At 37.6% G+C, this 288,358-nt stretch overlaps 3 protein-coding genes across 17 annotated transcripts; 2 read left to right on the forward strand and 1 right to left on the reverse strand.

Moving 5' to 3' along the window:
- The first annotated feature begins 15,893 nt into the window (after nt 1-15,893).
- On the forward strand, nt 15,894-202,558 carry PDE3B (phosphodiesterase 3B). The gene is made up of 16 exons (XM_044752259.2): nt 15,894-17,007; nt 119,113-119,163; nt 134,565-134,813; nt 137,268-137,410; nt 149,922-150,028; nt 160,423-160,633; nt 161,212-161,288; nt 166,405-166,556; nt 167,343-167,480; nt 168,456-168,567; nt 170,415-170,528; nt 185,415-185,614; nt 193,848-194,051; nt 195,976-196,137; nt 199,118-199,373; nt 200,591-202,558. Exons 1-16 carry the CDS (start codon nt 16,027-16,029, stop codon nt 200,803-200,805), a joined length of 3,372 nt encoding a protein of 1,123 aa, XP_044608194.2. The 5' UTR covers nt 15,894-16,026; the 3' UTR covers nt 200,806-202,558.
- A 15,504-nt stretch (nt 202,559-218,062) lies between these two features.
- CYP2R1 (cytochrome P450 family 2 subfamily R member 1) lies at nt 218,063-232,986 on the reverse strand. Of its 7 annotated transcripts, none has more exons than XM_070491167.1 (6): nt 232,508-232,816; nt 226,012-226,153; nt 222,883-223,035; nt 222,403-222,558; nt 221,473-221,802; nt 218,063-220,626 (listed from the first exon to the last, which is right to left on the reverse strand). In XM_070491167.1, the coding sequence occupies exons 1-6, from the start codon at nt 232,799-232,801 to the stop codon at nt 220,451-220,453; spliced, it is 1,251 nt and encodes a 416-aa protein (XP_070347268.1). In that variant the 5' UTR covers nt 232,802-232,816; the 3' UTR covers nt 218,063-220,450. The 7 variants fall into 7 exon arrangements, with proteins under 7 accessions (XP_070347268.1, XP_070347272.1, XP_070347273.1 ...); XM_070491171.1 differs by lacking the exon at nt 232,508-232,816 and adding an exon at nt 232,265-232,307; XM_070491172.1 differs by lacking the exon at nt 232,508-232,816 and adding an exon at nt 231,908-232,245.
- A 46,100-nt stretch (nt 232,987-279,086) lies between these two features.
- LOC106830431 (calcitonin) lies at nt 279,087-285,812 on the forward strand. 9 transcript variants are annotated; one of them, XM_070491179.1, is made up of 6 exons: nt 279,087-279,726; nt 280,179-280,780; nt 280,911-281,023; nt 281,862-281,956; nt 282,696-282,827; nt 283,729-285,000. In XM_070491179.1, exons 4-6 carry the CDS (start codon nt 281,871-281,873, stop codon nt 283,925-283,927), a joined length of 417 nt encoding a protein of 138 aa, XP_070347280.1. In that variant the 5' UTR covers nt 279,087-279,726; nt 280,179-280,780; nt 280,911-281,023; nt 281,862-281,870; the 3' UTR covers nt 283,928-285,000. The 9 variants fall into 9 exon arrangements, with proteins under 9 accessions (XP_070347280.1, XP_044608882.1, XP_070347279.1 ...); XM_044752947.2 differs by having other exon boundaries at nt 280,955-281,023; XM_070491178.1 differs by having other exon boundaries at nt 280,968-281,023.
- Nucleotides 285,813-288,358: the final 2,546 nt, after the last annotated feature.

Raw genomic sequence — 288,358 nt, forward strand, 5'->3', positions numbered from 1 at the left:
ACGATGCAATACCATCCTTTTCAGAGAAAAGCTCAGGCTTTTTCCTCCTCCTTCAGTTCGTAATATGGGAACTCTCTCCCCCTTCACCCCATATAAACATAGGTATGAGCTGGGGGAGGGCTGCTTTTGCAACCGTGGTGGATGACATGGGGATCTGGGCTAAATTAGAGACCTCTCTATGGTGCCATGTACCTAACAGGAAGAATATGATGGACAGCAAGGGGTGGAATCAGGAATGGCTCCACTTACCATCACTTCCAATAACCCACTAGGGGATTTTGTGCTTCTTGTACCTGCAGTTATGGGCTCTGTAGGGCTGGAGGTTCTGGCCCCCAGCAGGGTTCACTCTTGTCAGAAGACACAGCAAGTGTCTCATTGAACTGTAAGCTATGGATACTGCCAGGGCACTTTGGACTCCTTGTGTCTATAGACCAGCAGGTGAGAAGAGGAGTCACAATCTTAGCAGGGATAATCAACCCTGACCATTAGGAGGAGATAGTGCTGCTTTTACACAACAGGGATAGGAATATATATGGAACTCAGGTGATTTACTTGGAAGCCTCCTGGTACTTCGTTGGTCCACCATAACTGAATGGACACGGGCAGCAACCCTGACTTGAAAAGGATATGATTGCACAGGACTAAGACCCTTCAGGAATGAAGACTTGGGTCACACCATGAGATAAACTACCAAGACTTGCCAAGCTGATAGCTGAGGGTAATGGGAATTTAGACGGACGATAGAGGAGGGAGAGGATGAGAACCACACGCAGTCCCAAGACCAGCTGCAGCAATGGGGACCCTGCTTAGCCTCACTAACCTCCTTCTTCTGAGCTTTCTCTCAGGAGAAAAGGCCCACAGGAAGCGTGGAGGATCTGTTCCCTAAATCTGCATAGAAAAGCAGATTTGTCCAGAGCATGGGGTAGACTGTGGCAATCACGAAAATATGCCACTCAGATCTGCCGTGGGGAGCATAATTTGGCTGTTTGACCAAACCCTTACCCTCTGGATCCACCCCTGTTTTTGCATTGAGCCAACACTTCCCTTGGGCTTCTCTTAGCCAATGACAGCAGGGCAGGGGTACTAATGTAAGCTCATTTCTGTGAGACAGAGACTCCTGTAACAGATGATTTTGGCTTGAGGACTCCCCATTGGCCTGGTTGAAATTTTCTTAGAACCGTGCTATAGTGTAAGGCTCTTTCTACCTAATCCTCTTGCCTTCTCCCTGTCTTTCCCTGGTGTCAGAATTGCATCACAGTCTTAAGCCTCTCCCTGCTTTTTCTGTATTTCTTCTCTTTATCCCTCACAGGCATTTCCCTCAGATAAATCTTTTGCATGTCTGATTCCATCTTGGCACCTGCTTCTCAGAGGACACAAACTAACATAATGCCACTGGGGAAATGAGACCTTAGCTAACAAGAAAATGGTAGAGTATAAAGAAGACAGACTTCTTCCTGTACTAGATCTCTGAAAATTGCTCCTACAGTGTTTACATTCTTTTCTGCAAATACCAATCCACAATTTATTATTTTTGCTACCCTATAAAAGGAGGAAGTACTAGCAAAAGAAAAGAAAATGAAAGTAAAGGAATCACTTCCTCTATCTTCAACTGCTTTCACTTTTTTTTCCCCCTATTTACAACTTCTACTGTTACTTAAACTGTAGTCCATTGTACAGGCTGGCATTCTGCACATTTATATCACTTGGCATCTGAGAAAACCCATTCCTATTACTAGAAAACCACTCAAAAGTGTGTGCCCTAAAGGACCAAAAGCATTATCTCCATCCATATAAATTGGAGAATTTTGTTCCTGCCTGGTCAATTGTTTGAGAGGAGAATTGGACATTAGGAATCTTGTACAGTATTTTGATCTCATCTATGCTATTAACGTTTGGATACGTCTCTTGAATTCCTGAAATCGCTTAACTAGAAAATAGGGGTAAATGTATTTACTCCCTAGAGCTAAAGAAAGACATTTGCCTAGATGGGTGTTTTACATAATAACCATACTTCATGGGGTGTGTGTGTGTGTGTGTGATGTATGAAAAATGAACTTGGAATTTGGGGCCTAGAGACCTGAACTCAGCCCCACAACTCGTAAGAAACCTGGCCAGGTCCTATTGCCTTATTGAGTTTTGCTTACGTCAGAGATTGTTGCAAAGTTCAAGTGTAACAGACCATGTAAAAAGGCTTTGTAAATTATAAAATGCCATGTAGATGTGAGCTTTTATGATAGTGAATATAACTAGGGATCTTTTTTTGGCACAGCTTTTGATATATGACAGATGTACGCAGCTTAAGAGAAGCAGAAAGTTAATTTAGCTCGTTGTACTAGTGTGCTAGGACTCCCATAACAAACTGCCACAGACTGGGTGGCTTGAACAACAGAGATCTATTCTCTCACAGCTCTGGAGGCTGGAAGTCCAGATCAAGGGGCTGGCGGGGTTGGTTTCTCCTGAGGCCTCCCTCCTTGGCTTGCAGACAGCCATCTTCTCGCTGCATCTTCACGCGGCCTTTTCTCTGTGCAGGCACACCCCAGGTGTCTCTTCCTCTTCTTATAAGGACAACAGTCATATTGGATTAGGGCCCCACCCTTATGACCTTATTTAACCTAATCACCTCTTTAAAGACCCTGTCTCCAAATACAATCACATTGAGAGTTAGGGCTTCTTCATGTGAATTTTGTGGGGACACAATTCAGTCCATAACACTAATGATTAAGTATGTTCAAGGTCATCTTACATCCTCTTCAATACTGCCCTGGTCTATCTCAGGATAATGTGGTTCCTGGACCTCTTGCATCAGGATCATTCGAGGTGCTTGGTAGAAATGCAGATTCCTCAGTGCCATCTTGGGTTTACTAAATCAGAATCTTTGGGGTTTGGGTTTATAAAGCAATCTGCATTTTTACCATTTGGGTAAAAGTTATCTGGATGACTTTTGTGTACCAAAGTTTAATAATTACCAATGCAATGGAAAGCACATAGAAGCTTTGGAGTCATACTGTCTGGGTTTGGGCTCCACCAATCACTGGATGAGTAATTTTTGCCAAATTAATTTCTCTGTGCCTCAATTTCTCCCTATGTAAAGCGAGTATTATTATTATTACTACCTTCAGATTGCTGTGAGGATTAGAGATAGAAAATTAGAGGACATGACATGCTGTGGGTGTTTCATAATTTTTAAATTTTTATGATTCTTCAACTTTATGTTCTGATAAAATAGTGGTTCCATGAAGACTTTCATACTCTTTTTTCTTCCTTGCAATGCCCTCCTCTCTCATCTCTAAAGCCTACCCATCCTTTAAGACAGACTTTAAATCCCACCTACTTCATATATTCTTTCCTGATCCCCATTGCAATTTGATTATCTCTTAGTGTCTTCCACTTTGCATTGTATATGTCTTGGTCCCCACTGGCCATTGACAACCGATCCATCTCAAAACATGTACACACGTGCAACACACATACATGCAACATACACACACACAAAACATACTCACATGCGTGCAACACACATTCCTTCAGGGTACCTAGAACAGGGTTCAAATTGATAAATATTTGCTGAGTGGAATCAAAGGAATCTATTTTTTCAAGCTGAAGATCTGGCTTAACTCTTTGTAAAATTCACTCTCTCTATGCCCATGATATACCACAAGAAGTAGCTCACAATTTAGGTGCTGGTAGTGCTGGTAGTGGAAAATTTGAAACAGAATTTTGACAAATGTGAATGTATGCAGGGAATGAAGCTACCGTTTTTCCTGATTCTTATATCTAAATAGACGAATAGAAGTGCACTCTTCAGTTCTTATGAACATGTGGCAGGGAAACTGCTTGTGATGGAGCTCTGGAAGAGTAAAGAGCTTGAGAATGAGGTTGATGAAGGATGAAGGAATTTTGATTGTTAGAGAAACTTGGAGCCTACAGTTTATTTTCAAACTATTTTTAGTAAAGATTTAGCCAGGTTCATTCCTATGAAGGTTTGGAAAGTCTGGTCTATTTTATAGCACAGTAAAACCTCATGGTTTCCTGGTTGGCTGGTATTTGTTTAAAGAGAGTGGGTTGCTGGTCCGGACAACATTTGAGAGGTTATAATGAGAGGAAATCTGATGTAAAACTTTTCACCTGTGAAAGGAGGGGTCGCTAAGGAATAAAATCAGCCATACCCCCAAGGTTTACTGGTTTAAAAAACCATAGTTTTGATTTGTTTTAAGTCTTGTCCATAGTAGAGTGGATGTTAGTCATCCTTTCAAACATGATTACACATCCGCAAAAGACAGTATTAAAACCTTGAATTTATAGAAGGGTTCTTGTTATTTTTCACAGTTTGCACTTACATTTAATATACTTACCAAAGCACCAAGCCATACTAGATAGCTGTCACTGGGAACAGTCCAAGCATAATTCTAGTGAAGACCGATGTTGGTTAACTGCAGTGAACCTGGTTTATTTAGCAGGGAAAGGATGTTAAATACACTTGCTTTTGTCTGAATTATCTGACTAGATATTTTAAAAAATTCTTGGGGCCGGTCTGGTGGCGCAGCAGTTAAGTGCGCACGTTCCACTTTGGTGGCCTGGGTTTGCAGTTTGGACCCCGGTGACATAGCACCGCTTGGCAAGCCATGCTGTGGTAGGCGTCTCACATATAAAAAGTAGAGGAAGGGGGCCAGCCTAGTGGCGCAGCGGTTACGTGTGCAAGGGCCACTTCGGCGGCCTGGGGTTCACAGGTTCAGATCCCTGGTGCAGACATGGCACCACTTGTCAAGCCAAGCTGTGGTAGGCGTCCCACATACAAGGTAGAGGAAGATGGGCACAGATGTTAGCTTAGGGCCAGTCTTCCTCAGCAAAAAGAGGAGGATTGGTGGCAGATGTTAGCTCAGGGTTAATCTTCCTTGAAAAAAAAACTCCAAATTTACAAATCTACATCTTGCTTTTCATTAGATCTAGTGGCTTGTTTACTATTTCCAGAGCTGGTGAGAATATTGTGATTTTAAACAAAGTATGTTGGGGTCTGGCCTGGTGACTCACTGGTTAAGTTTGCGCTCTCCATTTTGGTGGTCCAGGGTTCACAGATTTGGATCTTGGGTACAGACCTAACACCACTAGTCAAGCCACACTGTGGTGGCATCCTACATAAAATAGAGGAAGACAGGTACAGATGTTAGCTCTGCAACAGTCTTCCTCAAGGAAAAAGAGGAAGATTGGCAACAGATGTTAGTGCAGGGTCAACCTTCCTCATAAAAAAAGACCCCCAAAACTCAAAGTAGGCTGAATAAGCTTTAAATGAGACTTTTTGAAAAACAATTTCTTGGGTTGGCCCCGTGGCCAAGTGGTTAAGTTGGCGTGCTCTGCTTTGAAGGCCCCAGGTGTCCCCGGTTCAGATCCCGGGTGCGGACATGGCACTGCTCATCAGGCCATGCTGAGGCAGTGTGCACATAGCACATAGCACAATCAGAAGGACCTCCAACTAGAATATACAGCTATGTACTCGGGGACTTTGGGGAGAAGAAGGAAAAAATCCCGAATTCTCAGTGACTTCAAAGGGATACAAGAAAAAAGAATCAGACTAAGATGGCACTACTCAGCGAAGCTAGACAATACTCGCTTAGTTTCTTTTTTTTAAACTCATAGCTATGTTAGACGTTCATTTGTTTCTGTATTACACAGAACCTGTAACCTGACTGTCTTATTTTTTATTCTTCTATGTGTAGGACACCGCTACGAATACAAAATAAGTGCTAGTTTTACAATACCCATTTTATAAAAATATAGGGAAGACTGTTGATACACCATTAAGGGGAATCTGTTATTATTATTATTATTATTGTTATTTTGGTGAGGAACATTGGTCCTGAGCCAACATCTGTGCCAATCTTCCTCTGTTTTTTTATATGTGAGACACTGCCACAGCATGGCTGGACGGGTGGTATGTAGGTCCCCACTGGGATCCGGACCCACAAACCCCAGGCTGCCGAAGTGGAGTGCATGAACTTTAACCTCTACGCCACCAAGCCGGCCCCAGTGATTTTTTTATGCAGGAGGAAAATGTGCGTGTGTGGGGTCTTAATATTCTATCAGTAAGCTATTTAAATCGTCATTTAGCTAAAACTAACAAAGACAATGATTAAACTAAAGGTAAGCTTTTTCCTGGCTAAACTTTCTAGAATGACACTTTTCTTAATGTCAACATAAATATTAATTCATTCCTCAATCCGCTACAATCTGGCTTCTGCCCCCACCATGGCAACTGTTCCACATAAGGTCAACAATGAATTTCTGTGGATACTTTCCTATCCTGATCTTTTCAGAATGCGGCAGTCTATGTTTTTTCTCTCCCTTCTTGAACTTCCTTGTTTTGGTATGTGACACTACTCTTGCCTGATTCTCTAACTTTGCCACTTCCTTTTCAGTCATCCTTTTGAGCAATTCTTTTCTTTTATTTTTTTAAATTTTTTTGAGGAAGATTAGCCCTGAGCTAACATCTGCCACCAATCCTCCTCTTTTTGCTCAGGAAGACTGGCCCTGAGCTAACATCCGTGCCCATCTTCCTCTACTTTATATGTGGGATGCCTGCCACAGCATGGCTTGACAAATAGTGTATAGGTCTGCTCCCGGGATCCGAATCAGTGAACCCCAGGCCGCCAAAGGGGGAGGTGTGAACTTTACCCACTGCACCACTGGCTGGCCCCTCGAGCAATTCTTTTGCTCCTTGTCCCTTCTATGTTGGTAATCCTTAGAGTTCAGACAGTGATCCTCTTCTGCTTTCATGCTATCTGCTCTCCTGTGGGATGTCTCATTTTCCTCCCAGGGTTCCTCTTCTGCCCTTACACTGCAGGCTTCCAAGCATATCTCTAGTCCAGATTGCTCTCTTGAGCTTCAGACTCATATATCCATCTGCCAAGGAACATCTCCACTTGGATTCAATCTGCTCAAAATGAAATCCATAATCTTTACTCTCTGATTCCTCTAGTACTTCTTATGCTGGTTAATGGCTTCAAGATATTCTACTTACCTAGGCTAGACCTAGGGAGCCCTCTTTGCATTCCCCTTTTCCCTCTAAGGAACTGAGCAGAAAGTTTTGTAGCTGCTATTAATGCAACCCTTCCTTTCCAAATTTATTCCCATTGTCTTACAGACTTTATCTTTCATTTGGCCTATTATAGTGGTTTCTTAGGGGATTTCCCTGGCTTTGGTCTCAGATTCTTCCAAACTAGTGTTCATGCAGTACCAGCACTGAGATCTGAAATGCACAATTAAAATTGGGCATGCCAAAAAAAAAAAAAAAAAAATTGATGATGCCTGTTTCCTGCTTCAAAATCTTTAACAGTTCTTTATCACTCACAGAATAAATCCCTGGCTTCTCAGGATAGCCTATAGGGCTTCCCATGATTTGATTTTCACCCATCTACCCAGCCTCATTTCTCCCATGCCCATCTTCCCTCCATCCCAAATCATACCAACCTGGTTACAGTTCCAGAAATGCCCATGCTGTTTCACACCTCCACGTCTTTGCACATACTGCTCTCTGTCAGGAATGCTCTCCCTTCTCCTTGTCTACCTGGGAAAGCCCTATTTATTCATTAATACCGAGGCTAGCATCTCTTTGTGAACTTCTATTCGTCCCACTACTGTACTTGGTAAGAGGTATATTAGAGCATTTCATCCTGTGCTGCACTTGCTTACATATTTTCTCCTCTACCAAACTGAGGGCAGGGACAATATCTTATTCATAGTTGTACTTTTAGTATATAGGGCAATGCTTGGCACATGCTGAATGAATGAATAAACTTTTGCAAACAAATGTTTTCTTGTCTTCACGATGTTTAATGCTATTATGGATGACATTGGTTGTTAAGGTTTGATTTTTTTTCTGTTTCTCCATGTTACCACATACAGGCTTTAAATCCACATCTTTTCAGCAGAATGAGATCTAAGATATGTAGGCCCACAAAATTATAATATGTAGTCATTCCTTTAAAAATTAATGTATTAAATTGTTTTTGCATTTATAGTACACAACTAGAATAAAGTATTAAAATCCCTGTTGCATTTGCCTTGTGATGAAAGAGAGCTGCTAACTTATTTATTTGATTGCATAGTTAGGAAGACAGATTTAGTTGAACAAAATAACATTGAAAGCAAGCCTTGAAAACAAATTGAACAGATGATACAATCTGGTGATCTCCTTGGAAAAATTCAGAATTGATAGAATCCTGGAAAGTCCGGAAGGGATGAGGAAGGGTAAGGAAGAGGGTAGGATGTAAGAAAACTTACAAGCCATGTCAAGCCATGCTGTGGCAGGCGTCCCACATATAAAGCAGAGGAAGATGGGCATGGATGTTAGCTCAGGGCCAGTCTTCCTCAGCAAAAAGATGAGGATTGGCAGCAAATGTTATCTTCCGAACCTGAGAACCCTGGGCCACCAAAGTTGAGCATGGCAACTTAACTACTATGCTGGCCCCTAGTCATTGCTAATCATTTTAAATATTAATTTAATTTAATCCATAACATGACCCTATGCAGTGGACATTGTTATCCCCATTTCATAGATGAGGTAGGTAACACGAGACATTAAGTGACCTCCAAGGTCATGCAGCTACAAAGTGGTAACTAGACCTGACTGATGCTAGTTTCCTTCCTTCACAGCATGCTGCCCTGCCTTTCAAATAAAGTTCCCAGAGCTGCTGTGCTGCTATGTGCAGCTTAGTATCACACACAAAGACACATTATTTGCAATGATCACATGTAGGTGGTTCACTTAGTAATGAACAGTAATATAACTGTAATTTTATTTCCAATCCCAATGATCATTTAAAAAAATTTACTATTGAAAAGAATAGTCTCATATTTATTGCTGATGCTAGATGGAATTGGATGAATCTTTTTGCAAAATAACGTGAATACATGTTAAGTGGGTTTAAGGGAGAAGACATACTTTTCAGTTTTTCTCTGGTGTGCCCTGCTGCTGGCTCCCTTTGGAATTCAGAAACGACTGCTGTCTGGGATAAAAGGCAGTTTGCTCTTGCTGCCTCCTGTATATTGCTTGGCCTGGCAGTTTGTCACTCTCCTGGGCAAGAATCCAGCTTGTGGTAGTGAGGTGGTTTTGTGGCAGAACTCCACAATTAACCACAAGTTCAGTGTCAACGGTAGGCTGCCACCGTCGTGGCTGTGATCCTTCAGATCTGCTGGAATAGCCAGAGCTGAAGAAACTACTGCTTGTCTAAGGAGGGAACAGGAAAACTTGGAAAGAGTTTGCATTGCTGTTTATTGTTCAAGGTTCAGGTTTTAGGTTTAATACAAAAAAAATCCAGGAAATTTCAGATTAATAGTTATAGATTTAATACTTTTACCAGTTATTTTGTGTTTAAAGTACAGTGGATTTGTGTCACAGATACAGTTGTAGCTCTGAAAACTAGAAATAGAAAAGAGAAAAATTTTAAAGTAGTAGAATATACTCTTTCATAGCAAAAGAAATTCAGGTACCATCACTTGAATTAAAAAAAAAATTCAACCACACATCTCTTAAACATTGATTTTATGTTGGCAATTAAATCAAACATAACTATATGTATAATGTTTTTTGTAAATCCAGAGAAAGGGTTCTTTTACTGGTTTTGTGCAAATGTGTGTTAAGAAAAATATTTTTCAATAACAGTATGGAATCATTTTTGTATTGAATCATTTATTAAGAGTTTCAATTAAAATTCATTGACCAGTAGAGGGAAAAAAATTGAAGGACATACAACTAAAAAATCTGACATTAAACTTTTTTTGAGAAATACAAACACACTAAAAAAACTTTTGAGCATTAATGAGTACTGTGCTAGGCATGGCACGAAGATTGAGTTAAGCCTGCATAAGACAGAATTGTTGTGTTTGAAGAGTATACTGAAGAGGTAGCCAGGAAAATAAACAAATATGATAACATAAAATGAACCTTTATATAACAGATAGCAACAATAAACTCCAGTTTCATATTAGGGCCACATACTCTCTCTGGCCTCCTCATACCTTACACTCCAGCCATTGGATACTTGAAATTATCCAAATGCACCATGGTTGCATTCTCCCAGATTTTTGCACTTGCTTGATTCCTTTGCTTAGATTATCTTTTCTCCCTACTTAATTTAGGTGCTTTTTATTCATCTTTCAATACCGAGCCCAGAAATCTCTTTCTCTGATTCCCCAAGAGCATTACTCCTCACCCAATACTCCTGCCCTGGTCTGGGTTAGGTGTCTCTTCTCTGAGCTCCCAGAGTACACTGAGCTTACTTACCTCTACGTCACAGCTCCTGTTACATTGGGCTCTAGTAGTCTTTTCACTTCTCTAGTTTCCACTATGAGCCTTTAAGAACAGGAACCACATCTTTCATCATTGTATCCTTGTCAGCTAGCACAGTGCCCAGCACAATGCCAGGCTCTTAATAAATGTTGAATGAATGCATGCATTCATTAAAGGAGAGAGATTAAATGTTGGTGGAGGGGAGTGGTACACAGGAGAGCAGAGGAAGTAACAGAAGTGAGAGAATTAAATATAGAGATGAAGGAGGGAAGACAGCCATCCAGACACCAGGGAGAGAACTGTAACTGGTAGAGAAGGAGAAACAAATCGTGAAAACAAGCTGAGACAACCACACAGTGGAGAGACTCTGGAAAACAATGATTCTCTTCTTCCTTAACAGTTCTGAAGCACTGTTCGCAACAGTTTTCATCATATATTCTCTCGTTCTCTTTAACAGTCTATGTGCACAGGTCCTATCTCCCACATAAAACTGTATCTTGAGGAAGCTTCTAAAGAACTTTATAGTTTTTTTTTTTTAAAGGAAGATAACATTTGCTGCCAACCTCCTCTTTTTGCTGAGCTAACATCCATGCCCATCTTCCTCTACTTTATATGTGGGACGCCTGCCACAGCATAGCTTGACAAGCGGTGTGTAGGTCCACACTGGGGATCCGAACCAGGGAACCCCAGGCCACCAAAGCAGAACGTGTGAACTTAACTGTTCAGGCTGGCCTAGAACTTCATAGTTTTTTAATGTTCTAAATGGCACCTAGCACAGTGCTCTGCATATTGTGGGCACTCAATAAACACAGATGGTCCCTGACTTATGATGGGTCGACTTATGATTTTTCCACTTTACGATGGGGTGAAAGTGATATGCATTCAGTATAAACTGTACTTTGAATTTTGATCTTTTCCCAGGTTGGTGATACACAGTACAATCCTCTCTCGTGATGCTGGGCAGTGCTAACGGGCCCTCCCGGTCAGCCACGCCATCAAGGGGGTAAGCAACTGATACACTTAGAACCATTCTGTTTTTCACTTTCAGTACAGTATTCAATAAATTACATGAAATATTCAACACTTTATTATAAAGTAGGCTTTGTGTTAGATGATTTTGCCCAACCATAGGCTAATGTAAGTGTTCTGAGCATGTTTAAGGTAGGCTAGGCTAAGCTACGATGTTCAGTAGGTTAGGTGTATTAAAGGCATTTTTGACTTAAAGGATATTTTCAACTCAAGATGCATTTATCCGGATGTAACCCCACTGTAAGTGGAGGAAGATTTGTACTTGTTGAGATGAACTAAGTAGTGAGTCAAAGTGAGGTTCAGATTCTGAGATGAGTATTTGCTGGAAGGAAAATAGGTATTGTTAACATACTTAAGCAACACAGTTGCCACCACATATTGAAAACAGAATGATCCTTTCTATACCAGAGAAAAGTCAGTCTGTTTTTATTTTCCAACGTAAGTTTGTAAATGTTAATTCTTTCAAAACTTTTTAAGGTTTTCATGTATCTTAAGGAACGGCTCTAGTTTTAGGAATTGGATTCTCAATGATACTAGTTAATTTACTGGCTATTCCTGAAAGGTTCTTTGATATTTAAAATTTGTCAGACTGTTTTATATCATTGTCCCTGAGAAATCAGGGCTGCTTTATTACTGAATTTTGAAAAATTACATTTTAGAAAAAGCACTGAGTTCTAAGCATTTTCCCACATCTGATTCAAATCCATTTTTTTTAATGGTCTATTTCAGAGGTTTAAATTTTTCTTTTCTTTTTTTGTTTTTTTGAACCCAAGGGTTCCAAAGAGGGGCTTCAGGTCTGAGTAGGAGGGGCAGAGACCTGCTGAGTTGTCAGCTCCTGAGCCCTGACACCTCAACTTCAATAAGAGCAGTTTGTTTTTATTTGCATAACATTTATTTTGAAAAATATTTCAAAATCATTGTTGAGAGGTGACAATGCAGAAGGGAAACAGTAATAAGAAGCTCTTAAAGAACTGGTGACCATTATTTCCTGGTTTTCAACTGCTCTTAGCAAATCTTTAGAGGCTGCTCCATAAATCATGCTGAGAAGTCGCCTGATCATGGGTCAGTGATAATGACTGGACAGATCACGTATTCCATGTATCATGTATTCCATGATAATAACTCTAATAGAGTCACCAATAGGTTTGGATGCTAAGATCCATTTAAAAATATTTAATTTTGGAAGGGAATTTCCGGGAATACTGCACTAGAAATGGATTTTCTTTACATTTGGATTTTAGAGTTAGGAAATAATCCTATCTTCTTAAAAATAGGTTGAAAGTACAAGGTATAAGGATGGGGAGTTACACTCACTAGAAGACAGGGTAAGTGGGGAGGGGCAGCTGAGACCTAACATGAGGCCCATTTGTTATTTCGACTTCTCTGAGGATGAAGGTTCAAGGAGAGAACAAGGGAATGCAGAGAGGGCAATTTCCCATCCAGCAACGGTGAGCACCAGAGGCCCCAGATGAAGCGAGTGTTCTAACACTGGGCTGAGTCCAGTAATGGAACATCTCAACTGCTTCTTGTAAAACTAGACAGGTGGGCAGGCATTTAAATCTGTAAATGGGGTCCTTAGCCACCAGACTATTGTTTAGGGGCAGAGCTTTTGACCCTGAGACTGGAAAGACCTAAGCAGCGTTTTAGTTCTTCCATAGTTAATTGGGGGCATTGGCAGCTTATTGGTGTGGGTACCTAAAATGGAGAATAAAACAAAATTCTCATCCCACAAACTGGGGCACATTAAAAAAATGGGTCTTTGGAGTTTGAGGGCAAGAACTCCATTATTAGAACAGAGGAATACACAGAAGGTTGCACTGCACCAGAATGATTAGTTGGCAGGCACAAGGATCCCATGTTATGGATCATCAAACTGGGAGCATACTTCTAGTGGTGAGGGCATAGGTCAAGATGTGAGAGAAGGCAAGGTCAGGTAAAATGAGGCTGGGACAGAAAGTGCTGAGAAAAGTCAACGGTACGCTGTGACTTTAGGTCTTTTTTTCACAACAAATAATGGTCATACATTCTCAAACCTAAAGACAAGATCTTAGTAATTCTGTTGGTTGTTTAAATCTGGCAAAAGAATAATTAAATAATTTGAAAGCTAAGAAATGTGGCCTACTAATAATCTTTGACAAAGTTGTAAACAGAGAAGGGAGTTGCTATAAACATAGCTAGCTCATTCTTTTTGTGCATATTTTTAGTTAAGTAAACTGATGGTCTTTGGTCACGTCCTTACATTTTATTTTAGAATCCTCTCAGGTGCCGGGGTTGGTGTTCAGAAGGATGCACTCCAACTATAGGTTATTGAAACAGTTGGGCTTTTAGCCTCATAAAGACCTGGGAAGACAGATAAAAGGCTAACGGATAACTGCAAAGTATGAAGGGGGTTTTGAATTTTATTTTCTAGATAACAGTCCTTGGATACAAATTCTTTTATTTTTATTTGTAAACACTGCAAGTTTTCTTTAGTTTGTTGGTACAAATAATTCAATGGTTGCACTTGGCAATCTGAAACATGGATCCTAAAGATGCCTGTATATTTTTGGCATTCAAAATCATAGCTTTTTAAGACTGGAAGGGACTTTAAAGGTCATCAAAATTAAATAGCTTCATTTTCCAATTGAGAAGAACGAGGCCTGTAAAAGTTATGCGACTTGGTTAATGCCAGGGCATGAATGTCTGAGCCAGGACTAGAACCTATGACGTGGATTTTCAGTCCACTACTATTTCCATTACTATGCCCATCCTACCTCAGATGACAACCCAAGGTTTAAAAGCAACAACAACTTTAATCTGAATTTGCTCTAACTTTCAAATCACTTTATTTCCCATGAGAATTTGTAATGGACATTTCAGTAATGTTGGTGCTAGCTTTGTCTTGCTCTTCTGTACAAGCTCAAAATGTATCCATTCCTACTTTAATCTTTGACCAGTAGTGATGAATTCTATGCATATCATTTAAAAAATGTATTTGCTGAGTTCTATTGAAATGGGCCTTTTTAAAAAATTTCAGTTGTCATGGTGGAAATAAGACCCCATGGATTTTTACCTTTTAGGGCATTTGAGTAATCAATTTGAAAACTCTATTAAATATTTTTTTCCTTTATCTAAGAGACAGAAAAGGAATGGGAATTCTGTTTTTTTTTTTTTTCATCTTGGTCAAATTCTTGTGCTAACTTGTCAGTGATTTCTGCTATGTATGTGAACTATGACCATCTACGAAAATGGTCTGTTTTAGGTCATGGCTGTGGGCAGAGATTAATTGGTGAAAAATGGGCCTGTTTGTGGGATTTACCACACAGTAAGGTTTCTCATCTCCCTGGAAAAATGTGGAATTAGCTCTTTGAGAAATGCAGGCCTGTCATGAGGTTGAAGGGAGAGTTTCGGTGGAGGGAAACACAGTTCACTCTCTAAGGCAGTTATGATTGGTGAGATTCCAGAGCAGTTCCTTTGGTTCAGCAAAGTTCTTCCCGCTTTCAAGTCAGTCTTTCCTACAAGTTGCTAGTTTCACCAGTAATTCACAGATAGTATCTTATTTGGCTTCTTTCAGGGCGAACTGATCCAAACTGGGCAATGGTCTTGGAGGGGACTCCTAATCCTCCCATACGCCCTCTCCAGAACACGCTGTTACGGCGGAAAAGCCTTCAATGTGGGAAGAACTTTGCACTGCAGATTTTCTATGCTTGTTGAGGGGGATACGGGCGTGAACCAGTGTGTGCGTATGGCAAGGGTGTGAAGCAGAGGATGGCCTGTTAGTTCCCCGCCTGTGAAGATGGTTCTCGAGGAGGACAAACTCGTTGGATGCTCCCAGAGAGCACTCCACGTGCACGCTCCTTCCTAAGAGCCACTGCAAAGATCCTGGGCCTGCTGTGTGGCCCAAGGATCCACGTCGCTTTGAGGACAGACACACAGCGATTAGGGTTTCTTCGCCATGCCCATGGTGGTTGCTGCCCTTACCAGATCACAGCTCGGCTCGGATAGTCCAAGGGCCCACCTTGAACCGGGAGGAGGTTAGAGGCAGGACCTGCCGCTCATCTTCCCTACTACGCACTCCCCTTGGGGACCACAAACACCCTCTTTCCCCAAGACCCCAGCGATGCCCTGTCAAAGCCTGGCTGGGTGTCTGTGACTTACTCCCAAAGGGAACCTGAGCGCCCGGGGTCCCAGACGGCGGGCTTGGCCCCTCCCATCCGGAGAGGACCCCGGCCGCCCTCGCGCCGCGCTCTCCCCGCCCGGGCGCGCTCGGTCGCCGGGGTCCCGGCTGGGGCGGGCGGGCTGCGGCGCCGGCTGCAGCGGGACGGGGCGCGGGCGCGCGGGCGGCGGGCGGGGCGCGCGCCCGGCCGGGGCAGCCGCGAGGGAGGAGCGCCGCCCGCCCGCCGCTCGCGCGCCCAACGGACCAGGCTGGGGCCGTGAGGTAACTGTTGCAGCCCGCGGGAGCAGGCAGGCGACGCCGCGTCTCCCGTCCCGAGAGGTGTCCGAGGGAAAAGGAGGGGGCGGCCGAAGCGGTCCCGGAGAGAAGCCCCTGCCGCCCCTGTCCTCAGCCGGCATGTCGCGGAGCCCGCCGCTCCTCCGCCCGCGCGGCGGGGACCCCGGGCCGCGGCGGCGGGCACAGCCCTGACGTGCTGGGACACGGGGGCGCCCCGAAAGCGGCGGCGAGGGGCGAGGGAGCGCGAGCGGGCCGAGCCGAGCCCGCGGCCACCCCGGTCCGGGCCATGAGGAGGGACGAGCGAGACGCGAAAGCCATGCGGTGCCCGCCGCCGCCGGACAGGGCCGGCTCGCCCCCCGAGAGCCTGAGGAACGGCTACGTGAAGAGCTGCGTGAGCCCCCTGCGGCAGGACCCCCCGCGCGGCTTCTTCTTCCACCTCTGCCGCCTCTGCAACGTGGAGCTGCTGCTGCCGCCGCCGGCCTCCCCCCTGCAGCCGCGGCGCCGCTCCCCCTTCTCCCGGGCGCGCCTCTCGCTGGGCGCCCTGGCCGCCTTTGTCCTCGCCCTGCTGCTCGGCTCGGGGCTTGAGGGCTGGGCTGCCGGCGCCGCCCGGCTGCGGACCCTGCTGAGCGTCTGCTCGCTCAGCCTCAGCCCCCTCTTCAGCATCGCCTGTGCCTTCTTCTTCCTCACCTGCTTCCTGACGCGGACCAAGCGCGGCCCCGGCCCGGGCCCGGGCCCGGGCGGCGGCGCCTGGTGGCTGCTGGCGCTGCCCGCCTGCTGTTACCTGGGGGACTTCTTGGTGTGGCAGTGCTGGTCGTGGTCCTGGGGGCCTGGAGAGGCGGGGGCCCCGGCCCCGCACACGCCCCCGGCGGTGGCGGGCAGGTTGCTCTGGGTGCTGGGCTGCGTGGGCTTGCTGACGCTCGCGCGCCCGCTGCGGCTCCGGCACAGCATCCTGGTGCTGCTCTTCTCCAGCTGCGTCTGGTGGGTCTCCTTCACCAGCCTCGGGGCGCTGCCCTCAGCCCTCAGGCCGCTGCTCTCCTGCCTGGCGGGCGGCACCGGCTGCCTGCTGGCCCTGGGGTTGGATCACTTCTTTCAAATCAGGGAAGCGCCTCATCATCCTCGGCTGTCCAGCACCGCGGAGGAAAAAGTGCCTGTGATCAGACCCCGGAGGAGGTCCAGCTGCGTGTCGTTCGGAGAAACTTCGGCCAGTTACTATGGCAGCTCCAAAATGTTCAGGAGACCTTCGTTGCCTTGCATTTCCAGAGAACAGGTATGTTACCAGAAAGCGAGGTTTGCTAAGGAAGCGCTGCGGTTTTCTCCCTTCAGTTCTGCCAGTTGAATTAGCGTATTTGAAAGCATGTTAACTTCCAGGGTGGAAAAAAAAGTTTTACTCTGGAAGGAACTCCTAAAATACAGGAAGATTTTTTTAAAATGCAGAAGCACCTTTTATTTTTGGATAGAAATGAAGTAGCAGTCTAATAATATTGTACTTCTTAAAAGACTTTGTTTATGCAGTAGATGAGTTCTTAGAAGATTGAAGTGAATTATTTGCGGTTTAATAGCTTGATTACTCCCACTGTGGCATACTCTGATGTATATCTTTTTGGTGCCATTTATCTGTTGCTCTTGTAGTGGTGATGTTTCTCCAAAGATAACATACAGCCGTTAGAATGAGTGAATATATGTATACACACACACTATGTGAATTTTAATCAGTGTGGTTTTATTATTGTTGATAAGAGAAGGAATTTGAGATCTTATAGTGAACAGTGATGAGCTTTGGAACTTAGACTTGTTAGTTTAGATGAAAAGAAATAATTGGAATAGTTGGAATATTATATATATGTTATATATATATGTTAGTATTATAATAGTTGGAAATAATTTTTAAGAGATTTCCCCCCAAATTTCAGCAGGATAGGCTAATATAATCATTTACAAACTAACTCATGGTCGTGTATATTTGTTGCATAGTTAGGAAAATGTTGTAAGAATTTGACCCTTAAGTTTAGTACTGTCTGGAAAGAAGCGAAAAGCATTTCCAATTTTTTTTTCCCTGTAGGTGTACATGTTTTTGTTTTTAAGAAATTGAAATCTTCATCAGGGAACAAGCTTCTATCTTTATGTAGCCTAGGGAAATCTCACCTGTTCTACATCACCAAGAAGCTCAGCAAGTATAGCTACTATTCACTGAGCATTTGCTAAGTGTAAAACACTTACATATATTGTCTCACATCCTCACAAGAGCCTGTTATATAGTAGGTGACATTAACCTCAATTTAGAGATGAGCAAATTGAGGCTTATAGAGGTTACCCAACTTCACACATCTTGTAAGTGGCAGTGCTGGGATTTGAAGCTAGATTTTTCAGTTTTCAGTGCTGTGTTCTGAGTAACTAAAAGATGAGTGTAGAAGTTTTGTTTAAGTAGAAGAGTAGGGGTCTATATCATTGGTTTTCAGACTTTTTGATTAATGACGTATTTTACACTGGGACTCAGTATATTTGAAACAAAAGTTTCTTGTTCTTGTTACATCTGATGCTCTCTTCAAAATAATCTACAAGCTGCTACCTTGATTTTATGACATGTTTAACACTGATCTGTGGTGTTCTGATGAGACTACACTTTGCTTCTTGAAAAGTTTTCAGAGGCTGCTTCTGTGGTCTGTAGTTATTGGCCAAATTCTTGAAAAAATTGTTTAAAAAATGTGCCTTTTGTTTTCTCAGTTTACTGCCAGTGCTAATAGACAATGCTTAGTTAAGTGTGTATCGGGAGAAACACTGTTGTGAGAAGATTCACTGGAGAGCAAAATAATAGCAGCTGTTTTCATAGCATGGCATAGTATTTGACGTTTGACTATATGTGAATAGAATGCATTTTTTAACACTGGAAAAGTGTTGTAGCATAGTCTCATAACATTTGTAGATAATTTTCCTGAATTTAACAGCATTACACTTTAACGTATTCTAATTGTAATCTGTTGGTGTGGTCAATTATGGCTCGTCTCTTGTAAATTGAAAATTCCTGGTCTTCTTAATCCTAGTCTGGTGCTCTTTCCATCACAACAACCTCTTTCAATTTTTAACTAGGTGCAGTGTTATGCTAGGTAGCATATTTGTATTTGTATGAGAGGAAAATACAATTTGTGCTTTTTAAAAAGGGCATATTGTCTTAGTGCAGAAAACTCTTATTCACATTTTGCTGTGAATACGAACTTATTTGGGGGCTTAAAATATATGCTAATAGTTCAAGGGTTTATACATGGTTACTTAATGTTCAGTGTCGTGAAATAATACTACTTTGGCATTACTAGAAATTACTAGATATTTTTAAGTTAGCAGAGATTGTAATAAGAATTTTTACTTATGCTTGTTCCTGAAGTTTAACATTGGCTCTGTGGTTTCGTTTGTGTGTATATTATGTTAAAGAAATTAAGAGGAAACCAGTATTTTTATGGAAGTAAAGGATTAAAAGATTTTCTCATTTTCAAAGTGCTAAATTTTGTATATGACAATTGTAAAGTCACTTTCTTGTTTCAGAAAGGGAAGGAAGACAAAAAGATTGTGGATAGAACCTGACATAGGGGAAAATGTCCTGGGTTCATAGGCAGAGGATTAAGGGGAGAGTCTTGGCTCTACCATGTAATCTTGGAAAAGTCAGTGAAGCTGAGACTCAGCAGCCCCTCAAAGCAGCGGATCCCAGAAGATGAATTCTGTGATACGTCCCAATTCTAGAATTTCTTTCTTTTAGTTTATACTTTTTGTAAGGTATAAATAAAAGTATATATAAAGATGTCACAAATTAGTAGTTCTTGAAGTTTTATTTAAATGTTGAATGTTGATACTGCTAAACTATGTTTTCCAAAGTGTAATAATTGGGAAAAATGAACAAATATTCTGTATTTTTTGAGTAGAGAACTTTTAAAAAGTATATGTGGATTCATTTTGGATCGATAAGAAAATTATTGTACTTTCATTTCCTTAAGAATTTAAATGTTTTTACTAACATCCTTGAAAAACAATTGAAAACTCACATCAATATAAATGTTTTTAATTGTGTGAGAGTAGATTTAAAGTAATTTTTGACTTTTGGGATGTAATGTTAGGTACTGTGTTGAAAAGTAATGGCATATGTTTGTAAAACACTTGATTTTCATAATTAGCTTTATAGTGTTTGATGTAAATGCTATGTATGTGTCAGTTCTTAACTAAGGGTTTTTTGTTGTTTTTAGCAAAGCATTTAGAGATTTAAAGTTTAAATCTAGTTATTGCTGACTGTATTCTGCCTTGGTGGGTTAATGGAAAGAAGCACTAAATTTGTAGTATATTTGCCAGGAGTCAACTGAAACAAATAGGAAGCTTAAAAAACAAACAAACAGCTGATTAGAAGCTTTGACCAGAATTGAACAAATTACATTTTTATGCCATTTTAGTTGTATATTCTACAATGTAGTTTTCAGCTTTTCAACCAGACCATTTTGTATGTGATAGACTAGGTAAATACGAAGTTTTGAAAAGTGTAAGTTAGTATGTGAGGTATTTTTCTATACCGAAAATGCTAAGTGCTTTCTAAATGGTTAGGTAAATATTTAAAAATTCTGTGGCCTTAAAGCCCATAAATATTATTTAAAGTGTTAATTTTATTTGAGAAAGGTATACACATGTAGTAGGAAGGTTTCTAAAAAAGATTTTAAAGTTAGTGATCATTTACCCCCTTAAGGAATTTGCAAGGCATACCCCACTGTGAATTTCTTTGAGTCCTGTGGTATTTGTGAAATTTATTTTATAGTTTTAGTAAGTTACTGTTTTAGCCTAACTTCATGTTAATATTTTGTAGTAAAATATCAGCTTATGTAATAATTTTATGCTGTATTCTATAAATATTGTATGTACTCTGCCATCAGAGTTATCTTTCAAAAACAGATTTGATCAAGTCATTCGATGTTTAAAAATCTCCCATGGCTTTTCAGTGTCCACAGGATAAAGTTCACGCTCTTGACCCTTGTTGCAAAGTTGACGGACTCTTAGCCTTTTTTGTTTTGTTTTGTTTTTAAAAAAGCCATCTGGGACTTAATGGAGCACCCCCTCCTAACATCCATCCTTGGGTCTGGCTATTTGAGGACTGCTCGTTGTTATTGACTTAAAGGTTTCTTTTTCTTTTGCTTTTACCATTCACACTGGCTGAAATCTCCTTTAAGGAACAAATAAAATTAAGAAATCTTTGGGCAGTACAGTGATACTCAAATTAGTGTATAAGCTGAGAAAAAACTTCATTATAGCAGGGTTGGCCATATTTAAAAATGAAAATTGATGTATTATGTGAAGCAGTGATAATGTGTGATAGAATATTTTCTTTATATTGCATGAAATAGTAACACATCTGTAGTTTGTTTTCCCACACTGAGTGGAAGTTATATAGGGCCAACAATAAGTAAAACTATAAAGTTTGTTTTCATTGTCTTCAGACTTTTTATCCTCTTCAGTAGCAGAGATTCTTTCCTTTTTCCCTTTCAGTTACCGAGTCAGCCTGTTTCCCTAGCACTTTCTCCTGCCTTCCTATACCCCATCCAAGGCAGGAAGAGTCTATACTTGCTGAAAAAGTTTATTTCAACATAAATATATTTGTACAGATATAGAAGAGATAGAAGAGATTTAGACTTTATCTAATTGAAATCTGCTCATTTTATAGAAGGGAAAGAAATTCAACTCCAGAGAGATAAAAGTATTGTCTCTAGGTTGTGCTGAGAGATTGGGATACAGGTCTTGACCCCTAGTCTACCTATACTTTCCATAAAGAGCATAGGTACTTGCAGTCATAGTTTCCCAAAACTGTGCTTAATTTTGCCATCTATCTCCCATTATATAAGTGATGACGCTGGTTAGAGGAGTTTGGAAGTAGTGGTAGGAGAGAGATAGGAGGGGCTCTTGAAATCACGTAGTTCACGACGTTGAAGATAAACTTGGTACCTGATGTGGTTACTGCAGAGTGACTTCTCAGGATGCAGCTGGTCTCAAACTTAAGTGCCTTCAGAGGCCAGCCACATAACACATTTATGTTATATGTTGAGGAAGGAGGGGAGGGTAAGAGGGATGGAAATGAACTGGCTATTGCCTACTTTGCCTAAGGGCATTCAGTTTAAACAGAACAATCTGAGCAACTATGTTAGCCAAACAAAACTTTAGTAGGAGAGCTGGGTTCTGTCTGTGGGTAGTTCCTGACAGTTTGTAACATTGGGTTATTTACAAGCTGACCCATGTTTATTTAAGTGATTGTTAGAAGCCTGTTTTTAGAACTTGGGGCAGAGGAGTGTATTTCCCACTGTATTTCTCTTTTACAACCTAGAACTTTCCCTCCAATATTTATTTACCTAGCAGGTATCTTATCTTTATAGATTTTCTCTTCTTCATCAGCTAGAGTACATTATTTGGCTACTTCTTCGTTACACTGCATACAACTTGCAGACAGCATATTTAAAAAATTTATAGTTAGCATTTAAATTTGTATCTTAGGAATACCATACATAAAAGAATGTATATATGTATGTTTTTATATGGTTTAAGGAAGAAAAGAAAAAAAATCACGTACTCACCGCTTATTTCCTTTGTCTTTTGCATCCCCTTCTCTCTGCTCCAGAGGCAGCACATCTATCCTGATTTTTTTTCTATTCATTCCCTTGCTTATCTTTATAAGTCCCATGAATGTATTCTTAATAGTTGAAATAATATGTTGTTAATGTTGCCTGCTTTTGAACCTTAAGAATATAGAATGATGCTATATGAATTATTCTGTAGTTTTTTTTTTGCTTGACATTTTCTGAGATTCATTCATATTGGTGTGGATAGTTCTGGTTCATTTTTTCAATGCTATATAGTATTTCATTGTATGACCATAGTAAAACTATGTGTCCATTCTACTGTTCATAGACTCTTGGCTATTTTTCACTTTTTTGCTATTGGGTACAATGCTGCTGTGAAAATTCGTGTAATTGTCTCCTGGTGTATGTGTGCATCTAGAACTAGAATTGCTGAGTTGCAAGATAGGCTCATATTCAACTTTATGATGTATGGGAGGCAGAGTAATGGTGCCCCAAAGATATCCACATTCTAATCCCTGGGATTTGTGAATTTGCTACCTTACATGGCAAAAGGGACTTTGTAGATGGGATTAAGTTAAGGACCTTGAGATGGGGAGATTATTCAGGGTTATGTGAGTAGACCCAGTGTAATCACAAGAGTCCTTACAAAGTGGAAGAAGGAGGCAGAAGAGATCAGAGAAGGAGATGGGGCGATTAAAGTAGGGTTGGAATAATACAATGTGAGAAAGACTCACTCAACCCCTCTTTGGCTTTGACAATGGGGAAAGAAGGCCAGGAGCCAAATAAAGCAGGCAGCCTCTAGAAGCCGGAAAAGAGGAGGAAGCGGACTTTTCCCGAAAGTCCTCAGAAAGTGACGACCACCTTGCTTTTAGTTCAGTGAGACCTGTCAGACTTCTGACCCACAGAACTGTAAGAGAATAAATTTGTGTTGTTTTATGCCACTGAGTTTGCAGTAATTTGTTGCAGGAATGTATTGGTTTCCATTAACTGCTGTAACAGTTTGCATGAGTTGCTGTAACAAAGTACCACAAACTGGATGGCTTAAATGACAGAAATTCACTGTCTCAGTGTTCTGGGGCCTAGAAGTCAAAGATCAAGGTGTCCTCAGGGTTGGTTCCTTCTGAGGGCTCTGAGGAAGAGTCTGTTCCATGCCTGTCTCCCAGCCTCTGGTGGTTTGCTGGCGGTCTTTGGCATTCCTCAGCTTGAGGATGCGTCACCCTGTCTTTGCCTTCAGCTTCACATGGCACTCTCTCTCAGTCTCTTCACATTGTCTTCACTGTGCCTGTCTATGTCCCAATTTCCTCATTTTTTTTTTTAAAGATTTTATTTTTCCTTTTTCTCCCAAAGTCCCCTGGTATATAGTTGTGCATTTTTAGTTGTGGGTCCTTCTAGTTGTGGCATGTGGGATGCTGCCTCAGCATAGCCTGATGAGCAGTGCCATGTCCGCGCCCAGGATTCAAACCGGCAAAACCCTGGGCCTCTGCAGCAGAGTGTGCGAACTCAACCACTCGGCCACGGGGCCAGCCCCCAATTTCCTCATTTTATGAGGACCCAGTCATATTTTATGAGGGCCTACCCTAATCCCCCTATTTTAATTTAATCACATCTGTGAAGACCCTATTTCCAAATAAAGTCGCATTCTGAGGTACTGAGGGTTAGGACTTCAACATCTCTTTTTTGAGAGACCCTTCAATCCATACAAGTAGCCATAGAAAACATAGACACTGTTTTTCAAAATCGTACCATTTATACTTTTGCTAGCAGTGAATAAGAATGCCCTCAAACCAATGATTCCTATTTACTGACTTTAATTTTTATTAGTCTGGTGGGGGTGAAATGGTATTTCTCTGTGGTTTTAATTTGCCTTTTCCTAATTGCTAGTAAGGCTGAAGTTTTTTTATGTTATGGTCTATGTTTCTTCTTCAGGGATTACCTGTTCATGTCTTTTGCCCTTTTAAAAATTGGGTGGTTCATTTTTCCTTAATAATTCATGAGTTCTTTATATATCCTAGACATCAATCTTTTCTTGGTTATTTGGGTTGCAGATATCTTCTTTCAGTTTATATGGTGTCTTTTGATAACTGAGGTTCTTATTTTAACGTTGTCAAGTTTACCGACCTTTTCCTCTAATGGTAAGACTCTTTGAGTCTTGTTTACAAAACCCTTCCCTGCTGGCAGTCATGAAATAGACTCCTATATGGTCTTTTTAAGGTTTTGAAGTTTTGCCTTTCAAATGTTTTTTATCCACCTAGAATTGATTTATATGTGTGACATGATGTAGAGATTTAATCTCTTTTTTTTTTTTTGCTGAGGACAGTTCGCCCTGAGCTAACATCTGTTGCCACTCTACCTCTTTTTACTTGGGTCTTCCTCTATTTTGTATGTAGATCACTGCCACAACATGGCTGCTAACAAGTGGTATAGGTCTGTGCCCAGGTACCAAACCTGGGCTGCTAAAGCAGAGTGTGTCAAACTTAACCCCTAGGCCACGGGGCCAGCCTGTCTAATCTCATTTTTTGTCCGTATGGGCATCCAGTTACATCAATACAATTTGTTGAAAAGTTTATTCTCCATTTATCAGTAGTGCTGCCTCTGTTATATGTGTGAGTTTCAGTGTATGTCTGAGTCTGCATCTGGGCTCTCTGTTATGTTTCCTTGGTTAGTTTATGCTCCCTATGTTAATACCACATGCTTTATAGTAAGGGTATATATGGTAAGTCCCCTCATCTTGTTATTCTTCTTCAAGAAAGTGTTGGTTATTTTTGGACCTTTGGTTTTCAATATAAATTTTAGGTTAAGCTTTTCAAGTTCCACAAAAAATCCTGTTTGGATTTTGATTGGCATTACATTAAATCCTTTAAACAGTTTAGAGAGGAATTTGCTTTTGATTGAAAGTTTTAAGTTTTTCTAGGTATTTATTTAATGTAACTTTTCAAATTTATTTTCTTAGTTCGTAATTTTTTTTTGTTTAATCTGTGTAGCATCTGCATTTATGTCCTTTTTTCATTCTAATACATTTGTATCTTTTTTCTTGGTTTCTCAATCAACCTTGCTAGAAGATTATTTGTTTTTTAATCTTTTCAAAAAATTCCAGGTTTCAGATTGGTACAGGTTTTCTATTTTATTTATATCAGCTCTTACCTTTATTATTTCTTTTTTTTTGTTTCTTTGAGTTTATTTTCTTGCTCTTTTTCTAACTTTGTAATTGGGATGCTAAGTGTGTTAATTTTGAGCTTTTCCAGTGTATGCATTTAGGATTATACATTTCTCTCTAAATATTGCTTCAGTTGAATCTCATGAGTTTTGATGTGTAGATTGTTATTGTTCACTCGTAAGCTTTTTCTAATTTTTGTTTCGATTTCCCTTTTGACTAATAAGTTATTTAGAAATAAAAAAAAATTTCTAATATGCAGGTTTTAAAAATTATTTTGTTGTTGATTTCTGATTTAATTGCCATGTGGGCAAAGAATGTGGCCTAACATATGTTCAGTTTTCATAAATGTTCTCTGTGCTTGAAAATAATGTATAGTTTTCAATTGTTAGGTACAGTGTTTGTTAGTTGTCTGGTAGATAAAGTTTGTAAAATGTCCTTGTCACATCTTCTGTGTCCTTACTGACTTTTTTTATCTTCTTGACCCGTCAGTAACTGGAGAGAGTGTTAAGAATCTCATTTTGCTGGTGGACTTGTCAACTTTCCTCCGTAGTTTGCAGCTTGCTTCTTGTGTTTGTGAGTATGTGTGTGGAGAATAGAACTTTTCAGATTGGATGGAATTACTTATCAGTGGAACAACAAAAAAGATGCATGAGAAATAGCACATTTCAAATGTCTGAAGAGTCATTTTAGGAAAGTAATGAAATATTAGTTTGATCAGCATTAACATATATTTATGAATTACCTTTTATATGTACCAAGCCCTGGAGATACTAAGATGACAAGCACAGGGTCTGTTTTGCAAGGAGTTCACACTCTAGTGGAAAGAGAAAATGTAAATAAGTAATTACAGTTCAGTATGGTAAGTGATATATCAGAAGTATAAGCAAGGTACCATGGGAGCATTATGGAAAGAACAACTAACCCTTTCCAAGAGGAGAGTCAGAAAGCCTTCAAAGGGGCCAGCCCCGTGGCCGAGTGGTTAAGTTCGTGTGCTCTGCTTTGGCAGCCCAGGGTTTTGCCAGTTTGAATCCTGGGCGCGGACATGGCACTGCTCATCAAGCCATGCTGAGGTGGCATCCCACATGCCACAACTAGAAGGACCCACAACTAAAAATACACAGCTATGTACCAGGGGGCTTTGGGAGAAAAAAGGAAAAATAAAGTCTTTTAAAAAAAAAAAGCCTTCAAAAAGTATGTAACAATTGAACTTTTATCTTCAAATAAAGTTTCTTACTGAAATAAAACAAATAAAAAGTGAATTAAAAAATTTTACTTCTATCACTTTAAAAGGAATTTTTCAGAGTTATTCTAGCATAATCTCTACCTTACTCTAAATATATATGGAGGTAAATGCTTCTTATCAACTAAGAGACCAAAAATTCACAGAAAACGTACTGAGCCAAATGAGGCAAATTGTTCATCTTCAGTCACCAATCAATACTAATAACCAAAAAAGATGCTTAAATTCTCTACCCGAAATGTCAATATCAGTGGTGAAAATAATACAGGTGATAAAGGAAAGTAACCCAGGATCAGGAAAGAAGGACTATTATGAGATATAATAATTATCAAGTGCTATGTACTAGTCTCAACAACTATGTGAAGTAGGAATTGGAATCCTGTTTGGCAGCTGGAAACTAAGGCAGAAAGATGAATTAACTAGCCCCAAATCACTTAGCTGGTACATAGGAAACACCATAATATGCTAAGTGCCGTTTCCAGCACATAGTAAGCTCCTAAGAACTCTCCCAATTGAAACAACTAAACTACAGGTTTAAACATTTTAGAATATCTTTTGAAAGGAATCACTAAGTAAGAAAAATCTCAGATACCAAAAAAATAAGTGAAAGTAATGTGGGGGGAGAGAATTTTCCCTTCTTCCCTTCTAGGTTCTTTGAGTGGTCTAATAATTAAGTTGATGTCAGACAGATTAACAGGAGAAAATCAAATTCAATTTTGTATATATAGGAGCCCCATATAAAAATATGAGACTCAAAGAAGTGACCAAAGCAGGAAGATTTTATGCCTTTTAGACAAAGAAACAATATATTTGTGAAGAATTGGCAAGATAAAGGGATTTGGGCTTGGAGTAGTAAATTGGTGAAGAAGTAACAAGGTTTGTCTGTACAGCCTTCTCGGCCCTAAGTTCCCCATCTCTGATGATAGGGATGCCTTCTATTCTCCTGGTACAGGAGGGATACCTTTCACAAAGGATATTTGTCTCCTGCTTTCAAGGGGGGCACAAATAGGGGTCAGAGTGTCCTTCTTGCACTGGCTGTTTCTCAAGTATTGTTTTTTTTTTGGTGAGGAAGATTGGCCCTGAGCTAATGTCTGCTGCCACTCTTCTTCCTCCTTTTGCTTGAGGAAGACTGTTGCTGAGTCAACATCCATGCCAGTCTTCCCCCACCTTGTGTGTGGGACTCTGCCACAGCATTGCTTGTTGAGTGATGTGTAGGTCCATGCCCAGTGTCCAAACCTGCAAACCCCAGGCTGCTGAAGCAGGGCACACCAACCCAACTACTCTGCCACTGGGCCAGCCTTCAAGTATCTTGAACTTAAACTCATCAGTATGCCAAAGTGGCATAGTTTTGGGTGGCATATTCTGCTCCTTCGGTAAGAATCCTGAGAGGCAAGCAAACACTAAAACCAGCTTTCATTTGAAGAGTTTCTGACCACCCTTAGAGACCTTGAGCATTTACTTCTGTTAGATGTGGCTAGACTCAAGAGAGAAGACCTAGAGTCTGTCCATCCAAAGTCAGGAATCTGATAGGAAACCTCTATATAAAGCTAAGACCCCAAAGTGCTACTCCCTCAATGTAAGGGTAAATGGGAAATAAATATGGCCATGAAGATGGGATGTCCATCTTGACCTTGGCACAAAGGAGTTGGGAGAGGGATAAAATAAATCTCCCCTGGAAATGAAGACCCACACGAGGGCTCTCATAAAGTTTGTTTTGTTTTTATTGTGGTAAAATATACATAACAAAATTTACCATATTAACCGTTTGTGGGGGTGTGTGTGTGAGAGGAAGACTGGCCCTGAGCTAACATCCGTGCCAGTCTTCCTCTATTTTACGTGGGACACCACCACAGTGTGTCTTGATGAGCATGCTAGGTCTGTGCCTGGGATCTGAATCCGTGAACCCCAGGCCGCCGAAGTGGAACGCGTGAACTTAACCACTACGCCACTGGGCTGGCCCCCATATTAACCATTTTTAAGTATACAGTTTAGTGGTGTTATGTACATTCACATTGCTTTGCAGCCATCACCACCATTCATCTCTAGAACTTTTTTACATTCCCAAACTGAAACTCCACACCAGTTAAACAATAACTCCCCCAACCTGCTGGTAACTGCCATTCTGTTTTGTTTCTATGAATTTGACTACTTTAGATAGCTCCTGCAAGCGGAATCATAGAGTATTTATCTTTTTGTTACTGACTTATTTCACTTATCCTAATCATCATTGGAATTTTGATAGTTATTGCATTGAATCCATAGATTGCTTTGAGTAGTATTGACATCTTAACAACATTAAGTCTTACAATCCATTAATATGAGATGTCTTTTGTTTATTTGTGTTTTAATTTCTTTCAGCAGTGTTTTGTGATTTTCAGTGTACAAGTCTTTCATCTCTGTGGTTAAGTTTATTCCTAAGTATTCTTTTTGATGCTATTATAAATGAAATTGTTTCTTAATTTCATTTTTTGAGTTGTTCATTGTTAATATATAGAAATGCAACTGATTCATATGTGTTGATTTTGTATTCTGCAGCCTTCCTGAATTTGTTTGTTTTAACAGTTTTCTTGTGGAATCTTTAGAGTCCTCATTTAGTTAAACAAATTTCTTGATTAAGACTTTATTTTTTTAGAGCAAAGTTCACAGCAAAATTGAGGGGAAAGTATAGAGATTTCCTATATCCCCTTTGCCCCCACACCTGCATAGCCTCCTCTCTCATTATCAGCATTCCCCACCAGACTGTTACATTTTTTACAATTGATGAGCCTACATTGATAAGTCATAGTCACCCAAAGTTCAAGGTTCACATTATGTTTCACTCTTTTTTTTTTTTTTCCTTGAGGAAGACTCACCCTGAGCTAACGTCTGTTGCCAAGCTTCCTCTCTTTTGTATGTGGGTTGCTGCCAAAGCATGGCTGACAAGTGGGGTAGGTCCCTGCCTGGGATCTGAACCTGGCCTGCCAAAGCAGAGCCGGCAAACTTAACCACTAGGCATGGGGCTGGCCTCCAAGTTTTCATTCTTGGTGGTGTACATTCTATGGGTTTAAGCAAATGTGTAATGACATGTGTCCATCATTATAGTATTGAAAAAGTACTTTCACTGCCCCAAAAATCCTCTGTGCTCTGCGTGTTCATCCCTTCCCCCACCCCAACGTCTGATAACCACTGATCTTTTTACTGTCTCCATAGTCTTGCCTTTTCCAGATGTCATATAGTTGGAGTCATAGAATACTCATTTAGTTTTTTATCTAAATTAACACCATGTATATGGACTGAGAAACCTCAATTGAAAAATGTAAAGTGGTCCCAGGTAACTGTTAGGGATAAATTCAGATTCTCTGAGGGCTCAAACAATTCCCACAGATAAAATCCCAAGGAAATTGAGCAGAGCATAGTAAAAAAATCCAAAAAACATGCAAGGAAACAAGGCACTATGAGTAAAAACCTGCAGAAAAAAGTATACAGTAAAGGGGCTGGCCCCTTGGCCGAGTGGTTAAGTTCGTGTGCTCCGCTGCAGGCGGCCCAGTGTTTTGTTGGTTAGAATCCTGGGCACGGACATGGCACTGCTCATCAAACCACACTGAGGCAGCATCCCACATGCCACAACTAGAAGGACCCACAACGAAGAATATACAACTATGTACCCGGAGACTTTGGGGAGAAGAAGGAAAAAAAAAAATCTTAAAAAAAAAAAAGTATACAGTAAAAAACACATCTACAAAGGCTTCAGAGGTTGGAACTATCATATGTCAAATATAAAAAATATGTTTAATATGCTTAAAGAAATAAAATGGAAGCTTGGGAAAATGATTGGGCAACAGAAGATTAAAAGAACAATCATACAGATTTGAAAAGTAGAACTCCCAAAGATGAAAGAAATAAGCACAAATTAAAAACCCAATGCGCAAATTAAATAGCAGTTGAGAGAGAGAATTTGTGAACCAGAAGATAGATCCAAAGAGATTGCCCATGATGTTCTGCAGAGAGAAAAAGATAGAAATTAAAGAGAGACTGAAAAACTTGGAGAATAAGGAGAAAAGGTTTATCATGGATTTAATTGAAGTTTCAAAAGGAGATTAAAAAAATGGAGAACAGGCGATATTTGAAGAGATGGTGGCTGTAAAGTAGGATTTTATAGAACTGATGAAAAATACCAAATGATATCCAGAAAGCCCACTGGATCCCAAGCAGAATAGATGAAAAGAAATCTACCCCTAGACACGTCATTGCAAAATTCTGAACACACACAAAAAAGGATGAGTACTGAAGTCAGAGAGAAAAGAGAAATTATCTACAAAAAATGAATGGCACTTATACTGACTTATTAATAGCAACAGTGGAAGCCATAAAGCAGTAAATGTCATCTTTCATGTGCTGAGGGAAAACAACTGTCAAACTAGAAATCAATGCCCAGCAAAACTACCATTCTAGAAAGAGCAAACTAAGGCTGTTTCTTTTTTTTTTTTTTAAAGATTTTGTTTTTTTCCTTTTTCTCCCCAAAGCCCCCTGGTACATAGTTGTATATTGTTCGTTGTGGGTCCTTCTAGTTGTGGCATATGGGACGCTGCCTCAGTGTGGTTTGATGAGCAGTGCCATGTCCGCGCCCAGGATTCGAACCAACGAAACACTGGGCCGCCTGCAGCGGAGCACGCGAACTTAACCACTCGGCCATGGGGCCAGCCCCAAACTAAGACTATTTCTGACCAGGAAAAATTGAGAGGTTTTACCATCAAAAGTACATATAGTTCAGGCAGAAAGAATAACTGAAATCAAGAAGGAATGCTAATAATAAGTAGGTAAAATTATGCAGCTGCGATTTTATAAAACATTACTGACAGTGCCTAATTTGTGAGAGGAGAGCAAGACAGAACTAAAACACTAGAAAACAATAGCGTTTACGTTGGAAGAAAAATCAGAATAGTGAGATTATGAGAGTAGTGGAAGTGGAGAGAAAGAGGTATGAAAATATTTCATATTCATATTTTCATATGGAGAAAGAGGAGGTCTGACGATATTTCAATCTGGGTATCTGCAAGGTTTGTGGTATCATTAGCTAACCCAGGGAATATGGGGAAAGGAGCTGGTTTGGGAGAAATGATAAAGAGCTTGGTTTTATTGATTAATACATGTTATTTTCTCGTATGTATGCTTGCTATCTCTAAATGAGATGTAAGCTCCCTGAGAACAAAGATCAAACATTTCTATTTTGTATTTCTCATAGTACATTTTGAAGTTCACAGTGGATATCTGTGTTGTATTTACTCTTGTTATTTCTCATAATAGTTCCATGTTAACCTTGAGTGAAGGAAAGAACTATAGTGGAGGGGCCAGCCTCCTAGCCGAGTGGTTAAGTTTGCGTGCTCCGCTTCAGTGGCCCAGGGTTTCACCAGTTTGGATCCTGGGCATGGACATGGCACTGCTCATCAGGCCATGTTGAGGTGGCGTCCCACATGCCACAACAGAAGGACTCACAACTAAGTAAAATATACAACTATATACTGAAGGGTTTTGGGTAGAAAAAAAAAAAGATTGACAACGTTGTTAGCTCAGGTACCAATTTAAAAACAAAAAAAGAACTATAGTGGAGACGAGTCCCAATTTTCTACTGTCTTTGGTATTCTCATTAACAATAAGCCACGTTGTGCAATGGTGAAGCCAGACTGCTTGAGTTTAAATGGCATCTCTGCCACTTATGGGATATTGTGCAAGTTGTTTAACTTCTCTGTACCTCAGTTTCCCCAGGTGTAAACTGTGGGTAATAACAGCATCTGTCTCACTGATGTGAGATGTTGTTGTGAGGATTAAATGAGTTGATAACCTGTAAAGTTCTTGGAACAGTGTGTGGTACCTGGCAGGCTCTCAGTAGGTTAGTTGTTGGTGGTGTTATTATTAAAATTTTCATCCTCAAGTTACTTGGTAGTTTATGCCAAATTTCTCTAAAATCAGTGGTGAGGGTAATTGAAGTTTAGTTCTTTCAGTCAATCCTTTTTTGCCCTAATACTTCTCTTGTAGTCTGTATCAAATAAAAAAGCTTTGCATAACAGATTATATGGGGGAAATTCTTTCAGCAGTTGTCAGTATTAGGACAACAAAGAAAAGATTTAGTTGTTGTTAGTGCTGACTAGTTGATTCTGACTCCTGGCGACCCTGTGTACAGCAGAGCAGAGCCCTGCCTGCTCTTTCTGCAGAGCTTTGCTGCTATTCATAGGCTTTTCATGGCCAATTGTTTTGGAAGTAGGTGGTCAGGTTTTTCTTCTCAATCTACCTAGTCTTGAAACTGCGGAAACCTGTCTCCCATGGGTGAACCTGCTGATATTTAAAATACCAGTGGCACAGCTTTCAGCTTCACAGCAACACGCAGCCATCATTGTATCGCACTGGGCAGAGGGTGGTGAGGTTCCCCGACGGGAAACGAACCTGGGCCATGGTGGGGAGGGTGCCGAATCTTAAGTACTAGACCACCAAAAGAAAAGATATAAGTGATGATTTTAAAAGCTATTAAGAGGGTAATTGGGATTTCTTGTCTTCTGAAGTTTCAGTGTTGAAGGTTAAGAACCTTCGGTCTACCAGACAAAGAATTTGTCAGCTACTGTAACCATAACTTAATTGTTTCTTAAACTTCTTGTTCCAGTTTGTCGCTTTGGAATTGGAGGTGCACTAGAACTTCAAGCAAAAGCCCTTGCCCGTAATTCTTGCTTTGTAGTTCACTGTCTGCTAAGGTGTTGACAGCTATGCAGCCCCTCCCTAGGGATGGTAAGAGGAAGACAAGAGATGAGGGAACCGGAGGAAGAAAAACAGTATGCAAAAAAGTGACTCCTCCAGCCCTCTTACTCCAGTCAGTATTAGGCACCACACTTTACTGCTTCTTCTCTTGAGTGCTTTGTTCCACTTTTTAGATAAAGGTCCCTGAAGAGCTTCCACTACTTAAATGGTAACAGTTTAGAGCAGACAAAAATAATTATGGATATGAATTTTTGCAAATATATGGGGAAATATTTTTACTAGGGGAAAAATGCCTACACACACATTAGCAAACACCAATATTTATCATTATGTAAGTCATTTTATTGTTTGCTTTTGTTTTAAAAATTAGCACCATATATGATTAACTTTACTATCTGAAAATTTATCCCTTTAGCAAACATTGCTAAGATGTTCTGCTAGGAGCTGTGAGGACTATGAAGAAGAATCATGTAAGGCTATTACACTCAGGAGTTGAAGATAAAAGTGAAGATTTTATTTTAAATTAGAAGAAAAGACAATGTAATATTGTAGTCTCTGAGGGGGCTCAATAAATAACACCCATATTCCCTGGCCAAATTCTGAACAAACTGAGAAAAGAGCGACAAATGAGAGATCCGAATACCGCCTTTATTCCTGATGAAGCTTATGTTGGAGCACATGGCTTACACATGCAGGTGGTTTTGCTTTCTAATACTGAACCCCAGAGTTAAATAGATGTACCCAGTCACAGGCAGGACAGGACCAGGAACGTCCTCCCTATTTGCCGGGAGAGCCTATCCGTAGAGGAGCACTGGGTAACTGCTTCCAGCCAGCAGGGAGGCTCCCGGGAGCAAACAGCAATGGGTAGAATTATGCTTATGTAATTCTTTAGGAGAAAAATAGTGAGGGGATTGAGAGAGGCCAGAAGTGCTTGGGGAAAGTTCCTCTTCATATAAACCATAGGATTGAGGAAAAGGCATTCAATATGAAAATAGAAAAAGCCATTTGTAATCCAGACACCTCTTACACGTATTTTACAAGTATTTTAAGTTTTGCATGTCCTTACTTGTGCAACTGTAGTTTTTGCATAGCTGCGTGGTGTCCACATAATTTAAAAACTGAGGCTCAATTCTACCTTTCTTCATTTCTTTCTTTCCTTTCTTGACAAAATTGAGTCACTTCCTTCTCAGTTTGCATCTGTTATTACACATAACACTCAGTTGTTTTTGTGTTGACAGGTCTCTCTTACCTTTCTGTTCAGCAGTAATCTTTTCCAGCAGGGGAAGCTTGGTTTAGGTGAATGCCTGAGTGTATAGGTGAAGCTTGGAAGAATGTTCCAAGTTGGGAGAATGGAGACTAATGCTGGACATTGTGAGTAGGAGTTGCCTTTTTTTTTTTTTAAAAAAAAGGAGGTGGCATACAGTGATGATTTGAGGTGACACTTGTAGTGATTCAGTAGATAAACAACTTCGACATTATTTTTTCAGATATGGCTTACAAAAAAACGCGTAAGATTTGGTTAAAAATTCCTAGGTGTTTGAATGATTATCAGTTACTAAGTGTTGATAGAACGCTTTCAATGCTTAGATGCACTTTTTTTTTTTTGTGAGGAAGATTGGCCCGAGCTAACATCTCTTGCCAATCTTCCTCTTATTGCTTGAGGAAGATTGTTGCTGAGCTAACATCTGTGCCAATTTTCCTCTAATTTATGTGGGATGCCGCCACATCGTGACTAGAAGCAGCGCTAGGTCTGTGTCTGTGATCTGAATCTGCAAACCCCGGGCCACAAAAGCAGAGCGTATGAACTTAACCACTATGCCACTGGCCTGGTCCAGATGCACTCTTTTTTTTAATTTCATGGGAGAACTTCCCATTCTTAATACAAATGTGCTAGTTTTTATGGTTCACCAAGGAGGAAGATGTAGTAAATTATTAGTCATAATTATCTAGCAAACTCTAGAAATGTGATTATTTTAAATTAAGTGCAATTTTTTTGTCAGGTAACTGAGGTTTATCTTCTTACAAGTAATACCTTTTTAGTTTAAATATGTTTTTGCTGTGTTTCTCGCATGTTTACCTTTTCTTGCTTACTGAATAGATCTTGATGGAAATAATTCCTTATTTCCCTGATGAGTAAGTGTTGTCATTTTTAACAGTTTGTCTTACTGTACCATGATATAGTGATGCCCTGAGTGGCTTATAAAGTCTCCTTACCATTCAGTATGTGATCTCAGACTTCTCTGTGTCTTGAATTTTTACCTGCTCTTTAGTAGTTATTTTCCTGCTTCTTGATGTCAGCTGTTATTTCTTACTGTTACCAATCTTTAACAGACTTTCCCTTTCCCAATTTGTTACTGATTATTAACAGTGGGTCAGGAAACTAGTTAACCAAATTAATTGGAATTGGCCGTAAAAATAAGAATAAAAAGGCCTGAAAATCATTCTCATGGATAAAGTGTATGGACTTTCTAACATCTGCTTTGACTTTGCAGAGGCCTTTGTTGCTTGTTTTGATAAAGAACCTCTGGATAAATGAGGTGTTAGCTATATTGATTCAACATGAGCAGCCAAACCTAGGTTTATTTTTCCCTTTCTTTTTTACTGAGGTATGCTGTACATACCATAAAGTGAACAAATGTTAGGTATACAGTTCAACAAAATTTTACATACGTATACACCCCGTGTAATTACACTCATATCAAAATAAGGAACATTTCCAGCAGTCTTGTTGGCTCCGTCACCCTTCACTCTCAGCTGATAGCTCGCATGTGGAAATGTCCACAATTCTGACCTTTATCCTGATAGATTAGTTTTGCCTATTTTTGAACCTTTATGGAAATTGAAATTTGAGTTTCATATCATTTTCTTATACTGTGAAATATTACTCTTCAATTTTTGTGTTATTTTATTTTTTCCATTTATTCTTGAAACATTCATTTAGTGCCCACTATGGGCAAGAAATTAATGATTTGGGAGATTCAAAGGTGAATAAAACATACCTTGCCATCAAGAAACTTGGAGTCTAGTACAAGAAAAAAATTAAGTGCCGTAAAGGAGGTATAAACAAATACACAGAAGGCTTAGGGAAAGAGTAGTGCTGTGTCAGTGAGGGCCCTGCGGAAAACAGGTGATACACTCAAATGGGTAAACTTGGGAGAGTTTAAGAAGGGGTGATTTATAAAAGTGTGGGAAGGGTTAAGGGAAACCAGCATGGGATGATGAAGTGTGTGGTGAGAAAAGTGGGTAGCTGTTACAACCTTTAGACATCTAAGGGCAGAGATAGGGAGGTATTGTCAAGACGCAGAGGTTAGCTGTAAAGATAAATGTCCATTTCACAGAAGCTTTGGCTTCTGGAGTGGGATATTGCTAACTCAGGTGACTTTACCTGAGAGCTGGGGGCATAAATACTTGAGGTTCAGCTGTCTTTCAGTCTCCTGCCGCTGTCTTCCATTTGCTGAATCCACCCAGAAGACAGAGCAAAGGAGACTGTTGATAGAGTCTATTAAGGACAGCCTCCTAGGGACGTAGAACAGGGTGGTGAAGAGTGGAGAATGGATCTGGAGGGGTGAATGAAATATACCCAGCACGATTGGCTTTTTAAGGACACAGAAGACACCGATCTTTGCAGAATGGGAGGAATGGCCACTTGGGAAGAGAAAATCATGTAAACAGAGGTAGAGGAGTATTAAAATAAAGAATGTGCTCAGAAATAGAAAGTATTTCAGTTTTGAGTATATGCTGAACAAAGAGGAAAAATAGGACATAAAAATGAAAAGATAGGTTAGTATTTGCAGAGCAATGCTAATCTTTATACTGCTTATCCTCTTATTATTAAGTCTTGCTTAAGTGATCTGTGTGATTTGCACATCGTACAAATAGTAGAAGTCATTTAGAGAGTCATTTAGAGAGTGAAGCTTACAGTTACGAATGTAGGCTTTGCAGTTGGACTTTCTGTATTTGAATTCTGGCTCCAGAATTCACTTCGCAGCTTGATGACCTAGGCAAATTACCTAATCCGGGCTTCAGTTTTCTCGTTCATAAAATAGGCACCGTCATCATAACTTTATCACAGAGCTGTTGTGAGCATTAAATGAGTGATTAATATAAAGTACTTAGCCCAGAGCCCAGCAGGCACTGTAAATACTAAGTGTTACCTATTTTTCTTTTTTTAATAACTTGGGGGGATATAGCTGTCTTCAAATATTTGAAAGCCTGCCACGTGAAATAAGGATTAAACTTCCTATTTTCATGAGAACTTTTGAGATCAGAACTAAGATCAATGTGTGTAAGCAACAGACAGGCAGGTTTTGGATTAATACGTGAAAATCTTTCAATCATTTAAAATTGCTGAATCAGACTTGAGTAGTTTGTGAGATAATGATTTGCATGGCAAGGGGCGTGTTCCAGAAAAGACTGCAGGTGTTTAAAGTGTATTCATGCATCTGATCAACAAAAACTGGTTAAACTCTTCAGGATACCTTCCAACTATAACTTCATTCTCCAGGTCTGAAAATTGAAGCACTGGATGAAACACGTTTGATTCCTTTTCCCCTTTTCTGTTTGTTCCTCTTGACAAGGTCAATCCCCCTCCCCCACTGCTGCCTCCCTCATTATCCAGCTTAAATGTCATCTTTCTTTATTTAACAATATTTATTTATCCAAATGTGCCAGGTTTTGTTCTAGGTACTGGGATTAGTACTGTGAACAAGACACATAAGGTTCTTGTTCTGATGGAGCTTTAAAAAAAATTCTAGTACAGGTAAATAGAAAGTAAAAACAGTGAAATGACTTCAGCTAGTTCTAAGTACTGTGATGCATGAAGAAAGAAAAACAGAATAATGAGATGAAGGCCTCCCTTATCCACAGAGCCTGGTGGTGGAGGTGGAGGTGCTCAGGGAAAGCCCCTCTGACGTAGGGACATTTTAACTGACATGAATGTTGAGAAGGAGCTGGTCGGGTAAGATCTGGGGGAAAAACATTTCTAGGCAGAAGGACTGGCAAAGGCACAGTCCCTGTGGTGGGAAAGAGCTTGGTGCCCTTGGGGGTTAGAAAGAAAGCTGGGTGGCCGGAGAGTGGTAGGAGAGGTAAGAAGAGTGGATCACGTGGGGCCTTGTAGGCCATGTTAACACTTGTATTTCATTCTAATTGCATTTTAATGGGAAGCCTTGAGACAATTTTATGATATAATTTATGTTTTAAAAAGATTATTCTGGCTTTTTTATGGGCTATTGGCAGGGAGTAGCTAGCATGGAAGCAGGAAGATCTGTGGCTGTTGCTCTCGTTCAAGTGAGAGATAGTAGTGGCTTCGGCTATCTCAGGGGCCTTTCTTTCCTCCTCTTCTCCCCATCCCTCATTGAGCCCTTGGATAGAAGGTCCTTTTTTTTTTTAGTAGTTATAGTGTTTTATATACACTACTACTACTGTTAAAGTATCTTTACATTGTATTTTAGTTAGGTATGTGATTGCCTTCCTCCTTGGATGCTGAGTTCCTTAAGCATATGGCCCATGTCTTATCTATCTTTTGCATTCTTTACCCTTAGTGCTGTAGGTAGCACTGTAGCACTGTTACTAATGGAGCACTTAATAAATGCCTATTAAGTGAATTCGTGAAAGCTGCCTTTATCTGAACTAAGGGCTTTCTCTAGCTATTATAAATGGCACAGGAAAATTAGGTAACTGTAACAGTATAAGCTAGATTTGAGAGGAAATAAAAAGCATGCTTCCCCCTACACAGAGAATCAATATAGTCTGTGTATAGTTAAGGAAAACCTACTAGCAAGAGAAAGTCTGCAACAAATATTAGGTTAATATTGTTCTTCATTAGGTAGAACTAAGGTTCTCAGAATCAGAGTTGAGGTTGAAAAGCTGCTTTACAACCTTTTAAGCCTTGAGTCTCTATTTCTGTTTCCAGGACTGTCTTCTTAAGAGGGGCCACCTTTTTTTCTGTTGGATGGTAAATTATCATCACTTTATTTTTCATTTTTTTTCCCCCTTTAAGATTGGCGCCTGAGCTAACAACTGTTGCCAGTCTTCTTTTTTTTTTTTTTTTTCAATCCTTCTCCCCAAAGCTCCCCAGTACAAAGTTGTATACTCTGGTTGTGCTATGTGGGACACTGCCCCAGCATGGCCCAATGAGCAGTGCCATGTCTGCGCCCAGGATCTGAACCGGCAAAACCCTGGGCTGCCGAAGCAGAGTGCACGAACTTAACTGCTTGGCCATGGGGCTGGCCTTTATTTCTCATTTCTTACGAGCAATCATAATCTTTGGGGTTGTTCTGTTATAATCTTGATTCAAGATGTTTCCTTTTTTTTTAGATTTTGATTTCTAATTTTTCATTGCTAGTGTTTAGAAATATGATTGTTTTGTGTGTTGAACTTGTATCCTGTGACCTTTCCAAATTCACTTACTAGTTGTAGGAGTATTTTTTATAGATTTCCTTGAGATTTTCCTACATAAACAATACTGTTGTCTGTGAACAGTGACAGTTTTATTTCTTCCTTTCCAATCTGTATGCCTTTTGTTTCTTTTCTTGCCTTATTGCACTGGCTAGGACTTCCACTACTGTGGTGAATAAGAGTAGTGACAGTCAAATGTCTTTTCCTTGTTCCCAGCCTAGGGGGAAAGCATTCAGTCTTTCACCATTAAATATGATGTTGGCTGTAGCTTTCTTATAGATATTCTTTATTAGGTTAAGGAAGTTCCTTTCTATTCTTAGTTTGCTGAGAATTCAATGTTGTCAATTGTGTTTTCTGCATTAAGTGATATGATCATATATTATATATTTTTCTTTAGACTGTTAATATGGTGGATTACGTTGATTGATGTTTGAATATTGAACCAGCTGCATTGCTGGGACAAGTCCCACTTGGTTGTGGTGTATTATTTTTTTATATGTTGCTAGATTTGGCTTGTTAATATTTCGTTGAGGATTTTCGTGTCTGTGTTCATGAGGGATATGATCTGTAGTTTTCTTTTTGTACTGATTTTGTCTGACTTTGGGATCAGGGTAATGTTGGCCCCAAAATGCGTTGGAAGTATTCTCCCTTCTATTTTCAGAAGAGAGTACACTGGCCCCCCTTATCCACAGGGGATACATTCCAAGACCCCCAGTAGATGCCTAAGACTGCAGATAGTACCAAACCCTATATAACTATGTTTTTTCCTATATGTACATACCTATGATAAAGTTTAATTTATAAATTAGGCACAGTAAGAGAGTAACAACAACTACTAATAAAATAGGACAATTACAACAATATAGTGTAATAAAAGTTATGTGAATGTAGTCTCTCTGTCTCTCAAAATATCTTACTGTACTGTAATTGCTCTGCTTGTGATGACATGAGATGGTACAATGCCTACGTGATGAAATGAAGTGAGGTGAATGATGTAGGCATTGTGACGTAGTGCTAGTTTACTCTTGACCCGACCATACATCAGAAGGAGGATCACTGAGTCATGACAATGTTAATGTTTGGATGTGAGGAACAGATGATGTCTGCGATTGACGGTGGGTAACTGAAACTGTGGAAAGTGAAACTGAGGATAAATACGGGACTTGTATGTAGAATTGGCTTTATTTATTCTTTAAATGTTTGGTAGAATTTTTCAAAGATACCATCTGGGACTAGAAATTTCTTTTTTCTCTTTGGAAAGTTTTAGATTGTGTATTCAATTTACTTAATAATTGTAGGATTATTCAGAGTATCTATCTCATCATTGGTGAGCTTTGGTAGCTTGTAGTGTTCAAGGAATTGGTCCATTTCATCTGAGTTTTCTAATTTGTACACAAGGTATTGGTTGTCGTATTCTTTTGTTATGCTTTTAGTATCTGTGGGGTCTGTAGTGTGATATCCCTCTTCATTCCTGTTATTGGTAATTTCCAAGTTCTTTTTTTCTCTGTCAGTCTTGTTAGAGGTTTATCAAGTTTTAAAAAATCTTGGCAAAGAACCAGCTTAGCTTTCATTAATGTTCTCTGTTGTCACTTTCATTGATGACTTATATTATTATTATTACCTTTTTTTCTGCTTGCTTTAGATTTATTTTGTTCTTCTTGTTCTAGTTTGTTAAGGTAGAAGCTTAGATTATTGGTTTTAGATTTTTCTTCTTTTCTAATATAAGGATGTAATGTTTTCACCTTTCCCTCTAAGCAATACCCTGTCTGCATGCCATAAATTTTGATATGTAGAATTTTAATTTTTATTTGGTTCAAACCATTTTCTGATTTCCCTTTAAACTTCCTCTTTGAACCATAGCTTATTTAGAAGTTGTTTAATTTCTAAGTGTTTGGAGTGTTTCTCTTATCTTTTTATTATTGATTTCTGATTTAATTTCAGTATGGTCATAAAGCATACTTTATATGATTTCAATTCTCTACATACATTTGGTACTCATGTATGATATTTTCTCTGCTCTGTTTACCTTGGATGGACTTGCTAGATTGTGGGGTATGTCTGTCTTCAGTTTCGCTGGATAATGCTAAGTTGTTTTTCAAAGCTTGAAAATAGTTGTGCCAATCTATTACCGCCCACTACCTGCCCCAGAACTGGATATGGATGTACTATATCCTCCCTAAACTTACTTGTGTTTGATTTACTCATTATCTCCTTTTTGAACTTTAAACTTTTCTAGCCTTGGAAGATAACTAACTACTAAGGGAACAATTTTCTCGTCTTTTGTGAAGTGAGGTTATACAATTCCCAATAATTTAGGGTTATCACATTAAGCATCCTGAGGTTGAAATCTCAAGTAGGGTTTGGTTACCATCCTAAATGACTTGAATTTTCTCATTGGTCATGGATTTTTGACTGTGAAGTAGAACCTAGCACTGCATGTAGCCAGAGTGACTCTACCTGTGCTACAGGTGGACATGGTAAGCCCTTTTATAGTTGCTGAAATAAGTTCATACCCTAGAGAGGAGATGAGATGAGACTTTCACCCGTATCTACTTGTAGTCTGCATGATTTAAATGATCAGTTTTTTTTAGTTTGATATAGGTTGGAGAAATTCTGCACCCATGCTAAGTTTATACCTAACTTTCTCTGCCAGTCTTTTCATTGCCTGATTGAATTCTGTTTTTTTTTGAAACATTCTTCCTATCTGTTGTAGATATAAGTCTTCCATTGAATTCTATAAATCTCTCACACTTTTGTCTGAATTTGCATTCTCAACAGTTAACGTGTTAATGACAAATATTTAATCACATCCTTAACTTAAAGAAGAACGGATTGTGGGCATCTCCTATATTTTATAACCTCTCTAGTATAGGTTATATAACTTTTAGTGCTGAAACTAGACTTTAAAGAAAACAAGGTCAGTGATTAGTAAAAGTTGCTTAGGCCCCAGAATTAATTTGAGATTATAGAAATATTGCTCAGTTTTTAAGATATAGAAGCAAAGTTTTCTTTCTTGGGAATAATTTATTTTAAATTGAGATATTATTCTCAATTTTTAAATGACAGGAAAACATCTAGCTTTTTTCATCAGTGATTAAAACTTGAAGAGAAAGGTAAAGATGGAATTACCTTTATGCCTATTTTAAATTGTAAAATACCTTAACATCTGTTTAACCTAAAAATAAGCCACAGCTGGCCCCATGGCCTAGTGGTTAAGTTCAATGTGCTCTGCTTTGGTGGCTCAGGTTTGGTTTCCTGGGTGCAGATCTACTCTGCTGGTTCGTGGTCGTGCTGTGGTGGCAACCCACATACAAAGCAGAGGAAAATTGGCACAGGTGTTAGCTCAGGGTGTATCTTCTTCAAGCAAAAAAAAAAAAAAGCGTCAATTTAATTTGTTAACTGAAAGTGTCATTCTTTTGTTAAAATAATTTTTAAAATGAAAATACCCAGAATGCAAGCTAATTATTTTAGGTAAATAATATTACTTGTATTTGTTCCTTTTGATAATGATGATTTTGTTAAATTTGACCCAAACATCCCTGCTTTACTTATAGATTTCAGAATGAATAAACCATACACTTGGAACAAAAATTAAGATAATAGCCATGTAGGGTGCTATTTACTAAAATGAAACTCTGTGGAGAATATTAATGGCCAGGTAGTGAAGATTTAAAACTTAGTATAGGTAGAAAAATTACTAATTTGTGACTTCCTAAATGTTTGTTTAAATAACCAATTTTTAGTAAATTTATAGTAAGCTATGTTGAATTGATTTGAAATATTTGAATCTTGAAATATAGTGTGGAAGTTGTATCCTAAAGCATATAAAAGTTGAAAAACATTTAAATGCTTGAAAGCCAGTGGGAAATATGAAACAACATGATTAAATGCTGTTAGGGAAACAATGGGAGTGTTCATTTAATATTAAATATTGAACTTCTGAAGCTTTTCCTGGGAATTTGATTGGTTTTGTTGCCAACCAAAGGTATTCCAAGCCCATGTAATGCGTCATACCTGCACTGTACCAGGAGCAGATGGAAGTTCCTGGGGGAACTTTCTCACTGACCCGTAATTTGAGATAGGATGATAATTACAGAGCTATGAAAAATAGTCCTGAGGCTGCCACTGTTTCTGTTTTATTTGCCTAACAAACAGATTTCTTGTTGCCTCTGCTCTCACAGATCATATGGATGACATACAATTCAGTTTATTACTATCTAATCAATTAGCATATAATTTTAAAATAGTTCTAAAGATTAAATGGATCCTAATTGGAAAAACATTAGGAATTTACTCAGATCACTGCATAATTTCCTTTTGTGTGTGTATGTGGGAGGAAGACTGGCCCTGAGCTAACATCCATTGCCAGTCTTCCTCTTTTTGCTTGAGGAATATTGTCGCTGGCTAACATCGGTGCCAGTCTTCCTCTATTTTATGTGGGATGCTGCTACAGCGTGGCGTGACGGGTGGTGCTGGGTCCGCATCCAGGATCCGAACCTGCAAACCCTGGGCTGCTGAAGCAGAGCACTATGGCACCATAATTTCCATTTTTTGAACAATGTAAAATATGCACTTTATTACACAGATTCAAAAAGTTTCTGAATAGATAGGAGATACTTTCTTTTAAAGCTGCATTCAGAATTTTATTTCTATGTTTCTTGAAATTATGTAGTTTCCCTTTTAATTTCATTTTATTTAAATTGAATTTTGTTGCTGTTTTTGGTAAAGAAATGAAAATTTTCTCTTACGTTTGTTTTTTTTTTTTACCATAGGGAAAACATGAGTGTTTTCAAGAAATGAGAGATTTGAATTTGAAATATTTTTTATCTATCAAGCAGTCTGCCAATCTTTTGTTTAACCATGGAATCTTCATAACATCAAAGAGTTGCATGCTTTAAAGCTTAGAGAAAAATGGGCACACTGAATCCTAGCAACGGAAGGCAAATAGACAGCTACGTCAGTGCCACACTTATGTCAGCAGTTTGTCCTATTTGCTTGGGAACTCTTTTGTTTTAGTAGTGTGTTTACAATGAAGTCTTTCAGTGGAACAGGACTACATGGCTGAATATATGCTGTCTATTGTCTGAGTACATTCTGTGTACAAACTTTAAGACATATGTATACAGGCATATTCATTGTTATTTATTTTTGATATTTAGTCTTATTGTATTTTCTTTCTCAAAAGTATTTTATTTGTTCATGTTTGATAACTAGAACTAGGCTTTGCATTTCTAATTATGGTGTCTTTGTATAGGGCACTGAGTATGTGTCCAGATAAGTTATTAAAGTTAGATCTGTATGGCTTATGAGCCAAATGACTTGTTTTTAAGAGGGAAGTTTAAGCTATTAGTAGTGGAATAACCTGGATTTTTCTTGATCAAGGTGTATAATTCCATTGTGCCTTAATTTTCTTAAAGGTTATTTTGAAAATTATTTACTAAGAGTTTAAAACGTATCATTTAGTGTTAAAATCAAGTTCAGAGTATTCCAAGTGCTCTGGGATTTTGTCTGTGTTTTCTGAGGGGGACAGAAGTTATGTAGGTGGAAAAGGCTAGTAGGCAGTTGAAGATTGCAGTTTTGGAGCTTGGAAAGAGAGAATGAGGCCAGAAATATACTTTAAAAGTTACTCACAATGTTTCACTGAAGGGCTACTTTATGCCCCTGGGAATTCAGGGCCTGGAGTTCACACAGACTGCAAGACTGGTATCTCCCTTATCCACAGGGTTGATAGTCTAGTCACGAGATTCTAGAAGGAAGATTATTTGCTTGGAAGCTCATAGTTGAAGCTTGGGAATGGATGATATTGGAAAAAAGAAGTGTAGATAGAATTACAAAAAAATTAGGGACAAAGTGACTTTGGGAAGTACCTAAATTTTGCAGGTTTTCAGGAGAAAGGCAAGGATTATGGGAAGTACCTATATTTGGTGGTTGGCATGACAAAGAGGAGTCAGTGTAGAAAATAGAGTCAGAGTTAGTAGGATGTGGGGGATTTACCATGAAGCTAATTAAACTTAAGCTCTAGGGTCTCTCAGTTGTGCAGATTTCTTCCAAGACTTTGGGAGGAAGGTGTTCACATGGCCGTATGTTTCTGTTGGATTTCCGAAAGTAAGGAATTTTAAATTAAGATTGCTCTCTCTTTCCATTCTTGACTTACCCTAATGTCATGTAGCATTGGAGTAGCTGCAGGCGTTTTTGGGATCCAGCTAAGGGAAAATTGAATTGGAGTTACATTTAGTTTGGGTGGCATATATTTATGTGGTTCATTGTCACTTCAGAGTTCAGTTAAGTTTATGCTAGCTGTTCAGGTATAGGAATGACATCTAGGAAGACTCTTGGTCCCCACTGTGCTGACTCAGTGTTATGACACAAAGATGCAGGGCCAGAGATCATAGATAATATGAACATGTCGTATAAGACGTGATACTAGAAGTATGTGAGTAGGGTAAGAGAAACACAATTTGACATATACTCAGCCAGAAGGTAGTCTGGGAAAATTCTTATGAATCTGATACCTTATAAATGAAAGAAACAAATATGTTTCATCAAATTTGACAACAGTACTAAAATTTTATAGGATGTAACCAGTAACAGTTTGTGAACCAAAAGTATATTTTCTAAAATGTAAATAATAATTTAGTCTTTGCAAAGTTTTTTTTAATCTGTCTATAGAAAACTTTACATATCTTGTCATGTGAAGGAGTGGTCATAAAAGAGATGCAATTAAAATGTAGAGAAAGTATTTTAGAAGTATGTCAGGTAGTTTATTGATAGAATTATTATGTAATTTTTATGGATTTTTATGACTTTTTTCCCCTCCTTCTAGATAGCTATTCACCTTTACACCGAATTTTGACTTTGTAATTTTGCTTTTTTTTTTTTCTTTAAAGAGGGCCCCTTAGATTGTTTAAAGTTCACACCCAAAGAAACCTGGGAGACATGGAATCATGGAAGTCAAGAGGAGATAGATTAAAGGTGGAAGATGTGTTCTGTTTCAAATGATACATTAAGGTAGTAAAGGAGGGCGCTTTGATTTGCTGATGAAGGTCATTACTGATGATCATATGAATTTGGGAATGGGAAGTGGAGGTTGTATACTTTTTGAATAAAGTGGCAGTGAAGTCAAAGAGCAGTATTTTGGGGGAAAAGCAAGGTCCAGGAAAGTTTTTTGTGTGTGTGTATGTTTCAAAGATAGGTGCACATGTAAATATGTTAAAGAGAGGGAAGAGGTATATCTAGCACAGACGGAAAAATTGAAGATAATAGCAAGAGACGTTAAAGCAAAGCGTAGATAGTAGCTAGAGCAGAGAGATCAAGGGAAATGGGATCAAGACCTAGTACACTAAACAATAGAATTCGCTGAGGAACAAACATCCATCCCTACACACTCCAGTAGGTTTTTTTAAAATTTAGATATAATTGACAGATAACATTATGTTAGTTTCAGGTGTACAACATAATGATTCAATATTTGTATATATTGTGAAATGATCACCACACTAAGTCTGGTTAACATCCATCACCATATATAACTTTTTTGGTATTACAAAATTTTTTTTTGTATTACAAATTTGTATTACAAAATTACAAAATTTTTTTTCTTGTGATGAGGACTTTCAAGATTTATTCTCAGCAGCTTTCAAATATACAATACGGAATAAACTATGGTCACTGTGCTGTACATTACATCCCCATGACTTATTTATTTAATAACTAAAGTTTGTACCTTTTGACTCCCTTCACCCATTTCACCCCCCTCTCCAACTCCTCCAGCCCCCCTGCCTCTGGCAACCACCAACCTGCCCTCTGTATCCATGAGCTTGGTGTTTTGTTTTTTTTTTTAGATTTCACGTATAAGTGAGATCATACAGTATTTGTCTTTCTCTGTCTGACTTATTTCACTTAGCATAATGCCCTCAGGGGTCCATCCATGTTATCACAAACGGCAAGATTTCCTTCTTCTTTACGGCTGAGTAATATTCCATTATATACACACACGCGTGTGCCACATTTTCTTTATCCATTCATCCATCAGTGGACACTTAGGTTGTTTCCATATTTGGTTCTTGTAAATAATGCTGCATTTCAGCAGTTCTTTAGTTATCACTGTATTAGCCCTGTGTTATTGCTGAGTACAGTAATTGGTTTTCATAATACTGGCCCCAAGCAATTCTTCCTAAAACCATGGCATACTCTGTGCTTAGTTGACTCCAAAATAATAACAATTTTAAAAGATTTACTTTTGGACGGTTATGTCTTTCATGAGAAAAGTGGAATATAATTATCCATATTAATTCAACATGTTAAACTCAGTCTTCCAAATTTTTCTTTGACTATATGAAGTGGTTGCCCAAAATCAATTTAAAGATATATATCAGGTGTTTTGCTGGTAAGCTTATATAAACTGATTATTATAAAAGACATGAAATATGGTTATTTTTTCTTAGTTTTATAGATGTTTTAGAAAAGGATACAGAACTGAATATTAGGTAGGATATTTATTATTACTTTTTCTATTCCATCCACCATTATTTATTAGGTGTCTATTATATGCCAGGCACATGTCTAGGAGCTGGGGATAGAGCAATGAAGAACATGGGAAAAGTCTCTCCCTTCAAGGCACTTACATTCTAGTGGGGGAGATAGAAAATAAGCAAATAAGCACATAAATATATAACATCAGATAGTAGTGTGTGTCATGAAAAATAAAAGAGAGTAAGATGACAGAGTGATAGAGGATGATGTTTAGAGAGTGTGGTAGGAAAGCTGGGTAGGAGATTTACATATCACTTTTTGTCAGAATATTTAGAAAACTGTTTGATACTAACCAAAATGTATTTATTAAGATCAAATCATTTAAAATTCAATAGGAGTAACATCTATTCACCATAGTTTTCTCATCTCAATCATAGGTTTGTTGCAGAGTTTAAATAAGATTATATGTATATGTGTGTACATGTAGGTATAGCCTTGGTAAAATGCTTGAGATATTATCAACTCAATAAATGTCAACTTTTTTTTAGCATGACTTTATCTCCTATTTATTATATATGCATTTATGTGAACCAAATAGGTTATAAGATGACCAACTTTGTTAAGTACCTTCCTTTCCTGCATATAGCACCAAATTCTAGACAGAAGCTTCTTTTTTTAAAGATTAGCCCCTGAGCTAACATCTGTTGCCACTCATCTTCTTTTTTTTCCTTTTCTTCTTTTGCCCAAAGCTCCCCAGTACACGGTTGCATATTCCAGCTGCAGGTCCCTCTGGTTGTGCCATGTGGGATGCCACCTCAGCATGGCTTGACGAGTGGTGTGGTGCCATGTCCATGCCCAGGATCCAAACTAGCGAAACCCCCAGCTGCTGAAACAGTGTGCGCGAACCCAACCATTTAGCCACTGGGCTGCCCCACTTCTTTTTTTAGTTTAGAGATTAAAAAAAAATTTTAATTGAAGTATAACATACATAAAGTACACTAATCTTAAATATACTGTTCGGTGAATATTTTCAGAGGTATATACATGTCTAATCACCATCCAGCTCCAAATGTACAACAGTCCCAGCACACCAGAAGAAATCTTTGCTCACCTTTAGAGACATCACTCCTCCATATGTAAACACTATTCTATCTCTTGCATTTCTTTGATGCTAATGGTGCTTGAGTATTTTTATATAAGTGGATTGGTGATTTGGATGTTCTCTTTTGTGAAATTCCTGTTTACATCTCTTGCTCATTTTAAAGATTGGATTTTCTTGGGGCTGGCCCCGGGTGTAGTGGTTAAAGTTCTGCGGGGTCTGCTTCGTTGGCCTGGCTTTGAGGGTTCAGACATCAGGTGCAGACCTACTCCACTCAGCCATGCTGTAGAGGCATCCCACATACAAAAAAAGATGAGGATTGGCACAGATGTTAGCTCAGGGCGAATCTTCCCTCCCCCCCAAAAAAAAGGATTGTCTTTTTTTATTATTGATTTATAGTTGTTCTTTATATTCTTTATGAATTCTGGATGTGAAACCTTTGCTGGATTTATGTACTGGGAATATCTTCTACTGGGCTGTGGCTTGCCTTTTTACTCTCTTAGTAACATCTCTGGTGAACAGAAGTTCTTAATTTTAATGAAGTACAACTTATTTTTTGTCTTTTGGTAGGTTAGTAGCTTTTAGTAGCTTTAGTTTTTAGTGAGTAGTAGCCTTTTGAATATTAATTTTAAGAATCTTTGCTTACACAAAGATCATGAAGATGTTCTCTTATATTTTCTTCTAGAAGCTCTGTAATTTTACCTTTCGCTTGTAGGTTTGTGATCTGTTTGGAATTAAGTTTTGTTAATGGTGTGAAATTGAGGTCAGGGTTCATTGATTTTTTTCATACTAGTTTCCAATACTTCCCCCTCCCAGATTTGCAGTGGCATCTTTTTCATAAACTGAGTGACTGTATATGTCTGGATCCATTTTTGGACTGTTTCATTGGTATATTTATCCATCCTTTGACCACTGTCACACTATCAGTTTAGAGTAAATCTTGAAATCTGATAGTCTAAGTCCTCCATCTTTGTTCTTCAAGATTGAACTTGGCTATTCTATGGTCTTTGCATTTCCATATGAATTTTAGGATCAGTTTGTCAATTTCCACAAAACATCTTGCTGAGGTTTTTATTAGGATTGCATTGGGTCTATAGATTAATTTGGGAAGAATTGATGTCATAACAATATTGGGTCTTCTAAACCATGAACCGTATTTCTCCATTTATTTATATGTTTAAAATTTTTTCTCATTATTTTCTAGTTTTTAGTGTAGATATCTTACCCATCTTATATAAGATGTATTCATTAGTATTTGATTTTTTTATGTTATATAATGGTATTTCATAAATTTCATTTTCCATTGGTTTATTACTATATAGAAATCCAATAGATAAGTCTTGAACTTGTATCAAACAACCTTCTAAATTCACTTATTCATTGTAGTTACTTATTTGTAGATTTCTTTGTGTTTTCTGTGTATATAATCATATTATCTGAGAGTAAAGACAGTTTTGCTTTTTTCTGATCTCTATACTTTCCCACCCCTTTATCTCCTTATTTTATTGGCTGAAACCTCCAATACAAAGTTAAATAGAAGTCATGATAGTGGACAATCTTGTTTTCTTCCCAACTTCTGGGGAAAGTATTCAATATTTTAACGTTAAGATTGATATTAGCTGTAGGTGGGGGTGTGTGTCACTTTTTTTTTTTTTTTTTTTGGTGATAGATACTTGTTATCAGATTAAGGAGTTTCCCTTCTATTTCCAGATTGCTGAGAGGTCTTTAAAATGATGAATGAATGTTAAATTTTATCAAATACTTTTTTTGCATCTGTTGAGATGATTCTAGGATTTCTCTTTTTTATTTTGTTAATGTGGTGAATTACTTTGGTCCATTTCCAAGTGTTAAACCAACATTGTATTCTTGGACTAAACCCTACTTAGTCATATATGTGATCCTTTTTATATATTGCTGGGTTTGCCTTGCTAAATTAGTATTATTTTTAGAATTTTTATCTATGTTCATGAGAGAGGTTTGTCTGTAATTTTCTTTTCTTGTAATGTCCATGTCAAGTGTTGATATTAGGGTTGATAGCCTCATACAATGACTTGTGTTTCCTTTTTCACCATTGGCTGAAAAAATTGTGTAAGATTGGTTCCTGCTACTTTTAATCTATATTACCATCTCTTTTTCCATTTTATAAAGCTTATGAAGTAGTCATCAAAATAGGGTATGATTGTCTTCTTCTACAGTTGGGGAAACTGAAGCTTAAGGAAGCTAAGTGGGATTAGGCAGCTGGTAGTTACTAATCTGGTATTAAAAACCAGTTCTGTCTTGTGTCAAAGTCGGTGCTGCATAATGCACTAGAGGAAAATGACTGACCGAGTGATCATATTGAAATCTTAGATACTGTAAGTTGTTATTTTGAAAACTTAGAAAACTTCTTTGGAGAACTTAGTTTCTGCTAGTCTAAGACTCCCACTCTTGAGACTGCTTTTTAGCTGTTTGTGAGGGTTGTGGTTTCAAGTAGCTAAGCTTTAGAATTCTCTCTTGGCTCTGTCAAATGAAAATCCATCCATTCCAAAACTGAACAAATCAGTTTTATTTCTCTGTGGGAACAAATGGTTACTTGGAATTTACTGGAATTCCTCTTTTTCCAAATCCGCATAGTCCCAGCAAAAATCCTTTGGCTTGTAGCAGTTAAGATATTTCCAGCCTTGACTTTTTCCAGCATATGATAGGTTGAGAGACTTAGCTCCTCCTATACCGACAGGTCCAAAGATACAGGAAAAAGTTTCACACAAGAGTAATATAAGGTGATTTTTTTTTTTTTTTGAGGAAGATTAGCTCTGAGCTAACATCTGCTGCCAATCCTCCTCTTTTTGCTGAGGAAGACTGGCCCTGAGCTCACATCTGTGCCCACCTTCCTCTACTTTATATGTGGGACGCCTGCCACAGCATGGCTTGCCAAGTGGTGCCATGTCCGCACCCAGGATCTGAACCTGCAAACCCCGGGCCGCTGAAGTGGAACGTGCACACTTAACCACTGTGCCACTGGGCCAGCCCCAATATAAGGTGATCTTTTTTTTTTTTTTTTTTTATTAATGTTATGATGGATTACAAGCTTGTGAGATTTCAGTTGTACATTTTTGTTAGTCATGTTGTGGGTACACCACTTCCCCCTCCGTACCCTCCCCCCACCCCCCCTTTTCCCTGGTAACCACCGATCAGATCTCCTTCTCAATATACTAATTTCCACCTATGAGTGGAGTCATATAGAGTTCGTCTTTCTCTGACTGACTTATTTCGCTTAACATAATGCCCTCGAGGTCCATCCACATTGTTGTGAATGGGCCAATTTCGTCTTTTTTTTATGGCTGAGTAGTATTCCATTGTGTATATATACCACATCTTCTTTATCCAATCATCAGTTTCTGGGCATGTAGGCTGGTTCCACGTCTTGGCTATTGTAAATAATGCTGCGATGAACATAGGGGTGCAACGGACTCTTGAGATATCTGATATCAGGTTCTTAGGATAGATACCCAGTAATGGGATGGCTGGGTCATAGGGTATTTCTATTTTTAACTTTTTGAGAAATCTCCATACTGTTTTCCATAGTGGCTGTACCAGTTTGCATTCCCACCAACAGTGTATGAGGGTTCCTCTTTCTCCACAACCTCTCCAACATTTGTCGTTCTTGGTTTTGGATGTTTTTGCCAATCTAACGGGGGTAAGGTGATATCTTAGTGTAGTTTTGATTTGCATTTCCCTGATGATTAGCGATGATGAACATCTTTTCATGTGTCTATTGGCCATATTCATATCTTCTTTTGAGAAATGTCTGTTCATGTCCTCTGCCCATTTTTTGATCGGGTTGTTTGTTTTTTTGTTGTTATGCAGTGTGAGTTCTTTGTATATTATGGAGATTAACCCTTTGTCGGATAAGTGGCTTGTAAATATTTTTTCCCAATTAGTGAGCTGTTTTTTTGTTTCAATTCTTTTTTCCCTTGCCTTGAAGAAGCTCTTTAGTCTGATGAAGTCCCATTTGTTTATTCTTTCTATTGTTTCCCTCAACTGAGGAGTTACAGTGTCCGAAAAGATTCTTTTGAAACTGATGTCAAAGAGTGTACTGCCTATATTCTCTTCCAAAAGACTTATTGTCTCAGGCCTAATCTTTAGGTCTTTGATCCATTTTGAGTTTATTTTGGTGTGTGGTGAAAAAGAATGGTCAATTTTCAATCTTTTGCATGTTGCTGTCCAGTTTTCCCAGCACCATTTGTTGAAGAGACTTTCTTTTCTCCATTGTAGGCCCTCTGCTCCTTTGTCGAAGATTAGCTGTCCATAGATGTGTGGTTTTATCTCTGGGCTTTCAATTCTGTTCCATTGATCTGTGGACCTGTTTTTGTACCAGTACCATGCTGTTTTGATCACTGTAGCTTTGTAGTATGTTTTGAAATCGGGGATTGTGATTCCGCCGGCTTTGTTTTTCTTGCTCAGGATTGCTTTAGCAATTCGTGGTCTTTTGTTCCCCCATATGAATTTTAGGATTGTTTGTTCAATTTCTGTGAAGAATGTTCTTGGGATTCTGATTGGGATAGCATTGAATCTGTATATTGCTTTAGGCAGTATGGACATTTTAACTATGTTTATTCTTCCAATCCATGTGCAAGGAATGTTTTTCCATCTCTTTATGTCATCGCCTATTTCTTTCAAGAAAGTCTTGTAGTTTTCATTGTATAGATCCTTCACTTCCTTGGTTAAGTTTATCCCAAGGTATTTTATTCTTTTCGTTGCGATTGTGAATGGGATAGAGTTCTTGAGTTCTTTTTCTGTTAGTTTATTGTTAGTGTATAGAAATGCTACTGATTTATGCACGTTAATTTTATACCCTGCTACTTTGCTGTAGTTGTTGATTATTTCTAATAGTTTTTCTGTGGATTCTTTGGGGTTTTCTATGTATAAGATCATGTCGTCTGCAAACAACGCGAGTTTTACTTCTTCGTTACCTATTTGGATTCCTTTTATTTTTTTTTCCTGCCGAATTGCTCTGGCCAGCACCTCCAGTACTATGTTGAATAGGAGTGGTGAAAGTGGGCACCCTTGTCTTGTTCCTGTCCTCAGAGGGATGGCTTTCAGCTTTTGTCCATTGAGTATGATGTTGGCTGTGGGTCTATCATATATGGCCTTTATTATGTTGAGGTACTTTCCTTCTATACCCATTTTACTGAGGGTTTTTATCATAAATGGGTGTTGGATCTTGTCGAATGCTTTCTCTGCGTCTATTGAGATGATCATGTGGTTTTTGTTTTTCATTTTGTTGATGTAGTGTATCACGTTGATTGACTTGCGGATGTTGAACCATCCCTGTGTCCCTGGTATAAATCCCACTTGATCATGGTGTATAATCTTTTTGATGTATTGCTGTAATCGGTTTGCCAAAATTTTGTTGAGGATTTTTGCATCTATGTTCATCAGTGATATCGGCCTGTAGTTCTCCTTCTTTGTGTTGTCCTTGTCAGGTTTGGGGATCAGAGTGATGTTGGCTTCATAGAATGTGTTAGGGAGTTCTCCATCTTTCTCAATTTTCTGGAACAGTTTGAGGAGAATAGGTATTAAGTCTTCTTTGAATGTTTGGTAGAATTCTCCAGAGAAGCCGTCTGGTCCTGGACTCTTGTTTTTGGGGAGGTTTTTGATTACCGTTTCTATTTCATAAGGTGATCTTTTAAGACTTAGATAGTACTTTATTTTCCCCCAAGTTCAATCATTGTCATCAGAGAATCTTTCTTATAAAAACAAAGTTTAACTTTTATTTCATGTGGAGGCATCTTTTCCTTCTGTAAGTGATACAAAATACATGAAAAGGTATACCTTGTTTGTTGATTACCAAAGAGTGCAGGTTTTCAAACAATTATTTACTAATGACTTCTCATCTACAGCTATTTACGTTTTATTTTTAGTATCGTATTGGAAATGTTTGACTCCTTTATGAATTTTCAGCAAGTTATAATGTTGTTTAGTCACTAGAATTTATACTGTGCCAATGACATTATTTTCTTCATATGAAAGCCTCAATAAGTTTGTCTCATTTCCAGGTAACTTAATTAGAAAGTCTGGCTCCCCTTGAAATAGCTGCTCATTTTTAAAGCATAAAGCATTATTTAGTGAAATCTGCAAAACAGTAATATTAGAGAAGGTAGTTCTTTTTAGGAAAAAAATGTTTTGTGTTAAAATCTCAGGATTTTAGAGCTGGAAGCTTTTTCAAGAAATCATTTAATCCTTCTAGTACTTGTAATATTGCTGTCACAGTGGGATTATTTTCTTGACAAATATGGTATTTATTGTTTTTTAAACTACTTTATTAATTATGGGTGCCTCCAACAATGGAGACACAGATTTAAGGTAAAGGAATAGATATTATTCCTTTATTCGCCTTGGCCACCTTAAAAATTGAAGTTAAAGTGTTGGCCTGCTGGTCTTTTTCCTTCTCTTTAGTTCTGCCAGTTATAGTAGATCTTTATTATCTTGCTATTCTATGGGTCCAAGTTAATATGAGGACTCTAATAGATTAACTATTGGGAGGAGAATTAAGGATTTTATTTTGTTTCTTCTATAAAGCTAGGCATGAATGGAATTGAGAGTAAATTATATGTGCTGAATAATAAATGTTTAAGTTGTGGAGGTTCAGTATGTATTAATGGAACTGGAAACACTTGCTTTAGAAGTTGTATTAAAATTGTGAGATAGAAAAAGAGGAAGTTGATTGATTTTATTATGATTATGCTGTGAAGCAGGAAAAATAAAAAAATTATCAAGATCTAAGTTGTCAAAAATAAGTTAGAAGGGAATATTTTAATTTTGAATTACTTATGAACTGTAATTCTTTGCCTAAGATTAATATCATAGGGCAATGCTTTAAAAACTATCATAGAAAAGGTTGCCAATTTTTCCCATTTTTAGGACATTTCTTAAACAATTAGCTGAATAAAAAAGAGATTACTAAAATTCCAGGTGAAGTTTTCCCTCGTTTCCTCTCTGTGTTCTTGCTTCCGATATTCAAGTGATACTCTTGCTGGCAAGATCTCCTAATAAGAGTGAATTTATTTTCCTGTTGTAGATGTTCTGATGTCATTATTTCCTTTTCTGTATCTTATCATGGTTCGGCTATTTTATGCGAACCTGATGCAGTGAAAGGGGAAAAGGTTGGTGGAAGAGGAAAGAGATGAAACTGAAACTAAAAGTTGTTAAATACACACTGGTCGGTTATCAGTTACTACTCACATATTATCCATGGTAAATTTTAAATTTGTACTAGCTTTACCTTGTTTTTTAGGAGCCCTGCTTGGAGTATCTCCTTTGGTCATTTAGTTAACAGATCTAAGTGGCTATTACATGCATAACATTTCTGTGAACATACAGCTCATTGATTGTGCGTAAGTGACAGTAACCAATTTTAATATTAATTTTGTAAAACATAGAACTGCGAACTGAATCTTCCCCACATATAGAGCTTATTTTATTTTGGGTATTTTCATGGCCAAGATAAGCAGATTGATTCATAGTCTAGCTCTCTTCCATCGGCATGAATGAATAGATTTAACTATATTTCCTATTAGCATTTTCTTAAGTTTTATTGAGTGAGATGACTAAAATGAGCAGTAGATATTATCTATGTTGTGATTATCTATGGATTCCAATTACTTACACCATCTCTTTACAAATGATATTCAAAAATAGTTTCGAAAGCTTGAAAAAATTTTAACAAAATTTCTGTTCAATTTTTATAATGTTTCTATTTCTTTCAAAGATGTACTTGTACATAGTTAATAACAAAATAGTGCCAGAAGACTTAAAATGAAAAATAGCAGTCCCGTTTCTAGCTCTTCCCCACTCTCTGGTTCTGCTGCCCACACGTAATCACTTCTGGTTCTTTTCACTGTTTCTCATGGTATTTATGTACATAATTTAAAATAGTATTCCTCTTCTGCCGATTTCTTGGCTTAAGCAGTTCTTTTATGGTAATTGAGAATTTATGTCTCTTATAATCCTTCTCTCCCACTCTTCTTCCATTCTCTTACTATAGCTATGTCACAATTTTAAAATCTGTTTTTGTATTTACGTTCTTTGATTATGGACTGCTGTTTACTATTGAACTAAGAGGTTCACTTTGTTTTTTAAGCATCCAGTGTTACTATTAAAAAGTCCAAAGCCATTGTGATTTCTCTCTAGAGGCTTTTAGGATTTTATTTACTCTGGGGTCCACAAGTTTTGTGACATGTGCCTTAGTATATGTCTTTTTTTCAATCATGTGCTGATATTTGGTGGGTCTTTATTTCGGAGATACATATCTTTTAATTTTGGGAAATTTTCCTGTGGTTTTGTTAATTTCTTCTTTTCCCTTTTTTCATTTCTTTCTTTCTTTCTTTCCTAGTAGTTGGACATTGTGTCTCCTAGATTGACATTGTATCTCCTAAATTAATTGCCTAATTTTTTAAATCATTTTTTTCCTTCCAAAGTCCGTGTCTTAGGATTTTTATTTTATTTTTGTGGTTGTCCTTCACTTCATCTTCTTATTCTTCTATGACTTATAAATTTTTCATTACCATAGGTTTAATTTCTTGGAGGGCTGTCTTTTTCTCTGTTCCCATTTTAATGTTATGTTTTTGTTTCATGGATGCAACTCTTAGGACAGTTCTTTGATTTTTCTTCTGTTTCTTTTGCCTCCCATTTCCTAATTTCTTGTGGCTCATTTTGATCTTTGCCTTTCTATTAGAAGCTTTCATCAAATCCTTGGAAAATTAGTTCTCTTAAAAGCAGACTTGGGGCCGTCCCTGTGGCCGAGTGGTTAAACTTCCGTGGCTCGGGGTTTCGCTGGTTTGGATCCTGGGCACAGACATGGCACTGCTCATCAGGCCATGTTGAGGTGGTGTCCCACATGCCACAACTAGAGGGACCCACAACTAAAATATACAACTATGTACTGGGGGGATTCGGGGAGAAAAAGCAGAAAAAAAAAAGAAGATTGGCAACAGTTGTTAGCTCAGGTGCCAATCTTTAAAAAAAAAAAAAAGCAGACTCAAACATACTCTATCTTTGGTGAATGTGGGAGATGATTCCAGGAATTCTAATGAGAGAATAGGGAAATAAGACAGGAAGAGAGAAAAGCTAATGAATGGTGTGTTGATTGGGTGGGTTACCACTGTGGGCATCTGGGGTTCAATATTACCTGAGACCCTCAGGGAGACTACAGAACCATGCTATCCCATACTAACCACTAGCCACATATGGTTATTTAAATTTAAACTAATTAAATTAACTAAAATAAAAAATTTGGTTTTTAGTTACACTTGCCAAATTTCAAGTGCTCAGTAGCTACTTGTACTCAATGCTCAGTAGCTCACTAGTCACAAGTGGCTACTGTATTGGAAACTGCAAATATGGAACATTTCTCTACTGGTTTAGAACATACCTCTGAGTTATGTCACTGAGGTGCGGGAGAGCTGGGCCCTTTATGTAGCAACATCTGTCCCTTGTTGGTTAAATGTTGCTCCTGGTGTTGTTAACTCCTCTCACTTCTGGTCTGCCTCTTAAAGGAGCTGTGTCAGTCAGCTATCTCACCTTGTTTTCTACTGGGTACCTGATAACACCAAATGTAGAGTTTCTCTAGTTTACTTTCTCCAGAGACGGAAATTCTGGTCTGCCAGTCTGAGGGAAGTAGTCACTTCACTGAGTATGGTGGTGGTAGTGTTTTATCAGTATAAATATGTAGATTTTCAACCAAACTTCCTAGGTTTTAGTGGGTAATCTTACCCTGACATTGTATGGCAATTGGTATCTTCAAGTTCTAAGTCTTTGGAGGGAGTAAATTGACTTCTTATTCTTATCCCCTCCTGGAAAAGTATAAAGAAAAATATACTTGTAATTTTTTTTTTAAAGATTTTATTTTTCCTTCTTTTGCCCAAAGCCCCCCGGTACATAGTTGTGTATTTTAGTTGTTGTTCCTTCTAGTTGTGGCATGTGGGATGCCGCCTCAGTGTGGCTTGATGAGTGGTGCCATGTCCATGCCCAGGATCTGAACCAGTAAAACCCTGGGCCACTGAAGTGGAGTGAGTGAACTTAACCACTTGGCCATGGGGCTGACCCCTCAACTTGTAATTTTTGTAGTGCTAGGATAAAGCCTACTAGGCCATGATGTATTGTTGTTTTTTTTTTGAATGCCAAGAATCTTTTATTTGATTAAATTTCAGGTGACTCGTTGTATCAAGGCTGCTAAGATTGTAGTTTTTTCTCCTCCACTTTGCTGTGTTTAGTTTGCTAATATTTTATTGAGAATTTGGTGTCTATTTGCTTTAGAAGTCTTGCCATTTAATATTCTTTTCCTGTAACATCTATTCTCATCTTGTTTTGATGTCAGGGTAACACTAGACTTATGAAAACGTTGGTGAGTATTACCTCTTTTTCTGTTACCTGCAAGTTTGTCTAAAATTTAGATTAGTTCCTTAAATGGTTGTTTGAACTACCCAGGTTGGGCCTACTTATATTTTGGTGTGTGTATGTCACACTCCTTCCTTCTCTTTTAGTATTTTTCTTCCTAAAATACATAAAAAATAGTTCTTTCAGTTTGGGTCTGCTAGTGGGAAGCTCTTTTTGTGTGTCTGAAAGATTCTTTGTTTAACTCTCACTCTTGAATGATAATTTACTAGGTATAGAATTCTAGATTGACAGTTTTTTCTCCTGAGTTTTTCTTCCTCAAACATCTTTTGAAAATTTTCCAAATTTTTACTTAAATATTAGGTCTGTAAATCTGAGTAAAAACTAATTTTTAAAATGGATATCCCAGTTTCCAATTAGACACCAGCAATATTTATGACAAAAAGTTATTTATAGTCTCAGATATCTTTAATTTTAATGGCAAGATTTTTTTCAAAAGGTTAATCCAGCATTTCTGAATCATGACTCCTTATTAGAAACTATTGATTTAATTGGTTTGGAATGGAGGTCCAGGTCTGGGTTATCTTTTGATGTGCATAGATAATCCTAATGTGTAGACAGGGATTAAGAAACACTGAGTTACGTATTGATCTGTATATTCGGTGAAATTCTAATAGAAATTCCCACAGTCTTTTTCTTTTCTTTTTTCTTTTTTTTAAGAAATTGACCATCTAATTTTAAAATTTATTTGGAAAGACAAATTAATAGTGCAATAAAACAATGAACATAGACTACTGATTTCAAGATTTACTTAAATACAGTGTGTTAGTAGTGGTAGAGTAGACGTTATGGATCAGTGGAATAGAATTGAGTCTCCAGAAATAGACCCACACATATAATGTTAGTTGATTTTTGGCAAAGGTGCCAAGGCAATTCAAAGGAGGAAGTTATAGTCTTTTCAACAAATGTACTGGGAAAAGAAGATAATCTGGATGGAAAAAAAGGGAACGCTGACTCTTACCTCACACTGTATACAACAAAAAGTATATAGACCAAAATTTAAAATAAAAAACTGTAAAACATATAGAAGAAAATATTGAACATAAAAAACACAAACTATCAAAAAATTAATACATTAGACTTCATCAAAATGAAAAACTTTTGTTCTTTGAAAGCTATCAGTAAGGAAATGAAAAGGTAAGCCCTAGCACGGGAAAAATATTCATAAAACATATGTGTGACATGTGACTTCTATCCAGAGCATTTAAAGATCTCTTACAACTCAATAAAAAGAAAACAAATGATCCAATTAAAATTAGGCAAAAGATTTGAACACTGCTGGTAGGAATGTGAAATGGTACATTCTCTTGGAAAATATTTTGGCAGTTTAGCTTATGGTCTTTGAATCCTCTCCTAAGTATCTACTTAAGAGAAATGAAAATACTTATCCACAGAAAAATTTGTTCATGCATATTTATAGCATGTTCATTCATAATAACCCTAAATTAGAAACAACCCAAATGTTCATCACAGGTGAATGGATAAACGAATTGTAGTATATCCCTGCAATGGAATACTGCTCATTAATAAAAGGGAATGAACCATGAATACACACGACAGCACGAGTGAATCTCAAAACATTATCAACAACATTATGCTAAATGGAAGAAACCATATAAAAAGGAGTAAATACTGTAAATTCAATTTATATAAAATTCTAGAAAATAAAAACTAATTTATAGTGTCGCAAAGCAGATCAGTGGTTGTCTTGGGCTAGTGGTAGGGGGAATTGACTGCAGAGGAGTGCAAGGGAATTTTTGTTGGTGATGGAAATGTTTTATATCTTAATTGTGGTGGTAGTTAACACAGTTATATAATGTTTGTCAAAAATCATCAAACTGCACATTTTAAATGGGTGTATGTAAATTTTACTTCAATGAATTTGATTTTAAGAAAAGGAACACTGGATTGGACAATCTCATGTTCTTGTCCAGTTACCTTGGTATATAATTGTGTGTCATTTTTATAAGCTTTTATTTATTACTTTAATATTATGCATATACATTGACAGTTTAGTGTGCATTATAATAAAATACAATTCTAGAATAAAAATTACATTTCAAGAAAAATTGTAACTGCCCTTTTTAACTCTGTGTGAAGTCTTTACTGTAGGGCACCCCCCCCCCCCCACACCTCCCGCCAAAAAAACCCCAAACAAATTGGGAATTGTAGCTTTATTTTACATAATGTGGAATGAAGCAGGCGAAGACAGTTTTGGGGATGAAATTGCAGCTTCTAGTTTTTGTTTTGTGACTTCAAATCCATGCCAGTGGTTAAACTATACTGTTTATGGGTGAATGTGAAGTATTTACTATGGAGAAAGTATGTATATGGTCTTGGCTCATTTACAAATAAAATATTTTAATCTTTAGTTGAATGTTGATATAGCATGAATGTTAAGTGTATGTTATAATTACATTCTGTTGTGTATTACTGGGAATGTGTTTCATTACTTATATAGTAATAAGGTCAAAAAACTGTATACTATTTTTTTTTGTTGAGGTCAGAATAGTTTGTAACATTGTGAAATTTCACTTGTACATTATTATTTGTCAGTCACCATATAAATGTGCCCCTTTACCCCTTATGTCCAACCCCCAACCCCCTTCCCCTCTGGTAACCACTAATCTCTTCTCTTTGTCCATGTGCTTAAAAAACTATATAATATTTTTTAAAAAATACATGGATAATAGCTATTTCAAATCTTTCATGTGTGCCTATTAAAGCAAAAAAAGGTTAAACACTGTTGTTTTTTTTTTTTAAATATTTTATTTTTTCCTTATTCTCCCCAAAGCCCCCTGGTACATAGTTGTGTATTCTTCATTGTGGGTTCTTCTAGTTGTGGCATGTGGGACGCTGCCTCAGCGTGGTCTGATGAGCAGTGCCATGTCCGTGCCCAGGATTCGAACTAACGAAACACTGGACCGCCTGCAGCGGAGCGCACGAACTTAACCACTTGGCCACGGGGCCAGCCCCTAAACACTGTTTTTTATATGTTAAATTAACTGCTGAACAAAATAGGATGCAATGACCATGTTGTTAGACTGTTGGAGTGATTGTAAACAGATGAAGAAGTGCTGACTCAGGCTCTCCAGGACTTTGGTTGTTGCTCTGGAAACCGTTTGCATCATACTTGCTAGCAATAAACTTCCTCCCTTCCTCTCTCCCTCTCTGTCTGTCTCTCTCCTATCCCCCTTCCATTTTACCCTCCCTCCGTTCCCTCCCTTCCCATCCTTCTTTTTTCACTTTTTATTTTTTTAGTGAGGAAGATTGGCCCTGAGCTAACTTCTGTGCCCATCTTCCTCTATTTTGTATGTGAGATGCCTGCCACAGCATGGCTTGATGAGCAGTGCATAGGTCTGTGCCTGAGATCCAAACTGGCAAACCCCAGGCTGCTGAAGCAGAGTGCACAAACTCAACTACTACACAACCGTGCCAGCCTTTTCCCTTTCTTCTTTTTGATGATGGCAGGGCAAGTTGAATTTGTATAGTGATCTAGGCTCACCCTATGTAAATAGATTTTAAAAAATTGAATTGAATGAAGAAGAATGACTATATTATACAGTACCTGAAACTAAAAGTTTAAATAAACTGATTTATCAAGTGTTACATTTTCTTAGCATCTCTAATTTAGTTAAGAAGGGAAACTGAAATTTCCAATTTATGGAGTGACTTTTGGTAAATTACTTAAGTACTTTGTTTCTCAACTTTCTCATTTGTAAAATGGCAATGATAATAGTACCACAGCTCCTAGTGGTGATGTAAAGATTAGGTGAGTTAATGTATTTGAACTACTGGCACATGGTAACTACTTGATAAATGTTTGCATGTCATCACTTGGTTGTATTCAAAGTAAAATTTCTTCCACACCTGACTATGGCTATTTTAACATATGCATTACTAAGCAATATAGTGTATTTTAAAGAAAAACACTGGTGATATGCCACTTTCAAAGAAACAGAAAGATGTGTATTGTAAATTTTAGATCATATATGTGTTGAATCTTTAAATTGTGTTTATTGTCAATATGTTAGGTTCACGTGGACAGAAGCAATATTCATTCATTTTTTAGAGTTTTTGGCCACTTTCATAGATTTCAAAATAGCCATGGAGACATAATTGTAGTTTTCATATATATACATATTTTAGCATATAGAATATATCTCAAACATCTAATAGCATGTAGTGACAAGATTGATTTCGCCCCTATTCTGTCACCTAGCAAATATTGAGTACTACTATATACCAGATGCTGGGCTATCATAGTGAACAAGGCAGTCAGGGTTTCTGCTGTCATGGAACTTAGATTTCATTGTCGGAGGGGATTCTGAGGAAGAGTGATTGGACAAGACAACACGTAAAACAGCAAGATACCTTCAGATAGTGTGGTAAGTCCTGAGAAGAAAATAAAGCAGGATGATAGGATAGTGTGCCTGGAAGGGCTGCTTTAGATCGCATGCCTACAGAAGGCCTTTGTAAGGGAGGTGACGTTTGAGCTGAGACTTGATTGAGGAGGAGACAGTCTTCTGGGGTTGGATTTTCCAGTCAGTGTGAATAGGAGCACTACTGCTTCTTAGGCCTGGTGAGTTGGCATATTTGAATACTTAAAAAGATGAGTATTGCTAAAGGGTAGTGATTGAGTGGAAGAGTAGTAAAGGAGACGGGGTGTAAAGAGAGGCAGGGACCTATCTTTCATATAGAGCCTTGGGAATCATTTCTTACTGACTCTGAACCTTGATGTTACTAGCCAAGAGAAGCATGGAAAAATATGTGGTTGGTATTAATGATGTCGTTTTTAGGAAACAAGCACAATATCCGATAAGGTTTTTATTGGGGATTTGGAAGTATAATAATAGAAATAATCATTAATTTTGTAGGCTCTGTGAATAAACCAGGCCTGACTGATTCCTGACTTCTTTTTAGTGAAATATCAAGTTGTAAAAATGTATTTTGAAAGCAGCAGAGGAGGTCACACGCGCACACTACTCTTTCCCTCTTGTTATATATATATTTATTATATAATTACATAAATATATATACACACGTATATGTAGAGAGGGTTATAGATATATACACGTATATGAATGTTAATAATTTATGGTTCATGTTTTGTGAATACTCTTCCATGAAACTATAATATTTATATAGAATGTACAAACTATGCAGTTTGCTAGTAATTTTCTATTTTGGATTAGTGCATTTTGAGGAATTGCATTAATCTTCTAGTGACTGAAATATGTACTCTTCACTTCACTCAGTTTAATAATTTCCTTGAATATCATGGATTGGATGATGGAATAGACTGATTTGTTTACACTCTTTATTGTGAGCTTAACTTCTGTCATGTCAGGAGGTGATTTTTTTTCTTTCTATTTTAGGGCCACAGGCCACAAGTACCCTTTACCCTCGTCAACCGTCTGGAAATGTTTTGCCACTGGTAATTAATAGAAAGATAATATATGGAAAAACATTAGCTAAGTGCCTAGTATGTACATGTTCACAACAATTGCTCATTTCTCTCTCTGGATTGGAGAATAGAATTAGAATATGAAAAAATATAGTTTTATGCTATTCCTAGCGGATGATGATTCTTTTTATTTCACTTTCAGTTGTGATAGCTAGTTCACCTCTGGTATTTAAAAAGTCACAAATTTTTAAAAATAATAAACACTTCATGCTTGTGGTTAGCAATTCAATTAGTAGAAATAAGATGTAAAATGGAAAATAAAAGTTCTTGACCCCTGTAGTCTTATTTCCCAGAGATAAACATTGTTAATAGTTTGTGTTTCCTTCTAGAAATTGTCTATGTTTATACAAGTGTGTGTAAGGGTGTGTTTGTGTATATAAATTTACACTCATCTTCTTTCTCATTTACATATATAGGTTCTATAATACTGTTCTGTAACATTTTTGTCACTTAATACATTATGTATATACATTTATATCTTTCATGGATCCATCTTGTTTTTTATAACAGTTGCATAGTGGTCCATTGTTTGAATAAAATGGGATTTGTTGACCTGGTTTCTGTTGATAAACATGTGGGTTGTTTCCAGTTTCCTTGTAATTGTATACTTGCATCTTGTATAAGTTTATCCATAGGCATATGCCTTTAAGAGTTTTAAAAGCAGTTGCCAGTTGTCTTTCAAAATAGTAGCAACAGTTTATATGTCCCAAAGCTGTTCGAATACTTTTTCCTTCATATTCTAGCTAACACACAAAACCCAAAACAGTTGGCGATAGGTAAATTTTAGTGACAAACAGAAAATATTTGTTGTTATGATAAAAGTGCCAATTATTTTCATTATTTTCTTTTAGGATCTTGTGACATCTATATCAATACTTACATGGCAAAAGTTGAATTTTACATTTTATCCCAAGGATAGCAGTACAGTGCTCAGCATGGTTGTTAGAAAACTTAACTCGCACAGGAAATGAATGAGCTAAAGTGATTAAAAGTAATGATATTTATTTTATTATTATTTTTTTGCTGATGAAGACTTGCCCTGAGCTAACATCCATTGCCAATCCTCCTCTTTTTGGGCTTGCAGAATACCAACCCTGAGCTAACATCTGTGTCAGTCTTCCTCTATTTTGTATGTGGGACACCATCACAGTATGGCTGGTAAGTGGTATAGGTCTGTGCCCAGGATCCGAACCCGTGAACCCGTGAACCCAGGCTGCTGAAAGGGAGTGCACAGAACTTTAACCACTCAGCCATGGGGCCAGGCCTGATATTTATTTTAATATTTAGTTATTATATGCAAGCTGAAGTTCATATAATTCAAATAACAGTACATTTTTAGACTTCTCAGTATATACTTTATCTGTCATTAAATAATAGTTAATATAAATTTAAAATGAGGGTTTAACATGGACTTAAATTTTGCAGCCATCATAGTATAGGTTAGATCAGGTGAGAATCATCAATGTATGCTAAATCTATGGGGAACTTTTAATGAGGAACAGGATATTTGCATGATTTTAAACTATCTCCTCATAGATTGTTTATTATTTGCAAGGGAAAAAATAGTAACTATACAGAAGAGAAATCAGACAACATTTGATCAGGTGATCAAAATTAATAACAGTAAGGGGCAGATGGACATTGTGTGTCCCTAGATGTGATTCTCTAAGCAGTATTAGTATTTCAACCAGGAATGAATAACTTGAATCTAATTATGAGAAAACATCAGAGAAACTTGAGATGAAGAACATATTATAAAAATAAGGAATTATCTTAAAAAGTTAGTGTCATAAAAACGCAAAGAAAGGCTTTAGAAAGGTTTCAGATTAATGGAGACTAGAGAGACATAGTTAAATGTAATAGCTGGTTATAGATTGGAACCTATAAAAAACTAGAGGACATTATTGGATCAGTTGACAAAATTGGAACAGGCCAGTAGATTTGATACAAGTATTTTGCATGTTGATATTTCTGAAGTTGATAATTGTAGTGTGGTTACATAAGAGAATATCCCTATTCTTAGAAATTTACACTGAAAGATTTAGGGATGAAGGCCACAATATAAGCAACTCTCTCTCAAAAAGTTTAGGGGGGATATATATATATATATTTAGAGATATATATATTTAGAGAGAGGGCATGTGCATAAGAGTGCATAAATGATAAAGCAAATAGGACAAAATATTAATAATAGATTAGTCCAGATAAGGACAAACAGGGCTTCTATGCACTAATCTTATTTTTACAGCTCTTCTGTATGTTTGAAATTATGTTCAAATAAAATGTTAAAAAATGGATTAAATATATTTTTTGTTTATAAAGATAACTTTTAAGAGCCATTTGTAAAAGCAAAGGTTTTTGATTAGTGATATTTTATTATGTATTAAGTAAGGAGGAATAGTTCCAAAATCTGGCTATATCTCATTAAGTCAGAAATGCTACTATTTCTGTGTTGAGGAGTTTTTCATACAGAACAATAATGGCTACTGTAATCAGCAGGTGTTAAATACTGGGTTACAAACTAAATATTTTTAGAGTCTTGAGTTGGGAAAGATTAGTGTAGACTAGATGTTAGGACCGGGAAGAAAGTACAGAAATTAGTGTGGTAGTAGTGGTGGTGAGGTGGGATAGAGAAATTGGAACCATGGGCTAGAGGAGAAGTCAGAATTGGAGAAAGTGAATTTGGAAGTTATCCATGTAAATGCTGCCACTGTAGAGCTGTGGTTTCCAATCTTTTCCTTCCTATTAGACTTCTTGTCTTGGGTATTTTTTTTGTTCTTAGTTGTATATAAAAATAATGGTGATGAAATGCCGTTTTTTTTTCTTTCTTCTGGCTAACTTTCACATCCTTGCTATTTGAGTATGTGTTCTTAAGTATCTTATTTCTATTCATGGTTTCAGAATATCTTTGCCTGACCTGGAAGAATCCTTTTTCTAAAGGTAAAATAATACCCTTCATTTATAATTCAAGTCCCCTTAAGCCATTTGTCTTAATGAGAGGTTGCAGTGTGAAGTCACAGTCAGTTTTTGGTTTGGAGGACATTTGGGGTGACATTATAAAATAGATGAATGAGTTCTGGTTTTGAATCCTCTGCAGTTTACTTTGCAGGTTACTTAACCTTTCTGAACCTTAGTTTCCCCATCTAGAGAAGGAGTATGATAATACCACTCCGACAGTGTGATTGTGGGCCTTCAGTGAGGTGTTATATGTAAAGGTGTAGTGTGGCGTCTGGCACAGATGTGGTGTTGAATAGATGATTGGTTTTTTGGTTGACTATTATTACTATTGGTTTCCCAGGATATTCCCTTCTACCCAATCCCTTTTCTTTTAGAAATAGATCTTCCACCCATTTCCCTCTCCTGCCCCCCAACCACCAAAGGGGTGGCACATTACTCATCCTGGCCAATTTAGGTTAATCCCGTAGGTACAGTAGTAGGTTTAAGTCTGAGTGGGCATGTGATGCAAGTCCGTCAGAGTCTTCCAGCCAGAGATTGATATGTAGGCATCAGAGGAAGAAAACCTCTCTTTACACTGGGATTATGAAGGTGAGATTTAGATTCTGAAGGTTTTGGCAGCTGTCTTCCAATTCCATGTGGAGAAGTTCTGCTTAAATAATGAAGCTGAGGAGAAACTATCAGGCATGGGAGACGGGGGAGAGGGAAAGAGAGACTGACCAACTGACGGAGACCCACTTCTGTTTTTTGAGGCCCTCCTTCCTACAGCTCTTCTTTCAGAACTATGCCAATTACTTGTCCAGTTTTGTGAGCCAATAAATGCCTTTTTTTTTGGCTTAATGTGGTTTGAGTTGGCTTTCTATGACTTGCAATGCAGAGTTCTCACAGATATGGTAATGATATTGTTTGCCCAAAGAATTTTTCTTGCCCAAAGAACTGCCTTTATTGCTTCCATGCTAAATAGTTAAAAACTAGTATACAGTAGGCCAGGAAATGGAGGATAAATGTCTGAAAAAAGAAATAAAAATTATGAATTTTTAGGAAGATTTCTGAGTTTAAGAAATTTTTTGTGTCACATGATTCTAGTATGTACAGAGAATGCTGTATTGAGAGTAAACTTCTATTTTGATGTGCAAAGAAAAATTGCGGTATATTACTTAGAAACTGTTAGCCACATTTAGAAGCTCTGATTAACGATATAATGGGCAAAGGGATAAAATTACATTTGCAGTTATTTGCGGATTGAACCTATACTGTCTCTGCTTCTTCAGAATCTCAGATCTCTTTCTGAGCAGGGCCTAACTGGTCCAAAGCTTAAGGGGTGATCCAGAATGCAAGTGAGAGGACTAGAAAGGTAATGAATCAGTGTCAGCCTTCACAGCTTGTAAACATGCTATTTGTGTTCTCAATTGGGATAGTTAGTCTGGATAGGGACCAAAGGTCACAACTTTGGCCACATTTACATGCAAGTTTGCAGTTTGATTAGGATTTGCGAACATGTTAGGGAAGGAAAGAATTTCCTTTAAAATCACCCTACACACTGAATACTCAGTGTGGTAGAAATGATTTGTTGTAAGCTGAGAAACCAAGAAAAAATTTAATCATTCTTCCATGTCCAAGGATAGCTATACCTAGAGAATAGTACATGAACTCCTACCACTTGTACTTTTTTTTGTTGCTGTGCATTAGCATTTAAATTTTATACAAGACTGGAGAAGTGGTTTATGTGGGTGTCCAAGAGAAGTGTTTTAAAGTAGATGATAATCCTTTGGATTTACTTAACTAATTTTCTTTGCAAGTGGTTGCATAGGAGAATTAAATATAAGTCCTTCTATTAATATCAGCTTTAAATAATGCCCTAATATAATATAATGTCTTAAGTAATGAACTGTTTGGTTCTATTACAGATTGTTCCATGATCACCTTAATATGTTTCATAAAGCTGTACAAAGGAATGAGATTGAGATCCTTTACTGTCAGGCACATAGACTTAATTCATTTAGCATTTATTTAAAAAAATTTGAATACCACTTATATGTAAGACATTATGATAAATACAGAGGACACAAGAGATAGTCTTTCCCTCAGGCCGATTACATTCTCAGGACAGTTAAAATATTTACACAAATATCTGTTACCCAAAGCATTGTATATTAAGAGCCTTGTGCTGAGTATAAGCTAAATGTTTTAAGGTCTGAGAGTATCATTGAAGTCTGTTTGGGATGTGTGATGGTTAATTTTATGTGTCAACTTGACTGGGCCATGTAGTACCCAGATATTTGGTCAAACGTTATTCTGGGTGTTTCTATGAGAGTGTTTTTGGATGAGATTGACATTTTAATAGGTAGACTGAGTAAAGCACGTTGCCCTCCCTAGTGTGGGTGGGCCTCATTCAATCAGTTGAAAGCCTGAATAGAACAAAAGGGATGACCCTCCCCTGAGTAAGAATTCTTTCCTGCCTGACTACCTTTAAACTGAGACATTGGCATTTTTCCTACAGACTCAAACTGAAACATCAGCTCTTCCTGGGCCTTGAGCTTGCTAGTCTTCAGAAAGGAAGTACACTATTTGCTCTCCTAGTTCTCAGGTTTTCTGATTCAGACTGGAGCTAAACCATCGACTTTCTTGGGTCTCCAGCTGGAGGACTCACCCTGCAGATCTTGGGACTTGCCAGCCTCCATAATTGTGTGAGCCAGTTCCTTATAATAAATCTCTTTATATCTGTATATTTCCTATTCTGTTTCTCTGGAGAACCCAGCCTAATACAGGGTGACTCAGAAAGGTATCATGGAGGAGGTGGAATTTAAACCACAGGCTAAAATATTGTATAAGCAGGATTTCACTAGGTAAAGATGGTGAAAAAAAACACTACAGGCAGAGGAAATAGCATATGTGATGGGTGCAATCTCAAGTAGTATAATTTGGCTGGGTGTTTCTATTGCTGTTTTACATTTCAAAAGAGTTGTGGGAGAACACTAGTTTTACCACAACCTGGCTAGTACTGGGTGGTGGGTGGTGGTATGTGTGCATCTTTTTTTTTTTTTTATGACTTTAGCAGGTTAGTTGATCATTGGTTAAAGAGGAAGCTTACTTTCTCAGCATCCTAGTTAATCTGACCTGTGATCATTTTTCATTGTTTTGCCATACTCTAGTCGAGAGGAGGGGATGGTTAAATTCAGAGAGAGAGAGACTATATAAATGTGTGTGAGTGTGGGTGTGCACTGCTATTTGTATTGGTCTTGGCAGGTCACAAAGTAAACTTGAATGACATTCTTCTTATTTTAAGCTTGCTTTTCTGTTTGTGAATCTAATTTACAGAAAGGCAAAGGTTTATATAGCTTTGAAATTCATGTGTGTTATTGACCCCATGAAATATGGCCAATGTGGCTGAGAAATGGGATTTTAAGTTTTATTTAATTTTAATTTAAATTGTCCCACATGGCTAGTGACTACTGTATGGGACAGTACAGTTCTAGAACTTGAGCAATTTTGACTTCTTTCCAGCTCTCTGGTGTTGAGAAGTGCTGATTGATCAGTATTTTCACTCAGATATGGTATAGTAAACACATATTTAAAATAGAATGTTATTTTAAATGTATTTAAATATGTTATTGGTTGTTACACAGTAAATGAATTTTGATATCGTCAATTCTCTAGTAAAATTAAGTATTAATTGACTGATTGATTATTTATACTCTGCCTAATACCAAATATTGTATGTGAGTATTAAGTGATATATTAATGCAGTCATATCTCACTTAATGGTGGAAATATGTTCTGAGAAATGTGTCTTTGGCAATTTTGTCATTGTGGGAACATCATAGAGTGTATTTACACAAACCTAGATGGTATAGCCTACTACACATCTAGGCTATATGGTACTAATCTCATGGGACCACTGTCCTATATGCAGTCTGTTGTGACCGAAATGTCATTATGCAGCACATGACTGTAATAGGATTAGTAAAATAATGGTAAAAGGAAAGAGCCGTATAATAAAAGAAGTGAGAAAAAGGGCAAGAGGGGGAGAAAAATCTAGGAAAGTCTAGATAGAGATTAGTTTGGCAAAAAAATCTATCTGTACCACCTGTCAGAGTAAAAAGAGAAATCTAATAAAAAATAACACCTTTGTGTAATAAAAAGACACAAGCCATTTTGTCAAGAGAGAAACTTTTCCCAAAGATGAAGCAGAAGGAGAAATTTACTTTGTAAGGAATGTTGAATAGCATATGGATAGCATTGTTTCATAGCAATTTTATAAATAATGGAGACATATTTATCATATGTTTACATTAAACTTTGGTAAAAATTTGTTAAGATCTAAAGTCTGCCAAGATTCAGGTGAGTGAGCTAAGAGCAGATCCTTCAGCCCTAGCACAGTCTTGAGATGACTGCAGCCCCAGCTGACAGCTTGACTACGGCCTCATGAGAGAGTTGAGCCAGAAGCACTCAGCTATGCCGCTTTCAGAGTATCTACCCACAACTGTGAGATAAAAAATGTTTATTGTTTTAATATGCTTAGTTGTGGGGTGATTTTTTTTTTACACAGAAGGAGATAACTAATATGTACTCACTGTATTTTGCTTTGATTTTATTTTTAGGTTGGAGTTACTCAATATTAAATGTTGAATAGATGTAGTTTTCAAAACTTAAAAAATTATTTATGAAAATATATTTACCGCTTTATACAGTTGAAGGTATAAATATAGTTTTACAAAGGGTTGAAAACTAAGGTACTTGGACTAGCCAACCTAAGTGGCATCTGGCCGTTTGAATGAATGAAAATAACTAATAATAATAGCTAACATGTTGAACTTTTTCGGTGTGTCAGAAATTGTGCTAAGCATACTGTGTACATTATCTCATTTAATCCTCACAGATTCCTCTGAAGTACTTCAGGCTTTAAGAGGTTAAGTAACTTTCCTAAAGTTACATAGGTAGATGCAGTCAGGACTTAAACCTAAATCTCTTCGGCTCCAATTTAGCCAGTGTACCATACTGCTATCTGATAACTTCTCAGGTGCAGAAATCCATGTAACAAACATCTGAGGAATTCTTAAATTTTGATGGGCGCTGGAGATATAGTGGTGAACAAAATGAGACACAGTCTCTGCTCTTATGGCACTTAGAATCTTGTGAAGGAAATAGACATCAATAAAATAAGTATGTATTTACAAACTGAGGTAACTGCTATGAAGTTAAGTTCTGTGAGATCCTTGAATAAAAGCAGGGTCCTGTTGCAGGTGAGTAATGGCAGGCATATTTAGGAACTGAAAGAAGGCCAGTATGGTTGTAGCACAGAAAACACAAGGAAGAGGGGTGTGAGATTAGGCATGAAGATATGCACAGGTTGGACTGGCCAGGCCTTGGAGGGTGACGTTTTGTTCTCCCTAAGGGGTGTGGGAAGCTGTTGAAAAGTTTTGTGTAATAGATGTTAAGGTTTTCTTTTTGAAAAGGTCCTTGTAGCTGAAATATGGACAATAAGTTGTAGAGGTACCAGAGTGGCTATGGGGATACTATTAGGAAGCTGGTGCAATACTGCAACTAAAAGATTGACTGGGGTGATGGCAGAAGTCTTTTCAGAAATGGAAATAGGTATTTGAAAGATGGTTACCGGATAAAATCAAAAGGACTTGGTGATAGATTGATTACCAGGGGGTGGGGGAAAAGGAGGTATTAAGGAAATATTTCTGGCTTGCCTATCTGAATGGATGGTGATGCTATTTATTAAGATACAGAACATTGGAAGGGGCACAGGTTTGGTTGTAAAGCCCACTAGTCAGGTCTTGCTAAATTTGAGATGCCTTTGACACATCCATATTGAAATCTTGAGAAGGATATATTAGGTTGGATCTCAAAGAACTATGGGCTGGTGATCAAAATGTTCAAAACATGGGCAAATAGATGGAAATTGAAGTGGTGGGTAAGAATGCCTTGTGAAAGCTGGTGAGAAGAAAAAAGGGTCTAGAAATTGGGGAACTCCAATATTAATTGGCCAAGCCAGAGAGAATAACTTACAAAGGAGACAGTAGACAGTAGGAGAATTCTTTCACTCATTTACTCATCCATTCAACAAATATTTATTGAGTGCCTATTATACCAGGCAACATTATAGGATCCAAGGATATAGCAGAGGACAACACAGTCTAGGTCTTTGCTGTCATAGAGCCTATGCTGTAGTGGACAATATGTAAATAAAGAAAGAAAGAAATCAGATAAAGACAAGTGCCAGAAGGAAGTAGAAAAGAATTATGTGATAGCAACTGTGATGGGGAAGACTAGAGAGAAACAAAGTTTTTGAAGAAAATAACTTCCTTTTAGCCATGCTACTTCTGAGGTGTCTGATATCCAAGTGATTAATAGTGCCTGCTGCATGCTAGTAAATAGCACCACTGTTCACCTAGTTTGGCAGGCAAAAAACCCAGCTGTCATTCTTTATTCCTCTCTTTTTGTCTTATATCTCATATTCAATCCATTAGCAACTCCTGATAACTGTATCTTTAAAATATGTGCCCAATCTGAGTACTTTGATTACTAGTACTCAAAGATACATAGATGGTTCTTAAAACCGTAAGATTGGATGCGATTATCAAGGGAAAATGTGTAGCCATAGCAGAAAAGTTGATCCAGATTTAAGCCTTGATTTACTTTTCCATTTATGAATCAGACTAGGAGGACCAGCAAATTAGGAGGAACACTAGAAGAGATATATCATTGAAATGAAAAGAAGTGTTCTAAGGATACAGTGGTGTTGAATGATGCTGAGAGGTTGACCAAGATGAGATTTGTGAATTAACCATTGGATTTGGCAAGATGAAGCTTGTTTTGTGGCCTTCAGGAGTTATTTCTGTGGAGTGATTGGGATGGAAACCAGATTTTATTAGAAAAGTGAATGATAGGTCAAGAAGTAGAAAGAGCAAAGTAGAGAACTCCATTGAGAAATTTCCCTGTGAAGGAGAAGAGAGAATTGGGTGATTATAGAAAGAAGAAAATGGAGTCAATAGAGGGCTTTAATATTCCCCGGAATTTTCTGAATTTGGGATACATCCATCTTGATTCTCTCCTCTTCTACTGAGGTCTAGCTGTCATCAATTAACTGGAGGATTGGTTCAGAATGCTTTTTTGCAAGGTGACGAAGCCTAGCTTCCTCTCCAAAACTTCTCTCTACCAAGGTGCTCTTTCTTCATGCATTTCATTAGAGTCCTTGGTAAATGCTTCCTGTTTCTTTAAATGATAATTTTTTAGTAAATTAAGCTTTTTCAACTGTTTGCTTTTCTTGATGATTTTATTGTGTTGTGTAACCATCGTAGATACTTTCAAGTGTCAATAATAGTGATACTAATTGTAATAAGATGCTAAGGTATATTGACATTTACTGTGTATATGGGACCACTTAAAGAGATTTACATGTATTTATTGAGTTAATATTCAAAACAACCCTGCGAGACAGGCACTTATTATGGTTTTCAACAGAGCATCCAGGGATATGAGGTACAAAAAGTTTTAACTAATTTCCTCAAGATTATACGGTTAGTAAGTGGCTGTCACTGTGGTTATAGGGCTTTTGTTCTTAGCCACTGTGCTATTCTGTCTCTACATTAACAGAGCAAATGTCTCATCTTCCAGTTACATTAAATAAATATGCCTTTGGTGAATTGTTTTGGTTAAGTAAAGAATTCTTTTTCTCTGCTGTTATATCTATTGTATGAATGTATGTTTTGGACTGGGTTGTTGGTAATTCCATTATTTTTACAATAATCAGGTTTTAGAGCTAGATGGGACATTTAATTAAATAATGACTAGAATAAAATTTACTAATCAGATAAACATATTTCCTAAATTGCATTTTTTTCTCTGTATCTTTTTTGGCCTACCTCTGTTAGCTGTGAACTTTAGTTTTAAAATTATTTGTGCTTGTAACAATAAGCACTATTTATTCCATGAGTAGTTTTACCAACCTTACAAGGCTTACCATTTCCAGAATGCCAGAGTAGCCATATCAAGTTTACACTTCTTATATACACTCTTTTGGATTCATGACATTCCATTTGACAGTGATAAAGAGCATGCTCATAAGCATCATTGAAAAGGAATGTTAGAACTATTTATGTGATAGTCCTACAAATTTCTTTCATTTATCTAATATAGAAAGAGCTATGCAGGCCAGACCTGAAACCATGAGACTTCTAGAAGAAAACATAGGCAGTAGGCTCTATGACATTGGTCTGAGCAGCATATTTTCAAGTCCCATGTCTGACCGGGCAAGGGAAACAAAAGAAAAAATGAACAAATGGGACTACATCAAACTAAAAAGTTGCTGCACAGCAAAGGAAACCATCAACAAAACGAAAAGACAACCTAACAATTGGGAGAAGATATTTGCAAACCACATATCAGATAAGGGGTTAATATCCAAAATATACAAAGAACTCATACAGCTCAACAACAAAAAAACCAACAATCCAATTAGAAAATGGGCAAAAGATCTGAACAGAGATTTCTCTAAAGAAGAAATACAGATAGCCAACAGGCATATGAAAAGATGCTCAACATCGTTAGCTATCAGGGACATGCAAATCAAAACTACAATGAGGTATCACCTCCGGTCAGAATGGGTATAAGTAACAAGACAGGAAACAACAAATGTTGGAGAGGGTGTGGAGAGAAGGGAACCCTTGTTCACTGCTGGTGGGAGTGCAAACTGGTGCAGCCACTATGGAAAGCAGTTTGGAGTATCCTCAGAAAATTAAGGATAGATCTACCATATGATCCAGCTACTCCACTGCTGGGTATTTATCCAAAGAACTTGAAAACACAAAGGCATAAAGATACTTGCACCCCTATGTTCATTGTGGCGTTATACACAATAGCCAAGACTTGGAAGCAACCTAGGTGCCCATCAAGGGACGAATGGATAAAGAAGATGTGGTATTTATACACGATGGACTACTACTCAGCCATAAGAAATGACAAAATCCAGCCATTTGTGACAACATGGATGGACCTTGAGGGTATTATGCTGAGTGAAATAAGTCAGAGGGAGAAAGTCAAATACCATATGATCTCACTCATAAGTAGAAGATAAAAACGACAAAAAAAAAAAAAAACACATAGCATTGGAGATTGGACTGGTGGTTACCATTGGGGAAGGAGGGGAGGGCAAAAGGGGTGATTAGGGTCACATGTGAGGGGATGCACTATATAATTAGTGTTCGGGTGGTGCACATGATGTAATGTATCCAGAATTTGAAATATCATGTACATCCGAAAAAAATAAAAATTACAAAAAAAAAAAAAGAGCTATCAACATGCTTACTATAGAATTTATAATATATGAGTATGTTTTTCTAAGGCTATTAGTAATATGCTTAAGTGGCAAATAAAAGAGTTTTTAGGAATTTATTAAAATTAAAAAATTTAAAATTATTAATAAATAAACTCATTTCAGGTAATTGGCCAAAACAACTGTGGCTGATAAAAGTTATGAAGTTGTTTGTTCTAATATTGAAAGGCTAAAAGTTTATTTAAAGAACTTTTTATGCTTTTGTGAAAGTTAGTAACACAACTTAGTGAAAATATTTTTATTGCTACAGTTGTGAAGAAATTGCAGGAAACTAGATTTGGTCAATATTTTTCATGTGACTGTTATGAAGAATGCCAAAGGCAATGGGGAGGAACTGAGAGGATCAGAGAAAAGGAAGAGGAAGTAACCTTTTTTGAGCACCTGTTGTATTCTAGGCAACTCAGTGATAGGGCTTTTACTTAGATTATCACATTTAATTCTCACAGAAGTCTTCCAAGGTAACTATTAATCATTTCCCTTTTAAAGATGAGGAAACTGATGTTGCAAAGGTCATTTTGATAAAGATTACACAGATAGATCCAGAATTCAAACCTAGATCTATTTAATACTCAAGCCCAATCTATACTCTTGCTTCAGTGAGTTGTTCTTGGACCCTTTTATGCAGGAAATTATTCTTTGTTATAACAGAATTTCTATGATAAATTTTTATGCACTTAGCTATCATAAACATCAAGATATTATAGTACTTCTATATAAGGCTGCAGGTCTTTTCAAGTATAAATACTGAGTTGGATAACTGCCTCATCTTTTCATTGTCTATAGAATAATTAAAGTAGATCTTTCATTGATGTTTTTCCAAAGCTCAGACAAACTTGATATCAGTGTGCTTCCAGACCATGTTCACTGCCACAGTGAAGATGAATAACTCATGAACAACCTCATCTTTATCCACACCCAGTTCATTTATCTTCTGTGTGAGTCCCTCGGTTAGAGACCCTTCCCTATTACCTACCTGTGATATAGTTTCAGATAAGGGTAAGATCAGAAGTTTCTTGGAGATATTTTCCCTAGCATTTACTTTAGAATACTGATAGTAAATGCATTATTGATCAATGTGGAGAAATAAGAAAGCATCTCAGTCCTTTTATTGATCAGATTCATAGCTTTGGGAATTTCAAATAAGATAATAGCAATGTGTTAATCTAATGACTTTTTGAAATTATTTTGAATATACTGACTTTTATGTTTATTCATTTTTGTATTTTATAACATTTCAAAGATCACATTATGCTTCTTTTCCCAGTGACCTCTGACCAAAAGCAATAAAGTTCTGTCCTGGGTGGAACTTGGCTAGTTGTAGTTTCTCAAATTCTATAATAAGGGATTTTGCTTAAGTGAAAACAAGTTATATTTCTTACTACCATTTTTGCTTACTTCTCTATTTTATCCTATCTTGGTTGCAGAAATTAACTACTAAATAATAAAATATCAAGATTTCATAGTTTTTCATATTTTATGAGTGAAAAGTTTGCTGAAACATTTGTAAGACCAAACTACTGTGAGTTGAATATTACTGATATTCAGAAGTTGATTGATATAATTTTCAAGACTATACCCATTGTATAAAGTATAATTAATCTCCACATGTAAGTACAGAAACAAATTTTGAGTATAGGGCCATAATTAAAAATTTTTTTTTTCTTCTTCTCCCCAAAGTCCCCCAGTACCTAGTTGTATATTCTAGTTGTAGATCCTTCTGGCTCTGCTTTGTGGGACGCCGCCTCAGCATCGCTTGCTGAACAATGCTAGGTCTGCGCCTACGATCTGAACCGGCGAAAACCTGGGCCACCGAAGCAGAGTGCGCGAACTTAACCATTCAGCCACAGGACTGGCCCCCATAATCTTAACATTTATTTTGCATTTAATGGAGTGTTCAAATGCTTTGTAATAAAAACACAATACATCACTAAAATGATTGAATAAATTATCAAATAGGGGTATACAAATTAGCTCTTAGTTGCAAATAATAGAAATCAACTCTTGCTGCTTTAAGAACTGAAAAGAAAAGATTGAAAAAATATTGAGAACCTCACAGAATTACTGGGAAGCCTTGAAAACTAGGCTCAAAAAAAGAACAAGAATAAGAGAATTTAGGCAGCAGACAAGACCACAGCCAAAATCACAGCACAACATCAGTCTGGTGAATACAAGCATGGCTGCCACCAGCAATGAATACTCACTTGCCCTTCAGTTACTGTAGCCTAAGAGCGCCTCCTGTGTCACCTCTGCCACTGCTACCTCAGTCAGAATCTTGATGTTGCTGTAATCAGTTTCCACCTGTCTCCAGAATGACTTCTCTGATGTTCCCCTCTATTGCATCATTATCCCCCAATTTAAAGCCCTGGATAAATGTTTCTGAGTAGTTGATCGAAAGTCATGTACTAATGCTGTACCTGCAAGAATGATTGGGAAGTGAATATCTGGCACTTTCAGATGTCATAGTGGGAAATGAGCTCTGTGACACTCATCAGGGAATTTCTCAAATGTAGGAAGGAGTTCAGATGTTGAGTGGCCAAAGATGGACAGATATCTACTACATTCTCTTTGTTACTGCATCTGATTTCTTTCCTTTTCACTCTTTTATAAATTCTTTTAACCTTATTTTTGCATAAGAGAAAAAGGCATACATGATTTTAAAATTTTAAATGGAGAGACTTGGTTGGAGATATAATATTACTGTAGATGTTCTTTGATGTTTCGGGTCATTTTTCAACCTTATTTTTAGTTACTGTTTTAGCAGATTCTTTGAAGTCAGGGTAGTATTGATAACAAACATGCTGATACTGCTGTTTGAGCATTATTCCTAAAATGTAGCTTTCTGTTTCCTCTGAAAGATATGATTTTTGTAGGCATGTCCTCACCTTTTTACCTGGTTTGGATGATATGCTCTGAAAGTATAATGGAAGGAACAAAACCTTTGGAGCCAGATTTGGGGTCAAGTGAGACCCTTGCCAACCTTTCATCATCATTTGGCCTCCAACATTTACTGTTATTCCCATTTTAGTCATGAGAAGACTGAACCTATAAAGGTTAGGTAGCTCAAGAATTTATGATTAAACGTGAAAAAGCCAGGAAAACTAAGTAACTGTCTTTTTTTCTCAATGTCAAATAGATATTTTTAGTGTGTCTCAAGTATGCAATGGGTATAGATGCCCAAATTCAAATTGTGAATGTCTAATTTTTAATTTATATACAGTAACAAGTAATCATGTTAGATCAGTTTGTCTCAGTTCCCTGTGTATGTTTTTTCCCTTGTGATTTGAATTTTGTTCATATTATAAATAATAACTCTTGGTTATACCCCACCACTGTCATTTTGCATTTGTTTAATATTTTAAAGTTTGAAAGTATTTTACTTTGATTTTATCCTTTTAGTATCCCTGTCTAGTATCAATTTTATAGATGTGGAAACTGAGGTATATAGAGGAAAGATGACTTCTTTAAGATCGGTCTGCTAAATAGTGATTATGTACTTTAGGGACTTTTGGTATATAACTAAGTTAGAGCATGTTGTTTTAATTATCTTTTTTGATAATGTGCTATGTAAATATTATTACCTTTTTTTCTTTTCTTTTTTTAGTAGGAATGTATTAATGTTTGGTGCTGTTTAGCTGTCAGGTTATAATTTAGTTCCCAGAGAGAAACTACCCTCACTGAGCATCTGTGCTATCAGAAGGAGACAGAAAATAATAGTCAGCTGTTGGTAAGTAAGTGGTATGGAGAAAAATTAAGCAAGAAAGGCTAAAAGGGAGTTCTGGGAGTTGGAGAGGGGAATTGTAATTTTAAACAGGGTTTTTGAGGAAGACCTGACTAGGGAGGTGACATCTAAGCAAAAACAGACCTAAAGGAGGCATAGGAGGGAGACCTGCAGATACTTGGAGAAGACCGTTACAGGCAGAGAGAAGAGCAAGGGCAGAGGCCATGGGACTGGAGTGGATCTGACATGTTCAAGTTGAGGTAGGGGAGACAGTATGTAAAAGAAAGCTGGGGAAGCAGAGGGACAAGTAAAAGACGGGATAAAGCTAATGAAAAGGTTTACAAGAGTAAGTGTGATTTTTTTTTTTTCCTCATGTCCAGATTGCATAATGGTACCTAATTTTACTGAATGTTTCAGTTGTTAATAGGAATTGTTAATGTTCAGTCAGCATGTCAGGGGATGGGGTTTGAGCAACTCATTTTCTTGGGGCAACTAGGTTGAGAACCATGGTTCTAGACTAGTTCAGTATGAAGAACAGAGCAGATTAAATAGACTCTTAGGAAGTATGTTCTTAATGTATAATTTTGGAGGTCTTTTTTAGTGTCATTTTTTCATGGTTAGATAACATTGAGAAGAAAATAAGGATCTTATAAGATACAACTGTTCAAGATAGCTTACTGGGATGGATTATCTGTGTTTGCCAAATCAAACAGAATAATTTAAAAGTATCAGGTTAGCATTCTAGATCTGTTTTGTTTATGCCTTGCATAAAATACTGATCTGTAGACTGATAACATGATTTCAGTTTTGTGCGGTTTCATAAAGACTTAATGAAATTATTCTTTTAATTTTCATTGTTTAGACACATCTATAGCACAAAGAGTTACAAGGAATTTATGAGGATTCTGTAGAGTGTCAGGTGTGTTGAAAGGTTGGGAGTGACTGTTTTATCTTGTGAAAAGGTATCTTTTAGGATTGTTTAAAAGAAGACAATAAAACTCCACTTGGGTATTTAGAAAAAATTTATCTGTGTTTCTCTTATCTTTTCCTCTGTTTTCTCTATTTTACTTCTGATCTCTCCTGTTTACTTCTCTTAATCCATCAAAGTTGGAAATTGACCAATATTTCTGGTATGTTATGGAGTATGAGTTCTGATTTCTTCATGAATTCTCAAATTCACAAAAGCAATTACAGTAATTTTGTTAAGTCATGACTTTTAATTACATACTCTCCAAGCTAGGGTATGGGAGTCTGCTAGCAGGTGAGCCTAGCTGATTGTCCTTTCTTAGCATTTGCTGCTGTTTTTCCTGTTTACAGTAACTTTCATGAAGTGATATAGATTTTTGTACAGGATCATTTTGTGAGAAACAGTCCCGAAAAGGAAGCCATTGGTAGTCATAGAAGTAGAGATAAAATGAAAAAGAAAAAGGCTAAGAAAGATCTGACTTTTAGCTAGAAACTGTAATTTTAAGAGAAATATAAGTTTTAGTGTGAGATGTCACTTTTTGCAGGAACTTGGATTTAGCCATTGACAGGGCCGTCATTACTCTACAGGAGGAAAAAGAGAAGGGCTTCTGAGTGTTCAGAAAGTGTTTTTGCTACCCGTGGCCGAGTGGTTAAGTTCGCGCGCTCCGCTGCAGGCGGCCCAGTGTTTCGTTAGTTCGAATCCTGGGCGCGGACATGGCACTGCTCATCAGACCACGCTGAGGCAGCGTCCCACATGCCACAACTAGAAGAACCCACAACGAAGAATACACAACTATGTACCGGGGGGCTGTGGGGAGAAAAAGGAAAAAATAAAATCTTTAAAAAAAAAAAAAAAAACCGCTTGAGAAAGGGAACACTTTACTGAAAATTGAAAATTATTGGTTAACATTCAGTGTGAGAATATGCCTAGGATCGCCTGACTCAAAATTTTAGGTATGGTTTTGACTCAAACATATTTCCTCTGACATCAAAATCAAATGCAGTTAGTTATATATATTGATAACAACCTTGCTGAATTTACTGTGTCTCATAACTTTTAGTTGGTTTTCTTGGGATTTCCGAGTAAGTAATTATGTCATCTATAATAGTGACAATTTTTCTTTCTTTCCAATCTCAGATTTTGCTTTTTTCTCTAATTGCACAAAGTTAGCACTTCCAAGACTACTTTTTCAGCATCTCACAGTTACATACTTTTCGTCTTTCACTTGTTAATAAGGTGAAGTATATTAATAGGTTGCCCAATACTGAAGTATTCTTGAACTCCTGGAACGTATCATAATGATTCTGTTCTTTTTTTATTATGAAGTATTTCAACTATGCAGAAAAGTTGAAATAGTTCAATGAAAATCTATATATCCTCTATCTGAATTCAATAATTGTTAATATTTTGCTGTGTTTGCTCAATTTTTTTCTATTTGAAACTGTAGAAATTATGGTACTTCACCCTGCATACTTGATCTTGCATTTCTAAGAATAAGGACTCCAACATAACTATAAAACCCTTATAACATCTAAGAAAATTAATAGTGATTTGGTAGTATCTAATATCCATTCTTCAAGTTTTCCCAAATGTCCCAAAATACCTTTCATAGCTTTCATTTTTTCCCAAACCAGGCAAGGTTTATACATTGCATGTGGTTATGTCTCTTTCATCTTATTTAATCTACAACTGTACCCTCCCCACCACCTTTGTTCCCCCAATGAAGTGACTTTTTGAAGAAGCTAGGCCTGTTGTCTTGATAGACACTGTCTCTATTCTCATAGAGATTTTTACTAGTATAAGAGACAAACGTTAGGCATACAATTTCATACCTTATTTTATAAATATGTAGAATTATATAGATGAGAAAACTGAGAAGTAGAGAGATTAGGTTGATTACTCAAGATGTTAAGTGGCCAAGCTGTGTTTTAATTGGGTCAGAGTGCAAAACTCACTCTGTTTCAACTGTTATCAAGATGCTTCTAATTGATGATTTAATATTTATAGATCCTTAGAATTGTACCAGGTATATAGTAACAGAGGGTTTTAGCAAGCTACAACTTGTGGGCCAATTCCAGCATATGGCCTCTTTGTGCACTGCTTGTGAGCTGAGAATGGTTCTTGCATTTTTAAAGGATTGTTAAAAAAAACAACAAAGAATAACATGCATGGCACAAAGCCTGAAATATTACTATCTTGCCCTTTATAGAAAAAGTTTGCCAACCCCTTAACACATCACATGTGTTTGTTAAAAAAAATATAATAATCTAGTTACAGGAGAGTGAGGAAGATAGGAAGAAAGTACTTATAAATAAGTTTAGAAATTCTTTTGACCTTTGCCCCAAAATTGTTCTATTCCACCTAATTTTTATTAACCTTTTGGCTTTTGTAATTATAATATAATGACACATCAATTACAGTGAGCTCTTTCGTTTGAAGAAACCTTTTAAATGTTGTAGAATTATTTTAGGTATTTATTAACTCACCTTTTAGCTTTCTAAGAACTAGGTTTTCTTTGGCATTTCCTTTGTCTTTAATGTAGGGCCTGGATAAGTTGTTTGACTGGTAATCCAATTTCTCTTTTCCTTTTTCTCTTTCCTTTCATTATAATTAAAGTTAAGCTCATGGTAATTATAGCAAGAAAAATTTAAAGGGTAATTAGGAGGAATTGTTATTACAGAGAAGAAATTAAAAACATGTTTAGTTTTATGTGTGCTAGTTAAATAAACCAATTCCCAAGGGTGTCACTCGGACATCTGTGGAATAGGCTGTGGTACTACAAACCAAGGGAATATAATAAGGAAAGCCGAGAAAGAAATATGGAAAGGAAGGAAATAGGAGTAAAAAAAGATTTGGCAATGGTAGTGCATCACCAAGAAGCTGTCTCTCGTGCTGTCTGGTTATATTCTTGGCTAAAAAATTTTAAGGGATGTGGAAACTAAGTCAAATTTTGTTGTAGCCTCCTCTTCTGAAAAACCGAGGGAGAAATATACCTCGAATCTACTGTTTTCTGAAATATGGTGTTCATGCTTGAAATGTGCCATTGTGGAATAAAATTCATTTCTGATGTAATGTATCTGACCTTCCTCAACTTGTGGCATTTCCGTTTTCTCAGAACACGTGTTTGTCATTACTCTGTCCTTTACAAAGTCTGTAGGCATTCATCCAGGAAGAGAAACTAACAGCAACCAAATGAATCTGTATTATTGCCTAGGATAAAAAAAGAGTGACTCTTGTAACTGTACCCTGGGATATCTTTTTTCCCCTTAATCACATTTTTCATTAGACAACTTTAGACTAGAATTCATACACTAGATTTTATCATTATAAGACCCTTGTTATTTTCCCTAAAATTACAGTTTTGTCCATCTATAAGCAATTTGGATATTAGCATTTATACTTCAGGCAATCAGCATCAATGTTTGACTTAGTAATATTCCTAATGTTTCCTGCTGGGATCAGAATTTCAGTTCTTTACTTGTTATAGCGCAGCTTTCCTTTGATTGGATTTTAAAATCAGCTATTATTTCCACCTAACTGGATTCTTACATTTATAATTTACAGACTCTTAAACTTGCAACAATGAATTGATTTTAATCTTAAAATTAAATAATTACTTCAGTCTGTGTCACATTGATCATAGGTTGTAGTTTATTGAAGTTCTGCAAAGAATAATTATGCATTGCAAATTTGTTTCAACACTTCTGTTGAAAAATCTTTAAAGTATATTTCATACAATACCTTAGTTTAATAACCACAGTATACTCTATGATATTTAATTTTTCTTGGTAATAAAGGGCTTTGACAATTAATATACTAAATACTAAACTATTACAAAACGCACAAAGGGTTTACTAGAACAGTATTCTCATTTTAGACCAATGGCATCCTACAGATTTGAAGAAGATAACGTGTACAGAGGTTATGTGACTTGCCCAAGGTTCCATGGTTAGTAAATGGCAGAGCCAAGTCTTTGGATTCCTGCGAGGTGCCTTTATTGATTATATTGTGATTTCTGTGCATACAGAAGACATGAGATGGTACATCAGCTTCTTCTAATCCTGGTAATATGGCTGGACTAGCTGTTTTGAGTAAATTCCTGATACCAACTTACTCTCCTATAGTTGGTCTCACTATCATAAAAGCAGAATGAAGAAAGCACAGGTATACAAACCATAGAATTTAGAGCTAGGAGGGAACCTTAGATTTTTAGTGCAGTGGTCCCCATACCTGGCTACACCTCAGAATCAGCTGAGCAGCATTTTAAAATGCTGTTTCCCTGTGCCCGCACCCAGAGATTTTGATTGAGTAGGCTCAGTGTGGAATCTAGGGGTTTACGCTTAAATTTTTAAAGGCTCCTAAATGATTCTCATGAAGTTTGGGAACCTCTGATAGACCATCCCTTTGTTTTGTGGACAAGAAAACTAAAAGCCAGAAAGGTACGGCTAGTGCTAGTAAGTGGTAAAGCTTGGACTCAGGTATTCTCTTGAATCCTAGCCCAGTGCTTTTTCTCTAAGTTTACTACTTCTTACAACTTGTTAGATAATATCTTTTGCCTGGGACATTTAGAGGTGCTCCATAAGTATTAAAATACTGAAGAAGGGGTAATAATAACAATAATTTTTGTCGATGATTTTTTCCTCCATTATGAAAATCATTTTATATTTCAGTGGTATTGACACACTGTGTTACTTTAGCCTTGTTTTTAGTATCAACCTACTTTTCTACCTCACTTACATTTTTGTTTGGCAGTAATTTGTGAGATTGTATTTGCCATTTTCCACAACATTGACGTAAGAGCTTTAAAATACTTCTTCAGAAGGCAATCCATAAACTGAGTGGACTTGATCACAGATTCTAGAAGTAGAAAAAGTTAAATAATAAACAGTTAAATGATAGACTTCCTTGTAGTTGGGCCATGTACAATCTGGTGACTGTGTCTGGGAGACTATATAAATTGGTAATAATTGTTATTAATTTGTTGATAAGAACCAAACCATATGTCTTGCCAGAAAGAGAGAACACAATAGTTCAAAGGAGGCTGGTAATTAAAATGGCTGTCGTTTACTGAACTCTTAATATGTACCAAGCACTGTGTTAAGTGCTTTGCAGACAGTACTTCATTTAATCTTTTACAGTAATTCTTGGAGATAACTGCCCTGTGAGAGAATTTTTTTTCCAAGGTTCAGTACACAGAGGAAATATGCCAGATCTTTTTGATAAAAAGTATATACTATTATCTCTATTTTATAGATTAGGAAACAAAAACTCAGAATGTTTAAATAAGTTGCCTGTAGTCATGTATTTAATAAGTGGCAGATCTAGAACTTGAACTCAGCTCTGACTCCAAAGTTCATGTTCTTAATCACTATCATTGATGGCAGTTTTTATTTAGCAAACGCTTATGGAATTCCCAGACTTTGCTTGACTTAGTACTAAACCTTAAAAGGTCAGAAGTGACTGGGTACTTTGCCCCTGAGATTAGGATAGAGAGTAATCCAAGACACACTAATTAGTAACAGAGTTCTCATTGAAATTCCAACCGTGTTCAACATGTATGGAAGTCTGTTGGACTGTTGTACTAATTTCTAGTGATTATGTCATATTTTTATTTTTTGCCAAAGGAGAAGCATTCAGATAAATGTGTATTGCATGCTTAAAAAGAAGGTGATTGGCACTGAGACTCATATCTCTGCACTCCAGCTTGAAGGAAGGTAAAAAGTTCTCAGATAGAACAGAGGAAGTAATATATAGAGAAGTTTAGGGGGTACAAAGCCTATGTTAGGGAGATAGGAAGTAGAGAAATGTGACACAAAGCAGGAAGGAAAAACTTGGAACCTTGGAGCTATATGATAAATAAGATTCTTCATTCTGAGGTTGTGAAGCAGGACTGTGAGAAAAGAGGAATAGAATGAAGAAATTGTATTATGGGAGTTTAAAAAATATTACAAGGTTTATCCTAAATAGAGAGCATGTTAGATCTTCTGGTGAAAAGTGTGGATGAACAAGGGGATATTCTCTAGAACTGAAAGGTGAAAGAATGCACTTTCCTTGCACTGTATAGAAGAGATGATTTGTGGTTATCCAGTGTACTGGCTACCCACAAATGGCTCTTTAAACTTTAATTAAACCAATTAAAATTAAATAAAATAAAAAAATCCAGTCCCTCAGTCACACTAGCCACATTTCAAGGGCTCAATGGCCATGCATGGCTAAGGGAAACCATATTAGACAAAACATTTCCATCACGGAAAAAGGTTTTATTGGACAGTGCTGCAATAGACTCATTATAGAGGTGAGCTGGCTTTTAAGGATATATATTCAGGATTTGACAGAGAGCCTTTTAAAAGTTATCCAAATCCTTGATTATTACCCAGTTTGGATGAATCATATAGGGTTAACCGTCAGGAAGAGAATGTGGAAATATCGTTAGAATCCTCAGAAAAAAACAGATATGTTTGGAATAATAGCTGTGTGTGTGTGTGTATGTGTGTGTTAAAAAAGATAATATGTCTAGATTTCAGCAAGTCTTTTTTCTTAAATTGAAGTAAAATTCACATCACCTAAAATTAACCATTTTAAAGTATATAATTCTGTGGCATTTAGTACATTCACAGTGTTGGACAACTATCCCCTCTATCAAGTTCCCCAACATTTTCATCATCCCCAAAGGAAACCCCATACCTGTTAAACTGTTTCTCCCTATTCCTACCTCATCCTAGCCCCTGGCAACCGCTAATTTACTTTTTTTCTCTATGGATTTACCTATTTTAGATATTTCATATAAGTGAAATCATGTATACGTGCCCTTCTGAGTCTGGCTTCTTTCATTTAGCATAATGTTTTCAAGTTCATTCACATTGTGGCATGTATTAATACTTTATTCCTTTTGATGATTGAAAAATATCCCATTGTATGGATTACTACATTTTATTTATCCATTCATCCATCAATGGACACCTGGATTGCTTCTACCTTTTGGCTACCATGAATAATGCTGCTATGGATGTGGCTGTGCCAACATCTTTTTGAGTCCCTGCTTTCAGTTCTTTTGGATATATTCCTAGAAATGTAATTACTGGATCATATGGTAATTATATTTTTAATTATTTGAGGAACTGCCGTACTATTTTCAATAGCAGCTGCACCCATTTTATATTCCCACCAACAGTGCTGCTTAGTGGTTCTAGGGGTTCCAATTTCTCCACTTGTTACTTTCTGGTGTTTTTTTAAATTTATTTTTTATATAATAGCCATCCTTGTGGGTGTAAAGTGGTATCTCATTATGGTTTTGATTAGTATTTCCTCTAATGATTAATGATGTTGAGCATCTTTTCATATGCTTGTTGGCCATTTGAGTATCTTCTTTGGAGAAATGTCTATTAAATCATTTGCTCCTTTTTTAACCGGATTGTTTGTTTTTTGTTGTTGCTGAATTGTAGGAGTTCTTTAGATCTTTTTGATATTAACTCCTTATGAGATATCTTTGCCCATTTTTCAGTTGGGTTGTTTGTCTTTCTGTTGTTGAGTTACAAGAGTTCATTATATGTTCTGGGTACCAGAGCCTTATCAGATAAATAATTTTCAGATATTTTCTCCCATTCTCTAGATTATTTTTTCACTCTTTTGATAGTGTCCTTTGTTGTACAAAAGGTTTTAATTTCGATAAAATCCAGTTTATCTATATTTTCTTTTGTTGCTTATGCTTTGGTGTCATATCTAAGAATCCACTGCCATATCCAAGTTTATGAAGATTTACCCCATGTTTAATTCTGAAGAGTTTTATAGTTTTAGCTTTTACATTTATGTCTTTGATCCATTTTGAGTTAATTTTTGTATATGGTATGAAGTAGAGGTCCGACTTCATTCTTTTACATATGAATATTAAGTTGTCCTAGCACCATTTATTGAAGAGACTGTTCTTTTCTCATTAAATGGTCATGGTGTCCTTGTTGAAAATTAAGTGCCCATAGATATGAGTTTATTTCTCAATTCTCAATTCTGTTGCATTGGTGTATATGTCTACCTGTATGCCAATACCCATATGTTTTGATGCTACTGTAAATGGGTCTTCTTTATTTCATTTTCAGATTGTTCATTAATAACGTATAGAAATATAACTGATTTTTGTGTGTTGATTTTGTATTTGGATGCTTTTTATTTCTTTTTCTTGCCTAATTGTTCTTGCTAGGACTCCCAGTACGATGTTCAATAGAAATGTGAAAGCTGGCACCCTTGTCTTGTTTCGATGTTAGAGAGAAAGATTTCAGTCTTTCACCATTGAGCTAGTTCCCTTTTATTGCTAGTTTGTTGAGTGTTTTTTAATCGTAAAAGGGTGTTGGATTTTGTCAAACGCTATTCTGCATCAAATTGAGATGATCATTTGGTTATTTCCATTTACTCTAGAAATGTGATCTATTACATTATTGGTTTTTATCTATGGAACCACTCCTTCATTCCTGGAATAAGTCCCACTTTGTCATGATGTATAATTCATAAGGGATACTAATTTATAATTTTCTTGTGATATTTTAATTTGGCTTTGGTATCAAGATAATGCTGGCCTCATAGACAGTTAAAAAGTGTTGTACTCCATTTTCTTGGTAAAGTTTGAGAAGGATTGGTGTTAAATTTTTAAGTTAGGTAGAATTCATTAGTGAGGCCATCTGGTCCTGGTCTTTTCTTTGTTGGGAGGTTTTTGATTACTGATTCAGTCTCTTGCCTTGTAATAAATCTGTTAAAATTTTCTATTTCTTCTTGGGTCAGTTTTGGTAGTTTGTATGTTTAGAGAAATTTGGTCATATCATCTAGGTTATTTAATTTGTTGGCATACAATTGTTCATAGAATTTTCTTATAATTCTGTATTTGTGTCATGTCTGCAGTAATGTCCTCACTCTCTTTTCTGATTTTAATAATTTGTATTTCCTCCCATTTTTTCTTGGTCACTCTAGCTAAAGATGTGTCACTTTTGTTGATCTTTTTAAGAAACCAACTTTTGGTTTTGTTGATTCTCTGTATTGCTTTTCTATTCTCTATTTCATTTATCTCCATTCTAATCTTTATAATTTTTTTTGTCTGCTAATTTTGGTTTGAGGTTACTCTTCTTTTCCTAGCTCCTTAAGGTGTAAAATTAGGTTATTGATTTGTGATCTTTTTTTTCTCTCTCTCTTTATAAATAGAGGCATTTATAGCTATAAATTTCCCTCTGAGCACTGTTTTAGGTTTTGGTATGTTGTATTTTCATTTTGATTTGCCTTGACATATTTTCTAACTTCACGTGTAATTTCTTCTTTGACCCATTGATCATTTGAGAATATGTTGCTTAATTTCCACGTATTTGTGAATTTTCCAGTTTTCCTTCTGTTGTTGATTTCTATTTTCGTTCTATTGTATTCAGAGACAATACTTTGTATAATTTCAGTCATTTTAAATTTTCTGAAACTTGTTTTGTTCTAACATATATGGTCTATTCTGAAACATGTGTCATGTGCACTTGAGGAAAATGTATGTTCTCCTGTTGTTGGGTGTGGTGTTCTATATACACTGTTAGGTCTAGTTGATTTACAGTGTTGTTCAAATCTTCTATTTCCTTATTGATCTTCTTTATAGTTTTTCTGTTCATTATTGAAAATGTGGTATTGAGCTCTCCAACTTTCATTGTAAACTGTCTATAACTCCATTTCTCCCAGTTTTTGTTTGATATATTTTGGGGGCTCTATTAAGTACTTATAATTGGGCTTATAATTGCTAGTTTCTTGATGGATTGACCCTTTTATCAATATGTAAGGTCCTTGTTTGTCTCTTATAATAATCTTTTGTTTTAACATCTGTTTTGTCTGATATTAGTATAGCCACCTCAGCTCTCTTTTGCTTACTATTTGTGTGGACAATCTTTTTCTATCCCTTCAATTTCAACCTATTTGTGTCTTTGGATCTACAGTGATCCTCTTCTAGGTAGTATATATTGGGTCATATTTTTAAAATCCATTCTGCTAGTCTCTGCCTTTTAATTGGAGAGTTTAATCTATTTCCATTTAAAGTAATTACCAATAAGGAAGGAGTTTTGATTAGTATTTCTGCCATATTGCTATTTGTTTTCTACGTCTCATACTTTTTTTGTTCCTCAAGTCCTCCATTATGGCCATCTTTGTTAATTGATATTTTATAGTGTCCCGGTTTGATGCCCTTCTTCTTTCTTTTTCTGTATGCCTTTTGTTTTTTCCGTAATGGTTACCCTGGGGGTCATAATTAACGTTTCCTAAAAATCAAGTTTGAATTAATACCAGTATAGTTTTAAAAGTATACAAAAACTCTGCTCCTTTACAGCTCTATTCCGTCTTCCCTTATATTATTTCTGTCACAAGTTATGTCTTCATACATTGTGTCTGTCATTAACATAGATTTATAGTTATTACTTTATGCATTTGCCTTTTAAATCATATAGAAATTAAAGATGAGTTACCAAAAATGCAGTTCTACTGGCTTTTATATCTACTGATGTAGCTGCTTTTACCATTCTTTTTTCTTCATATGACTTTGAAGGTTATGTCATATGAAGACAAGTGTAGTGCCTTTTCATTTTAGCCTGGAGGACTCCCTTTGGTATTTCTTGAATGGTGGGTTAAGTAATAACTAACTTCCTAAGTTTTTGTTTATCTTAGAATGTCTTATTTCTCTCTCAATTTTGAAGGATAGCCACATATAGCCTTCTTGTTTGACAGTTTTTTTTCTTTCAGTACTTTAAATATATCATCCCACTGCCTTCTAGCCTCCATGGTTTCTGATGAGAAATGGGCTGTTAATCTTATTAGGGATCCCTTTTACTTGATGCGTTGCTTTACTTTTGCTGCTTTCAAAAGTTTCTCTTTGTTTTTTGCTGTTGACAGTTTGACTATATTTTATCTCACTGTTGATCTCTGAGTTTATCCTGCTTGGAGTTTGTTGAACTTCTTGAATGTGTAGATTCATGTCTTTCATCAAATTTGGGAAGTTTAGCATATGGCTATAGCATAACAGTTCCTTTGCATTATCATATTGTAAATTAATCTAAACAAGTTATTTAACCTAAATTCTTTAATATATCATAGACATGAAATATTGAGTCTAGATCACATAGTTTAAAATTAAGTTTTAGAATGCTGAGGATAACTTCAGACCGTATTTTTCTGAAGCCATATTATTCATATTGGAGTCTCAAACTTTGACGTTGGTTACATAATGGGCAGCTCTTCTGTGACTTATTAATTGTTCTCCTGGGTATGTAGCTGTTTATGTTTCAAATTGGCCACAGTCCCAGTTTATCATTGGCAGCTGTTTTGATTTGAGGCAGGTGGCCTGAAGAGGCAGCATCCATAAATTAAAACATTAATACTTTTTCTGTGTATTTTTAAATCTTTCTCAGAAACCTGAAGGCTCTTCAGTACAGAGGTAATTTGAAAGCCCTAATATTTTTTCAATTTTCACATAACCAGTATATGTTAACTTGATTTTTGTATAACATCTTTTAAATTTTGTGAAATAGATAACTTATTTTAACATGAAAATGAGCTAAAAAGTTCTTAATTGTATTTTTGTGCAAAACTTCTTATAAAATAATTATTTAAATTCTGACCCAAATAGAAGAATGGCCATCACACTTATTCTTTAATCATTTCAAAATGGGGAAAATTATTAACAGTGGAATTCTTACCATCTAACTTTTTCACTTCTTTTTTTTAATCATTCACTGTGGGTTTGGACAGTCTCCAGGATAGCTACATTTATATAAACTACATTATAGTTAAGTTGAAAAGGAAATGGTCTTTTTCTTCATTGTTTGAAATGTCCATAATGAAATGATAGTATTCAAAGAAAAGCTAACTTCATAAATGTTGCCTATGGCATTAGGAGCTTTCTATTTTTATATAAGACTTGTTTTCTACCTAGGTTAGTACATACATAAATGAGAAGTAATAGAATATTCAAGTTGAAAGGGAAGTGAAAGATCATTGAGTCTGTCTTCTTCGTCCTTGAATTACCTTGAACACATTACCTAAATAGTAGGCTAGCTTCTGCACAGACTAATCCAATGATGAATAACTCAGTACTTCTGAAGATAATACATCCCATCTTTGGACAGCATTGACTAATCAAAAGCAGACACTTATTTTGGAAGCAAAGTTCACCTCTTTGTGTTTCTTTCTGTTTTACATTGACCCTAGATTCCTTAGTGCTATAGAGAATAGCCCAAACCCTCTTTCTAATGACAGTCGTGAAATATTTGAGGATAGCTGTTATGACCCCTCCTTTTCTGTCTTCATTCCTGAAGTTTCTTCACTAGATTAAAAATTTCCAGTTCCTTCAGCCATTCTTCATATGTCACAAAGTCCTTCTCTGTCATTCAGAATGTGTTTCAGATAGTCTCTACCAGGGATACAGACCCTGAATAGAATTCAGAGAATTCGTGGATTTGGATATTATATTAGTAAATGTTCTCCAGAGAAACAGAACCAATAAGATATATGTGTGAGAGAGAGAGAGAGAGCATAAGGAATTGGCTCAGTGGACTAAGTAAGCTGAGAAGTTGGCAAACTGAGACCCAGAAGAGCTGATATGTAGTTCTGCTCCGCATCTGAAGGCCTGAGAACCAGGTGAGCTCATGGTGTAAGTTCCAGTCTGAAAGCTTGGCAGGCTTCAGACTCAAGAAGAACCAGTGTTTCAGTCTGGGTCTGAATGCTGGAAAAGACCAATCAATGTTCCAGCTCAGCAGTCAGGCAGGAAGAGTTCCCTTCTATTCAGGTCTTCACTTGGTTGAATGAAGTCACCCACATTAGGAAGGGTAATTTGCTTTGTTCAGTCTACTGATTCAAATATTAATCTCATCCAAAAACACTGTCACAAACACCCAGTGTATTTGGCCAATTTGATTTAGTACTATAGCAGAAGCTGCGAGTTTGCACCAGTAAAGATCCCAGATAATTTTGTATCCATTGCAGTTGTTGCAGATATTTTGAAATATTATTAACTTTCATTATTACTTAATGTGATATTATATGCAAGTTCTTATTATTGAATTATGTTTATTTTAATAATATTTAAAATAAAATAGGCATTTTACTGAATAATTGGTTCTCTTTTTTTTAATGTATTTTATGTTATGCTTTTAAGAATATTATTCTGAAAAGGGTATGTAGGCTTTACTGCACTGCAAAAGGGTCCATTGTTCAAGAAGTGGTTAAAAACCTTTGGTCTATACTTTTTCTAAAATCTATTTTAGAAATGAATACATTTCACGTGTATGGTTCACTAACAATAAGTAGGGATGGGTTGTTATCTCCCTGCTGTACGTAACATAACCCAAGATCCCTTTCATTATTTTGGGCATCCATATCACACTATTTAGAGTTAGTTCATCTCTTGATTCTAGTCTGTCCTGGTCTTTATAATTTCTGAATCACTGTTAGTGTGTTCTCTGTTCTGTGTTTCTATCACCTACAAATATGATAAGCATACCCTCTACATCACAGATTGCCACACCTGGCTGCCCATCAGAATCGTCTGAGGAGCTGTAAAAAATAGATTCTGAGGTCTAACCTCACACTTAGTCAGAAACACTGTGTACCTAGTGGTTATGCAACCCTCCTGGCACAGGTTTGTGGATTCATATTTGGGAACTTCATTATTTTATATCATGCATGTCATTTATAATAATGTCCATCCATTAGAATGTTATAGGAGTTAGAATTCTGCAGCATCACACTAGCTATGTGTCTCCAAGTTCACCTACAGTACTGTTAGGTTCAAATAATTATTAATTTACATTATTGCTGTGTTATAAGTCATACTTCTCCATTTTTAACAAGCTTGTATTGAAAAATGAAGAGTCTACCTACCTCATTTCCCTGATCTGTCATCTAACACTGTCTTGTTAAAGGAGGAAATTATCACTCATTTTTCTAGTGAGTTGATATAAACTTCTGATCACTGCTCCTTCAGCTAATTTCTCGTCAATCATTCCTTAAATCTTGTTTGTGAGCCATTGATATCAGCCTCATTATTTGGTTTGGGTTCCTTTAGAAGTCAAGCCCGACGTGAAAATATGGTGTAGGTAGTTTATTTGGGAGTTGACCCCAGGAAGTGGGAGTAAAGAAGTGGGGAAGAGTAAGCCAGGGAAGGAGGAAAAGCCAATATAAGAATGCATTATTGAAGTTGTCATTTTAATAGCAGAGGCTAGATTCTACTGGGATGTGCCAAAAGGCGTTCAGAATGCCTCCTAGAATTTCTTTACGAAGGATGAGCAACTCGGACATTTATCTATCAGTCTTGTCCTCCATAGGTTGAGGGTTGTCTTTCTCCCTTATTGGGGGAAGTTAGCTTGCCCATATTGCCAGGCTGTGCTTGCTCACAGGTTGAGTGGTCACTGTAGTGCCATTGAAAGCCCTGATGTGGGAAAGTGGAAAGATGGACAAATGCATGTTTGAGGTGGCATTCTGTGATATGAGGTGAGTTTTCCCTGGACATACACCACAGCTATGACTACAATTGAGCTGAGGAGCTGTGACATGGAGTGCCAATGGTACCTGCTACACTCATCTTTCGTATTTTATGGAATCTAACTTTTTCTTTTCTTTTAAAAATCAATTACATTTGTTTGTTTCTAGGATCTTCCATGGTTACCAATAACCCCATGTTCTAGTTCTCTCAGTTTCCTATGACGGTAATTCATCTTGACAGGGGAACTGGACTTAGTACCTGTCTTGGGCTTTAGTTCCAGCATTACAGTGTTTGTTCAAACCTTCCCAATCCCTGACAGAGAAAACTGAGACAATCTAGGAGTTACGGAGTTTTGCTTTCTCTTTTTTGGGATATACTATCTTCTGTGATAAGCCTACTTTTTTCTTTTTTGGTTTAATCTAGCAAAAAAAAAAAGAATCTTTTGTTATCTCTTACATTTTGCAAGCCACGGATAATTTTGAAGTTTGGCCTTTTTGAATCCACTGGTCAACTTAAATTTCTTTTCCCAGGTCCCTTAAAGTTCCTTTCTTCCTTGAATTTTATGCTTTGAATCTAAGGATATGTTTTCTGTGAAAACGTTGAAATGTGTTTTTAAATTTTAAGGAGACATATAAGGCTATCTCCAGACTTTCTCTTTATGACCATCACAAACTCTGAGCTGACATATTCACTATTTGCATTTTCTCCTTGGTTCTGGTTAGCACTGGACTCTCCATTAACAATTTCTGTCTTTGTGCAATACAAAGGCTTCTGTCTTTCTGTTATTTTTGCTCTCCTATCCTGTTCTCTCCTCTTCTTTTGCCTCATCTCTCTTTCCCTCTTCCTTTAAAAGCTATCTAGTATTCTGGTATGGTCTGTTGACTTTTATGTTCTGAACTGTCCCTTTTGCTCTCGTTTATCCCATTAGCCTTGGGACTCTTGTTCAGTTATTATAGATAATTTGATAAACTATTTGGAGCTCAGATATTAGGAATGATAATGTTTGGGAGTGATAATATAACATATTTGTGTTTTGTCAGGAACTTAGGATCTGCATTTTTCTCTTATCCATGAGACATTGGATCACAGGAAAAAACAACTGATTATTAACATAAGGGAAAAATAATTTAGTTCTTTAGTTCTTTGGAGAAATATAAAAGTGTCAACTCAGGTGATTTTAAAATGAAAAACATGTCCGTATAGTTTTCTTCAGTGTGTATTTTAAAATCATTTTATTTTATGGCTAGTTAAAGGAAAAGTTAAAAGGAAGGAAGGAAAAAGGAAAGCAGTGAGAGTAGCGCACAGAGGAAAATATTTAAGGAAAAGAGAAGATTAGGGAAAATCAGAGAGTGGTATTGTGGGGTCATATTTAGTATGACAAAGTGAGTTTTGCATTTCTTAAGGTAAATGGAATAAAGGAGTAGGGGAGAGAGGCCAGCCCGAGTAACAGCTCTAGTCACTATTATGTGAGGGCCAAAGACTTGATTAATTTTGAGATATCAAGTAAGCCGCTGTGAAAATGTGTATGTGTGTGTGTGTTTTGTTTCCTAGTATAGGAGGTCTCACATAATAGTTTTCAACAAATGCTTGTTAAATTAATTATAGTAAGGTGGTGTAGATGTAATGATTATCATGTAGGTGTGTGATCTTGGTCTATATCCCAAGTGTGAATGGTTACTAACACCAGCACAGCAATGAAACTTGCTTTCGTGGAAAAAAGCTTTCATGGTAATTTGTTTGTTGTTCACTTGCCTTTCCTACATACATGTGGAATGAAATATGTGTCACATGACTTGCTGAGTATTGTATCAGCTTTATTTAAAAAAATCAAGTAGTGAAATAAATGCCAAACCAGACTCTCTCTGAATATTCAGTAATTTATGCTAGGGTATTTGGGGGAGGCTTTTCCAAAGTCTGCAAAAAAATTCATGTCAAGAAGAAGGTGATGTTTCTGTAAACATTCAGCTGGTCATAGTTTTCTTAGGCTCACCTTGACAGCTGACTTTTATTTTCTCATTTATCCATTCAGTATACATTTATTTGGGTGCTTTCTGTGAACCATCTACTTTGTTAGTCACTGAGGATATATAAAGTAGGAACCTTGCCATCGAAGATTCTAGGAGAAGAGATGGAAATGTAAACAAATATTTCAATTTTAATATCAAAGTAAAATTGAATGCTCTCAACGATGGATTTTTTTAAATGAAATCTCTTTTATAATAACATTTGACGTTCTGATAATCCTTGAGTTCATAAATTGAATCATTGGGTGTATACAGTTGACAGATTATTCTCTTACACCAATTCTGACTTCCTTAGACTGAAAATTATGATTGTCTAAGAATCCAGTAACTTTGATTTCCTTAGGTAAATGTTAAGCTAAGCATCCATCCCCATATCTTCAGCTTTTTCTACCAGACAGCAGAATTGTTTTTTTATGCCTCTATGTTTAAGTGATAGAGGCAAGGTAATTTAATTAAAAACAGAATGAAAAACTCAAAATTGTCCTTTTTAGGGGATCAGAGGGGAGCAGGAACTCCCTATCTGGTCACAGCTACCATATTGTTTTTGAACTTTTTTTCTTAGCGTAATAAAAAGATAAGCTTATAAATATGGATATGGTCTATAAAACTAACTTAAAAATTTTATCATATTCATTATTGTTTGTTTTCCTTAGAAAGATAATGAATAACATATTTCTGAACTGTTCAATCCACTCAATCGAGTGTTGAGATATTTTAATAAGTAAAATGTACATAAAGCTTTAAAATCATTACTTTTCTGGGAAAACTCAAGCAGACACTGGAGATTTTTAAAACTCTACTTGATGTTAGATGATTAAATGATGGTTTGCTTTGAAAGTTAGAAAACAAGAATTGTTATAAAAATCGTTTATTCCACACCAACAAAATCTTTTGGCTTATTTATTTTTGTTTTCGAACAAGACAGAATGATTGTGGAACCTTGTGTTTTAGGAGCTTTCTGTTTAGAGTGTGTTAAATAGCATACAGCTTTTTTTTATTTTTTAACAACAGCTTTTATAAACAAAGACATAGACAAAGTAATATGAGTTATAGGATGGGACTTGACTCAGCTGGACAGGCAAAAACTTCAAAAAGCATTTTCGACATAGAGGGATAGTTCACTTTTCATGACTTATTTGTTCCTTTCTGAGTTGCATGAATATTTATGGAAATGCAATTTTTTTCCTTGACAATTTGGTAATTTAATTTGATAATCTAATTTTTTTTTAAGATTTTATTTTTCCTTTTTCCCAAAGACCCCGGTACATAGTTGTGCATTTTTAGTTGTAGGTCCTTCTAGTTGTGCTATGTGGGATGCTGCCTCAGCATGGCTTGATGAGTGATGCCATGTCCGACCCCAGGATTAAAATTGGCAAAACTCAGGGCTGCCGAAGCAGAGCGCGAGAACTTAACCACTGGGCCACGGGGCTGGCCCCTGATAATCTAATTTTACTGGCTTGTATCTTTAACTTTAGTTTTAATGTTCACTGTTCCTTAACTTTTTGTAAACAAACACTTAAGTCAAGAGAACTCAGTATTATTAGCATCAATAATACTAATAAATTGTAATGCTAGTATTTATTGGATCAATCTCTGTAGTAATACTTAAGCCCTTCATGTGTATTATCTCATTTGATCTGAATAACCTATGAATATAAGTATTATTATTATTATCATTATAGATGACATTACTTAAAAGAATTCTGTAGTTAGTCCTTTGGAAAAATGAACAGTGTTTTGGAATGTGAGCAGCCACACCCCCAATTTATCTACATATTCATACATATGGATTTTTGTTTATGACACTATTCCTGTTAAATTTGCTATTTCTAGATCTCCTCACCCTTAATTATTATTTTTATTAATTCATCATTATCTTTTGTGTCTACTTAGACTTGAACTCTCTAGACTCCTTTGTCTAGACACCTTTGTCTTTGCATCCCTGTCCTTCCCTTCGCTCCCTGCCAAACTGGGACATTGCAGTCTTGGAAAGACAATCTCTGGAATATTTCTACCATTCCCTATTGTATATTTTGTGCTCAGGTCTGAGATTGAAATTTTTCTGAATGAGAAGAACCGCTCTCAATCATTATTATTAAACACTGAATGACGTTGGAAATTAGCTTAAGCTGAAGACTTGATAATATTTCGTAATGAATTCAACCTAAAATTACAAAGAATAACAGTGCTTAAATGCAAAATTTGTACTATGGTAAAAGTAATTTTGATGACATCGAATGTTGTTTGAATCACCATCAAAATCCATTTAACTGCACAGTCAAAGAAGTTCCAAGTACCTTCACTTGAAATAGATTTTCTGCAATGTAATGATGTGCTAAATTGCAAATACTGGGAGAAGAATCTAATATAATTCTATAAATATACTTCAAGTGATGAATATGCCTTATTAAAATCAAATGCTTGTGGACTGGTATCAATATTTGGTAGTACTTATCTGTATGAAAAGACATTTTCAAAGGTGAAATATGTAAAATCTCATTACAAATAAGCATTAACAGGTGAACATTGATTTTGGTGGTAGGGAACACCAACTTTGGGTCCCAATTAAATAAAATGCTGTCCTCCTAAAATAATTCCATTCTTTTCATTGGCAGACCTGCATTACAAAAATTTATACTCACTATTGTTATATTTTGGATTTTGTCAGTAAAAATTGTGGAAATATGTTTGTCTCTTGTTAAAAAGTACCTACATGGTGGCCTTGATTTTGCTTCTTGGCTTACAAAGCCTAAAATATTTACTGTCTGGTCCTTCACATAAAAAGTTTGTCTATTCTGAGCTAAACAATTATTCCTCTGTTTTCAAGTGATCCCATGCTTATCAAACACAAAGAAATAAATGTTCATCAATGGGGTTTCAACTATTAGCAGAGAAAAAAATAACTCTGTCATTCCTAGAGCAGACTTTAGATGACCATTGAATCCAACTTAATCCAATTTCCTTATTTTACAATTAAGAATCCAAGGTTTAGTGGAAGCTAGTCACTGGTAGAACTGAAAATAGGACTAAGATATTCTGATTTTTCTGTCTAATGTCCTTCTAGTCTACTTTATTTATATGCAAGTGTTTATGCTGGGTGCCAAGGATGGTAAAAAAAGAAATATAAGAAATAGTGTTTGCATCATCAAGGGACATTATAATCTAGTTAGGTAATGTATCTGTTGGGGTCCCAGCAAGAAACAAATGGCACAGTAAAATGGAGTAACTGAGGATCATTTAACAAAGGACTATTTATAAAAGAGTGAAGAGAGTTAATGTAAATAACCTGAGGCCTGAAGAGATAAGGAGCATCTGTAGGAGCTATAGAGAGGGTCCCCAGCAGGAGCTGTAGCTTTTAGTGGAGGAATCCAGCCACTGCCAACCTGTGCCGTCTAGGAAGGAGCTGATAACTCCACCTATAAATACCTCAACCTCATTCTCCTCCTGCCTTCTCCTCTCCTGCTGGTGCCTCCTGTAGTCTCTCACCAAAAACCAGATGGCAAATAACCTTTGATGCAGTCCAAAAAGGTCAGCCTCCTACGGAAAACTGCCCTTTGGAGAGTGCATCTGAAGGGTCAAAAGGAGAACATCCAGCACAGAGAACAAGATTATTTAGACAATAGTATATGGTAACATGCTCTAAGTGTGAGCAATCTAGACAGCGTATGTTTTAGACAATAGTATATGGTAACGTGCTCTAAGTGTGAGCAATCTAGACAGCGTATATTTTAGACAATAGTATATGGTAACGTGCTCTAAGTGTGAGCAATCTAGACAGCGTATATTTTAGACAGTAGTATATGGTAACATGCTCTAAGTGTGAGCAATCTAGACAGTGTATGTTTTATACAGTAGTATATGGTAACATGCTCTAAGTGTGAGCAATCTAGACAGCGTATGTTTTAGACAATAGTATATGGTAACGTGCTCTAAGTGTGAGCAATCTAGACAGCGTATGTTTTAGACAATAGTATATGGTAACATGCTCTAAGTGTGAGCAATCTAGACAGCGTATATTTTAGACAATAGTATATGGTAACATGCTCTAAGTGTGAGCAATCTAGACAACGTATATTTTAGACAATAGTATATGGTAACGTGCTCTAAGTGTGAGCAATCTAGACAGCGTATATTTTAGACAATAGTATATGGTAACATGCTCTAAGTGTGAGCAATCTAGACAACGTATATTTTAGACAATAGTATATGGTAACGTGCTCTAAGTGTGAGCAATCTAGACAGCGTATATTTTAGACAATAGTATATGGTAACATGTTCTAAGTGTGAGCAATCTAGACAACGTATGTTTTAGACAATAGCATATCAACACATAAAATTTCATTTTATGAGCATTTTTGTAGTGCTTTACATTGTATAAACTACATTCTTATTTTATCTTTATAATAAATTTAAGACAGTGCCTTCTTTTCTGCGCTGACATCTGGAACAAAAGTAGTTCAGTCCTTGGTATTCTAAATTGTCACTTCTTCCACTGCGTAAAGTTGTTTTACTCTCTAACAGAAGCAGATGTTGTTTTACGTGGTTAAGAACTCAGCTTTAGCAGGAGGCCAAGTACTAAAAGCCAGGAAGGCAAATAATGTAATTACTTATCATTAGAAAACTCATCATTTTTGTATCTTTGTAAACTGGTCTTTTCTACAGGATGAAAGAGACTTATGTAGTAGAGATTCTCAGCATAATAATGAATTGTGAATATTCCGGTGTAATATTGTCATTAAAATTCTGGATTTTGTAGTTAGAAAGACCATGGTTTGAATTCTGGCTCTATCATTCACTTGCCACATGAATTTGGGCACGTTAGTTAGTTTCTCTCAGCCACACTTAACTGTAAAAATGAGGAGAACTGCAGGTCTTAAGTGAGATAATGGGATATAGTATGCTTTCAATAAATATTAGCTATTATTAGTAGTATTAATAGACTCCATAACCGAAATTTCAAATTTATATAATGTGACAAGTGGTAGTTACAGCTAAGCAACTGTTTTGTGCTAGATACTCACTTTTCTACATGCTGGGATCACAATTAGGAACAAATCAGACCTTGTCCTCCTGGAGATGGAAGATGCATAATTTGCATCTGATTTATATTAACAGTTGATAAATTAGTAAACAATGCCTATACTGACATACTTGCCAGCTGAATGGTTTATTTAGCTCTCTTCATTCACCACCAGCATACCCAAAAGGCTAGGTTAGTTTATTTTTTGATAGTTTCGTAGTCAAGGATTAGCACAGTTTATCACTGTACTGGACTCTCTAATCTCAGCAAAATGCTGATTTGGTGTGCATTTGTCCACTAATGAATGAACAACCATTAATTTAGGGGAAAAAAAAGATTGAGTTAAAAATAGAAGTATTTTTAAAAATGCTACTAAATATATTGATCATTGATTGACCTTAATATATCTATTGAGCTTCCTTTTCTGTGGAGTTACTAATGGTAACTGTTATTTGTGCAGCACTATCAGAAAGTTTAACGTTTGGGAAAATAAGTTATTCCACATGGAACACAGTAGTTGCTGTCAGTTTAGATAGGTTCTCTAAAAGTTACTTGAAGCTCGATTTTGGTTTGTCAGTTTCTTTAGTTGATCCATATTACATTGTAGTAATGATTAATTGATGTTAAATCATTCCCAGATTTTTACTGTTTTATACGTAGAAAATTAGTATTTAGTGGTTTTCTACATGGTAAAGTTTTTATTTAAATTGTAGTGTTAAGTTTATCTCTGTATTTAAAATATATTGAAAAAAGTTATTTTGCTTATGTAAAGCATAAAACTTTCAGTACATTTTATTTCGTAAATTTAGGATACTGTGATGATCCCTGGAGAATGTGATTTTCTTTTTAAAGACTAGAGGTTCCAGTTTTCCTTTTCAAGTCAAATCGCTACGGGGCTGGTACCTTTGCTCAATTTTTTTTTTTTTTTTTTAAGATTTTATTTTTTCCCTTTTTCTCCCCAAAGCCCCCCGGTACATAGTTGTGTATTCTTCGTTGTGGGTTCCTCTAGTTGTGGCATGTGGGACGCTGCCTCAGCGTGGTCTGACGAGCAGTGCCATGTCCACGCCCAGGATTCGAACCGACGAAACACTGGGCCGCCTGCAGCGGAGCGCGCGAACTTAACCACTCAGCCATGGGGCCAGCCCCCCTTTGCTCAATTTTAAGCTCAGTTACCATGACAAAATTTATTTACTCAGCTAATGGCTAGTAGTGTCAAACAGATAGTGCTGGCAACTTGAATAATTTCTATCTGGCCAATAAAAATCTCAAATAAAAAATGGTAAATTTTCATTTTAAATGGAAAAAAATAGTTTTGTTAGTATACATTGATTTTTGTTTTTCTTAATTAATTAAAATCTACCTTGATGCTCTTGTGATAATTTTCTTTAATATCTATATCTCCTAAATTTAATATTCATTCTACAATAAAGGCATGTAAGGGCCTAGTAAATGTATTTCTGTTAAATATTTAGAATTTTATTCGTGAAAAGTTGATTGTACGCAAGTGCTAAGAAAATATTCTTAAATATACCTGTTCTACTTTCCTATATGTATAATTAGGAATTAGGAAATTCATACATTTTCGTATGAAATGTTTTTATGCTTTGGAGATGTAGCCATTTGGCAGAACCAGAGTTCTGAATCTTTACCATATTAGCAATGTGCTTGTTCATATTGATTAATCTAATTTCTGATTGTTACTTTCTAGGTTAACTTGCAGTTGCTACTTTCAAAAAGCTTTGTTGTTTAAAGAATATTTCCATTGTGGCCTCTAAGTATTTTTTTTGTTTTAAGAAGTCAGGCACATGAACTGAGATTAAGAAATAAGAAGTAGAGAATAGGAACCAAGGGAAACAGGAAGTTTTAAGTCAGAAGTAGAAAGTGGCAAGCAGATTTCTGTTGCTAGATTATCCCACCATTGGTTTTCCGAGGTAATTGGAGACGGAAGTTTGGTTGGAGAGATGAGTTGGTCGAAATACAAAAGGTAATCAGAAAGAGTTGTTTATATTTTCTTTGCAGAAGACTTGTCTCCCTTAAAACCAAATAGTTTTACTTGAATGTCTGCCTACAGGTAAATTTTTTAGTTGAGGGAGGTGAGGCACAGAGATAAGAAAGACAGGGAAAATCACTTAATTATTCTGGTCCTTGTTTTCTTTATCTTTAAAATGAGAAGATTGGAATGAGGGAAACAATAGAAAGAATAAACAAATGGGACTTCATCAGACTAAAGAGCTTCTTCAGGGCAAGGGAAAACAGGATTGAAACAAAAAACAGCCCACTAATTGGGAAACAATATTTACAAGCTACTTATCCGACAAAGGGTTAATCTCCATAATATACAAAGAACTCACACAGCTTAACAACAAAAAAACAAACAACCCGATCAAAAAATGGGCAGAGGACATGAACAGGCATTTCTCCAAAGAAGATACAAGTATGGCCAATAGACACATGAAAAGATGTTCATCATCACTAATCATCAGGGAAATGCAAATCAAAACTACACTAAGATATCACCTTACACCTGTTAGATTGGCAAAAATATCCAAAACCAAGAGTGACAAATGTTGAAGAGGTTGTGGAGAAAAAGGAACCCTCATACACTGTTGGTGGGAATGCAAACTAGTGCAGCCATTATGGAAAACAGTATGGAGATTTCTCAAAAAGTTAAAAATAGAAATACCCTATGACCCAGCTATCCCACTACTGGGTATCTATCCTAAGAACCTGAAATCAGCAATCCCAAGAGTCCCATGCACCCCTATGTTCATCGCAGCATTATTTACAATAGCCAAGACATGGAACCAACCTAAATGCCCAGAAACTGATGATTGGATAAAGAAGATATGGTATATATACACAATGGAATACTACTCAGCCATAAAAAAGGATAAAATTGTTCCATTCACATCAACATGGATGGACCTTGAGTGTATTATGTTAAGCCAAATAAGCCAGACAGAGAAAGACGAACTCTATATGACTCCACTTATAGGTGGAAGTTAACATCTAGACAAGGAGAACTGATCGGTGGTTACCAGGGAAAAAGGGGGGTGGGGGGAGGGCACAAAGGGTGAAGTGGTGTACCCACAACATGACTAACAATAATGTACAACTGAAATCTCACAAGGTTGTAATCTATCGTAATCTTAATTTAAAAAAAAAAAATGAGAAGATTGGAATTGTTGGCTCTCAATTCCCTTCACCTCAAATATACCCTGAATGTTTGTAACAAGAGAATAACATGATATAAATGACTTTGAAGATTGGTTTTATTGTATACAGTGGATATAATTCTAAGAGGAAAATTGATTGGAGGCTGTTGAAAGTGATCCAGGATTGATACGATAAAAATGTGAAAAATATGGTGATGATAGAAAGTCAGTAATATGTAGATCTAATTAGATTGATGGGGGAAGGAAAGAGAAGACTTTTAAAAATGAGTCGTTTATTTATTCAACAATTTACTTAATCTAAATTTCATTATATATAAAAAGTAGTACTGATCTCACAGGATGAATATGAAAGTTTAATGTAATGATATATATAAAACTCCCAGCAGAGAGCTTACCATAGGAAACACATGTTTTCAACATCCCTGTATTTATTTAGAGGCACAGGAAGAAACAGAATTCACTCCAAGGTGGTTCAAATAAAAAGATTTTAATGAAGAATCTACTTTGAGAGAATGAGCAGCATGTTAAGAGATTGGAAAAGAGATGGGTAGGCAGTTAGAAACTTGCAACTGTGGAAAGCTGTCAACTCACCTGGGCCTGAAGGAACGGGGGTGGCAATGGTGTTTCCAGAGTCACAGCAGAAGTTGTGAAGGGAAAAGCATCTGGTAAGAGCTGTAGTCATTAGGGACACAGCTATCACCAGAGACAATGGTGTGTAGCCAGAGAGGCAGCAGAGAAGAAATAACCTGGATTTCTCTCTCCTCCCAAACTCCAGTTTCCTGCTGGTGGCTCCCAGCCTAAGCAGAAACCAGCTGCATGGGTGCTCAGGTGATACAGCATATAGAGGTCAGCTTTCCTAGGGTCAAGAGAAGGCCAAAAAAACCATCTGGGGGGCAAATGCAGAATAATTAGTCTAATCACTAAGCTGTACCTTCTCCATATATAAAATGGGGTTACTTGCAAAGTTGTTTTAATTTTACACGGCTGCCAAGTACCTGCCACATTGCTAGCACATAGTAGAGTTTAGTAAATGATAATATTTATAAGATAGTGTAGCATAATGGTTAAGAATCCTTAAAGCTTTGGAATTAGGCAGATCTGAATTTAATTTCTGTGTCTGCCACTTACTACTCATGTGACTTTGGGCAGTTTACTTCATCTCTCTCAGTCTCCTCTCTGTCATCTGGGAAACGATGCTTATCACGGAGAATTCTAGTTTTAGTTAGTTAAACTTTTTGGCTGTCCATTTATCTTATGTTTTTGGTTTATGTTCAATAAATGCAATCAAAGAGTTAAATAGTTTTCTTCATTGACCTAAGTTAGAAGGCAAAGAAATAGAAAAAGTTGGAAATACTGACATTCAGTCAGTTGCGTTAGCATAGATTTGTACACAAAGCTAAAGTAAAATGTCATCAAGTGTGAGAACAAAGGATATTGTAATAGTTAATTCACAGCTGTACTATAGTAAATATTCTTTTAAATTTCATACAAATATAACAGTTCTGTAAGTTTAATTTGAGGACACATGTATGTTTTTCTTTTTGGCTGCATAGGGAACAATGAAGTAAAACCTCATTGACGTAATTGAACCTGATAACATCTCCTGGTTCTACTGCTGATGTTTCACTGTGGTATTGGTGGTTTTGTAGAGCTCTGTAAGCATGTTGGACTTACAAACATATTCAAACAGAAACTTTTATCAGGATTCAACTTTTTAACCACAAAGAAAAGCTGAATTTATCTAAAGGCACAGTCTTGCGTTCACTTTATCAAATCAACTAAAAAAAAATTTTTTTTTTAAAGATTTTATTTTTTTCTTTTTCTCTTCAAAGCCCCCTGGTACATAGTTGTATATTCTTCGTTGTGGGTCCTTCTAGTTGTGGCATGTGGGACGCTGCCTCAGCGTGGTTTGATGAGCAGTGCCATGTCCGCGCCCAGGATTCGAACCAACGAAACACTGGGCCGCCTGCAGTGGAGCATGCGAACCTAACCACTCGGCCATGGGGCCAGCCCCCTAAAAAAAATTTTTAATAGTATATTTCTCATATGTTACTTAGAGAAAATGGTGTTTTAAAAATTAGTTTTTAACAGATTACCACAGTGTGTGAAGATATATAATAATTTCTGATATTGTATTATATTGGAGTTTAGAAGAAAGCAAATACAGTGATATGCCATGAAACGATGTTTTCGTCAATGATGGACTGCATATGTGATGGTGGTCCCATAAGATTATAATGGTGCTGAAATATTCTTATTGCCTAATTGACATCGTAGCCATTGTAACATCACAGCACAATGCATTACTCACATGTTTGTGGTGATGCTGATGTAAACAAACCTACTGCACTGCCAGTTGTATGATAGCATAGCATATACTGTTAGGTACAGCTTATAATACTTGATAATGATAATATACAACTATGTTACTGGTTTATGTATTTACTATATTATTTATCGTTAGTTTAGAGTACTTTAGGGTACTCTTTCTACTTATAAAGAAAAAAGTTTACTGTAAAACAATATGCTGTGTTAGGCCAGCAGCAGCCTCATACACCTTGTGTTTACTGTGTCTCTTGATTGCATCATTTTCTCTTGTGCTTCATTTAATCTCATGTTGTTTTGTTCATCAAAGCCCCTAAGCATACAAAATCCACTGCTAATGTTGCCAGTAGGAGGCTATGTTGAGTGATTGACCTGGAAACAAAATTAAAAGTGATTAAGGGCTACCAAGGTGGAAAATCAGTGATGATTATTGCTTGCCAGTCAGACATGGTCTCCCATTCCATCTTGAAGAACAAGAACAAAGTGCTGGAAGCTGTGAAAGGCTCTGCTTCATTAAAGGCAATGAGACTAGCAAAAATTCGAGAAAGGCCTGTATCAGACATGGAGAAACTTCTAATGACTTGGATTGAAGACCAGACACAGAAGTGTATCCCTCTCAGCACCATGACAATCACAGCCAAAGCAAAAAGTTTTCTTGCAATGTTGAAAGAAAAGGCTGGACCCTGCTACGATGTTGAGTTTACTGCTAGCTCTGGGTGGTTTAAATGATTCAGGAATCGTTATTCATCACACAGTGGAAAGTGAGTGGTGAGTCTGTGAGTGCTGATATGTAGGCAGCTGAAGAATTTTTGGAAACTCTAGATAAGCTGATTATGGAGGAAAATTACTTGCCAGAGCAAATATTCAATATGGATGAAACTTCCCTGTTGTGGAAATGGATGCCTGAAAGGACTTTCATACATAAAAAGGCCAAGTCAATGCCAGGTTTCAAGGCTTTTAGGGACAGGATAACAATCTTGCTTAGTGGCCATGTTGCAGGCTACAAATTGAAACCCTTTGTGATCTGGCACAGTGACAACCCCAGGGCCTTCAAGCATATCAGTGAGCACACACTGCCAGTGGACAACAGGAGTAGTAGGAAGTCATGGATGACTCAGCTCCTATTCCAAGATGCCCTCCTGAATTGATTTGCCAGCAAAATGGAGAAGTGCTGCTTGGAAAATAACATACCTTTCAAGATTTTGCTTATTGTTGTTAATGCCCCTAGACATCCTCCTTTTATTGGCGATCTTCATCCCAATGTCAAAGCAGTGTTTCTTCCTCCAGACTCTACCTCTTTGATGCAATCAGTGGATCAAGGAGTTATAGTAGCTTTTAAGGCGTACTACCTGAGAAGGACCTTTGCCCAGGCTATTACTGCAACAGAGGAAGACACTGATACAATTCTGGGAGGATTACATCATCTGTGACTGCGTCAAGAACCTTGCTTGGGCTTGGGGTGATGTCACCAAGGAGTGTGTGAATGGCATCTGGAAGAATACTCAAGAGGTTTGTCCGTGTCTTCAAAGGGTTTGTCAAGGACAAGGAGGTTGCAAAAATCAAGAAGGCTGTAGTTGAGATGGCAAAAAACTTTAACCTGAGTGTGGATGAAGATGACATTGAGGAGCTTCTAGAGCTGGTTCCTGAGGAACTGACCAAGGAGGAGTTGTTGGAACTAGAATAGGAATGCATAGCTGAAGAAGAGGCAAGAGAAAAGGAAACTGCAAGAAAAGAAAAAGAAGAATCCCCAAGAAAATTCACAGTGAAGTTTTCAGCAGAAGCTTCTGCAGACCTCTTTTTAAGAAGTCAAGCTTCTTAAAAAGTTTGAAACGTGGACTCCAATACTGACAGGCTTTCATTAATAGAGAGGAACGTTCATGGTGCATTATCTGCTTACAAGCAAGTCTATGATGAAGAAAAGAAACAAACCAAGCAAACCTCTATGGACATATTTCTGAAAAGAGTGACAGCTCCTCAAGAAGAACCTCAGGCAGGTCCTTCAGGAGCTGTTCCAGAAGAAGGCAATGCTCTCAAAGTAGATGATAGCCCCATGCATGTTATTGCCCCTTAAGACCTTCCAGTGGGACAAGATATGGATGTGGAAGACAATGATATTGATTATCTTGACCCTGTCTAGGCCTAGGCTAATGTGTGTGTTTCTGTCTTAGTTTTTAACAAAAAAGTTTAAAAAGTAAAAAAAAAAAAAATTTTAAGTAGGAAAACCTTATAGAATAACGACATAGAGAAAAAAAATTTTTGTACAGCCTTAGAATGTGTTTGTCTTTTAAGCTCAGTCTTATTACAAAAGTCAAAAAATTTTAAAAAATTAAAAGTTTATAAAGTAAAAAAGTTACAGTAAGCTTAGGTTAATTTATTATTGAAGAAAGGGAAATTTTTAAATAAATTTAGTGTAGCCTAAATGTAGAGCGTTGATGAAGTCTACAGTAGTGTCCAGTAATGTCCTAGGCCTCCACATTCACCCACCCCTCACTCAGTGACTCACCACCCAGAGCAACTTCCAGTCCTGGAAGCTCCATTCATGGTAAGGGCTTTATACAGGTGTATGATTTTTAAAAAAATGTTTTACTGTATTTTTACTGTACCTTTTTTATGTTTAGATACACAGATACCATTGTGTTACAGTTGCCTGCTGTATTCAGTACAGTAACATGCTGTACAGGTTTGTCGCCTAGGAGCATAGACTATACCATGTAGCCTAGGTGTGTAGGAGGCTGTATCATCTAGGTTTGTGTAAGTACACTCTATGATGTTCACACAAAAGTGAAATTCCCTAACGATGCCTTTCTCAGAACGTATCCCTGTTGTTAAACAATTCCTGACTGTATAATAATGGAAGCTCCTAAAAGCAGCAAATTAAAATTTCATACTTTCATTAAAGGATGTCTTACAGTATAACAGAACCATGTTTTGAGAACATACTGTAGTCACTATAATTTCTATTTTTTACTAAAATTCAGAATTTAGCTATATTATTTATTTATTTTTATATTTAAATTATTTACAGGATCTACTTTGGTATTGGGATTGAAGATTAGATGCCTGAAGTTTTGCTGACTTGGGCACTATGTATATACAGAACATATACTGTCTGCTACTTGGAAATAAGATTTTAAAAGAGCTACAGATTATTATGTAAGAGGAATGAATGCTTCTACAAATGTTTCTTAAACTTTTAATATCCATGTAACATCCACTATATATTCAGTATGCATGGTAGGCCCCCACTAGTTTTAAATAAATGTATAAAAATGATTCACCATAATTTTTAAAAACTAAAAAATTACAGTATTTTTATATCAGTGAACATTGCAATATTAAAGGTATCTCTACTTCAGCTCAGTGATGAGTGAATAGGTTGTGTTGTTGGTTCATTCTATATCCAACCAAATTTTTTTCTTTTCTCTAATTCTCTTAAATTGGAAAAACCCAAGCAAAATAATAATTTATGACAGAAGACAGCAAGTGCTTTTTGGCTGTTGATTCTGAATAGTCAGATTCAGCATGGACCCTGGAATTGTAGATATTTCTCACTGAAGATTATTTTTAGGGCTGTGTCAATTGCTAAGTTAATGGACATTATATTTAAAAGCTTGAGAAATAGAAATTCTTTGCATTTTATTGAAGAAAATACTGTTATATTTACTGTTTATGCTTGTATATTTTCTTTTCTTTTTTTTTTTGGTGAGGAAGATTGACCCTGAGCTAACATCTGTGCCAAGATTCCTCTATTTTTTGTATGTGGGATGCCACCACAGCATGCATGGCTTGATGAGCGGTGTGTAGGTCCGCACTTGGGATCCAAACCTGCAAACCCTGGGCTGCTGAAGCAGAGCGTGAACTTAACCACTATGCTACTGGGCTGACCTCTATATTTGTTTTTTTGTACTTTTATATTTGCTCCATTTTTCCACAGCACACTTAGAGGATGTATACTCTGTGGCTAAAAACTGAGTGCATTTACATTTATGCTATTTCTTTAACACTGGATCAGGCCCAGTATCTGTGTTTTAACCACCAGCTATTTTCTGTGAATAAAGTAGCACGTAGGTTTGTAGTTAGGAGATACTCTTATTGTTTAGCAGAGTTCTTCCTTGCTGTACAGATAACCTGATTCTCTGAGCTGACTCCAACACACTTTTTCCAGTCTTTATCATAGTTCACAAAATAAACATTAAATAGGAGAAAAAATCATCTTTTGTAGTATGGGTTTTTCTGTGATAAACACATAAAAGTTGTCTACCATCCTTCCTCATATGTATTGCACACTCACCACGAGCTCATTTGGACTCAACACATGAGTTCGTTTCTCCAGTAATAAAGTAAGTTATCTGCTGTGTATGAATGTGACAGTGATTATTTACATTATATGCTTTTTAAATTCTGTGATGTCCTAGGATGTCATTTGTAAATACATTTTGGATGTTATTTGATTTGTTCTCTCTTCCAGTGTAATGTTTATCATCTATGAGGCTAGTATTACAAGTGTCTTGGCAATAGTTTGTCTTTTTTTTTTTAACGTCCTTTTGCTATGAGAAGCACAGAATCTGAATGATTCCTCTATAGTTTTTGTCTCTTAAGAACAAAAATCTTTAGTTTCACATAAGAAAGCATTTTGTGCTTATTCTATAAAAATTCTATTTATTGATTTACCAAAAAGGCTTTTATTAAAAGTTTTGTTTGAATATGTCATAAAAGTTTCCATGGCTTCCTATCATTATTTGGTAAAGTTTCAAAGTGGGCAACATGCAGAAGAATATAGGGTCAATGAATTGCAAGTCTAAAAAAAAAATCCAGCTTTTAGATAGTCACTGTTGTATGTCTTAGTAATATTTTTGTTTTTATGGGTTTGTGTGGTATTATGACATGCACAGATTAGTATTCTGCTTGCATTAAGGCTTATTTTTGATCTATGCTTAGCATTTATTCTGAGTTATTTATGTTACTGTTTTTATTAATATTTTAAGCTTTAGGAAACCAATTTTGAGCCATTTATTATTTTGATTAGGGATATAATGCAACACAATGAAATGCAAATTTAACTGATATAAACAATAATATTTGAATGACCTGAAAATACTTTAGCTAAGATGATTTGTACTATTACAGAACAATGTAGGCTTTAGGGCACCTGCCCAGATTTTGAGAATATAATGGTTATCAAGGTGATGATGAGATTTCTGTGGATATCAGAATTAATCTTACATTTTACAATTTTGAAATATATGTAAACTAAATCGATTCTTTTTTCCCTCTAAATATTCGAGACCCTGATGAACAACTAGTGATTCACAGATCAGAATCTGATAAATAACGGCTAATACTCTGTTACTGTTTCCTAGTTTAAATTTTTATCTAAGTGCTAATATTATAGAGACATTGAGCAACATTTTCGCTATGGATTTTTCTCCTTTGCATATATCTCTCACTGTCCTACATCATTAGTTCTCCTACTGTCCTCGATCATTCCTATCAAGTACACACAAGCTCTAGAACCCACCATGTTAACAACAACAAAAGTATTATCCTCATTTTTTTTCCAACTATTGCTCCATTTCATTCTAGCCTTTCACAGCACAATTTCTCTAGAGTTTTCTCTAGTCATTGTCTCTACTTCTTTACCTTCCTAAATTCTTAATTTTTTATTAAAGCTGAATGTATACCTATAAAATATGCATCAAGTATAGAGACTAAGGATAACAAACACCATCTCCCCACCATTACCATTAACTTTGAACATTACCAATAACTTTGAAGTCCCTCTGTGCCATTCCCATCCAGTGTCCTTTTCTTCTCCTTTAGAGATGATCACCATCTTGAATTTCTTTATAGTTTCCATATATTTATGTTCCTTAAAAGTATTTCAATGTATATTTTATTTTACACATATGAAATTATACTGTGTGTATCCTTCTGTGACTTGCGTTTCTTATTAATCATTTGTTTCTGGGATTCATTCATATGGTATATAGCCATACTTCATTCATTTTCACTGTTGTATTCCACTGTATGGTTATACCGAAATTTCTCCATTTTGTTATTGGTGGGCACATGGATTGTGTCTAGTTTTCTTGCTACCCCAAACAGTACAGCTACATGCATTTGTGTTCTTGTCTCCTGGTGTCAAACTATATAGTAAAGAATTGAGCTTTGGAATTTTTCCCCCAATCTGTTGTAGATTGATGCTTTTGTAAAATACAATAAAAATGTCTCAACAATGTCAAATTGCTATGAAAATTTCTGAACATTTACTCTTAATTTCTGTGTTTATCTTATTGTGAACCACACTTTTTTTTTTTTTTTTTGGTGAGGAAGATTGGCCCTGAGCTAATATCTGTTGCCAATCCTCTGCTTTTTTTTTTCCTTTTTCTCCCCAAAGCCCTCCAGTACATAGTTGTATATTCATCGTTGTGGGTCCTTCTAGTTGTGGCGTGTGGGATGCTGCCTCAGCATGGTTTGATGAGCAGTGCCATGTCCGTGCCCAGGATTCGAACCAGCGAAACACTGGGCCGCCTGCAGTGGAGCATGCAAACTTAACCACTTGGCCACGGGGCCAGCCCCAATCCTCTACTTATTACTTGAGGAAGATTGTCACTGAGCTAACATCTGTGCCAATCTTCCTGTGTTTTTTGTCTGTGGGACGCCACCACAGCATGGCTTCGAGTACTGTGTAAATTCATGCCTGGGATCTGAACTTGTGAACCCCAGGCTGCCAAAGCAGAATGTGCAAACCCATTCATGATACTACCAGGCAGGCCCCTGGACCACACTTTTAATAACACTGTTCTAAGATGTACCTAGCTGCAGAATTCCTGGATCATACATCATCCACTACTTATGCAGAAAATTTTGTTTTCTCAAAATGTCTAATATTCTAGTTGTTCGAATTATACAGAAGGCAGTCCACTAGCAATTTGTAGCTTTGACTATATCTGTTTTCAGTTCCTAATGTGCAAGAGATTTCAGACTAAGACCTACTTTCTGGTTAAAGGTAATTTTTCATCCTAGAGAAATTGACTGCAAATAAGAATGAGCTGCTGCTTAAGAGTTAATTCAAAGCCAACCTAGTAAGTAGAAGTGAGAGAAAACCATGGTAATGGGATGAAGGGCCAGGGAGGAGTGGGAATGGTCTGTAATACAAAATACTACGGTAAAGAGATCTAAAAAGAGTAAGCGTAAAGAAAAAAACACCCATCGTACATAGTAAGGTTTTCAGAGATCTCTTAAGACTACAGTTAAAATAGGGTGTGCGTGACTTCATGTCAGCAGCAGCTTCTGAGCAGGCAGCCTCAGGACGGCCTCAGTGCGCTAGGGAACTTTCTCGGAGTGTGATCTAATGTTCTGCCGGGAGCAGAACTACTTTACATCAGTGTTTCTCAACCTTATTTTCACTATCACTCCCCTAAAGAGACTTTTTAGAGATTTTTTTCCCCTAAATCATCCCACCCTATCTATGAAATTTTAATACCAGAGATTTACAGTATATCTGTTTGTGTACTGTGGTATTTGGAGGGCCACAAACCTTTAATGTTTTTAAGGATTTTTTTTTTTTTCTCCCAAGAACCAATTTTCACCTTCTTGGGAGTGATAGGACTCCTGTTAAGAATGCATGATAGGAATACAAATACGGCTTTTGATATTAGAGTGTGACTATTTAAAAAGATAATATTTATTTAATCATGGTGAATGGAGTTGGGGGTAAGGAAAACTGACTCAATCCTCAGAAACTATCCTGATGAAAGTATGCTTGAGTTAACAAAAAGTCCGCTTCTGCTTAGACTAATAAATTGGGGAAATGAGGTTTATGCATTTGTCATTGTTTGATGTTATCCTTGTAGAAGAAAAGTAGAAGTATGGATTGGATGACAGTATAGTTAGGCAAGTTTGTAGATTCAGAATGCAAATTAATGAATTGATGTCTATCTTGTAGGTAATTTTTAGTGACGCGTCATGTGACTCTGTCTTCACTCCTGTCTGTTCTGTACTTTTATTGGTCCACTTAAGAAAATATCAGATTCACAGATGTCGTGACGATGGGAAGAATGGTGAATAGGCTAGTTGACATCCTCAATCTCCAAAGAAACTTTAACAGGCTAATATCAGGACAGAAGAAAAGTATTGTAGTTAGGTCTAAAAGCCAATTGTATAAGAATAGCATGGAGAAAATGGAGCGTAGCAATATCAAGTATAAAGGAAACTCAGGGATTTTAAGTTATGTTAATCTTAATGTGAGTATTCTTAGGAAGTTGTTAACATCTTAAACTACATTAATTAATGTCTCTAGATCTAGAATGTATACCGGTTAAATCACAACCTGAAATAATTCTATCAGGACCACACTTAGGGCCCTATGAAATCCTGCAGAACTTTAGCGAGTCTCCTCACATATGACACACTTTGCATGTAGCTCCACACCATAGCCGTTTTGTGGGCACTGGTTTGTGAGTTTTCTAAGTGGTTTTGGTATGTCTGGATTTTCTTGGGGAAGGAATAGGTTTCTCTCCACTGGCAAGAGATGACCTGCAAGAGTGTTGACAAGGACATGGTGATGATGATGACTGACAATTTTTTGTGTGATTCGGGGTGGGTGTATTAAGGAATCTAAAATAGGTCAGCAACCTCAGCTCATTGACCAAATCCTGCCAGCAGCATGTTTTTATATGGCCCTCGAGCTAAGAATGCTTTTTTTCTTCTTTTTTTCATTTTAAAGGATTGTAAAACAAAAACAAAAAACAAAGAATATGCCACAGAGACCTTATGTGGCTTGCAAAGCCTAAAATATTTACTATCTGTCCCTTTACAGAAAAAAACTGCCAACTCCTGATAAAATATTTGACCAGTGATAGAGTAGGTAATATTTTAAGATCTTTTGCAACCAGGAGATTTAAGACCAAGGACAAGAAACAACACAAATCATTAAATATATGGAAATTGTGTGATTATGTTATCAATTAAATAGGCTTGTTTCAAGACGAGGGGTCAAAGCTATGTAGAAAATCACATTTATAATAAATTATTTAGGCAAAAGGAGGAGACCTGTTTATTAACTAAGCAAACTTAAAGGAAATTTAGGATTTATCATAGATAGCAGTTAAGCTTGCTAAATTAAAGCTGATTTTATTTTCTTGAGCAAAGTAACTCTTGGAAAGGGAGGCAGCCAGAAAGCCTGCTAGGAAGAAGGGCAGGAAAAGACCAATCTGGGACTAAGAAGTTACCATTGATAACCTATAAAAGAGACAAACAGGAAAACCATCACTAATTATCTGAATATCAAAAGGAGTGTGTGTTGCTTTTTATAAATCCATTCCTTTATACTTAATCTAACCACAAGGACAAACTTTTTGAAGTGCTTTTGACAGAACTGCCTTATTGGTAAGGAAATAGCGCCATCTATTGACACTGGTTTAGGATCAGAGACCATCTTTTGGAGAAGGTGGGAGGGGGAGAGCGTCTGATGATTTGTAATTTCTCTTGTATTTTTAGTGACTGGATATGACTTTGGATTTATATTTTCTTTTTTTGTGGTAATCGATATTTTAAGGCTAATATAGCTTATTTTAGTGACTTTATTCTGACTGTTCTTTTGATTTCTCAATCAGAGATTGTATAATTAATGAAATAATCTGTCTAGAGAGAATTTTTATTCTGACCTTCTCAATTCCTCACCCAAACTTTAAGCAATTTTAGGTATCTGTAATTGAAAATGCTCCATTTTGTCTTTACATGTATTTGTTTGTTTGGTTGTGGTTTGTAACTGAGTGAATTTTTTTTTTTTCAGATGATTCTTTGGGATTGGGACCTAAAGCAATGGTATAAACCTCATTATCAGGTAAATATAAGTGATATCACTAGTAATTAATATCTGTAATAAAAGTTTTGATATTTAAAGTTACAGTCACAAGATTTGTATGCGATAAGATTTTCTTTAACGGAACTAAAATAAGTAGGACTTTCATTTAGGTAAATTTAAAAAGAACCATTTTACTTGTAAGGGAAAAAGAAAATGGTAAGAAACCAAACTTATAAATAATTTAAAAATGTTGCTAATATAATCTTGGCTCAGAATAAAGTGATAATTCTATATTAAGGATGAGGTTTTTTTCCTGATCATAGACAGCTGATCCACAGAGGAAAAAAATATAGGCCGTATATGAGAAAAAGCAAAGCAGTTGGCAAAATATTATACTAGGGAAGCCAAAAACATTCTGCTTAGAGTTTTTGGTAAACTTTTTATTGAATTACACATACAGAAAAGTGCATAGCTCAATGACTTTTCAGACACTTAACGTCTTAAGTAACTAGTACTCATGTCAAGAAATAGAACATTACCTGCATCCCAGAAGCCTCACGTAGGCCTCATTCTTATCATTACCTATATCCTCAAAGATAACCCTATCCTGACTTCTAGCACTTAGTTTTGCTTATTTATGAACTTTATATATATAAATGGAATCATATAATAGGTACTTTTTAAAGATTTCTTTTAATCACTCAAGTAATATATGTTCATATCAGAAGAATTGAAAATAGCAGTATAGGAGAAAAAAGAAAAACCACTCATAAACATCAAACAATGACTATGTTAATTATGTTAACTTTTGGTGTATGTCTTTATAGATCTTTCCCCATTTTCCCATTGTATTGAAATGTGGGTTTGTGTATTCTATTCTACAGAAATTATAATATTATGTTTCATATGCTGTTTTGAAACCTCATGTTTTTCATAGTAATAGATAAACATTAACAAAGATTAAATCTTTGTCATTTGTGTTTATAGAAGCGTTACCCTGTTTATTAGATTTATTTGGTTAGTTGTCCCAACACCAATTTTTGAAAAATGAATATCCCTTTGAATGGTTGATTTTTGTTCTTAAACTGTGAATGGAATAGCTACAAGAATAAGCCTATAAGGATAAAGTCATCTCTGGGCTTTGGTGAGCAAAATAACGTATCTCTTGCTGTCAGATGAAGTCAAGAAGGCCACATCTGACCTAAAAGGAGCTGGTTCCTTGACCTACACAGTGGGCTTTCTTATCAGTCCTATTCACTAAGATCCTCACTTTCCAATTAAAAGAGTTTCTAAATTACTAGTAATATCTAAAGATAAATAAGCAGTAATGGTTAAGAGCATAAGCTTGTAGTCAGACAGACCTGGTATGTGATATCAGGCACTTCTCTCATTTTTTTTCTTCGCTCTTCTCTCTCTTCCTCTTCCTAATAATCCTTTAAAAAATATTGAAGTGTAACACTCATATATAAAAGTGCACAAATCATGAGAGTACAACTTGATGAATTTTCTCAAAGTGAATATATACATGTGACCATCTTTCCGATGAAGAATTCAGCACCCCCAAAGCCCCTATATGCTCCCCTCCTAGTCATCAACTTCTCGCAAGTGTCATCTCAGTCCCGAATTTGGTCATCACAACTTAGTTTTTCCTGTTTTTTAATTTTATATAAATGGAATCAATCATATGTATTTTCTGTTTTGCTTCTGTCTTTCAAAATTTTCTCTGTGAGATTAATTCATATTATTGCACATAGCAATAATTCATTCATTTTTATTCTATTTAGTATTTCATTGAATGAATGTACAACAATTTATTCATCCTTTCTAGAGAAGATGCACATTTGTTTTATTTTCATTTTTTGGCTATTTCAAGTAATGCTGCTGGAACATTCCTGATGTCTTTTGTTGGGTGTATATCTTAGAGTGGCTTGCTGGGTCACAGGGTGTGCATGCATATGTTCAGTGTTAGTAGCTAGCACCAGATGATTTTCCAAAGAGGTTTTACCAATTTTTACCCAACCATCAGCAGTGTATGAAAGTTCTAGTTGCTCCACATTCTTGCCAACACTTGGTAGAGTCTGTTTTAAATCATTCTGGTGACTGTGGAACAGCATCTCATTGTGGTTTTAGTATTTGCGTTTCACCAATGACTCATCAGGTTGAGGATCTTTTCTTAATTTGCTACCCAGATATCCTCTGGTCAGGTCTTTTACCCATTTTTCTACTCATTATGTACCTTTCACTTAGTGATTGGTAGGAGTTCTTTATGTATTTTGGACATATATATAATGTATGCGTTGAAAAAGTCTTCTCCCAGTTTATGGTTTATCATGATGTCTTTTGATGAAAATACTCTATATTTATCAATCATTTCCATTTATACCACTTTATCGATCATTTCCTTTTTGGCTGGTGGTTTTTTTGTGTCCTGTTTAAGAACTCTTTGTCTATCCCCTGGGTTGTGAAGATTTTCTTCTGTTACCTCCTAGAAGTTGTGTTTGTTTTACTTTCTACCTTTAGATCTGTAATGCATCTGGAATTGATTTTTCTGTATTGCATGATTTATAGGTCGATACATTTTTTTCCATATAGATATCCAATTGAACTAGTTCCAGTTATTGAAAAAAATAAACATTCTTTCTTCTTTGCACTGTATTGTCACCTTTGTCATAAGTCAAGTGACCACGTGTGTGTAGATTTGTCTCAGGACTTTCTGTTCTGGTCTGTTGGTCAGTTTGTCTATCCTGAAACACTGATACGACACTCATTACTTTAATTACTGCAGCTTTATAATGTCTTGATATCTGATAATATAAGTTCTTCAGTTTTGTTCTTCAGAGTTATCTTGGCTATTCTTGGCTCTGTGTTTTCATATAAAAGTTAGAATAAACTTTCTCCTAGGATTTTCGTTGAGATTATTCTGACTATAGATCAATATAAGGAGAATTTACATCTTTGTAATTTTGAGGCTTTCGATTCATGAAAATGGTATGTCCTTCACTTATTTGAGTCATCTTTATCTTAATAATCTTTTCAGTGTAGGGGTCTTGCACATGTTTTGTTAGATTTATTCCTAGATGTTTAATTCTTTAAATTGCAAATGTTTTTGTAAAAGTTACCAATTTTTAAAAATTTTTATGTTATTAATAGTTTATGCTGTTTCATTGAAATTCAGTTGATTTTTTTAATATTGATTCTTGTATCCAATGACCTTGCTAAATTCTTTTATTAATTCTAATAGCTTGTCTGAAGATTCTTTTAGTCTTTAGGGACACAATAAGCTCATCAATGAATAAAGACAAATTTGTTTATTTATTTCCAATCCCATGGCATTTCTTTATTTTTCTTGTGTTATTGTGCTATTTAGGATCCCCAGTGCAGTGCTGAATAGACCTGGTACTAGTAGGCAGCCTTGTCTTGTTCATGAACTCAGGGAGAAAATGTTCAGCGTGTTCACCACTAATGTTTTCTGTGGATGCCCTTTATCAGATTGAGGAAGTTCCATTCTAATCCTTGTTTACTAAGGGCTTTTTTCCTCTTTTAAGTCATGAAAGGGTGTAGAATTTTTATCAGTTGCTTTTTCTACATTTATTGAGATGATCCCTGTATTTTTTCCCATTTTTTCTATTAGTATGTTGCATTATATTGTTTAATTTTTGTTTCTGTATTAAACCATCCCTGCATTCCCAAATTTGATCAAGATACATTTTCTTTTTAAAATGTATATCATTGGATTCTATTTGTTAATATTTTGTTTTGGAATTTTGAATCCATGTTTGTGAGAGAGAGTTGGCCTATAATTTTTGTTTTTTGTAATGTTCTTGGTATGTTTTTGGTAAAAAGGGTATACTGGCCTGATAAAATAAGATGGGCTCTTAAAGAGGGTAAATACCCTCTTTCTGTTATCTGGCAAAGTTTGGTAAGATTGATATTATTTCTTCCTTTAATGTTTGGAAGAATGCTCTGGTGAAACCATGTCAGTTTGGAGCTTTTTTTATGAACAAGTTTTAGATTATGGATTCAGTTTTTTTTTTTTTTTTTTAAAGATTTTATTTTTTTCCTTTTTCTCCCCAAAGCCACCTGGTATATAGTTGTATATTCTTTGTTGTGGGTCCTTCTAGTTGTGGCATGTGGGACACTGCCTCAGCATGGCCTGATGAGCGGTGCCATGTCCGCGCCCAGGATTCAAACCAACGAAACACTGGGCCGCCTGCAGCGGAGTGCGCGAACTTAACCACTGGGCCACGGGGCCAGCCCCTATGGGTTCAGTTTTTTAAATAGTTTTATATTTGTTCAAGAATAGTTTGGTTAGTGATGTTTTTCTAGGAGCTCCTATTTTTGTTCCCTTCATCACTGAGACTGCTGAAAGCTCTATTTTACTTTCAAAATGGAAATCTTTTTGAGAATTTTTGCTTGGTTTCTTCATCTCTTGGCCACTGTTTACACATTGGCAAATGTCTTCAGGGGAAAAGCAGCTGTGAATTCAAGCTTCCTTCTTTGTTTTTCTCTTCTCTCTGGGATCCTGCTTGGCCTTTAAAGCCCCTAGCCTGATAACCCTAAATTCCAATTTTGTCTCCCAGCCCCTTGAGACTACAGAAAGCTCCACTCTGTTTCCTAACCTCTTAACTGCTCTGCTTCTCATCCTATCTGTCCTGTGCCAGTTATGAATCAGTAGCAAATTCACTGACAGAAAAAGTAGCACAGAATGTTGTGTTCATTTCAATTTTTTCTCTTAACCCTGGGTTCTTGTTCTTTCCAGCCCTGGCTGCTTGACTGTGCTCTGATGCCTTGAGGATGCTATTTGTATTTTATTTTGGCTTTTCTAGACTAGTTGTAGGCAGAAGAGTTGGGTTGATACAAACAAGTCCCTCCTAGCTAAAAAATTAGGCAAGCCTCTTAAGTCACTTTAAATCTATTTCCTCATCTTTAAATTGGGAATAATACCAATTCCCTCAGGGGGCTGATTAAAATAATAATAATATGTGCCTGGTACATAGTAGCATTCAATAAAAATGTGAGCTAATATATTAATTTCAATAATAATACTAAATATCTCTGAAATTATTGTATAAGACAGGAGTTAGCAATTTTTTTTCTATAAAGACCAGACAGTAAATATTTTAGCATTTGCAGGTGATATATAGCCGCCACTTCCACCTCCTCCTTCTTCACCTCCTCCCGTCTCCCTTTCCCCTATTCCTCTTCTTCAATAACCCTTTAAAATGTACAATCCATTCTTAGCTCTCTGCACAAAAACAAGAATTTGCCAAATATAAGCTAGTGGGAAATAGGAATTCAAGTTCAACTTTTAAAATTATAGCAAATAATCTGAATATTCACTTTGATCTGGCATAAGTCATACTATGTCACTCTCTTGCTCATTAGACTCCTATCTCTCCCAGAATAATAACTGACATCCTTATCATGGACTTAAAAGACTTATACAATACGATCTTTTCCTTTACTCCCTTTATCTTCTCTGACCTCATCTTCTCCTACTTTCTCCTTCATTTACGTTGCTCCAGCTACACTGGCCTCCTTGTTATTCCTCAGACAAGCCAGGCAGGCTTCTGCCTCTGGGTCTTTGCACTTGCTAGTCTCTCCGTCTGGAATGCTCTTTTCCCACACCTATGTCAGGTCTTAACATAAATATTGCCTTCTTATCCTCTTTAAAATTTCAATGCTCTCCATCACTTCTTTTCTCTTTCCTTGCTTTCTTCTTTCTCTTTGACCTGTTCAAAATCCATTATTCTCCATTGCCCATATTCCTTAGCCTAGAATCCAGTGTTCTCAAAAATTTGGTCCCGACAAGCCTCTCCAACCGTATTTTCCACTGCTCCATTTTTTTTAATATAGCCTGTACTTTAATAATTTTGTGTTCCCTGTACATCACTATTTTACCTTTATTTATGCTCTCTCTTTTTGAAGAATAAGATCCCTCAAATACATTTTTAATTTTATTGTAAGAAATTTTCTCCTAATCTTTATAAAGAAAATCCTATTAAATTAATAGCTCAGGGGCTGGCCCGGTGGTGCAGCGGTTAAGTGGGCATGTTCCGCTTCGGCAGCCCGGGGTTTGCCGGTTCGGAGGTGCGGACATGGCACCGCTTGGCAAGCCATGCTGTGGTAGGTGTCCCACATATAAAGTGGAGGAAGATGGGCACGGATGTTAGCTCAGGGACAGTCTTCCTCAGCAAAAATAGGAGGCTTGGCAGCAGATGTTAGCTCAGGGCTAATCTTCCTAAAAAAAAAAATTAAAAAAATAAATAAATTGATAGCTCAGCTCAAATGCTACTTCTTCCATAAAGTTTCTGTTAACTATTAAGATTAAAGTTATTTATATTTCCTTTGACCTCTGATACCATTTTTTCTGTGTTTTTATCTCATCACTTTCCATAATATTAATACTAATAATATTTGTTGCACTTTACCTATACATACTGTACATTGCTTTATGTGCTCTGCATGTATCATCAGATTTAATTTGGCTCCTCTCTGCTAAGTACAGCTATAAACTATGGAAATAATGCAAGAGGCAACCAAGTGAGAACTCTGAAAAATGGAAAGAGGAGGGTGGACCCCAGTAATGGAGGTAAATCATAGTGACAGGGTGTCTTATGACTCCTACCCAATAGCAAAAGGTGACCCAAAGCCCCAACTTCCAATATAGCAACAGAATGTGATGCAAGTAGGCTTATTCCCTCCCTGAGTTTGAATGAGAATCCTGCCGACAACACTAAGCGAGTCTGGTGGCTCCAGCAAAGGGGAATTGATAGGGAACATCACTGACAAGTGGCCATGGGAAGTTCTTTCATTTCCTGTTGGGCATGAGACTCCCCTTCCTAGGGAGAGACACTGGGTGGCTAGGGGACCTGGCAGGGGGGCTACCACCACCACAAGTGCCTAGCCCAGAAAGTGATCTTTGTCCCTGTGGCCTGGAGACTCCTTTCCCCCAGCTAGAGGTACTAGGTAGCCCAGGTGAGGAGGCTTCCCCTCCCTGCTCCTGTCTCCCTCCACCAGAGGCACCAGCAGCGACCAGTGTGAACCATAGTGGCACCACAGAAAATCAAGCAGACTGAAACACCACTGTGAATGCTCTGAAAATTAAATTGTCATTAGAACCACAGACTAAAAAGTAGACCAGGACCTGTGTGCTAAATCTAAACAAGGAGACTACGTCCTAATATAAAAGATTTACATAAGACCCAGAGTCTTCTAACATAATAGCCAAAATGATGATGATAAAATAAAAATCACCTGTCATACTAACAAACAGGAAAATTACAACTTAAATGAGAAAAGACAATCACTCCTGATACCAAGATGAATCAGATTTGGAATTATCTGACAAGGAATTTTAAAGTGCCATGATAAAAATGTTCCAGTGAGCAATTACAAATTCTCTTGAAAAAAATGAACAAAATGGAAAATCTCAGAAAAGAAATAGAAGTTATAAAAAAGAAACAAATGGAAATTATAGAATTGAAAAATACAATAATGGAAATTAAAAACTTGCTGAATGGGCTCAATAGTAGCATGGAGATGACAGAAGATAGAATCTGAGAGTTTCAGGATACATCAATAGAATTTACCCAACTTGAACAACACAGAGAAAATAGATGGAAACAAAAGGAACAGAGCCTTAGGGACCTAAAGGAAATTAACAAAGGATCCAAAATTCGTATCCTCAGTGTCTGAGAAGGAGAGCAGAAAGAGTGGGTTTAAAAGAGTATTTGAAGAAATAATGGCTGAAAAGTTCCCAAATTTTGCAAAAGACATAATCCTACAAATTCAAGAAGCTGGGTGAACTGCAAATAGGATCAACCCCCCCCCCCCCAAATCTACTCTAAGTTATGTCATAATTAAGCTTTTCTTTTTGAGATGATAATGTTAACAAAACATTTTACTATGAAAAATTTTATATACATACAAAATGAGAGAGCATAGTATAATGAACCCCCATGTACTCAGGTAAGGTAATCCAGCTTTAAGAATCATTAGCATTTTGCCAATCTTATTGCATCTAAACCACCCCCATACTTTTAAAAAAATTATTATTGGGGTCATAATAGTTTATAACATTGTGAAATTTCAGTTGTACATTGTTATTTGTCAGTCACCGTATAAGTGCTCCCCTTTCCCTGTGCCCACCCCACAGCCTCCTTCCCCTGGTAAACACTGAACTATTCTCTTTGTCTGTGTGTTTGTTTTATCTTCCACATATGAGTGAAATGTCTGCATGTATCACCGATGATAATACCCTGAAGGTCCATCCACATTGTTACAAATGGGACAATTTTGTCTTTTTTTATGGCTGAGTAATATTGCATTGTATGTATACACCACATCTTCTTTATCCAATCTTCAGTCAGTGGGTGCTTGGGTTGCTTCCACATCTTGGCTATTGTGAACAATGCTGCAGTGAACATAGAGGTGCATAACTCTCTTTGAATTATTGATTTCAAGTTCTTTGGATAAATACCCAGTAGTAAGATAGCTGGGTTGTATGGTGTTTCTATTTTTAATTTTTTGAGAAATTTCCATACTGTTTTCCATTGTGGCAGTACCAGTTTGCATTCCTGCCAGCAGTGTATGAGAGTTCCCTTTTCTCCACAACCTCTCCAACATTTGTTATTTTTTGTCTTACTGATTATGGCCATTCTAATGGGTGCAAGGTGATATCTTAGTGTAGTTTTGATTTGCATTTCCCTGATTATTAGTGATGTTGAACATCTTTTCATGTGCCTATTGACCAACTGCATATCTTCTTTGGAATAATGTCTGTTCATATCCTCTGGCCATTTTTTGACTGGGTTATTTGTGGGTTTTTTTGCAAGTTAATGAGTTCTTTATATATTATGGAGATTAACCCCTCCTTGTTGGATATATGATTTGCAAATATTTTCTCCCAGTTGATGGGTTGTCTTTTCCTTTCGTTCCTGGTTTGCTTTGCCTTGCAGAAGCTCTTTAGTCTGATGAAGGTCCCACTTGTTTATTTTTTCTGTTTCTCTTGTCTGAGAAAAGATCCTTTAAAGACTGATGTCAAAGAGTATACTGCATATATTTTCTTCTAGAAGTTTTATGGTTTCACGTCTTACCTTCAAGTCTTTGATCCATTTTGAGTTTATTTTTGTGTAGGGTGAAAGATAATGGTCTACTTTCATTCTTTTACATGCGGGTGTCTACTTTTCCCAACACCATTTATTGAAGAGACTTTCCTGTCTCCATTGTATGTTCTTAGCTCCTTTGTCAAAGATTAGCTGTCTGTAGATGTGTGGTTTTATTTCTGGGCTTTCAGTTTTGTTCCATTGATCAATGTGCCTGTTTTAGTACCAGTACCATGCTGTTTTGATTACTATATCTTTGTGGTATATTTTGAAGTCAGGGATTGTGGTGCCTCCAGCTTTGTTCTTTTTTCCCAGGATTGCTTTAGCTATTCAGGGTCTTTTGTTGCCCCATATGAATTTTAGGATTCTTTGTTCTGTTTCCATGAATATTGTCATTGGGATTCTGATTGGGATTGCAACGAATCTGTAGATTGCTTTAGGTAGTATGGACATTTTAACTATGTTTAGTTTTCCAATCCATGTGCATGGAATATCTTCCCATTTCCCTATGTCATCATCGATTTCTTTCAGTAATATCTTAAAATTTTCATTGTATAGGTCTTTCACCTTCTTAGTTAAGTTTATTCCTAGATATTTTATTCTTTTTGTTGCGATTGTATATGGGATTGTATTCTTGAGTTCTCTTTCTGTTAGTTCGTTATTAGGGTGTAGGAATGCAACTGATTTTTGTAAGTTGATTTTGTACGCAGCAACTTTGCTGTGGTTGTTGATTATTTCTACTAGTTTTCCAGTGGATTCTTCAGGGTTTTCTCTATATAAAACCATCTTGTTTGTAAACAACGAGATTTTCAGTTCTTCATTGCCTGTTTGGATTCCTTTTATTTCTTTTTCATGCCTAATTGCTCTGACCAAAACCTCCAGTACTATGTTGAATAGGAATGGTGAGAGTGGGCACCCTTGCCTTGTTCCTGTTCTCAGAGGGGTGGCTTTCAGTTTTTCCCATTGAGTATGATGTTGGCTGTGGGTTTGTCGTATATGGCCTTTATTGTGTTGAGGTACTTTCCTTTTATACGCATTTTATTGAGAGTTTTATCATAAATAGATGTCAGATCCTGTCAATTGCTTTCTTTGCATCTATTGAGATGATCATGAGGTTTTTATTTCTCATTTTGTTAATGTGGTATTTCACATTGATTGATTTGTGGGTGTTGAACCATCCCTGCGTCCCTGCTATAAATCCCACTTGATCGTGGTGTATGATCCTTTTAATGTATTGCTATATTCAGTTTGCCAATATTTTGTTGAGGATTTTTGCATCTATGTTCATTAGCAATATTGGCCTGTAGTTTTCCTTCTTTCTGTTGTCCTTGTCTGGCTTTGGTATCAGGGTGATGTTGGCTTGGTAGAATGTGTTAGGAAGTGTTCCTCCTTCTTCAATTTTTTGGAATAGTTTGAGAAGGATAAGTAATAAATCTCCTTTGAATGTTTGATAGAATTCTCCAGAGAAGCTATCTGGTCCTGGACTTTTATTTTTGGGGAGGTTTTTGATTTCTCTTTCAATGTCTTCCCTTGTGATTGGTCTATTCAGATACTCACTCTATTTCTTCTTGATTCAGTTTGGGAGGTTGTAAGAGTCTAAGAATTCACTCATTTCTTCTAGATTGTCCAATTTGTTGGCTGGCTAAGGGTTTGTCAATTTTGTTTGTCTTTTCAAATAACCAGCTCTTTATTTCATTGGTTCTTCCTACTGTCTTTTTTGTTTCAATTTCATTTATTTCTGCTCTAATTTTCATCATTTTCCTCCTTCTGCTGACTTTGGGCTTTGTTCTTTTTCTGTTTCTGTTAGGTGTGGTTTAAGATTGCTTATTTGAGATTTTTCTTATTTCTTAAAGTGGGTCTCTATTGCGATGAATTTCCCTCTTAGGACTGCATCCCATATAAATTGGTATGGTGTGTTTTCATTTTCATTGGTCTTCAGATATCTTTTGATTTTTACTTTAATTTCTTCAATAATCCACTGGTTGTTCAGTAGCATGTTGGTTAATCGCCACATCTTTTTCTCTTTCCCAACTTTTTTCTTGTAGTTGATTTCTAGTTTCATAGCATTATGCTTGGAAAAGATGCATGATATTATTTTAATCTTCTTCAATTTATTGAGACTTGCCTTGTTTCCCATCATATGGTCTATCCTGAGAATGTTCCATGCACACTTGAGAGGAATGTGTCTTGCTGTTTTTGGATGCAGTGTTCTATATATATCTATAAAGTCCATCTGGTCTAGTTTTTCGATTAATTCCCCTATTTCCTTGTTGACTTTCTCTTTGGATGATCTATCCATTGATGTAAGTGGGGTGTTGAGGTCCCCTACTATTATTGTGTTGTTATTAATATCTCCTTTTAGGTTTGTTAGTAGTTGCTTTATGTACTTTGGTGCTCCTGTGTGGGGTGCCTAAATATTTATAAATGTTATGTTTTCTTGGTAGAATGTCCCTTTTTATCATTATATACTGCCTCTCTTTGTCTCTCTTTACCTGTTTCATCTTGAAGTCTGCTTTGTCTGATGCAAGTCTGGCAACACTTGCTTTCTTTTGTTTGCTATTAGCTCGGAATATCATATTCCATCCCTTCACTCTGAGCCTGTGTTCACTTTTGAACTGAGATGTGCTTCCTGGAGGCAGCATATGTTGGGTCTTGTTTTTTAATTCATTCTGCAACTCTGTCTTTTGATTGAAGAATTCAATCCATTTACATTTAGAGTGATTATTGATATATGTGGGCTTAACGCTGACATCTTATGGCTTGTTTTCTGGTTCTTCTGCATTTCCATTGTTTCTTGTCCTGTGTAGTTTGGACTAACAGTCTGGTTAGGTAGTTTTCTATGATGGTTTTCTTATTTTTCTCCTTATTTATCATTTGTGCCTCTTTTGTAGTTATTTGTTTAGTTTTAGTGGTTATCAATATGTTTGTATAAAAAATCTCATAGATGAGCTAGTCCATTTTCTGATAGCCTCTTATTTCCTTAGACTAAGCTGATTCCATCCCTTTCCTTTGCCCCTTCTAAGTTATTACTGTCATGTCTTATTCCACCTTGTGAATTTGTGTTTAAAATGACGAGATTATATTTATTTTTGGTGTTTTCCTGCCCTTTATCTTTAATGTTATAATTAAGTGTTTGCTAACCTGTTCTGATAGAGAGATGTAGTTTTCTGATTTTGCCTACCTATTTATCTTCTTGCTGAGGGCTTTGTAACTTGTTTCATTTTTTTTCAGGTACAAGGGCCTTCTTGAAGATTTCTATTGGAGCGTCTTGTGGCGATGAACTCCCTCAGTTTTTGTTTATCTGGGAAAGTTTTTACTTCTCCATCATATCTGAAGGATGTTTTCACTGAATAGAGTATTCTTGGCTGAAAGTTTTTGTGTTTTGGTATTTTGAGTATATCATTCCACTCTCTCCTAGCCAGTAAGGTTTCTGTTGAGTGATCCACTGAAAGCCTGACAGGGGTTCCTTTGTAAGTTATTTTCTGCCTTGCCACCCTTAATATTTTTTCTTTGTCATTGACTTTTTTCAGCTTTACTAGTATATGCCTTGGAGAAGGTCTTTTTACTTTGATATAATTAGGAAATCTATTGGTATCTTTCACTTGTATTTCCAGCTCCTTCTGCAGGTTTGGGAAGTTCTCAGCTATTATTTCTTTGAACAAGCTTTCTGCTCCCTTCGCCTTCTCTTCTCCCTCTTGAATACCTATAATTCTTATGTTACATTTCTTTATTGAGTCAGATATTTCTCAGAGAATTCCTTCATTTCCTTTTTGTCTTAATTGTCTCTTCTCCTCCATCTGGAGCATTTCTATCCTCAAGACTGCTGATTTGTTCCTCCATAATATCAGCTCTATTGTTTGGGGTGTCCAGATTTTTCTTTATTTCAGCCATTGTGTTTTTAATCTCCAACATTTCTGATTGGTTCTTCTTTATAGTTTCAGTCTCTTTTTGAATCATTTCCTGGTTTCATATAACTGTCTAACTGTATTTTCTTGTAACTCATTGAGTTTTTTTATGATACCTATTTTGAATTCTTTGTCATTTAGATTATAAATTTCTGTGCCTTCAGGATTGATTTCTGGGTACTTTTCATTTTCCTTCTGGGCTGGAGATTTAATATATTTTTTCATAGTGCTTTGTGGTGTGGATTTGTGCCTCTGCATAGTGATAGTATCAGGTCTCAGCTTCCACCTAGCACCACTTGGTGGGGGTAAAAAGCTGTGTATTCTGAGCCTGCCGCAATCCACAGTCTTCTCACTCCAGCTGCTGGCTGCTTTTCCATCTGTGCAGTGCTCTGGCCGACCCACTGAACTGGAGCGCAGGGCAGGGGGAGGGGTGCTTTCTTTTGCCTGTGCAGTCCTGGGGGTTTTCTTGCTCAGCCCTGGCTGTCTGCTCTCCTCAGGTGCCAGCTTGATGGAGACACCCCCATGATAGCTCAGTCACCTCTGTGTGGGGCTTTCCCACAGGCTGTGAGGGAACTCAGAGAGCTATGGTGTTTCTGTGGAGGGCCACCCCTTCCCCCTTTCCTCTGAGAGATGTGTGCAGTCCCAAGGTTCTGCCATTTGGGAGGAAGAGAAGATTCCCCTTACCTCCTTCCACTTCCTCTCGGGGGTCTAGCACCTCCACCCTCAGAGATATGGCTGCATGGGTCTCTCAGATATCTTTTTTGTTGTGTGAATGTTCTCTGTTGGTATATGAATGTCCTTTTAGTTGTATCTTAGAGGAAGAGTCCAAGGGAAGAGCTCATTCTGCCATGATGCTGATGTCACTCTCATAAACTGTTAAAAACTAAAGACAAAGAAAATATCTTGACAACAGCCAGAGAGAAATGACACATTATCTATGGAGCAACACCAACTCAAATGACGGCAGAGTTTTTATCTGGGTGTGGGAAAACAGATTATGTACAATTCATGGAAGTATAAATTTGACCAACACATGCGAGAGCAGTTTTATAGTAATGTTCAAAGTTTAACATGTTCATTTACTTTGGTCCAGCAACCCAAATTATGGGAAGCTATTTGTTGGAATGTGCTTAATTATCTATAGTAACATATACAGAGAGGTTTTTGTTTAAAAAAGACTAGAAATAGCTGGGCTATGCCCAATAATAGGGAATGTTTTAAAATAAAAACCAATACAAAATAATACTTCACAAGTAAAAAAAAAAAAAGGATTTTACAAAGAGCAAAAACATTATTTAGCCAATCTTTAGTCTAACTTTCATATTTCCCAATTCTAAAATGCATTGAGGATACTTAATAAACAGTTTCTTGGTGAGCTCATTAAATACTATGAATAATTATGAGTTCAAAACACACCCAAATGTAAGTTCAATGTACAGTAAAAGAAAAGTAACATTTAATTTACTGTTCTGATTATCATTGTACTTATTTCTATGGGCAATTGAGTTGATCATATATATGTATTTTCAAAAAGTAAAAATCATGTCTATATATCAATGAAATATTTATTCTTAATTGAAAAAATATATTTCCTACCCATTTTTTAGGGTCCAGCCTGATGCTATCTCTTTCATGAGGTTTTTGTTAACCATTCAGTTCAAAGTTATCACTATCTCCTTTGAACTGTGATAATGTTTTTTCTGTATTTTTATTTCATCATTTTCCACATATTGACAATAATAGTCTTCTTTACTGCACTTAAAATATACGCACTATACATTGCTTTATGTGCTTTACATGTATTATCAGATTTAATGCTCACATCAGCCTTTGACCAGATAGATGTTGTTGTCCCCGTTTTATAGTGAAGAAACTAAAAAGTTCAGAGGTTAAATAAGTTGCTGAAAGTCACACAGTTAAGGGTAATGCGTAGATTTCAAACTCATGTCTTTCCAACAAAGCCTTGTAACTGTGCTAGACTGCCCCTTAAGTGAGTAAGGTAAATGAAAGAAATGCTATATATGTTTATAAGAAATTTTGACATAAAGGAAAGGACATCATCAATAAATTAATAAAATGTTCATATTATAGATTTTGAAATAAATTCAAATTTAGTTCCACACTAGTTATAAAGTCAGTAAGTGAGTAATGAATATTGTTAAATGTGAGATAAGCTAATGAAAAATATAGAAGAAAATTAAAGTTCACAATATCTGCTACATACTTCAGCATAAAAAAATTTGAGATTAGAATTATAGCATTTGTTCTATCATTTATGCCATGTCCAAATAAATGAAAATTAATTTTTAATAGGATTTAATCACTTAGATATTGTTAGATAGACCTTGATTTAGAGTAGAGTAACTTTTTATTAAATGTTAACTCTTCTGTGTAACAAATATATAATTTTACTCTTTTTCTTTTCTAGAATTCTGGAGGTGGAAGTGGAGTTGATCTTTCAGTGCTAAATGAGGCTCGCAAGATGGTGTCGGATCTTCTGGTTGATCCAACCCTTCCCCCACAAGTCATTTCTTCCCTACGGAGTATCAGCAGCTTGATGGGTGCTTTCTCAGGTTCCTGTAGGCCAAAGATTAACCCTCTCACACCCTTTCCTGGATTTTACCCCTGCTCTGAAATAGAGGACCCAGCGGAGAAAGGAGATCGAAAACTTCACAAGGTCAAAATACAGTAATTAGCCAGCCCTATTGATCACATTTAATGATATTTTCAACTTAAAACTGCCCCTTTAAATCATAGATGAAATACAATTTCTTTTTCAAGGACCAGCTTCTTTTACAATATGTTGAGCAGCTTGGGACTTTAGAGGTAGTTATAAACCTCAAATAATTCTAAATGAGTATTCAGTTTTTATTCTAAATAACAGTGCTAATATTAGCAGTTATAACTTCATTGGTATCAACTATTTATTATTGTTGTTGTTGTTAAGAAGTCAAGAGCAACAAGCAAACTTAGTTCCAGGCATACAATAAACTAGTAATTAATTCATGTCATTAATCTATTGTATTCTTTAGAATGCAAGAATTGTTCTTGTTGAACCAAGAACAAATGATCATCATAATATTCATTTTATGAATCACATAGATTATTATAAATTTATTTTTACATTTTTTTGAACTCTGTTTTTTATTTACCCACTAGAGATTGCTATAGCCCTTTAGGCACTGATTTTCTCATCATTAGATATGGGATTAATTTCTCTTTAAATAACAGTGCTTCAAAATAAGATCTCCTTTAGAAAACAATAAATACTGTTCTAAATAGGTATGCATTGTGCTTGTTCAGAGTGCTTTTACTTGTTTTATTTGACTATTTATCAATATCTTTACCAATAGCTAAAATCACAAAACTTTAAAAATAGAAAAATTTTAGAGCTTATTCTAGTTGAACTACTTTATTCTACAGATAAAGAAACCAAGAGAAGATGAAATTCAAATCAGTTAATTTTGTTCATTGCAATGGTGTATATAGAGTCTAGAAAAAGTTAAATATAGTTTTGGAGAGATTTTGATTGTTATTTTCCTTCTGTTAGTTCTCAGCGTTAGAGTTTAGAAATATTGAAAAATTGAGAACACTGATTAGGGCAAAAGGATTTGAAAATTATCAATCCTAAATCTGGATCATAGGTTATGTGATACTTTTATTTTTAAAAAGTGTGTACAGTAGTACAAGCATTAGTCAAAACCAAATTAACAATGTACTTAGTTATATAGCATTTTTTCTAACACTCTACCTATGAGAAAGGTTATTTATGAGCATCAAAAGGGATAGTAATGAATTAATCAATAAAACAATTCTAACATTCTTGAGTTAGTTTTCACTCGATGTGCTGCTCTTCCTTGTATTTTGCATTGACGTGATGTTTAGTATAGTAATTTTTAAAAATAGTAATTCTTAAAAATCTCAGTCATAAAACTCATATTGATATAAGTAGTTTGTTACTGTGTTTACTGTAGAAAAGTGTACTGGTACATTTTAGACACATTTTAAACAATAATGCATTTGTACCTCATTTCCTGACCATTCTCGTTAATCAGGCTTATTTTGGGTACTGGAATTTACTGATGGGATAAGTCATATAAGAACACGGAAGTAACCCTCAATTCTTTTCTTTGTGTTCTTTAAACTTCTCATTTGAATTTCATATCTAATTTGTCTCTGCTTTTGGAAAAGAATGTAAAAAGCCTGATAGTACCTTAGAAAAGAGCAACAGCACTTATGAAAGAATAATTAGTAAGGAAAAGGGAATTGGAACAGATAGTGTAATGTAAATGTCTTATGTATGTGTTAAGAACTAAGAAAGATTATTTGGACCTAAATTATAGCCAGAAAGCATTATGTTACATAAACAACTTTTTCTTCATGTCTAACTAACAATGAACCTTTACAAAATCAACGTCCGTGTGAAAACTAAAATATAGGAGATGTTTATGTCTCTGAGATGGTGTCAGTGTCTGCTGGCAGGGGAAGTTCATACAAGCAGAGACCGTTTTATGTGAATCTCAGTAAAACACCTATTCACAGTGGTCGCAAATGGAATCTTCTGGCTAATTGAACATTTGCATTAATTGAGAATATTTTCAAAAATTAGGGTAAAATTATTAATGCTAAAGGTCCCTGAATTTAATTTAATCATTAATTCAAAAGGTAGGTCAGAATCGTGCAGTTTCTGCAGATCGAGCTCTGTGCACATTGGCACTGTACTGAAAGGATCAAAGGTTTAGGATGCAGGGCTGATCGTCCTGATCCGAAGCTTGTCCTCTGAAGTTTCTTTTCAGGATGAATCATTCATATCTACTATTTGTTTATGTTTAAAATGTTGGTTGTTTATTTCTCATAAACTAGGAGTAAATTGTACAAAAGAAAAACATCTAGCTAAGGTGTAAGGAGTTCCTAAATCATTTTTTAGTAGGAGGAAGATAAATAGAAAACCAATATAGAATGTGAAATTTGGAGTAAAATTGACAGACTTTCAGAATAAAATGTTCTGTTTCTCTTGTACATGTTAAAAATATACTTTATATTGATATTTTCATGTACCATCTTTAATGATACATATGCAGCGTATTAAAGGGTGGCGATTTAAACCGTTAAATTTTAAATTGTTCCACAGGGACTAAACAGTAGGAATAGTCTGCCAACTCCACAGCTCAGGAGGAGCTCAGGAACTTCAGGTCTGCCGCCGGTTGAACAGTCTTCTTCAAGGTGGGAACGCAATAATGGCAAAAGGCCTCACCAAGAATTTGGCATTTCAAGGTAAAATCCCCAGAGCCTTTTAAAGAAACCTGAAACATCCACTTTATTTCTGTGAGTGAAGTTTGAAAGAGTTCTGAAAGCAGAAAGGAACAGTTGAAATATTTTAGATATAGGACAGCTTGGGTAGTAATATGGCATAATAGAGAAACTGATTCTTAATAAGAAGCCAGGGGCCGGCCCGGTGGCACAGCGGTTAAGTGCACACATTCTGCTTTGGTGACCCGGGGTTTGCTGGTTTGGATCTTGGGTGCAGACATGGCACCGCTTGGCAAGCCATGCTGTGGTAGGCGTCCCACATATGAAGTAGAGGAAGATGGGCACAGATGTTAGTTCAGGGCCAGTCTTCCTCAGCAAAAAGAGGAAAATTGGCAGCAGTTAGCTCAGGGCTAATCTTCCTAAAAAAAGAAAAAAAAAGAAGCCAATATAGGGGCTGGCCCAGTGGCATAGCGGTCAAGTTTGCACGCTCTGCTTGGGCAGCTCGAGGTTCAGATCCTGGGCTGGGCGCAGACCTATGTGCCGCTTATCAAGCCATGCTGTGGCAGGCATCTCACATATAAAGTAGGGGAAGATGGGCATGCACATTAGCTCAGGGCCAATCTTCCTCAGCAAAAAGAGGAGGATTGGCAACAGATGTTACCTGAGGGCCAATCTTCCTCAAAAAAAAAAGCTAATATAACTTCTCCCATAAAATAGGTAAGTTGGGTTCAAAGCATGTTGGGCCCTTAAGAACATGTATCAGGGAGGCAGTTTAAGGAAACTAGGATCAGTTTAGAACAGGGTACTGGGAAAGCTTTTAAATTGGTAGAAGTGGTGATTATAGGGGCTGTCACCAGTCCAATGCATAGTATCCAAAGGTGGGTCAGCAGAGTTATGAAAGGAGGAGCACCTTCACAGGGCTTATCTCAGATGTTAGATATAAAGGAGCAAGACTCTTTCAAACCCTGTTCCTGCCAGAGGATTAAGACTGCTAGTATATTCTATATTCTGTTGAGTGTTTATTTGGAACTAAACAGTGCTTATCCTACAAATGAAAAGTATCAGTAACTATAACTGAAGGAGGCTGGGAAAATGCAGGAGCTGAAATCCTCTGAGTGTAAACATACGCATTTACTCTGATAACAAAGGATTCGATACTTTGTCTTTTAAAAGCTGGGAAACATTGATCTCTTGTGTGAGTTACAAGCTTCTATGTAGTCAGTTATCTAACTATGTTAATAAAATTGGAATTAGTGTAAATTTCCTGTTTAATGTTATTACTGAGCGTGTGTCGTTCTTTGTTTAGCTTGAGCTGTGTACTTGCACGTTTGAACCAGTAGATGGCAGGATTGGATCATAGCTGTTTATTTGTTAAAATTTATGTTAACATTTATATATGAAATATGATTAGATAATTATAATTTTCCAGATTATTTTGTCACTTATTAATTTGAATCTTCTCTAATACATTCAAGTGGATGAAGACCTTTTTTTTATAAAAGAAGAACTGAGTGAAATGATATATAAAACAGGAATGGATGACATTTGAAGAGTATTGTACAGGAAAATGAGCTTTGGTCCAAAGCTTTCCCAGAGCCTAAACATGATGTTTTTTTTCCTTTGCTTTTTTTTTTGTTTGTTTTAAATGGAAGCAGGATATGGGGAAGTAAATGATGTTAGGAACTGAAAATATGACAAATATTTCTCTTTTTTTTCAATTATTTTACTGAGGTCATATTGGTTTATAACATTGTATAATTTCAAGTATACATTATTATATATCAGTTTCTGTATAGACTGCATTGTGCTCACCACCAATAGTGTAATTTTCATCTGTCACCATACATATGTGCCCCTTTATGCCTTTTGCCCACCCACCACCCGCTTCCCCTCTGGTAACTGCTAATCTGTTCTCTTTATCCATGTGTTTGTTTATCTTCCACATATGAGTGAAATCATATGGTGTTTGTCTTTCTCTGTCTGATTTATTTCATTTAACATAAAACCCTCAAGGTCTATCCATGTTGTTGCAAATGGGATGATTTTCTCTCTTTACTATGGCTGAGTAGTGTTCCATTGTATATAAATATATACCACATCTTCTTTATCCACTCGTCAGTTGATGAGCACTTGGGTTGCTTCCACGTCTTAGCTATTGTGAATAATGCTGCAACGAACATAAGGGTGCATAAATCTCTTTGTATTGTTGATTTCGTATTATTTGGATAAATACCCAGTAGTGGGATAGCTGGATTGTATGGTATTTTTATTTTTAAGTTTTTGAGAAATCTCCACACTGTTTTCCATAGTGGCTGTACCAGTTTGCATTCCCACCAGCAGTGTATGAGGGTTCCCTTTTCTCCACATCCTCTCCGTTTGTTATTTTTTTTTTTTGTTAATTATGGCCATTCTGACAGGTGTAAGGTGATATCTCATTGTAGTTTTTATTTGCATTTTCCTAATAATTAGTGATGTTGAACATCTTTTCATGTGCCTGTTGCGCATCTGCATATCTTTGGAGAAATGTCTGTTCATATCCTCTGCCCATTTTTTGATTGGGTTGTTGGGTTTTTTGTTGAAGAGTTGTAAGAGTTCTTTATATATTTTGGAAATTAAACCTTTGTTGTCTTTTTGCATTTTTGCATTTGCATTTTGCATCTTTGTTGTATGATTTGCAAATATTTTTTCCCAGTTGGTAGGTTGCCTTTTCATTTTGTTCATGGTTTCCTTTGCCTTGCAGAAGCTTTTTAGTCTGATGTAGTCCCTTTGTTTATTTTTTCTTTTGTTTCCCTTTCCTGAGTAGACATGGTATTCGAAAAGATCCTCTGAGACCCATGTCTAAGAGTATACTGCCTATATTTTCTTGTAGGAATTTTATGGTTTCAGGTCTTACATTCAAGTCTTTAATCCATTTTGAGTTAATTTTTGTGAAGGTGTAAGATAATGGTCTACTTTCATTCTTTTGCCTGTGACTGTCCAGTTTTCCTGACATCATTTATTGGAGAGACTTTCCTTTCTCCATTGTATGTTCTTGGCTTCTTTGTGGAAGACTAGTTGTCCATAGATGTGTAGTTTTATTTCTGGGCTTTCAGTTCTGTTCCATTGATCTGTGTGTCTGCTTTGGGCTGGTAGTATGCTGTTTTGATTACTATAGCTTTGTAGTATACTTGTTTTTCTTTTTTTTTTAGGAAGATTAGCCCTGAGCTAACTGTTGCCAATCCTCCTCTTTTTTCTGAGGAAGACTGTCCCTGAGCTAACATCCGTGCCCATCTTCCTCTACTTTATATGTGGGACGCCTACCACAGCATGGCTTGCCAAACGGTGCCATGTCCACACCCAGGATCCGAACGAGCAAACCCCGGGCCGCCAAAGTGGAACGTGCATACTTAACCGCTGCACCACTGGAGTGGCCCCTGTAGTATACTTTTAAGTCAGGGATTGTGATGCCTCCAGCTCTCGGGTCTTCTCGTTCCATATAAATTTTAGGATTCTTTGTTCTATTTCTGTGAACGTCATTGGGATTCTGAATGGGATTGCATGGAATCTGTAGATTGCTTTAGGTAATATGGACAGTTTAACATCTTTTATGCTTTCAACCCATAAGCATGGAATATCTTTTCCATTTCTTTTTCGATTTCTTTCAATAATGTCATAGTTTTCAGTGTATAGGTCTTTCACCTCCTTAGTTAAGTTTGTTCCTAGCTATTTTATTCTTTTTGTTGCGATTGTATATGGGGTTGTATTCCTGAGTTCTCTTTCCGTTAGTTCGCTATTAGAGTATAGAAATGCAACTGATTTTTCTAAGTTGATTTTGTACTCAGCAACTTTGCTGTAGTTGTTGATTATTTCTAATAGTTTTCTGATGGAATCTCTAGGATTTTCTATATATGGACCATGTCATTCACAAACAGTTTCACTTCTTCATTGCCTATTTGGATACATTTAAATTTTTTTTTCCTGATTGTTCTGACCAAAACCTCCAGTATTATGTTGAATAGGAGTGGCAAGAGTGGGCACCCATGTTGTGTTCCTGTTGTCAGAGGGATCTCTTTCAGTTTTTCACCATTAAGTATGATGTTGGCTGTGGGTTTGTCATATTTGGCCTTTATTATTTTGAGGTACTTTCCATCCAAACACATTTTATTGAGAATTTTTATCATAAATAGATGTTTGATCCTTCAAATGCTTTCTCTGCATCTATTGAGATAAGCATGTGGTGTTTATTCCTCATGTTGTCAATGTGGTGTATCACGTTGATTGATTTGCAGATGTTGAACCCTCCCTGTGTCCCTACTATAAATCCCACATCATGGTGGTGTATGATCCTTTTAATGTATTGTTGTATTTGGTTTGCCAGTATTTTGTTGAGAAGTTTTGCATCTATGTTCATCAGCTTTATTGATCTGTAATTTTCCTTCTTTGTGTTGTCCTTGTCTAGTTTTGATATCAGGGTGATGTTGGCCTAATAGAATGAGCTAGGAAGCATTCAGTCTTCTTAAATTTTTTGGAATAGTTTGAGAAGGACAGGTATTAAATCTCCTTTAAATGTTTGGTAGAATTCTCCAGAGAAGCCATCTGGTCTTGGATTTTAGTTTTTTGGGAGGTTTTTGATTACTGTTTGAATGTCTTTCCTTTTGATTGGTCTATTCAAATTCCCTGTTGCTTCTTGATTCAGTTTGGGAGGTTGTGTGAGTCTAAGAATTTATCCATTTCTTCTAGGTTATCCAATTTGTTAGCATCAAATTTTTCATAGTATTCTTTTATAATACTTTGTATTTCTATGGTATCCATTGTCATTTCTCTTCTTTCGTTTCTAATTTTATTTATCTGAGCCTTCTCTCTTTTTTCTTAGTGAGTCTGGCCAAGACTTGGTCAATTTTATCTTCTCAAATAACCAGCTCTTTATTTTGTTGATCCTTTCTACTGGTTTTTTAGTCTCTTTCACTTATTTCTGCTCTAATTTTTATTATTTCCCTCCTTCTGCTGACTGTGGGCTTCGGTTTTTCTTCTTTTTCTCATTCTGTTTAGTTTAAGATTACTTATTTGAGATTTTTCTTGTTTATTCAAGTGGGCCTGTATTGCTATGAATTTCCCTCTTAGGACTGCTGTTGCTGCATTCCCGTGAGAGCTGGTGTGTTGTATTTTTATTTTCATTTGTCTCCAGATATTTTTTGATTTCTTCATTGATTTAGTGGTTGTTCAGTTGCATATTTTTTATTCTACCCCTTTTGTTACTTTCTCGGCTTTTTTCTTGTAGTTGGTTTCTAGTTTCAGTATTGTGGTTGGAAAAGAGGCTTGATATGATTTCAGTCGTCTTAAATTTATTGAGGCTTGCCTTGTTTCCCAACTTATGGTTTGTCTTTGAGAATGTTCCATGTGCACTTGAGAACAATGTGTATTCTGATGTTTTAGGATGGAATATTATATCTATTAAGTCCATCTGGTTTGGCATTTCCTGTAAGGCCAGTGTTCTTTGTTGACTTTGTGTCTTGATGATGTATCCATTGATGTAAGTGGGGTGTTGAGGTCCTCTACTATTACTGTGTTGCTGTCAGTTTCTCCCTTTGGGTCTCTTAGTAGTTGCTTTATATACTTTGTGCCTTTGTTAGGTGCATATATGTTCATAAGTGTTATTTTCTCTTGGTGGAATGTCCCTTTTATCATTATATACTGCCCCTCTTTGTCTCTCTTTGTCTTTTTTATCTCGAAGTCGGCTTTGTCTGATGTAAGTATGGCAACACCTGCTTTATTTGCTTGCCCATTTGCTTGGAGTATTATCTTCCATCCCTTCACTCTGATCCTATGTTTGTCTTTAGAGCTGAGATGTGCTTCCTGGAGGCAGCATATTTTTGGGTCTTATTTTTTAATTCATCTAGCCACTCTTTGTCTTTTATTGGAGAATTCAGTCCATTTACATTTAGAGTGATTATTGATATTGAGGCTTAATACTGCCATTTCATCACTTGTTTCCCAGTTATTATCTATTTCCCTTGTATTTCTGACTGCCATTTCAGTTTAGTGGTTTTCTGTGATAGTTTTCTCTTCCTTTATGATTTGTGGCCCTGTTCTGATTTTTTGTTTAGTGGTTACCATGAGGTTTGTATAAAAGATCTCATGGATGAGAGAGTCCATTTTCTGATAACCTCTTATCTCCATTAGCCTAAGCATGTTCCATCCCTTTTCTCTTCCCCTTCTGAGTTACTGTCGTCACAAATTATTCTTTTTTGTGCTGTGATTTTGTGACTAAATTGAAGTGTGTATAGTTATTTTTGATGCTTTCCTTCCCTTTATCTTTTATGTTATAATTAAATGTTTGCTGACCTGTTCTGATAGAGAGCTGCAGTTTTCTGATTTTGTTGTTCTCTTTATTTCCTTGCTCAAAGCTTTGTAAACCTTTGTCTTTTGTTTCAGGTAGGAGGGCTTCTTTCATCATATCTTGTAAAGGAGGTCTGGTGGCAATGAACTCCCTCAGCTTTTGTTTATCTGGGAAAGCTTTTATTTCTCCATTGTATCTGAAAGATAGTTTTGCTGGATAGAGTATTCTTGGCTGAAAGTTTTTGTCTTTCAGTATTTTTTTTCCTTAAAGATTGGCACCTGAGGGGCTGGCCCTGTGGCTGAGTGATTAAGTTTACGTGCTCTGCTTCGGCGGCCCAGGGTTTCACTGGTTTGGATCTTGGGCATAGACATGTCACGCTCATCAGGCCATGCTGAGGTGGCATCCCACATGCCACAACCAGAAGGACCCACAACTAAAAATATACCAGGAAGAAAAAGGAAAAATAAAATCTTTACAAAAAAAAGATTGGCACCTGAGCTACCATCTGTTGCTAAGCTTTTTTTTTTTCTTCTTCTCCCCAAAGCCCCCCAGTCCATAGTTGTATATTCTAGCTATAGGTCCTTCTGGTTGTGCTATGTGGGATGCCACCTCAGCATGGCCTGACGAGCAGTGCCATGTTTGCGCCAAGGATCTGAAGTGGCGAAACCCTGAGCCAGCCAAGCAGACAGAGCCCGTGAACTTAATCACTCGGACATGGGGCTGGTCCTTGTCTTTCAGTATTTTGAATATATCATCCCATTCTCTCCTAGCCTGTAAGGTTTCTGCTGAGAAATCCAATGAAAGCCTGATAGAGGTTCCTTTGTAGGTTGCTTTCTTCTGTATTAATATTTTTTCCTTGTGATTGACTTTGGTCAATTTTCATATTATATGCCTTTTAGAAGGTCTTTTTGCTTTGTTGTAATTAGGAGTTCTATTGGCTTCTTGTACTTGTAATTCCAGTGCCTTCCCCAGGTTTGGGAGGTCCTTAGCTATTGTTTCTTTGAACAAGCTCTGCTCCTTTCTCCTTCTTTTCCCTCTGAAGTACCTATAATCCTTATGTTGCTCTTCCTAATTAAGTTGGACATTTCTCAAAGAACTTCTTAACTTTTTAAAATCGTAGTTCTCTCTCCTCTACCTGTAGCATTTCTACATTTCTGTCCTCTGATTCATCTGTTCCCTGATTCTCTGATAACTGTGTCCTCTATAACATCAACTCTATTTTTTATGGTTTCTAGATTATTTTTTATTTCATTAATTTGTGTTCTTCATATCCAGAATTTCTGTTTTTGTTTTTTTTAGAGTTTCAATCTCTTTAATTTTATTCTTGAGCACACTGAACTGTCTTTCTCAATTTTTTTGTAACTCATTCAGTTTCTTTATGACAACTATTTTGAGTTCTCTGTCATGTAGATTGTAAATTTCTGTGACTTCAGCATTTGTTTCCTGAGACGTGTCATTTTCCTTCTGCTGTGAAGTGTTACTGTAGTTCTTCATGGTGTTTGAAGAATTGATCCTTTGCTGGTGCATTTGTGGTAGTATTAGGTCGCAGATTCCACCTATCACTGCTGGATGGGAGCAGGAGCTGTGTTTTCTGATCCTGCCCCATCTGCTGGAAGTTTTGTGGGTAGGGCTACTCTGTGCTTGCTACTCTGTGCTTGCGTGGCCTGGCCACAGCCACTCTGCAGGTTGTGCTGACATGGGCAGGGCCTCTACACTGGGTGGGCAGGTCAGGCGCCAAAGGTGGGGCCTCTGTTCTCAGCAGGGGACTGGCTAAGCTGCTGTGCTAGGCGACAAGGGTGCCTATGCTGGGGGTGAGCCACCACTCAGTGGGTCCTGTGAGCTGCTGTGCTCCATGAGCAAGGCGTCTTCTTGCCTACATTGCAGTAAGGGCAAGGGGCACCCACGTGGGTCCCATGGGCTGTGGTGCTCTGCAGGCAGGGATGCCTTCTGAGTGTGCTGGATGCCTTCTTGGCTGTGCTGTGCTCAGTGCATAGGCGCCTTCATGGCGGCTGAGCTGCAGCCACTTGGTGTAGATCATTCTCACTGTCAGGGTCACTGTGGCATGGTGGGTGCTCCCATGGGCTGGGCTGTAACTCCAAAAGCATTTGCTCAGGTTGGGCTGTATGACACATATTTCTTAACCATGGGGCACATTGCCTTGAGAATACTGGTTTTAAGAAAGAATGATGAAAATTGTTCTTTTTGAAAATCTATCACACTGATGTTAATAGCAATGCATTTGAAATTAAGGAAACATTTGATACATTGAGTTGAGGTCATTTTTATCCTGCTGCCTCAGGCGATTGATATTAAAATAGAAATATGGTCAAGTAAGACTAATTTTTAACTGTGAGAGGTGTTCATATAAAAGTAAATGTAGGCCAATTCGATATATTCACTTAACTCTCATTAAAACAAAATCATATGCCTCATATTTGGAAATTTGGAGAATAAAGTAATTGATGGTATTATGTAATATCTACTTTAAAGAGTTAAGGCTACAAGTAATTTTCCTAGTGTACAGAAGCTGGAGCTTCTCAGTAATAAATCTCTAAGTGTACTTTGAACATAGAGTGACCTGGGAATTTACAACCACAGTTTCTTTTGAAATTTAAGTCTCTAGATCAGTGCTGTCCAATAGAAATTTCTGTGATGATGGGAATATTTTATATCTGTAGTGTCCATATGGAAGTCCCTAGTTACATGTGTCTAATATGACTAAGGAACTGAATTTAAACTTTATTTAATTTTAATTAAAATATAAAGGGCCATAGGCAACTATCATGTAGACATATGGCGACCATATTAGACTGTGTAGCTATAGACCTTTAATGTGTGGTGATATTCAGGAGTCTTTAGGCTTTAGTAGCACAAAATGAGTAGACTGTGACTCTGGACACACGGAGCATTCATCTTGACTTTATTAGAGTGCTCTAGAACTGAGATCAGATATCCTAGATTTTTGAGTCTTGATTGGAATACAGCTTTGGATTCTGATCACAGCTTCTCTGACTGTGATTTTAAATGACTTGACTGTGATTTCAACATGATTCCAAACTGAACCTCTCATTCCCTGAAACTATGCCTGAAACCAAATTTCTCATGCTTCCAGCTGCTTTTTCATCTGTTACTATGGTTCTGCCCTTTTTTCCTGGCACAATGATGCTATCCTCTAGTTTAGTGGTTGCTTACAAAATTAATTCACCTAGAAAACTTGGTGTTATATGTGCATTCCATTACCTTATTCTATCTCTTGTCCAGTTGTCCTGTCTCTCTCTGAGTCTCTTTTCCTTCTTCTCCTTTATCACTTTGCTTGCGCTGTTTCATTACTCCTTACCTGGGCTATTGAATTATCCTCTTAACTGGCCTTCCCATTTCTAATATTCTTCACCACTTGATCCATCTTCTATCCTTCCACCAAAAATCTTCCTTAAACAGAACTTTGATTATATAGTTTTTCGAGTCATTAAGTTTTTGGACCCTTTACCAATGCCTGTAGAATAGTGCCGAAATTCCTAATGTGAGATTCGAAACTCTGTTATTCCCTCATGACAAAGCTGCACCCTTCGTTGGAAAAATTAAATGAACTAACAGAGATGAACAGTCTTGGCAAAGAATGAGAACAGAAAAATGACTTGGAAAACTCCGTAGGTGAAAACAATATGTAACTTGTGTTAGACCCTTCCTTAAAGTTTCCTGATAATTCTTAGTTTAACTCCATTTGAAAATTAAGCTGCATTATATTCTCCAGTCTACCTTTTTTGTGTGAAGAGCAATACAAGATTTAATTTTGCTTTTCTTCATGCTTTGCCTGGAGAAAAAAGTGAAGTATTACAAACCTTATCATAGCTGTAAGAGGAATGCAAAGGAAGAAAACCACAAGGAAGAGGAAGAGTTAGTCCTACTTGAACAGTCACTGTAATACCTACCCTTAAGAGTTTATCTCTGTCCATCTCTTAAAGGACTTGAGATTTTAATTAGTTAAGAGGGCTGATTTTTCTGTTTGAATATTGCCCTGGGTGGTATTGTTACTCTTCTTTCCCAGTCTCTTTCACTCCACATGAGTAGGCAAGGAATACTCAAATACAAAGAATGATGGAGGTTGGTAGGGAGACGAATTTATCGGGTGGTATTATTTGCATTTTTTTGGAAATATTGTCAACTTATTATTATTACTGCTGGCTTGAGGAAAAAATACTATAGACTCTAAAGGCTTGATGTTACATTAGAAGTCCTTTATGCTGAATCTCTAATTTTACAGATGGAGGAATACACACAAAGATAGAATCAGAATGGTTTTGTGGAAAGAGCATATACTTCAGAGTCAAAGAAATTGGAAGTTGAAATTTGAGCACTGCCACTGTGAATTTTAGCTGTGTGAATTTGGGGACATTATTTAGTCTCTTGAAGCCTTAGTTTTCTTAACTGTAAAACAGGAATAACAATCAAGTTGTTCAGATGACTAAAAGAGACGAAGTATGTAAAGTACCTAGAACAATGGATGATGTATGATAAATATTCAAAATAGTACTGTTATAATTTTTGTTAATATCATTAAAGAAGTTTTAATGAAGTGGTTGCCAACTGGTTTTAGATGCCTTCTCTTTGTAATGCAGAATTTTTTCTCCCGTGGGGATATGGAACAAACTAGATTTCTAGAAAAAGACCCAAGGAGAGCCTTGAAGCAGAAGTTAGTGAAAGGAAAAGAGTCCATTCACTCAAAATCAGGGAGCAGAAAAGACCTCTTCTCTAGAAAAGTGGGAACCTAAAGAGAAGATCATTCATTTATTCCACAAAAATTTGTTGAACACTTTTATCAGGCACTGTGCCATATCCACTGTGAATGCAGAGATATATCTTAGTCCCCCTAAAGAAATTCACAAATCAGTAAGGGGAAAGAATCTGTAAGCAGTGAGATTATAATACATTATGGGTAAACGTTATAATAGAGTCTTGAACAAAAACCTCTTAGATCACAGAAAAACAGATCTTCTTTGAGTAATGGGGTGTGGAAGTGCAGAAAAGATGAAGGAGTTGGGGAAGAGCTTATTGAGAACCTAGCCTACACTAGAAAATACTGAGCGAAAAATATCTGGATTTGTCCCTGAGCCTGTGGCAAAGTGCCCACATCAGGAGTTGATAACAGAAGAGAACAGGCTAGTGAATAGCGAAGAAAGGAATTTGTGGTGTGCCTGGCTTATTCACGGCACTTGGCCAAAACCCTTCAAATATATAATCTTAAGTTGCATTTTATGTATCACATTGATGTAGTATGATTGCCTACTTATATTTAATTTCTTCATAAGAGCCCTAAAACCTATAATAAATATTTCAGTTATAGGAAGTGACTGAGTTAATGGGTAATCAATATCTGTGAAGAAAGGGAACAGAAAATAGTGAAAAACTATATAATTTAGGCCAGTGATTCTCAGTGCAGTCCCTGGATCCAGCAAAATCAACATCACCTAAGAACTTGTTAGAAATGGAGATTATCTGGCCCTACCCCAGACCTACTGAAACAGAAATCCTGGGGGTGGGCCTAGTAATCTGTTGTAAGAAGTTCTCCTGGTGAGATTAATAACCTGCCGTTTTTTTGTGTGAGTGTGTGTGAGGGAGATTAGTCCTGAGCTACCATCCACTGCAAATCTTCTTTTTGCTTGAGGAAGATTGGCCTTGAGTTAACATCTGTGCCAGTCTTCCTCTAGTTTGTATGTGGAACACCACCACAGCATGGCTTGACAAGTTGTGTGTAGGTCCATGCCCAGGATCTGAACCTGTGAACCCCGGGCCGCTAAAGTGGAGTTCATGAACTTAACCACTACGCCACTGGGCCGGTCCCTAATAACCTGCTTTATGCCACGGTTCAGTAATCTATAGCCTGTGGATCCAATGTGGTCCATAATCTGCTTTTATAAATAAAATTATATTGAAACACAGTTGTACTTATTTATTATTATTTATGGCTGCTTTTGTGCTACAGTGGCACAGTATTGAGTAGTTGGAACAGAGACCTTATGGCCTGCAAAGCCAAATGTATTTATTATTTGTTCCTTTACAGAAAAAGTTTGCTGACTCCTGCTTTAGGCCTTAGGCATTAGGTAGATGTCTAAACTCTGAAAGTATAAGCAGATATTTGCTAATTGAATGGAAGACCATGAAGGAAAAAGAGGAAATTTCCTATGATTTTAAAATTCTTAACCTGTTATCTTTCCCTTTTAGTCAAGGATGCTGTCTAAATGGGCCTTTTAGTTCAAATCTACTGACAATCCCGAAGCAAAGGTCATCTTCTGTGTCGCTAACTCACCATATAGGTCTGAGAAGAGCTGGTAAGACATCATTCTTTACGATTTAAATATGGGTGGTCTCAAAGTATATAGTAGTGAAAATATTTTTCATTACACATTTAGAGCTAAGTTTGAATACCATTTCATGTGTTGTAAGTTAATATGACTAAGCAGTTTGGGTTGGCTATTAGTTGACTATTTGCTCATTCATTGAGTAAACGCTTTCTGAACATCTACTATTTACCAGACACTTTGTTAGGCACTAGGGATTCAGGGGTAAAATATAAAACTATTTAACTAATAGTTGCAAATTCAGATTCACATATCCATAAAGAGGGAAGATCCTCAGAAAAGGGTATTCTTTTGTGGCATGGTAATTGTAGAGAAAATATTTACTTTAGAAAAATATTATTTTCTACTCTCTTAATATGAGAGTAGAAAAACCCTAGCTATATCCTAATTATGATAGGATTTACTTATTTATGATATAATTGACATATAGCATTATATTAGTTTCAGGTGTACAACATAATGATTCGATATTTGTATATATTGCAAAATGACCACCATAGTAAGTCTAGTTAATATCTGTCACTATAGATAGTTAAAATTTTTTTTTCTTGTGATGAGAACCTTTTTTTGTGAGAAAGATTGGCCCTGAACTAACATCTGCCACCAATCTTCCGCTTTTAGCTTGAGGAAGATTGTCCCTGAGCTAAGATCTGTGCCAATCTTCCTTTGTTTTATTTGGGATGCTGCCACAGTGTGGCTTGATGAGCGGTGCTAGGTCCGCACCCAGGATGCAAACCTGTGAACCCTGGGCTGCCGAAGTAGAGCATGTCCACTTAACTACTACACCACTGAGCTGGCCCCTGTGATAAGAACTTTTAAGACCTATTCTCTTAGCAACTTTCAAATATACAATACAGTATTATTAACTATACTCACTATGCTATACATTACACCCCCAGGATTTTCTTGTTTTATAACTGAATGTTTGTACTTTTTGACTCCCTTCACCCATTTTACCCACCCCTCACTAGTGGGAATTTTCTTTAACTGAAAAGATTATAGAATGCTTTAAAACTTTTTGGATGAAAGATGTTTTCTAGGTACAACATAGTAATAACATAACAACACTGATATTCTGCTTTCAAAGTACATTATGTCTGGTGATAGACAGGGGCAATGGGATATACATACAGTCACAAAATTCTTGTACACACAATATTTGGCATGAAATAGAAAACTAACATGCCAAGAGGCAGGAAAATGTTATTGATAAGCAAGAAGAGCAGACACTAGAAGGAGATCTACATATGATATTGATGTTGGATTTAACAAAGTCTTTAAAATAACAATGATGTTTTAAAAGACATAGAAGGAAAGATGGAGAAAAATGGATGGATAATTTTAACAGACAACTGGCACACACAGAAAAGAAAAAGTAGTCAGTCTAGAACTGAGAAACGTAGTTGATTAAATTAAAAGCTTATAAGATGGGGCTGGCCCCGTAGCCGAGTGGTTAAGTTTGCGCGCTCCGCTGCAGGCAGCCCAGTGTTTCATTGGTTCAAATCCTGGGTGCGGACATGGCACTGCTCATCAAGCCACACTGAGGCAGCATCCCACATGCCACAACTAGAAGGACCCACAACGAAGAATACACAACTATGTACCGGGGGCCTTTGGGGAGAAAAAGGAAAAAAATAAAATCTTTAAAAAAAAAAAAAGCTTATAAGATGGTTTGAAAACAGATTGGACACAACAGAAAACAAAGAGTAGTGAACTTGAAGCCAGAGATATAGAAACTATCCAAACTAAAACCCACAGACGGAAAAAATATATAAATAAGCAAAGATGTTTGGTTTCCGGTTCTGCCTGTAAGGAACTTGGAAGTCACCATTCTGTCCTAACAACAACTAAGAAGTTGGACAGCCTGAAAAATCAACAACTGTTTTAGGGTCTCTAAGGGAGGTAAGGACACACAGCAAACTGCTGCCTCCAGAATTGGAGGGATAAACAGGCAAATGCAGATTACTCAAGGCTGACTGGAGCAGAGACTCACAAGGGGAACTCAGTGAGCGCCAGTGCCTTGAATCAGTACTGGGGTAGGAAAACCTGCACTGTAACTGGCAAATTGCTGGAGGGTCAGTGGGGACAACTCTGAGAGTTAAAAACTCCAGGGGGAGCTAGTCATGGGGGAGGGTCCCCACAGTTTTTTGAGGTACACCTCCAGAAGTTCAACCAGGTTTCCACAGTAAATATTAGAGAAAATGCTTCTGTCAGGGGAGGGGAAAGGAACCTTTTTGAAATACAACAGAGCACCCTATTCTTCTTAACAAGACCTGCCCGCAGGAGAAACTAGTTACCCAGAGCCTCACCTCCCGGGGTATTATCAGGACCTGACTGACCTGCGGGAAGGGAAGTCCCCAACTCCAGTCAGCTCTAACCCTCCTCTCCCACCAAAGCAGGGAGGCAAAAAAAGCCCTAAGAAACACTTGTAAAGTTCACAGTTCGGAGACTTGGCTCACAAAAGAAAGACCTAATCATAGGACTGCATAACACTTCTCCCCAACACTTCACCACCACATTACTAAAGTCTTATTTATAGCAGTTCCTTTTACAGATACATTATGTCTGGCTATCAAGAGAAAATTACAAGGCACACCAAAAGGCAAAAAACACAATTTGGAGTGACAGAGAAAACCATCAGAACCAGACATGGCAGGGATTTCAGAATTATCAGACTGGGAATTTATTTATTTATTTTTGGTGCGGAAGATTTGCTCTCAGCTAACATCCATTGCCAACCTTTCTCTTTTTTTTTTCTGCTTGAGGAAGATTAGCCCTGAGCTAACATCTGTTCCAATCTTCCTCTAATTTGTATGCAGGATGCCTCCACAGCGTGGCTGATGAGTGGAGTAGGTTTGCACCTGGGATCCAAACCTGTGAACCTGGGCCACTGAAGCAGAGCATGTGGAACTTTAACCAGTTAGCCACAGGGCTGGCCTCCAGACTGGGAATTTAAAACAACCATGATTAGGGCCAGCCCTGGTGGCCTAGTGGTTAAATCCGGTGTGCTCTGCTTAGGTGATCCAGGTTCAGTTCCCAGGTGCAGACCTATACCACTCGTCAGTGGCTATGCTGTGGCAGCAGCTCCCATACAAAAAGAGGAAGATTTCAACAGATGTTAGCTTAGGGTGAATCTTCCTCAGCAGAAAGAAGAAGACTGGCAACAGATGTTAGCTCAGGGTGAATCTTCATCAGCAAAAAAAAACCAAAAAAACAAAAAACAGTGAACTTTTCTTTTAAAAACAAACAACAACTATGATTAATATGCCAAGGGCTCTAACAGATAAAGTAGACAACATGCAAGAATGGATGGACACTGTGAGCAGAGAGATGGAAATCCTTAAAAAATCAAAAATAAATGGTAGAGGTCAAAAACACTAACAGAAATGAAGAATGCTTTTGACGGGCCTATGAGTAGGCTGCACACAGCTGAGGAAAGAACCTCTGATCTTGGGGATATGTCAGCAGAGACCTTCAAAACTGAAAAACATAGAAAGCAAAACTGAAAAAAACAAAACAGAATGTCCAAGCACTGTGCGACAACTACAAAGGAATACCAGAAGGAGAAGAGAGAAAGAAATGGAAGAAATATTTGAAACAATAATGACTGAGAATTTCCTCAAATTAATGTCAGACACCAAACCACAGATCCAGGAAGCTCAGAGAACATCAAACAGGATAAATGCCAAAAAACAATACCTAGGCATATAATTTTCAAATTATAGAAAATGAAAGATAAAGAAAAAGTCCTTAAAGAAGCCAGAGGGGAAAAAATACCTTACCTATAGAGGAACAAAGATAAGAATTACGTCCAGGGTTTTGGAAATCATGCGAGCAGGAACAGAGTGGAGTAAAATATTTAATGTGTTGAGAGGAAAAATACCACTAATCTACAATTATATACCCTGTGAAATTATCCTTCAGAACTGAAGGAGGAATAAAGACTTTTTCAGATGAAGAAAAATTGAGGGTAGATCTGACTTGCAAGAAATGTTAAAAGAAGTTCTTTAAAGAGAAGGAAAGTAATATCGGTCAGAAACTCAGCTCTACGTAAAGAAAGGAAGAGCACTGAAGAAGGAATAAATGAAGGGAAAATACAAACTTCCATTGTTCTTATTTTTATTTGATCTAACAGATAAGAGTTTGTTCAGAATAATAAGAGCAGCAATGTTTTTGATTGTGTGTGCTTACATATATTTTATGTATATATATGTTTTGAATGCTTATATATAAGTGAAAGGAATGACAGCAATGATACAAGGAATAGAGGAATTAGGATTATTTTGTTATTATAAGGTACTCACACTATCTGTAAAGTGGTATAGTGTTGTTTGAAAGTGGACTTGGGTTAGTGGCAAACATATATTGCAAATTTTAGGACAACCACTAAAAAAAAGTAGAAAAGGAAATATAGTGGATATTCTAAGAAAGGAGAAAAAGTGGAATCATAAAATGTTCAAATAAAACCACAAAAGGCAGAAGAGGAGTGGAAGACAAAAATAGGAACAAACAACAAGGGCAACAAATAGAAAACTGTAAAAGATATGGTAGATATTAATTCAACTATATCAGTAATCACTTTGGACATGAGTGATCTAAAGGCACCAATTAAAAAACAAAGATTGTTAGAGTTGATCAAAGAGGAATACCCAACTATATGTTGGGTACAAGAAACCCACTTTAAATATAAAGGCTTGTGAAGATTAAAAGTAAGTGGGTGGAGAAAAAGATACCATGCTAACATTAATCAAAAGAAAGCAGGAGTAGCTATATTAATTTCAGACAGAGCAGACTTCAAAGCTAGGGAAGTTGTCAGGGATAAAGAGGGGCATTACATAATGATAAAGGGGTCAATTCTCCAAGAAGATGTAACAGTCCTTAACATGCGTGAGCCTGAATAACAGAACAACATGTAAGAGACATAATGGACACAGTCAGAGATTCTAATGTTTGTGTAACTGAAGTTCCAAAAGAAGAGGAGAGAGACAATAGGGCGGAATAATTTTCCAAAACTAATAAAGGAGCCAACAAATTCATGAAACTCGGTGAACCCCACGAAGGTAAAGAAAATCATAGCTAGATATTTCACCAAAACTCCTGAATTAGAAAATAACAAGAAAATCTCAAAAGCAACCAGGAAAAAAAAGGCTATTTTCCAAGGAGCAACATTGATACTGACAGTGACTTTTCAACAGCAAGTTTGGAACCCAAAGATAATGGGAAGGCATATTTGAAGTACTGAAAGAATAAAAATTGCCAACCTGGAATTCTTTATCCAATGAAAATATCCTTTAAAAAGTAAGGTGAAATAGCAGTTTTTCACACAAACAAAAGCTGATAGTATTTATTGCTAGTACACATGCACTACTAAGATTCAGCAGGGACTTCTTTAGCTAGGAGGAAAATGATCCAGATGGAAGCATGGAACTGCAGGAACGAATGAAAAGCACTAGTAAGGCTAAATATGTGGGTGAATTTAAGAAAATATTGATGATTAGAAACAACAGTAAAAACATCCTTGTAGCATGCATAATATATGAAAAAGTCAAATATATGGTAACAGTGGCATAAGGGGTGGGAAAGGGGTAAATGGATTTAAACTTGTACTAGCAATGATTGAAAAGTAGTAAAAAGTTCTAAATTAAGAGAAACTAATACTTCAAAAATGCATATTGTAATATCCAGAGTGATAATTAAAAGAGTGAAAGAAAAAAGTATAAGTAAAAAGCCAATATAGGAGGTAAAATGGCATGATTAAAAAGAAAGACAAGGGGCTGGCCCCGTGGCCGAGTGGTTAAGTTCGTGCGCTCCGCTGCAGGCGGCCCAGTGTTTCGTTAGTTCGAATCCTGGGCGCGGACATGGCACTGCTCATCAAACCACGCTGAGGCAGCGTCCCACATGCCACAACTAGAAGGACCCACAATGAAGAATACACAACTATGTACCGGGGGGCTTTGGGGAGAAAAAGGAAAAAATAAGATCTTTAAAAAAAAAAAATTGTTTAAAAAAAAAAAAAGAAAGAAAGACAAACTTGAACAATCCAAAAGAATCCAAGAAAAGAGAAAATAAGAAACAAAAACAGAAGGAACAACTAAAAAAGAAATGGCAAATAAGATGGTGGATTAAACACACTATATTACATTAAATATACCCCTTGCAGCTGTTGGGGGCGGTGCATTGCGGCACGGACGGCAGGGATCTGACCAGAATTATTACAGTATATTATCTAAAATGTCCAGTATTCAACAAAAAAATGGAAAATACACTCCAATTAAAAGGCAAAGATTGCCAGACAATTAACAGCACTCAAGTATACGCTCTTTACACGAGGCATACTCTAAGGACCCAGATAGGTTTGATCTCACACTTATAAAATACTTGAGCCCAAAATTGACAGAACTAAAGGGAGAAATAGGCAAATCCATATTTATATTTGGAGATTTTAACTCACTATTCTCATTAACTAGCAGAATAAGCAGACCAAAATATTAGTATAGATATACGGAAGATTAGAACAACATGATTTAACTGACTTGACCTAATTGACTATAAAACACTACACTCAGCCATTACAGGATGCATATTTTTTCCAAGAACACATACAAAATTGATCACAATAGACCATTTGCTGGACTATAAAACGAGTCTCAATGAGTTTCAAAGGATTAAAATCATATATAGAGATTGACTTCTGGAGTGGCAGAGAGAGGATCTCAGTAAACTCACTCTCCTACTAAAACAACAAAAATATAAAACAAAAAACCAGAGAACAAACTAGAAGGCATCTATATAAGAGAAACTACTGAACTTAGGTAAGACAGTGGGTTTTGTGACATTTTAATTGGGGGCTATTCCCATGCCCTCTCTCCCCAGCTCAGTGGTATTGTAGCTAAAAGCCAGTAACTTTGCTGAACCTCAGAGAGCGCTGACCTCTTTTGGAACTCCATTAAAAGCAGCATCCTGAGAGTACAGTAAACATTTTGTCCAAACTTACAGTTCCCTGGAATCTCTATTCCCAGGGTATTGTGGCTGTTTGATTTGACTTAGAGCTCAGCTCTCCAAAAACACAAACCAAAAAGCCAAACCCTATGCCAGGCAACGATGTGACTGTCTAAGGCTGTGATTTCACTTGGGACAAACAGCAGCTGACTGGGGATTTAAAAGGAAATCCCAGACACTTGATGACCATAGGGAACTTGGAAAGCTCTGACATATTCCTGGGGATCTGCTAGGCTGGACACATGTGCAAGGCTGTGCACATGCCTAGGAAAGATCTGGGAAAGGAGAAGGCTCCGGTCACTGACCTGTAGCTGACCTTGAGGCCCTGCACAGGCAGGAAGTGAAAGCCAAGGCTGTATTATAAACTGCCTGAAGTTTGAAGGCCTATCTTTTCAAACAGATTCTGGTCTACAGATGACATATAGGCAAGAGAATTAAAGAACTCTTCTGACTCATCATTGGTTGACCCTTAAATTATACTGACCCAGGGGTGACATCTAGGAAGTGAAGCTTAAAAAATAAATCAAAAACTTTAAAAAAAACCAACAAAAAACTAGTAGAGAACTTAATGGCTACACAGCTCAGAGAAAACAGGATCTGCATAATGAGTCCAGGAAAGTCACTCAAAAATAAGCAGAAGCAAGAAAACAAACACAAAACCAGTTAACATAACAAACCTTGGGGGTAGGAGGGCTCTAATACCAGAATTGTTACAATATATTATCTAAAATGTCCAGTTGTAAATAAAAAATTATGACTCATGCAAAGAAACAAGAAATTTTTGCCACGTACACAAAGAAAAGCAGCCAACAGAAAACTTCCCAGAGGGGGTGTGGATTTTGGACTTAGCTATGACTTTAAATCTGCCATGATAAATGTGTTTAAAGAGCTGGAGGAAACCATATCTAAAGTATTTAAGAAAAGTATGACAACAATGTCTTACCAAAGAGAGAATATAAACAAAGAACTGGAAATTATAAAATAAAGTTATAAAGTTATTTTAATAATTATAAAATAATTGCCACTTATACTGAGTATCGGAGGTTCTAGTTGGGGTAGTTAGGTAAAAAGGAATAAAAGAAAGAAGTAAAACTATATTTACAGATGACCTGATCATGTACTTACAAAATCCTAAGAAATTCATTAAAATCTATTAAACCAATAAACAAGTTCGTCAGTGTGGCAGGACACAAGATCTATATGCAAAAATCAATTCTGTTTCTATATACCAGCAAAGAACAATGCAATACTGAAATTAAGGATATAATTCCATTTACAGTTAGCATCAAAGTGAATAAAATACTTTGGAATAAATTTAACAAAATAGTGCAAGACCTGTACACTGAAAATTAGAAAACATTATTGAAAGAAATTAAAGAAGACCTAAATAAATGCAAAAAATATCCCATGTTCATGTATCAGAAGACTTAATATTGTTAAGATGGCAATACTCCCTAAATTATTCTCGAGTGAGTTCAATCCTTATCAAAACCTGAGCTGGCTTCTTTGCAGAAACTGATAAACTGATCTTAAAATTCATATGGAAATTCAAGGGACCCAGAATAATGAAAACAATCTTTAATAAAAAAGAAGAAAAAATTGGAGGACTCACACTTCCACATCTTAAAACTTACTATGAGGCTATAGTAATCAAGCTAATGGGGTACTGGCATAAGGATATGCCAACTCAATGGAACAGAATTGAGTGACCAGGAGTAAACCCTTACAGGGTCAATTGAACTACAGTCACATGCAACACATGGAAATATCTTTTTAAAATGTCCAGTAAAGTAAGCAAGGCATAGAAGCATCTATATATATATGTCTGATTCAATTTACAAAGTTTGAAAAAGGGCAAAACTAAATTGTTAAGAGATGCATACATATGTTGTATAAAGAAAGGCAAGAAAAACAATACCATAAAAGTCAAAATAATGCTTTCCTTTAATGAGAGGGAGGGATGTTAGAGGACAGGGGTCTCTGATCTCTGGTTATGTTTTATGTCTCTGCTTGAGTGATGAGCCTTCCTGATGTAACTTGTCTGTATGTGCATTATATTTCACAGTAAAAAAGGTTTAAGAGAAAAATGATGAATCTATATTGTAGAAAGTATTTCTTAAAGGTTGCTAGGTTTTTCTCTGTCATTTTCTTCTCTCTTTGATATTTTTCTATGTTATATCAAATTTCTATCCTGAGGTTATTTACCATTTATTCTTCTCAGCCTCTTTTTCAGGATTTTGGACACTCACTGGTATAATTAGAGAAAAGAGCACTGAAAGTTGAAATTTTAGTCTCCAGTTAGTAACTAAACATTATGACTTTGACAAGCAAGATGCTTCCCCTCTCTAGTTCTCAGCTTCCTCTTCTGAAACAGTAAACTGTTTGACCAAATTATTTGTAAAATCCCATTCAGCCCTAACATTATATGAAATTATAGGAGCCTCTAAACAAATCGATCAGAACAGCAGTGGCAGCCTTGGAAAGAGTATGGTCTCATAGTGTTGACTAAATCGAGTTTCCTGATTTTTTTTTTGGGGGGGGGGGCGGTAGTTTTTTTTTCTTCAAGGTAAAATGAAAATGCTACTTAACTCACAGGGTTACTGTGAAGATTAAATAAAATTACACATTGTATTAGTAAGTGTTCTCCAGGAAAACAGAACTAATAAAACATTTGTGTGTGTATATATAAATATATACATACATATATATAGGGGGAGGAGAATGGATTTGTTTTAAGGAATTGGCTCTTGAGATTGTGAGGGCGTGGGTCTGAAATTTTCAGGCAGGCTGCCAGGCTGGAAATGAATGAAGGAATTGTCAAATGAATGAGCTGGAAAGATTTGGATATATTTTTTATGGGATTTTCTGTTCTGTTAACATATAATTTTATCATATGCTCAACTTGCTTAATGCTATTAAGAACTTTGGTTCTTCAATAAAAATGAATTTTATCGTGTTGAAAAATATTCAGTAAAACTTGGTAAAGATGTTTTGTTCATGTGGATAATTGAGCTGGTAGGAACACAAAATGTGAAAGATACAGACCAATATGAATTAGGAAAATCTGTGCCACACAGGATGTAAATTTTAGTTATACTCTTAATATTTACCAAGTATGTGCATCCTGCCACAGGGTGTTTAGTCCACAGTCAATGATGATGACAAATATGGTCTATATTCTGCTTAAATTCTTAGAATGTCTTGAAGATAGCTCCACCTAGAAATTTACTTTATCATTTAATTGTAAACACTTTGCTTTCTTTAAGGAAGGAAAATGTTCTTTATAAATACACAAACATAGACAATAAACACATGCAGATACATACATATTTATTTATCTCTTTCCTCTCTTTTAATTTTTAAAGGTGCCTTACCCAGCCTAAGTCCTGTCAATTCTCTCAGTCATGGATCAGTGTCAGCTGGCTCTCTAACTAGTCGATCACCTATAGAATTTCCTGATACTGCTGATTTTCTTACTAAGCCAAGTGTTGTTTTACACAGATCTCTGGGCAATGCACCCAATTCACCAGATTTTTATCAGCAGCTTAGAAATTCTGATAGCAATTTATGTAACAGGTAAGTTTCCCAAATGTTCGTTTCTATTTCAAAATATAGGTTATTTTAATAAAGTATTACCAGTTTTCTAGTTCTATATTATAACTAGGTGATGGATTAAGACTCTGTCCTCTTCTTTATTTATCTAGTAGTTTTTATTCTGAATAAACCTTTTCTCATTTCAGTGCCATTATTCATTTTCCAATTAAATGATCTCCATCTGAAGTGAAATATAGTGTTATTCTATCCATCATAAGATATCAGTAAATGTTTGAGAATTATTTTAGTATATAATACCTTAGGGCCTATTTATAGTACCTAGTTCACATGGTGTTTATTCTCATTTCTGCTTCAATGGTAATAAGTGTTTACCTCAGAACTCAATGTTGACTTTCAAAATACATTATTTCCTTCAGGGACAGACAGATGCTTCCTAGTATAAAGCCTATAAAGTTTATAGAGAGATTGGAATATTAGGATGTTTTGTAGTTGGTATCTTGGTTAAAAATTAAGCAGATTTTCTAAGTGTATTTAGGTAAAAACATTTTGCCTCATTTGTCATAAATATATATTTATATTTATCTCTTTTATTTTATAAGCTGTGGACATCAAATACTGAACTATGTTTCAACATCTGAATCAGAGTCTGGTACAGACTGCCACAGTGGAAAATCAGGTGAGACTGCAAAAGTCATGTGTGTTTGAATTTAAAAGCAATTTCTTACATTGTTTCTTAAAATCAGTAAATTAGTTTAACTTCAGTTTATCCATCTTTGAAGTGAAAATTATAATGTTTTTGTCTACTTCACTGAGGACTATTTGGAACAAATGATAAAAAATAGATAGTGAAAGTATTTTGAAGAGTAAAAGTGTACTATATAAATGAATGCAGTCTTCTTAGCTTATAAGTAGGGTTCATAAATAGTGAAATTAATTATATTAATGTTGAAATTTATACTGCACAATCTAAGCCCAAAAAGGTTTGCATATGTTTTTTTTTATGGCATAGAGAGTTGTTTTAAAATTTAATTATATCATTCTGAAACATTTTATATCCTCAAACAAAATATATTGTTGGTGATAAATTTATAATTGTTTTATAACTTAAAAAAATTGATGATTCAAGCATCCATTAATAGTTAACTAGGTAACTCACATCGTTCCCTCTGAAGGTAGCTAGAAAAGCTGGACAAATTATTAACAACAAAAAACATCTCCTTGAAGCCACTGGAGAATCAACAAGAACTCCTCAGAATTACCAGTACAAGATCTGGAGGAGCATAGAAGTCCAAGAAAGTGAGGCTGGAGTTTAAGGCTGTCGAAGAATGTTTGCTGCTTCCAGAGGGGTCAGTGACTGATAGAAACAGCAGTCCTGTGGGTAGCTTCATGGGACTAGGGAGACAGAGATTGGAGTTGAAGGCCTGCCATGATAGGGATAACTTGGTAAATTCTACAGCGCTACACCCTAGGAATAAAGGTAAACCAGAAATAGGCCCTTTCAGGGGTTGTAGGCTCATATCAATCCCTTCACATACCATAAAATTCAACCTTTGAAAGTGTACAATTCAGTAGTGTTTGGTTTTTATATTTTAAAGCATTGTTAAAACAAAAGAAAACAAAGATGACCAATCCTTCACAAACTCTTCCAAAAAATAGAAGAGGAGGGAACCCAACTCATTCTCTGAGACCAGTGTTACCCTGATACCATAACCAGACAAAGGCATCACAAGAAAACTGTAGACCAATATCCCGTATGTGTACAGACACAAAATCCTTAACAAAATACTAGCAAACTGAATCCAGCAACGTATAAAATGGTCACACCATAACCAAGTGGTATTTATCCCAGGAATGCAAGGGTAGTTTAACATTTGAAAATCAATCAATGTAGTATACCATATTAATAGAATAAAGGTGAAAAAAATCCATGTTAATCTAAATAGATGCAGAAAAAACATTTGATGAAATCCAACACTCTTTCATGATAAAAACACTCAAACTAGTAATAGCAGCAAAGTTCCTCAACCTAGCAAAGGGCATCTGAAAAACACACAGTTAACATCATCCTTAATGGAGAAAGACTGATGCTTCCCCCCTAAGATCAAGAATAAGATAAGGAGTTTTGCTTTCAGCACTTCTATTCAACATTGTCCTGGAGGTTCTAGCCAGGAAAATTAGAAAGAAAAGGAAATAAAGTTATTCTGAATGGAAATAAAGAAATAAAACTGTTCCTATTCACAGATCATATGATCCTTTATGTATAAAATCCCAAAGAAATCACACACACACACACACACACAATTATTAGGACCAATAAACAAGTTCAGCAAAGTCACAAGATACAAGACCAATGTACAAAATCAATTATATTTTTATATACTAGCAATGAACCATGGTAAATTGAAATTAAGAAAGCATTTCCATTCACAACAGTGTCAAAAGAATAAAGTAGAATAAATTTAACAAAAGAAGTGGGAGACTTATAAACTGAAAACAAACATTGTGAAGAAAATCTAAATAAAGAGGCATTTCATAGTAATAGACTGGAAAAACTCAGTGTGGTCAACAGAGCTATTCTCCCAAATTGATCTGTAAATTCAAGGCAACACTTAGCAAATTCCAGCAGGCTTTTTTTTGGTAGAAATTGACAAGCCGGTCTTAAAATGTACGTGGAAATACAAATGACCTACAATAGCCAAAACAATTTGGAAAAAGAACAAATTTGTAGAACTAATACTATCTGATTTCAAAACTTATTATAAATCCACTGTAATTAAGACAGTGTGGTATTGGCACAAAGATGAGCCTGTAGATCAATGGGGCAGAACTATGAGTCCAAAAATAAATTCATGCATTTATGGTCAATTGATTTTTGACGTAGAAGCCCGATGATTCAAAAGAGAAAGTTTTTTCAACAAATGTTGCCAGGACAATTGGATATACACTTGCCAGAAAAAGAATTTGGATGCTTACCTCACCATATACACAAAAAGTAACTCAAAATAGATCATACACCTAAGTGCAAGAGTTAAAACAGTGAAACTTCTAGAAGAAAACATTTGACAGAATCTTTGTGACTGTGGGTTGAGTAAAGCGTTCTTAGATATAATACCAAAGAACGATCCATGAAACAAAAGAATGACAAATTGGGCTTCAGCAAAATTTAAAATTTTTGCACTCCAAAAGACATCAATATGAAAATGAAAAGACAAACCACAGATCGGGAGAAAATATTTGCAAATTCTACATCTGATAAAGGTCTTATATCCATGATACATAAAGAACTTTTACAACTCAATATTAAGAAGTCAAACAATTCAATTAAAAAATGGGTGAAAGATTTTAGATATTTTGGTGAAAGTCATTTGGTGAAGGATATAAACAAATAGGTAATAAACACGTGAAAAGATGATGAACATCATCAGTCATTAGGGAAGTGCCAATTAATATTGCCATGAGATACCACTACACTCAAACTAGGGCAACTATAAACAAAAAGACAGACAATACCAAATGTTAAGGATGTAGAGAAATTGAAACCTTCATGCATTGCTGATGGGAATGTAAAATGGTATAGCCAGTTTGGCAAAGTTTTCACAGTTTCTTAAAAAGTTACACATAAATTTACCATATCACTCAATTATGCCATGGCTAAGAATTTTCCCAGGAGAAAACATATGAGCACTCAAAGACAGGATTGTGAATACTTATGATATCATTATTCATGATAGTGCAAAACTGGAGATGATCCAAATGTCCATTGACTTGCAAACTGATAAATATCATGTGGTGTATCCATACAGTAGAATTCTATTTAGCAATTAAAGGAACGGACTTCTGATACATGCTACTATATGGATAAACTTCAAAATATTAAGTAGAAGAAGTCAGGCTCAAAAAACTATGTATTGTATGATTCCATTTGTATGAAATTCTAGAAAAGGCTAATTTATAGAGACAAAAATTAGAACAGTGATGGGGTAAAAATAAGGATTAACTGTAAATAGGCATGAGGGTATATTTTGAGGTGATGAGAATGTTCTAAAACTGGATTGTCATAATGGTTGTACAACTGTAAATTTACTAAAATTGTTGAATTATATACTTAAAATGGATGGATTTTATGGTATGTAATTATACTCAATAAAGCTTTTAAAAAACATTTATTGATTCTCACAGTTGTTTTTTTTGAGGAAGATTAGCCCTGAGCTAACATCCATGCCCATCTTCCTCTACTTTATATGTGGGACGCCTACCACAGCATGGTGTGCCAAGTGGTGCCATGTCTGCACCCGGGATCCGAACTGGCAAACGCTGGGCTGCCGAGAAGCGGAACATGCGCACTTAACCACTGCACCACCAGGCCCGCCCCCTCACAGTTTTTTGGATTGACTGGTATCAACTGGGAGATTCTCACTTGAGGGCTCTCATGTGATTGCAGTCAGATATTGACAAGGGTGACAGTCATTTGAAGAGTTGATTGGGCTGAATTTCCAAGATGGATTACTCATGTATTTGTTGGCTATTGACCAGTCCATCTAAATATGACCCCTCTATGAGCTTCTTCCAACATGTTGACTGGATAGCAAGACAGGAGGAATTGGAAGCTGCCAGTCCAGTTAATGGCTCAACCCAGAACAAAGTGTCACGTCTGCCATATTCTGTTAATCAGAGCAGTCATGCAGCCTGTCCAGATTCCAGGGTGCTGGGAAATAAATACTCTCTGTTGATGGAGGAGTGACAAGAATACATTTTAAAAGAGTGCATGTGGGATAAGAGATAGTGTTGTGGACATCTTTGGAAAAGAACTTGCTACATTTATCTCAACTGTTTTTTATTATTATCTGTAAGATATAGTTATTAGGAATTTAGATCATTAAAAAGTAAATCATGTAATGTACCTCAAATGTCAACAATTTTTAGATTGATGGCTATTTTAGAATATTATTATAATTAGTGCCTTATCAAGAATAGTTGAATATTCTAAATTTCATTTCATCCTGTCTCTCAGTACTCATGTGTATCAGCTTTGATATGTTCCTGAACTTTTCATAAAGAAAGTCACAGAATGTGTGCCTTTGTGCCTGGCTTCCTTCACTCAACATTATATATTTAAGAATCATCCATATTGTTGCCTGTGATTGTAGTTCATCCTCTTGGCTCCTCAGTGTTCAACTGTGTGGGCTACTACAGTTTATTTGTTCTACTGGTGATGCGTTTTGGGAAAGTTTCCTGTTTAGGATATTACAAATAGAATGAACATGATTTTTTTTACATGTGAATGAATGCTATTTAGCTACCAGTGCTGCTTCCCTTTTCCATGTGATTTGGGAAAAAGAATATTATTAATCACATTGGCAGAGAAATAACTCACAATTCTTTATACTATGTTTTAACTTTTGGATGTGCCTTAATCTCATTCATAATTATGAGTTTAGAGTTTTTGTGTCTAAAACTCCAGCGATTTCAAATGTTGGAAATTGTTTACATTAAATTGGTAAAAAGTTCCTATTGATAGGGGCTGTTTTTTTCTGTTTCTCACTTTTATAAAGAATTTCCACCTGTATCTTTCATCCATGAGTAGATAAATCAGGTGAAATGTTGCTAGAACACAAAATACCTGGGCCAAATAGTCCAGCAAGATATGACCTAATGGTGTCATTAATTTAGACTGAATGCCAGTGTGGTTCACTTTATCTGAATATGTTTTACAAATAATTTTTCTTAGAAAACTGTCCATTTAGGGCAAATTTTATTCTTATCTGTTTGTTAACATATATATTTTTTGAAAGGTGATGAAGACAACACCATTTTCTCAAAAGAATCATTCAGCATTACAGAAGCTCAACACGAAGTGGAAACAGAGAACAGAGACTCTAGAAAATTATTTTTGGAAGGTGACAATCACCTAACAGAAGAGGCACAGAATGAGCAGCAGCCAAATGTAAAAGATAAATTTTCAATATGATTATATTAAGGTGAAATATAATGTTAGTACTAGTTTCATTGTTTTTGTCCAGAACAAGGTCTTTAATATATTTTAATTTTTTTTACTGAAAGTCACTATAACGCATTAAAGAAAAACTTGGCTTAAAAATAATAATTACTTCTAAACTCATCATCCTAGAAAAACAAAGTGCATTCATTTTTAAATGAACACATATTATTTAGTTTTATAGTAGATATATTACTTTCTATGCTGATATTTTCTTCATTGTGTATGTTAAAGTATGAAGAACATGTAGTCATTAAAAAACAATGAAAATAATCTACTTACAGTAGCAATTTTTTTTACTGTTTTTAAGGTTCAAAATTTAAGCTTTTTAGGGGAAAAAGCCCATCCATTTCTTTTGAGAAGTTATCCTAGTAATGAATGCCCATATAAGGATATGAGTTTCTTTCTATTATTATTTGATACCTGTAACTTCTAAAACAAAAAGAATGGATTTTAGATTTGTATAATGTTTTGGAAATATTTTTTTATTTATTAAAGTAATGTGAAGATTAATAAGTCTTCTGATACCTAAAAGACATGTTTATATTTGTCTCAAGATAGCCTTCTACAAAGAAAATAGGAAGTACAGATTATATTTGAGAATAACCATTAAACAAAATAATACTGACCATTTTCTAATATTCAGCTTTAAGTATTCTCATTTAGATGTGGATTTGACAATATTTATAAAAGGTAAGGTTAAGTTGGTTTGGTTTTTCCCTCCTGTGTGTACAGATTGAACAGGAAGCATCACTAGACCTGATTTTAATGGAAGATTATGATTCATTAATAGAAAAGATGAGCAACTGGAATTTTCAAATTTTTGAGCTTGTAGAAAAGATGGGAGAGAAATCAGGAAGGATCCTCAGTCAGGTTTGTTTCAAATCTCTACTTCTTTATTATAAATTAATTTTTTCTTGAATCTTTCTAAAAAGCTGAATCTAAAAATGTATAGTATTGGTTTAGGTACAAGTTCAACATTGTTCATTGAATTATTTTTTTCACAAATGAAATAATCAGTAGAAAATTTGAAAATAGAAACGTATGTATATAAACCCATATATATGTAAACAATTATATTATTATATCTCTATTTCATATAATTTTATATATATAAATGAAAAGTAGTTTATGTGCCCATGTTAATGGGATAAATTAATTTAGACTAAAGAAGTGATAAAGATTTGCTTTTTATTGAATCTTGAGGTTGAAAAGGACATGAAAGGTGATCTAGTTCTAACCATTGAAACTTACGCTGCATTTTTTTCACCTGCCCTCCCGGTACTTCACCCAAGGGCAAGTGGTTCATTTCATGCCAGAACTATGGAAAAATACCTTCCTTTTTACCACTCAGACTCCAGGTTCTCCCTGATGGGTCCACACAACAGCATCAGATTAACTTCCCAAAATATCACTCGCATAAGCTCCAAAGTATCTTATTTATGAAAAACAAGAACATAAGGATAAATTATGTGGAGGGCATATAAGTTCATCTCATTGAAGTCTTTAGGGACAAAAATGTGATAAACATATTGTTCTGACTTCTTTTAACACCCAGGACTAGAATAGAATAAAATTCATGTTCCCTTCAATAAATTATGAATAAAGCTGAAGGGAAGAATGGAAAAGTCTTAAACCTGAGATATGATATGGTTTTCAAGGGCTTTAGGGTGATTCTTCCTTTTTCACGTTTTGGAAAGAATTCATTGTGGGGAAGTTTTTAATTATTAATTTAAAGACATAAACATGGTTAACATTCCTAAATGCAAATCACAAAAACATATTATACTCAACTACAAATAGAAATTCTGATTTTTTAAAGTGCACTTTATTTTAATTGACATTTAGGTTATGTATGCCTTATTTCAAGACACTGGTTTATTGGAGATATTTAAAATTCCCACTCTACAGTTCATGAACTATTTTCGTGCATTAGAAAATGGCTATCGAGACATTCCTTGTAAGTATTAACATATCTTACTTAGGTTCAACTAATACTGGTTTTGAAAGTCTTTGTTTTTCCCTTCAGATAGTCTCTTAAGCATGTTTTAAATAACATGTTTGGAAGTGTTTTAAAATAGGGATTTAAAAAGAAAATGTGTATCCCACTACGTACAGTTAACTGACTACTGTTAGCATTTTGGTATTTATGCTTCAAGACTTTTTTCTTATATATATTCATTTTTTATAAAGTGAATTATTATATTGATACCTATATATAATCTGCTTTTTCACTTAATTATTATAGTATATATCTTTCTATGTTAAATTATTCATCTGAGTACCTTACCTTTTAAAATGTTTGGTAATATTAAGTAGGTGAAGAGTTTCAGAAAATTCTTGGCTTTAAAATATTTAAAATTTATCCATAGAATTTTTGTTTTTAACTGTGTCCTGATTTATGGAATAATTTTTAATGGCCATTTGATTTTATGGTAAAATATAATTTGAATTTTGTATTAGGAAAAGATAGAATTTTCTTTATATGTCGATAAATTCTACAGTTTCCCTCCATGTGGGACATACTTTTGGGAAATCAATTATATAAATAGCAAATTATTCCTAAAATGGCATAATTCATTAATAATGATGGTGCTTAATAATTTAATGTGTTATGTGTACTATAATTACCACTTAAAAAGTATGCATTTTAAAATGTGGCTGGATTTTATATGTGGAATTAAGTGATATGTTAAGATGGACTTCAACGGAAGGGGAATGGAAAGAAATAGGTAGTAAAGAGTCTTCACTGTCAGCTCCAATTAGGATATATTGGTTAAAAAAGAATCTCTGGATATAACTTTTCTAAACTTTAGTTTCCAAATTTGTAAATAGGAATAACAATGGTCCCTACTGCATAGGTAGTTATAATGTAAGATAAGCCATGCAAAGCATGTATCAGAAGTCATAGCACATAGTAAACGGCCCAGAAAAGGTGATGACTGTATTAATAATAACTAAGCTCCTAGTAGATGACACCATGTCATATCTACAGCCTGGACACTTAGAATTGTATCATCTGCTAGTGCTACATGGTAGGTACTCATTGAACTTTTATTGAATTTCAGCTATGACTATACTCATTAGATTCAAAAAGCTTATCTCATTTAATCTTTGTTGGAAAGCTTGTATTATCTACCTTTTATAGGTGAGAAGTAAAAACACAGAAGTATCTTTCCCAAGATCATAAAACTAGAAATAGCAAAGCTGGGTTTCACTTGTAGGTCTTACCTTTTCACATAGTGGTATTTCAATAAACCCGTGTTGTATTGATCACATTCTATGTGTCAGACACTGTTCTGGATGTTTTCATATGCTGTTTAACATTTAATCCTTATAGCAGGGCATGAGAGAGAGGTATTTCTCATCTTTTTTTGGGGGGAAGGGGTGGAGTTCAAGTATCCAGAATCTGTAACTGTTCTATGTGCCTGTGTGCAAAACCTGTTTTGTGTGCAAACACGGGTCTGCATAATCCAGATGTTATTTTCATGTTTTTAAAAGCCACAAAACAGCAACCTTAAGTAAATTTTCCAGTGCCTTTCAATTAGCCCTGGTTACCCTGCCTTTTCTTTGACCCTTTACTATGTTTTCATGGTATATGTGAAAGTTTTAAAAGATAACTCTTTAACACCTTAAGAGACTTTAAAAAGTAAGATGAAACAAAAATACAATTGTAGGAAGTTATTCTAAGCCATACATTTTATTTATGAGGATATAGTATGACTAGAAAATTATTGTACTTTTATAAACATCGTATGTTAAAAATAACAGAATGATCATTTTTATAAAACATTTTGGTGACTTTAGATCACAATCGTATACATGCCACAGATGTCTTACATGCAGTTTGGTATCTGACAACACGACCAATTCCTGGCTTACAGCAGACCCACAATGATCCTGCAACAGGAAATGAAACAGGTACTTCCTTCTACAAATGTTTCTTTTTAATTACTTGATTAGTATTAATAAATCAAGCTCTTATTTTATTACCCCCATTCTCTTAAATTTTTCATTAAGTAGCTTTGGTACATATAAAGGATTATGTAAATTTTGATGAACAATAATGACATACAAATTAGGAAACCTACTACCCATTTTAAGAGCTAGGTTAGTATCCAATGCTGCTGGATCTGCCATGTTTCTTTTCTGTGTCTCATCCTGCTGCTTTCCCCACTGAGACAGCCACTATCCTGTGGGTTATGGTGATCATTTCTTTGCTTTTTTCTTTCAATTCTTGGGGTTTTTTTTTAGGTGTATCATAGATTAAAAATACATAATATTCCCAATGAAATGGGACATGTTTAAAAGCCTCACGTAGGTATTTAAATGATATTTGAAAACTTGTAACATTCAAATTTTGCCTCCAAAAATGTTAATTCTCTCATCATAAATAGAATTATTTATACAAATATAATGAATTATAATATTCATAGTTCTCCTATTCTAGCTTATAAAAGAAAGGAGAAATATTCTAATAAGATACACACACACATAAACATCAGGACAGAATTTGCTTAGTTACAAATGCCTGAGAAATATTACCATACTAATCAGTGTAAATGTCATCGACTTAGCCACTGCTTTGCTTTCTTTGGTACTTGAGTCTAAAGTACTGCCATTATTTGTTTGATGGATTTGCCTTATGTCACTGGTTCATTTTTGTTTGCCATCCATATTTACTCTTTCCTGGTGCTCTTGATTCTTTCCAGTAGTTCTTGCTTCCATCAGAGATCATTATCTTCAGGTTTTTTGTTTGTAGATGTATTTATTTTGTCTTAGAAGAATTTTTTCATATTTTAGCACATTTGAAGATATCATTACATCATCTTCTGACTTCTATAGTTTCTGTTGACAAATTGCCCATAAGTCTTATTTCTCCTTAAAAGTAATATGTCCCTTTTCTCCTTGCTGTTTTTTTTTAGCATTTTGACTATGATGTACTCAGGTGATTTTTCTTTGTATTCATCTTGCTTGGGGTTCAGTGAACTTCTTGAATATGTTGATTAAAATCTTTTATTGATTTCTGTCATGTTCTTCAAAATTCTTTCAGCCTCTGCCTGTTGCCCAATTCCAAAGCTGCTTCCACATTTTTAGGTATTGGTCATGGCAATAACCCACTTACAGGTACCAAAATCTGCATTAGTTTCCTTTTGCTGCTGTAACAAACTGCCACAGACTTAGTGGCTTAAAACAATACAAATTTATTATCTTACTGTTCTGGAGGTCAGAAGTTTAAAATAGGTCCATCTCGGCTAAAATCAAGGCGTCAGCAGGATTGTTTTCTTCCTAGAGTCGTCTGGAGAATCCGTTTTCTTGCTTCCTCCAGATTGTAGAAGCCACCTGCATTCCATGGCTTATGACCCCTTCTTCAAAGACAGAAACATAGCATCTTCAAGTCTCTCTGACCCTGACCTTTTCATCCTTCCAAGAAATTAGCAAAAGGTGGTCCAGGTACAACCTCAGCTTTCTTTTCTGAGTACATCTCCCTGACAGTGAATCTCCTACTTCTAGCATCTTTTGCAGTCTGGACAGGTTGAGAATATCCCAAGTTATGAAGTTCTGGTGCCTTTTTGTTTAACAGTTCTCCCTCAATCTATCATTTTGCTCTTGCATTTTACTACAAACAGTAAGAAACCAGGCTATATCTTAAACATTTTGCTTAGAAATCGCCTCAACCAAATTTCTAAGTTCATCATTTATGTTTTGTGCTCCATGTAATTACAGCACACAGTTCAGCTAAGCTTTCTGCTACCAGGTAACAGTGATGCCCATTCTTCTAGTTTGCAATAATATGTTCATCATTTCTTTCTGAGCCTTCACTGGCAGTGCCCTTAACAGCAGTTTTCTACCACCAGCCCTTTCACGATGACTTAAGTATTCCCTACGGCGATATGTGTTTTCTCTCCCATGCTCCTTACTTCCTCCTGAGTTCTTACTAGCAGTGTTGTAAGTCCTTATATACAGTGTTAGGGAATCAAGTATCTGTAGACACTAGGCTTTGGGAGACCCAGTAGCTGTTGAAATGGAAAATTAATGTGGAAACAAAGACTACAAGGACTACGGGATGTGCTGCCTTATTCTAATTGCATTGGGGAACTAATAGAAAAGAAATGACTATGGCACCAGAAGCACAAGCAACAAAAGCAAAAATAAACAAGTGGGACTACATCAAACTAAAAAGCTTCTGCCACTGCAAAAGAAACAGTCAATAAAATGAAAAGGCAACCTTCAGAATAAGAGGAAATATTTGCAAAGCACATATTGGATAAGGGATTAATATCCAAAATACATAAACAACTCAGTAACAAAAAAAAATCCAATAAAAAAAATGGGCTGAGGAACTAAATAGATGTTTTTCCAAAGAAGACATCCAAATGGCCAACAGATACATGAAAATATGTTCAACATCACTAATCATCAGGGAAACATAAATCAAAACCACAATGAAATATGATCTCTCGCTTGTTAGAATGGCTATCATCAAGAGGACAAGATACAAATGTTGAAGAGGATGTGAAGATAACGGAAACCTGTTCACTGCTGGTGGGAATGTAAATTAGTTCAGCCATTGTGGAAAACAGTATGGAGGTTCCTCAAAAAATTAAAAATAGAACTACCATATGATCCATCAATTCCACTTGTGGGTATATATCCAAAGGAAATGAAAACAGGAGTTTGAAGAGATATGTGCACTCCCATGTTTATTGCAGTATTATTCACAATAGTACGACATGGAAATAACCTAAGTGTCTGTCAACAGATGAATGGATAACGAAAATGTGATGTATATACACACACACACATATATAAATATACACACATACATACACATACACACACACAATGGAATATTATTAAGCCATGAGAAAGAAGGAAATCCTATCATTTGCTGCAACCAAGGATGGACCTTGAGGGTATTATGCTAAGTGAAATAAGTCAGACAGAGAAAGATAAATACTGTATGATCTCTCTGATATATGGAATCTAAAAAGCTGAACTTGTGAAAACAGAGAGTAGAATGGTGGTTACCAGGGGCTGGGTGGTGGGGAAATTGATGAGATGTTGTCTAAAGGTACAAACTTGGACTAGTAGATAAATAAGTCCTGGAGAGTGAATGATTCTGTCTGATCCTTATTATCAAGAGGAAATAGGGTTGTACTACATGTGAGAGAATGTCAGGAACCCAGGGAATTCTCTGGTCTTTTTGGTACTCTTGTGTCCACTGACAGAAGATAATGAAAAACTACAGTAGTCCACCATCAGTATCACTAATAGTGCAGACCCCTGAAAGCATGGGGATAGAACCATAATCAATAGAGATGCGAGTTGAGGACAAAAGAAACATGGGATGGCTTGTGGAATAAGAAAATGATAAATCCCAAGTGCAGCTATGTGACCAGTCACAGAAATGAAGTTTATAATAGCCATATGTATTTTCCCTCATTGCTTTGATAGGTATTTTAATATATTAAGTATCTTTTTTTCTTCCTCTTTCTCATTCTCCTACCAGCTGATATATGGTTGATAGACATTTGGGTTCTTTCTACTTTTGGGCTATTATGAATAATGCTGCTATGAGTATTCAGGTACCAGTTTTTGTGTGGATAAATGTTTTCATTTTTCTTGGGCATATATCTAGATGTAGACTTTCTGGCTCATGAGGTGACTCTGTGGTTAACATTTCAAGGAACTGCCAAACTATTTTCCAAAGTAGCTGTACTATTTTACATTCCTACCAACAATGTATGAAGGTTCCAATTTCTTGCCACTTCTTGTTGTTATCTGTCTTTTTGATAGCCATCCTACTGGGTGTGAAGTTGCATCTCATTGTGGTTTTGATTTGTATTTCCCTAATGGCTAGTGATTTTTCTTTTTTAAGTTAATTTTTATTGAGTTTATGATAGTTTACAAACTAGTGAAATTTCAGTTGTACATTATTGTTTGTCAGTCGTATTGTAGGTGCACCCCTTCACCCTTTGTGCCCACACCCCACCCCACCCCCTTTCCCCTGGTAGCCACTAATCTGTTCTCTGTCTACATGTTTAAATTCCTCATATGAGTGGAGTCATACAGAGATTGTCTTTCACTGTCTGGCTTATTTCACTTAACATAATTCCCTCAAAGTCCATCCATGTTGTTGTGAATAGGATGATTTTATTCTTTTTTATGGCTGAGTAGTATTCCATTGTATATATATACCATATCTTCTTTATCCAGTCGTCAGTTGATGGGCACTTAGGTTGCTTCCATGTCTTGGCTATTGTAAATAATGCTACAATGAACATAGAGGTGCATGGGACTTTTGGAATTGCTGACTTCAAGCTCTTTGGATAGATACCCAGAAGTGGGATGGCTGGGTCATATGGTATTTCTATTTTTAATTTTTTGAGAACTCTCCATACTGTTTTCCATAGTGGCTGCACCAGTTTGCATTCCCACCAGCAGTGTACGAGGGTTCCTTTTTCTCCACAACCTCTCCAACATTTGTTACTTTTTGTTTTGGTTTTTTTGCCATTCTAACGAGTGTAAGGTGATATCTTAGTGTAGTTTTGATTTGCATTTCCCTGATGATTAGCGATGATGAACATCTTTTCATGTGCCTATTGGCCATCTGTATATCTTCTTTGGAGAAATGTGTGTTCACGTCTCCTGCCCATTTTTTGATTGGGTTGTTTGACTTTTTGTTGTTGACTTGTGTAAGTTCTTTATATATTATGGATATAACCCTTTGTCAGATGTATGACTTGCAAATATTTTTTCCAGTTAGTGGGTTGTTTTTTTGTTTCAATCCTGTTTTCCTTTGCCTTGAAGAAGCTCTTTAGTCTGATGAAGTCCCATTTGTTTATTCTTTCTATTGTTTCCCTTGTCTGAGAAGACATGGTGTCCAAAAGATCCTTTTAATACTGATGTCAAAGAGTGTACTGCCTACAGTTTCTTCTAGAAACCTTATGGTTTCAGGTCTTACCTTTAGGTCTTTGATCCATTTTGAGTTTATTTTTGTGAATGGTGAAAAAGAATGGTCAATTTTCATTCTTTTACATGTGGCTTTCCAGTTTTCCCAGCACCATTTGTTGAAAAGAATTTCTTTTTTCCATTGTATGCCCTCAGCTCCTTTGTCAAAGATTAGCTGTCCATAGATGTGTGGTTTTATTTCTGTGCTTTCAATTCTGTTCCATTGATCTGTGCACCTGTTTTTGTACCAGTACCATGCCGTTTTGATTACTGTGGCTTTGGAGTATGTTTTGAAGTCAGGGATTGTGATACCTCCAGCTTTGTTCTTTTTTCTCAGGATTGCTTTAGCAATTCTGGGTCTTTTGTTGCCCCATATGAATTTTAGGATTCTTTGTTCTATTTCTGTAAAGAATGTCATTGGGATTCTGATTGGGATTGTGTTGAATCTGTAGATTGCTTTAGGTAGAATAGACATTTTAACTATGTTTCTTCTTCCAATCCACGTACACAGAATGTCTTTCCATCTATTTATGTCATCATCCATTTCTTTCAGGAAAGGCTTGTAGTTTTCATTGTATAGGTCTTTTACTTCCTTAGTTAAATTCACCCCGAGGTATTTTATTCTTTCTCTTGTGATTGTGAATGGTATTGTGTTCTTGAGTTCTTTTTCTGTTAGTTCATTATTAGAGTATAGAAATGCTACTGATTTATGTAAGTTGATTTTATACCCTGCAACTTTTCTGTAGTTGTTGATTATTTCTAAAAGTTTTCCAATGGATTCTTTGGGTTTTTCTATATATAGTATCATGTCCTCTACAAACAGTGAGAGTTTCACTTCTTCCCTCCCTATTTGGATTCCTTTTATTCATTTCTCTTGCCTAATTGCTCTGGCCAAAACCTCCAGTACTGTGTTGAATAAGAGTGGTGATAGTGGGCATCCTTGTCTCATTCCTGTTTTCAGGGGGATGGTGCTCAGTTTTTGCCCATTGAGTATGATGTTGGCTGTGGATTTGTCATATATGGCCTTTATTATGTTGAGGTAGTTCCCTTCTATGCCCATTTTGTTCAGAGTTTTTATCATAAATGGCTGTTGGATCTTGTCAAATGCTTTCTCTGCATCTATTGAGATGATCATGTGGTTTTTATTCCTCAATTTGTTGATGTGGTGTATCACGTTGATTAATTTGCAGGTGTTGAACCATCCCTGTGTCCCTGGTATGAATCCCACTTGATCATGATGTATGACCTTTTCAATGAATTGCTGAATTCGGGTTACCAACATTTTGTTGAGAATTTTTGCATCTATGTTCATCAGCAATATTGGCCAGTAGTTCTCCTTTTTCATGCTGTCCTTGTCAGGCTTTGGTATCAGCATGATGTTGGCCTCGTAGAATGTGTTAGGAAGTGTTCCATCCTCCCTGATTCTGGAATAGCTTGAAAAGTATAGGTATTAAATCCTCTCTGAAAATTTGGTAGAATTCCCCAGGAAAGCCATCTGATCCTGGGGTTTTATTCTTCGGGATGCTTTTGATTGCTGTTTCAATCTCTTTCCTTGTGATTCATCTATTCAGATTGTCTGCTTCTTCTTGACTCAGCTTTGGGAGATTGTAAGAGTCTAAGAATTTATCTGATTCCTCTAGGTTATCCATTTTCTTGGCATACAGTTTTTCATAGTATTCTCTTATAATCTGTTGTATTTCTGTGGAGTCTGTTGTTGTTTCTCCTCTTTCATTTCTGATTTTGTTTATTTGAGCTTTCTCCCTTTTTTTCTTTGTAAGTCTGGCTAGGGGTTTGTCAATTTTATTTATCTTCTCAAAGAACCAGCTCTTTGTTTCATTGATCCTTTCTACTGCCTGTTTTGTTTCAATAGCATTTATTTCTGCTCTGATTTTTATTATTTCTCTCCTTCTGCTGACTTTGGGCTTTGTTTGTTCTTTGTCTAATTCAGTTAGCTGTAATTTGAGATTGCTTATTTGGGATTTTTCTTGTTTGTTAAGGTGTGCCTGTATTGCGATGAATTTCCCTCTTAATACAGCTTTTGCTGTATCCCATGAGTTGATATGGCATATTATCATTTTCATTTGTCTCCAGATATTTTTGATTTCTTCAATGATCCATTACTTGTTCAACAGCATATTGTTTAGTCTCCACATCTTTGTCCCTTTCTCAGCCTTTTTCTTGTAATTAATTTCTAGGTTTATAGCATTATGATCAGAGAAGATGCTTGTTATTACTTCAATTTTTTTAAATTTATAGAGGCCTGCCTTGTTTCCCAACATATGGTCTATCCCTGAGAATGTTCCCTGCGCACTTGAGAAGAATGTGTATTCTGCTGTTTTTGGATGGAGTGTTTTATATATGTCTATTAAGTCCACCTGTTTTAGCTTTTTTGTTTAATTCCACTGTTTCCTTGTTGATTTTCTGTCTGGATGATCTGTCCTCTAATGTGAGTGGGGTGTTGAGGTCCCCTACTATTATTGTGTTATTTTTAATATCTTATTTTAGATTTGTTAATAGTTGCTTTATGAACTTTGGTACTCCTTTGTTGGGTGCATAGATATTTATAAGCATTATTTCTTCTTGATGTAGTGTCTCTTTGATCATTATATATTGACCCTCTATGTATCTCTTTACCTGTCTTATCTTGAAATCTACTTTGTCTGATAGAAGTATTGTGACACCTGCTTTCTTTTGTTTGCCATTAGCTTGGAGTATTGTCTTCCACCCCTTCACTCTGAGCCTGTGTTTGTCCTTGGAGCTGAGATGTGTTTCCTGGAGGCAACAAATTGTTGGATCTTGTTCTTTAATCCATCTTGCCACTCTGTGTCTTTATTGGAGAGTTCAGTCCATTTACATTGAGGGTGATTATTGATGTATGAGGGCTTAATGCTGTCATTATACCACTCGTTTTCTGGTTTTCCTGCATTTCCTTTGTTTCTCGTCCTGTGTGTTTTGGCCCACCCATTGACTTCTCCAGTTTCTTATGCTGGGTTTCTTAGCTTTTTCCTTATTTATTTTTTGTGTCTCTGTTCTGTTTTTTAATTTAGTGGCTACCCTGAAGTTTGTATTCAGAATCTCGTGCATAACATAGTCCGTTTTCTCATGGCCTCTTATTTCCTTAGCCTAAACTGATTCAGTCCCTTTCCTCCTCCCCTCCTAAGTTATTATTTTCATCTCTGATTCCAACTTGTGTTGTGAATTTGGGGTTAAAGTGATAAGATTGTCTTTGTTTTTGGTGTTTTCCTTCCCTTTATCCTAATGCTGTAGTTGAATATTTGCTATCCTATTCTGATTCTATTTGTCGCCTTACTCTGTGTTCTGTGACCCCTTTCTCCCTTTTTTCTTTTTTCAGGTATGAGGGCCTTCTTGAGGATGTCTTGTAGGGGGGGTCTCATGGCTACAAAGTCTCTTAGCTTTTCTTTGTCTGGGAAAGATTTAATTTCTCCCTCATATCTGAAGGATATTTTTGCTGGATAGAGTATTCTTGGCTGAAGATTTTTATTTTTACAGTTTTGAATATGTCATTCCATTCTCTCCTAGCTTGTAAGGTTTCTGCAGAGAAATCCAATGAAAGTCTGATACAGGTTTCTTTGTAGGTTGTTTTCTTCTGCCTTGTTGCCCTGAGTATTCTTTATTTGTCATTCATTTTTGCCAGGTTTACTACTATATGCCTTGTAGTAGGTCTTTTTACATTGACATATCTAGGAGATCTGAAAGCTTCCTCCACACACATTGTTCTCTCATTCCCTAGATTTGGGAATTTCTCTGCTATTGTTTCTTTGAGCACGCTTTCTGCTCCATTCTCCTTTTCTTCACCTTTGGGTATACCTATAATTCTTATGTTGCATTTCCTCATTGAGTCAGCTATTTCTCGGAGATTTTCGTCATTTCTTTTTAGTCTTAGTTCTTTCTCTTCCTCTGTCTGGAGCCATTCAACCTCTCTATCTTCTGTTATGCTAATTTGCTCCTCTATGGTGTGCACATGGGCATTCTGGGAATTCATATTCTGTTTTTTCTGATCTATTGTATTTTTCATCTGTAGTATTTCTGATTAATTCTTCTTTATCGTTCAATCTCTTTTGTGAAGTAACCAGACCTCGTTGACTTGTTTCTCTATATTTTCCTTACCTCATTTGAGTTTTTTGACTATAGCCATTCTGAATTCATTGTCATTTAGTTTACCTATTTCCAAGTCCTCAAGACATAATTCTGTGTTTTCATTGTTTTCCTTCTTGTCTGGAGCTTTTATGAATTGTTTGATGCTAGAAAAATGATTTTTCCTCATAGTGATATTATTTGGTCGCAGGTACAGCTTCTCGCCACTAGATGGGGGTCAAGAGCAAAGTATTTTGAGCCCTCCGCCTTCACCTGAGATGGCAGGGCACAGTGTGGGTTGTGGGCGGGCACTTTCTCTTGCTCACAGACCCGGGTTTCCCGATCAGCTCTCCCTGTCTGGTCTCCTGGGGTCTTGGCTTGATGAGGTCACCCCACACGAAAGCTTTTGCCCCATTAGAGGGCTTCCCTCTGGGCTGCTAGGGTCCTAGGGAGTCTTGGGTGATCCTGTGGCTGTGTGACCCCTCCCCCACTCCTTCTTTCATGCAGCCTCCCACGGCAGTGATCCCAGTCTTTAGGGGGAGGGAGCAAAGTTCTCTCAACCTGTTCCAGCTCCTCTGAGGCGGACTACAGCCTCTCTGCCCTCTGTCATTTGGCTGCTGTGGGTCTATGAGGATTCCTGTGCTATTAGGATATTTTTTGTTGGAATATGATTGCTCATTTTTGTTGTATGTTGGAGGGGAGAGAGTCCTGGGCAAGCTCACTCCACCACGACACTGACGTCACTCTTGAGCATCTTTTCATGTGGTTATGAGCCATTTGTATATCTTCTTCAGAGAAATGTCTATTCATGTACTTTTTCCATTTTAAGATTTGGTCATTTGTCTTTTTGTTTTTTGGAGGAAGATTAGCCGTGAGCTAACATTGCTACCAATGTTCCTCTTTTTGCTGAGGAAGATTGGCCCTGAGCTAACATCTGTCCCCATCTTCCTCTATTTTATATGTGGGATGCCTGCCACAGCATAGCTTGATAAGTGGTGCTATGTCCGCGCCTGGGATCTGAACTGGCGAACCCTGGGCTGCTGAAGCTGAGCCGTGCACACTTAAGCACTACGCCATGGGGCCAGCCCCTCGTTTGTCTTTTTATTATTGAATTTTTAGGAGTTCTTTATATATTCTGGGTACAGAATGTATAAGATTTATGATTTGCAGCCTTACAGATTCATGATTTGCAGCTGTTTGCTCCCATACTGTGAGTTGTGTTTTCAGTTTCTTGAGGATGTCTATTGAAGCACAAAAGGTTTTAATTTTGATGTTTAATTTATCTAAGTATTTCTTTTGTTGCTCATGCTGTTTGTGTCATATCTAAGAAGGGTGCCTAACTCAAAGTCATCAAGATTTACTCCTGTTTCTTCTAAGAGTTTCATAGTTATAGCTCTTGAGTTTGGGTCTATGATATATCACCGATGGAACTAATTTGAGGGGATGAAGTGAGGAAAAGGTCCAACATTCTTTTACTCGTGGATATCCAGTTGTCCCAGCACCATTTGTTGAAAAGAATTGTTCTTTATTTCTTTTAATCCTTGTTCTTTATATATTCTACACATAGTCAGCTCTAAATGTTATTAAATCAGAGTTTCTACCTTATAAGATGTGAGCATTAAATGAAATAACATGCATGAAAGTGCCTAGCATCATGCAGGGCACACAGTTGTCTCTCAACCAGGTCATGGCACCCTTGTCCAAAATCAATTGACCACAAATATGAGGGTTTATTTCTGGTCTCTCACTTCTATTCCATTGATCTATGTGTCTATCCTTATGCCAGTACCACACTGTCTCCATTACTAAAGCTTTGTAGTAAGCTTTGAAACTGGGAAGTGTGAGTCCTCCAACTTTGTTCTTCTTTTTCAAGATTGTTTTGGCTATTCTGGATGTCTTGCCTTTCCCACATGACTTTTAGGTTCAGCTTGTAAATTTCTACAAAAAAAAGACATTTTGTAGAATTTTGGGAGTTTGATAGTGATTGTATTGAATCTGCAGATCATTTCGGGGGTATTGCCATCTTAATTAACAATATTAAGTCTTCTGATCCACAAACATAGGTATTTTCCCACTTATTTATGAGTCTCCTTTAATTTCTTTCAACAATAATTTTTTCGTTTTCAGAATACTGGTTTTGCAATGCTTTTGTTAAGTTTATTCCTAAGTATTCTTTTTAAAAAAATTTTATTGAGGTCACATTGGTTTATAACATTATGTACATTTTAGGTGTACATCATTATATTTTGGCTTCTGTAGACTGCATCATGTTCACCGCCAAAAGTCTAGTTTCCATCTGTCACCATACATGTGTGCCCCTTTACCCCTTTCACCCTCCCACAATCCCTCCTCTGGTAAGTACCTATCTGTTCTCCATATCTAGGTGTGTTTTTTGTTTTGTTTTGTTTTTTGGTGAGGAAGATTAGCCCTGAGCTAACATCTGTTGGCAATCTTCCTCTTTTTGCTTAAGGAAGATTGTCCCTGAGCTAACATCTGTGCCAGTCTTCCTCTGCTTTGTATGTGGGACACTGCCACAGCATGGCTCGATGAGTGTTGTACAGGTCTGTGCCCAGGATGTGAACCTCCAAAGCAGAGTATGTGCACTTAACCACTATGCCACCAGGCTGGCCCTATATGTTTCTTTTTTTTATCTCCCACATAATCGGTGAAATCATATGGTATTTGTCTTTCTCTGTCTGACTGATTTTGGTTAGCATAATAGCCTCCAAGTCCAGCCATGTTGTCGCAAATGGCACGATTTCATCTTTTTTATGGCTGAGTAGTATTCCATTGTGTATATATACTACATCATCTTTATCCATTCATCCACTGATGGGCACTTAGGTTGCTTCCAAGTCTTGGCTATTTTGAATTATGCTGCAATGAACATAGGGGTGCATATATCTTCTCAAATTAGTGTTTTCATGTTCTTTGAATAAATACCCAGAAGTGAAATAGCTGGGTCATACAGTAGTTCTATTTTTAACTTTTTGAGAAATCTCCATACTGTTATCCATAGTGGCTACACTAGGTTGCATTCCAACCAGCAGTATGTAAGGGTTCCCTTCTCTCCACGCCCTCTCCAACATTTATTTCTTGTCTTTTTAATAATAGCCATTCTGACAGGTGTGAGGTGATATCTCATTGTAGTTTTGATTTGCATTTCCCTAATAATTATTCATGTTGAACATCTTTTCATGTGCCTGTTGGCCATCTGTATATCTTCCTTGGAAAAATGTCTGCTCATATCCTCTGCCCAATTTTGATTGGGTTGTTTTTCTCTTATTGCCTTGTATAACTCATACAATATTATGAGTTTATATTATGAATATTATAATACAATAACTCATACAATAACACAAAATATTCTTTACATATTTTGGAAATGAACCCCTTGTTGGATACATGATTTGCAAATATTTTCTCCTAATTAGTGAGTTGTCTTTTTGTTTTGTTGATGATTTCCTTTGCCATGCAGAAGCTTTTTAGTCTGATGTAGTCCCATTTGTTTATTTTTTCTTTTGTTTCCCTTGCCTGAAGGAGACATGATAGTCATAAAGATACTGCTAAGACCAATGTCAAAGAGTGTACTGCCTATGTTTTCTTCTACGAGTTTTATGGTTTCAGATCTTACGTTCAAGTCTAATACATTTTGAGTTAATTTTTGTGCATGGTGTAAGATAATGGTCCACTTTCATTCTTTTGCGTGTGGCTGTCCAGTTTTCCCAAAACCATTTATTGAAGAGGCTTTCCTTTCCCCATTGTATGTTCTTGGCTCCTTTGTCAAAAATTAGCTGTCCTGATAGTGTAAATGGAAGTATTTTCTTGGGTTCATTTTTTGATTATTCATTGCTAGTGTTAAGAAATACAATTGAGGTGCCGGCCCTGTGGCTGTGTGGTTAAGTCCGTGCCCTCTGCTTTGGTGGCCGAGGGTTTTGCTGGTTTGGGTCCTTGGCACAGACCTAGCACCGCTCATCAGGCCACGCTGAGGCAGCGTCCACATGCCACAACTAGAAGGAGCTACAACTAGAATATACAACTATGTACTAGGGGGCTTTGGGGAGAAAAAGGAGGAAAAAAAAAAGATTGGTAAGAGATGTTAGCTCAGGGCCAATCTTAAAAAAAAAAAAGAAATACAATTGATTTTTTGCATATTGATCTGTACCCTGCAACACTGATGATCTTAATTTATTAGTTCGAATAGTTTTTCAGTGGATTTTTTAGTATTTTTCTATATACAAGATCATGGCATCTGTAAAATGGAGATGGTTTTACCTCTTCCTTTCTAATCTGGATGGCTTTTACTGAGGCCTCCTTTTAAATTAATCAGCCAGTTAAAAGAATCACCATTTTCAGTAAGAAAGTAAATAAATGGGATCTACAATAGTTATGTTTAATTGTTCTTGCCAGCTATTTTCTTTTTCATACTATTAATTTCATGTTAAACATATATAAACTAATGTATTAAGATTCCAATATGTCAATTTTAAGTAATTATTAAGTTGAAAGGATATCTTTTACCATTTCTGACATTTGTATATATATTTTGAAATTCTAGAGGAAATTCAGAATGCATATAACAGGGAAAATCCAAATTATTGTCTCTGATATTGATAACTAAAGTCTTATTAGAAATTTGAATGTGTAAATATATCTTTATCCATACATTTGTCTTTTTATTTTTCATAACTGTTAAAAAACTAGCTCTAGTGTGGGTGTTTCTAAAACTCAATTTAGATACAAAATATAAACAGCATGAAAATAATGAGGTATCTTTATAATTATCACTAGTGTGTATTAAAGTTATTATGTTAAAAAATTCTTAATGCCAAAAATAGAGTGAACTCTAAATTGTGATAAAAATTGTTTTGGACTTTGACAAGCCAGGATATTATTCCTAGGTTCCACTGGTGAACACAAGCAATGAAATTTTTTCTCTCTTTAACATCTTAGTGGTTTTGTTTGCTGTCTACTCTAAATATAGTTTATTTTCTCCTTCTTATACTTTAAGATCCCTTTAGAAAAAATAATAGAGTGACCATTTAAAGAAATAAAGTCACCAAAATACAAAAAGGAAGAAATCAATGGTAATATATTAAGACACCAAAAGCACAGTGCTGATAATGAAAATATTGTTTCCAGCTAGAGGATAAAAAGGGTTATGTTTCTGAGACATTCCTCAGTTTTCCATGCTTTTTCATTTTCCCTAGTTTTTCTCTCCATTATTTTATAAGAGGCTTCATGGAAGGAAAAAGAAAGGGAAGATGGGTTGTAGTCAGAGCTGCAAATGAAATGTAATCTATCTGGATATAAGATTTGAAAAGCATCTATGTTGAGAAGCTGAGTTTGTTAATATATTAAATTCCTAATTCTCTATATTGTTTTCATGAATTTTATTCTCTAGATTGCTTTTTCTTGTTACCTCCTATTCCCTGGCCATTATATCTAGCCTTACAAATGTTTAGAAAATCAGAGGCTTTTAAAAATTATTATTAGTCAGAGAAAGAGAGCATCATGAGAATCCTGTCACATCCTGTAAAGTAAGTGACTTCAAGGTCACGTATGATACTCTTCCTCTTTGTTAGCATGTATGTTGGAAATAATATCCTGTTTTAGGCCTATGTTTATAAATAGAGTCTATTTCTTAGGTAAGTCAACAGATAAGATGAATAATCATATTACCTATGAGGAATCTCCACCTTAGCCGCATTGTGAGGAAGTTATGTGTAATGCTGGTTTATTTTGCTTGTTCCTCAGATTCTGATGGTAGAATTAGCCCTGAGCAAACTGCTTACATTTCTTCGAGGAGCTGCTCTATTCCAGATGAGAGCTATGGTTGTCTGTCTGCAAACATTCCTGCGTTGGAATTGATGGCTCTATATGTGGCAGCTGCCATGCATGATTATGATCACCCAGGGCGGACAAATGCATTTCTAGTGGCTACAAATGCCCCTCAGGTAGGAAATACTTTAGAAAGTTTAAAGAATGATTCTGAAATTTTACAACCATGCTATGTAGATATCCCTTTGTAAACTATTCTTCAGTTGAATCATATGGCCACTCCATCTACATTGTAATTAACTGGATAATAACACATAGTATTGACATGATGTGTGTTAAAGAATTAGGGAAAAATCACCTTCTTCAACTATAAAATGAAGAAAATGTTCATGAAAGAGTAACTCGCTGTTTTATAAAATTCTGGAGTCCTTGCTGTCAGTATTTTTGCCTTTGATCAAATCGATAAGACTGATAAATGTACGACTCTTCCTTCTGGCAAGGTCCTTTGTATGGCTAAAAGCTATAATGATTGAGAACTATTACTATTTTTTGTTGTTGTTGTCCCCTTTTTTCCTCTAAGACATGCCTTAATACCTAGACCCCAAATCTGTTAGCTCTGAATATATTCGTGTATGTAAAATTCTCCTAGCACCACAGCACAGCTGATAAGGTGCAGGATTCCTTTAGGGTCACAATTTGGATAAGAGGTAGGAGTTTCCACAGAATGGATACAGTAATTGTAATTGCTTTAAACATTAGGACTTGGAACTACTTGGTTTTGAGTAGAATGGTTGTTGGTATTTGTTTTAGGCTGGTGATTCCTGAAATGTCATCTGTATATTTCTAACTTCATGCCTTACAAAGAGTAAGTGGTCAGTGATTGTTTGCTGAATCTTACTTCTTCACTTTATGACTCTGTGTTTAAACCTCAGTTCTGATTCTTTCATCTTCTATAGCCATTCTCTGTGTTCCTTTTCTCACTTTTATCTCTTTCACATATTCTCACTATTTATGCATAGGAGTTAGATTCTCTAACCAGAACAAGAGTAGGATTGAGACAGAGAGGGAGGGAGGAGGGAGGGGAAGGGGGGAATAGTTAAAAAAGCTGTGTGATTAATTTTGTCCAATAAGGCTTTCTTCATTAATAGCTCATGGTTTCTACAGGTAACTTTTTAATGAATTTCAATCTAGATATTAATATTTGTCTGCTTTCTAAGAATTGCTTTGGGAGAAATTACCCAGTAAGGAATATATACTTCCTCATTTGCAGTACCATTCTGCAAGAATCAGATGCCCATTCTCTCTAGCCTAACAACTCATAATCTTTGAAAATCCCAGTACCATGATGGCTCATATATCTGGGCAGTAGTGGCACAGAGGGAAAAGCACTTGTCTTGGGATCAAGGGACTTGAGTTTGATTTCTGGTTACCCACTTATTAGCTGTGTGACCTTAGACAAGTCACCCTTATCTTTCTTAACCTTCAAATATGTACCTGATATGATTAAGGGCACAAAGAGATAACATATGGAAAGTTTTCTACTGTTCCATTTATTTGAGACGCTCCAGAATCAGAAATCATGTAGGCAGAAATTATTTACCTTTCTCTCCCACTCCCTGCGTTTATTCTGCCTTTCATTAGTTTTGAGTACAGGTGAGTCAGACTTGTTTATTACCTCTCCATCAAGGCTATTACAAGTGAGTGAATTCTAATGTTCCCTCTCTCAAATGCAGATAGTTTAAAACAATGATACATGAGTATAATTTACACAAGTTATATACTCAAAACTGTTGTCCTGATCAAAATACAAACATGAGGTCTGCATATAATATCAATAATCCTTTGTTATTTCTAACTTCTCATTGTTAAAGATTGCCAGTAGATGAAACAATGGGAAGTGCTAGAATGGAAAGGAAATTGATTAGAGAGTCAGCTATGAAAAAGTATAGCGTTTTACCTACTTTCCTTGCTTACTTCCTGCTCCCCTTCAGTCTGTTCTCAACACATAGCAGCCAGTGACCTGGTTTAAATGTGAGTTACATCACTCTCTGTTCTAAACCCTCCAATGGCATTCACCTCACTCCTTGGTAAAAGTCATTACAACAGCTCAGAAGGCCCACCTCGACTTAGCTTCCACTAATTCTCCTTTTTTAATCACTCAGGTCCAGCCTCACTGGCCTCCTTTCTATTTTGCTCTCTCTCCTAGGCACCCCCTTTCTGAGAGCCTCTTCACTTTGTCTGCCCTGCCCAGAGGGAGTGCTCTTTCCCTAGATATCTGTCTAGCTCACTTTGTCACCTCCTTCCATATAGAATTTCAAAGTCACTTCCTGTTACTCATTATGTTCCTTCCCTGCTTTATTTTTTCCTTAGCAATGATCTTTTAGCATACTATGTATTGTTTATCATATATCTCTTCTCAGTGGAATATAAGTTTCCATGAGGGCAGGGATCTTTGTCTCTTTTTTCCCCTAATACCTAGCGTAGTCCCTAGCACACAAAAGGCATTCAGTAAATATTTATTGAATGTTGAAGGATGCCTGATGTCCTTGCTCTGCAGAACTACAAGCTTGTCTGAAGTATACTCTGTTCTTCCCAAAGTGATGAAATTCATGAGACCTTCTTCAGCCAGTGCCTGTGAGATAAAGACTCTTGTGAAAGCCTAAGGCCTAATGTATTTATTAGGTAATCAAGTAGGTTCTCTCATCTTGAGAAGCTCAGTGCGTCTCATCAGGCCCTAATTAGTGAGAGATATTATAGCTCCGGTATCATAAAAAGCAACGATATTGTGTAGTACTACCAACTGGATCAAGCATTCTTCTTCATTCTTGTGGTAAGGCAAATGTGTTGGGAAGACACAGGATTATTCTGAGTTCTTCCCGTGAAAGAAAGTGAAACACTTAGGTTTATTCTGGAGGGATGTCAGTATTAAAATTTAAAGAGATTTCTGAGCTATTTCTAAATGAAAAGTTGTCTGAAAGATGGAGATTAGTGCTTGAGATATTAGAGTTCGTAGAGTATTTTGATGAGATTTGGGGTAAAAGGAAAGAAAATTTTAAGTTGACATTTGTAAATCTGAGACAGTCATAAATATGTTTTGTCCCCCAAAATATGGATCTAGATGGTGACTGAACACATGCATTTGTCTTCCTTTCCTCCTGATTAAAATGATAGTAAGGGATGCAGCTCATTATGACAGAGAGGAATAGGTGGGACGGTATTATCACCAGTAGATTAAAGAATTTCATACTATTTTTGGAAAATGAAAAACAGATGGACAAATATTGGGAGATGAGAGAAAAGTATACTAGAAGGAGGCTACAGCCTAAGTGGAACCCTAGAGAGACTCCTGATGCCATTTGCCCCTGCCTGCTCCACACACACACACACACACACACACACACACAAGCTTGAGCATGTGTGCACATGACCTCATGCACATCCCCCATACAGGTACACCACACATACCTTTAAGCAAAGCTACTGTAACCCTGCATTTACTGCCAGGAAGAAAACTCATCTCTTAGATGTTGAAGGAAACTCCCAGGAGAGAATAAGAGTTACTAGTGTGGGTATTAATACTCCAGAGTAAAGCCTTCTCATTCTGGAAATTTGACAGCTGGCACCCAGTCTGGTAATTTTAAAGCAAAATCTGCTAGATAACAAGCCCCATCCACATTGCCAGAGTTCCTACACATCCTTCCCAATTAAAGAAGAGACTCAGCAATAAAATATCCACAAGAACAAAGTCACATTGCAATCTAGGATTCATTTTTTTTATATCAACAGATAACCAAGGATCACCAAACATATGACATTAACCAGTAGCTTGGAAAGAAAATGCTAAGATGAACAGAATAACTGACTACAAGGAAAAAAAAGATAATCTAGGGACTAGAAAAGCACTTAATTAAAAACAAAGTATTCTCAGAGAGAATCTGAAAAACATTACATTACATCCATAAGAACAGGAAACATGTTTCATAAGGAAACATCAGAGAACAAGTTAGAGCTCTTAGAAACAAAAAGTATGACTGCGGAAATTTAAAAAATTCAACATAAGCCTTGGAAGTAAAATTCCAGATAACCTCTCCTAGAATATAGACCAAAAAATAAAGAGAAGGAAAGTACAGGTAAGGAAAAAATAGGGCAGAGGGGACAAGGTCAAGATCTGACCATTGGGAGTTCCAGAAAGTGGAGAGTCTTTGGAGGGAAGGGGTTCACCAAGTGCCAGAGAAGTTGAATGAGGAAAAAACACCAAAAACCCACATATACTATGTCATGGTAACATTTCAGAACAGAGATTTTTTTAAAAAAAAAAAAAAAGAAAGAAAGAAGAAGAAGAATTCTTGAGAGGATGAAAACAACACACTTACAAAAGAACAAAAATCCTACTGGCATCATATTTTAGCAACAACGGATGCGAGATGGTACTGGAATATAGTCTTCAGAATTCTAAGGGAATGCATTGATCATTCATTTAACAAACATTAGATGCATACTGTGTGACAGGCACTCTTCTAGGTATTATTATTGAACAAAACATGCAAAAAAATTCTGCCCTCATAGAACTTACATTCTAGTAAAGCAAGAAAAACAATAAACAAATAAATGTATGTGTAAGAGACAGAGAGATGATTATGATGTAAGTGAGGAAAGAAGTAAAATGGGGGAGGAGATAGGGAGTGCTGGCGGAGAGGTGTTATTTTCAGGGTAGAGTTCTGTATCCAGCTCACCCACAGTTGAGCATTGAGCAAAATACAGAGCTTCTCAGATGTGCAGAGATTTAAAAAAATCATGTCCCATCTATTCTATCTGAGAAAGTTACATAAAAATGTGTTTTAGCAAAACTGGAGTGATAACCAAGACAAAGGGTCTTAGAAGCTATGAGATTACCAGAAATTCTAGAACAAACTCAGAACTTGGGGTAAAGGAACCCCAAGATGACAGCTGTTCATCAAGCTGTTTCTTTAAAGAGAAGCGCCTTTTTTAAAACTAGCAGCTTTGGGGCCAGCCCGGTGGCTCAGTGGTTAAGTTCGCACGTTCCCTTTCTCGGCGGCCTGGGGTTCGCTGGTTCGGATCCTGGGTGCGGACATGGCACCATTTGGCAAGCCGTGCTGTGGTAGGCGTCCCACATATAAAGTAGAGGAAGATGGGCACGGATGTTATCTCAGGGCCAGTCTTCCTCAGCAAAAAGAGGAGGAATGGTGGCAGATGTTAGCTCAGGGCTAATCTTCCTCAAAAAACAAAAACTAGCTGCTTTGTTTTTTGCAGCACCTGATTTGTTTACTATCTCTATTGGATTTTTTTTTTGTTAGGAATATTATTTTTTTAAATGAAAACAATCTTTCTTAAGCCAAGAGTACCCAAGAGGGTACTTTTTGAAGTACCCTCTTTAATCTTATGACTGATCTAGAGATGTTTTAATGTTTCCTCCTATTTCTTGTGTTTCAAAAGGAGACATTTGTTTAGATTTATTAGTCTCTTCCTTTGTTTGATCTAAGTCTTTCAGATGTCTGATGGGTTTTCTTTTTTTGCTTACATTTATTGAAAGCTGTTTATTATTTGTTAACATTAATCCTATCAGAGTTTGTATTAAACCCCCTTTCAAATCATTCTGACTGAGAGAGAGTGAAAAGTAAAGTTTATGATCAACTAATTTGCTTTGCCAAATAATTTGCGTGTGGAGAGAAGGGAGGGATCCACAGCTAGAGAAAGCAGGTAGCAAGATGCTTCAGCAAAAAGTCAAAGGATGTTAGTTATTGCAGCTCTACACTAGCTGGGGCACCGTCTTCCTTCTCTAGTTGTCACAGAGCCCACAGTAAAAGCCAGCTAAGCTTCATTATCTGTTTTACCTGGACTGTTTTTCTCACTAAGTTTAAGGGTGGCTTGTTGCTCTACGTGCTACCATCCAATGTTCTTCCTAAAGTAGCACTGACATTTGCCTCCTACTTACTGCTCCGTGGGTCTTTCTTGCCTCTCCTCAGCTATGAGGAAGTCAGTTTATTGGGGTCCATGAGGGGATTCCTTCCACTTATTCTCCGGGTGGGTTTTTCCATTCCCACTTTAACATGTCTTTGAAGCCTCCAGTGATTATATCTAGCTTCAAATATTCAGTGATTATATCTAGCTTCAAATATTCAGATTTTTTGCCCCCATTTTATATTTCTTTGGTAATTTCAAAGGGTAATTTGGATGCTGAAGGAATTCTGAACTTACTCATTTCTTTTACTATCTCCCTAGCTGAGAATTTATTGTCAACTAGCTTTACTCAACTAGCTTTACAGGACACTCACTATACGCTGTGCTTTATTGAGCTGGGAGTTTGATTACTTCTTCCTGAACAGACAAAGCTAATCTGATAGTTTATCAGTCTTTATTGGATTTGAGCACGAATTAGTCAAATTGCTGTTAAATGTAAATTGACCCCTTAGGGAGTCTACAAAGCTTACTCCATCTCTTGGGATTTACAATGTTTAGAAGTTGTATTAAGGTTAGCATAAAATGTGTTTTGTTTTTTTATTGAGCTATAATTGACATATAACATTGTGTAAAGTTTAAGTTGTACTACATATGGCTTTTTGATACACATATCATCATCACCATAGCAACAGCTGACACCTCCATCATGTCTCATAGTTATTTCTTTTTTACGGTGAGAACAGTTAAGATCTAGTCTCTCAGCAACTTTCAAGTATATAACACAGTACCGTTAGCTACAGTTACAATGCTGTACATTAGATTCCCAGAACTTATTCATCTTGTGACTGCAAGTTTGTACCCTTTGACCACTATCTCCCCAATTCTCCTACCTGCTAGCCCTTGGTAACCACCATTCTGTTTCTATGAGTTCAGCTGTTTTAGATTACACATACAAGTGATATCATATAGTATTTGTCTTTCTCTGACTTACCTCACTTAGCATAATGCTATTAAGGTCTGTCAAGGTGACCACAAATGGCAGGATTTTCTTCTTTCTCATGGCTGAATAATATTCCATTGTACATATATGCAGTTGGCCCTCCATATCCATGGGTTCTGCATCTTCGGATTCAGCCAACTGTGGATTGAAAGGCCTACAATGGTTGTGTCTGTACAGAACGTGTACAGACTGTTTTCTTGTCGTTGTTCCCTAAATGATATGGTGTAACAACTATTTACCTAGCATTTACATTGTATTACATGTTATAAGTAACCTAGAGATAATTTAAAGTATAAAGGGGGATGTGTGTAGGTTACATGCAAGTACTGTGCCGTTTTATATTAGGGACTTGAGCATCTGCAGATTTTTTGGTATCTTTGGGGGTCGTGGAACCAATCCCCCATGGATACTGAGGGACGACTGCATACACCACATCTTCTTTATCCATTCATCCATTGATGGACACTTAGATTGTTTCCAGCCTTTATATGGCACATTTCAAAGTTTAAACCATATCATTGCTTACATAAAATCAAATGATGTAAGAAAACAATCAAATGGTATCTATACTTAGACTATAGCTAATTTTTATAAATAATATGTAAAACTATTTAATTAAGCTCTCAGAACATGTATCTTAACTGAGATTACATTCTGTTTTTCTCTGTCCTTCTTTCCCATTAGATTGGGAGCTCTAATGAAAACAGGGACAGGCTTTTTATTTTTATCCCCAGCCTTTAGCACTGGCTATGAAAGTTCTTTTAATAATTACGATGGCTATTTAATAATTTTAAAAACTGCTTAATTTTTAGAGGTGGAAGAGGGTTAAAAAATTCTATAATCCAGTGGTTTTTAAAATCTGTCTTCCAAAGTCCTCGAGTACTGGGGAGGTACCTCAGGGCCTTCCACGGAGTGAAGTGGAGAAAAAGCGAAGAATTCCACACCACTTGAACCAGGGGATTCATGCTTTTATCTGTTTCACACTTCTGTCTCACTCCCAGACACTGTGTCACCGTGGGAGTGTAGGACGTGTCCTCCTCAGACACATGGGGCTCTGACTCGATCCGGACTGGACTCCTGCTTCCTCTTCTTCATTCATTCCATGCTGGCTAAAGAACAGAGATGCATCCCTAAACCTGCTGTGTGTCCCTAATGACTTTATTAACAGAAGCTGCATCTGAGAAGGTTTACTGATTTAACGAAGTCGCCCTCAAGTGTCAGCTTTACCTCTCTTGGTGGGTGGCATGGTGTCTGCAAAGATGAACTTTGGAGACAAATTACCCTTTCACTTACTAGCTGTGTCTGCTGTACCTTATGCTCTTTGCACTTCAGGCTACTCTTTTATAAAATTATCAACCCTTCTTCACAGGTGTTAAAATGCCTGGCGTATAGGAGGTACTCATTGTTTGTATTCTCCCAATGTGATCCTGTTTATTATTAAAGTTTAATATCTTTGAGATGCCTGCCTCATTTTTCTTATTCCTTTCTAGGCAGTTTTGTATAACGATAGATCGGTTCTGGAAAATCATCATGCTGCATCAGCTTGGAATCTGTATCTTTCTCGCCCAGAATACAACTTCCTTCTTAATCTTGATCATGTGGAGTTCAAGCGCTTTCGTTTTTTAGTCATTGAAGCAATCCTTGCCACAGATCTTAAAAAGCATTTTGATTTCCTTGCAGAATTCAATGCCAAGGTTTGTTATGCAAATTAATGCCTGGTTTCAAAAATGGAAATCATTATTGTCAGTGTTACTGATAAAAAATATTTTTTAATGTTAAGTTAGAATGCTACTCATGAAGTCATAATAAATATCTGATGTAAGACAACATATTTGCCAATATTTTAAAAAATAAAACATTTTTATTATTATAACATGTCCTAAAATACTACCGCTTGCTACATTTCCTTTCTAACACAGACTCACATTGTTGTGACTTTCCTTTTACACAGTGACACTCCAGTTAATTATGTCAAGAGCTTTTAGGGGCAGATTTGAGAAAATTGTGCACAGTGCCAAGTAAGACATTTTATGATGGTAAAGTTGTGTTTCTAAGAAGCCAGTTATGCCTACTTCGCTGTACCTCTTACACTTTCTTTATTAGTGTCTCCCTGGCTGGTGTGAGAGAGACGTACTCCCTAGTCTTCAGCTTGAGAATAACGCATCTTTGACCAGCTGTTTATTGGCATTGCCCACTATGTGCAGTTGCGCTAGTGAAGAATAAGGAAACAACAGGTTGAAGACCCTCCCTCACTGAACCCACGTTCACTATGAGGATCACTGCCCTCTGTGAGAGTGGTCCTAAAGTTGCGAACCGCTGCCTGAGGTTCCTGAGAGAAGGATGCCCCCTCTTGCTGGCAGGAAGCTCTTGTTTTCTTGATGAGGTTTGTGACCTACAGGAAGGTGTGCCTTCAGGGCAGAGGAACTGGTGACAAAGGAGTACTAGATTTAAGCCCCTGGAAGGAGACCCTTTATATGTTGCTGTCATGGTATTAATAAAATGCTTACAAAAAATCAGCAAGAAATCAGTATGCCTCAAATTATTTTGTAGTTGTATAGCTCTATTAACTTTTAATTTAATTTAAAAAATTCTTTTAAGTGCTTAAGTGGGAGTAATAGAAGTTTTTACAGGTGAAAGATTATCTAGCCCAATCCTTTTGTGTCTGTGTTCCTCAGAGACTTGTGTTCTGTAGTCTCTCAGGAAAATACCAAGTGAGTGAGGCTCTGGACCGCCCACACAGTTTCAATCAAAAGAGCTCTCCTTTTGAGTGTTTTCTATAGTGGTAGTGTACATAAATTTTCCTTTCACAAGAGTTTGGTACCAAAAACCTACCATCACACTAAAGTTCCAAAGTCACTGATCTGGCCCATTCACTTCATTTTGTACAAGAGGAAATTTGAGTTTTGAAAGGCATAGTGATTTGCCTAATTAATGATGATAATTACCATTTATTTATGTAACAGTGTTAGCATTTATTTAGCATTTACTATGAGCTAGGCATTTTTCATTTGTTAATCCTTATGGTAATATGGCTAAATTGGTATTACTTTTCCTATTTTATAGGTGAAGAAAGTTTTAGATTCAAGAAGATTACGTAATTTTTCCAGTGTTACACAGTGAATTGTAAATCATTATGAGTCAGGATTTAAAACTAGAGGGATCAGCTTCTAAGACTTATGTTCTTTCAACGATATCATGTTGCCTTTCACAGCTAGGATCCTTAAGTGATTTTTTTTGAGGAAGAAATAGTTACAATTCTTATATGATTTATCGATGTTTTGCATATCCATATAATATGTAATATATATACACAAACAAATTACAATTCTCTGTGGTAATCACAAATATTGAAACAAACCATGGCTTATGTTTTTATAACGCTCTGCTTCCATTGAAACAAAATTATAATGACAATTCAAAGGAAAATATAACCCATAGAGATTCATGTTATGGCACAAACTGATTAAAAGAAGCATTTCTTGAAATTCCTTCCTGTTACTTAGACAGGAAACAGTTTTAAGATAATTTGGTATAAAAAAAATAACAGAATACAATAGAAAACAAAACCAAAACTCTTGTGCCGTCAGAACCTAAAATAATTCTGTTTTTCCAAAATAGGCCAATGATGTAAATAGTAATGGTATAGAATGGAGTAATGAAAATGATCGCCTCCTGGTATGCCAGGTGTGCATCAAATTGGCAGACATAAATGGCCCAGCAAAAGTTCGGGACTTGCATTTGAAATGGACAGAAGGCATTGTCAATGAATTTTACGAGCAGGTAAGTTGAAACATGAGGTCGGTGGGATTTTTAAGAGCTACCATCTGAAGACACTACTCATTGGGATTTGGATAGGTGCACTGAATGTTTGAAACCCGAGTTGCTTTGACCAAAAATGGTTAGAAATTGTTGCATTTGCTCTGGTCTTAGTATTTTCTCAGCTCTTTTTGCCTTTGCTCTTAAAATTTAAAACAACAAAAAATAAGTTATTGCCTCTCTGGTGTGGGTTGAATGTACTCTTGAGTCTAGAGGGAAGGATAGACTACGTTATGATTCCAAGGTCCCTCTCAACCCTGAGAGCCTATCACCTAGGATAATTTATTTCTAAATGAAATTATTTTTAATTGATTCAGGGTATACTTAGATTATATTTTAAAAATATCAGCCCATTTTCAAGTCAGTTTTAGAAAGACTGCCTTAGAAATTATCAACTGGGTAAAAGTCCTGGCAGGGGATGAGAAATTAGAGGGCTAGAAATGGGGACAGAGTACAAACTTAGTGGTTTTTAAGGGTTCAACAATATAAACATGCTCTTTTCTTTTTTCATATGTTTTAAAATCTTGTCCTTAAAATAATTCTACTACTTTGAGGAATCTGTACCATTTTTTGTCCAGTTTTGATGCTCCATACAATGTAGAAGTGTACTGATTTCCCCAAAAGCCTAACATTTCCTATCTCCAAAATGTCAAATACATCAACTTGACTTTGGAATTGCATTCCTTCGGAATCCTTGTTGCCCCTAAAATCAGGGACAATCAAGATGTCTACCAAGTGAGGGCTTTGTGAAGTGCTTTCTTACCAGGAGCTGCTATTCCCACAGGAGTGATGAAGTTGAGCCCGTAAACCATACACACTTACCTGTTAGACCTTGTCACCCCCAGATTGTATTGAACGACCAGTAAATGTGTGGTGTCTTTCACCTCAGCTGAACATCCCAACACATAATATATACTCTGCTGTTTGCAATTTACACAATATCATACTGTATAATCATGGAAATAGATAAGTATTCCAAGATTATTAGCATTTTACTGTTCTGATATGTGAACTAAATTATATGTAATTTTGGGTAATAAATTATTATAAATATTTCCCTAACTTGTAGATTGCAGTATACAGTTTGCATATTCCCATCCTCATTCTCAAAGATAATTGAAGCCTGCCTCAGAGCTCTCCAGTAGATTTCATGTTCACAAAGGAATTTTATGCTAAGGAAAATGCCATCTTTATATTATCTGTACAAACAGAGGTAATAACAAAGTACTAGTACATGCCAATTTTAGAAAACTTACTAATTCAGTGAAATAACATTAGAAAAGTTCCTTTAGACTCAATTTATGATATAACTATTTTTAAAGTATATAGAATTAATTCTTATTAAGCTAACTTAGAAGCCAAGCCTGAGGTTGAATCCTGGCTCCTCTTCCTTACCAGCAATGTGATCTTGGGTAAGTTACTTAACCTCTCTGTGCCTCAGTTTCCTCGTTGATAAAATAGGAATATTGATGGTACCCATAAAGTCACTGTGAGGATTAAATCAATTAGTACATTAATATATAAAGTTCTTAGAACAGTTCCTGACTCATAAGTGTTCAAGAAATGTTAGCGATTATAATTCCAGATCTATCACTAAAAACAATATATCATTTCAGACAGTTTCACTTAATCTTTCTAGGTTTCATTATTCATACGTCAAAGAAAAATGTCATGTGACACCCAACCATGCAGAGTTGTCGTGAAGGTTAACCGTACTACTCTATATGAAAGTCCTAGTCATCCCTAATCGGAACTATTAAACTTCCTTCAGATATGGATGCAAAATTCTAACCCTGCCCAACTTTTTCTCTTTTTATCATCCTCATTAAACTATTTTTATACCTCGATAGCCATTTAATTGCCATGGGCTTAGAAAAGCCAAACCCCTAAAAGAAATTTTAAAAAGCCAAACTTATGAAATCATAGAGTCCTGTGGATAAACTCAACTGTTTTTTTTTTTTAAACATTAATAGTTTTCTTCCTCATAGAAGATTGTCATAGAAGATTTTTTAATCATGGGACAGTTAATCACAGGGACAGTTTCTGGTTGTTTCCTCAGGGCTGTGTTGGCTCTCCAAGAGAGACACCGCTTGCCCGCAGAATTTGTGCATTGTGGAGAGTATGCATGCCCCGCGAGGGAGACACTAGACACTAAAATGTTAATAGTAGCATTTGGGGAATGCTCAGCACCGTGCTAAAAACTTCCATAATATTGCTTTTCATCCTTGTAGCAACCCTGTAAGGTAGATTATTATTCAGATTTTACACACAAATTGAGCACAGAGCTTGCCCACCACCACACAGGTAACAGGTGTCAAAAGCAGGTTTTGAAGCCACATCTGTCTCATCTCAAATTGTGCTCTCCAGAACCCCCTGGGCCACAGTGGGAGGGTGTCATGGGGCAGGCAGGTGGGGCTCTGGGCCCAGAATCCTCACCTCAACTGCAGAAGCTCTACTTCTATGATTTACATAGTGGGTTTTCTGATTTAGATTCATTAAAGGGTTCTGCTGTTACAAAAAGGGGGAGGGGCTTGAAAAACATTTGCAAAATTCAACTCTGTACATTTGAAGTACAGCTATAACAAAATGTTTCCATTATACCATCTCCCCCAGGAAAAGAGAATCTATATTTGACATTATAGAATTTTGTAGGTTATTAGTAAACTTTCTGATACTTATTTTAGAAGATGTATATTTTACTTGTTAACTAAATATCAACCATACTGGTTGACTGGTGGAGAGTGAGAATAAAGTCTTGTTTAAGATTTCTCAAATATTAGAGAAATTCTTACAGTTGAAATGATAGAGTAATTAGATTCATTGACACTTCTTTGTACAAATTATTTTGATGCAGACTATGCTTATTTAAAATAATTTTAACAGGAAAGCGCAGTGGTTGTTCATTCAGTAGTTAAAAATGTACTTTCCTTTTTAAAATGATCAGGGAGATGAAGAAGCAAATCTTGGTCTGCCCATCAGTCCCTTCATGGATCGCTCTTCTCCTCAACTAGCAAAACTCCAAGAATCTTTTATCACCCACATAGTGGGTCCCTTGTGTAACTCCTATGATGCTGCTGGTTTGCTACCGGGTCAGTGGATAGAAGCAGAAGAGGATGATGATGCTGAAAGTTGTTATGAAGAAGAAGATGGTGAAGAATTAGATACAGACGAAGAAGAAATAGAAGACAATCTAAATCCTAGTAAGAATATAGGGATGCTATAATTTCTTTAACGTTATTAACTGCAAATGTCCATTTAATTTGGATTTGGATCTTTGTTCCTAAGATACAGATTCAGTAGTCATATCTTAACTACTGTCTCGTTTTGAGTAACTGCTGTGTGCTGGGTGCCTTGCTAATGCTGTCACACAACAAGCATTCTTGGTTAAAGCGCATCTCCTGAGGTGTTGCCTCCAGCCAGTGCTCCTCAGCAGGGTCCACCTGTTCATCCCAGGTAGGGCTGTCACCACCTCTGAGCATATGTGAGGTGGTGGGTCCTAGTGCCTAGTCCTCCTTCGCCTCACCCCTCCTCACACCACCCTCCCCCAATCCCACAAGGCAGTTGAGAGCACAAGTTCCAAAGTAACCCGCTCATATGCCCTTCACACAGACTTGGGAAATGGATCAAACCCGTTGGGAGAAGAGGAAAATATACGTTCCCTGACTCTAAGAGGAGAACCAAGTTTTGTGGCATTGAACTGAATTACCAAATGTAGGGACATATTTTTCTATATAAAGCAATGAATATAAATGGAAAATGAAAAAGAAACATTTGCCACCTTTGTAACTGTAAATGAAATCAGTTATTTGCTCTTTAAAGTTATATCTAATTATTTTTTTGTTTTTCAAGCATGCTATAAATCAGAACACGTTAACTACAAAGAACCCCCCGCCCACACACACACACACACACACTCACACACGTATATTCTGGATTAGCCCAGTGAAGAATAATCTTATGCCATCACATCTGATCATCAACTTGGGAAAGTTGGCTGGCTTCTAAAAATTATTTATACTCAAAATTTTGATAATTGTGTTTAATACATAAAAATTCTTAAAATGTTGGTTTTTAACTTTGCACTATTATTTATCATTTGAAATTTCACTACTATCCTCCTCTCCCCTCCACTCCTCCCCCGCTCAGTCTTCCCTAATCCCCTGCTCCACTTTATTTTTATCCATAATACTTAACACCATCTAACATACTTATGTTTTGCTTCTTTATTTGCTTACCTAGGTCTTTCCCCCTAGAATGTGAGCTCCATAGTACAGGAGTTATTTTTATCTTATTGTTTACAACTGTAATTCCAGTGCTTAGATAAGTGCCTGCAATATGACAGGCACTCAGATATTTGTTGAGTGAATGATTGAATCATATTGCTATGATTAGAATATATTTGTTTTAAACTTCACAGAACCACAAAGAAGGAAAGGCAGACGGCGAATATTTTGTCAGCTAATGCATCACCTCGCGGAAAACCACAAGATATGGAAGGAAATCATAGAGGAAGAAGAGAAATGTAAATCTGATGGGAATAAACTGCAGGTGGAGAATTCTTCCCTACCTCAAGCAGATGAGATTCAGGTCATTGAAGAAGCAGATGAAGAGGAAGAGAGACAGTTTGAATAAAAGAAAAGACATATTGAAGAAGCCAAGGGCTGTGCCCAGTGTCAGAAATCATTGCCTAGTGTCCACTGTGCTGACTTTCAACGGACCTTCCTACGTGGACAGGCCTCTGTACTGTGAGAGGATCCTTGCTGTGCCGGCGGTTTCCTGTGCACTTTCACCACGTGAACTAGGAAAGCCTTGGAGCTTGGCTTCAGTTGACTCATGTTGCAAAGTCCTTAATGGCCTTCACTGGTGTATAAATACTTTGTCATAACACTGCTTTGCAGGGTAGTAAGCTCTTCGTTTTCATGAGAGGTAGCTATAACTAAAAGCTCAAGTGATTTACTTTGGTTTCCAAAGTGGCCAGAACTTTTTGCCTTCATGAAAACAGGATTCATATTATATTTCCAAATGTGTCTTTTATGTCTTTGAATATTTTGAAAAAAAAGTCTGTGCCTATCTAAAAAGGAACCCAGTGTTGCCTTTCTGAGGGAACTGTTCAATGCAATACACTGTTCAGTGCTGTTCTCCCAGCTAGGGTTATCCATGAAGGACTGAGTGGCCTTTGTTATATTTAACAAAATCCAGGTGCATCAATTTCTGATGCTTTTTACTGTTGTGTATTATCTACTATGAGTGTTTTATTTCTGCTCAGAGTATTCAGGTTTGCCATGGACATCAGAAGTATGAATTCCAGTCTTACTGACTTTACATTCTATGTAGAATTTTAAAGCTGTTTAGGTTTAACAACGAAGGAATTTTATTCTTTAGTCAAAACTATTCTTATTTTTCTCTTGCTCAGGATTAGTATTTTTAAACAGTTAGTATAAACACAGCACAGATTTGTCAGAAGAAAAAAAACTGTCCTAATATTAATGTTAATCTTTTATGAAATGAGCATTATTTTCTCTCTTCTTAGATAAATTTGAAACTAATTAAAGCCAAGGAAAAGGAGATGTCTGTCTTTTGCCTTAACACAAAAATCAAATGAAACTAATCCTATCAAAGATAAAAAAGCAAAAGAAATAGTGTGAGCTCTAAGGGACACATACATTGAATAAATAATTGGAATATGTGCTTATCTTGAGACCCATATCTTAGGTGTCACGTGTTTAGTTACTGTAAAACTGATGTTCACCTTTCTGTTAATTTCCTTCTGCCTCGAGACTACATGACATGACTACTCAATACTTCTGCAAGTCTAATTTCTGAGATAAAGTAAATGGTGGGAATACCCATTTACCTTTTAGATAACAAATCTAAATATTTTAGTGAATCATTTCACACAAAAGCACATTAGGATAATTGCAAAGAAAATGGACCATATTTACAATGTTTATAAACTTGTTAGGCTGCAGATATGTATACTAGTTGTGAAAAATATTTGAAGACACAAAGTGCAGCCAAAATGAGAGCAAGATGATAGATTAATATTTTCCATTATTCTTGGAGACCGTATTATATTTTGGATTTATTCAGGTTTTGCAGACAGTGAAACCATTAATTTTCCAAGGTAATTCCTTTAAAGTATGATATCAGCAGGTACTTTCTTACCTACCTAGAATATTTGGCTTATCTGAAAGATATAAATTAAAGATCTATGGAAGTGTTGGAAGTTTTCATCCTGTATAGTATCATAATATTTAATGAATCACTAAGCTTTATTTATTAGACATGTTGAGTGCTGAGTTCCTTCCTGCCACTTTTGCTACCATTGCCACATCATTTGTAAACTGGTCCCACTTTACTGAGTAATAAAATTTTAACTAATTTATTGAGTTTTTACTTATATATATCCTGTGCTTCTATTTCTCTAAAGTGCATTCTGCATCCTGCATAAGTATTTTTCTGCTATTGCTTCCTCTCCTGCAAAAGACATATATGTGTATAAATTCACCCATGTGTGCATAATGAGACCCTATAAATTTCCTTACTTTCTATTGTTTTATTAAAATTTTGTATTGGGGTTGTTTAGTATATATTTTTATTTTCTCAAAAAGAGCATGTTTGTATTCTATTAAAAATACTATTACTGTGAACTCATTTTAAAATAATTTAACCCTTAACTGATTTAAGCCTTGCTAATAACTGACATTAAAATAGCCCAAAGAAACACTAAAATGTACCCTTACTGAAACCTAAATTCATAAGTTGTAAATGAATGTGAGAGAATATTAAGTATATATAGTGCTATTAGATGGAATCTTACTTGAGAAATTGCTATAAGCCATACTGCAGATCCAATTTCGATTACTACTGAATCAGCTTAATTATTAGAATTTATTTTTTTTCCTTTAGGACCACAGGGGACGATCCCTGTGAGTGCAAAGATTAAAAAAAGCAGAAATAATCTGTGAAAGCCTCAATATGCTCAGGAAAAACAGACCTATGCTTTTTTTTTTTTTTAAACTTTTGACTCCCTTCACGCGTTTTTTCCAAAAAATAGAAAAGGAGGACACTCTTCCAAACTCATTTTATGAGGCCAGCATCGCCTTAATACCAAAAGCAGACAAGGATGCCACAAGAAAATTATAGGCCAATATCCCTGATGAATACAGCTGCAAAAATCCTCAACAAAATATTAGCCAATCTAATCTAACCATACATTAAAATGATCGAGTGGGATTTATTCCAGGGATGCATGGCTGGGTCAACCTCCACAAATCCATCAAGGTGATATACCACATTATTAACAAAATGAAGGATAAAAATCTGATCATCTCAATAGGTGCAGAAAAAGCATTTGACAAAATTCAACATCTATGATAAAAATACTCTCAACAAAGTGGGTATAGAGGGAATGTACCTCAACATAATAATTTTCATCATGAATTTTGTTTTAAGTCACTGGTCTTAGAATTAATCTTTTAGTGCTATAAAATAGCTATGTGCTTAATGACACATGTTTATCCATAAAAGTCTACTTTTTAAAGTTATTTCATGATTTTAAGGCTGTTTCCTGCTATTCTCATCACTTTGCTGATGCTGTTGGCTTTTTCTGTTTATTTTTATAAGAATCCTTGATTTTGAAGCATATACTTTAGTAAGAAGAAAAATGACCCTACCGGGAAGATCTGAGATGCAAGAAGGAAAAGTAAGCAAATTAATAAACAACTAGGTAAATCTAAACAATCATTATTTATAGGAACTAAAAATAATTATTTTATGGGGCTTAAAAAAAAATCCCGGATAATAAGAGCATGTAAATCAGAAGTAATTAAAGTTGTTTAAGGGTCTTGTCTAGTTTAGGAAACAGACTAAGATATTAACTTTAGACTTTGTTAAATTATATATGTATGCTAAAATTTCAATGGGAACTACTAAATTTATAAAATAAAGTGTGTATCTTCTAAACCAGTAGGGGGAAAAAAGAAAAGAAAAACAAGAAAAATGGAATAAATGAGGAGCCAGCCCGGTGGCATAGTGGTTAAGTTCATGCGCTCCACTTCAACAGCCTGGGGTTCGCAGGTTTTTCCATTTGTGACAACATGGATGGACCTTGAGGGCCGTAGGCTAAGTGAAATGTCAGATAGAGTAAGACAAATACTGTATGATTTCACTGACAGATGGAATCTAAAACAAACAAAAGCTAACCCCAAACTCATAGATAGAGAGGAAACCTTGGTTGTTGGCAGAGGCGGGGAGGGAGCATGGCAAGGGCAAAACGGGTGAAGAGGGTCAAAAGGTATAAACTTCTACTTATGAAATAAATAAGTCCTGGGGATGTCATGTACAGCACGGTGACTATAGTTAAGAATATTGTATTGTATATTTGAAAGTTGCCAAGAGTAAATCTTAAAAGTTCTCATCACAAGAAAAATACTTGGTAACTACATATGGTGATGGATGTTAACTAGACTTATTGTGGTGATCATTTTGCAATATATAAAAATCAAATCTTTATGTTGTACATCTGAAACTAATACGTTATATGTCAAGTATATCTCAGTTTAAAAAGAAAGACCTAGTGAGAGGTAGTGGGGAGACCAGCATGGTAGACACTTGCTGCTTATGGCTGCCAGACTAATTTCTAGACCCCACCCACTGGCAGACACAGGGCACTCAATGTACTATCAACACTGTGTAGATTGATTCCAGAAACGAGTGGGACTGAGCTTGCCAGTGCAGGTCCCTCTTGCCTACAGCAGAGCCTGGCAGGAGAAAGGCAGACAGTAATACCTACAGTGCCTTAACCCTCTGGAGGGAACACTGAGACAATCTGAGGATTGAATGGGAGGTGCACAATGGAAAGGTTTGGTTGACTACCTTCCCTTTCTGGGAAAAGTTCTCAGTCTCTGTGTGATTTAGACTGCCATGTTGGAACCACTTGACCCCACCACATTCCTCCTCAAGAATTTGAACTAGTAAACTAAGAAACCAAGATTAAGAACTGTGAACCACACCATCAGATGGCAGGGATATTAGATTTATAAGGTCATAGCAATGGACTGAATTTTTGGGTGCTCCCCCAAATTCATATGTTGAAACCTAATCCCCAACATGATGGTGCTTGGAAGTGGGGCCTTTGGGAAATAGGAGGATGGAGCCCTCATGAATGGGATCAGTCCCCTTAAAAATGAACCCCAAAGAACTCCCTCACCCCCTTCCGCCATGTGAGAGTACAATGAGAAGTCAGCAGTATGCAACCTGGAAGAGGGTTCTCACCAGAATCCAATTATGCCGGCACCTGATGTCAGACTTCCAGCTTCTGGAACTGTGAGAAGTCAGCTTCTGTTTATAAACAAACAAACATACAAAAAACACAGAATGTAGGAAAAAACCCACAAAAAAAATGACAGAATAAAGAAGAGAATGAAATAGAAAACAACACAATAAAAAAGCAAGACAAACCCAAAAGACAAACTGAAAGACAAAACTCGTGCAGTTAAGAAAAAAAAAAAGCTCAAATATTGATATTAGGAATGAAAAACGTCTGGATTAGGAAGATAAAAGAATATTTTCAACAACCTTATGCCAATAAACATGAAAACTGAGACAAAAGGAAAAACTACAAAAAGGTAACTTACCAAAATTCACCCCAAAAGAGTTAGAAATCCCAAATAAGCCTATAATCAATAAAACAAATTACATCAGTAGTTAAAATCTATCCACAAAAAACTCATGAAGTCACGATGACTTTATGAGCAAATTCTACAAACAGTTAAGGAACTGAGCATTCCAATTTTTTATGAAATATTCCAGATTATATCCAAAAAAGGAATGCTGACAACATTCTACAGGCTACTATTACTCTGCTATCAAACCTAACTAAGAAGATAAGAAAGAAAAAATTATAGGCCAATCTTATTCGTGACTCAGATGCAAAATTCCTAAATAATATATTTGCAAGTTGGGTTTATCCCAGGAATGCAAGGGGAGATTACCATCAGAACGTGATTAATGATATTAATTACATTAACCAGTTAAAGGAGAGAAAAGAATAGTCATCTCAACAGATGCAAACAAGTGATAAAAGTCACCCATTCATCATTTAAGAGAGAAAGAAAATAGGAAGGAAAGAAAGAAGGAAGGGAAGGAAAAAATGACAAATCTAGAATAGAGGGAACTTAAGTTTTGGGGGTATGAACAAAAGAAACTACAGTAAATGTCATATTTAACGAGGAGATTAAGTTATTCATTCCTTTGAACAGCCAAGAATGTTCACTATCGTCACTTTTCATCAACACTGTACTGGAGGTTCTAACTAGAGTAGTAAGGAAAAGAAATAAAACTGTCGTCATTTAAAGATGATATGACTAATAGAAAATTCCAAAGAATTTTGAGAAAAAGGATTAAAATTTTTAGAATTAACAGAAAGTTTAGCACCTTTGTCATATACTATCAGGATACAAATTTCTACTGCATTTTTATAGAACAGCATCAAATTCTTCTGTTACCAATTTTAGTTTGGAAATGGTCCCCAAGTTCAGGATCCCAGACTCACACTAATTCTCTCAAAGAGGCTTCACACACAGTCAAAATTTCCAGCTGGTGGTTCCCTGCTTTTTTAAGGAAAGCTTTTAAAGAGGATATTCACAGTTAATTTCATCAGGAAGACAGTTAAGTGGGCGCCTGGTTGCTAACGCTTTCTCTCAGTCTATTTTCCCTTAATACCTGTTTCAGTATTATCCACCTGAGTGAGGACATAGAAGATCCCAAAAAATATGAAAAATCCACCATTAAGATGAAATTCAAGAAGACTTAATATGATTCCTTGCATTTAAGTTCAAATATCTGCTCTCAGTAAAGGAAGGATAAACCAGAAAGGGCTGGTTTAAAGAGACCTCTAATGATAAAACCCTGGGAGCTGTTGTCAATTACTACAAGTATGTTTCTCTGGTTAAAAAAAAAAAAAAGGCAGTGTCTTAAATTGCATTCCTCAAAATACCCTGTCTGCATCCCCCCCATTCTGAGATAGTCAGATGTTATATTTTAAAAGGAACATTGGTAAATAAAAAGAGGTCCAGAGAAGAGTGCTAAGAATCAAACCATATAAAGAAGGTGGATATTTAGCCTGTAGAAGCAAAGATTCACAGGGGAGACAAAGTGAGAGCCTTTTTCAAATGTTCCAAGTGGGGGCCACGTATTTAAATACCCACAAGACCAGAGAGACATTGTAAATTAATGATGTGGACTTGGTGTAGCACATATGTATATGTCATGTAAAAAGCCACAACTCAGCTCCAATTGTTTTTCACCATTCAAAAATGCCAGCCTGGTACTGATAGAACTTCACATTTTTTTAAAGAAAAGCTGAAAATGCAGATTTTTACAAGAAATGTCAATTTTCAAATGTTAACTTAAGTTTTATTTTTAAAATTAAAACTAAGGGTTCTGTGAGCCAGCCCAGTTGCCTAGTGGTTAAGTTTAGCACACTCCACTTCGGCAGCCTGGGTTTGGTTCCTGGGTGCAGACCTACAGAACTCGTCTGTCAGTGGCCATGCTGTGGTGGTGGCTCACATACAGACAAGAGGAAGATTGGCAGTGGATGTTAGCTTAGGGCAAATCTTCCTCAGCAAAAACAAAAACAAAAAAACCTAAGGGTTCTGAAACCAATTCCAATGTGGAAGTGTGGTTTCCCCACACCACCAACAAGCAATTCTCTGATACCAGCTGGGTGTCCTACAATTCAACTCAATTCTGACACTATTTACTGGAGAAAGCATCAGATTCCTTCCCAAGGTTAAGGGCTCAGTCGGGCAGTGTTCAACAACACTGCCCTCTGCTTCAAATGCCAATCACTGACTGACCGGCTACAGACTGGAGGTTCCAGGACCCACTTGGACTTCAGACCCCAGTTGCCAAGTCCAGGTTGCTACCTGTAACTCTGACCGACTGGCTATAAACCAGAGGTTTCCATGACCCCCTTTCTGGGTTCAATTGATTTGCTAGAGTGGCTCACAGGCCTTATGAAACCCATTTTCTCACTAGATTACCAGTTTATTACAGAGGATATTAAAGGATATGAACCAACAGCCAGATGAAGAGATACAGAGGGCAAGGTGCTGAACAAAGGAGCTTCTGTCCTCATGGAGTCTGGGCCTGGCACAGTGGCGTGCGTAAGTGCTCTGGTTCACCAACCTGAAAGCTCTCCAAAGCTCTCCTTTTGGGATTTCATGGCGGCTTCGTTACACAGGCATGACTGATTAAATCATTGGCCATTGGTGACTGATTCGACCTCCAGCCCCTCTCGCCTCCTGGAAATCACAGGGTGGAGTGAAAGTTCCAATCCTCTAACCATGGTTGATGCCCCTGACAACTAGGCCCCATCCTCAGGTGCTTTCCAAAAGTCATCTCATTAACATAAACCCAGCTGTAGTGGAAAGGGGCTGTTATGAATAATGAGATGCTCATTTCACCTTTATGGCTCTGAAGTATTTTTTCAGGAACTGAGGACAAGAGACCAAATATAATAAAAAATGTTCCCACTGCTCTTATCACTCAGGAAATTCCCAAAGGTTTGGGAACTGTGAGCCAGGATCTGTGGATGAAGACCAAATATATATGAGAAATAAATTTTGGTCATCTGAATGACCAAATATATATTTCTTATAAATCACAATAATTGCAAACCTTGTATTAATCATTACAATATGCAATATTTCAGGAATATTCAGTATTCTTCATTCAGTATAGAAGCTTATCTGCTTTAGAAGATAATTCATAAATGGAATATTTTTACATTAAAAAATATGTACAAGTGAAATTTTTCAACATCTTTGTGAAATATACAGAAGATATACACAGCAAAATAAAATAAACACCATTATACAGCAAACACTGCTGTCTCCCCAGAAGCCCTCACATGCCTCTTCCCAATCACAGTCCTTTCTTCTTCCTGCTAAAGACAGCCACTCAGCTGACTTCTCTTTGCCTGAATGTCTTTCACCTTCTGGAGTGAAGGTTATCAAGGCTGAGCGTAATGTTCTCGGTTAATTATCATGCTTTAGTCTTCTGGCTTGCCATTGTCTCTACTGTGAAGTTAGCTATCAGTCTTGTTGCTTTAAAGTGATTTTCTTCCTGTTTGCCCTGCATGGGATTCATAGGGCTTCTTGAATGCCTGGCTTGATGTCTTTCATCAGTTTTGGAAAATTCTCAGTCATCAGATCTTCAAATATTACTTCTGTCCCATTCTTTCTTTCCTTCTTCTGGGTATTCAAGTATGTAAATGCTACATCTTAACATTATATCTCCTAGGTCTCTGACACTCCTTTTTTTTTTTTTTTTTAATCTCTCTGTGCTTAATTCCAGTTGGTTTCTTCACTACGTTTCAGCTGTGTCCAATCTGCTATAAAATTCATCCACTAAGTTCTTAAATTCAATTTATGGTTCAGTTTTAGAATTTCTATTTGATTTTTCTTAAGATTTTCAATTCTCTGATGAATTTCTCAATCTTAAACATATTAGGTTGCCTAGAAGCAGAGGCTGGGCGAGGGATGCTTGTTCTTAGATAAAACCTGTGAGCGAGAGGAGCAGGACAGGGCACGGGAAGAAGCCCCAGATGTTGATGTAGCTGAAGTCTCCACCTGATCCTATAGGCTGGCGCTCTGGAGCACCAACAGCATCATGCCATTGTCCTCCTTGAGGCAAGGGGGTGAGTGTGTGACTTAGAAAAATTTCTGGATTAGTCAGTTATTGTCTTCCAGGGTGAGGATGGGGTGGGGGGTCCAGGCTAACCTCCTAGGAATTTCAGGAGAGATGACCCCATCAACGGAGGGCAAGTCTCCTGGGGAAGGATATGAGCAGCTAACACTTGGGGATGGGGAGAGCTGGAGTGAGTCATTCTGCCTAGTGAATAGAGCCTGGCAAAGCACTGAGAGTGGCCAACACACACATATTGAGCATGTTTATTGTAAAGTGTGCAGCTATCAACTCTATTATCTGGATCTGCTGAAGGTCTCTTTCTGTTGGCTATTGTTTCTTTTGGTTTCAGTCAATATCTTGTCTCTTTGAATGCTAGTTATTGTTGAGTGCCAACACTGTATACGAAAAAACTGAAGAAATATTTGGGGCCTGGGATTTTTATCTTCCTTCAGAGAGACTCTGTTTGCCTCTAGAAGGCTGCTGGGGCATTAGTATTAGCAATCTTGAATCACCTTAATCCAATGAGGGACTGAGGCAATTCAAAGCTGGGTTTCAATTTCAGTGAAGCCCATTTTATCACTCTTACTCTGAGGGTCTACTTTAAAGGTCCCCTGTTAGGCCATATTCTCCAATTTTTTGGCTCCTGGCTCTGCAAATCTATCAAAAACTGTGCTTAACTTCTCAGCCTCTCAGAGAAGTGCCTCTCCAGAAGTGGTTCCCAACTCTAGGAGAAAATAAGTGGGACATTCAAGATCACTTCTCCAGGTGTCTTCCTTCCTTTAGAGCTTGGCTCCATAATTCTTCCTTACCTTGTTGTTATGGGCTTAACTGTCTCCCTTCAAATTCGTATGTTGAAGTCCTAACCCCTCGTACCTCAGAATGTGACGATATTGGAGGCAGGGCCTTTAAACAGGTAACTAAAAATGAGGCTGCTGTGGGGGCCCTAATCAAATCTGCCTGGTGTCCTTCTAAGAGGAAATATGGTATGCATGTGTTATATAATTTTTTGCATCTGTGTTCATGAGTGAGCTTGGCTTATAATTTTCCTTTCTTTATACAGACATGCATTTGGTATCAAAATTATCCTAGCATGAAAAAACTCAGTTGGGCAGTATGCCTTCTTTTCCTATTCTCTAGAAGTGTTTAAGATTGTTATTAGAATTCAGTGGTGAATTCATTTAGACCTAGAATTTTCTTTGTAGACATTTAAAAAAATTATGAATTCAATTTCTTTATGAGTTATAGAACTATTTAGATTTTCTATTACTGCTTGTGTCAGTTTTGGAAAGCTGGAGAAGAGCTTCTCCTAGGACAGTGTTTCTTTACATAAGCTGCAAATTAAAATCATTCAGGACCTTTAAAAACTCCCATGCCTAGGTATCCTCAGAGCTTCCAACTTAATCTGGGTAGTAGTATTTTGTAAAAAAAAAAAAAAATTAATTTTAAAAAATATATCTTTCAGCCACTACTAGGGGGACAGCACTACCTGGGAGCCTAAAATATATCTTCGATTTCTTTGTGGTTTCAATTCTATTCATGTATATATTTACTATATTTTTATTATATATTATATATAAATGAATACAATTACTAAAATATAATAAAAATTTTAATATGATGAACACACTATGACGTCTCACTTCCACCCCATCCTTATTTACCTTTTCTCTCAGTCCCCTAGAAATGACCATTTTCATTAGTTTCATATTAATCCATCTAGTGCTTTTTATTCAAATAAGTGCATACCATGTATTTATACACACACAGATATTCTTATTCTCTACTTCATACAAAAAGGGAACATATTTTATACATTGTTCTTTGTATTCATTATGTAATGTTAAGAAATCACCCCAAAATACACTAGTAGTAATCATTTATTGTGGTTTTTGTGAGTCGGGAATTTAGAAATGGCTTGACTCAGCGGTTCTGGCTCAGGATCACTCAATGAGATAACAATCACAATGAGATGCTAGCTGGGTCTATAGTCATCTGAAAGTTTGAGGAGGATCTGCTTTCAAGATGGTTCACCTACATGGTTGACAAGTTGATCCTGGCAATGGGTGGGAGGCCTGTTTCTCTCCGTGTGGGCCTTTCCACAGGACTGCTTGAGGGTCATCGTGGCGTGGTGACTGACTTCCCCCAGAGTAAGCACTCAAAGAGATAAGGTGAAAAGCTGCAATGCCTTTAGACAAGACTTAGAAATCACACGCCATCACTTCCATCACTTTCTATTGGTCACACAGACCAGCCCTGATTGGCAAGGTTGTGCATACCAGGTGAGGATCATTGTGGGTACTTTTGGAGGCAGGATGCCACAATCTGTATATTGGTTTTCCTTTTTTTGTTTTGTTTTGTTTAACATGGTTTATCTTGGAGATTTTTCCATATCACTACATAGAAAACCTCCTCATTCTTTACATAGCTGTATAATACTCTACTGTAGGATATACCATAATTTATTCTACCATTCCTCTATTGATAGATATGTGTTGTTACAGATGCTTTTTTGTTTTGTTTTGCTACTATAAATAATACATCAATGAATAACATGGCACTTATGTCTCTTCATATGTGTTCAAGTGTATCTGCAGGAGAGATTCCTAAGAATTGGAATTGTTCAGTCAAAAGGTGAATACAATCCCTTATTTCATAAATATTGCCAAATTCCCTTCCATAGAAAATGTGTGACTTTGCACTTTCTCCAGCCATGTACGAAAGTACATATTTCAGCCCAACTTTGCCAACAGTGTGTGTTATCAAATTCTAGGATTTTTGCCAATATGGTAGATGAGCTATGTTCTCTCAGTAAAGTTTCCATTTCCATTTCTTTCACTGTGAGTAAGGTTTAGTTATCTTTTCAGATGTTTACAGTGGGGTGTATGTGAGCTGTCCATGTCTATTGACCAATGTTTTCTAATGCATCGTTAAACTTTTTCTTCTGTATTCTTATGATATTAAGGAGATTAGCCTGTTGTTTGTGGTAAGATTTGCTTATTTCTTCCAGCTTGTTTCCACTTAGGGTGTTGTTTGCCTTGCAGAAGATTTATGTTGTTGTTCTTATGTTGTTTTTTGTTGTGTGTTTTATGTTTCTGTAATATATCCCGCAATAGAATACTATACAGCTATATAAAGAATGAGGGCGTTTTCTATGTAGTGATATGGAGAGATCTGAATAAATCATGTTAAACAAAACCAAACAGAAAAGGAAAACCAACAGAATGGGGAGCCAGCCTACAAAAATGTAGCAATCTTATTTTATGGATTTTGGATTTTGAATTGTAGTTAGAAAGGCTTCCTCATTCCAAAGTTAAAGAGGAATTTACCCATGTTTCCTATGGCTTTGGTTTATACATTTAAACTTTTGAGCCACTGGTAGTATGTCAAGGCATATGCTGTGAGATGTGGATTCAAATTTTTAACCATTTTCCAAATGACTACAGAATAGTCTCAATATGGTTTATTAAAAAGACTTGATATTCTTCCATATATTTGGATTTATTTCTGACTGTCTTTTCTATGCTGTTTATCTATTCGTGCAATCATTACACTACTTTAATTGTTCAAACTTTAAATTTCAATACCTGATGGGACTAAAATCCTCACACTGCTATTCTTTTTGTGGCTATTTGTTTACCTTTTTCATGTGAATTTGAGAAACAGCTTGTCTAGTTCTTTGGGGAAAAAAATCCCTGACCACATTAAATTTATACATTAACCTAGGGAGAACTGACATCTTTGTGTTGTCTTCTTATTCAAGAACATGATATCTATCCATTCATCCAAGTCTCCTTTTGGCTCTTTCAAGAGTGTTTTAATGTTTTTCCTGCTCATCTTGTGCATGTTCTTGTTACGTTTATTTCTAGTATTTTATTTTTATTTGAATTGAAAAATAGCACTTTCTCTTCCATACACCTACTAATGGTTGCTGTACATATAACAGCTATTGATTTTTTGTATTTTAACTTCATATCCTGTTACTTTATTGAATTATCTTTTTTTTTTTAAGATTTTATTTTTCCTTTTTCTTCCCAAAGCCCCCTGGTACATAGTTGCATATTTTTAGTTGTGGGTCCTTCCACTTGTGGCATGTGGGATGCTGCCTCAGTGTGGATTGATGAGCGGTGCCATGTCCGCACCCAGGATCTGAACCTGCGAAACCCTGAGCTGCGAAAGCAGAGCACACGAACTTAACGACTCAGCCACGGGCCAGCCCTGAATTATGTTACTTTTCGCTTATTCTCATGGATTCTATGGGTATATAGTCATATTATCTACAAAGAGAAATAGTTTGACTTTTTTTCCCTTAATTCTTTCAATCTAATGTTGTCTAATTATGTTGGCTAATACCTTCAATACAATGTGAAAACAGTAGTGGTGATGGTGGACTCATTTTCTTGTTCGTAACTTTAAAGGAATGCCTCCAATAATTCCACATCAGATTGGGAATGAGTATATATATTATATAGACATATATTTACATATATACACATTATATATTATATAGGTGTATATATATTCATGTATTCATTCCATCAATCTGTATTTTATTGAATGTTGAATTTTGTCAAATGCCTTCATCTATGAAGATGTCCACATTAATTTTCTCTGTATATGATTAGTATTAATATTTCCTAATATTGAACCACTCATATTCCTGGAGTAAACTCTACTCGGTCATAATACATTAATTTTTAAATGTAGCATTGGAGCTTTCCTTAATAATTTATTTAGGATTTTAAAATTGAGAGCCATAAGTGGGAATGGTTTATGTTTGTTGTTTTTTTAATTCCTTTTTAATTTAAAAGCGTTCAAAAGTTTCCTTTTTGTTTCTGTGCTCTGGAACAGCTCAAATAGTTTTTTGAGGGCTACATCTTTGGCAACTTTTTCTTTCTTTTTTTTTTGTGAGGAAGATTTGCCCTGAGCTAATATCTGTGCCAGTCTTCCTCTATTTTGTATGTGGGTTGCCACCACAGCATGGCTGTAGACGAGTGATGTAGGTCTGTACCCAGGAACCAAACCTGGGCCACTGAAGTGGAGTGTGCCAAATAACCACCAGGCCACAGGGCCAGCCCTGGCAATTTTTTATTTTATGAAAACTGATCTGTTGAGATTATCTCTTCTAGGGTCAATTCTGGTAAATTATATTTTCATAGAGATTATCCATTTAACTCAGGTCTTCAAACTTCTTCCCATTTAGTTGTACAAATCAAATAAATTTCTTCTTTCTTTTCCTTTCTTTTTTTTTTTGAGGAAGGTTAGCCCTGAGCTAACTACTGCCAATCCTGCTCTTTTTGCTGAGGAAGACTGGCCCTGAGCTAACATCCATGCCCATCTTCCTCTACTTTATATGTGGGATGCCTGCCACAGCATGGCTTTTGCCAAGCGGTGCCATGTCCACACCCGGGATCTGAACCGGCAAACCCCGGGCCACTGAGAAGCGGAATGTGCACACTTAACTGCTGAGCCACTGGGTCGGCCCCAATTTCTTATGATTATTAAAATTCTGTTTCTGTGATTATTCTCCCTTGTCATTTCATATTTTGAGTATTTATGCTATTTCTCCTTTTTTCTTGATTAATTAAGTTAGCTAGAAGTTTGTCTAATTCCAGAATCAGCAAACTGTTTTGTAAAGGGGCTGACAGTAAATATTTTAGGCTCTGCAGGCCAAGCACATTGTGTAGGTACTTATATAACAAGACTGACAATTTTTTATTGATGATATTCAAAATATAATTATAATAACTACTTTAAAAAAATAATATTGATACACTAATGAAAGGGAATTCTTTTTCCAGAAATGTTTGCTTAACTAGGGTTCAAAGTTTGTGGTTTGTTCATCTGTTAATGCTGATCTGTAATGAGATTTACATATTTCATATTTGAAAGTGCCTTTTCACAGAGATGGGTACTACCAAATACTGATATCAATCCACAGGCATCGGATTTTAATTGAGTATATTAATCACTGGGAAGGCATTTATAGAATTCTATTAAATTCTCTGATATTTCCCTTTTAGCATATCATACTTTGCAGACTAATCACTTGCAATTGAAGTTAGGTGGAAGCTCCTCAATCACTCAGTTAAATAAATTTTGAAATACAGAAATTTCCTTTGCACTTGCATCCAGGTTCACAAAAGTGCTGCTGGAACTTTAGCTTGAGCTCACAAAATACATCTGCTGGGAGCTTGTGTCTTTCAGGGCATGGAAGCCTCACTTCTTGTTTTAGCTTTTGGCATCAGAGAAGTACAGAAAGCAGCCTGACATTACTTTGATTTAAAGTGTTAGGTTCTTGTTGAAATGACTTCACCTCAGTCTGTTTTCCATATAAGAACTGTTTTGTCTTATAATTTTAGGTCTAACTCATTAAGAACAATCAAGTCTGCTGTAAAAGCTAATGTCCAAAGCCATTCGGTATTTGATAACAGTGGTTGAAGGTGGCTCTTCTCACTCAGAAAAATTTCAGTCTTGGCCCTGAGCTCAAAAATTTGCAATAAAATGTTATCACTGCTAAGTCATTGAACTTTTATGTGGTAGAGCAAATCAGGATATTCTTCTTCTTCTTTTTTTTTTTTTTTGAGGCGATTGGCCCTGAGCTAACATCTGTTGCCAATATTTGCCAATCTTCCTTTTTTTTCCCCCTCCCTAAAGCCCCAATACATAGTTGTATATCCTAGTTGTACGTCATGCAAGTTCCTCTCCATGGGACGTCGCCACATCATGGCTTGATGAGTGGTGCGTAGGTCTGCGCCCAGGATCTGAACTGGCGAAGCCCGGGCCACTGAAGCGGAGTGTGCGAACTTAACCACTCAGCTACAGGGCTGGCCCCAGCATCTTCTGTTTCTGACAAAAATTCACAAAACGGATGTAAAAATGTATGTGGAACATAAAAAGACACAGCTGGACAAATGGTATTATTCATTAGCGGGTCCTTTGCAGAAAATACTTGAATCTGTCATGTCTTATAAAACCAGTAGTGTCAACAGTGAACTTCATTTACTCTCTCATATTATTAGCTCTTTACTAAAAAATTAATTTTAGTTCTCCTGACATTTAGAAAGGTTTGCATTTTTGATGTAGTGGTCATCTTTATACTTACACCTTTATATAATATCTTTGGACAGTATCTGCTTCCCTTATATGAATAATAAAATCAACTTACTCCTCTTCTTGCTCCATGTCCTCAACTACCCAACTTCAGGCAACATTACCATTCTTTATTCTTGTACTCTTAAATATACTTAAACTTCTACTACTTCATTTGTCAGTGCTAAATTATATCCTTTGACTCCTAACTATTATACATGAGGCAATCAGGGTGCTTATTCTACATTCTAGCTTTTCTCCTCTCATTTTTTTGTTAGATGCATTATTTCTACAGTCAGAGTGTAAAACTTTCGATATTATTCCATCACACTTATTCCACCTTTGTTTTCATCTTAGTTCCATAGTTAAATATATTCAATTCTTAACACTAGCCCTCTTGCTGACATTTCCCCAATCACTGCTTGGCTGAGGGAAACTTACCTTCACGCCTGATTAATGGTTTGAGGGATGTAGATCTTGAGGTCAAAATCAGACCAAATGAGGGGGCTGCCAATCTGGGGCAGCAATCTCTGTGTGGGAGCACCACCATCTCCTGGCCAGAGTACTCAATTTACTTAGATTTTTACTTCAGCACTGGGGGCAAGTTCTATAGCTGCACAAACAAGAAGAGAAAGCAGAGTGGGGACAGGGGCAGCAGCTTGATTTCTTTCCAGCTTTGCTGTCCTTACTCACCCCTCTCCTTATCTGCTGATTTTCTCCATAGCTATCCTGTGAGAATGAGTTCTCATCTCCACCTCAGCCTTTGTCAACGCACGGTCTTGTCTGTGGTTCCTTCAATATTATTCCGTTTGCCTTCCATCTTTTAGAACTTGAAACTGACTCACTAACATGGTCCTCCAACCCCATTCTCAACGCCTTTATCCCCTTTTCTATCCTTATGATAATTTCAGTGGCATTGGAAGAGAAGAAATAAGTGTTGCCATTTTAAATCAGAAGTTACCTTTCCAACATTCTGAGTAGTAGCTCACCACTGGCTGATGGGAGAGAAGGCATTCCCATTGTATTAGATCCATAGTCTGTTACTATGTAGTTCTAAAAATTAAATATTTTCCATTATGGATTACTTACTAATCCACGTTAATTTACGTTTTTCCAAAATGTACTGTTTTATTTTTACCACAGTTAATTCGGTCCAAACAGTCAAGAGTTGACAGTATATGAAAAGCAACCTTATAAATCGTAAAGCATAGTATAAATTATTGGGTGTGCATAAAAAGAATATGGGATGAAAAAGGCATGCCTCTGCTATGAACTAGAGAAATCACTTCCCCTGTCTGAACCCCTATTTCCTTGGCTATAAAATGAACATATTAAGTGAGATTAAAGCTCTTCCACCTTTAAAAAGTTACGAATCTACATCTTTTATGATTTTTGTCAGGTCGGCATTAACTTGATTAAGGAAAAATATAAACATTTCCTTATATACAAGAAAATAAATAGCATGTTCTCCATTCTGTGTAGGTTTATGGCATTCTTAACCATCCTAGAAGAAACAGTGGTAGTATTCAAGAACAAAATAAGGCCTCCTCAATTTTGATTATAATCTACTCCAGTTCACTATGTTGCTTTGCTCAGTAAGGCCACTAAGCCTCCAGAATCCCCAGTCTGTAGAGTTCAACTTAGGCATTTATAGGAGATATGCCAGGAAGTAGGAGGCCAAGGATGAGAGATTTTCTCTTTAAAGGAAGAGCAAAGATCAAAGAACAACTTGAAAGAGTACGTTTGTCAAGAGTCAGGGAGGTAGGCTGGAAAGTTGCTTGGCTTAGCAGGTGGTCAGAGGGCAGCAAGATACATATTGTAATTAGTCTCTTAGCCAGGAGTTCCTCTTCTCTTCATAACTCTCCTGATTTTTGTTAGGTAAGTTTATCACCCAAATGTAGCACATGTACTTTGGAGGATGCCAACTCAACCACTGGCAGTAGCAGTCAGCCCAAGTGAACCATAATCCCACTCACAAGACATAGTTTCAATGGATGGTGACATAACTTACTTAGGACCCATGGGACACAAAGAACAGTTTTAGGGGAACATCTAAAAAGTTCCCTTGCTCTCCCAGAAACAATCCAAGCTCACTCTCTCTACAAAGAGGTGGGAAAAACACATGTGCTTCCATGAGCCAGCCTTAAGATAAAGCTGATACCATCTGGAAGGCAAAATTGAGAGATGCAAAGAAACAAGATCTTTGATTACATCATGGAGCATCCAGGTCATACCTACGCTAAAACTGCCATACTGCCGTTATTATTTAAGTAAATTTGCACAGGATTATCTTCCCCTTGCAACTAGAAACATCTTAAAGCATCAGGGATGCAAAGATGCCTGAATTACCACACAGAAACTTGAAAATATTCAACAGATGAGTCAAACTAAGGTTAAATTGATATTCTTAACAGAAGTCATTGTTATGTGCATTTACTCTGAGGCTGTGACTATTCATGAGCCAAGTTACAAGAGCATGAATCTTAATGTAAAACTTTAGAAGAAATAATGTAAAAAAAACAATAAATAGTTGGACATGCACACCAGTTTGATCAGGACAGTCACAGTTTACACTTGATTTCCTGGCATAATTATTAATACAAGCCCATCACTCTCAAGCGTCCCAATTTATACAATTACTCTGGATCTAAAGCATGTTTCTTTAGATTTGAATAGTATTATCTTTAGAAAAATAACAGTAATGGAAGGAAATTCCCAGAGACTTCACAAAGGTAAAAGGATTCAATCTTTAAACCCTGTGACTGGTTTTGGAAAAGAGTGGTACTAGAGAAAATGTCCGTGCCTACAAAGAATTAATAGTCACATGTCATTTTTATTTTAAATATATAATTGTAATTTCCTACCTAATGAACTGCTGCTACGGGGACAGATACTCAGGGGTCACTGAGTCCCTCATTTATAGGAAGCATGACATAATTCTTATGAAGACATAGAAGGGAGCAAGATTTGAAAGCACTGGTAGGTTCTACATTAAATATATAGATATTTCTTCTATCATCTGCCACTATGTCTACAATACCTCTGTAGTCCAAACTCATTTATTTAGGTTCTAATTTCTCCTTTAGTCCTCTAATAAACTGAACTAGTACCAGACCAGAAGGGAGCTGGCATTGGGATTTGGAAGCAAAGCCCCCAGAACAGGAGCAAGACGGAGTCAGGAAGGGATGGGAGGTACCTGGTACTTAATAAGAGGCTGAAAAATCAGGCTCTGCTTAGGACATCAATGGCCCTTCTTAGCAATACCTGTCATTGAGCCTTTGTTTTCCTCAACAGATAATTCTACCTTAGAAGTCATAAAAGCTTGAAAAAAATCATAGCTAATGCTTACTGTGTTAGTATGATTTTTAAAGACACATCTGTGTTCATTTGGCTTTATGATGCTGTGACTTTTGTCAAAACACACACAGTGATTAAACAAGGTTCAAGGGTGAGGCGAACATACAGCCTTGTTCCACAAAACAGCCAGGTGCTTTCAGCGTCTTTCTGCACAGATGAGGTAGGCCTGGGGTTGCAATGTCATGCCTAACCTGGGTTTTAGATTTGGAACCAGTTCATGTGGAAAATGCAAGTGAAACCGCTGAAGCAATGCTGTAAAAAACAGGAACATTTCCATCCGAGCCAGCTGTTCTCCAAGACAATGTCTTCTCCCTAAACGAACAAAAGAGAGACATAGTAATTTTTCAAAATACACAATATTTACCAAAATTTACGTCTAATATGTGGGTGTCATTCAGGAAATCTGAAATTTAAAGTTATGTTTATTAAAGGATTTTTCTTAAACTTCAAAGAATAGAAATTGGCACTGCAGCTCCCAGAGCCTATTTCTTTACCTTCTTTTGTCAGGTCATGGAGTTTTCTAAGCTTATTAAAATAAGTCTCATTCCCCACTTCCCTTGCACGTTGCAACAGTGCCTAAGATATGCCATGAAAGATCTCATTTGAGGTGTGACAGTTTGTTCTATAGATCCAGGAGAAGCTCATTTCATTTCAAATGACTGAATGTGTCCCCTTCGCCAAAGAAAGGAAGAGTTTCCAGTCCATCTTCCATGGGTCTTGTGATCTGTGTACTTTTTCACAGCAGAAGCAACATTTTTGGAGATGAGGTATAATAAACTGGAGCCAAGAGAGCTAGATTCTAGTTTCACTTCACATTATGATGTTATTTCCCTCCCTGGGTCTCAGTTTCTCAAGCCACCTGTTACTGACTTCTAGCTCTATGAGTTTTGACTACAAGCTAAAAGTCTACAAGCAAAAAAGTTTCAGAAGCTCCTCAACAGTTTCTCTCTAGTTACTAAATTAAGGCTTTTTTATTTTGAGTAGAAACTGGTGTTAATGACCTCTAATTAAACCATTCTCTCCTGTAAGAATCAATGCTACGTTTTCAGAGTTGGCATATTTAATTCTACAACATTATGCCTCAAATTAAGAAGTCACACATGATGAACCATCACTCTAGTCTGTCCTGAAGTTGTGCCCCTGTGAGGGTGCTCTTACCTAAGGAGAAAGGAATGAAAGCTTCCTTCTTGGCAAAATATCCACTGCTGTCCAAAAATCGCTCAGGATAGAATATTTCTGGGTCTCTCCAGTACTTTTCATCAAAGTGTACAGAATAAAGGTTTGTAATTACTGTTGTGCCTTTAGGGATGGAATAACCACGTACAACTGTATCTTCAGAGGTTGCATGGAAGATCCCTAATGGCACTATATTACAGAATCTTAAAACTTCGTGCAAAACTGCCTCAGTATAAGGCATTTTGCATTTGTCGTCCCAAGATGGCTTCCCACTGGGTCCCATAATTAAATCGATCTCTTTCTGAACTTGTCCTGTCAGAGAAAAAGTGTTTAAGTTATTATGCTATTCTTAGAATTACATCTAAAGCAATTTCCCTTGGAGATAAAACAAAGTATAACCTATAATAAGTCAACAGGGTATAGGCACACCCAGACTCAGATTTTTTATTATCTGGGAGTTCGATTTAAACATACGCCATATATCTTGTACTACCAGTAGCCAATGCGCTGAGTAACTTTGTTGTGAAAAATACATGAAAAGTAATAAAAATTAAACAAATCCAGAATTGGAGTAACATCACTCTCAGCAAGGAAAATAGTGAAGCATAAAACTTGGATTAAAAAAACGAGGGTTCAGGTCTCATCTCTGCTACATCCAGCAGCTGAGTTTGGGCAAATGAGCCACTCAGCGAGTTCCCTCATTTATAAAACAGGCGTAATAAGACCTACCTCAGAAGTTTTCACATGAATTGAGAAAACAGATTTGAAAACTCTTTATAACTATTAAACATTTTTCTTCTAGGTATCACAGCAGCAGTTCCTGTATAAAATGCTTTGTACATGGCCAAAGACTCTCAAACACGTGTGAGCCCTAAATGTAAGGACAGGACTTGAGATGGAGAGAATCCTCACCTTGAATGTTAGGATAAAGGGCCATGAAAAGAATAGCCCACCGTAGCACATTGGTTGTAGTTTCAGTTCCAGCAATGATGAGCTCACCCACGGAGAAAATGAGGTTTTCTTTGGAGAAAGTAGATGACGGGTCATTTTGACCTTGATCCATCTCATCTAAATAAGCATCAACAAAATGCTGAGGTAACTGAGGCTTTCTGTTGACAGAAACTTTTTCAATAAGCCTGGAGAGAAACTCATAGACCACATCTGCATTTCTAAACAGCTGTTGAAGTTTTCCAAAAGGTAAGATGCCAATCCATGGAAAGGCATTATACAGGAAGACTGAGGCACTGGCAGCTAGCTCCACATTTTCACTAAATAACTCAATCATGTGCTGAAAATCAGTATCTTCATAGGTGAATCGTTCTCCAAAAATGATCAGATTGGTTATGTTTGAAACAGCATTTGTTATTAATTGTTTAAAGTCAAACGGTCTACCTTTGTATGTTTCAACAGCATCAATGAAAAATTTGGTTTCTTCTAAGATTTTAGATTCAAAAGACTTTTGGCCATATCCAAAATAGCGAAAGCTGTTTACAGCTAATCTTCTGTGATCAACCCATCCTCGGCCATATCTGGCATTGAGTAAGCCTGAGAAAAAAGAAAGAAGAGGTATAATTTTATCATACCTATATCCCTGTGTTTAAAAGCTGAAAATGCTATGGATTAAAAAAAAAAAGGGTGGTTAGTCATTCTTCTCCAAATTATCTTTCTAAAAAACTAGAACTAGACTCAGTGGTTAAGCCGTGTTCTCTGTTCCTCATTAGCCACAGAATACTATAAACAGATAAAGCTTGTCAATTTCTCATCTGGGGACAGGCAGAATAGACCTATAATTCTCCCACCACAAGAAACTGGACAGTCTTGCATAATTCAACCTGGGTGAAAGAGGCCTGGGTGAACTTTATTATCCAATTTTTACATAAGCCTAATTTACAAAAGACAAATGACTGCATGTTCTATGGGCAAAATTTTATCTTGGACTAAGCAAACAGCTGAAAACCATTCTTCTAGGATTAGAAATTTTCTCCTTTAAGAAACCAAATTTTAGAATACAAATTTTCTCCTGTTAAAGGAATATGTTACCTAACAAGATACCTCTTGCAGAGGCCAGGGTGGCCTGAATGAGCTGTCAATGTGGTGGAAATACTCAAACCAAAAGGAGGGTACTAGAGATTGAATATTTGTGTCCCCAGAAAATTTATATATTGAAGCCTAATCCCCAACATGATGGTATCAGGAAGTGGGGCCTTTGGAAGGTAATTAGGTCATGAGGGTGGAGCTCTCATGAACGGGCTTAGTGCTCTTATAAGAAGGGACACGAGATGAGATGACTGCTCTCGGCCATGGAAGAGACAGCGAGACGCTGCTGTCTACAAGCCAGGAAGCAGGCTCTTTCCAGACCCTGGATCTGCTAGTCTCTTGATCTTGGATTTCCCAGCCTCCAGATCTTTGAGAATAAATGTTTGTTGTTTAAGCCACTCAGTCTATGGTATTTTTGTTATAGCAGCCTGAACTAAGACAGGGCAAACATGAAACTCACACTTCTAATATTGATATTCTTGCCTTAAAATTTCAGAGTCTCCACAGTATACTCTGCTGTTCTGATGTGGCTTCTATTGAATATTTTCCGTTTAAATTAACTATCAAGAAACAGACAGTATCTTCAGCACTTATATTTATGTAACAGGTACTTTACTCGAAATTTCATTCATAATTGGTACATAGGCTTACTTATGACGAAAAATGTCATGTTCTCGTGTCTACGTGAAGTACCTATGTAATTTACATTTCCACAATTTTTGTGCAGCAATTTTTGCACTTGGAGCTTATGATAAAGTTACCCATACATAAAGGGGTCTTTAGTTCTGTCAGCAATCTCATATTCCCAAAGTCCATTCTCTTTTCCATACTCCCAGATGACTATTCATTCAACAAATACTCATTCAACGTGTATTTACGGAGCACCCGCTATGTTCCAGGCAGTGTTCTAAGCGTCACAGATGTATCAGTGAACAAAGGAGGCAAAGATCCCTACTCTCATAGACCTTACATACTAGTGAGGAGAAGCAAACAAATTATATAGCAAGAAAGGAGATACAGTGTGGTCAGGGAAAGCCTCACTGAGAAGGTGACATAAGTAAAGATACAGGAGATGAGAGAGTAAGTCAAGCAGATATCCAGGGAAAGATCACTGCTGGTAGAGGGAACAGCTAGTGCAAAGGCACTGAGATCAGAGCAAGCTGTAGGGAAATGTATGCACATGGGATACACATACGAGAAAGTACAGAGAAGCCTTGTTATAACTACACTGGCCGCGCCATATGCCCAGGCACGGGTTGCACCCACCTAGAGGGCAACTTTTTCCCATTCAAAAAGTGGGGAATGGTGACTCTGATTTCCCAGTTCCAAGGTCAGTGCATATTCATCTGAAAACAACACATACAATTTTCTAACTATTTTCCTCATACTGTTTTTTGAAAAGTCTTAAGTTGAATGCTTATTTTATCTTTATAATAAAATAGTTTAAACTATAAATTTATAGATTTGAAAAATATATAATATATACTTTATCCCAAATACCAGTCTGATCTCATCATGTTTCATTTTCATAATTTCTTTAAAGGTCTTCTTTTATAATTGTGGTATAATTTCTTCTTTGGCCTAATTATTATTTAGAAGAGTATTTAAGAAGCTGGAGATTTTGATCTCAAGAATCATTATACTCTGGCCTGAGAATTTGGCCTTTTAAACTGGTGTTTTCTCTGCATTAGTTGATTTGCTTTGTGATTTAATATATAGCTAATTTTTATTTTTCTTTTCAAACAATGTCTTTTTTAGGCTATGTAAGCAAGATATTGTTAAATTTTTCCTTGAAATTAAGTGTGAACTTCTCATTAAATTGGAGAATTTTGGACACCACTATTGTAAAAACTCATACTATTAAGTATTAAAGCCATAGTATCTGACTTCAACGTTCTATTTTAGGCTCTCTGTTGCTGCCTTCTTCTCCCTTTCTGTTAACTTTCAGCCTTTCTCCTTTGTTGACTATGTACTCATCCAACGCTCATCAATACTAACCCACAGAGAATCCCAGTCCTTTCCCCAAACCCAACAATTCTTCATTTACATATCATATTGATTAATTAAGAAAGGCTGCTTCAGGTTCTATAAGCCTATAAGCAAAATGATAGTAAAAACGTTACCAAGTATTCAAGACTGGCTTCAAAGTCATTTTTGATTCAAGCGTGTATGCACGTACGTGTGTTCTCAACTTGTTTCACAGAACCTGCAGATATTAAGTGCTAATTCTTTAAATATTATTTACAATATTTATTACAACTGGATTTCAACAGTAGAATTAGTATACAGTGGTCTAAATATGAGTGTAATGCAGCCTGAAATGTCCTCAAATACTAGATTCTGTAACTTAAATTAATGAATTAGCTAATTAATATTTTCCTAATCAGTACAATAGAATCCAAACTATGTACTAAATTTACATAAAATAAGGGATGTGATTCAAAATAGTTTAGTAAGGCACTAAACAGGTGAAAATAAACATACCTCCCATTTTTGTCATCTTCTTGAATAAAGGAAGACATGGTCTGTCTGCAAAAATTTCACTTTGATGAACAAGGCACTCCTTCACTACATCATAGCCATTTAGAACCACAGTTGATATACCTCCAAGATCTAAACTGAAGATCTTTGAGAAAAAAAGAAAAACATTTAAATGGCAAAATCTATGGAGAAATATACCCACAAAAATCCACATTAAGCCCAGCTCTCCCAGTATTCATGCTTCCCTGAAAATGTAGGCATTCATTACTCAACTGACCATGTTTAGAGTGTCTTCTCTCTACAAGGCATATCAAACACTAGGAGTTCATGATGCTTTCAGTCCATGAAGACGCAATCTTATAAATGGTATAATGGAAAGAGTACTGACCTCAGGAGGCTTGGGTTCTAGTTTAAGCTGTGCCATTAAATAGATATAGGACCCTGGGCAGACCCTTTAACCTTTTTGGGCTTCAGGGTTGCCAGAGAAAATACGATACTTCCTTTAGATGCTCTTTTAAGAGTTATTCCAGCTCAAATCGTTCAATGATATCTAAGAATCTCTTTTCATTTCTAAGATGAATGAGGAAGCGGCACCATCTACATATGTTTTATTACTCTAGGCTTAGATAGGGAAGGGGGTTGTCAAAGGCCTGAGAGAGAGCTTTGAAGTTGTTAAATTAATGAACAGAAACCTCATTAAATTGGAGTCGGGAAGCCAAAAGGGGGAGCTCTCACACCCTACATGGACAGCAGAACCCAACGGGAAGAAAGATTTCCTCTTTTTCTTTCTTTCTTTTTTTGTTGAGGAAGATTGCCCCTAAGCTAAAATCTGTGGCCAACCTTCCTCTTTTTGCTTGAGGAAGAGTGTCCCTGAGCTAACATCTGTGCCAATCTTCCTCTATTTTTTGTATGTGGGACACTGCCACAGCATGGCTTGAGGAGCGGTGTATAGGTCCATGCCCAGGATCCAAACCCATGAATCCCTGCCGTGGAAGAGGAGTGTGTGAACTTAACCACTAGGCCACAGCACCAGCCCCAAGATTTCTTCTTTTTTGGCTGGCAAGAATCTCAGTCAATGAGAGACTGTCACAACTCAGCCAATAAAAAGCCACTTACACCTCAGAACTCTTTGTTTACAAAAGCCCTCCTAAATTCCTCTTCCCCTCTATAAAAGAGTTTCTCCTTCCCTTGTTGCAGGGGTCTTGCATATGGTTCGCCATGGTTGCAGACCCCAAATTGCAATTCTTTGCTAATCTCAAAGAGCTGGTTGTCTATTTGTTTAAGGTCAACAAAGTACACGCATATTGTAACTAGGCTTATTTGTATTTAGGTCCTTGAATTCCATGACGTTAACAAAAAAGGCTCTAAGGGAATCTGACCTTGGAGGAAAGGCATTCACCACATTGGCATGGGTGGTTTCCCCTCAGCTAATGAGAAGGCAAGACAGAATATCCATCCTATGCCTTGCTGGAGACTTTATCCATGGTTTTGCTTTCCACAGTTTCAGTTACTTGCAGTCAACTGCAGTCTGTAAATATTATATGGAAAATTCCAGAAATAAACAATTTATAAGTTTTAAATTGTCCATCGTTCTGAGTAACACAATGAAATCTCGAACCATCCCACTTGGGATGTGAATCACCTCTTTGCCCAGCATATCCACGCTGTATATGCTATCCACCTGTTAGTCACTTAGTAGCCATCTCAGTTATCAGATCAACTGTCAGTATTGCAGTGCTTGTGATCAAGCCACCCTTATTTTACTTAATAATGGCCCCAAAGTACAAGAGTAGTGATGCTGGCAATTGAGACATGCAAAAGAGAAGCCACAAAGTGCTTCCTTTAAGTGAAAAGGTGAAAGTTCTCAACTTTTAAGAAAAAAATTGTATGCGGAGGTTGCTAAGAGCTACGGTAACTTTTATTATAGTATATTGTTATAATTGTTCTAGTTTATTATTAGTTATTGTTGTTAATCTCTTACTGTGCCTATCTATAAATTAAACTCTATCATAGGTATGTATATAGGAAAAAGCATAGTATATATAGGGTTTGGTACTATCCACAGTTTCAGGCATCCACTGCGGGTCTTGGGACGTATCACCAGTGGATAAGGGGAGACTACTGTAGTCTACTCTAGTTGGCCAATAAAAGGGCCTAGTCCAGTGAGGGAATAATGCTACCTTATCAGTGGGATGCAAGGATTGATTATTCCCATCCTTTTAGGGGTTGGCCAAGAGCTTTTTAGAACCAAAATACTCAGTCAAGCCTCATCTCTGTGCAAACAGGTGGAGCTACTTCAGAAAAAAACAGGAGGCTTAGCAGAGGATAGAAATTCAGCAAAAGTACTTATAGCAGCAAAGTTATGAAGACCTCCAAGTAGTAAGAGAATTAACCAGCTGAGCAATGGAGTCTTTGGCACAGGGACAGGCCCTGCCACCTGAGCAGCAGGTGCATCCAGAACCTTGGAGAAGGAATGTGGACTGCCTGCCACAAACAGTGGTACTAGTCAAAAGTGGCAGTGGCAGAGTCTCAGCATAAAGGGAATGGCTACTAGCCAAGTCAAGGTGGAACTCTCTCAGTTCCCAAAGCAGTGGTGAAATGGTCTTAAAGGAAAGTCTTTTCCCTTAAGTGTAATTTTAGCAGATACAAAGAAAAACTCCTCCTGTGTGTCTCCTCTACTCTCACTTCTGACACCAGATGTGTAGTTTTCCACACATCAAGCAATTCCGGGATACCAGCTGAGAGTCCTACAATTTAACTCAATTCTGACACGATCTACCTGGAAATAGTGTCAGATTCCACAGGTGAAGGGCTCAGTGCCACAAATGCACCTCCATTTCAGAGTCCAACTGCAAGTCCAGGTATTACCTATGCTTCTGACCAATAGGCTATAAATCAGAGGTTCCCACCACCTCCTCCTTGGGTTTGATTAACTTGCTAGAGTGGTTCACAGAACTCAGGAAAATATTTTACTTAATGGATTACCAATTTATTATAAAAGGATATAACTCAGGAACAGCCATACGAAAGAGATACATAGGGCAAGGTGTGGAGAAATGGGTGTGGAGCTTTCATGTTCTTTCCAGGCATGCTACCCTCCACTTACTTTCACATGTTCACCAACACGGCAGCTCTCTGAACCCTATAATTCAGGGATTTTTATGGAGGCTTTATTACCTAGGCATGATTGATTAAATCATTGGCTGTCAGTGATTGATTCAACCTCCAGCCCCTCTCCCCTCCCCAGTTAAGGGGGTGGGGCTGAAAGTTCTGAGCCTCTAATCCTGGTTGGTTCTCCTAGGAACAATCTCCCATCCTTAGGCGCTTTCCAAAAATTATTTCATTAGCAAAACTCACGTGTGGTTTAAAGGGGCTTGTTACGAATAACAAAACATGCCTTTATTACTCTTATCTCGGAAGAAATTCCAAGGGTATTAGGAGCTATGTGCCAGGAAAGGGACAGAGACCAAATATATATTTCTTATTATAAATCACAATACACAGAAAAGATAGTAAAAGGATGTCACTGGTGATTACACAGTGGTCCTGATGCAGGAAAAAAACAGACTGACTATTTCACAAGGATGGTACGAGACCCCAGGGTTGAAAGTTGTTTCAGTAAAGAGGCAGAACAAACAGGGGAGTTGTATTTCAGGGGAAAGCCGTCGGGCTGCAGACTCTAGGGACTACAAAACCAAGGAGAAACCACGGCTTGGGAAAGATGTTATACAATCCACATTCACGCAGAAATTTGAGATGGTCCTCTATTCGAGGGTACAACTGGGGAAACTTACTTGAACTAGCATCCATTCTGGTATATGTTTTTTTCAAGGAGTTTTGGTAAGGCTTATGAATCAAATTGTGGAAACTTATCCATAAGGTGTTTTGAGCTATGGAAGGGTCCAAGATTAGGTTTATATATTCTTTGATTTATTCAATAATTTTTAGTATTATTATGGGCTAGTTATCATGCTGGCAGAGATGGAAATAGGAACACATCAAACACCTTCCTTGCCTTCAGTCTATGATCTTCAAGTCTCTTCCCCTCCCCGCAAAGCAGCTCTACCCACAATTTTTCACTATGTCAATTAATAACAATTAAGAAAGGATAGAGAATCCATCCTTTAAGCTGTTCACGTCCAAAACTGCCAAAGTTGACTCCATTTTTCTCCCAAGCTCCACATCACTGGTCAGTAGTCATGTTGTTCCTACTTACAGAATATAAACAGAAGATGACAATTGCCACTTCTATCAGTGACACTCTGATCCAAGCCACCTTCATTTCTCCCATATGTTATCACAACAGCCTCTTGTCTCATTATAGGTGACCCTCAACATGGCATACTCCTGCTTGAGGGCCTTTGGACTTGTTCTCTTGGCCTGGAATGTTCTTCCCCTAGATATTCCTGCAGCTTGCTCCTTCATTTCATTTAAGTCTTTGCTCAGTTGCCTTCTTTATAGTGAGGCCTGCTCTGACTATAACCCATTTAAAATTTTACCCCCTGGCATTCTCCATCTCCCTTACCCTGATTTAGTTTACTTGATACTCTGTACTCTAACATATTACATAATTTACTTATTGTGCTTATGTTGTCCATATTCCCTCACACTAGAATGCAAGCTACACGAAGGCAGGGATTTTTATGTCTGTTTTGTTCACTACTACATCTTCACACCTAGGACAGTACATAGCATATGACGACAATTGATAAATATATGCTCAATAATGAAGAGTGGTGGAGACACACTTTTAAGCATATTATTACAACACCATGGGCTTAGTGCTAATAACAGAGGAATGTGAAAAGTGCTGCTGATGAAAACTGATAAAGAAATGCCACATACTTTTCAACCTTTCCTGGGACTGTTCCCTCATTTGGAATGCCTCCCTTACCGCCATACTGTCCAAACCATGGGAAGTCTTGAGGGACCATCCGCTACCAAGCCTTTCTTGGTGCGCTCTCTTCCTCTCCCTTTTGAACCACCACAGCACCTGCCTAGAAGCTCCCATGGCACTTATTTAATACTACCTTGAACCAGAAACATTCATATTCTTGTCTTCTGCTTGCCTGCTAAATTATAAACTCCTCAGAATCAGTGACTTCATCTCTTTCATCTTTGAACCCTCTATAGAATCTCATTCAGTGCCGGGCATAAAGGTCTCAATAAATGGTTACTATATTAATAAATTAGTAAGTTGTCAACCTTACTTGCCTTAAAGGAATTATTTTATTGTCCTCACATTTACCTGAAAATAACCCGTAAAAATCACTTGTACTAGCTTTGCCAGCTAGGGAGTGCTTCTGGAAACCTGGATGAAGATTAAAGTCACTGCAGAAGCTTACACATTCAGAGCGAATCTCCAAGGAAATGGTACTTCTCAATGCGGTACATTTCTATCTAGGATTGCCTTTAAAATGAATACGTGAGACCTGAAGACTGGTTGTCTTCCTTTCAAGAATTATAAAGAACTGAATTCACAGACTTAAAAAAAGCACGTGTCACTTGAAGTGACTGTCATTCCCCATAAGCAATTTTCCAGGCCAAGTTTTTTTCTGTGAGGAAACACCTCCAAATCCTTCCAGAAGTTCAGGAGATAACGGCCTCCTCCCACTTCCAAAACAGCATGGTATTCTAACAACTTATACTAACTTCGAGACTTTGCGAGAACTGGGAGACTTAGTCCACGAGAGACCTTTCGCGGCCTTTCACAACTAAGATCAAATGCCGCCGCAGCGGGAAAGGTTAACATGTTTGGCGGCTTTCAACCTAAGTCTAAGGCGGAGTCAGGCCCAGCACGTCTACTCTTCAGCGCAGGCATCCTTTTCATTTTTGCTCCCTTCTTTTTCCTCTGCCTCCCTTGCACCTAATAGCACAGATGAGCGCCATTCGATTTTACCGATTTTCCAGTCCCCGTCGGGGGGAGGCCGGCCCACAGCAGGCGCAGCCGCGTTGGCCACGAGGATGCTCCTGGCCAGTCGGGACGCCACCGCCGCCCCTGCGCTGTGGACCCCGCACCGAGTTCACTAATTCGTTCGCTCTTTCCCAGTCGTCCCCCAGAGCCCACTTCCGGGCCCGGGCCGTCCCCTGCGCTCCCTAATTCGCACAGCCAGCGCCTAGACCAGCCGTCCTCACTGAAGCCTCCAAGAACCTCCTAACCATCAACTCGGACGCCTCGTTTCACCGAGAAGCCGTCGGTTGGCCCCTAACCGAACCGTCGGGCCCGCGGGGCGGGGAAACTGGTCCGGAGCCCCACCTGCTGAGGACAGCGCCCCGCTCGGCCAAAGCCGCGGCCGGCACGGCCCGTGGGCCCACTGCGCAAGCGCGGGAGCACGCCCTCGGCGCCCTGGGCGGCGGAGGATCCAGTCCGGCTCCCGCGGGACGTCAGGGGGCGGGGCTCCGGCTGGGCGGGGCCCGACGGCTGGGGCACGGTAGCGGCCGTCAGCCCACTCGGGAGGGAGGCCCGGACCCGCCCTGCCCGCGGTCCGTCGGGCCGTACCTCGCCGTACGCCTGGCTCTGCTTTCTCATGTAGACGTGCGGGAGCTCGGCTGAGGCGGCCAGCGAGTAGATGTTGCCGATAAAGGGCAGCCCCGACGGCCCCGGGGGGAAGCCGGCCGGCCGCCTCTGCTTCAGCAGCTGGCGGACGCCCAACGCGAAGAGCAGCAGCAAGAGCGCGCCCCCGAGCGCTGCCGCGCACGCCTCAGCCCCGCGAGGGTTCCACATTGCCGGGGGCTGGGCTGCGAACCCCTCCGCCTGGGACCCGGCCTGCCCTCCAGTCGCGCCGCATCCCATTGGCCCGATACCCGAGGTCCCGCCCCAGTCCCATGGCCATTGGCTGGCTGCATGTAGGGCCTCGGGGCACTGGGGCAAGTTCCTCCTGGCTTTGCCTGGCTCAGAGTCCGCTGTGCGGCGGCGGGTGCGATCATTTGGATCTGGGGCGTGGTGCTTGGTGAGCACCAGCCTGACGGGATACTGAGCCTGGAGGCATCTTCTAGGGTGGTGACGCCAGACGTGTCAGTACAACTTCGCTCGCTGGACTGGGCTGATCCTGCCTCCCTGGCGGCCAGCCCTTTCTGAGGGTGTCTTTTTAGGAACCAGGTCTTCTTATTTCAGACTAAGAAAACTGGAGAGGTAATCAGCATAATCAGCACTGCGATCTTTAGCTGAACCTGGTAATCTTCATAATCTCCATTAGAGAATTGACCCATCAATAAGAAAAACTAATCTTACTATTTTGTCCTGTTTTATCCATCTTTTCTCCTTACGAGGCATTTTTGCGTGTGACCCCTTAAGAATTGTGATGATTAAGCAATATTTATGTAATTAGTTTAGATTACCTATCTTTTCATCTTGTTCCCATCTTCCCAAACTGTTATTCTTGGCAATCACAGAGGACTCTGATCTGCAGTTGCTCAGGGATAGTCTGATTATTCAAATTTTTCGCCTGCCCTACCTAAAATTAAGCAACTGATTGCCTATTTGGAAGTTCCTGTTTGCCATTACTCTTTCTATTCCCATTTTCTGTTGAGCAGTTCCTTGCAACGCAGGACCTACCGGGCGTGGGACTCTTCTAATTGCTGCTCCCTAATTGTGATTAAGCAGCGCCAAAAGGGTTATGATCTTCAACAATTTAAGGCTCATCCATACAACAAATATTTATTAAATGCCTACCATGTAGTGGTATCTAAGCAATGGAGATGCATAGGTGAGTAAAAGCAACAAAGTCCCTACCCTCCTACCACTTACATTCTTGTGAGAGGGAAGACGAATAAAAACATAAATAAAATAATTTTAGATAACCATAAGCTAATGAAAATAAAAGTGTGTTATACAGACTGCCTGGGCATAGGAAGATACTTTAGCAGGTGAGGGGTGTCAAGAAAAGCCTCTTTGAGAAGATGACATTTGAGCTTAGATCAAATGATGAGATGTATTAGTTTCCTACTGCTGCTGTAACAAATTATCACAAACAGTGGCTTAAAACAACAGAAATTTATCATCTTGTGGTTCTTGAATTCAGAATCCAAAATGGGTCTTCTGGGCTGAAAGCTAGGTGTTGGCATGGTTGTGTTCCTTTTAGAGGCTCTAGAGAGAATCAGCTTTCTTGCTGTTTCCAGTTTCCAGAGGCTGCCCACAATCCTCAGCTCATGTCTCCATTCCTCCATCTTTAAAGCCAACAAGGTCAGGCTGAGTCCTTCTGACACTGCCATCTCTCTCACTCTCCCTTTTGCCTCCTTCTTCTGCTGATGAGGCCCTTGTGATTGCATTTGGGTCCACTGGGATAATCCAGGATAATCTTCCCAACTCAAGCTCAGCTGTTCAGCAACCTTAATTCCATCTGCAACTTTAATTCCCCTTGCCGTGAAACCTAACACATTCATGTGTTCTGGAAATTCGGACATGGAAATAAGGGGGTGGGGGGCATCATTCTGCCTACTGCGGGAGGGAAATCTGCAGGAGATCTGGGGGAAATATTCCAAAGAGGAATAGCAAGAGCAAAGGCCCTCATTTACTCAGCAAGGCCTGTCCTCTGAGAGTGTTCCCAGTCTCTCTATATCTATAGAGCAAATACACTGGGCACGAAGCCAGCCTATTAGTTAACCTTAGTGTTTTGCTATTTAACTGTTTCAAGCTCACTATCTGTATGTGGACATTCTCAGGATCTGAAGTTACCCCTAGAGGGTATGTTTTGCAGGATCTCTAGCCATGGAATATTGCCTGTTACAAATGCTTGACGTATTATCTTTAGAGATTCCTTAACATTCTTATTAATCAAGAATCTTCTAGTAAAATGGAAAAATAATTGTGAGAGATCATTGCTAAATTTAGTCCTCAATTTCTACCAAAGGCCAGTGGGGATGACTCAGAATGGATGCTGGGACTGCAGGTGGGCACGGTGATGCTGAGGCACCAGGAGCAGGGAACTATCACCTACAGGATGCCTGAGGTCAGCCCTGCCTGCCTTCCCCGAACATCATCAGACTTGCAGTATCTATGCTGGCCACAACTGTTAGGCAGTATCAGTGCTCCGTTCAAGAGTGGCCCCCTTCCATCATTTACTTTTAAAAAGGATTAACTCCCATTCCAAAAATATCCTGCCATTCACTTAAATTAAGGAGCATTCCTTCTTTGGCATTCTCCCCCTGCTACGTTAGCAGAGGGGAGCTGGACCCCTAACAGCACCCTGACTAACAGCTCTGATGAGGTGCCTCCTCCCCCACCTCCACCCCGGCACCCCCATGCCTGCCCCCCATTGGGGGATAGTGGGGTGGGTGTGTTCCTCAGGAATCACAAAGTCTCTCAGAACACAGAGCCTTCCCTGTCACCATTTATCGTGTTCTCTCAGTGCTCAGCAAAGAGAAATAGCTCCCTTTGTTCCCCATCCCTGCATTTGCTCCTAGAGTGGTAGAAAACGATCAGTAATATTTGTCTATGGATTTTCTCAGGACAGGGATGTTTGGTGGAACAGGAAATGAAGGACTTCACTGTTTCATGGCAAGGATGCCACCTTCAGTATCCGGGGTAGAATGGGTGCCTGGAGAAATGTGAAAACCCCGTACACGGCTCTGGCATTTCTGTGTGTAGAACAGTAATGGTTTCAACAGAGGACAGCACTGCTGTGCTCCAGCGAGAGCTTCTTTCTCGGCCTTTGGGAACAGTCCCTCCAGGAATCATCCTGAAGGGCGGCAACAGGTGAAAGTGTCTTGAGGGCTTCCTGCTAGTTCGTGGACCACTACGACCCTGATCTGAGCCCTGGGTGCTTCCCAGACAGTCCTCCCCCAGTGCACAGTGATGCAACCAGCGCAAATGGAAGGAAGTACTAAGCTGAGTCGTATTGGAGCCTGAGGCAAAAGAAAAAATCAACAGTACTGATCTTGGCTTATTAAATATTTGATATCTTGTTTATCATGGATTTTTGCATTAATTTTAACTTTAAAGTGTTACATTAAATATATTATGTTGATTGTGGAGCTTTTGATGCCCCCTTAAATTTTGCTCCTGATGTGAATGTCTCACTTGGCTCTGGGAGGCAGAGAACCCAAATGATGATTTTGATGACAGAGTGATGTGTGGGAACTGCGTTTGCACACTTGGGTTTCCCTGGTGCTCCTAGGAGCCAGGCACTGAGGTGGGCTGGCAGAGCAGTGGGTGGGATTTGGGGACCTTTATGAAACTCTCCCTTTGACCACTGAAAAAGTACCCCCACATTTTGCCTAAAGTTCAATCTTTACCAATTAATTTATGAGATAGACATTCCCCCCAAACAGGCTGAGTTGGAAAACGCAAACCCTGATGGCAGGAGAGTACAGTGACGGGAAAGTCCTAAAACTGCACTTATATGTGAATGAGTTTATTCCAACATTTTCTTAGATGCAGGACAGAATGGGAGACGTGACAAAAGTAATTTATTGGAGGTGGTGTGTGGTCATGATGATGGTGATGGGTATGGCGTTTCAAGAACGGGATGCAGAAAGGAAAAGGAAGGTTTCAGTGAGAAACTTCTTTCCCTTCACAATTTTTCCAAAGGCTAGATGGCTGTAGAGAGGTCACACTTCTCCCAGGAGTCATTTCTGCCATTTCCTGGGGAGGCTCAGCCAATGAGCCCTGCCACTGCCTCCCCTCCAGGTCCCTTCTGGACCATCCTCTAATCTTGGCATCTTCTCTCCTTTCCTCACATTTAAATAGATTAGAAGTCTAAAGCGGATGAACACTTGGTGATCCTCTTGTTGAAGACCTGCTTCCAAATGTGGTATCTGAGACTCAGAGCAGGTGTAATGCTCTGTCTAAGGTCACACAAGACAGCACCAGCAGAATCAGAAATCTGAGCTCTGGACTTGCCACATGTTCTTTTAGTCATTAATCACAAAATTACTGAGCACCTACTAGACTAGGTGCTGGTGGTAAAATGGTGAGCAAAACCAGTCATTGTCGGGGCTGGCCCCGTGGCCGAGTGGTTAAGTTTGCGCGCTCTGCTGCAGGCGGCCCAGTGTTTCATCGGTTCGAATCCTGGGCGCGGACGTGGCGCTGCTCATCAAGCCACGCTGAGGCAGCGTCCCACATGCCACAACTAGGAGGACCCACAACGAAGAATATACAACTATGTACTAGGGGACTTTGGGGAGAAAAACGAAAAAAATAAAATCTTTAAAAAGAAAAACCAGTCGTTGTCCATCTTTACTGGGATTCGCACTCTATTGGGGAAATGCAAACATCAAATAATCACAAATAGATATATCATTACATACAGTTAAGTTTTCTGAAGTAAAGAATAGTTCTATAAGCATGTAAAAAAAAGGAAATGTGATCGTTATTGGGGGTCAGAAATTGCAGTCGGGGGCACAGAATCAGTTAATACCCAGGGACTTGTCACCACGGACATGTTCACTGCAAGTTTTACTGAAATTCTTCTCAAGCTACTGGTCTTATTTGGGATACGGAGTGTCAAGTAGGAAGCGTAAGGAAAGTGGATGTAACAAAATTCATCCATCCATTCATTCATTCACTTTAAATTTTGTGAATATCACTTAGAGAGCCACTTCAGGCCTAATCTGAAGCCTTCCTACTCTTGCTTTGCAAATGATTTTCACAAGCATTCTTACATTGTGCTTCTGAAAATAGGAAATTTGAAACAAAGTAAACAGTAATTTTAACTGATTGAACATGCTTATCAAAGGTTAAAGTTACTTTAAGAACATTCTAAACTTAAGAGTGCAGGGGAAGTATGTAGTTTATTTTTAGAAGATTTGCTTAGTTTCTGAAACAGAAGGAAAAAAATCAAACATGAAGGATTAACTTCAGTTATCTAGAAAACGTCCTTCAGGAGTCCTAATTCCCCATCCCTGGTGATGAAGGAGGGCTCACAGTAGGAGCTCGCTGATGCAGTGGGCAGCCCTGGCCCCTCTCTTCTTGGTTTTATAGGTCGGTGCTCCCAGAGGACGCAAGAAGAGAACCATCTGGCCTTTGCCTCTGAGCCCAAAATAATTTTAATCATTGTGGAACATAACCTGAGCAATTCTTTGATGTCATTTATGGAAACTGTCCACCCCTCAGAGTGACTAACCTGCCATCATACTACATCTTGGGCCATCATATTCAGATCATTTTCTCCCAACAAATTTGAAAATATCTTTTGGTCTTCAGAAGGGACATTTGTAGGTGGCTGGCAGGACAGAGGTTTATTTTTCTGGGGTTTTGAAGACCAGCATTTTGAGTGTGAGGTAGGGAACAGAAAATTTTCTGGGCCTGCAGAAGATATAGGCCAGTCAGACTTCCACAGGAATACCTGGTTTCCTACTTTCTGCCCATCTCCAAATAATCCCACCCAGGCCTGCTCTAGATTGCCTTCACTGCAAGGCTTGTCCAAATGTTCTGGACCATAACGGCCTCCACATCTGAGCCTCTCCTGCATTTATACTCATCCCTCAGATCAGCATCCACCTTTCTGTTTCTTCCCCTTTTTATTAATCGTTTTACGAGAAGAATGACTCTGGTTTTCTGGAGGGTAAGATCCCTGTCCTATTCTCCTGAATCTCAACCCCCTAAGACATGGTCAGGCACACCATGGGCCCTAAATCCATGCTGGATGACCGGCTGGATATACCTGGGGAAGTCTCCTCTGTCAAGACTCCCCCTACTGGACCCTCTGGAGAGAGTGTTTCAGGCCAATTTGCTGGCTCCAGCAGAAGATGTGTTTTGCCTCTAGGTTGATTCATCAGGCAACTATGTTGGGAAGCGTTTGTCTACAGCAAGGCATGGTGCCATCCACAGAAAACTTGTTCTCAGAGAAGCCAGGGCCCAGACACAAATTCAGAGAAGCAGGAATAAGCCCTACTGACACCCGGTCTGAAGGGCATAGTGCTCCTTCCTCCTCCTTTTCTCTTTTCTGAGAATCACTCACTTTTCCTATCTGGGGAATGAAGCAGTAGTTTTCCTGATTATGCCTCACACTGCAGTGACACATCCTTGCACCTCTTGGCTACTTTCCTGGAAGGCATAGTGACCTGCTATTTCAGAAAAGTAGTGTAGGGCTAACATGGCACAAAGTTTACAGCAACTTTAGAGAATTTCAGAATCGGAAGGAACGTTAGGAAGCATTCAGTCCAATTCAAGCTACATTTTACAGATGTGGAAGCTGAGGCCCTGAGCAGATAAATGACTTGCTCAAGGTCACACACTGAGTTGGTGGCAAGAACAAGAACACTGTGCGCTGATTCCTGGTGTTGTGCTGTTTCCATTTTCTCAGGCGCCTCTACTGAGTGAGAGTGAGTTAAACCTAAGATTTGGTAATACAATCCAAACTCAATTCACAGATATTTGAGTAAAATGGATTGATTTGTTTAACCAGATTTCAACACAAAATAAACCGAGTTGAGAAATTTTTCGCTGGTGCAAAATTCTTCTCTATTTTACTTTAATCTATTTAATTATTTATGAAATTTTAGGATTAACAGTGAAATAAATGGGCAAATATATAATTTTCTTCTGCAAAACTGGAAGTTTCCCACATGTTAATATCTTTGGGTAATTTTTGTACTGTCATCGTGTCTTTCATTATAATCGGTTTAATTCTGAAAGACCTGACTGTTTTCTTTTGAGCACATCCATTGCCCTAGAGAACCAAGTGTCTTAGCAAATATGGCAGAAAAAAAGAGACGTCTGTTGAGCAATGGATTTTAGTAAAAAGCCTATGGTGAAATTGCATAAATGCTGATTTTTGATTTAGACAAATTAGGAATATTATTCCAAAATTTAACTATTCACAGAACATAAATGTCTCAATTTTGGTTTCAGGTTTTAGTTTGGGGACACCATATTTATGTGTTGATATCTTTAGAACACAATCTTATAATTAGGTTTATAGTCAAACTTTCAAAATTTCCCTGTGTTTGCTTGTAGGAAAGCTATATAAATAGGTGTTATAATGAATATCTTCCTTCATACAGGATTCTCTATGTCTGAGATAATTTCCTTGGAGTAGATTTCCAAATGTAGAATTACTAAATTTATTAGTCAGGGTTCTCCAGAGAAACAGAACCAACAGGATATAGATATTGATATAGAGACAGAGACAGAGAGATACAGATATGTATATGTACTTGAGGAGATTTATTATAGGAGTTGATGCACGGGATTATGGAGGCTGGGAAGAACTTTGATCTGGCATCTGCAAACTGGAGGACCAGGAAAGCTGGTGGTGTAATTTAGTCTGAGTCTGTAGGCCTGAGAAACGGGGTAGCTGATGGTGTAAGTCTGAGTCCAAAAGCCCAAGAACCAGGAATACCAATGTCTGAGGGCAGGAGAAGATGGTAGAGAAAAACAGCAATTCGGGTAACTAGCTGGTTAAGCTTACCATAATCCACTGTCATTCTCCAAGATCCATCTGTCTTTTACATGGTCCAAATAGGAATAGGACTGTCTGGGAATCACTATTCCTGAATCTTGCAAGTCCTTGAAGGTGGTACTAATCTCTGGGATCCCTCCAGGGATGTGGTGTTTGCCTTTGGTTTACTATTTGCTTAGGTAGAGGCAGTTCTAATGGCTTGCACTTGGCCTTTCCCACCGTAACAGCCCTCACTCCACAGTTTAGGAAATCAGTGTGGGGATTCTCCCAGCTGCTGAGTATGTCTGTTCCAATAATGAACTCTGGAAATGGGGAAATAACCACAGGTTAGGTTTGAGGACCCACTGGACCCACTGCAAGACGGACCTGAGGTAAAACTCCATTGATCATCTGACCTCCATACAAGCCCATACTCTGCCTGGAGGGCTGCAGTGATGTTTCAGGTCTCCCGGAATTAGCGTCAGTTCAGATCCCATGTCCAGTAGTTCCTGAAAGATCTGATTATTTCCTTTTCCCCAATATACAGTTATCCTGGTGAAAGACTATAGGTCCCTTTGAGGAAGGCTGGGAGAAAGATTAACTATACATTTTCGGTAGCGTACCAGGTTCTTTCCTCAAGGGGATGTCCCCTTCATTCAAAGAGTTCAGCGTCTGTAAACTAGCCCAAGTCTGGGAGTTAACTGAGGGTTCATGGCTGTCTGTTTTTATGCTTCAAGATAGATTTTTGTTGGGGCTGGCCCAGTGGCATAGTAGTTAAGTTCGTGCCCTCCACTTCAGCAGCCCGGGATTTGTGGGTTCAGAGGTTGCAGACCTAGGCACTGCTTATCAAGCCATGCTGTGGTAGGCATCCCACATATAAAATAGAGGAAGATGGGCACAGATGTTAGCTCAGGGCCAATCTTCCTTAGCAAAAAGAGGAGGATTGGCGGCGAATGTTAGCTCAGGGCTAATATTCCTCCAAAAAAAAAAAAAAAGATAGATTTTTGTTCACTTGACCTAGAACTTTTCTGCTTATACACATCAAGTAAGAATTTAGTAGGCTTCCTATGTATTTCAGTTCTAGGAACACCAGGATTTACTAGCCAATGCCATAGGTCTGTACAAGTCAAACTATTCCGATTGTTGTTTTGACTCTGCTGTCCATTATAGTAACCCTACCCACCTTGTCTTTGGTGGTGAAGTGCCACCACTCGGTCCTTGCCACCCGAGGATCCAATTATTCCCATTGTATTTACATTTTACAGTTGAGTGTAAATGGTTCCCACTGTAAGGTCTGGCCTACAGAGAAAAGTGATCACACACGTCTTTAAGGATGTTAGGGCTCCCCTCACAAATTCATATCTCAAAGTTTTAGTGAAAGGTATGTCATCTGGACCCTCTCAGTGTGTGTGAATATGTCTTAAATGACAAATTCACTCCAACATTTCAGTCTCCTTAAGCCTTTGAATCCCTTCCTCTAAATTAAACCAAGGGAGGTTGAGCATTTCCAGTTTGCTCATGGTGGGCCATCTTTTGGTCCATGTTTCAGCCAACAAAACAAACTGTTAGAGCCCTTTCTAACTACCTGAACTGCTACACTAAATGCAGAATCTCTGTTTAGTGAGCCCATATCAATAAATTGGCCTGATCCAACTTTATGTTCCTTCCACCATTATCCCACACCCTTAATATTCATTCCCACACATATTCCCCAGAGTTTTTCTTGTATAAATAAGAAAACTCCAGTGGTTCTTTTGGAGTGTAGTGCACCTCCTCATGGGTCACACTTTGTGCTTCACCTCCATGGGGCCCGCTAGGACTTGAATGTAGTTATAAATCACTACACAAAATTCCCATTTGGGTATCCCACTACCTGAATTTCTTGGCTCCCCAAGGACAAGTACCATAGTTCTCTCTGATAATATCCTAATATACAGCAGGCTAAGAACTTTTTCATTTTCTTTCTACTTTCTCTCATAATAGACCCTTTGATAGAAGGCTTTTGGCTCTCTCCTTCCAAAGCTGTTATCTCTGTACAGTTTGGAGCACTCCGGTTAATTAGAGATCTCCAAACTCTGCCAAGATAGAGGAAGGGCCAGGCTTAGAAAAATATTGTCTTTCTCACACATGGATTGATCTAAAAGCAGTATTTTAAACTAAGCTCTGAAATACAGTTTTTCAATAACTATTATCCTATGGGAAATGAAAACTTTGAAAAACTGCATTTTTGTCTGCTTGATATGTTACTCAATTTCAGAACTTCATAATAAGCTCTTAGCTATGAATCTAGTGATTGCTTAGAGCTTGCACATGAATTTAAAATCAAAGTCAAACCGTTTATTTTTTCTCTGTAAGGATTTGTGTGTGTTCCTGTTGTAGTGATACTAAATTTCCAAGGAGGACATAAATTTGTTTAAGATATGAATTAATCATCTCAGATTATTTTAGAATATATTATAAAATAGAATATCTATTTTGTAACTAACTTTTGAGAATTGGCCATCACTGCCTCAATAAAAGTTATGATAATAGTCAAACACCAATGTAAACGTAAGATAGTTATGGAGGTAACACCTTTACTATTTTAAAAAGCTTCTAAAAATGTATAAGAAAACATTTGAAATTCCAAGAAGCTGTTAGACAAAGGGCATGAGTAAATGTATAACTCATTAAAGAGGAATTACAGCTGTTGAACAAAGATAATGAAAATGCACAGCCTTATGCATAACAGCAGATGCAAAATATAACACATCTGAAATTCATAGCAGCTTTATTCAGAAAAGACAAAAACTGGACACTCCAGGTGTCCATCAATAGGAGAATCAATAAATAAGTGTGGTATATTCATGCAATGGAATACAGCTCAGTGATAAAAATGAGGAGGAAAACCTGCTGCTATGTGAAAAACAAAACAAAGCAAAACAAAACATTCTGCTGAGTGAAAGAATCCTTATTCCAAAGACTGCATACTGTGTGATTCCATTGATAAAAAGTTCTGGAATTGGTTCAAGGAAACTATGATTCAAAAAATTGAAAACAGTGCTTGCCTCTGGGAACAGGGCAGGTACTCTGGGCAGGGTTTAATGGAAAGAGGCATGAAGCAACTTTTTGGCATAATGGTAACGTCCTGTATCTTAATAGAGGTTTACGTTTCATAGGTGAATGCGTTTTGTCAAAACTCATCAATTGGTACACTCAAGATGTACGCATTTCATTATATTTAAATTTTGCCTAAAAAAGATCAGTAAGCAAATATTGAACTCTAATTGTATGCACACTAAAATGTTTAGGGGTGATGTGTACTGCTGAATACTTTGAGATACAGTAACAATATCTATTGATGATGGACAGAGGGATGGATAGATATTTACATATGGATTAAAGCAAATGTAGCAAAATATTCATTATCAAGTCAAGGTATTAGGTTGGGTACATGGGTATTCGCTGTACAATTCTTTCAATGTTTCTGTATGTTTCAGGGTTTTTTTAGTAAATTGTTGACTAAAACAACTCTGAGGTACTATTTTGCCTACTAAATGGGCAAAAAATATTAAGTAAATTTTAAAAATAATTTTTAAAATATGAGAAAAAAGATTTTTAAAAAAATAATGCACGATAATGCTCATGATACTATGAAACTGGTGCTCTTGTCTATGGGTGTGTAGTTGATATAATATTTTTGAAAAGCAATTTGGCAATTTGCATCAAAAGCCATAAAATTGGCCTACCTCACCTAATAATGCTACATATGTTTTACTTGCACCTTTGGTGTCATGTCCAAGAAATAATTGCCAAATCCAACGTCGGGAAGATTTTGTCCTGTGTTCTCTTCTAAGAGTTACGTTGTTTTAGGTCTTACATTTAGGTCTCTGATCCTTTCTGAGTTAATTTTTGTATATGGTGTCAGGTAAGGGTCTAACTTCATTCTTTTGTATGTGTATTCAGTTGTCTCAGCATCATTTGTTGAAAACACTGTCCTTTCCCCATTGAATGGTCTTTGCACCCTTCTCAAAAATCATTTGACCATAAATGCGAAGGTTTGTTTCTGAGCTTTCTGTTCAATTCCATTGTCTATATGTCTGCCTTTATGGTATCACAATTTTTTGATTACTGCAGTATACCACATTTTTTTTTTGATTACTATAGCTTTGTGGTAAGTTTTGAAATCAAGAAATGTGAATCCTCCAGTTTTGTTCTTCTTTTTCAAGATTGTTCCCGCTGTTTGACTCCTTTGAGATTCCATGTGAATTTTAGGATGGGTGTTTCACTTCTGAAAAAAGCATAATTTGGATCGCATTGAATCTGTAGATCACTTAACGATATTGTCTTAACAATCTTAACAATATTAAGACTTCCAATCCATGAACATGGGATTTGTCTCCATTTGTTTACGTGTTTCTTTCAGCAGTATTTCATAGTTTCCATTGTACAAATTTTTCACCTACTTGGTAAAATCAGTTTCAAAGTATTTTATTCTTCATATGCTACTATAAAAGAAATTGTTTTTGTAATTTCCTTTTCAGATTGTTCCTTATTAGTGTATAGAAGTGCAACTAATTTTTGTGTGTTGACTTTGTAAGCTGCTACTTTGCTGAATTCATTTATTAGTTCTAACAGGTTTATTGTGTGGAATTTTTAGGATGTTCTACGTATAAGATTACACCACCTGCAAACAGAAATAATTTCACTTCCTTTTCAATTTGGATGTTTTTTCTTGTCTAATTATTCTGGCTGCAACATCCAGTACTATTTTGAATAGAAGCAGTGAAAGTGGACATCCTTGTCTTGTTCTGGATCTTAGAGGAAAAATTTTTGGTTTTTCATCATTGCCTGTGGGTTGCCATTGTCTTTTCCGGTTTTTATTATGTTCAGGTAGTTTTCTTCCGTTCCTAGTTTGTCGAGTGTTTTTGTCATGAAAAGGTATTGAATTTTGTTAAATGCATTTTCTGCATCAATTGAGATGATCATGTGAGTTTTTCCCTTCATTCTGTTAACGTAGTTTGTTACATTGATCAACTTTCATACTTTGAGCCATCCTTGCATTTCAAGAGGAAATCCCACTTTGTTCATGGTGTATAATTCTTCTAATAGGATGCTGCACTTGATTTGCTAGTATTTTGTTGAGAATTTTTACATCAATGTTTGTAAGGGATATTGGTATGTGGTTTTCTTTTCTTGTAGTGTTTTTGTCTGTCCTTGTAATCAGGGTAATGCTGGCCTTATAGAATGAGCTAGGAAGGTCTCTCTCCTCTTCAATTTATTGGAAAAGTTGGAGAAGGATTGATATTCGTTCTTTTTTCAACGTTTGGTAGAATTCACCAGTGAAGCCATTGGATCCAGGACTTTTTTGTTGATCTGAAGATTACTGATTCCATTTCCTTACTAGTTATAGGTGTGTTTGGATTTTCTATTTCTTTATGATTCAATCTTGGTAGGTTTTGTGTTTCTAGGAGTTTATCCATTTCACCCAGGTTATCCAATTTCTTCATATAAAATTTTTTCATAGTACTTTCTTATAATCCTTTTTATTTCTGTAGAATCAGTAGTAATGTCCCCACTTTAACTTCTGATTTAGTAATTTGGTCTTCTGTTTTTTTTGTATTTAGTCTGTCTAGCTAGAGCTTTGTAAATTTTGTTGCATTTTTCAAAGAATCAACTTTTGGTTTTATTGATTTTCTATATTGTTTTTCTATTCTCTTATTTCATTTCTATCTGCTTTAGTCTTTATTATTTACTTTCTTATGCTAGATTTAGGTTTAGGTGTTCTAATTTTTCTAGTTCCTTGAGTTGTAAAGTTAGCTGTTGATTTGAGATCTTTCTTAGTTTTTAAGGTCTACATTATAGCCTATAAATTCCCCCCTCAGCACTATTTTCACCACATACCATGAGTTTCAGTATGCTAAGTTTTCATTTTCATTTATCTCTAAGTATTTACTAATTTCTTTGATCTGTTGATTGTTTAAAAGTGAGTTGTTTAATTTCCACAAATTTGTGAACTTTCCAGTTTTCCTTCTGTTATTGACTTCTAACTTCCTCCTGTTGTGGTTGGAAAAGTTACTTTGTATAATATCTATTTTTTTAAATCTATTGAGACTTAGTTGATGGCCTAACATATAGTCTATCCTGTAAAATGTCCCATGTGCACTTAGAATGTGTATGCTTTTGTTCTTGGGCAGAATGTTCTGTAGCTGTTAGATCTAATTGGTTTATTATGTTGTTGAAGTCCTCTATTTCCTACTTATCTTCTCTCTAGTTATTCTATCCATTATTGTGAGTGGGTATTGAAGTCTCCAAATATTATTGTTGAACTTTCTATCTCTCCCTCCAATTCTGTCAGTTTTTGCTTCGTATATTTTGATGGTCTGTTATGAGGTGTGTGAACCTTTATCATTGTTATATCTTCCTGTTGTATTGATCCTTTTATTAATATATAATGTCCTTCTTATAACCTCTTGTAATCTTTTTTGATTTAAAGTCTATTTTTCTGATATTGATATAGCCACTTCTGCTCTCTTTTCATTACTATTTGTATGTAATATCTTTTTTCATGCTTTCACTTTTAACACAGTTGTGTCTTTGGATCTCAGGTGAGTCTCTTGTAGACAAATATAGTTCAAACATGTATTTTTATCCATTCTGTTAATGGATATTAATCCATTCTGTCTTTGAGTTGGAGGATTTGATCCATTAACATTTAAAGCAATTACTAATAAGGAAAGACTTATTTCTGTCATTTTGTTATTTGTAGTCTATCTGTCTTGTATCTCTTTTGTCTCTCATTTCCTGAATTACTGTCTGCTTTTGTGTTAGTTTATTAGTGAAATGTTTAAATTCCTTTTTTGTATATCCTATAGCTATTTTCTTTGTGGCTACCATTAGGATTACATGTAACATCCTAAAGTTATAACACTATAATTGGAATTTATACCAGCCTAACTTCAATAACATATAAAATTCTGTTCCTTTACAGCTCTGCCCCCACCCATTATCATTGTTAATGTCAGAAAACTACATCTTTATACATTGTGTGCCCCAGAACATGAACTAATAATTTTTTACCTGCATTAATGTCTTAAATTTTTTATAAAACAAAATATGGAATTACAAATCAGTGTTGCAATAATACTAGCTTTTAGACTAATACTTTTTAATGTGTTAGTCTCTTAAATCATGTAGAAAACAAAAAATGGTGTTACAAACTGTTGTTATAATAATATTAACTTTTATAATTGTCCATGTATTTACCTTTATTCTTCATATGGCTTCAAGTTACTGTCTAGTGTCCTTTCATTTCACCCTGCAGGATTCCCTTGAAAATTTCCTTCAAGGCAAGTCTAACGCTAACAAAATCCCTCAGCTTTTGTTTATCTGGGAATATCTTAATTTGTTCCTCACTTTTGAAGGACAGTTTTGCTGGATATAGGATTCTTGGTTGACACATTTTTCTTTTAGCACTTTGGATATATTTTCCCACTGGCTTCTGCCCTCCAAAGTTTCTGGTGAGAAATCTTCTCATTATCTTATTGAGTATCCTTTGTGTGTGATGAGTTGCTGCATGTCTTTGAATTCATCCTACTTGGAGTTTGTTGAGCTTATTGGCTATGTAGATGAACGTCTTTCATCATTTTTCAGAAGTTTTCACCATCATTTCTTCAAATAGTCTCTCTGCCTATATCTTTTTTTCTGCTTGACTCCCACAATATGCATGTTGTTGCACTTGATGATGTCCCACAGGTACCCTAGGTGTTGTCATTTTTCTTTATGTTCCTCAGCATTGATAATTTCCATTGTCCTATCTTCAAGTCACTGATTCTATATTCTGCTTATTCAAATCTGCTTTTGAATCCCTCTAGGGAATTTTTCATTTCAGCTATTTTATTTATTTCATTCAGTTATTGTACTTTTCAACTTCAGAATTTCTTTTGATTTCTTTTTAGGTTTTCTATCTCTTTATCGGTATTTCCATTTTGTTCATACATTATTTTATTGACTTTCTCCACACCTTCCTCAAAGTTGTCTGCACTGAGCCCCCAGCAACTGTCAGCTACTGTTCAGATTTCCCTCCCTGGCACTGGTTCTTGTGATGTTTTCCACTTGTGAGTCTCTCCTCTGGTAAGCCTCCATGCCTTGAATTAGCCTATCTGTCTCTCCATTCTAGGCGGCCTTAGTTTACCCTGTGTCCTCTCTTCTTTCATGGATGCAAGAAGACTTGTTGATTTTTCAGTCTGTTCAGATTTTTATTTTTATTAGGATGGTGGAGTGGCAATTTCCCAGCGCATTACATGTGGAACTGGAAAACAGAAGTGGAATGTAAATTGGTGTAACCATTATGGAAAACAGTATGGAGATTCATCAAAAAACTAAAAATAGAATTAACATAAGATCAACCTATCTCACTTCTAGGTAGATACACCAAGGAAACAAAATAACTATATTGAAGAGATATCTGCACTCCCATGTTTATTGAAGGATTATTCACACAATAGCCAAGATATGGGAACAACTTAAATGTCCATCAATGGATGAATGGTTAAAGAAAACGTGATATATATAATGAAATAATATTATTCAGCCTTAAAAAAGAAGAAAATCCTGCAATTTGCAGCAACACAGATGAACCTAGATTACATTATGTTAAGTTAAATAAGCCAGACAGAAAAAGACAAATACTGTATGAACTCACCTATCTGTGGAATCTAAAAAAAAAAATCTGAAATCATAGAAACAGAGAGTAGAATGATAGTTACCAGATGACAGGGTGTGGGAGAAAAGAAGACATAATTTTTTTAAAAAAGAAAGAAAATAAAGTAGCATAGTTGTTACCAAGGGCTGAGGGGTGTGGGTCATGAGGAGTTATTGTTTAATGGGCACAGACTTTCAGTTTTGCAAAATGAAGAGTTCTAAAGATGGATGTGACAAGGGTTGTATAACAATATGAATGTACTTAATACCACTGAATGGTATACTTAAAAATGGTTAAGATAGTAAATTTTGTTATGCACATTTTACCACAGTAAAAAAATTTGAGGAAAAAAAGAAACAAAATTTCTTGTTTGGACTTACCCATAACCATGATACTGTGGACTACCAAGCTATAGCTACTTTAGAATATCAGATTAGGAGAAAGTAGGTTTGGCTAAAGGACAGTCTCCAGTCTCCACCCAAGGGGATTCCCTTTCCCCTAATCTGAAGAGTAAGCTAGGGCTTGTCCTACAGTGCTGATTTACGACCTGCCTCTGGGACTATGTTTACTCATGAGAGCTCGTGTCCAAGCCTCGCTGAGCACCCCTTGTTGGGAGCTCCCCCAACAGAGTGCAGGATTCTCTTTATCTTATTTCCTGCCTCTGTCTCCATTCCTTGAATTCTCTCTCTGTAGCATGGTTATGATATTCTCGTTCTGGAATGAAATATCAAACTGTTCCATCTTTATACAGATGTTATATTTCTTTGACATAACTTATAAATACAATGCAACTTCAAGAGGATTTTTATATTATAATAATTAAAGGAGAATCTAAATTTCATTTGAAAATTAGGTGGTCAAGAGACCTAAAAAGAATAATTCTAGTTTATAGGTCAGCTCTAACAACAATTAGAATATATTAAAAAGATTTTTTAATATATTACAATATATTAAAAAGAACAATAATTGTTAAATATTGCAGTTCTGATGTCACATAGAAATGTATATCTGAGAAACTGAGTGAAAAGGCAAGAAGCAGTTGGCCATTTGAATGTCTTTTTGGAAAAATGTTAATTTAGTTCCTCTGCTCTTTTTTTAATTGAATTGGTTTCTTTTGTTATTGTGTTTATGTTCTTTATAAATTTAGGATATTAGCCTCTTGTCTGACTCATGGTTTGTAAATATTCTCTCCCATTCCATATGTTGCTTTTTGATTTTGTTCATTGTTTTTCCTGTGCTTTCCTTTTTTTAAAAAAACATTTTTTTGTTGTTTCTTTTGCAGTGCAGAAGCCTTTAAGTTTGATATAGTCCCACTTGTTGATTTTTGCTTTTGTTGTTTGTGCTTTTGGTGACATACCCAAAAAATCATTATGAAGACCATTGCCAAGGAGCTTTTCCCCTATGTTTTCTTCTAACAATATTATGGTATCAGGTCTTATGTTTAAGTATTTTATCCAGATGTGTTAATTTTTGTGAGTTGTGTAAGACATGGGTCCGATATAATTTTTCTGCTTGTGGTTATTTAGTTTTCCCAACATTATTGTTGAAGAGACTATCTTTTCTCCATTGGATGTTCTTGGCTCCGTTTTCAAATAACAGTTGACCGTATATGTGGGGATTTAATTCTGGGCTCTGTATTCTGCTGCTGTAGCATGGAATGTTCTGTAGATTTCTATTAGGCCCACTTGGCCTAATGTTTGGTTCAAGTCCATCATTTCCGTGTTAATTTTCTCTCTGGTTGATCTATCCATTGTTGAAGGCGGGTTATTGATATACCCTACTATTATTGCATTATTGTCTATTTTTTCCTTTCATATCTATAGTATTCACCTAATATATTTAGGTGCTTGATGTTGGGTGCATATATATTTATGATTGTGTTATCTTCTTGAGGAATTAACCCATTTATCATTATATAATGACCTTCCTTGTTGCTTGTCAACATTTTTGGCTTAAATTCTATTTTGTCTGATATAAGTATAGCCAAGTCTGCTTTCTTTTGGTTTCCACTTGCATGGAATATCTTTTTACATCCCTTCACTTTGATTCTATGGGTGTCCTTAAGGCTCCAGTGGGTCTCCTGTAGGCAGCATATAGCTGGGTCTTGTTTTTTTTTTTTAGTCCATCCACCCACCCTGCGCCTTTTGAGTGGTGAATTCAATCCATTTATATCTATAGTGATTATTGATATTAAGGACTTACTAATGCCAGCTTATTAATTACTTTCGAGTTGTGTTGTATTTCCATTGTTTCCTTTTCTCTGTTTCTGCCTACCTTTGTAAATTGGTGATTTTCTGTGTTAGTATACTCTGTTCCTCTCTTCTTTTTTTTTTGTGGATCTTCTCTAGGTTTTTGCTTTGTGTTTGTGTGGAGCGTACAAAACACACCTTATAGATAAAACAGTCCATTTTGGTCCGATAGCAACTTATCATGCATTGCCTGTAAAATCTCCACCCTTTTACCCCTTCCTTTTATATTATTGATGTCACAATTTACCTCTTTTTATGTTGTGTATTTGTTAATAATTTATAGTGCTATAGTTATTTTTACTACTCCTTCCCTTTAAACGTTATATCATAGTTAAGTGATTAAAACAGTTTTCACCTTTACCAGTGTGTTATGTACTCTTGTATGTTTGCATGTCACTGATAATTGTCTTTTCATTACAGCTTTGAGAACTTTCAGCATTTCTTGCAAGGCAAGTCTAGTGGTGGCAAACTCATTCAGTTTCTGTTTGTCTGAGAAAGACTTTATTTCTCCTTTATATCTGAAGGATAACTTTGCCAGATAAAGTATTCTTGGCTGGCAATTTTTATCTTTCAACACTTTGAATATATCATTTCACTTTCTCCTAGTCTGTAGAGTTTGTGCTGAGAAATTTGCTCATAGCCTAATGGGGAGTTCCTTTGTAGGTTACATTCTTTTTTTCCCTGGCTGCCTTTAAGATTCTTTATTATTCATTTTTGACAGTTTTGTTATAATGTGTCGTGGAGAAGGTCTTTTTACATTGAGAGAATAATTTGTTAGCTTCATGGATTTGTATGTCTAAGTCTTTCCCCAGGTTTGGGAAGTTCTCAGATATTATTTCTTTAAACAAACTCTCTACCCTCTTCTCCCTCTTTTCTCCCTCTGGAACCCTGATTATTTTGATATTTCTCCTTTTGATGAATTCCCATAGCTCATGTAGGTTTTCTTTGCTCATTTTAAATATCTATTCTTTCCTCTTTTCTGTGTTATTTCAAAATCCCTATCCTCCAAGTCACTTGTTCTTTCTTCCATCTTGTCTACCCTGCTACAGATACTTTCTATTGCATTCTTCATCTCATTCATTGAATTCTTCACTTCCAGAATTTCTGTTTGGTTCTTTTTTTTTGGTAGTCAGTCTTTTTGGAAAGAACTCATTTGTTCATATATTTTATTCCTGATTTCATTGAATTGCTTTCTGAGTTTCCTTGTAACTCATTGAATTGCTTCATAACTGCTATTTTGAATTCTTTGTCAGTTAGATCAGAATACTCCAATGTTTTTGAGCTCGGTTTCTAGAGATTTGTCATTTTCTTTTTGTGATGTCATATTTCCTTATTTTTTGTATCCCTTGTAGTTATACAATGGTGCCTTCACATTTGAAGTAGCAGACACCTCTTTAGCTCTGCTCATTTGCCTTCAGCAAATGGGATGTTATGTTCTGTAGTACTGCCATTATCTGATCTTTCCCTCTGTTTGTGAAGGTGAACCTACTCCACTCCTCTTGCTCTCTCTTGTGGCTGAATTTTTAAGCTTTTATGTTTTTTCTGGTTCTCACAATTCACCAGGTTGGCTATTGGAAACCTCTCTTTTGTTTTCCAGAAGGTGGTGCCATAGCACAAGTTTGTGGTTTCTTCCTTGCCTGTTGACCACTGACTGTTTTCTGAGCATGCTCTCTGTCTACCAGAGCTTGCTCTAGCAGATGCACTTGGGAGCATGCACAGGGAGCTGGCAGCAGAATGGGTGCAGGTGTGGGTTTAGCAGGTAATCTGGGACTTGGTAGGAAGATCCCTAGTGGTGGTACTCCCAGAGGCTTGTGGGTGGATTTCCTGCTGAGCACAATCCCTTTAACAGGGTTTGAAATTCTTATTTGCCTCTTCCCCAATATCCTCCCTCCCCCCAGTTGTATAGCTCCCATCTTAGTATTCTGGAGGCTGGTGAAGAGAAATGGGTTTCTCCAGCCATGTCCTGCCTTGCTGGAATAGCCAGGCACTCACTCACTGCTTTCCTTTTCCTCATGGGAGAGGTCACCACTGCACGATAAATCAGCCCTGTTCAGTGTTTCCTTGGGGGAGAGGCAGTGACTTACTACCTCTGATGCAACTAAATTTATATTTTTCTTTTTTTTCTCCAATGGTGTGCTTGAGTCTCCCTTAGAGGAGGCTAGATTTCTACAAGTTCTCTCTCATTTGTGAGTGCCTGCTGGGATCAGCACTCACTCAATTTTTGCCTGACAGCAACTAGAGGGGTCTGGGCAGTTTTGCTGACTCTACCTATTCTAAAGCCTATGTAGAGGTTTGTCTGTCTCTTACCAGCTGTCTTGGTGGGTGAGACTTCTCCTGGGTCCCTTGGAGTAAGGTCCTAGGACCCAAAAGGTCAACCACGGCAATTTTGTTCACATATGGTTGATCAATTTGTTGATTATAAAGGAGGTAAAGACAGCCTGGTGGTATTAGGAGGTGGGACTTTTGGGAAGTGCTTAAGTCATGAAGGTGAAGCCCTCAAAGATGGCATAAGTGCTGTTAAAATAGAGGCTCCAGAGAGCTCCCTCACTCCTTCCATGATATGATGACATAGAAGTCTGCAACCTGAAAGAGGGGCTAACTAGAACCCAACCGTGTTGGCACCCTGATCTTGGAAGTCCAGCTTCCAAAACTGTGAGAAATAAGTTTTTTGGTTTATAAGACAAAGGCTGGGTGGGGGTGGTGATGAAGAGGAGGAACGTCTTATGCTGCCGTGTTGCTGATGTCTCCCACATTGCTTTAGTTGTCTTGTCTCCTTCATCTCCTCTGATTCTTTAACAGCTTCTCAGTCTTTCTTTGTATTTTCATGACCTTCACACTTTTGAACACACTGGTCAGATATTTCTTTTATATAGGTTATCAGCAATTTAGATTATCTGATGTTTTCTCATGATTAGACAGAGGTTATGGATCTGGGGGAAGAATATCCCAGAAGAGAGGTGCCTTTCTCATTGCCTCATATCAGAGAGTCTATGATGTCAATACATATTACTGGTGAGGTTAACCTTGATCATTTGGTTAAGATAAGGTCTGCCATGTTTTTCTTGTTACTAAAGTTACTATTTTTCTCTTTCCATATTATGTCTGTTGATACCCCACTTTGAACACTCTTGAGCACTTCCTTACTTTCTAGCACTACAAGATCCTCCAGACTCATCTTGAATTTTCCTTGCCCTAGAATCAACTATTTCTCCAAGGATTCATGCTTAATGTTATGTTATATGGAAATATATAGAGAGTAACCACGATGTAGCGTTTACATTGCTACATACTAGGGATGGAGAAGCAAAAGAGAAAGGCATGGCCCTTCCCTTAAGCTGCTTCAGTCAGGTGTGATGAGCATTGTGGAAGGGAAGTGTATAGAGCTATAGGGTGTATAACCAGGGGATTTAAGCACCTAGGGGTTCAGAAAATCTTCCTAGAGGAACTGGCAATAATACTGAGGCTTGAAGGAAGAGCAGGAATTAGTGAAGAGAGGAAACCAAGATCTGGGTGCTAGATGTGCTGTGTCTCGTAATCAGCTTAAACCTCAAAGAACTTATCTATTATCATAGTTTTGTGATTAATTCCATAATCCTTTTACTACTCGTAATCTTTCCTTTGTGTAGGATCCTATACCAATTCTCTCTAATATCGCTTCATTCATTCGACATTTTTAGAGAATAGAGTAAGGAAAAACATTCTGGGTAGAAAGAACAGCCTGTGGGAAGGCCAGGATGAAAAAGGGTGTTGTGTGCTTGAGGAACTGAAGGAAATGCATTACACCAACAGAGAAGAGAGCAGGAGAAAGAGTGGCAAGAAATGAGGCTGGAGACGTGGGAATGCACCAGGCCCCATACATCCTTAAAGGTCAGTTGAGGATTTTGGACGTTATTTCAAGCACAATGCAGAGCCATGAAAGGCTCTTAAGCCAATGAGTGACCAGACTGGATCACTGGCTGCTGTGGGGAGGATGGGTTGGAAGGGAGTACGGCATTAACTTCTGTAAGGCTTTAGTTTCCTTCCCGCCTCACAGGATTGGGGTGAGGACTAAATAAGGAACTCATACAAGTTCCCTGGAATGATGTTTGGCACGTGACAGGCAATCAGGAAATTTGGTGCTTTGTTCAGTCCAACAATTCTGATTCTTTTTCATCTAATCTCCTTTTTCTCTTTATTCCCCTACTATATTTTGGGAGAAAATTACCCCTTTAACTTTTTGCTGCAATTAAAATTGATTCCTGTGCTAGACACAGTGAAAAAATGTGAATAATACCTTCCTTAAGACATCTTCACAGTGAGCCATAACATGATGTGATATGAACCACACTAATGACAAGCGCTCAAGGTCTCAGAGGGCAGAGATGGCATCCTTTACCCTCGTCCCTGATGTCAGGCAAAAGACGTGGCCACAGGACTTCTACTTGGATTTCCTGACTGAATGACCACAGGCTCTGGGAGTCAGAGGTCAGAGCAGAAGGCTTGGATGTACTGAAAGTTCAATATCTTAGGATTCAATCCAGGCTCAGTAAGGACTGTGATTTTCTTTCTGTATATTTTGTTGGTTAATGTTTGGGATTATTGTTAGTATGCTTTCTGTTTTATTTTAATTTACGCGAAAATTTCTTCAGAGTCATTGTTAATCACATTTTCAAATCAAAACTTTCCTACCATGAAGCACACTATATAATAAGATAAAAACATCAAATCCATACTGAGATGCTTGGTTTGATAATATTTAATTCCTGATTATCTATGGTATTTCCATCTGAGTCACAGATAATAGGAGGCAAATTTAATTCTCTATTGCTGTCTTTTCCCACCACTTACCTGCACCCTGGCCACCTAACCTAACCCTTAGCTGACATGTGTTTAGAAAATCAGAGTAATTTTTTGCTTAGCCCAAGAAATACACCAATGAACTGGTAGGAGATCCTGTAATGTTGGGTAAAGTAAATGACTGTGGGGTCATAACTAACACTGTCCCCTCTATTAACGTGGGTGGTTCTCCCAGTTTCTATGCTGATGTATCTCATGTCTGAGGCAAGTTGAAAAATGAGGTAAGTAATCACGCTGACTGTGGGAACACTTAGCATTATTGTGGGAAAGTTAAAGGCAAAAGCTGTTTTATTCTTGTATTTATGGTTCTTCCAATTCTTATGGTGGAATTGACCTTGGTCAAATTACTTACTTTGTCTTAAAGAGTTTTACTCTTTCGGATGAAAGCCATGGCTGCCTGTCCTCAATGCATTGGAGTTGGTGGCTGGTTGTGTGACAGCTGTCGTGCACCAATATGAACACCCAGGGAGGACAAATGCACTTCGAATACCTACACATGCCCCTCAGATAAGAAATACTTTTAAAAGAAAACTCAAAAAGTAATCGAGATACTTTACAGCTAATATGTACTCTTTAGATGCATTTGAAAGTATTTTTCATTATAAAACCCAAACTCAAAGTGAGAAACTTAAAAGTACAGAGATTGTAGGAAAGGAAATGTAGGTTCTATTTTCCAATTCAGTTCCACAATCTCATACCCTAGAGGTGCCATTGTTAACAGCTTTTTGAGTGACTTTCCAGAAATCTTTCCTTAGACAACTATATAAACGAAGTTATCTATTATACATTTTAATACAGATGGAATCATCCTGTATACAGGTTCGCATTTTTCTTTTTTCACCTAAAATTAGGTCAGTGTATTTAGATCCTTATCTTCTTTGTATTGCCTGTGTATCATTCTGTATGTAGATATACCATCATTTATTTTATCTATTAATGATCATTTACATTGGTTCCTTTTTTGCCACTAAAAATAGCACCGCACTGAACATACATTTTCCGTAGTACCTAATGGCAATAATAATAATAATAATTAGTATTATTACTTCATATGAGATATTGGATCGTCACTTACTGATGAGGGAATCTAGATGTGAAATGTGAAGCAACTTTTTAAAAAATCGCCTTTGTGATACAGTTGGGATTTGAACCTAGGTCTTTGTTCTAAGCCTATGTTCTTACTGTTAATTAAACTTTCTTCCTTGGTGGGTCAAGAGTTTTGTTATGTCAAGCTCATCAGTAGGAAAATCTTTAGTCAGGGTTCAATCCAACGGACTGTGATACCACTGCCCCCAGGAAAACTGTATCCTTGGACCTTTCATGCCAGGGATGTGGGTTACATACAGATTTGTATTTGAATGTTACCATGTGTGTTGTTCTGTCCGAGAGAATGCTTGAACGAATATAACAAAGCAGAATCTAAAGATCCAATGTGGGGAGAACTAAAATATTGTGTTACTTCTTCTCCATTCTTTTTCCAACTTAATTTCATGCTTCTATAAAATAACATACTCCAATTAAATGCCATATTAAGATAAAGAGTTAGTAAATAAAAGGAACCACAGAAAGCTTCTTGAAGGAAGCTGATCTTGACCAGTGAGGTGAAGGGAAGGACGGATCTATTGTGAAGACCCGGGAAAACATGGGTTCAGGGCACGGTTCAGCAGGATTTTTAAAAAAACTTCAATCTTCAGCATTTTTTAAGAGCTTTGATGTCATTCTCTCATCAGCAGTTTTTTTCTGGCTTTTTTTTTTTTTTTTTGGAATATCTGCAAGGTAATGTCTGTTATTTAATGGAAGCTAAGATTCTGATTCTTTTTTTTGCTGTTATCTTATTAGGTTATTGAAATATCTCTTGTGTTGAATTAGGCAAAACTCTATTTTTTTGTTTCATTGGAATTATAAATGGAATAACACTCCTAGAGTATATGATTATGGACTACTAGATATATTAATATTCATCTTTCCTTTAAACATCAAAGTTCATTGCCATTGAATTACACCAGTAGTATTTGGTTGAACTCTCACTTTTAGTACAGAAATGACTGCCTCCTAGAATCAGCTTGCTTCCTTTCAATGTTTGCTACAACTTTGAAAATTGGATATATAATCCAGTGACTTACCAAAAGGATGATTTCTCCAAGGACTGAACTGTTATTATTTGGCAATCATCAGAACTTTCTAGAAGCATCTAGAAGTCTTCTGGCCCCTTCCTTCTCCAATCCTATAGTACACTAAGCAGGGTTCCCTATAGCTGTACTGAGGATTTTTATATTGGACCTTTTATATTCTTCAATTTCAGTAGGAAATTCTTTTATTCATTCAATAGTTTTTTGATAATATACTATATTCTGGCACTAGAAATATAAAAGTGAAGAAGACAGGGCCCAGGCCCATGGCTGAGTAGTTACTTTCACGTGCTCCTCTTCAGTGGCCCAGGGTTTCGCTAGTTCAGATCCTGGGCACGGACATGGCACGGTTCATCAGGTCATGTTGAGGTGGCATCCCATATAGCACAACCAGAGGCACTCACAACTGGAATATACAACCATGTACCAGGGGGCTGTGGGGAGAAGAAGAAGAAAAAGTGTTTGGCAACAGATGTTAGCGCAGGTGCTATTCTTAAAAAAAAAAATAAATAAATTAAAAAATGAAAAAGAAACAAGACAGACACCATTCCTGTTTTAGTGGTGTTTACTATCCAATGTGAAAGAAAACAGATAATTATATAATCTGGCATAGTATTTGTATTAGGCAGCATTCCACCAGAGAAATAGAACCAATAGGAGATAACTATATGGTATATATAGATATGCCCATATATACACATATATAAATGTGTGTGTATATAACGTGTATATATAATACGTCTGTGGGTGTGTGTGTGTGTGTATATATATACATAGAGAGAGAGAGATTTATTGCAAAGAATTGGCTTGTACAGTTGTGGAAGCTGGCTAGCTAAGTTCAAAATTTTTAGGGTTGGCAGTCAGGAAAGGAAGGCTGGAAACTCTCAGGCAGGAGGTGACTATAGTTCACAGGAGGAATGTCTCATTCTTCAAGGAAACTTTGGCTCTGCTCTTAAGGCCTTTCAACTACTTGGAATTGGCCCACCCTGGTTACGGAGGATAACTCCTTTATGTAAAGTCAACTGACTGTAGATGTTAACTCCGTCTATAAACTACCTTCACAGCAACACCTCAGTTAGGGTTTGAATGAATAACTCAGTACAACGGCCTAGCCAAAGTGACACATACAACTGACCGTCATGGTAATGTTTGGGACATGCGATGGTAAAGTATCAAATGCCGAGGATACACATAGCAGAGGCATCTATCTTAGACTAAGGAGAGTCAGATGTTTTCCTGAAAGAGATGACAGTTAAGCTAAGGCCTGAGAGATGAGTAGGAATTAGCTAAAGAGGTGGACAGAGAATATTCTGGAATGTGGAAATAGTGTAAGCAAAGGCCAGAGAGAGAGCAGTAAAATCTCTTCTCATCAGATTTTTCTTATGGTTTTCTTTTTTCGGAATACCTATGAGGCGACGGTTGTTTTTTTAACAGAAGCCCAGATTTGATTCTTTTGTTTGTATCATTATATTAGCTTATAGCAGTTCCTCAGTGCTGAATCAGATGAAGCTCTGTTTTCATGTTTGAATTACCATTTCCAATTACTGGTGAGATGAAGCACCTTTTCATATGTGTATTTGAATTCAGGTTTCCTCCTCTATGGATTGCCTGGTTGTAACCTTTGCACAGTATTCTATTGGGTAGTTTTCTCTCCCTTATTGATGATATATGCTTGGATATTACTAGAAATGCTTTGTCTTTATACGCACTGCAGATATGTCTCCCAGAGAACATCAATCTAAACTGGGAGGAGCTTCGTACACTACAGTTTGCAGCGATTGCAAGGGGACCTCATTAAGTCAGAGAGGGCTGTAGTGATCTCGATTCTGGGTCCAAGCCTCACTTCTAGGACAGAGCCCTCATATTAAACAGGAACAAAAGGGACAAAGGATAGAAAAGAGGAAAGGAGCCAGCCCATCTCACAGAGCACAGAATTTTTAACAATTCAAATAAGCGGCAGAAGAGGGAGCTCTAAAGCCTTGAAGCCAGGAAAGCCGCCCTGGCCGTCCTCCCTTCCAGCGCAGGCGAACTCACCCCGCGGAAATACAGGCAACGGGAAGAAAAATAGTCAGATCCATTCAACAGTGTCACCTGAAAAAAGGAAAATTAGGAGCAGAATAACATTCTTTCAAGAAATGAAAACAAGCCAGAAAGACAAGCCCACAAAATAAAGAAAAACTATATTCTAATATTTTAAACAAATAAGCCAAAAGGAATGAAGAAAATAATAGAAGTTATAAAAGAACAACTTAAATTATAATTAAAATAACTCAGAAATAATATTATGGAGAAAAGAAAGCAGGAAGATTTGAAAATGCAGCTTACAAAACCAAGGACAGTATCAGAAATAAAAGAAATAATATTTTAGAAGTGGAGACTAAATTAGAAGTAATATATTAGTGGATAAACACCACGAGTAGTGCATAAATAGAAATGGAAAATGGAACGGATGATAATTTGTGATTAAAAATATGAAAGAAATGATAAAGAATTTAAGACAAAGTAATACAGAACCTCAGCAACCTGTGAGTGTGTGTGCGTGTGTCTGTATGTGTGCGGGTGTAAATTCCTGAAGAAGAAAGCCAAAGCAAGTGGACAGAATGGAGCAAATACTAAAAAATAATCATTTAATAAAACCATTCTGAAATAAAAGGCAACTTGAAATCATTTATTGAAAGAACGTTCTGTGTACCCTGGAAAGTCAACCCAGAATGATTGACACCAAGGTATATTCTAGTAACATAATTAGAACTTAAAGAAAAATAAAAATGAATTAAAAACAGCTATTCAATAACAAAGGTTTTTCAAGTTTCTTTCAGCTAGAAATTAAAAAATCATGCTCCAGGACTCACCCTGAGGGGTAGTGTCAGGTGAGAGTGTCTCATGGACTCCTGCTAGCTCTTGGGCAGCTGTGCCCCTGGAACGGCGGCTCACCCCACAGTGCTCTCTCAGTGCAGGATAATGCCGCCAGCACAAATTTGTCCCCTCTGAACGTTCCATTATGTGCCCTTGTGAGTGTGTTTCATCAGAATGGAGGTGTGTGAGGGCCTAAGATAAGACAACCTAATTCATAATCTCAATGATAAAATTATGTAAGAGAATATATTGCATTCCTGAGCAGTAAGAAATGAAAAATTAAGTGAGGGCTTTGCCTACTATTGGATAATCATAACCATAAGGCGCCAGTAGGCCAAAGGTAAAATTGGTAGAGATCATTTATGTATTAAGATCTGAAGTGCCCTCCTAATACTAAAATAAAGAATTTCTCTCACTGATGGATGAAGTTCCATTATTAGACATTCATTTCTTTGGTTTAAGCTTATGTTTGGCACCTTGGAAATATTCATAGCACTTGGCTATTGTGAGGGAGGTGGCATCAGCACACTCAGGATCCTTTCAAATCCCCCTAGTTAGCTGGCAAACTAAAGCAAAACTGTTCCCACACTTCCTTAAAGCTCCTGTCTGAGGCAAATTCTGTCCAATTAGATGCCTTATGTGAGACTTGGAGCCAGGAATGAGACAGGTCTATCTTCGTGCTCTGCTGTTTCCTGTGGGTACACAGAGTCAAGGAACCAGGGGTTCTACAGCAGCGTTCCAGGGCCCAGAATCTCATGGGTGTGAGAGGTAGTTGTGGCAGCTCCAGGGGCAGCTTCCTGATCCCTGGATCCCCGCCTCCATGGGATTCTCTCGATGTCTACAGTTCCAGTGTGTGGCCTTCTCAGTCCCCACCTTTGTGATTCTGGTAAACATAGCATCTTCCAGAACTACAAACATTATTTTTTAACATCTAGCACCCTGTATGAAATTCCTTTCTGCTTAAAATACCCAGAGTAGCTTCTGTTTCTAAAACTGAACAGGGACTGTCACAGCTGTGAATAAGCATTCTTACTGGGGAGACGGGATGAAGCAATGTGAGGGGATAAAATTCCTCATGAGGGCATGAGCTCTAAAACATGGGGAGAAAACAAGACTCACAAGAAAACCAGTCTCATTTCATGTTTGACTGAAAAAAGGCTTCCTTGAAGTCTGCTTCTTCCAGAAAAGCTTACCAGAAGCTCAGGTTGGCTTTCCCACAGAAATCAAACACAATAATCATCATCAGTGTCTTCCACCAACCTCCAAGTAAATGTCATTGCCATCACACAATGTCCTCCATTTGTTCCTTGCTCTTCTATATCCACCTCCTTCACCCCCTCCCCATTTTAATAAAATTAAAAAAAAAATAAAACTAGAAGGGCCCTCACAGCTATTTCAGTTAAATGTTGCTATTTTCTGGATGTATAAAGAGGCCAAATCAGTAGAATGACTTTCTTAATATGAGCTGTACATGATCTAATGACTATATATGATCTAACTTTACCCCACACCTGGTAGGACTGCAGAGAAGAAAAACAAATGGAAGAGGGCTAGTCTTGACATTTAATGTTCAACATATATGACAGACGCAGCAATCAATTTTCTCAACAACCTTCCTCTGTTTTGCCTCATCACCTGCAGGAACCTGGAATTTCTATCTTTCTACAGAGAGAGCAGAAAGGATTTCATAGCAGTATTTTGGCCAGTGAAAACTCCTGAACTTCTGATGCAAATTGAACAAGTCATTCCCATCTTGACTACAAGTCAAAGCAGGAAAAGGAGAAACCAACCCTTCTCTAACCCATGATCTTTGCTCAGCCCTTGGGATCCTCTGGGAGCTTATTTTCCACATTCTCATTTTAACTGGAAGTTTTCTGTGGATGGTAATTATTGGTCCTGAAAAAAAGTTAGGCATTGATTGCTTAAGTGTGTTTGACTACTGCTTAAAGGTGTGCTAACAACTGCTCCGGGGTTGAGGGGTTTCCAAACGGCCTTTAAGATGCCTTGTGTCTTTGATGCCAAAGAGTGACTTTGCACTATAGAAATCAATACGAGATCTGACATTCGGAAGTTGATTGATCTCTCACCAGGTACAAGGATATTTGCCTGGAAATAGAAACACAATTTCTACTTATGTCTTCAAAGCCCTGTTATCCAGGGACACGCTCCTCACAGGATTGCGGTCTGGATCGCTGAGCCCTTCCTACATCATGGGCTATGTCTTCACCATGACTGCGCCTCATTTAAAAAACCTACAAAAACTCCACTCATCAGGTGTCCTTTGCTTGCCGACCTCCCTTACACCAGACAAGGCAGAGAAGAAGAGAACAAGAAAACAGCCTCTGGATAACTGAGATAGGTGTCAAAACAATTCATTGTTACCATCGTGACCACAGCTAAGTTCTCACTCAACGTAACTGTGCTCTTCATTCACATACTGCTGTAACTTGTTTTGCTGTTTCCTTTTTTATTCCAAGCTGTGGTTACAAAAGACCATGAAGGAGGATTCTGGGAAGATGGTGGAGTAGGAAGTACCAGGGATCTGTCTCCCCATCTATCCAACAGTTTTACTGGTAAACCTGTCTAAAGTAATTATTTCAGGACTCTGGAATCTGTTGAAGGCTTGCAACCTCCAAGGGAAGACTTGGAGTAAAATTTGTTGTTAATTTTGGCCAATGCTAGCTCTTAACACTGTAGCCACTACCAATCCCTCACCCCTGGTCACATGACAGTCAGCTGTGCATGTGTTCCTGGAGAAGCTTGCAAACAGCTTGTGGGAACCAAGGTAGACAAAAAAACACCTATCCTCCAAATATTAGGAACTGCTCTGATTGCTGATTGCTGCTTTTATCAGAGAAGTTCAGACAAAGAGGCAGGTCTGATGGTCATTGCTGTTGCATCTGTCCTCTTTGTTGCAAGTCATTCCCCTCTGCCAACTCCAGGGGATTTCAAGGACCAGTGCCCATTTTCTCCCCCTTTCATTTTTCTCTTTTTCCCATGGGAAAAGACGTTAAAACCTGGGACATTCAAAACCAACTATGTACATAGGGAAAATTAGAAAGTAACCATGTATGCACAGGGAAAGGTTCAGGAAAGACTTTAGAAGACTTTAAGTTTACATCTCAGGTGGATCCTTAGCACAGAGACAGCCTACAACAGCCACAAGAAACCAAAGACAACTGAAAAAATAAAAAACCCTAGCAAACATGGGGAAGGGGGAGAATCTAATTTCCAGAGTTACCACAACATTAGATTGATATGTCTAGTTTTCAAAAAAAAATCAGAAGGCATACAAAATGACAGGAAAATATGGCCCATTCAAAGGAAAAAAATTAAATCAACAAAAACTTGCCTTGAAAAGGATCTGATTGCAGATATACTAGACAAAGATTTAAAACAACTCTCTTAAGGATGCTCAAAAAACTAAAGGAAGATGTGGAGAAAGTTAAGAAAATGATGTATGGACAAATAGAAACATTGATAAAAAGATAGAAAATCTAAAAAACAAAAAGCAATTCTGTAAAGAAAAGCACAATAACTGAAAAAATTTACTAGAGACATTTAAAGGCAGATTTGAGTAGACAGAAGAAAAAATCAGCAAACTTAAAGATAAGACAATGGAAATTATTGAGTTTGAGGAACAGAAAGAAAAAGATTGAAGGAAAGTGAACAGAACCTAAAGGACTTGTGGGAAACCATCAAATGGACCAAGATACACATTGTGGGAGTTCCAGAAAGAGAAGAAAGAGAGAAAGGGACAGAGAGAACATTTGAAAAACTAATAGCTGAAAACTCCCAAATTTGATGAAAGACATGAATATAAACATCCAAGAAACTCTACAAATTCCAGGTAAGATGAACTCAAAGAGACCCAACCAAGACACATTATAATCAAACTTTAAAAAGCCAAAGACCAGAAAAGAATCTTGAAAGTAAAAAGAGAGAAGCAAATCAATGCACAGAAGTGCTCGTCAAGAAGATAGTTAGCATATTTCTCATCAGAAACTTTGGAGTCTAGCAGGAAGTGGGGCAATATATGAAAAGTGTTAAAAGAAAACAATTGTCAACCAAGAATCCTATATCTGGCAAAACTCTTGCTAAAAGATGAGGGATAAATTAAGACATTCTCAGACAAACAAAAGCTGAGGGAGTTTGTTACCCCTAGACCTGCCCCCAAGAAAGGCTCAAGGGTGTCTAACAAGATAAAATAACACTAAACAGTAACTAGAAAACATATGGAGAAATAAGATCTCAATAAAGGTAAATACATGAGCAATTCTAAAAGCTAATATTATAGTACCAGTGGTTTGTAACTGCATTTTGGTTTTCTACATATTTACGAGACTAACACATTTAAAAAAATAATTATTAGCTTTGTTGTTAGTGCCATGGAGTCGATTCTGACTCCTGGTGACCCTGTGTACAGCAAAGTGGAACCCGACCTGTCTTTTTGCCCCAACCTTTCACCTTCTGGTGCTATATCAGATAATGCTTCACTGCTATTCATAGGATTTTCATAGCCAATTTTTTGGAAGTGGGTGGCCAAGTCCTTCTTCCTAGTCTGTCTTAGTCTGGAAGCTCTGCTGAAACCTGTTCATCGTGGGTAACCCTGCTGGTATTTGAAATACTGGTGGCATATCTTTCAGCATCACAGCAACACACGGCTGCCACAGTATGACAACTGACAGATGGGTGGTGTGGTTCCATGACTGGGAAACAAACCCAGGCCATGGGAATGAAAGTGCTGAATCTTAACCACTAGACTACCAGGGCTGGCTAATTATAAGTCTAGAAGCTAGTATTATTGTAACTTTGGTTTGTAATGCCATATTTTTTCTACATAATTTAAGAGACAAATGTATTTAAAAGAATTATTCATGTTTTTTGGCACACAATGTACAAAGATGTAATTTTGTGACATCAACAACTAAAAGGGGTGGGGATGGAGATATAAAGAAGCTGAGTTTTTGTATGTTATTGAAATTTAGCTGATATAAATTCAAATGAAATTTAGGATATTAAATGTAATCCTCATGACAACCACAAACAAAATAGCTATAGAACACACAAAAAGAGAATGAGAAAGGTACTTAAATATACATTATAAAAAATCAACTAAACACAAAAGAAGACAGTAATGCAGGAAATGAGAGATAGAAAAGCTGTAAGACATATAGAAAACAAACAGCAAAATGACAGAAGTAAGTCTCTCTTCATCAGTAAGTACTTTAAGTGTAAGTGGATTACTCTTCAAAAGACGGAGATTAGCAGCATGGATAAAACCACATAGGAATTAACTGAAGAGGTGAAGAATTTGTACAGTGAAAACTACAAGACATTGCTGAAAGAAATTTACGATGACAAATAAATGGAAACACATCCCATGTTCATGAATTGGAAGATTTAACATTCTTAAAATGTCAACACTACTCATCTACAGATTCAATGGAATCTCCTTCGAAAGCCCAATGATATTTTTTTTGTAGAAATAGAAAAACCTATCCCAAAATTTGCAGGGAATCTCAAGGGACCCCAAAGAGCCAAAGCAATCTTGAAAAAGACCAAAACTGAGGATTTACACTTTGTGATTTCAAAATTTACTAAAAGGTTTGTCACTTGTGCACAGACAGCAGACTGAGACACACTCCCACTCTTTCTGAGGAAGAGGCTTATTTTCTTGTCCAGGAGCTTTGTACTGAGAAGCAGGCTTCTGCTTCGGCACGCATCTAGGAACCTATGGAGGTGCTCTCAAGGAATGTAGGCTGGTGGATGCCATCTTTGTGCTGCCCCTCTGCCTCTCTTCAGCTTGCTGATAACTCCCAGAAAGGAGCCTGTACCCTGGTCTGGTGCCCCAATTTTTGGAGCTGTCACCAGGGGACACGTCTACATTGCCTGGTTCTGGTGTCCAGTGGGTCCCACAGAACTGTACCTGATGGAAAAAAGTTCTTAAGCAGCTATCACCCCCAGGGTGCAGCAAGAGGCAACAGACCCAGAAGCTCAGTCTTTCTGTGAAAGAGGCCTATTAGCTTATCATCACAGCTGCAGCCCCAGGTCTCTAATTAAATACACACCCAAGGGCCAAGTGGAATCCTTTCCAGAGACCTTGAAGGGTGGGTGTTGTCTTCTCACTCTCCTACTGCACTCCAGAGCACTAGTATTTCTCAGAGGGGACCCCTTACATGTACCTGGTGCCCTTGTTTTTACATCTAGTCCCTTGGTTTTTGCAGCTGCTGCCCTGGGGATGCCCTTTGATTGCCTGGCTCTGGTGGCCAGGTGGGCTTGTGTTCCTGGATCCCACAAGACTGTAACAATCAGAGAGATAGTTGTTGGCAGGCTAACACCCCCAAAGCACTGCACAGATAGGAGACTGAAACGCATCTTGAGTTTTTTTGTGAAAGAGGGCTATTTGCTTGTCCCGGAGCTTTTGCCTGAGCGGCAGGCATCAGGTTTGGCACACATCTTGGGACCTCAGGGGATGTTCTCAGTGAATGTAGGCTGATGGATGCCATCTTTTCACTTCCCCTCTGCCTTGCTACACCTCACTTGTATCTCCCATAAAGGAGCTTATATATTCATCTGAAGCCCCAATTTTTGCGCCTGCCACCAAGGGGAAACCTCCAGTTTGCCTGGCTGTGGTGGCCAGCAGGACTTATGTTTGTGGTCCCACAGGACTGTATATGTTTGCATACTTTAAAAGCTGCTGCCTGAGAGTCTGGCTTCCAATAATCCTGAATCTATGTGCTGACTGAGATCCTCCCCTTTGGGACACTGACAGGTCTTGGCACAGCCTCGACTACTAGGAGCTATTAAAAATAAAATAGGCTACTTGGGCAATTACAAAGGTTTGAGAGACAACCAAGAGGTAGGGCAGGGTTGAAAGATAAGATTCATCCCCTACGTGAGACCACTCCTTCCAGACTGCGAGAGGTGGTTCTTTCATCTAGTACATAGAAAACAACATAGAGTCAAGCAAAATGAAGAAACAGAGGGATATATTCCAAATAAAAGAACAAGACAAAACCTCAGAAAAAAACCTTAATGGACTAGAGATAAGTCTTTTACCTGATAGAGAGTTCAAAATAATGGCCATAAAGATACTCACCGAACTCAGGGAAAGAATGGATGAACATAGTGAGAAGTTCAACAAAGAGATAGAAAATATAAAAAAGTACCAAATAGAAGTCACAGAGCTGAAGAATATAATAATTGAACTGAATAATACACTAGAGGGGTTAAGGAGAGAATCTTAAATATGGCAAAAGAAAAACAATTTGTTAGTACAAGGAAACCCCCATAAGAATCTTAGCAGATTTTTCAGCAGAAGCATTGCAGGCCAGAAGGGAGTGGCATTTATATCTTCAAAGTGCTGAAAGGAAACAACCCCTGCCTACCAAGAGTACTCTACCTAACAGTGTTATCATTCAGAATTGAAGGAGAGACGAAGAGTTTTCCAGACAAACGAAAGCTAAAGGAGTTCATCATCACTAAACCCGCCTTACAAGAAATCTTAAAGGGACTTCTTTAAGCTGAAAAGAAAGGGCTCTAATTAGGAACAAAAAATATATGAAAGTATAAATCTCACTGGTAGAGGTAAATATACAGTAAAGGTAGTGGATTAATCATTTATAAAGTTAGTATGAAAGTTAAAAGACAAAAGTAGTAAAAATAACTATAACTACAATAATTAAGGGATACACAAGAGAAAAAGATGTAAAATGTGACATCAAAAAATAAGACATCGGTGGGGAGAGTAAAAATGTAGAGCTTTAGAATGCATTCAAACTTAAGTTGTTATCAACTTAAAATATACTGTTTTAAATGTAAGTTGTTATATGTAAGCCCCTTGTAGCCACAAAGCAAAAATCTATAGTATATATACGAAAGAGAAAGAGAAAGGAATCTAAGCATATCACTAAAGAAAGTCTTCAAACCACAAAGAGAGCTAGAGAAGAAGAATAAAACAGAGAGGAACCACAAAACAGCCAAAAAACAATTAACAAAATGGCAGTAAGTACATACCTATCAATAATTACTTTATGGACTAAATTCTCCAATCAAAAGACAGAGTGGCTGAATGCTTAAAAAAACAAGACCCGTCTATATGCTGCCTATAAGAAACTCACTTCAGATGTAAGGGCACACACAGAATGAAAATAAAGGGATGGAAAAAGATATTCCATGCAAATGGAAACTAAAGGAGAGCTGAGGTAGCTATACTTTTATCAGACAAAACAGACTTTAAAATAAAGACTGTATTCAGAGACAATAAGGGCACTAAATAATGGTAAAGGGGTCAATTCAACAAGAGTACATAACATTTCTAATTATTTATGGACTCAACACAGGAGTGCCTAGATATATAAAGCCAGTATTAACAGACCTAAAAGGAGAAATAGACAGCAATACAATAGTAAGGGACTTTAATACCCCACTTAAATCAATGGATAAATCATCCAGACAGAAGATCAACAGAGAAACATAGGCCTTAAACAATACAGGCCAGATGGATTTAACAGACATACACAGAACATTCTATCCAAAAGCAACAGAATACATATTTTTCTCAAGTGCACATGGAACATTCTCCAGGATGGATCATATGTTGGGCCACAATAGAAGTCTTAAATAAATTTAAGAAGATTGAAATCATATCAAGCATATTTTCTGACCACAACAGTATGAAATTAGAAATCAATTACAAAAGAAAACTGGAAAATTCACAAATATGTGGAGATTAAGCAACATACTACTGAACAACCAACGGGTCAAAGAAGAAATCAAAAGAGAATTAAAAAAATACCCTGAGTTAGATGAAAATGGAAATACAGTATACCAAAACTTATAGGATGCAGCAAAAGTAGTTCTATGAGAGAATTTCATAGTGATAAATGCCTATATTAAGAAACATGAAAAAACTCAAATAAACAAACCAACATTACACTGCAAGGAACTTAGGAAAAAAGAAGAAATGAAGTCCAAAGTTAATGGAAGGAAGGAAATAACAAAGATCCGAGTGGAAATAAGTGAAATAAAAACTAAAAAGACAATAGAAAAGATCAATGAAACTAAGGGCTAATTCTTTGAAAAGATGTCAAAAAGTTGACAACTTTTAGCTAGACTTACCAAGAAAAAAGAGAAAGGACTCAAATAAAAATAAAATCAGAAATGAAAGAGAAGATCTTACAACTGATGTCATAGAAATACAAAGAATCATCAGAGACTACCATGAACAATTGTGCACCAAAATATGGCAACATAGCAGAAATGGATAAATTTCTAGAAACAGCCCACTAAGACTGAATCATGAAGAAACAGAAAAACTGAACAGACCAATTATTAGTAAGGAGATTGAGTCAGTAATCAAAAACCTACCCAACAAATAAAAGTCCAGGACCAGATGGCTTGACTGGTGAACTCTACCAAACATTCAAAGAAGAATTAATACCAATTCTCCCACGCTTCTGAAAAAATATGATGAGAGACCACTTCCAAACTCATTTTATGAGGCCAGCATTACCCTGAAACTTAAACCAGACAAGGACACCACAAGAAAAGAAAATTATAGGACAATATGCTTGATGCAAAAATCCCCCCAAAAAATTAGCAAACCAAATTCAACAATACATTGAAATGATCATACACCACAAGCGAGTGGGATTTATTCCAGGGATGCAAGGATGGTTCAACAGCACAAATCAATCAACGTGATACACCACATTAACAAAATAAACGATAAAAATTATGTGATCATCTCAATAGATGCAGAAAAAGCATTTGACAAAATTCAACATCCACCTATGTCAACAAAGCGGGTGTAGGGGGGAATGTACCTCGATATAATAAAGGCCATATATGACAAGCTCACAGCTAACATCATAGTCAATAGCAGAAAAGCTGAAATCTTTTCCTCTAAGATTTAAAACAAAGATGCCCACTCTCACCACTTTTATTCAACATAGTATTGGAAGTCTAAGTAAGAGCAATTAGGCAAGAAAAAGAAATAAAAGGTATTCAAATTGGAAAGGAAGAAGTAAAACTGTAACTGTCTGCAGATGACATGATCTTATATATAGAAAATACTACAGACTCCACCAAAAAGCTGTTAGAACTAACAAACAAATTCAGTAAAGATGATGGGTACAAAATCAATATACAAAAATCTGTGGCATTTCTGATACACTGATAACAAACTATCAGAAGAGAAGTTAAGAAAATAATCCCATTTACAATTGCATCAAAAAGAGTAAAATACCTAGGAATAAATTTAACCAATGAGGTGAAAGACCTGTATACTGAAAACTATAAGACATTATGAAATAAGTCGAAGAAGACACAAATAAATGGAAAGATATTCTGTGCTCATAGCTTAAAAGAATTAATATGTTTTAAATGTCCATACTACCCAAAGCAATCTACAGATTTGATGCAATCCCTATGAAAATTCCAATGGCATCTTTCACAGAAATAGAACAAATTACCCTGAAACTTGTATGGAACCACAAAAGACCCTGAATGGCCAAAGCATTTTTGAGAAAGAAGAACAAAGCTGGAGGCATCATGCTCCTTGATTTCAAACTATACCACAAAGCTATAGTAATCAAAAAAGTAAAGTAATGGAATAAAAACAGACACATAGATCAATGGAACAGAATAGAAAGTCCAGAAATAAACCCATGCAGGTATGGTCAACTAATTTATGATTAAGGAGCTAAGAATACACAATGGGGTACAGATAGTCTCTTCAATAAATATTGTTGGGAAAACTGGACAGCCACACGCAAAACAATAAAACTGGACCACTATCCTAGACCATACACAAAGACTAACTCAAAATAGAGTAAAGACTTGAATGTAATACCTGAAACCATAAAACTTCTGGAGGAAAACATATGTAGTAGGTTCCTTGACATCAGTCTCGGCATGATTCTTTTTGTTTGATCTGATACTAAAAGCAAAGGCAACAAAGGCAAAAAGAAACAAGTGGGACTACACCAAACTAAAAAGCTTCTGCACAGCAAAGGAAACCATCACCAAAAGGTAAAGGCAACCTACAGAATGGGAGAAAATCATATATCTGATGAGGGGTTAATATCCAAAATATATAAAGAATTTATACAACTCAATAGCAAAAAAAGGAACTATCCAATTAAAAAATGAGCAGAATATCTGATAGACACTTTTCCAAAGAAGACATACTGATGGCCAATAGGCACTTGAGAAGATGCTCAACACCACAATCATGAGGGAAATGCAAATCAAAACCACAATAAGATATAATCTCACATTTGTTAGAATGGCTATTATCAAAAAGACAAGAAATAAGTGTTGGTGAGGATGTGGAAAAAAGGGAACTCTTGTGTACTATTGGTGAGAATGTAAATTGGTGCAGACACGATGGAAAACAGTATGGAGGTTCCTCAATAAATTAAAAATAGAACTACCATATGATCCAGCAATTCCATTTCTGGGTATTTATCCTAAGAAAAGAAAAACATGAACTCGAAAAGATATATGTACCCCTATGTTAGTCGCAGCAGTATTTACAATAGCCAAGATATGGAAACAACCTATGTGTCCATCAATAGATGAATGGATAAAGAAAATGTGATATATATATATTTATACAATGAAATATTATTCAGCCATAAAAAGGAACGAAATCTTGCCATTTGTGACAACATGGATGATCCTTGAGGGCATTATAATAAATTAAATGTCAGACAGCTGGTGCATACAAAGAACATATTGGTAGTTGTCAGAGGCGAGGATGTGGGATGGGCAAAATGGGTGAAGGGAGTCAAAAGGTACAGACTTCTTGTTATGAAATATGTAAGTCATGAGGGGGAAATGTCCAGCATGGTGACTATAGTTAATCACACTGTATTGTATATTTGAAGGTTGCTAAGAGAGTAGATCTTAAAAGTTCTTATCACAAGAAAAAAATTTTGCAACTATGTGTTGTAGTGGATGTTAACTAGACTTATTGTGGTGATCATTTTGCAATAATACAAATATTGAAATCATTATGTTGTATACCTGAAACTAATGTACTGTTATATGTCAATTAACCCTTAATTTGAAAATATCACTAAAAAACCACCCCTTACTACAAAGCTACAGTAATCAAAACTGTGGTACTGGCATAAGGACAGACATATAGACAAATGGGTTAGAATAGAGAGCCCAGAAATATACCCTGATATAATATATGGTCAAATGATTTTTGACAATGGTTGAAGACCATTCAATGGAGAAAGGACAGTCTTTTCAATAAATGATGCTGGAAAACAAAATGTCCACACGCGTAAGAATTAAGTTGGACTTTTACCTAAAGACATATACAAAAATTAACTCAAAAAGGATCAAAAACCTAAATGTAAGACATAAAACAATATACCTCTTAGAAGAAAATATAGAACAAGAGCTTTGTAACATTGAATTTGGCAATTATTCCTTGGATATGACACAAAAGGCACAAGTAATAAAAGAAAAAATGGACAAATTTGACTTCATGAGAATTAAAAACATTTCTGCATAAATAAAAACTTGAATCAATAGAAATCAATGTCAACAGAGTAAAATGACAATCCATAGAATGGGAGAAAATATTTGTAAATCATACATCTGATAAGGGATCAATATCCAGAAATTATAGAGAACTTATAAAACTCAACAACAAAAAACCAAACATCCTGATTCAATAATGGCCAAAGGACTTGAATAGATATTTCATCAAAGAAGATAGACAGATGGCCAATAAGCACATGAAAAGATGTCCAATATCACTAATCATTAGGGAAAGGCAAATCAAAAGTACAATGAGACACCATCTAACACCTATTGGGACAGCTCCTATTAAAAAAAAAACCCAGTAAATAATAAATGTTGGCAAGAATGTGGAGAAATTGGAACCTTTGTGCACTTTGGGTGCACAACGTAAAATGTAAATGAATGTGCAGCTGCTGTACCTATATAGCCAGAATGTGAAAATATATAATCATTGTGGAAAACAATATGATGTCATAAAAAAAATAATTGTGGAAAAATCCCCTGCGAAATTGTAAAATAAGGAAAAAAGATCATGAAGTTCCTGACATTACTCCTAAATGCTTACTCAGAATCGATTTGCTGTGTTTACACATAATTATGACGAGCTCTGTTTCTGTTCTCTTGAGTACAGATCAATTGAACAGATGAGCACAAGGACCCTTTTTATAATTCTTGACCGGTTCTCACTTAATGCCTATAGGCTTTTTGTTTCCATACCATTATCCTTTGTTTGGTTTGTTTCACTGCACACCAAATGAAAATGCAAGTGGGTGGATTGTTACTAAATACAGTTGCAATGACATCAGCAAGAAGTGACAGTTGACAACCTGATGGGAAGAAATGAAATAGAATAACTATAAAATTATATAGCTACTAGACACCAAAAAGACTGGCAGCATGACATCATCTAGTTTGGGGCTATGGGCCCCACACGTTTTATACCCCTGAGAGCAGCTGTATTTATGCAAACACATTCAGTGATATTTTCATGATAGTGTCAGTGAATCCTCAAGAAAGAATTTAAGTTATATTCAGTTTATTCTTTTTAAGAAAATAGAGGAATATGCAGTGCATTTTATCTAGTTTTCTATACAAGTTGACATAATTTGGCACTTTAAGGGGTAAGCTTTTGTTATAATGATAATAATAGCCACCGTTCTTGAGTGCCTGCTCCGTGGCAGGCAATGTGCTAGGTGTTGAATACAAATTGTCATTAATCCTGCTGGGCTGTGAGCCTGCAACATGGCCAGGAATGTATCTGAGAGGTTTGGGGAAGGCAGATCCATTGCGTTGTGGCTTTGGGAAATTGGTTTTATTGTGAGAATTAAAGACTTACAGATTGCCTTCTTCTTAAGAAGGCAGAGGAGTGTGTATTGATTTCCTTTAATTTATTATATTGAGCTGATGTAGTTTGATAAGCTTTTGTTATAATAATAACAGCCACCACTTTTACGTATCTGCTCCAGGCCAAGTAATGTGTCTGGTCTTTAACATAAAATATCTTTACTCCTGCCAAGTAGTTATTATTATCCCCATTTTACACATTGAGAAACTGTGGCTCAGAGAGATTATTATCTGCTCAAGGACAATAAGTGAGTGATACAGCCAAGACTCAAATCCAGCTGCCGGAAATCCCAAACCCATACTCTTCTCAATCCGAGGTGACTCCAGTTAAGGAGGAAATACCATTATATGCACCTGATGGTTCCCGGACAGTGCCCATAAAGGACTGGTTTCTGTAAGGAGCTTCCTGGTACAGTGGGAGGGTTCCTATTTCTTTCCCTCTTCTCCATGGAACACTGTTCTCAGCCAGGGAGAGGAGAGCTATTCTGGATCCTGTGAGTCGGAGCCAAGGGAAAATTTTATTCAGTTAAGAGAAACACATCAAGAGTGATTCCTTGATGTGACCAACTGAGTCCATCCACCTCTCAGAGTGACCTGCCTGGCCATGGTTTACCACGTTCAGCATTTTCCCTGGCAGCTGAAGGCATCCTAAAATAGCCTCTGGACCTTGGAAGGAACCTCTCCTGGTGCCTACAGTAAGAAGGTGCCTGTGGGGTTGGGAAGGGCAGCCCCAGGGCAGGTCAACTCCTCTCTGGAGGAAAGTCAGCGAGGCCTTCTCACTGTCCAAGAATGAGAGGCCAGGAAAACCCCACAGACACATATCCCATTCCTTTCTTCTGCCACAAATGCCTTTCTCATTCCTTGTCTACCCTAAAACCCACTGATGTCATATTCTTGGTTCTAAGCTCTTAATGGCAGTGGGAAGGCTAGAGCTGACTGTTGTTGGGTGTTTCCCTGCCTCCTGGTAACTTAGGCCATGATAATACCCCAGCAGGTTAGGCTCTGGTTAACTGGTTTCTCTTGAAGGTAGGCCTTCTTAAGAAGAACAGAACACTCTGGTCTATTTCACAATGATTCCTTTCCACTCCTCCTCTGGAGGCAAAGGGGGATTTTTCTCTGTTATTTACTGTGAGAACCAGGGGTAGCTCCTGGAGGCAAATCCCACCAGGGGATTTTTCTGCCATATGTACTGTGAGAATCTGGTCGAGCTCCTAGAGATAAAACTCACACAATTGTGGGAGGGCCCCTCTGACTGGGTACCCCTGGAGTTTTTAACTCTCAAGAGTCGTCTACACTAAGCCTCCAGCAGTTCATCAGTTACAGTTCAGGTTTTCCTACCTCAGTTCTGGTTCCCACTGAGGTTTGCCCCTGTGAGTCTCTGCTCCAGTTAGCCATTACTCCCTGTATCCGCCTGTCTCCCCAATCTTGGGGGCAAAGGATTGCCCGGTGTTCATCTCTCTTAATGATCGCAGAAGAGTTGTTGTTTCTTCCAGTCTCCTCAGCTTTTTATTTGCTATTAGGACAGAGTGGTGACTTCCAAGCTCCTTGGATGTAGAACCCAGTACAATCAATTTTCAGTCGAAATTCTCCAGTTAATTTGACAGCTCCGAATTTCCCCCAGGCTAAAGAGAAGGAATTGCGTTGTTGCTACTGCTGCCGCGGTTGTAATTGTGGTGGTTTTGTTGTTGTTGAGTCTAGATCATACACACATTGTATAGAATTAGAGGAACAGCCTTTAGGTGTAAGTCTTTTAATTGCATGGAAACTCACATAAGAATTTTCAACCAGATATGGGTCTCTGGCACACTGTGATAAATCATCTTTTTAAAAAACTTTAAATCAAAAAGCATAGGAATCTAATTTAAAGAATGGAAATAAACATTGCAGTTAGACTCTATCAAAATTGTTGAAATTAGTTATTTCTCCAGCAAAAATGGGTTTATTTGTGATGAGCAAAGAAATGCAATTCAGGTCTGCAACCATGGCTCACCACCTGCAAGTACCCCAGCAGCAAAGGAGGAGAAACTCTTATTTAAGAGGAAGTTGGGAGGGCTACTGAAAACAAGCAGTCCCCTGGAGGAACTGAGAGTTCCGTGTGTAGTGGCTTTTCATTGGCTGAGTTATGACATTCTCTCATTGGCTGAGCTTCCTGCCTGTCAAGAAGAAGAAGTCTACTTTCCCCCTCTTGGGCTCTGCTATAGAGGTAGGGAGTGAGAGAGCTCCACCTCTTCGCCTCCGAACTTTAATGAGGTTTCCGTTTATTAATTTCAAAATGTTGCAAAGCTTTTTTTTTTTTTTTTAAACCAGATTGTTTCCAACTGACCCTGATTTCCAGGTTTAAAAGCTATGAAATAAGATCATTAAATCAAGGGCCAAATAGTCAGGTGACTATTTTAAAATCAGTATTTTCCTTGGCAACTTTCGTTAGATCAAGCTGTCTAGGGCTGAAGTTCAGAGAAGTTTCAGGGAAAGCTGGATGCAATCTACGCAGGCTGCGCCAGCGAATGTCTGGACGTCCTTGAGTCCACTTGTGAATCAGGGGTGGGCTCAGAAGAGAGTGGTTTTGTATTTTATACTAGGAGACACTAGATTTTAGGAGGAATCATTGGGATAACCCTTACTCTTCTATCTCAGTCCGGGAAACTTCTATCAGGAAACCGACTGTGCGTGCCGAATGAAATGGGAGGAGTCTGACTGAAATGTTGCGCTCACAATTTCAGAATCCAGGCACGACGCTGCTCTACCTAACAAGGTCCGGATTTTCTGCAGGCTGGGATTAGAGCCCTGTAACAGCGGTGAGACTGGATGTTGAACTTGCTGGAATGAATTGTTTCCATTCATTCAACAAACATTGGCTGAGTGCCTGCCAGGGTGCCAGACATGCTGCCAAGTGCCAAAGTAAAGGACTTTTCTTTTTAAACCTCGGCCCCCAGCTCAGCACCAGGCGCTTCTTGCAAGTTCAAGGCGGGCTTGAGGGGTGAGTTAGTACCAGTCCCTCCCTATCTGAAGACACTGACCTTGAAAGGAAAGTCTGAAACTGCTGGCGGCTACCCTAGCACCTTCTAGAAGGGTGCAGACCTGGATTCCTTCCCCCGCACCGCCAGCCCGGTTGGTAGCCACCAAAGATTTCCGAGTGAATGTTGGAGGAGTGAATGTTGGCAAGAAGGCTGAAGGCACACGTGGCCCCAGGGCTAGAGTTCTGAGCCCTCACACCGACATGCCCACGAAATCGGCTTCTAGAGTAGTCGTTTCTTAAGTCGTTTCTTAAGTCGGTTCGTGTGTTAGAAACCTCAGGTCTCGTAAGTGGAAGTCATTTCCGCGAAAGCATTTGGCACCTGAGAGCAAAGACTCGCCTACAACAGCCTCGAGCGGCAGAGCCCAACCTCCTGCCGCACAGTGTCCCCTATGCTGCCTTTGCCAATTCGGCCTTGCAGCTCCACACGGAAAGCCTAGGTCAGGGCTCAGGACCCAAACTGCTGAGCCCCGAAGCCCGGACTGGCTCTCAGCGGCGGCTGCCTGATTCTAGGCTCCAGGACGCACCGAGCCCAGGATCCGCCATCCTGAGCCCTGTCCCTTGCTCGGCTCGCTTTCCCGGCTCCGTGCCTGACGCGCACCTGCGTCCTACCCCCCCGCCCTTCCACTCCCGGGTTCCCCGGCCGCCCTGCCTGTCTGCCCTGCGGAGAGCGAGTTTCAGACACCCAGTTCCCCTGCCCCGAGCTCTTATTCCCTTGAGGCAGTGCCGTCCCGGGAGTTAAGAAGGAAGAAAGTGGAATAAGGGCACCTTGGAAGTTAGGTGTCCCGGAGCATAGAGGCCACCAAGTGGAATGGGAAGAGATGTGCCGCGAGGCAGGTGTGTCCTAGGAAATGCTGTGTCTCCTGGGGACTGAGGACTGGAGTGCGGACCGGTGGCTCAGCTCACTTATGGCATCCCCGGGGCTAGTTTCTGCTTTGTTTGAGAGAACCACCCAGCTGGGGTCCTTGCCTACCCCCCCTCACTCCCCTGCCAAGCCCCCCCGCCTCCCCGCCCCCCCCACCCTCCCCCCCCACCCCCGCCCTCCTCCCCCCCCCCCCCCCCCCCCCCCGCCGATGCCACAGCTGTGCTTGCCGCGCTAGGAGGATCTGTACAGCCTGCGGCGGATCGCGAGTGCCCGCTCAGACCCGGAGATCCGCGGACAGTGGGAAGCTGCTTTCCCCGCACTCCACCCGCTGAGGGTGGCAACTAGGACCTCGGACCTTCCAGGCAGGCTTGGAGCAGAAAGCTCTGGCAGAGGGGTCCTGAAACCCTGTTGAGCAGGGGGTGAGAGGGTCGAGGTTCTACATAATTTGATGTTATGGAGCACGCTTATTCTCGAGAGCGAGTGCAGGTACGGTGCGAGCGGGTCATCATCATGCCAGTGTGTGCATGCCATCCCACAAGAGACTCGCAGGCACACTTGGGACGCAATTGAAAGTGAACCCGAGCGGATGTCCCTGCGAGCGAGTGTTTGTGAGTGCCTATGCTTTGGAGAGCGGGCGCATGTTTAGCACAGTAATGAGTTCGTGTGTTTGAAAGAGTATGCCTGGAAATGTGAGCGTTAGTTTCCGCAGGGACTTTAAGCAGCGTCAAGCCTGCCCTGATCTCTAGTGGAGGATTCAAGCGCGAGGGACGTGGGTGCAGGGCCAGAATCGCACGTCACTGGGACATCTTGGCAATCAGCAGCAGGAAGCTGGGGCAGCTGGGCAAACGGCTCGGACAGGCTGAACAGCGAGAGGTGATGGATGGCGGGGGGTGAGGGCGTGAAGGCAGGTGATCGAGGCAGGGGGAGGGCTGGGGCTGCTTGGAGGCTGAGGAAGCACCTGTGCCTTGTACCTCCCCGCTGAGGCGCAGCAGGACGTATGATCCCTCCTATCTACATGCTAGACCACTCAGCGCGAGTCCAGGCAGCCACACAAGGTGGGGGTTCGGAAAGTATGGAATGTGACCTTACAGAAGCCCCTATTTGAGCCAGAAGGCTCTTCTAGATCCCTATCTAGCTGGGTGCCAGACACATGGCTACTGATCACAACATTCTTTCAAGATGGGAATAGGGTCCCCATTTCAAAATGAGAACATTGAGGTGCTGAGAAGTTACTTGGTCATGATCCTACCACTTGGAATTGGTGCAGCTGGAATTGAGTTCAGGTCTGACAGAGTTCTTGCTCACTTCCGTGTCTTGCTTCCCAGGATCCCTGCTCCTCTGTGGGTGATTCCACCTGCCTGAATCAGACATCCTGCCTGGGCCCAGAATCAACCCCCTGTGCCTTAACCCTCCAACTCTCACATGGACAGGGATCTAGGATCAGTCTAGGGGAGCCAGGAGCCCCTACAGTCCTGGACCCTGCCCTACAAGATTGCACAGCTGGGGATGGAGGGGGCTTGTATTGAAAACCAGTGGAAATGAACAGGTGAAATTTACCATGACGTCAAACTGTGCTCAAATTCCTGTTCATTTCAAGGGTGTTTTTCCTTGGTCCCCACCCCTCCCACTTCCATCAATGACCTCAATGCAAATACAAGTGGGATGGTCCTCCTGGATGCTCCAGGTTCTGGACGTAAGCGGTGACACAATCCACTGGGGCACAGGATCCTTCCCCTCATTGGCTGCCCAGAGCTCCTGGACCACCCAACACTCAAAGCAGAGGGAATAAAAGCAGACGCTGATGCTGGGAGGCATCAGAGCCACTTTCCAGCTCAAGTGCCACAGATACTTCGAGAGTGTCTTTCCCTGACTTCGACGCTGCTGCTGCCACTGTCTCTGTTCCAGGCTACCTGCTAGTACTTGCCCGGTGAGCCTCAAGATTCCTGCTTAGGTGTATTTTTCTATTTCTTTCTCCCTTTCTCCCACCCACCCTCCATTAGTCTTTCTTTTGGCTGATCTCCTTGCCCGTCTCAGCATCTCTGTCCACTTTTGTCTAGATCTCTTCGTCACAGAGTCTCTATTAGTCCCCGATTCATTCCAGGCTCCTGCTCCAGGTAAGACTGGACAGTCTCAGTTTGAGGACTCCCTGCCCTACTCGTCCTGTGCTGAGGTAGGCTCCAGTCTCAGTCTCTTGCTGCACACGTGCTTAGACCAGTCTTGGGATGCTTGAGCTCCCCAGGCACTGTGCACAGAGAAGGATGCAGGAGTAGCTTTATGTAAACCATGAGCTCACAGATTGCATCTGGTTGCTAGTGGTCCCCAGGAAATCAGTTAGCAAACTGGGTCATGGCAAGTGAGTGGCAACTAGGCACAAGGACTGAGGGGCAGACAGCCATTAAAGGCAAGCCCCAATGTGGGTTGTGGGAGCTTTTTTTCTCCAGTTCAAGTCCTTTATCCCAGTTTAACACTCTGCTAAGCTTGGTTCTTACAGGGAACTCTGAGAAAGTGTGGAGCTGCTGAACAGTTGAATTTAGTCTTCAGTTTCTCAGAGATTCCAACCTCAGAGATATTCCCTCTCTATCTACTCCCCTAAAACACACCCCTCCGGGTGTGAGCAAAAGCCCCAGACAGGGAGGACAGCTCTGGGTTGCATTATGGGTGCAGCTGTGGTGCTAGAGTGCTCCAAAACTATCCTTGATGGAGACCTGGCCAACAGGTAGATGTGAGAATGTGTGGGGTGGCAGGGAGGGGCATATAGACTGAGACCTCCTCACCCAGTGGTCCTGCTAGCATTGCTCCTCCAGCTTTGCTAAGCCATGCATGCTACAGGCCCCCTGGATCTTCCAGCAGTCCACTTCACTGAGGAAACAAGGGTGAAGGGAAATGACACAACCAGCCAGGAGCCTGGAAGGCAGGGAGTTAGAGGCAGAGGCAGGACCAGAGCCCAGGTCTGTGGGTCCAGAGGGTTTTGAATTGCTGCAGGTGGTGATGTCATTCTTCCCTTGCAGAAAGGCGTCATGGGCTTCTGGAAGTTCTCCCCCTTCCTGCCTCTCAGCATCTTGGTCCTGTACCAGGTGGGCATCATCCAGGCAGCACCATTCAGGTAAGACAGCCCTGCCAGCAGCACGCTCTCCTCCTACTGGCCCTGGGATCAAGCAGTTCTGTGCTCTGAATGTTTAACAACCAGCTCTCAGGGGGAAAATATATGTATGTAAACCTGCACATAAGATTACTATAAGCTTTTTATGATATAAAGATTGTAACACACAATTTACAAATAGAAATAAGATATACTCTCCCTCACTGAGCCTCACAGAATGCTTTTGTTTCCTTTTACCAAACATTTCTGTCTGTAGCCAGCTCATTGATATAATTCCTCCATGATCTGAGAAATGAATTGCATTCTAATCTACTACCTATTTTGCCCATAAGTTTGTTGTTTAAATCTGATGTGTGATCTGTTAATCTATTTCTTACTCTCATACAAATTATATTTGTTAAACTAAAACTCCTTTTAGTTTTAGCACTGATTGTAAGTTTTATCATTTAATTTTTAATATTGGCTATATTTAAAACTAGGTTCATAAAATTTCTGAAAATTTAACCTTTCACAAGCCTGCATGATCTGGATCTAGCGCACCCCGACTCGGAGGTCACACTGGTGCCTGGATCCTGATGAATCAGTGTCCTGAAAAGGACACTGGCCTCATGCCCTGTCCACTGGGAGTTGGGTGGCCACCTCCTCAGGAGAAGGTGCAGAAACCAGGAAGCCTGGCTGCTTCTCCCGGGGAGGGGGCAGGCGGGGGCTCTGAGCCTGTACTGGGTTTGCCTCCCCTCCCCAGGTCTGCCTTGGAGAGCCTCCCAGACCCTGCTGTACTCCCTGAGGAGGAATCGCGACTCCTACTGGCTGCGCTGGTGAAGGACTATGTGCGGATGAAGGTCAGGGCTCTGGAGCAGGAGACAGAGGGCGCCAGGTGAGGCTCCCCACCCACCCAGCACAGGGCACCCCCTCCCTCCTGTCAGGCCCAAGAAGGAGGAGAGAACCCATCTGGACAGGAGGCCAGCAGGCTGTCAGTTCACCCCGACCTGGGGCCCCGCTGTTCTCAGGCTCCACTGAAGACAGGTCAGGTGGAGAGACTGTGGCTAGACCACATGTAAAAAGATCCATTTCTGAAAGCGGTTGGGGACGATGTGGAATCCCTCTCTCTGGACACTGGTCTGGCATTACTGAGGAGACTTCCCAGCCCTGCAGGAGTTAGGACTGGTAAGTGTGACCCCAGCAGATGGACCCCACATATCTCAGGAGATTCTGGAAATTTGGCTCCACCTTGTTAACCTGCATATGATATTCTCTCTCACCTGCAAGGTGCCTTCATTGCACATTTGCAAGGTGAAGCCAAAGGCCTTGCAGAGGGTGGGCTCAGGTAGAGCAGTGTTGGAGGTAGGTCTGGGGTCTTCAGGTGTGTAGGATCCACGGAGATGTGAATGATGTCAGGAGCCAGACACCCTTCCCGGCCCCACCTCTCCGTGCACCCTGAGCTTGGAGACACATCCGTCCCTGGTCTGGCCCCAGCACTGCCCGAACAGAGGCACATGTTGCACCTGCATCCCCCTGAGACCCTCTCTGCAGAGCATGAAGGACTGCGCAGCATGTGGAATGCTAGACAAGGTCCCAGCTTCTCCACCACAGCCCTTCCCCACTGCGCCTGCTCTGGCTCAGTGAACCTCTGAGTTCTCCTAATGGACGAGGTGTGAGCTGCCCTCCTGCCCGCCCCTCCTGCCTGGCTCCAAGTGACTCCTACTCTAACCTTCTGTGTGACAGCCACAGGGGCAGACCCAGTGCATGGTACCACCTGGCATGTGTTTTCCCTGCAGCCTGGACAGCCCCAGAGCTAAGCGGTGCAGTAATCTGAGTACCTGTGTGCTGGGCACATACACGCAGGACCTCAACAAGTTTCACACGTTCCCTCAGACTGCAATTGGGGTCGGAGCACCTGGGAAGAAAAGGGTCATGGCCAGAGGCTTGGAGAGAGACCACGGCCCTCACATTGGCACGTCCCAGGATGCCTACTAAGCCCCTCCCTCTCCTTTCTAATTTCTTTTCTTACTTCTTTCCTATAAGTTAATGCATGTGGTCCTCTCTGCTTGTTCTTCGGGCTGGTATGAGTGGCTTTCTTTGTGGCAGTTGATGTCTGGAAGCTCAGATGGGAGGAGAGAGAGCAGGACCTACAGACCAGAAGAGAATCACCCAGGAAGAGATCAGAGAGAGAGAGGGCAGCCCTGTGAGTCCCTGAGAATTTCATAGCAGAGCTTCTCACTCCAGCTTCTGAATGTGCTTATCATTGGGGAATAAAAGTATATTTCTAAAAATATTGAGCAGTGGTCATTATTGCTGTGGCCCAGATCCCAGGCTTCATGGTTTCAGGGACCTGTTTTAGAAGTAGCCTTAGCTCCAGGTAGCTGGACTCAGGGCATGCTGGGTGGTCCCTGTGACCAACCTCAAGTAGCAAGAACAGGAGCCCAGAGGAGCAGGTAAGCACCTCCATGACTTGATGCTGCCAACTCTCTTCCTCTTCCAGGTGAGTCTGGGAAATTTTCATATTCCTAGAAGGGTATTTGGTGATTTGAGTGGGATGTAACTTCTAGACAATCCTTGTGATGGGGTTGGGGGTGGAGCCATAATTCTCTCCAGTCTCATAAACTTTGGTTGATCTTTAGTTTATTAATATAGAAACGATTAGCTGTTACAGCTCTGTGTCCCGTGGACAGTTACCTAGAGCCACCACTGGGTTTTCCGACACGTCTGGGAATGTCTATGGGGAGTGATCATGGCATTTTCCCTAATGGCCTATGATTTTCTGCTATGATAACTGTGTTTAGGAGAAACTCTTAAGGTTCACTGGTGCCTCTCAGAGCAGTAATTTAACCATGAAGGTCCCATGGGGCAGGATCCTGCCCCCAGCCTCTCACTGACAGGCCTTTCTTTTTCTCCATCCTGCAAATCAGCATCACTGCCCAGAAGAGATCCTGCAACACTGCCAGCTGCTTGACCCATCGGCTGGCAGGCTTGCTGAGCAGTGCTGGGAGTATGGCGAACAGCAACTTGCTGCCCACTGAGATGGGCTTCAAAGTCTCTGGCCGTCGCCGCAGGGACCTTCAGGCCTGAGCAGTGAAATGACTCCAGGAAGAAGGTGACTGCCCTTGTACTGTCGGATGGGAGGATGAATGGCCGGGTACTGCTGGGGTGCTGTCCACACTCTAACCCTCCCTGGGCCCACAGGGGTAACAAATCCACAAGGGAAGGTGCCCACTCTGGTGTCTGGAGAAAGAACAGAGAGTCCCAATAGCCGAAACCCCTAGAATTTGGGTTCATTTCTCTCTGTTTTTTTAGTGTCTCCCTGGGACACTGAGATCATCTGCCAGGAAATATAGATCCTGTTTATTTAGAATACTGTTCCCTGCAGTAATAGTTGTGGCTATTCCAGCATTTGAGTTTGAAAGGCAATGACACTGTCCTATTGGAGTATGTACTACAATGTCATGCACACCTGAATTCAGAGCATATAGTTGGGTCCAAGTACTGTGTTTGCCCTCTACTAGCTATATGACCATCGAACAGGCACTCTCTCTGAGCCGCAGTTTCCCCATCTATAAGCTGAATGCAACAATAGTATTTACCTGCTAGGACTAGTATAAAGAGTTCATGACATAACAGCTGTCAATAGCCTCACAATTAGTAAGTAACTAAGTTGTAACTGTTATTTTTTTCCTCCTAGATCACCATGAAGCTGAACTCTACTTCCTTTAATTCATAATGAAAGCAACTTATTGGACAGGGAGCATGGAAGATACAGCTATATGCATGCTTCTGGACATTGAAATCACTCTTTTCTGTTTAAAATAAACTAAAGCTAAATGCAGAATAAAATCATTGCAGTTACCTAGTGTGTATGTTTTTTATGTTGGATTTGTATTCAATAAATATGACAGCATGTCTCATGGCTTATCTGATAGCCAATCTGGGCCCCATCAGCCAACCCGTTGATGTTGGCAGCTCTGCCAAACTTCAGGGGGCCGTGAAATTGCTGCCTCATGGGTGTCTGGGGACACATAGTAATGCTGTGCCTTCATGGAACTCTTTGCTTGAAGAATATGGCATTTGTGAACTTCATCAAGATTAAAAATGTATTTTTGGCGCACTTAAAAGGAGCCCCTGCTGCTCTTTATGCTGTTTTTCCCGGGAGAGCTTCAGGGACCTGTGAACACTTTGTTGACCAGGCTGGCTCAAATGAGGCAAAGGCAGCATGCTTGGCCTGGGTCCTCCATGTCCTGTACTCTCAGTTTCTAGGGAAACATCCCGTATTACAATCAGAACCCTGTGTGTCTCAAAGAGATAATTCACATTTACTTTCAGAGAGTGCCCTGGTCCCCAGCCCCGAGGATATCCATGCACTTCTCCTTGACTCAGCTTTGCCCTTACCCATCCCTGCCTTTCCTCCCCATAAGCACCTCTTCACACACCCCTTAGCTGGAAAGCCCTTTAGAAGCAATGGGTCAGAGTTTGAAATGGGATCATAGACTGGCAGACCTACAAAGTTCATCAGGTGCCCTCCAATATTTTCTGAGGTACAAAGAATAAAAGTACATTGTTCCAGGTCCTGCAATAAGTTTAACAGAGACATTCACACATTTAACAAATACTGAGTGTCTGCTATATGCTTGACACTATTTGAGGCACTGAGAGTACAGCAACGATCAAAACAGACAAAACTCCCCGCATTCATGGAGCTGATATTCTAAATGGGGAAGTCTGAGGACACATGCTGTGGAGTCAGAGACACTCAGTATTGGAGGAAATCTGGGATGTCATAGTTCTGATGCTCCATTTGAGGTAGGAATTTCCCAGCATCAACTTCCCTATATTCTGCTGGGGCTGCCAGTGACAAGCTGCCGACCTTAAATCCCAGGGTGATTGGCAGCCAGTTACACTGGTGGATGGTCAGTTAAGTGGGGTTATTTAGTTAGAAATGTCATCCCTTTCTAGCTACTGACTCTTGTTATTTCCTCAGGAGCACATAGAATTATGACCCATGCTCCCATTTAGTCTGTACTCAACCTTCGCTGTAAAAGGTAGATCAGACCACATTTCCCTTATGTGCAAAATACCCCAATGCCTCCCCATCTCATGGAATAAACACCTGGGGCATCGCAATGGTTTACAAGCTGATCTTCCCTTCCTCTCCTCTCACCACCATCCCCATTAGTTGCTGGACTCATGTCCTACCACCTTCTCACACACTGGCATTCTTACTATCTCTCAACCTGCCTCCCCAGCATCAACTCCCTCAAGTGTTTCCACTTGCTACTACCTGTGTGCAGAATGCTCTAACCCCATGGCCCCATTTCCTCCAGATCTTTACTCAAATGTCACTTACCCTGGCTGTCCTTTCTGAAATTATACTCCACACCACCAATGCACCCTAACCCTCTTCTTTGATTTTTTCTCTTTTTACCATTTATTACGTTCTATCATAGTATATATGTTTTATTTAGTTAATTGTTTGCACATCATCTTGTAAACAATGTGCATTCCACATGGACAAGTTTGATGGCTAGTTTGTTAATTGCTAAATCCCCCACTCGCACAGTAGTGTACCTGGCACAAGGTACCACTCAATAAATATTCATTGAATAATGAAGTTGTCTTCTTCTCTTTTATGTGTGGTCAACTCTCAGGTTTCCTCTTAGCCTAGTTTTCTTCTGGTTAAATTGCCCAAAGTCCTTCATCTTCAGCAATTCATCGCCTGGATAGTGAGTCCCTCAAGCGCCTGGAGACTTCTGCAATGGCCACCAGTTATCAGTGACTCGGTGTCCTGTCTCAAGGCCTTCACAAGGACTATGCCTTCAGTTTGAACACTCTTCTCACTCTGTTTCTCCTCTCCTGTATTAATGTGACCCCCTTTTATTCTTCTTCCCATGCAGTAAACAACACAGACGGGCGCTCTCTAGGGATGATACCTATAAGTAGGTAGGTAAGCTCAAATCAGGAGGGGATATAGTGGGAAGCCCATTTTAGTCTGGCATCCAAGTCAGCTTCGCTAATAGGAGAGCAAATACAATAGTCCCAATCTTATCCACAGTTGTGCTTTCTGGGGTATAAGTTACTTATACGCTAGATTGACCTGTGGTCAACTGCAGTCCAAAAATATTAAGTGGAAAATTTCAGATATAAACTATTCATCAGTTTTAAATTGTAGGCTATTCTGAGTAGTGTGATGAAATCGTGAGCTGTCCTGTCCTTCCTGGGACGTGAATCATCCCTTTGTCGAGCGTATCCATGCTGTATAGGTTACCCACCTGTTAGTCACTTAGTAGCTGTCTTGGTTATCAGATTGACTATCAAAGTATCGCAGTGCTTGCGTTCAAGCAACCTTTGTTTTACTTAATAATGGCCCAAAGCTAACTTTATTGTTAGTTTTGCTGTTAATCTCTTACTGTGCCTAAT

Source organism: Equus asinus, chromosome 20, assembly GCF_041296235.1.
Source record: "Equus asinus isolate D_3611 breed Donkey chromosome 20, EquAss-T2T_v2, whole genome shotgun sequence".
NCBI lineage: Eukaryota > Metazoa > Chordata > Mammalia > Perissodactyla > Equidae > Equus > Equus asinus.

Bases quoted from the DNA above. Each gene is read 5' to 3' on its own strand.
- LOC106830431 (XM_070491179.1), top strand. From the start codon at position 281,871: ATGGGCTTCTGGAAGTTCTCCCCCTTCCTGCCTCTCAGCATCTTGGTC. The intron at 281,957-282,695 runs GTAAGACAGCCC...TCCCCTCCCCAG, and splicing joins ATCCAGGCAGCACCATTCAG to GTCTGCCTTGGAGAGCCTCC. The intron at 282,828-283,728 runs GTGAGGCTCCCC...TTTTCCCTGCAG, and splicing joins CAGGAGACAGAGGGCGCCAG to CCTGGACAGCCCCAGAGCTA.
- PDE3B (XM_044752259.2), top strand. From the start codon at position 16,027: ATGAGGAGGGACGAGCGAGACGCGAAAGCCATGCGGTGCCCGCCGCCG. The intron at 17,008-119,112 runs GTATGTTACCAG...TTTTTTTTTCAG, and splicing joins CTTGCATTTCCAGAGAACAG to ATGATTCTTTGGGATTGGGA. The intron at 199,374-200,590 runs GTAAGAATATAG...TAAACTTCACAG, and splicing joins AGAAGACAATCTAAATCCTA to AACCACAAAGAAGGAAAGGC.
- CYP2R1 (XM_014839999.3), bottom strand. From the start codon at position 232,801: ATGGGATGCGGCGCGACTGGAGGGCAGGCCGGGTCCCAGGCGGAGGGG. The intron at 226,154-232,507 runs GTACGGCCCGAC...TTTTTCTCAAAG, and splicing joins AGAGCCAGGCGTACGGCGAG to ATCTTCAGTTTAGATCTTGG. The intron at 223,036-226,011 runs GTATGTTTATTT...CTTTTTTCTCAG, and splicing joins GAAGATGACAAAAATGGGAG to GCTTACTCAATGCCAGATAT.